Source organism: Lepisosteus platostomus, chromosome 15, assembly GCF_059453375.1.
Source record: "Lepisosteus platostomus isolate fLepPlt1 chromosome 15, fLepPlt1.hap1, whole genome shotgun sequence".
Lineage (NCBI taxonomy): Eukaryota > Metazoa > Chordata > Actinopteri > Semionotiformes > Lepisosteidae > Lepisosteus > Lepisosteus platostomus.
Genome location: NC_142625.1, coordinates 18,756,672 through 19,045,029, shown reverse-complemented (window position 1 = coordinate 19,045,029; position 288,358 = coordinate 18,756,672). Strand labels below are relative to the sequence as shown.

At 39.3% G+C, this 288,358-nt stretch overlaps 12 protein-coding genes and 3 long non-coding RNA genes across 32 annotated transcripts; 7 read left to right on the top strand and 8 right to left on the bottom strand.

The window, feature by feature from the left end:
• Positions 1-10,790: 10,790 nt before the first annotated feature.
• Positions 10,791-30,706, top strand: edn3b (endothelin 3b). The gene is made up of 4 exons (XM_088607949.1): positions 10,791-11,207; positions 12,931-13,219; positions 27,012-27,170; positions 28,451-30,706. Exons 1-4 carry the CDS (start codon positions 11,138-11,140, stop codon positions 28,464-28,466), a joined length of 534 nt encoding a protein of 177 aa, XP_088464075.1. The 5' UTR covers positions 10,791-11,137; the 3' UTR covers positions 28,467-30,706.
• A 49,713-nt stretch (positions 30,707-80,419) lies between these two features.
• LOC148648157 (uncharacterized) lies at positions 80,420-99,800 on the bottom strand. The gene is made up of 2 exons (XR_015926787.1): positions 99,705-99,800; positions 80,420-81,375 (listed from the first exon to the last, which is right to left on the bottom strand). It is a non-coding gene; the product is annotated as an uncharacterized LOC148648157 (long non-coding RNA).
• A 6,449-nt stretch (positions 99,801-106,249) lies between these two features.
• On the top strand, positions 106,250-115,721 carry ttll9 (tubulin tyrosine ligase-like family, member 9). Of its 5 annotated transcripts, none has more exons than XM_088607970.1 (14): positions 106,250-106,400; positions 106,678-106,724; positions 107,572-107,664; positions 108,125-108,236; positions 110,541-110,726; positions 111,188-111,256; positions 111,644-111,734; positions 112,064-112,104; positions 112,543-112,630; positions 112,870-112,928; positions 113,466-113,662; positions 114,130-114,243; positions 114,843-114,967; positions 115,275-115,721. In XM_088607970.1, exons 1-14 carry the CDS (start codon positions 106,386-106,388, stop codon positions 115,343-115,345), a joined length of 1,308 nt encoding a protein of 435 aa, XP_088464096.1. In that variant the 5' UTR covers positions 106,250-106,385; the 3' UTR covers positions 115,346-115,721. The 5 variants fall into 5 exon arrangements, with proteins under 5 accessions (XP_088464096.1, XP_088464095.1, XP_088464094.1 ...); XM_088607969.1 differs by having other exon boundaries at positions 115,272-115,721; XM_088607968.1 differs by having other exon boundaries at positions 108,092-108,236.
• On the bottom strand, positions 115,675-117,719 carry pdrg1 (p53 and DNA-damage regulated 1). Its single transcript, XM_088607972.1, has 5 exons — positions 117,588-117,719; positions 117,176-117,251; positions 117,017-117,091; positions 116,780-116,860; positions 115,675-116,096 (listed from the first exon to the last, which is right to left on the bottom strand). The coding sequence occupies exons 1-5, from the start codon at positions 117,666-117,668 to the stop codon at positions 116,014-116,016; spliced, it is 396 nt and encodes a 131-aa protein (XP_088464098.1). The 5' UTR covers positions 117,669-117,719; the 3' UTR covers positions 115,675-116,013.
• A 1,047-nt stretch (positions 117,720-118,766) lies between these two features.
• fam217ba (family with sequence similarity 217 member Ba) lies at positions 118,767-125,354 on the bottom strand. Of its 6 annotated transcripts, none has more exons than XM_088608288.1 (5): positions 125,216-125,354; positions 123,247-123,468; positions 122,953-123,064; positions 122,366-122,454; positions 118,767-121,660 (listed from the first exon to the last, which is right to left on the bottom strand). In XM_088608288.1, exons 2-5 carry the CDS (start codon positions 123,351-123,353, stop codon positions 120,331-120,333), a joined length of 1,638 nt encoding a protein of 545 aa, XP_088464414.1. In that variant the 5' UTR covers positions 123,354-123,468; positions 125,216-125,354; the 3' UTR covers positions 118,767-120,330. The 6 variants fall into 6 exon arrangements, with proteins under 6 accessions (XP_088464414.1, XP_088464413.1, XP_088464417.1 ...); XM_088608287.1 differs by lacking the exon at positions 125,216-125,354 and adding an exon at positions 124,207-124,355; XM_088608291.1 differs by lacking the exon at positions 125,216-125,354 and adding an exon at positions 124,207-124,337 and having other exon boundaries at positions 123,247-123,463.
• On the top strand, positions 125,307-127,066 carry ppp1r3da (protein phosphatase 1, regulatory subunit 3Da). Its single transcript, XM_088608292.1, has one exon. The coding sequence runs from the start codon at positions 125,307-125,309 to the stop codon at positions 126,243-126,245; it is 939 nt and encodes a 312-aa protein (XP_088464418.1). The 3' UTR covers positions 126,246-127,066.
• Positions 127,067-128,570: 1,504 nt separating this feature from the next.
• sycp2 (synaptonemal complex protein 2) lies at positions 128,571-161,821 on the top strand. The gene is made up of 45 exons (XM_088608278.1): positions 128,571-129,497; positions 130,962-131,041; positions 131,905-132,045; positions 132,621-132,751; positions 133,276-133,378; positions 134,023-134,047; positions 134,198-134,283; positions 134,380-134,468; positions 135,259-135,293; positions 136,097-136,239; positions 136,327-136,379; positions 136,855-136,900; positions 137,129-137,230; positions 137,505-137,565; positions 138,395-138,543; positions 139,458-139,526; positions 140,139-140,288; positions 140,424-140,529; positions 141,023-141,186; positions 141,269-141,340; positions 141,424-141,502; positions 141,589-141,646; positions 141,808-141,956; positions 142,271-142,695; positions 143,272-143,384; positions 143,502-143,538; positions 144,747-144,829; positions 145,041-145,086; positions 145,185-145,228; positions 145,666-145,723; positions 145,964-146,138; positions 146,786-146,844; positions 147,054-147,212; positions 147,680-147,830; positions 148,632-148,885; positions 149,641-149,826; positions 151,802-151,859; positions 152,129-152,296; positions 156,161-156,288; positions 156,870-156,964; positions 157,450-157,549; positions 157,798-157,856; positions 159,626-159,704; positions 161,092-161,148; positions 161,426-161,821. The coding sequence occupies exons 2-45, from the start codon at positions 131,018-131,020 to the stop codon at positions 161,495-161,497; spliced, it is 4,641 nt and encodes a 1,546-aa protein (XP_088464404.1). The 5' UTR covers positions 128,571-129,497; positions 130,962-131,017; the 3' UTR covers positions 161,498-161,821.
• A 1,076-nt stretch (positions 161,822-162,897) lies between these two features.
• LOC148648150 (phosphatase and actin regulator 3-like) lies at positions 162,898-216,780 on the bottom strand. 7 transcript variants are annotated; one of them, XM_088608282.1, is made up of 14 exons: positions 216,645-216,780; positions 216,141-216,224; positions 188,191-188,352; positions 187,712-187,789; positions 187,047-187,202; positions 184,943-185,167; positions 183,651-183,882; positions 183,188-183,399; positions 181,423-181,576; positions 170,611-170,666; positions 167,640-167,701; positions 166,143-166,283; positions 164,764-164,840; positions 162,898-163,432 (listed from the first exon to the last, which is right to left on the bottom strand). In XM_088608282.1, the coding sequence occupies exons 3-14, from the start codon at positions 188,345-188,347 to the stop codon at positions 163,417-163,419; spliced, it is 1,566 nt and encodes a 521-aa protein (XP_088464408.1). In that variant the 5' UTR covers positions 188,348-188,352; positions 216,141-216,224; positions 216,645-216,780; the 3' UTR covers positions 162,898-163,416. The 7 variants fall into 7 exon arrangements, with proteins under 7 accessions (XP_088464408.1, XP_088464409.1, XP_088464406.1 ...); XM_088608283.1 differs by having other exon boundaries at positions 216,141-216,220; positions 216,645-216,776; XM_088608280.1 differs by lacking the exon at positions 216,645-216,780 and having other exon boundaries at positions 216,141-216,633.
• Positions 201,950-213,494, bottom strand: LOC148648151 (uncharacterized). The gene is made up of 2 exons (XR_015926805.1): positions 213,379-213,494; positions 201,950-202,405 (listed from the first exon to the last, which is right to left on the bottom strand). It is a non-coding gene; the product is annotated as an uncharacterized LOC148648151 (long non-coding RNA).
• A 3,295-nt stretch (positions 216,781-220,075) lies between the features above and the next one.
• On the top strand, positions 220,076-230,334 carry pigt (phosphatidylinositol glycan anchor biosynthesis, class T). The gene is made up of 12 exons (XM_088608323.1): positions 220,076-220,533; positions 221,345-221,522; positions 222,144-222,271; positions 222,603-222,703; positions 223,282-223,368; positions 224,303-224,390; positions 224,621-224,718; positions 224,809-224,968; positions 225,755-225,955; positions 227,495-227,660; positions 227,959-228,042; positions 228,799-230,334. The coding sequence occupies exons 1-12, from the start codon at positions 220,095-220,097 to the stop codon at positions 229,046-229,048; spliced, it is 1,980 nt and encodes a 659-aa protein (XP_088464449.1). The 5' UTR covers positions 220,076-220,094; the 3' UTR covers positions 229,049-230,334.
• Positions 230,335-231,768: 1,434 nt separating this feature from the next.
• On the bottom strand, positions 231,769-234,808 carry wfdc2 (WAP four-disulfide core domain 2). The gene is made up of 4 exons (XM_088608328.1): positions 234,600-234,808; positions 233,136-233,273; positions 232,760-232,897; positions 231,769-232,081 (listed from the first exon to the last, which is right to left on the bottom strand). The coding sequence occupies exons 1-4, from the start codon at positions 234,691-234,693 to the stop codon at positions 231,948-231,950; spliced, it is 504 nt and encodes a 167-aa protein (XP_088464454.1). The 5' UTR covers positions 234,694-234,808; the 3' UTR covers positions 231,769-231,947.
• A 1,335-nt stretch (positions 234,809-236,143) lies between these two features.
• acot8 (acyl-CoA thioesterase 8) lies at positions 236,144-241,794 on the top strand. Its single transcript, XM_088608327.1, has 6 exons — positions 236,144-236,388; positions 236,619-236,755; positions 237,464-237,689; positions 238,532-238,689; positions 239,053-239,244; positions 239,682-241,794. The coding sequence occupies exons 1-6, from the start codon at positions 236,159-236,161 to the stop codon at positions 239,798-239,800; spliced, it is 1,062 nt and encodes a 353-aa protein (XP_088464453.1). The 5' UTR covers positions 236,144-236,158; the 3' UTR covers positions 239,801-241,794.
• A 515-nt stretch (positions 241,795-242,309) lies between these two features.
• On the bottom strand, positions 242,310-257,030 carry snx21 (sorting nexin family member 21). 2 transcript variants are annotated; one of them, XM_088608326.1, is made up of 6 exons: positions 257,016-257,030; positions 254,222-254,342; positions 253,431-253,494; positions 250,926-251,179; positions 248,824-248,969; positions 242,310-247,632 (listed from the first exon to the last, which is right to left on the bottom strand). In XM_088608326.1, exons 4-6 carry the CDS (start codon positions 251,176-251,178, stop codon positions 246,868-246,870), a joined length of 1,164 nt encoding a protein of 387 aa, XP_088464452.1. In that variant the 5' UTR covers position 251,179; positions 253,431-253,494; positions 254,222-254,342; positions 257,016-257,030; the 3' UTR covers positions 242,310-246,867. The 2 variants fall into 2 exon arrangements, with proteins under 2 accessions (XP_088464452.1, XP_088464450.1); XM_088608324.1 differs by lacking the exons at positions 253,431-253,494; positions 254,222-254,342; positions 257,016-257,030 and adding an exon at positions 253,131-253,293.
• Positions 257,031-259,793: 2,763 nt separating this feature from the next.
• LOC148648145 (uncharacterized) lies at positions 259,794-276,853 on the bottom strand. Of its 2 annotated transcripts, XR_015926707.1 has the most exons (4): positions 276,786-276,853; positions 268,494-268,572; positions 261,517-261,562; positions 259,794-260,516 (listed from the first exon to the last, which is right to left on the bottom strand). It is a non-coding gene; the product is annotated as an uncharacterized LOC148648145 (long non-coding RNA). The 2 variants fall into 2 exon arrangements; XR_015926705.1 differs by lacking the exons at positions 259,794-260,516; positions 261,517-261,562 and having other exon boundaries at positions 267,930-268,572.
• Positions 263,824-283,989, top strand: ptgis (prostaglandin I2 (prostacyclin) synthase). Its single transcript, XM_088607741.1, has 10 exons — positions 263,824-264,002; positions 270,600-270,723; positions 272,805-272,980; positions 274,661-274,804; positions 276,266-276,399; positions 278,669-278,850; positions 281,110-281,275; positions 281,560-281,741; positions 282,950-283,101; positions 283,367-283,989. The coding sequence occupies exons 1-10, from the start codon at positions 263,932-263,934 to the stop codon at positions 283,515-283,517; spliced, it is 1,482 nt and encodes a 493-aa protein (XP_088463867.1). The 5' UTR covers positions 263,824-263,931; the 3' UTR covers positions 283,518-283,989.
• Positions 283,990-288,358: the final 4,369 nt, after the last annotated feature.

Here is a 288,358-nt window from a genome sequence, read left to right as displayed (position 1 = left end):
TCAAATATTCAACACCTGTGTTCCTGTGTAACAAATGGCTGAGCTGAAACTAAAAATGAAGCATCAATATTAAGCTGCTGTAGCTCAAAAATCATTTACCTAATTAACCCCAAATTCAATTTCCAGATTAAAAACTCAAAGCGATAGTTCAGCATGACATTAATTACATACCCTCCATTCCATACCCTACTACCTTTGCCACCTTCTTTTACTAAATTAGTTCATAATAGAATAATTTGTTTGTGGTGCATGGTTTTCATAATAATAAAATATACAGGTATACATTATTAAGTAAATATACGTCTTACTGATTATTTCTTCACACCTATTCTACTTTACACAGGCACTCAAAACTGCCTGCTGTTTTAATTTTTTTAATTAAAAATAACCGGAAGGAAAAGCACAAGGTGAATTTACACTGCAAAACAAATACTCAAGATTCTATTACAAGTGCACATTCCCACAGATAAAAACTGCCAAACAAAAAAAAAGCATGTTTTTGGCAGGTGGTTGACTAATACACTTGCACAAAAAGTCTGAAGACAAAACCAAGAGCTGTCTTAGCAGTTTCATTTCCTCAGATTGGCTTTTCCTAGACTCTTCTTCTGCATTCATGTCTTTGTTCAGAAAATAGAAGAGATTAATGTTTTATGAAGTGCTGCTGCTAAATTATTAAGGGAGAAGTACAATGGTCTTTTGATACTGTTGTCATACTTCAGTGTTATTCAAAATAAACATGGCCTGTGCCATCATCTTTTTAACACATCTTAAAAACTGACCCATAATCCTCTGATAACAAGATCAGAAAAGCCAGTTTTTCTTCACACAGATGTGGCACCATGGACCTGATTTTATCAGTCAATTGAAATAATGTCTCGTTGAAAATTGCACCCAGGGCAGGCAGAGAAACAAAGGAAGCATTTCACAAAGTATAATCTCTGTAAAGTAATAGACTTATGTTTTGACGTTTAAATGTAGTATTGTGTCAAAACAAAGTCTCTTCTCCCATGTTGTAGAGTACCACCAAACTTATTTGGAAAAGAAAAGATTCTTTAGGGTCTAAACAGTGAGAGATACTTAGTTCAAAGAAATTAGGTTTTGAATTTTTTTCATACCAGATATAGTACATGAAAAGCTGTTGTAAAACCAAAATCCAAAATAAAAATGCGAGGCATCACAAATGAGTACGTGATCTGCCCACAGGAAAATTACTGGTCTATATAAACCTCTCAAAGGGTAATATACTGTATAATATATGATGTTTCACAAGAGCATAAAAAGGTTATGACTGAGATGTGGCCATACATATATCTGTTTTTCAGAATGATTTTATGCATATGACTAGTGCTCAGTGAGACCATGACCCCACAAACATTGTTTAGTTTGGATTAATTTCTTTTCTGGATCAACATTGAATGGGATTTTAAATCCAAGCCTCCTGTTCCCATGCTATACAAGGTGACTCCTGAAGCTGTTCCCTCAATGTGAAACCAGGGTGGTGCGTGCAAAGGCCACTGTTTGTTTTCCTGAACTGTTTTCTTTTAAAATAAAGGAAGTGCCAGCAATACCAGTGTTAGGTAAAACAGGATCACTGCTACAATACATAATCAATGGGATCTTTGAAGATCAGCTATTTTTCCCAAACCGTCCTCGAGTTTAATTCACACTCCCGATGGAAACAGACAAAAACATCACTTAAAGAGGGGTTATGGATTAGATCTTGTGCCTTGCTTAAAAAATGTTGAACAGCAATCATGATTTCATTTGAACAGAGCAAAATCATATTTGTCAATAACAATTAATTCCCCAACACGACCCTTGTTCTTAATAAATATAAGGAAATATGGACAGCTTTATCAGTAATGAGTTAGAAAGTTAAAACAACATGGTACAGTAAGACTCTAAAATGTAAAAAGTTACATTTCCAGAAAGCGTTAAACTACATCGTTCAATTCAAGGACACTGGTTTATTCCTTCTTCAATTACTTGGGAGGAAAACAATATCTGACATCTGCGGACGAAAATGACTAATTTTATTTCAAAGGAGACATGTCCAGAAAAGCACATCTTGATTTTAACAAACAAATATGTGCTTTTCTCCATGGCCAGTAAACTGATAGCATCTCTATGCATGAGGTTGTAATTCTGTGTATGGAGGACTAGGGCTGAACGAATAAATTACATCAGGCAAGAGTTTTTTTTTCCTTTCTGTTTCCTCTGTGTGAGTTTGATGAAGCCCAGGCGACTCTTGCAGTTCCGTTGGCTTTCTATTTCTTCAGCTTGGTCACATACAGTAACACATCAATGCAATTTGTGTTGTGTTTAACTTTCACTGTGCGGGATTACTCAAGAAAGCCAACAGCCAAATCATCTGTACCGGAACCTCCCAAAGCTATACAGTTTCAAATTTTCATATGAACTCGGCATCTGTGACCTTTCTACCTCTTACTCCCTTCAGGTCTCTTCTCCACTTAACTGTTTTCGTAATTCCCTGCTGTTTCAGGAAAACAAAATACATGCAACACAAGAACCCCGAATATTTTTATTAGAGGCCCTTGCAATAAACTAAACTGAAAACAGAGAACCTGTTGCACTTTAACATTGACAGAAGCAGCAGAACTTATTACTGGATCAGAGTCACGCCTCAACAAGGAAATCAGTGAAAACCATTCTAATTATTCTAATTGCTGAAAGCTAATAAATATCTGTGGTCAAAAACTTCAAACGTTAGCATTGGTCTTATTCAAGTGTCTAGCATGAACACCAAGAATGCAAATTCTCGGCATTTAGATGATCTGAGACATACTTTATACAGTATTGCATGCTTTCATTCTGTTTTAATAAAGAAGAAAAACTCTCTGTCTGCGTTCAATCTCTCTAAAATACTTCTTCAAAAACAATAGTTTGGCAATACTTCTAGCACACTCTAACAGTACTGCTGACAAGACATGTTCTGTTGTCTTTTTCTGTGTGTAGGGTTTTTAATTAGACAGACAAGTGGTTCCTATCCCTTTGAAAACAAATACACTCACTAATACATTGATACACAGAAGATTAATCACAAGCTTATTAGTATTAGAGTAAGTGGAGAGTATTAGAGTAAGGCTTCTTTAACAGTGTTTAAAGCAGTTATTTGTTACTTTATTTTTTTATTATAGTGTCTTCAAAGTGGCTTCTCCAAGTGCTTTACAGTAAGATAAAAAAGAACATAATGAGAGAAAACAGCAGAATTATACAATTAAAATAAGGGTATGGAATACACTAGGAAAGCAATTGGGCAAACAAAAAAAACAGCTAAATTAAAGCTCTTCTGGGGAACAAGTGTTTGAGTCTCGATTTGAAAGTGGTCAGGGAAGGTGACTATCTGATATCCCTTTGTAACAGAATTCCAAGGCTTTGGGGCACAGCAGGAGAAGGCCCTGTCTACTATAGAATGTAGACGGTGTTGTGTGACAGGCAGGAGACTAGAATTAGATGAGTGAAGGTTGCAGAAAGGGGAGAAGGTAAGTCAGAAAGTCAGAAAGCTACTGATGTGCCAAGCCATGTAGAGCCTTATAGATGAGCATTAGGATTTTGAAGTTGACACAAAAATCTGCCAGGAAGCCAGTGCAAGGTCATCAGGATAGGAGTAATGTAATCACGTTAATGTGAACAGCTATTGTTAAAGACAACATTCAGGTATTGCTTGACAAGAAAAATACCAAAGACATTACAGTAAGTTATGTAGGTAGGTTGGAAAATGCTAAAGCTAAATTTACTGAGTCTAAAAGCCCTTTCCTTTCATGACAATTCAGGGTCCCTCTTCATAACTGAAGTCAATTCACAAGCACCAGAGACCACTTTCATTTCCAATTAAACCTATGAACATTACTACTTAAGAGATGGGCAAGGCAGGTGGCAAAATTAGCAGGGTAGGTTTCTTTTTTGCCTGTTTTTATTCAAGAGCTAAATGTTTTGGGAAGTCAAATATGACTTTTCCTCTGAAATTTTAGATATATTGTCAAGTTCCCCCATTCTTGCTGTTTTGTGACAAAACCTGAATTGCCCGGAGCAAGGAAAGACTGTACAGTCCCCCTCAGATCATTTGATTTGTTCTTGTACTAATCCATCAGCACTCAGGAGAAGGACCTATACTGTCCAAAAGGCAGTAAGAGCAAGTACTGGGAATATAGAGAAGGCAAGGACGAAATCGTACGTGTGAAGTCTTGTCAGCCCAAGCGAACTATGGCCCTGCTCTTAGGTCCTGCAATGAAGGGAAGTAAAGTTCAGAGTGTTATATCACTATTATGGTTAACCACGCTCCAAATACCGGCAATGTTTATGCCCCAGTCCAGCAAAGACACAACTGAGAATCAATCACCTTTGATCTAAAATCCTGGGTCAAGAGGGGTGAGCCAGCAGTTCCAAAATGATTCTCTATCAAGATCTTTTGCTGAGACACTGAGGATCTGAGGAAAATGCGTACGCAACAGAGCTGCCACAGACCAGGACAACAGCAATTTTAGTCTTTAATGAAACAATTGGGGGAAATTGCTCCTTTGGTACATCATTCAGTGGGGTTAATGCAGCATACTCCTGGCACATTATTCTCTTCAAATATCTCTGGTATTCAACAGATGGGGAAATGACACTCACAAGGAGAAGAGATGGGAATATTTGAATGTTTACTGTTAGAACAGACAAAAACAATGATCTTATGCTGCACTGTGGAAGCAAAATATTTTGGTATAACTTTAGGAAAAACAGAACAACTATGGCTGAAAAGTCCTATATAAAAAAGGAGCATAATTTAATGTAAAGAAAAAAATCCACTACTGTGGCAACAACTTAAATGTGTTTTTTTTTCAGAACTAACTATTTTCTAGAGAACTGGTTTTAAAATATCGCTCCCCAGTAATTCATTAGTAATGTCCTAACTATGTTTTATAATGGTATAAGACTAAATAAAAGAAGGGACCATTGGCTATACCATCAATGGGAACCAGGGGCAGCAACGGATCCTGACAAGAGAAATGCTTTTTGAACGTTTGTTTTTGTTGTTGTTCTGCCTTATGAGGTGAGAGGTAAGACAGGAAAGAAGACCTCGGCCTTCACATCTGACCACACCACAGAAGGGAGTTCTCCCTTGCTCTTTCACAGGATGCTGAGGAATTTCGGTTAAGAGAGCAGCAGCCAGGGCAATCACTCTCGCGTGTCACACCAAGTAGCTGAAGGCAGCAGCAGTCACAACCAGCCTCGGAGTCATATTCTCTGTTTGAGTTAATTAACTTCTTCACCTTTGGGATTCCATGGTCTTCATTCCAGGCCTGGCAGCCCAACAAACGGTGGGGCTGAGATTCCTGTCTTGCTGTTATTGCGGGACTCGCTACCCTCCAGCTCTTTTCTGTGAGGAGGCACACAGGGAGACTCGCACCCCGTCTCAGGCTGAACACAATTCACTGAACACCGGCACCCCCTGAACTCCCTTGGACTATTCCTATCACTTTTACACACCAGACAGCAGTACTTATCCCAACTGCGGTTCTTATGAAATTCCATCCAAAATATCACCTTTTTTTTTTATTTGTTGGAACCGATGGTTTGTATCTTTTTATATTTCATGCAGTCATGCAAAGGGATCAAAAGGGCAAAAAGGCAAACTCTAAGATCTGTTTTGCATGAAGCTAACCCACTTTGGGACCATTTTGTCTTTTTTATTACCCATTCAGTGAAATTTCTTTTATACACTGGTACCATGCAGCTTGGTTCACTGTTTATGACACAGTTCCAGCTGAATTTTAAGGTAGATACAAGGTAGAATACAGAAAATACATTTCATAAGTACATGATCATCGTTGTTTACCTATGCAATTACATGTAATTATACACTGCATGTACTGTATATGCCATTTAGTTTATATATAAATGAAAATTCCCCCAATGCTTGGATACATTTCGATCTGAAATGTACTATAAATTACACAAAAATGGCAAGTTCTTACTTGCATTCTATAACATGCATCTGTCATTTTTCTACTATTGATGCAAATGGGCAAAAGGTAACTGCAGGTCCCCTTGTATTCTGCAGTCAGAAGATTTCTAGTAAATGATTTAACCTATAAATCCTGCTGCATATTCACCCTGGAAGACTGAATGTGTGCATTTATGAACTAGTTTATAAAACCTGAAAAGGTTTGGGAGATTCAATCACAAATGAATATGGAGTTAACAAGATGTAGACTTTACTACAGCTGAAACACTGAAACTTTGGCCCTAATGAGCTGCAAAATGCTGTTTTTAATTATCTGGTGACACCTCAGTGATGATACATTATTGAGATTTTGTTTACCACAAAAGCTTTCCGGGCATCCCAAAACTAACAGAATTTACTGAACATTTTTTATTTTCATTGATTTTTAAAATGCCTTCGTACATAATGTTTTCTCATAACTAATCTTTGATCTAAAATCTTCAACAGAATTATAAATAATGTTAAATTACTGTATAATGTGTATGTTTTCTGAGTTATTTACACTACCAGGGATCCTATGCTGTGTACTCTATATGTTGTCTGACAGATACAGTACCGTGCTCTCTGGGACTGGATATTAGAAGTCTGCATGATTAGACAAACATGGGACACTTTCTAGTGATCTAAGACTCTCTGGGTTTATTCCTTCACTGATCAGTAAGAAACCAAAGTAAATGAACACAGTGGTCCACACAGCTTCTGTTTCTTAAAACTGTAACAAGCTGTAAAAAGCATTTTCTGATTGGTAAAATGGGTTATTCTTCTTTATGCAAATTTAAATGCCCTTCATATCTCTGCCATGTTAGGGGACTCCTGGTCTTTTGATCCATTTTATACTTGTTCATGCATTTTCCTACAAGTGCCCTCCTCTCACCTGGCAGTTTCAATGCCACTGGAACATACCAAGTTTAAGGTAGGCAAGGCAGGAAAGCCTTCCACAGGAAATTTAAAATTTTTCAGGAAATGTTCACTTAGACAGCAGACTTTCACACTGGAATTCTGACTTTGGAACAGAAAAAAAACATCTGGAAGAACACAAAATCCTCCACGGAGAGTCAGACAGACTGATTAGCAGAATATCCTAGATTAAACTTTCTCTCAAATAAAAAGGCCTTTTGAAAACAAATTAACAAGCATTTCTCTGTTCACCCACTAGAGGCAGAATAAGCAGCATAATTCTTCCCCCATCTATTCCTTACAAAACCATCAAAACATCTTTTTTTCTTCTGATTTGAGATTATGATAATTTCCTAGAAACAAATAGAGAGGATTTATTAAATTGACTGAATGGAAAAAGAAACTACTTTTTTTCTTTTGCATCTGGTGGAGCTTGCCACAGATTCCAGTCACATAACTACACACTCAAGACTGTACTGTTCTGCATGAAGTTATTTTGAGTGATTTGATTTAATGTTTCTGATGTGGGGATAAGAAAATATTTTACTTCTGAACAAAAAATGAAAGGGGCTTTGCTTTCTGTGGCAAACCATTCTCAAGTTTAATTTAGTTCAGTTCAGTTGTCTTTTTTTACATGTGATTAATAACAAAGTCCAGTATATTTCTATTTCTCAACAGAAATGCAGAACGTTCAAAATTTCCCAGTCTAAATGATGCATTAAGCAGCTGGAGGGACTCAAATGAAAACGTACCAACACTTGCATTTTAAATTGATTTTCCTGTCAGAGACCGTAAAATGGTATGGAAGGGGAGCACTTGGTGTACAGGAGGGATTAGGGACCTGAGAAGTAATTTTGCTGGATATTTGTTTATGTATTCATTAAAATGCAACAACGGTATCGAGTTTCAGAGAGTGACAGACATGTTTTGTTTGGCTTTAGGGCAAACAAACAAGTTGGAGAAACAAAATCAAATGTAGCACTTAATTTAAACAAGAAACAAAAACAGAGGTGATCTACCCAAACTCCAGAGGTTTGACAAAATCCTGGGAACACATTTCTTTCACGGCTGTCTCTGTCAACACAGAGCTAATCCCCAGAGATGGAGACTTCAAATTTTGGCTTGCGCTAATAGATTATCCAGTTTAATGTTTTCTGGCCAATTAGGAGCTCCCAATTCCATTTAATCTTTGTCACTGCAAAGTAAACAAGACCTGATGTTGAAGACAGTATCAAATTAACTTAACACCGTGTCTACCACTTCATCTGAGGCTTGTTAAAGCAGGAAGCCAACCCATGTACTGTGATGTACATTAGCACCTACCGGTGTATTCTAAGTTTAGGAAAATTAACAATGAGGCTGCTGTATTACACCTGAGGCATACCTGCTGTGTGTTGGCTTTAACCTGATGTTATGTTAGTCCCAGTGGAAGTGGATTGTGCACTTATGTAATGAATTTGGACAGTATATATAATTTATCATTCTAAGTGAAATATGAACAGAATATATAACATGAATGCAAAAATCAAACATTAAAATCAGTAAAATAAGCATATAAATGAGAAAACTTTACATATATAATATGCACAAATACACATAAAATATGCATATAATTTTATGCATATTTTATTTTGCATATATAACATTCCTTCTTAATATTACAAATATAGTTCCTTTCCTTTTAAAAACGCTTTTTAATCAACTGCTAGTGATTCCAATACTATTTTGTGTCTTTTATGTTTCGTTGCATTTGTACAGAAATGGAAACATGGGCACATGTAAAGAAATTTGAAATACATGCACTGTATATCTTAATTTGTATACAGACAAGTCTGAGATTCAAGGATTTTGCAAACATTTTATTGTATCTGTTTACTTTTAGGAGGTGTTATTTAGTTAGGACAAAGCAACATCTGTCTAAAATACTGTTTTTAAAGGTGTATAAGAATGAGGTCTCAATACTCATTTGTATATATGTAAGATATGTCCTTTCAAGCGAGACACAGACAGGTCTGTTGAAAAAATGCAATTATAATAATTGACTCATATCAGATTGTAATTCCTGACTGGGGTATTGTGGGTTCTGATCCCCAGCTTGGATATTTGTTGTGTCCTCCTAGCAAATAATTTTGCTCCACTCCAACTAGTAACACAAATGAGCACATCACAGTCTTGTCTAAAGGGAAAGGCAAACTTTAAATCTGCTTACCTCTGTGGAGTCCAGAGTAATCTCCTGCCTGATAAACTGGGCTTTATTGTGGATTTTATGCTAACATTTTAGTTTATGGGGTACATATTTCATTTTGACTTAATAAAGTTATTGGCTCACAAGTAACCAGAAATAAGCGCATTCAAATCTGAGAAAGAACTGACTTTTGTTAATAACCATGCAATTAATCACTTGTAGAGATTATTTCCTTGCAGGATATTAAGTCTGTATTAATGCTCTGTTAATCTGTTACAGGTTATAAAGTACATGTGAATTTGCAGCACTTAAACTAAACCGTTATCAGCTTTACATTTCACTAGCTACATCCCAATAGCTCTAGCTTAGACCTCAAGATTTCACAAAAAACATGAATAAAAAATACTACTGTATATAATGAGAATCTCAGCACTAGCTTCAGAGCAAAAATGAATATCTCTGACTCTCTTGAAATTGCTACCTGACATGTACTGTACAGCATCTTTGATTTCAGGTGGATCTTCTTTCCAACAATGAAAGGGCTGCAAATGAATCTTAATTTCATTTGAAGTATGTTTCTTACACGTATTTCACAAGGTGTTATGTCATGTTGGAAGACAAAAGCTTCATCAATTTTTCCAATGAAATGGCCATATGAGTCTTGAAGGTTATCAACACAGCAAGTTCTGTTTCCCACCAGGAGGTGTAGTACCTGACAGTAAAGGCCAGACTTTTCTACATATGCCATTCTTGAAGTATCCTAACAAACCTTGCTGCAAAATACATGCATATGTCCACTCATAATGCAGGCATCCTATCTATTACTCATGCTCATGGTCTTCCTGTTAGGTAGAAAGACAGCAATATTTCTCCCAAACAAAGCCTGCAATATACTTAGGTCCCTAGCAAGGTTTAAGTACTACATAGTTACAAATATCTTTTTTAAATGATGTTGTTTTCTAGGCTACAAAAATAAAAGTCTTTAGTCAATGAAGAATACTTACAGACAAGTTTTGTTAATCTTTATAAGGTGTATCGATAGTTGTAATGATGGAAAAATTATTTAAATATAAAACGAAGGTGAATCTCACATTTTTCTTTTTCGCAACGGCTTGTCGTACTTATTATCGACACTTCTTCAACAACAAAAAACCCGCATGCTTCCATATTGAACATCAAAGGCATTCCATTTTCAACACCTCGATATTTTACTTGCACCAAATCGTCTTCTCGCTCCTGAACTGCCTTCCGTGAGGATTGAAACTTAACATACATTATTATTATTAATTATTAATAACGAATTATTCAATGTATCAGACAGAAAAGATCCTGCTCTAAAAACCGTCAAACTATCGGTAACCTTTCTGAACGACTGTGTTATAACGTTTCTGAAACCTCACTCTACTTTGAGTGCAGACTCCCCTTCCTTGCTACGGCTCACAGCGATGCGCTTGAACAGAATACTTTTTTTTTGTTGTTTTCTCGTTGCTCAGAACTCCTCGAATAAAAATCATTGATCCACTCTCTCGCCCTTAACTGAGTCTTAATTACAAGCATGAAAACACCATAACAAAATTAAATAGAACTGTCATCTTATGACCTTATCGTAGCGAAAAGGACACGTGCGTATGCATGCGGTACTGCAGCTGTCCAGCGGGTGGTGCTTAGCTTATTTATCAACTTAGCCGTATATAAAGCGTCACGTTCTTATCTTTCTTAACACAGAGAGCGGAATGTTGGCTCCCAGTTACTTCCAATGCATTGCAAGGCGACTAGGGGAAAAGAAATTCAATTCGCAGTTATGCTGGATACTTGACCTCCCGGACTGGATCTAAACAAATGAACAAAAATGTGCGTCTTTCTCGGAACTTAACATTCGACTGATACCAACTAATATCGAGACCTCTCCTGCGTTTGGATTTTTTCCCCCTTTTTTTAAAACAAAACAAGCACGAATTGTTGTGTACTTCTTGCATTGGATATAACCATCTGGTATTATAATAGTTTCATTTCATAACCATTTTCTCATTTGGAATTATTGGGTTATGGCTAATGCGTCATTCATGGATCTGGGGGTATGGTTGCTAATTTGTGTAACAGCTGCTCTTGCACAAGGTGAGTTGGTTGCATGTTCTTACTAGAATTCAAGGAAGGACAGAAGGGTGTTATGTTACGTGCTTCTATGACACATACTGTATAAAACAATGTTCAGAATTGACACTTAAAATATGTAACTAAAACACAAAGACGTGAACTCCCCATCCCTAACCTTGTTAAGTCTAAGTAATTTATTCCAAAACTTGTTCAATTATTAACTTGAAATAACTCTTACGAGTGTACCTACACACTTGCGTACACCTTATTAAATGGGTCTTTTGAACTGCGGTTAAGCTACAACGGTAGTGGTGTTCAGGGGTTTTCTGCTATTTGTTCAAAACGAATTATAGTTGCAGTGCTTCATTGTAATTGCTATGATCATTAATAATCACATGGGACGCTCTATATTTTATATTGGCTACACACGAAGCTGTGCAACCGCTGTGTGTGGTTTATTTCAAGCTTAATAAAGTTTGCGCTCTTTCGCTTCACCCATATGCCGCACCGTCAAAGGGAAAATGTTAGTAGCTAAAGTGACATATGACTTATTAATTATGTATTGTAGGTAGGTAGTTTATTTCGTCCACACTTCGAGCCTCGTAGTTTAGTGTGTCATCGGTTGACGGCAGATAACAGGTTGCGCGTACACCTTTGCACGAACTGGGCTATGGAGGGTAGTTATCTCTAATATTTTTAACAGGGGTTTTCTTAACTTATTAAATGTTGATATTATTTAAGAAGACAGCTGTAAATCGAAGACCGGACTTCACCGGTTTGACCTATTTGCACTTAGACCAGGTACTGGATATTCATACTGCAAACATTTAATTTAGATCTTAGTTTGGCCGCGTCAGTGTAATATGGCTTTATTCCTAGTTATGCCTATTGCGTCTGATACATAACAACTAAGAGGGCTACTGTCACCAACACAAATTATTTAACATTTTAAAACAGAAAGGGAGATGGCAGATTGAAAACGATTTATCACGTAAAGGTGTCGGACAAGATCATTACGATTAACGACGTATTGCATTAAGCCATGTAAATCATGTCAATAAGTTTTTATAAGAATTTGTTTCCCCACGTGGTCATTTTTAAATTGCTCATTTGAATGATTAATTTGCCAGTCAATTTTAATCACAGGCTTGGTGTCGTTCCATTGAGCTCTCGGTGTGGGTTTTTACGTTTAGTTGCTGCTACACGTGAAGATAGACAAAAACGTTTTATTTGAAACTTTGCAGAACGACCAGTCAATAAACAGATATAAGGATATTTACCAGAAAGGGCCCCTTGCATTCAAGCTGAAGAGGCGATAAAAATGCGCCGCCAAGGCTATAGTAGAATAAAACACAGAATGTGAATTAAGCCAAAAAGTCCACCCTTAACGCTTAAAAGCGTTTTATTGTTGTCAATTACAGCATGTTTTACATATGGATAACCAGTTAATCAGACATCTAAGAATGCCCCCTGTAAACTAAATATTGGGAAAAGAAACGTGGGTTTTCCGTTTAGCCGAATGAGAATCCAGTATCATCATTTCATAAAGCTGAAAAAATACAATCCTAGATTATGATTTCGTTCTTAATTATGAGCGCTGCGCTGAGTGCATATATTTTGTTGAATATATTAGCCACACTTTAAATGGAAAACGGTATAAAATGAGATACCTACAGTACATATTTGACAGACTAATTTGTTTAAAATGTATTTGACTAATCTTTTTTTACTGGTGCAATTGAAGGTTCTGCGCCTCTCAAAACCGAACCCAGCGAAGTGAATTTGTCACTACGGACTGACCCTGAGGCGGCACGCCTGGATGTAGGGGCTACAGGTTCCACCGTGGGACCTAGCTGGAGCTCAACGGTCTCGGTCAGGAGCGCACCTGGCCAAGGTAGCGGGGAAGCCGAGGGCGCGATCTGTGAGAAGTCAAAACCACGGAGAAGGTCCAAGCGCTGCACATGTTACACTTACAAAGACAAGGAATGCGTCTATTACTGTCACCTGGACATCATCTGGATCAACACCCCAGAGTGAGTTGAAAGCATGTTCAGTTGCTTCCCGAGTTTAACCGTGTTAGTAGTGCACCAAAGTTAACTGAAAGCGGAAACATGTTGGAGATAAAAAAAACCCCATAAAAACTAAACCTTCATTTTAACGTTATCCACTCCTTGGTTACTTGGAAAAACATGTATTGCCTTTTTCTTAAATAAATTCTATTCTCTGCTGTTTTATTGTTTTAGAGTGTATTCTCTCCTTATGGTTTGTAGTTACATCTCGTCTGATTGTGACTATTACGGTGGCGAAATACTCTCGTACGTGGTGCGGGACAGTAAACCAAACAACAAAATAATAGTGACACGGATTAGATACAAAGCAGGATTAGTTTATTTTAAATAAATGTGAATAATTTATCTGATTTTCGTGCTGTTGAAATGCAGCAATTTCATGTGCTGTCGTCTAACTATCCCTTAGCTAGTCTGAACAAGCAGCAGTTAACAGTCAATGAAGAGTATAAATGATGATGTCGATACCTCCCAAAGAAGTCCTAGGTGAAAACTAATGAAGCAAAATCATATTTTGTTTCAAGCGCCTCTGGGGAGGTCTTTAAAAAGATTAAAACATTGTTCCGTTTCAAAGCTGTGCATTCAATAAAAGCTACATACTAGTTCTTTGTGGTATGTATGGTATGGTAGTTTATCCAATTATGTAGTTTCTTCCTCAATTGCTGCCGGTTTGGCCGGTTTATCGTGATTTTCTTTGTCCTACCGATTTTTTTGTTCATTAGGTGTGTGCCTTCATTCGATTTTCATGCCAGTTCTCGGATGTGTCTGAGCCTGCATGTGTGCAAGACTAATTAATCAGTGGTTCTTTAAATGATAATTAAATTTCTTTAGGAGTAACTTTTCATATTTTTTCATTCGTTCTGTAAATGGACTTGGCTAAAACAAAGGTCTGTCTGCTTGAGATGCAAGACAGTGCCCTCTGGGCAGATTGTGTTGTTCCACTTCCTTGTAAGTGGAGAACAGCAGAGCATGGAGTCCGCATGTTAAATTTGTAACACATTTAGGTGGTGGCATTGTGTAAGTGTAACTGCGGGGTCAAAAACACTGAACAGACATACACATTTATCACCTAATAAAAAGAGGTGACAATTTATCGCATATCCTAGCGGTCCCTTTCAGCAGTGCAATTTTCTGGGTTTCACAATCCCAGTTCAAAGAGTCGTAGAAGGCGTTTCTTTTGATTAGCTTCACAGACATAAAAAAATAGTCCATGTGGAGTAAGCAGAATTTTTTTTCTACCATTTAACACGCCTCGCAGATGGACACACAGGTGTGAATATTTTGTTTTTCTTAGGCAGTGCTAACTTTTAATAACATTTTGGCTCCAAGCTTCGATTGCAAAACAGGATTCAGAGAATTCCTGCGGGGGTGACCTTTCAGGTCATGAGGGAAGCCTTTGATTTACTGCAAAGGACAGTTGTACAGATATTTGAAGCATGTCCTTAGTGATGTATTTATCCTTTTGTTTTTCTTTACAAAGTATTGTCCATTAGCAGGCTTTTTGCGATGAAGTTTCTTGTCCTTTATCCAGTGGGATTAGTGAAATATGTAATCTTGTGCTTTTAAATGGATAAGCTAGTGAGACGAAACACGAAATGACAGCACAAGAAAACCCACAGCAATGTCTGTCTCAGGCATAGCCCCACTCTGAATTATAGTCCTCTGAAGGATCCTAGCTGAGAAGGTGATGCACCTGGGCTGAAACTGAAATCTCTGAATTCCACAGTGTGGAACTGTGGTGAATAGTGAGCTGAATAAATCACACAGTGTGTTGGTACAAAACAAAACCCTTGGCTTTAAATAGTTCTAATCACTATGGCTGACAAGAAAGACTAAACAAAAAGCACTGAACAAGAAGAAATGTTTCTTAGAATATATTAAGAATGAAATTGCAATATGGAATATGTTAACATTTAAGTGAAAGCAGACCAAGTGCATTCCTGTGTACCATGTTACACTTTGGGGTCTTGCAAAGTACATTTATAAATACACTTAATTATAGAGCAACAAAAATTATGATAACTTCTTCTGACACCGATTGGGTGTTAGTAACTAATTTCTAAAGTTAGCATAAACCATACTCCTAATCTTATCCCTATCTCTAAGTCTAGGGTTAGGAGTTAGCAAACCTTTTTAGAACTGTTTTTAACATCTTTACTAGTGTCTACTGCTTATAGATAGTACATACATTAAGTATTACTACACAGGGTACAGTATGTATGCTCTATACTTCATCTTTATATTTGTAATATACGTTATGGAGTATAATGAAGTAATATAGCATGTTTTTTTGCACTTGGCACAAGTAACTCCAACTTTCCAAATAGGTTTTGGCAAAAAGAGCATCAGCTTGACCCACTGTTAAACCCAAGCCGATTCTTTCACTTTTGATCACAGAAGATCAAAATCCTTTGAGAGGTGGATTATGTTTAGCTGTACGTGCTGCTCTCCAAAAGATGGACATGTATCAGGAGCTCTCTTTTTTTTATTCTCAGATTCTAGTACATACCCCTGCTGCGGAATTTTCTCTTATGTACCCAGAGGCCTACTTCACATTTCTGTCTTTAATTTACGTTGCCTGAGATCACAGGTATTTTACTTAGAAAGGTCTAAGATTTGAAGCCCCACATCTGCTGAAAAACACAAGATGAGACTGTGAACTGCAAGCGAGTGAATCAATTGCTGTGGATGGCCATAATTTACCAACTATTGCATTAGAAGGGCCAAGTATCAGATATTAATATCTGAGGCTGCTGCTCTGTGCCTGGCTCCTCCAGTCATCTGTTTTTACTTCTCCAAGAATCACAGAGCATATAACAAGCATCTTAAGGATGGATTAGCATGAGGGATATACAGTAATTGAGTTATCATGCCTTGTCATCCAGAGTGTGCAGAGCCTACCATCAATCTGGTAGTCAAGTTATATTGCACTTTTTAACTAGAATTGGGATTGAAATAAATTGGAATTGGCAGTGAATTTTTATTACCTCCTCAATTGATATCGCCAGTGCTGTAAGGCTTTGCTCAAGGTGACAACTCCTGCACTTCATGTTCAGAATCCGGTCTTGCAGACGTGCTGTTCTGATAGGATTTCCTTGGAATCATTCATCCTTGGCCTGCCGCGGGCTCTCCGGTGCTTTACAGGCGAGTCAGTGATGACTGCACCCCTTCCCATTAATGACACTGTAAGGCTGCAAGTCACATGGGTTTAATGCATTTGAATGCACATATCGGGATTCCTTAGACACCATTTTTCCTCTCTGTCTGATGGACAAAGGAAAAATGTGATCTCTCAGTCCTACAAATGACCCAGCTCCATTGGGATTAGATTAGGATACATTTGGCCCAGTGTGCCAACCCACAACTTGATCTGAGTGCAGTGGTTTGCTGTCATAAGACACAGTATGAACCAACATTGTATAGAGTATGGTGGCTTATAATCATATGATGTTGCCAGACTGCTGTGGTAACTTATAATACGAACTGGTATATTCAGAGTTCTGTGGTTTTGATGAGGGGGATGCTTCCCCAGTCATTTACAACTTTGACGTGCCTGTTTTGTGATGTATTAATTGCAGAGGTGATTATTCAGAATTACTAAAATTATGTATGATGTGGTCTTCCTTTATTCACGTATTTTCTCAATGCACGGGTGAAGAGAAAAATGTCCCAAAATCATTTTTTTAATGATTGGACTACAACATTTTTTTCAGTATTCCTCTAAAATAGAAGACTTAAGACAACAATGTGCTAATGAGATCCAGGAAGCCTAATTCAATAGTTAATCCAACATTACAGGCATCATGTCTGAATGTAGTAGGGTTGGATTTAAGTTTTTCATTTTCCGTCTGTGAAACACGCCATTTACGGTGTTCAAGTTTCCGCAGGTCTTTCCTCCTGGCGGCTGTATAACGCTGCCCTAGGCTAGTACTGTTAGCCCTTCATTTGCTCGTCTATGGACAGCATGTTGCTCCATTGTACTTTTTGGACACTCAATCTGTATATACCTATGCACATTTTGCACATTTTATTGTTTTTACAATACAATGACTATGATCCTATTTTGCCCACACCTACAGTATGTATTTATTTTTATTTATTTTATTTTGTATTACTGTACATATTCTAATTTTTCGTCTGTTTTTTTTTTTTTGCTTGTCTTGGGATGGACTGCTGTAACATCAATTTCCCTTCAGGATCAATAAAGTCTTATCCCTCTATCCTTTGCTATCCATAACAGTAAAAAAGATATGACACATGAAAGTTAAAACGATCTACTGTGAAAGAAAATATTACATTTTGGTTGGAAAAATAACAGTTGAAGTGCAATTTGAAAACCATTTAAACAATTTTGTTATAGTTTTTATCATAACCTAAACAAATCAAATCTAATTTTTTAAATAATTATATTTCATGAATTATAATATTAAAATAAACACTTATTTTAGGAAATGCCAAGCAGGCCTAAAATGAAAAACACATGATAGCATTAACTGCTGGTAACCTGGGATTATTCTGTAGTGCTGAATTAAATGCATAACACGTGAGCATCTGCTCCATGAAAGGTTTTATTTCTTTTCAAGAAACGTTTGAAGTTGCTGGTACCAAGATCACATGTGATTTTAGTTTCCATGTTCAAATGTGTAAGACATTGTGCAGGCAAGACTGAAGTGATTTATTATGGTGAAAATCTAAACTATCTGTAAATTGGAGGTGAATTTTCAGACTTGCTTGCAGTAAATCGAAATCTTAAAAATGTATTTCAGATGTTACAGGATTGTTCCACTTATTACTTTGCTACTGTTCATGACTGTGTCAACACAGGTGTAGAAATGTCGTGTCTTTATAAACATTATAATGTATCTGACCACTACCTGCCAAGTATAAAAATGCCATGAAACAATGCCAAGAGAAATGTTGAATAAGTAAGTGTTTTGGCTAAAAAGTAGGGGCAGCATATAACATTTATCTTTAATTTACACTTTTCAAATATTGGATGAATGAGGGGAATTTTCTTGAGACTAAAGTGGTTAAAAAACCCTAGGTTATACCAGAATTTTGAAAAATGAAATATTGTGGGAGAGTTAATCATCTGTAATTGCTTTGACTAGAAATTTGTTTGGTGCCTTGCAGTTACTTCTGTGGTTCTGTCCATGGTGCTGATGCATTTCATTTTGAGCTGTGTCTGAGCTTTGTAAAACACTGCACAACATGGCCAGACAGACACAAATTAACAAGAAATATACATTATTTAGTATTTGTTTCTGAGTGTGAATATTTTCAGTGTTAGCCATGTGCTGCTTCTCAAGCTCATCAATTTTAGCAGTTTTGTTTGAAAGTAATACAGAATAACATGACACAGAAAACTGTTATCGTCTCACTTGACACCTTACTCTATAACTGGCTGGTTCATCAACAAATTAATTATTGAGGATTAGTCTGGTCAAAACCTCTGTCTGTGCAAAGAGCATTTGCACAATAGTAGCAATTTAATTGGATACATCACAATAAGGACAAGTTCAGGGTTTAATTAACTCCTTTACAAGGAGAGTAAAACTCAAAAGTTTTACTTTTATTGCCTTACAAATCTAGTCTGTCTGATAGGAAAAAAAATGGCAAAAACTAAATTTTTCTCAGAGAGGCAGCTTTACAGAAATCAGGCCACATTTTTATATGTAAATGTTTCTGTGAGGAGCAGCTATATTTCTGATGCTCCATTAACAAAAAGGAAAAATAAATATTGCCATGTCAGGTCAAGAGGTTGCATTGCATGGTCTGCCGGTTTTGTCAATGAAGATCACAAGATCTTTCTTGCACATTCCATACTGTCTAGTTTTCAAAGAATGGGGACTATTCTATTCCCTCACATAATTCTCACCATGTGCAAAACACAGTTCAACAGTCTTACATTACAAATTGAGATGGCAGTTAGAATGAATCCAAATATTTTGTATAAAAAAGAAGAGATTAAAAAAAGTAATTTTTGTTTTGATATAGATAAATTGCTGTACTCAAAATTGTGATATACTGTACAGATCACACATGGGCTTCCAAACTTGAAATCATCATTATAATGGTACGTGTATTATGACATCTTTGGTAGACAGATGCAGTCATATACAATCAGTGTGAATTTACTCCAGCTTCTTCCTTTGCAGCGGCACTCTCTTCATACCTTAAATTCATGTAATCATCATTTTCCAGAAAACAATTTTCAGCTCCTTTTATGTTAGATGCATTCTGTTCTTAACAGCAAAATAAATTCTTGCCATGACATGACTGGTTTCTCTCCTATTGTCTCGGCAATTGTATGCATTAGATTATCAGATGATGACAGATGTTTGTCACACAGAACTATGTTGAGTGACGGTTTCTAATTTTCTGTGTTGAAGGGTAAATGTCTTTTACCACTGCACCTTCACACTCCCTCGTCATGTTCTGTGTGCCCCTTACAGGTTCAGAACATCCTGTTTGTGCACATCTTGGCTTGCTATTAACCTTTAATGTCAGGACTGTATCTACCACCTGTGTTCACTGTTGGCAGCCCCAGGTTTTTCTTGAGTCAAAAGAAAAAAGAAACAGAAAAGAAAACACAAAATACTACAGTATTCATTACATTCCCAATGCCTTGGGTATTCACTCCTAAATTCTGGATGTACAAATCTGAAACTTTCAGTGCTTGGATTGACTTCATGTTGAGTCTGCATTACATGGACAACCTCACTGAGACAGGGTTACTTCACTGTTAAAGGGCATCAAAACTGTTTGCTTTTCTTTCACAAAGATGATTAAGGGAAAAATCTGCTTCTCCATTATCTCATTAGTGTGATTATTATTTCATCCTAACCCCCTCTGAGACTTGTAAGAGAGGAAGAAAGTTTAGGTTTGCTTGCCTTTTTTTCCACCTTTTATTTTCATAATAAAAGTGAGTTTTTTCCAGCGCTTTCCAGACTACAACTTTTATGAATGTTATGTTTTTGCTCCAAGTCTCTCTAGCACAGGGCTTTCCTCAGGGTGTTGCTAAAAAACAACGTAATTAAATACTTCTGCTCTGAAGTAAAATGTACATTAATCTTGTAAAGCACATTTGGTTTCAAAAGCTTTGTAAAGACCCAGCAGTTTTTTTCAGGGTTAAGGTACCAACTTGACATACAGTACTTGTACTGCATGCTGAAAAACTGTTTCCTAAAATAAACCTTGTATATGAATTCTGAAGAAATCTAAGCAGTCACACCTAATTTATATTATTAATTTGACAGACACTTGTATTCTATTCATATTATTCATTATTATTTCAAATCAAAAAAATAAACATGAAACCCCCAAAATGTGAAAGTCCTCAAAACTGTTCAGTATTTAAGACCTCTTGAACAACCATGGATTCATAACAATAATGTCTCCGTCCTGTGTGCAGTGATGCTGTGTTTGTCCAGCAATGAGCCAACTGCTAGATGTGCTTCAAGTTAAAATGAAACATGTTTCTTTATAACTTTCAAAAAATCTGCATGTAACACACTTGTCACCTTTAGATCTCCTTTAGACTACAGTAGCTGCAGAGGCTAGACCACTGCTTAGAAACAGAAGGAACCATTACTTAGGAGAAATCTGCTATTTTCACAGCTTCAAAGTATAATTCTGATATAATTTCAATCATTTGAAATGTACAGTCAAATAATAATTGTATTATCCTTTTACATACCGTGCAAAGCTTTAAGTAATTATTTCAAATAAATGTTATTTATTGTCTGTGTAATATTATGTAACAAAACTGCCCACTTGATTTTTCTTGGCTGCGAATACAGACTTTAAATCACATTCTTCAAAATCTGTGTGAGTGTTAAAACAAGAAAAGCGATTCAAGAACCTTCACAAAATATTAAAAAGAGTACAGCAGTTGTATTATGCCTGGTTAATTTCCCATTTCCTGAAACACAGAGGTCTTCAAAAGCTTGAAACATTTTTGACACTCTGCCAAGCTACACTGCTGGTCACTGATGTAGTGTATAATGTTAAGGTGATGATGAATATATAGCGCATGGATATGACTTCCTCTCATTGGTACCTTTTCTTACAATGAGGAATTTCTTAAAATTTCCTTACAGGTCCCTCAGTAAGACATTAGTGACAGCTGTGTTTCACAATATGCAGTACTGTACTGTTGGTTGTCTCCTGAAATGGTTACTTCAGACCCATGCTGCTGTATGTAATAGTCAGACATTTTTGTGTGATTATAGTAGATTTAAGTAGTGTAAGAACTTGTCAGACTTTAGTGAATAGCCATTGAATATGATATTTTAGAGCTTTATGCTGTGTTTTGCATAGCTCAATGCAGATTGGGTGACGGTGGTATTTAGCCCCCAGGTAAATCCAGTTTTTTTCACAGGGTAATGGAACAGTAAATAGGACAGTAAAGAGTAATGAGTGGTACTTGCCTTCTACAAGCAGCAAGTCCAGACCTGCCATTTAGTAAATCAGCCCTTCTTTTCCATTAAACTTTGGAAAGACTGAAATGCGCTAATAATGTTTGAGTCTTAAAGGTGAAAATAGCATTACTAATTATAAAATTATTTCAGAAGGTTCCAGATCCAGATTAATGACTGTTAATTAATTGGCATTGTCTTTATGTACTGTATAAGATATTTACGGCATTCTGAGAAAATGAACGCACAAGTATACCCAAAGTGAAAACTTTTTAACTTAAACATGCTTAATGGCATATCAGTTCTCTTTAGAGAAAATAAGGATTAAAGTGTTGGACTGAAATCCAGCCACTAATATGCCAATACCACTATAATGTAGCTTTATAAAATATCTAGTTACCCTATTTATTTATTATTCCGGATACTCTGATGATGACACCAAGCCATTCGACCTTCATTGTTTGTCATCTTTCTGATTGTGTGTTACAACAGTCAGCCTAGGCTTCAAAGTTGTCAGTGCCTTTGCCTCCAATACAAGTCCAAGAAATGTATTGCATCCATTAATAGCCCTGTTAAAAACGCGATTTCCTCTGCTATAATTTGTTTTCCCTCCATTACGTGGGAATAATCTGAAGAAAGCTGAACAGCTATGTTATTTTAATAAATGTACTTAATACAGTATTGTGTATCCTTGTACTGAAAGCCTTTTCTTATGTATTTCACTGAGGTTTTCATTTTAAATTTTTTAAAACCAAACTGTGTTGTTCAGAAATATAAACCATGCAGCGGCTTGTTAAGAGGTTAATTTTAATTGCATTCAAAGATATAAAAGCCTTCCAGATACTACTTTTAAAACTGAAATTGAATTGTTTTTCTTGGCATCTTATCTGGCCTTTTGCAAGGAAAACTTTTGGTTCACATTTAAATTATTTTAAATAGAAAATATTGCTTATGAGGAAACAAGGTAGGACTCAAGAATACACTCAACTGTTTTACAAGTCTGTAGGCAGTATGTGAAAGGACTGGGTGTTGGAAAAAAGTTTTCTGGCTCTCCTATTCTGTAATGGATAACAGAACACACTATTGGAAGCTTCTGAGCTCTCCTGTGCTCTGTTAAGAATTGTATTTAACCTGAAGCTTGTGAAACAGGGCAAAGCTCAAGTCCACATTCAGTACCTCTGACCCTGTAAGTGTTATTACTGTGCACTGAGGGTAATCTCAGAACCTCTGGGTTTTGAAGCACTCTTTGAGTCTTGTTGTGCTGTTGAGACATGTGATATATGTATATAATGAAACTTAAAAACATGAGCCCGGATTCATGATAAATTTAAGTTAATTTTGTTCAGTTATATTTGCCTGTGGTATCACTTCAGCATTTGTTTCTCCTTAGATTCTCCCAAGTAACCTGATCCCATTCAGTCTGTAAAACAACTTCCAGACCAACGATACTCAGGGAAGTTTTTTTTCTCAGGTACTCAATTGAGTTTAGTCCAGTGACCCAGCCGGGTGTGCTCGGAATTGATATCAGACTGAGGCTTTTGCTCTTTGAACTAGTCTCAAAATGTGGCCAAAATGACGTAGTGCTGCAAGATTGCCATTGACAACAAACCAACTCCTAATCTTGGCATGGCTGGCCTCCAAACTGGTATGCTACTACAAGCACCAAAATGAAGTCATTCCCTTACCTAGATGTTTGCAGTTGCCCCTGTATAAAGTTTCTGAGCATGAGTTCAGGGATCTTCCATAGTGCCCTATTACATCAGCAGAGTGTGCACAAGCTGGGATTGTCTGGGTCCTGGTTGATCTTTGGTGGTTCCTGTTAATCGGTGGCACTGCTAGAAATGAGTGAAGGTGGGTGGACCACCCTGAATACCTGAGCAGCTTTCCTATTATCATGCACATTCCCTCCGGGCCTCCGAACCACTGATCCGTGAAAATGCAGGGTCACTGAAACCAGCAAACCTGCGTGCCTTGTATGCATGCAAAACTCCAAATCTTTGCTCACGCTCAGGCACTTTTTTAATGCACACATGCGGTCACTATTTCTGTCATTTTGTATATCTGCTACTAGAAGACATGGTGATGTGCAGCTTTCATGCCCTTGTCTTGTCATACCATCATCTTCATGTGCTTTGCATAATTTATAGCACAAATAGTTGCTGCTTTTCTAAAGTCCTTCAATGTACAAGAAAAACTGACTCAGAATAATGTAGTTGAGACTGATTACAAAACAATATGTAAGGTAACCCACAATCGCAGAGCGGGTTTCAGTAATGGAAATTCCTCGTTTCAAGCCTTGGAGATCTGTGTATCTTGCTCCACACTGTTTTATAATGGGAAAACATTGACACGGACAATTTAAAATAATTAAACCTAACCATTGAGGTCAGAGTGAGTACAAGGGAGGAGCAGATGGTATGTTTAAAGAGAGCTCCCTATTTTTAGGTTGCAGAAGGTGATTTAAATTGCACAATAGAAATGTAAACATTCATATTTTAAAACAGCTGAACACCTTCCTGTTAAGTGATGAAAGCTGTGTGAGCATCTGTGCTGAACAGACATCAAAGTGAGCCATACTTCAATGTATTTTGTTTTACTATCAAACTGTGAAGCTTACCAGGCTCCATTTTTATTCTTGGTACTGATTGTGTGTTCTGAGGAATGAGTTTAGTTTTGTGTGGTTGATTTATAGCTGGTGTTTCAACTGCTCAGCAATGAACTGCAACATGTCATTGCAGGTGAATAAATACTGCAGCCAGGTACTGGCAGTAGCTGAGAGGGATCTGGCGGCTTATTTAATATTGCTGTCAACAATCAAAAGTCAGGCTGTGCAATGCAGTGAGTGAAGCTCTTTGAAAACAGAGTTCCACAGTTTCACCCTCATGCTGTGAAAGACTGTACTCTCTGTGAACAGATTATAAAATAATTTTGGGTAAATTCATACTGGATATGAAACAAACTAAATATGATTTGGCCCCATGCCAGATCTGATATTTGATGTGTAAATATGTGATGGAAAGCAGACCGCTTCTTTGTAACCCAGCCTGATCTCCACCCACTTCCCTAAGATTTATAAACAACTGGGCAATCATGACAGAACGGTGTATAATGAGCAACATAATATTTTCAAATCTCAGATCTTCTCTGCACTCATTCAGGGTCTAAAATGTGCTGATGTCAGAATCGTTTGGATAACTGCATTATACACTGAGCATCAGGAAATACTGTACTTATCACTGGGCATGTATGTTTTTATAAAAAGTATAAAGAGTTTGATTATTGATTGACTTTTTATGTGAGAGGCTTTGGTTGTGGCAAATTGTAAGCATTAAATCGTCTCTTACTTAATTAGGCATAACAAGAGGGTGCTTGAAAACCAAGAAAGAAAAACCGAAATGACTCTACATGCCTCACTTATTAAGAGAACAATGCCTTCATACCATCCGTGTCTTGAAGACTGGATTAAGTCAGCTAGGTGAACTCGTCGGCAGAAGAGCCAAGTATTCTTTGGCAAGGCTTTGTATAGGAATGTCAGCCAGTGTGGTGCAGATATGCAGTGCATTATACTAATTGTTGTGTATAACAGACAGATTGATGGGGAAGTTCAAGTGTAATTAAAGTCAGAGTGGGAGGCACTACAGAACTCCATTTGTAGTGATTGCTGGTGGCCTGACTGCTCAACACTACTCTGACAGTCCTGAAGACTCACTCATTGCCCTGCTTGCTGTTTCATCCTGCAGTGACAGAATTCCAGGAGGTTAATTCTTGTCCTCCTTGCATAGGAATAAGCCAATTAGCCCTATTAAACATTTGAGTGATAAACTGGGACTATATGTGGGATTTAGGGGCCAGAGACCCATGAACAGGACACCATCTGTAACCTGATTCAGAGAACGCATTAAAAATGTACAGCTTGGATTTTCCTGCACACAATTCGCTTTAGTGACAGCTGTGATTTTCACTGTAGAGCCCCTGTTGATCAAACCTGCTGTCGACAAGCGTATCGGAAAAACGAATTTACTTATTTCATGTCTGTTCAAGAAAATGACAGGTCTCTTAAAACTGTTTTAGTCATTTTCCTGATTAAATTACAAAAGAAAATCTGAAACTTTCCTTTGAATCTTGGAATACTAAGTCAAAATCCAAGATCCATACTAAAAGGAGATAATATCTGTATTATGATGGCAAAGCAGAGCAGAATTTTATTCTACACCATTTGCATTTGTTAAGCTTGAATTTCATTTTGATTACTGTATGTTTTACTGATATATCCAATTTCTTGCCAAATTTACCTATGCTAGTTAAGATCACATGACAACTTAAATTTTATTAAAAGATTATTTCAGGCCTAAACTGTGAAACAATAAGAGTTACTTAGTCAGGGGCTGAAAAACCATGGTAGAAGACAACTGCCCTTTTCAGCTAGCACTGAAGCAGCTCTTACAAGATCTTGGAAAGTCTGGTCTGGAAGGTGTGTATCTACTCTATATGTTTGTTGTGTTCCTTTACAGCTTATTTGACTATGTTGATTTTTAATTTCTCTAACTGAATAACTAAAAACCCATTTTCATTAACATTGTTTTTTTTAAATATTGTTTTGTTATGTTTTTACCAGTTGAAAAAAAAACCTTGAAGATTGTTATAAATTATAAAAAATGAGAACCTGTCACATTTTATTTATGCTGTATGTCTCAGTGTTGCTTCAGCAGGGCTCAGATCTGTTCCTAATTCTTCAGCTCCCCTGCTGGATTTAAATCCTTCAAACACTCTCCTCAGCGGTTGGTCTTCCTGTGGTTTTAAAACCTGTTTTAGTGTCATTATATTAGAAGTGTGCAAATCACACATTTCCACGAAGAGCCATGACATTGAAAGGAAAGTGAAAATGAGTATATATTTTTCTCCTTGGCATTTTTGTTTTATGAAATAAAACTACAGACATCTGTCCTTGTAAGGAAAAATATATTTTGGTTGATTAACAGGGTCACTTTAAAACTTGGTGAATAGAATATTCTTAACGGGTAGAAATACTTTTGGAAAACTTTAAAGGGGAAGCATAATTTTCAAGGATTTTCTTTTGCCTTAAGAGAAAAGCCTTTGATGAATGCCGGCTGCCTGGACTCACACATGGAGGTACAAATGCACAACTATAAAAACTCCAGTCAAAAGAGAAACGATATATGTTGATAACAAGAACAGGCCATGAACAAGAAATAGACGTTCGAGTAGAAGTACTTCTGTGATGTGAGGAATGATGATGTTAGTGTCCACATTATGTCTCTTCACTGTTGTTTTCCAAATGCTATTCCCCCCCTTTGACTCACTCTCATTGCTCTCCCCAGGCGTACAGTTCCCTACGGACTCTCCAGCTACCGAGGTTCACGGCGAGCGAGGCGCGAGGCCGAGCTTGCACACGACACTGCCCAGGGCCCGGCGGGCTCTCTCCGCTGCTACTGCATGGACCAGAGCGACCCGGAATGTGCCGTCTTCTGCAGCAGGGGGTGAGGCGTGCCTCTTGTCTCTGGCGAGGATGTGAACCAAGAGTGAAAGCAAACACTTAAGGAGGTGTTGGTTTCGGGGCATCATAATAGTAAAGGTTCTGTAGGTGCTTAGAGGTGTGTTTGAGGATTTTAAATTTTCAGTTGAATTACGACTGAGAAACGGTGGTAATTTCAGTCAATGACATACAGCAAGTAACTTACTCAAACTGGTAATCATGACCTGAGGGCCAATGACCAATCAAATCCTACAGGAGGCCTGAATGAATGGGAGTTGGGCACAGAGATTGATGCTAGATCGGTTGATTTATTGAAACTTGAAATTGCCAATTATCTTTTACATTATTCTCATCCAATATGGAACAGATAATGAGTGGTAATCCACAAAAAGAACTGAATTTAAAGTCACTTGGAAGGCCTGGTAGACGTTTGTTTTTCCAAGTTTTCTTTGGTGTTTTACTTGGTCCATGTTTCCTAGAACATAAAATGTCTAAGCTAAAAAAGAAAAATACGTTTGAATTAAGAACCTGTCTTTTTAATGTTAATGGAGATCATATTGTTGTGAAGGAATAAGGGTTTTATACTAACCAGGGAGCTGAAGAGAGGAAAACTATGAATTTATCTGAAGTTTTCATCTTCCCATGCTCCTCTGCTGTAGTCACAACTCATCTGTTCACCAGAGCATTAATGCTTCAATGATAAATTAGTCATCTTATTACTAAGGAATAAATCAGGTCACCCAGTCTCATAATCTGTAGTGAGCTGGCCATGAAAATACAGTAGTTTTTGTATTGGCAATTTTCCCTAGCATGACTTTGATAGATTCTTCATAGCGTTGTAGAGCTATGACTGATAAGAACAGTTCCTTACAGGTTAAATTTTCCAAAATAAACATGATAGATATACATCATTTACAATAAGGAAGAAATGTGGATGTCATGTGTTTTTATGCATTTTTGTTCTTCCTGTCAGTGTTAAAGAAAAAGAGCTGTGGAGATTAAAACGTTGCAGCTGAACTAGCAGTCTGTATGTTTTAATAATAAATACCTACATTCATAAAGTTATTACAAACTTTTTCAGTCTCTTTCAGGATTATGGGAACTTTCAACAAGTCATCTTTGAATTGATTTATAGCGCATTCTAAGAGGTTTTGATCACGCTACAGGAGAATTTGTTGAAAGAGTATTTCATAAATGCGAAGGAAACAGAAGATGTTTTCTTGTTTTTAAAAACACCCCCAGCCTTTGAAAAAACTAATGTGAGCCTTTTTTTTTTCCTACCAGACAGAGGTCTCCCTGACAAGACAATGTGAAGGCCACTGCATACATGGACTCCACTAGACCTGGGTGACACCTCACACATTTTCCTTCATAATGTATTCTTTACAAAATTAAAACAGTCTCTAGACGGCACAGACTGGTTGAAAAGAAGACAAAAGGGATCATTGTAGAACTCCCTGACATTGGATTTGTAATGCTGCAAATCTCCTGGATTACCAAAGACATAATGAAATAAGAAAGAGGTAAGGAACTCTGGAAAGTTTATTTAAAAAAAGAAATTCAAATATTGCAAGCATAGCAAAGACTGGTTGAGAAAGACACAATATTGTTTTAACATCAGTTCTGTTGATGCAGAGACCTGTGGATTAATCGGCAGACAAAAGAGAAAACAGGATTTTTCCGTTGTCTCCTACACAGATAGCAGAAGTGGCACATGTGTGGTCACACCAGCATGAGAGTTTTGGATGTATCAAGAGAAGATCTTATGAAGGGGCACAAAATGCCATTATGACACATTCAGCAACAATGAAACTATAAACCTCAATGGATTATTCATAAATCTTTGAAAGAACTTGCAAGGAAATGAGCAATATACTGTCCCAGTTTTTAACAGTACTATTCATATTGTCTTTGTGGATTTTTCTACTGCGGAAAGTCTCAACACTTTAGATTGCAATCAACCCAAAGTTGACTAACTTCTCATTGAAGCAAAAGATATCCAAGCTCATACTGTGTTGAGGTTGTTTCCAATTTTTTCATTACTACGTGAAAATAATGCCATAAACCTTTGTTTCAACACCAACATGCGGTTGTCATCAGACTGTCTATACTGTCTGGAAGTATAGTCCACACAAATAGCCTTATTCATTCACAATAATTGATGAGTTGGATTTTTGATCATATTTAAAGTGCATTGGATTTAACTATGGGAGAGAGTTCCAAACACAATTGCAAAACACACCCGAGTCAAGGTCTGTTGTTAAGACAAAGACCAAGAGGAACTCAGAATGTATGATAGAAATATTTGCCTGAAAGCCTAATTTCTTCATGTCACATATAAGTACATATTTACTGTATATAAATGAAAGTATTAAAACTAGTTGAATATTTGATTCTAGAAACAGCCTAGTAATAATTTAGAGAATGAAAAATTGTATTGTTTTGTACAAAATAAAGGTCCCTTAAAATTACATATAAATAATACCCAATAATAAATGTGCATTTACTTTGAATTTTATTGCAATAATTTTACATTTGGCACATATATATATATATATATGAAATGTATTATTCCTAATATAAGAAAGTATGCTTAGCATGTACCATAACTGTTATAGCATATAACTGTTAATTCTTACATAGTTTTTATCATCTCAAGGGCTTGTTCAAAATCATATTCTTCATAAGTTTTAATGCAGTATGAGTGGGAAATAGTTACAGTAAAATGAACAAGTAATCGGTTTATGCCATGCTGAAAAGAGAAGAAAGAAAACACAACGTTTCGGCAGTGGAGCCTTCTTCAGGTGTCATGATCATTATTAAAAATAAAATATACTCACCTAAGCTGGATTCTGATGATTCATAGCTGATTTCTGAAATTGCTTAAAAGGGTTGAACACAGACCAACCACAGGATCAGAATCCCAGTCTTCCTTAATTCACACATCACTGAGGAGAGGTCTATCAAACGGTGTTCCACAGGGAATCTGGTAACTCTCTGAGGTGCCATGTGAATGAAGTGAGCAGTTTTTTTTATAAATGTGGCTCTCTGGATGCCAAATATGGTATACAGACTAACTATTTAAGACATTGAACTGTCTGTGTGAAATATTTTGCTTTTATGTTCTAAACACATTTTACAGAATTTATGTCTATCAGAAAAGAAAGGTAAGAAACGGATTAAATTATTTTTCTGGTCTGCTTTGCATTGACTCATTGTGTGGAGACCCATGATACTAGCCAGTAAGATGTTTAAGCCTGATAATTACAGGTATGCTTTGAACAGAAAATAGATAGCAAAAAGGAACCACATTTAGCCCAGCCCGTGTATTACACTTTCAGCGGATAATGGAAGATTTATTCCTTTGCTGTAAAAGGTGTTTGAGACAGGATATGCCTACGTACATCAAAGGAATTTGAAACAGATCGTAATGTAAAGTTGTGAAGAAGCATTAAGACAATTTCCTGGGCTGTGAACTCAACATGAATCGTTACAATTTGCACTCTACACAAGACAGAAAACATCTGCTGGTTTGTAAAACTTTTTTTTCCTCCGAAAACAAAAGCCAATTACCTCCAAAGGCTATGTATCGGAGTCCTGTGAGCTTGTTACTTTATCATTTCCAAAACATTGAAATATTAGACGCAGAAGAAAGACAAAGCTAGGTTAAAGTTGAAAATGTGCAAATGACATCTAGAGACTAGAAAATTAAACTACAGAAACTACTTCTCAAAAATCTGTTAATGCAGTGAAGTACAGCAGGAAACCCAAATGACACTGGATATGAAAAGAAGCAATGGACCACTTGTAAACTGCAGCAGTTTCTTCTGAAAGGTGTTTTACAAAGCTTTCCACCTTCTGTTAATTCAAATAATACCTAACACTCAGAAGAGTATTGGCTCATCTCTGAAAGTTCATGCTGCTATAAAAAAACATCCTCCACTTTTCCTGCTCATATACTGTATCTCACAGTAGAAATGAACAGTACACAGGTGCATACTGCATGACACAAGAGCACTATTGTCTCTGTGCTTGTGTAAGTATATTAACATTCCTTTATTAGCTGTACAGAAACATTTTATAAAAACCTAAAGGTCACCAGTCCTCAAGGGTAGCAGGGTCTTACGGTTTTCACTCCACTTAACCCTTTAATTATCTAGTTGAACCCATTTAAACTTTTACCCAGATTTGTAGCTGGTGGTGATCTAAAGACATCTACTCTATGAAACGTGCTGGACTGGGTCCCTGAGACATGGACAGGCAAAAATGCAGTGCTGTAGTTCCACAATGTTAATGTAACAGCAAAATAGAGTGGATATTTACTGCAACTTACATACACAACCGTAAATTATGTGTAAGAGACTGATATTTTACCACTAATAGTTTTGTCATATATTCAATTTGAGATTGCCAGTTATGGGTTTCTATCACAGTTTAAAATAAGAAATTATATTTTGTGAACCTGTGTTACTGCAATGACTCTTTAATTAGCAGGGAACTATGTAAGAATTTTATAATGACCTCCTAATGTGCACTATTGAGCCACATCCCCTCATAAGCAGAAACATCTGGGAGGTTTAAAAATTAAAGTGGCTCTTTTTAAACATATTGGGATAGACTTCATGTAGAGACATACACACAAGGAAAGAACTTATAAGCTTTGTTTTCACTGATCGAATTAGATGTTTATAGCCGAGAACAAATAATGTGTATATTAATATAATAATAATAAACTTTATTTTATATAGCGCCTTTAACGGTGGCTTCTCAAAGCGCTTTACAGGATGACAATAACAATAAATAAGAAGACTACAACAATAAATAAGAAGAATACACAAGATAAGACACAATTACAATTACAGCAATACAACAATAACAATAGAGGAGACTGTGGAAGGTGGTACTAAGAAGAGCAGAGGGGTGAAGAATGGAACCAGTTAAGTAAAGGCTTTTCTGAAGAAGAAGGTTTTGAGTCTGGATTTGAAGAAGTTTAGAGAAGGTGACTCTCTGATATCCTTGGGCAAAGAGTTCCAGAGCTTGGGGGCATAACAGGAGAAGGCCCTGTCGCCCATGCAATGTAGACGGGCTTGGGGGACAGTAAGGAGGGCAGAATTTGAAGAGCGGAGGTTGCAAGGTGGGGAGTAGGGCGATAATAGTTCAGACAGGTATTGAGGTGCCAAGCCATGTAGAGCCTTATAGGTGTAAGGTGTAGGAATAAGTCTCTCAGCATCCCTTGTAAAAGTTATGACTCTTAAATATACTGTATATACTTCAGGTAGGTAAAGTTAAGCATAAAAAAACTATGCCACACTAAACACACATATGTGCCGCACTGAAGAGGGTTTATTTTAAACATCATAAATTGCATCCCTTCTTCCAAGATGCTGCAGGAAAAAACGAAATTGACAGATGCTGCAAAATAAGACTTCAGAAGTCTACAGAAGGATAGCTGGGGACTGGCTTTAATGCAGTGCATTGCAGTGTATGTTCACATTCTTTAAAGCATCTGATTTTGTCAACAACTAACAAAAGCACAAAGAATCTTTGTTGTTACTCCTTCTTTCAAAGGGAATTAAACAACATACTACAGGGTATGAAGATTATAGATTGACACGGGTGGTGCATTTCAGTAAAGCACAAATATTATTGAAAAGTCACTGCATTAAAAATGACAAAGTACTTTAAAGCATTAGAGACAAGGCAGAAAAGTACAGAAAGGTGTGCAAGGCATTGCACAATTAAAGAAACAATGCTGAAGCAAACTCATTTGCAATGATAGTAAATACCATGAAAAACTATCATGCAAATATACTGTGCTAAACATTAGTCACAGAAATATTCAGAGGTGTGTGTGACTAAGCATCACACAAGGTCTGATAAGAACAGAAACCTACTGTACACCTGAGACAGGTGCATTAGGGTTAGATGAAAAACAACAGGACTCCATTTTAGAAAAGTCTTTTAGATACAGACTGGGGAAAATGATTCAGAGTGGAAGGTATGGCTCCTGTTGGGATGTTTTGTTTATTTGTTTGTTTTTTAAAACTGCACAACAAAGCAAGATTAATGGGATTTCTTCTTACCTTTAATTACAATCTCCCCTTTAGGGAAACAGATGACAAGCCTCAGTCAAGGAACTCCGTATTAAACTACCTCATGTTTCTACAGTGGTTAAGTGCACAGTGTTAACTGTCTTCATACAGAATAAAGATTAAGCAGTATATAAAATCCTGTACTTTTTATAAAAAATGTTTTGTATTTAAAAAAAAACTCTAAATAAAACATTTATGCTTTTGCAAACACTGATGTCCTGCTTCCTTTCAAAAGTGTTTATCATAGCAGAGGTATGAAATTATGAAATAAATATTTTGCATGGGCACTTTTCTTATGTCATGTTTTTTTTACATGTCTTTTTACAGGGAAGGACTGGGTTGCCTAAGAGAACCTATAACAAAATCAAATCATGATGAACTGCACTCCCTATCCTAGAACCATGGAATTTATTATATATTGTACCAGAACCTCGAAATGATGGTCTGCCAACAGTTTAAAGTCCTCTTTACATAATATAATATGACTAATTTTAGCATACAGTAAGGTTTACTCCTGGGTAAAATACCAAAGATGTATTATTACATAAAAACTCAAGAACTCTAAATAACAGCATTCTAAAATTTAAAAAAGTTTTAAAAACTCAATGTAAACAGTTGTACGTATTTTCTTCACCTTATACCTGTATGTTGTAAATATGTTATAAATAATTCAAAACAATTTACAACATGTCATTGTATGATATTATAGAACACCCAGTTCTCACAGAATCACCTCTGATCATCCCAGACATCAATTTTGGGGTCTCTTGGAAAATAACTTTGGGGTGCATCACAGCAAATAACTTTGAGATTACATTTAGGAAAAACAAATCACGGAGGAGTTTTTATTTCTGCTTATATCACTGTGTTACAGGTTTATAATCCTGCAGGACAACATAAATTGTTTTGTATTTATCAAATAAAAATGATAATTTTAGAGTTTGTCACTGGAAAATGCTAATACATTAATTCAGGTCTTGTATCCAACTTGTAACCATCTTAGTTTGTGTCTCTCCACTCCACTATGTGTGCTGATGCCTATAATTCTCTATCAGCATAATAAAGCAAAATTGTTGGATGAACAAAGCTGAGCTGTAAAATGTTTAAAGCAAAAGTTTTAGAAAAGCTCACAAAAATTATAAACCTACCAATAATTCTTTAATCCTTTTGACAGCATGCATACTTTTGTCAAATGTATTCTTTGAAAAATGTCTTACACCTGTTAATGTTTGATTTCTCCCTGTGGCATTGTGATAATTAGATGTTTATAAAGCCAATTAAAATCGGTAAAAGGTTTTACAAGTTATTCTCACAGCAGGAAGCAAAATGCTAAAGCGTACACCATCCAGACATTTTCCAGTGTCGCAGTTTGCCCCAACAAAATGTTTTTCACAGTTTCCTTTCCATGCAGGCATTTATAGTAAGTACACCTTACTATAAGATCCCAGATTTAAAAAGCATCACAGTAATGTGAGAGAAATTCTCTGCTTCTTCAGTATGTTCAATGAACAGATATAAATGAATTTCCTGCTTTAGTTATTAACTGGTGGTGTAAATTTGGCCTCTAAAAATACAAGTCAGTTGTTAGCTAAAGAATCTTACCTAGAGAAGGTTATGTACAGTATTGAGATATAAACAAAATGTGACAAATCTACAGTAATTAGTCTGGGTTTATATCATATAAGCCTCTTCTCTGCCTAGCATTTCTGCATTGAGAGATTTTAGATCTGCTTGTCCTCTCGTACATGTGTGAGCACAACAAGGTTAAACAAACAACTCTTTCTATATTTTCCATGATGGTTCACAGTATTCACAGTTTCTAATTAAATGATGTAATCTAATGTAATCTTAGTTGAATCCGGTTTCTAGGGAATACACACATGTAAATGTTGTCAGGAGAACTGGGAAATCAGTACTCTTATGCTTTGTTTTTATTTGCCCAGGAACTATATTAAAATGGTTCCCTATTTCTTTCTACAAGCTGCAGGACCACATATGACAAGTCATACTGATCTGAGAACTTCAGGATAAAATTACTTTCTGGATATGCAGATTTTAAAAGGTGAAAAGGAGTAAGAGCTGAGGTCCTTGATATCTCTACTACTGTAGCAGTGCCCTTGGAGAGGGCAGTGTTAGCTGTACTGGACAGCAGGTCTGACAAAAGAGGAGCTCACTGTGAGGATTCATAGGTTCCCATAGAGAAACGCAGATAACAGGAGGAAGATGGGGATCCTGTTCTGTTTTCCTGAACTCCTGTGGCTGCACCATGTTTGACTGGCTGAATCACAGTCACTGTAGACACAAGCAATGGGCAGAGATCTGCAGCCATGCTGCCCAGAACAGGAAGGCCTTAGTTTGACAAACAATCACATAGCGACACACATTATACAGACACCACATAGTGCTGAAGAAACTCCTTTCACCCAATCACTTTACAACAGCATTAACTTTGACAACAACTGAAAAAGAAGTGGAGGAGAACACTTTCAGCTCTCAAAGCCTTCGCAGGCCTCCTGGTGAAGCAACTATGAGTGTTTTAATCTTACAAGGAGCAAATACCCAACCAAAACAGCATACTTTCACCTCCCTTAAGCCGTCTGGTTTTATTCAAGTACATTAAGAACAGGGTTGGCAAATGACAGCTGGTTTTGAGGCACTATAAGTAATTACAATGTGGGTAACCCACTCATTTCAGTCCACAGCTTTCTGAACAGCTGCCCAGCTTTCTGACCTCACTATTTACACTAACTTGATACTTAAAAGGGAAAAAAGACGATTCTCTGTGGTCCTGTTCTGGCACTGAACCCAACTGATTTCTTGAACATATTAGCGATGTTCTGTTCTGTCCTGCCATGAGAAGGACTGGAAATACGAGGCAGACATTCTCACATATAGAGCTGCATATGCAAACAGAAGAAGCAAAGTAGGTGTTTTGCTGGGCTCTGAGAAGCTGTATTCTGATAACCATGCAAATAGTTTTCTGTATGCTGTCACGCACCTGGGAACCTTTAGAAGACAGCTTTACCTTCTGGCCATGATTTAAGTGTATTTAATTTCCAGAGGCTTTCCTGCTCTATACGCTTTAATTAAGATTGGTATGTCAAAGCAGCATGCAGCAAAATTTCATGAAACTTTCCTTTTAAGCACCAAGATCAGGTATTGCTTTGTCCTGGAATTCATCGTACTTGGACCAATCCAGGAAGAATATAATCACTGTGTTTTGCTTTTGTTATATTAAAACAAATAAAAAATGGAATCAAAAATCCATGATTGATTATGGCTGTATGAAATCCACGCTATGGCTGTCTTAGGCTTGTAGCTTAGGACTGGAATGATCCATCATAAGTAGTTTTAGAGGGCCTCTAGGAGTGGTTGTTGGAAGTTTGGTGAATTAATAAATATGAATTACTATTAACAGAATTAACATTTATTTCTGGGAAGGCTACATGTCTAAAACCCATACCTTTACTAGTAAATCCTTAATAATAGAAACACACATCCATTCATTCATTTTCTGCTTTATCCAATACAGGGTCACAGGGGAGCCAAAGCCGGCCTCAGCAAGCAATGTGCGTGCGGCAGGCTACACCCTGGATGGGACGTCAGTCCATCACAGGGCACACACAGAACCAGACAAACACAGACACTCACACCTGGGTCAGTCTTCCCAGAACCCAGTTAACCCTACCTGTGTGTCATTGGACTATGGGAGGAAACCACAACACTCAGCGTAAACCCATGCAAACTCCTTTCAGATCCTGGGGCTGGAATTGAATCCAGGACCCCAATGTTGCAATGCTGCAATGCAACTGCATCACTATATCGCATTTGGATAAAATTAATATTTTAAAATAAAATGTCCAAGAACAATAGGTTGCATTTGAAGGACAGATCAGCTTCCACCAACAATGCAATATTCTACAGTCTGCCAGACATTCACAGAAGGTGATGTGCACTGATGCCATGATCACCTTCCACTTTACCCTCATCCTTACCGACATGACATGTCACCTCAATCTTGGGAGAACATTTGGGGTAGTAGTAGGCAGTTCTAGGACATGTGAATTTCTCTCCACCAGAAAGGTTTTTTATTATTAAATATGCATTTTGCCCCTTAACATGACAGTTACTGGCTCCTTCACAAACTCAAGGAACATACATGGGAAAAATTAAGGGCAAATATTGCTAAGTCATCGATACAACTGGCCACAGCTCATCGGGAACAAAGTGTTGAGCTCCAACACCAACACCTGTTTAAAAAACCAAAACTATCAGTCACCTGTAACAACTGCAGGGAAAAGATAAAAAAAAAAGAAAAACATTTTAAATATCTGCAGGCACATGATTGAAGGCTTCCTGATGCTCAGGATGCTTTGTGGTCCAGTCACTGACCCCTTAAGAACAGGAAGATGGATGGGTCTGAGGTCTGTGTGTGTTCTGCATGACACCAAAGTATCAATTAGACTCTGCGAACTGTAGCTACTACCCCCTTATGCATACTAACTGCCAGCTGGGATCAGGTTCTTAAAGACTTTTTTTTACTGATGTCTTAGATCCTGCTGCACTTCACAAATACTTAAGTGCCATCAAGCGCGATTTCATTTTTTTTTCACCTGTCTTGAATCCTTACAATGCTGAGTGTGAGCTTATTCTCAAGTGGTTTCCTCTTAGAGGTCTCAGCCTAACATTAAATGTTCCAGTTCCAGCAAAAGTTTTTCGATATAAAAACTTTTTTTTACCTATTTTTGTTACTTAAAACGCACTCCTTCAGAATACAGTCATCTGAAGAAATAAGTTTTGAAATTGGCAATATTTTGACTTGGGGGGGTTTACGGGCTAAAACAAAGATTTTTTTTTTCAGTTATTAACAGTAAATGACGAAGTAAATTGTTTAAGCAGTAAAAAGGATGAACCCCTAGGTTATGACTGGTGTATTAAATAAATATTTAACTTAAGTGTTCACCAAGGAAGAAATTAACAACATGCCTCAGGCATAGAGGCAGAAGTGTTACAGGTATGAAGGGCCCTTAACATAAACAAGGGTGATAGTGTTCGACCAATTACATTTAAGGGAATATGGCATGTTATTCTTAGGTTGCTAGCAAAATTCTTCCAACAATCATTCAAGACAGGAGCAATGTCCATTTTCTGGGAAATAGCTAAAGTTGCACCCATCCATAAAAAGAGCAGACAAACCAAGTAATTATAGACCAATAAGTCTTACTACTACTACATATAAATACTGTATATGAAACACTAATTAGAAATAAACTATATGGAAATAGGATGCAAGAGACTAATCAACATGGATTTAGAAAAAAGATGGTTTTGTTGAATAAACTTGCTATAGATTTTCAAACCAGTGTTTATGTAGACCTATATTCATCTTCTAGTCAATGCTGGGAAGCAATGCAAAATATAAATAGAACACTAGAATATGTAGTTAAAATAATTAAATTTAAATACAGCAATGTTATGATAAGATTTCACAATGCACTGGTAGAGCCTCATTTAGAGTACTTTCCAATGTGGTCAACATGATACAAAAAAGATACTACAGCCCAGGAATCCACAGAAGAGTAATCAGATACATTCCCAGACTCACAAGAATGTCCAAATCTAACAGGCTAAAAGCAATAAAGATGTTTTAGTCTTGTGCAGAGAAGAGTGGAAGGGAAGCTAATTCAAGTATTCACAATTCTCAAGGGATTTGACAAAGTCAGGCTTCAGAATCAAGAATGAGACACAAACGAAGGGTCACAATCAGAAAGGAAGTGGATTTAAAACAGAAAACTGGCTTCTAAAACATGTTTTTACAAAAACACAAGAACTTTCATGATGTTATTAGAAACAGAGGTTTAAAATCACTCAATGTTTTTTTTTACAGTGACATTGTTGAACCTACATGGCATCACCAGGCTTGAGGCAACTGTTTGTTAAAACTGCTGCTGCAGCTGCTGGTGCAAAAGTGTCTGCAGCACAATCTTCACACGATTTTGTTTTCGTTTTTCTTTAATTATTGAACAATTGGCACTGTGTGGGTGTAACACCTCAAACCTCCATACCAACGGGGCTGTTAAACGTAAGAGACTGAAATCATCATCATTTTGATTCTGGCTTTTGAAAGAATGTCCTGGATTCCTGAAGACTACTAATACACCTAAGGGTGCTTTCACAAAGCTCATCAGGACTAATGAAAGCATTTCCACATGTAATAACATAAAATTAAAAAAATTATAGTGTAATTTGCTGCAATGCTATCCTTGTTCCAAGAAGCATTGTGACCACTTGTTATCATTGAGTCCCCAGATAGAACTGGGAGTTGATTGACCAGATATAGACCCCAGCTACGACACCACAACCTCCCATTCCCTGATGTGAGACAAGATCCTTCTTGGAGTCTAATTATCTGCCAATAATACTCAAGAGAATACATCCAGCAAACACCTTGAGGTCACTTTTAAATATACTGTTCTCCATATGTCCACACAGGCCAATACCATATTCTACCTAAGCAAGAATGGAACCTTTGCACAAATAATGTGAGTGTGTTCCTGATCACGTTCTCTTGTGCAAGTAGAACAACTTTGCATTTAAGAGCTGGGATCATGCAGGAAGGTATGTCCTTTTAGGACGAGTACCACATTATGGTGACCATATTTACTGTAATGTGATCAATGCACCAGAACGCTACATGCCACATTGCATTCTCACAATGATGCTTAGTAGGTTTTCTAAGATGTGTGTAAACCCTGACCTGGTGTATGCACTTTCTGGTAACTTTTTAAAAATGAGATCCCATTTATCCAACACCATTTTACAGAACATAATAAATTCAGATACATTAGAAGATCACAACGCTGAACTGCTGGCCCCAAGGCAAGCATTTAGTGGATATGAGCTTGCCTGTTCAAAGAGCCGTCCTACACACTTAGAGATACTGTTAGTATTCTGATGTTAAAATGCAAGCTTATTACAGCATCTGCTGCCACATCTCGCATATTTCAAATTGTATTTTTGATGTCTTTATCATCTGTGCCACGGGCTATATAAAAGTTTGAATCTGTCACTGTGATCAATGTTTAATGTGAAAATACTGTAAAGGTGGTCCCAATATTATCCTCCTTATCTCCAGTGCACATTAATCACAAAGGCTAAACTGGACTGCACATTCCAATCCTTATTCCTTATCACCTTTTCAGTGTGAATTCCTTTAAGACAAAGTTTGTTATTTTTTTAAACACTCAGGTGTCAAGATATGATCAGCAGAAAGAAATATTTATACAGCATGTTCCTGCTTGATACATGTATGTCGCTTTAGGATAAATACAATTACTTGCATAACTCATTTTGTACATTTGTTCTTTAAGTGCCTTATGAGCTTTGACAACACCTATTATTTATTTTAAAAAATCTTAAAGGATGAAATGCATGTAATGATCAAAATAACTGTTTTATATGGAAAATAAATAAACTAAAACAACTCTTTAATGACTCAATAAACCTGGGAATGTTAAACTGTGTTAGTTAAATACTTTTTCCCCACTCATCTTACATTTTAGTGTGATTTTTCCACTACTATTTTAGAACAATGAGAAGGACATTAGGAGCAGTGGTGCTGTATGTCTTAATTATGAGTAAAATTAATTTAGAATCCTAAATGCATTTGAAATTATAATAAGCAAAAATATCAACTATTGCTATTTTAAGCATTAATTTTTCAAATTCATTGGTTGGGAAATTCTGGTGCAGAGAGAACAGTGCTGTCTACCAATCCACAAGCACCATTCGTTCCAGCATCCTGACTCTCTCAATTTTTTCCCATGCCAGTACTGTCCAGAACCAGCCTTGCTTAGCTTTAGAGATCTAGCTATAAGGCTGTCATGCTGGAGCAAGAATGTACCTCAGATATTAGTATCTTGTGAAGAAAAGACCAACAAAAATAGTTCACACTAAATAAAAACAAATATAATATATACTGTATAGTGGTTGATTAACTTAGTTCTAATTAGCAGAAAATGGGGTGTGGTTATTTAGGAGGTGTCAAAAGTGGACATGCAGAACAGCTCTATGTAAGGCTAAGGTTATTAAATGATAAGCTGATAATTGTATCCATTCAAAAAGAGACCAGTCAGTTGATTAATTAATGAGTAATATCCTGCAAGTCTGAGAAAGGTAAGGGTGTTTCATCCAAACTACAAGTACTGGCCCAGGATTAAGACAAGGATGGGTATCTCCAACATTGTCAGGCTGTGCTAGACAATAAAAGTAGGGTAGTGTACTACCATTCAGACCGATTTTTATGTTACACCCTGGGAGGTGGACTCCAGTTGAATAAGCCAGTTGTCATCAAGGCCACAAAAAAACGGGTGAGGGTGTTTCTCTGAGTGAATCGACTATCACTTTTTATCACCTACTGTACATTACTAAATGTGTGATCCCGCTTAACAACATGAAATCTCAAGTCAGATCCTGAAACTGGGCCCACAGAGCCTTTGCAGAATAGCAAGACCACAAGAAATTGACTTCACTTGGCTTGCTGCTTCCCCTTGCAAATTCTTCAACTAAGTACTGGCTGTGCTGTTTCTCTACAGTGGCTTAAATACTTGAGCGTTTTCCTGCCTGCAATTCACAACTTTTCAGCTCCTCCTCCTCATTTGAAAACAGTCGTCAGTCAAACAAAAGTTAATCTACTTTTGTTCCAAGGATAAACAAAGGCGCAATTCCTAATTGCAATAACTGCTATCTGGAACACAATTTGTGACCAAAGTAGAACCTTCACCTTGTTTGGTTCTTTTCCCGCCACATTTTCCCCTTTAAGTACAGTTATTTAAAGGAGATTGTATTATTTGTGTGTCACTGTTTCCAGCGAGAATGCTGGTGACATGTTGGTCACAACAAGGCAGAGCTTCAAAACCAAACCGACAAGTTCATTACACCAGTGGTGTAATGTTAAAAATGTTACATTTTTGAAGAAATTGCCAATAACTTTCCTGTAAAAGCTTTTAGAAACACTGTTATAGTATGTGTTGTATAGTTTTCCTTTCTTGAACACACTGATTTAAAAAGAAGGATTACAAGCACATGCAGTTCAATCTAGCCAGTGGCTATACAGTATGTACATGAGTGTACAGACACTGTTTTCAAAGATTCAAAGATACAAATCCTGCTTTTACTATCCAGTTTTAATCTGAAAAGAGATATCGCTATTTTATCTGACTAGTGAGACACCATCAGACTCATTTTTCTGCTGTGTATTTCTTAAACACGTTCAAAGAGAGTAAAATAAAAGAAACAGGCAAAAAAGTACAAATTCTCCTGATCATTCCTTCAGAACATATACCAAATATCAAACCTTTCCCTCTAAGAGCTATCTGCAAACATGTACAAGTGCAGCTGTCAGTATTTCCCGAGCTGGGGCTGTGTTAGAGGCATGCATTGCCTTAGGGATGCCAAAGCATTGCTGGGCATAACTGATCTCAGATGGGTCCTCGATAAACATCTGGAAAACACATTGAACATAACAGCTTGTGAGCAGGCAGTATCAAGATACAACAGCCCTCAAGTTCAAGACCTGTGCATTTTTGTTTTCACCACACTGCCATAGTAATCATCACATTTCCCAGCCATGGTAATCTCATCATTAAAATCTGTTTAGACTAGAAAAAGTGGTCTAACATGAGACAACTTTGCAACAATGTAGAAAATTGTTACATACCTATTTAATTCTGGGACTGTGCGTGTAACTATACATATTGTAAAATGTATAAAATACATACTAATACATGGCAATAGATTTCACCCTCCTCTCATCCTTAATGATTTGGGATTCAGTTTACCTGTCTTGGGATTTAGGGAGTTAATCCCAAAAACAAATTGAGTTTTACTGAAAACAACAAGAACATTATTGTATCCATATTTTACCTCTTTGAAGAGCATCCACATTTTTGATCCAATAATTGCATGCAGTGAATACGTTGGCAACAGTTTATTCCCAGCTCTCAGTCGGCACCAGTTGACTGCCTGCTTTTAGCTATCTGGCTGCATTTTCATTAAGCACATATTCTCAAGCATTTGGATTCTTTTGACTTGGAGATAGAGGTATTACATTACATTAAGATGGTGGAAGTTATCAAATTGATCAAGATAAAAAGAAATGTAACAAATCATATTAGCAAATAAAATAAATACTTCTTTAGACCAGCTTAATACTTCTTTTGTCTATTAACAAAAATGCTTGACAATTTTTCCCAATGCATGTTTGTCATGCTTAATATAAAAATAAAATTGACTATTGCTGGGCTTATAAAAACTGGACAACTGATCACTGTAGCAGCAATGAGAGGTTGGTCCTGCACTCCTGTCCATTGTCCGTGTGGATATGAGACTCACAGGCCTTGTATTGTCTTTATGCATTTTCATCATTAGAAGCACTCGAAGGACTCCATATTTTAACCTTTGCCTGCAAATTGGAGCATGATGTTTGCCTTCTTTAAGGCAGGAATTTCCCTTCTTACAAACTGTGCTGTTCACTTCATGCAGTACTTTCATTATGGACAACTGTGTAGAGACTTATTCAGTCTTTACTTTGATCTGGATAGTGTTATAAAAAGCAAAGGGGGCTATGCATGATGGCATTAAAAGTACCTTAAATTAAGACAGCCTGATATCTAAAAATGTATTAAATCGTTTTATTAAAAACTAATAGAATAAGGCAAAAAAATTATTTCAGCCCCCTTTGTTTAACATTTTTCAAGCATTTAACAGAAGCATGTTGCAGACTTTCTTTTTTAAATACTAGTTGAAGGTCTGATGTACATCAAACAATTTGGGTTTTCACTGCACCTTTTTCAGCAAAGACCTAGATTTCTTTATAAAAGAAAACAAAGTGGTAGATTTAAACTTTATAGTGTTACAGAGAGTTGACTACTTTTCATCTACTGAAAATCTTCCCCATTTTTAAATTAATCTTACTGTGTAAACGTTTTTCCGATTGATGATGAGTCTGAAGTGTCACAAATTGTTTAGTTAAAGCCAAGGTGTTTTTGGTAGTAATCATCTTGGATAAAATTTCAATACTCCTTTAAAAGTCCTCATCAGCATTCGTAAAATTGAATGTAACTTAGGGCAGCACAATGGTGGTCAGCACTGCTGCCTCACAGCTCTGGTGCCCTGGGTTAAATTCCAGACCTGGAGTGTCTGGAACTATCTGTGTGGAGTTTGCACGTTTTCCACATGTTCACATGGGGTTTCCTTAGGGTGCTCTTGTTTCCTCCCACTGTTCAAAAACATACTGGTGGGTTAACTGGCTATTCAGAACATTGTCTGTGGTGGGTGTCCTGCTATGGACTGGCGTCCTGTCCAGGATGTAGCCAGCCTACACTGGTTGCTTGCTGGGATAGGCTCCAGCTCCCCCACGACCCTGAATTGGATGAAAAGGTTTGAAAATGGATAGATGGAATGTAATTAAATCTAGCCTTGCTAATTCTTCAATTTCTCTACATTTGTAATTCTTTTATTATAAATCATATTCGTGTTATCCAAGTGGTGAGGTTTTTTAAATACTTTGTATTAAACAGTCATGACCTGTTGGTGATGGCCTGTACGTTTTGTAACTATCAGTCGCTATAACATCATTAGATGTTTCTGACATTCTAATTCTTGTATGTATTATCGAAGATTTTGATTGGATTTTAGTTCTTAGAGACTTTATTATAAATATTGATACTGAAACCAGCACTACTGATGTTATTCAGCATGTTAAAAGGACACTCCCTAGCACAAATATTGTTTCAAGAGGTAATTCTGAGTCTCCATCTAGAAACAGAACAGCATGAAGTAGACTACACCACTAATGGTAATACAGTGCCTTGCGAAAGTATTCGGCCCCCTTGAACTTTTCAACCTTTTGCCACATTTCAGGCTTCAAACATAAAGATATACATTTTTTATTTTATGTGAAGAATCACCAACAAGTGGGACACAATTGTGAAGTCGAACGAAATCTATTGGATTTTTGAGACTTTTTTAACTAATAAAAAAAATGAAAAGTGGGGCGTGCAAAATTATTCGGCCCCCTTGCGTTAATACTTTGTAGAGCCACCTTTTGCTGCGATTACAGCTGCAAGTCGCTTGGGGTATGTCTCTATCAGTTTTGCACATCGAGAGACTGAAATTCTTGCCCATTCTTCCTTGCAAAACAGCTCGAGCTCAGTGAGGTTGGATGGAGAGCGTTTGTGAACAGCAGTTTTCAGCTCTTTCCACAGATTCTCGATTGGATTCAGGTCTGGACTTTGACTTGGCCATTCAAACACCTGGATACATTTATTTGTGAACCATTCCTTTGTAGATTTTGCTGTATGTTTGGGATCATTGTCTTGTTGGAAGATAAATCTCCGTCCCAGTTTCAGGTCTTTTGCAGACTCCAACAGGTTTTCATCCAGAATGGTCCTGTATTTGGCTGCATCTATCTTCCCCTCAATTTTAACCATCTTCCCTGTCCCTGCTGAAGAAAAGCAGGCCCAAACCATGATGCTGCCACCACCATGTTTCACAGTGGGGATGGTGTGTTGAGGGTGATGAGCTGTGTTGCTTTTACGCCAAACATATCGTTTTGCATTGTGGCCAAAAAGTTCGATTTTGGTTTCATCTGACCAGAGCACCTTCTTCCACATGTTTGGGGTGTCTCCCAGGTGGCTTGTGGCAAACTTTAGACGAGACTTTTTATGGATATCTTTGAGAAATGGCTTTCTTCTTGCCACTCTTCCATAAAGGCCAGATTTGTGCAGTGTAAGACTGATTGTTGTCCTATGGACAGACTCTCCCACCTCAGCTGTAGTTCTCTGCAGTTCATCCAGAGTGATCATGGGCCTCTTGGCTGCATCTCTGATCAGTCTTCTCCTTGTCTGAGCTGAAAGTTTAGAGGGACGGCCAGGTCTTGGTAGATTTGCAGTGGTCTGATACTCCTTCCATTTCAAGATGATCGCTTGCACAGTGCTCCTTGGGATGTTTGAAGCTTGGGAAATCTTTTTGTATCCAAATCCGGCTTTAAACTTCTCCACAACAGTATTACGGACCTGCCTGGTGTGTTCCTTGGTCTTCATGATGCTCTCTGCGCTTTCAACAGAACCTTGAGACTATCACAGAGCAGGTGCATTTATACAGAGACTTGATTACACACAGGTGGATTCTATTTATCACCATCAGTCATTTAGGACAACATTGGATCATTCAGAGATCCTCGCTGAACTTCTGGAGTGAGTTTGCTGCACTGAAAGTAAAGGGGCCGAATAATTTTGCACGCCCCACTTTTCATTTTTTTATTAGTTAAAAAAGTTTCAAAAATCCAATAGATTTCGTTCCACTTCACAATTGTGTCCCACTTGTTGGTGATTCTTCACATAAAATAAAAAATGTATATCTTTATGTTTGAAGCCTGAAATGTGGCAAAAGGTTGAAAAGTTCAAGGGGGCCGAATACTTTCGCAAGGCACTGTAAAAACGAAGACAAAATCTAGTTTGTTGTTTTGCACAATACAGCAATTGAAGTTAGAACAACCCAGCAGTAATGAAAACATGTTAGAAAGGAAAACACAAAAACATTGCTTTTTAAAACAGTAACTGTATTCCAGTGTTCTGAATACTTGTATGAATCACAAACAACTTTAGAATACACATTGTTTGTGGGCTGCAAGAAACAATTGTATGAAATTCTTGAATTAATAAGCTTCTAACTACCAAAGAGACTGGAATGGCCTCCTCTCTTTAAGAACTGATGTTATTTTCTTATGACATACAGTAATGAAGAGACCAAAGTGTATTTTTAAGTTTCCTACAGTAATTACAGCATTAATAATTATCACAATAATGCAATAACTTCCCAGAATAAAAAAAGAAGTTGCTTGCTTTTTGCCATACATTAACACATTCTTTCCATTGAATTTGTATTAGAGTTACTGTAAATCATAATGATGCAAATATATCACAGGGACAAACTAGAGTTTCTTTTAAATAGAAATATTCAGTGAGAAACTATGTTCACAGGGCTTCAGGTTAATTAAGTAGTCCAGAATGGAATTTCTAACAGAATGTTTTTTCCTTTGTACCAAGAACACATGCTCCAGTCCCAAGATTTTTACCTTGTGTAAGAAAGGGCTGTTTTTTAATCTGTAACCATGTACTGTATATAGGGATCAGAAGGTGACTAGATTCCTTCAGGTTTTGATAAGAACATCTTGTGTTTAAAATAACTCATTAAATACATTGGAACCTAGGTATTTATGGAGATTTTAAATCCTTATAAGCCTGTATGAACATTATATGAACATTGCAGTCATCTGATGCTGGTCTTTATTGAATTCCCAGAGTTAACCTTAAAAGGAAAGAAGAAACTGCATTCTGCTCCCGTGCTTCACGATAATGTCTACTTGTTTATATTAGAAACTCCCCTTCACTCTAGGTTTTATTATCTGGTGTGAAGACTTAATTGTGATATACAGTATGGGTTTGTTGCCATCTTTATTGTCTAATACATTTATTTTTTAATATATTGTAAACTTAGTTTTCAGTATTCTTTAATCGGAAATTATTTTTTTTCTGCGCATTAATGTTTGATATTAAATATACTGCATCTTATTTTCCATATTATGAAAGACGCTACATATGAAGTGTTAGCAATTTGATGTCAGATAGCTTTTATTATTATGTTTTGTTATTATAAATGATCCTTAATTTGATTCCCAGCTGCTATAAAATTAATACGTTTCAGCATTTACAAATTAACATGATAAGTGTTTTACATTTTAGTTCATTCATTGCACCATTCAAAGACTATACAGCTTGAAATGATTGTTTTGACTTAAACTAGTGGACTGTGCAGAAACCACAGAGAAACCCACATGCAACTTAATATTTTTAAGTACTAACAGTACTGGCACCACCTCTGCTGATCAGGGTATGTTTTAGATTAGCTCTTAGTGCACAGCAGTGTGGTCTGTTAATTTGTATACAAATGCAGTGCTCTGCTGAACCATCATGGTGCTGCTATGTTCATTATACGTATTACTACTGTGGCTCCTTCAGATTGATCTGTGTGTTTTGTCCTTTTCTTTAGTTTTGGTCTTCAACTAGTGCTCTTTCAATCTGTAGTGAAAAGCATGTACAGTTGTTTCTATCTTGTTGTTTTATGAATGTATACTGATGGAAATACGAAACGCAACACCTCCTCCTTCCTCCTGTCTGCGTGGAACAGGCTGAAGAGTGACTCATCCGTGAAGAGGACCTGATGCCACTGCTGACGAGTCCATCGCAGCCTCTGTCTGGCCCAAGCCCATCTGGTGTGACGTCTAGGAGGTGTGAGCAGTGGGCCTCTGACAGGTCACCTGGCTGTAAGGCCTGTCCTGTCACTGATGCAGGCATTGTGTCTGCCGGCAGTTTCAGCAGCAGTACGAGTGGCAGATCTGAAACGATCTCTCAGATGGATTATTCTGATGTGTCGGTCCTGCTCTGGTGTGGTTACTCGAGGGTGACTGGATCTTGGACAGTCATCTGTCCTGCTGGTCTGCTGAAACCTTCTCTGCAGTCGGGACACAGTGGAGCGGCTTATTGCTTCTGGAGACATTCGAGGCATTATGCATCGCACAGAAAACTGACAAAGTGTGGCCTTTTTCTTGCAGGGACCTAAGCTTTGAATTAAGGCCTTTTTAAAGTTGACCCGATCAGGCGTTGGTCCACCTGGACCTCGTTGGGTAAAAGTGCACCTAACGAGCTTTCATGTGATTGGAATGTTGCTATGCCTCACTGCACAAGTTGTATTGTTGGTGAGAGGGCTAAAAATAAATTGACAACTTTGTGAAAGTATATAAGCTATAATTATAGTATTCTCATTCCAGAAAAATGTTGCGTTTCCTTTTTCCATTAGTATAGTTGGGGCTCTTGCAGCAATAATAGTGGCGTCGGACGTTATTTGTCAATTAATAGCTTTATCTGGAGTGGCATGGTGGTGCAGTGGTGAGCATCACTGCCTTGCAGCACTGGAGTCCTAGGTTCAATCCATGGGATACTGTATGCTTGAAGTTTGTAAGTTCTTCTGGTGTTTATCTGGGTGACATAGTGGTAGGTCATTTGGCTTCTGTGAAAAGTGACCCTGGTGTGTCTGTGTGTGCCCTGCAATGGGCTAGTGTCCCATCCAGGTTGTAATCCTGCCTTTCTGCTACATACAGTATGCTCTAGTTTTATTATCCATTAGTGGCAAATAAAACAGTCTTACCAAAAGCAAGCTGGCTGAACAAAACAGCACCACATACGAAAGCTGTCATCTATTTAATAGATGCTTTGGGAATGCTAGTGTCTAGTACTGCGATCCATTAAAAATAATAGTAAACAGTATTTACAAAAACAAGAAGTGATCCATGAATTGTCCACGTGTGTAGTTTAAATACTGCGGGCAATAATTGCCTTGCTGTAGCAGGCTGGAAATGCTGGCATACTGCAGGGGTGTGATGCAAGAATGTTTCTGTATAGTTTGCTGGTTAAGTAGCTAGCACCTGTTTTGGAGCAAAATATGTACACCTGATTCAGCCCTTTATTTGTGAAGGGACTAGGAAGGACAGGTGTGACGGCCATTGATACCTGCTCATCACTTGAGTGACTTGTGACACAAAATGGGACTGGCTTGTTTCCAATGGCTACCGGCAAAGTTTAGTTGGCTTTGGCAAAGCCAACACAGTAAACAGCTCCTGTTCTTTATCAGTACAGACTTCATTGAAAGGTTTTGTCGTTGGATGCTGAATCTGGGTTCAACTTTTGGGTTTAACCCACAAGGCCAACTCAACTGATTGAGTTTGTCAGGATTTCCCCTGCTGAATAGGTGTTCACATTCTTTGAATTAAACAGCTCTGTCTTAAAATATACAGTCAGCCTGTAGTGATCGTCTAAAAACATGATACTAAGAAATTACATTAACCTGTAATCAAATTAACAAACCTTTAAAAATACATCAGCATGATTTTTTACTAATTTTGTGCACGTTTAGCAATAGTATTCAGCAGGAAATCAAAGAGTCAAAGTAAAAAAAATACAAATCTACATTGATCTCCAGGCAAAACGGGTTCTGCAATTTTCTTTGTCAATCTTTAGTCTTCAATGCTCTTGTTCTTTTTTGCCAATAGGTTTTTCTCTTGCATATATTTGATATTTTGCTTAAAACCGGTGGGACATTAACGGTAATTTTTTTATTTTCTTTGATTACTTTCATTTCCATCCATCAATCACTATAAGATTGTTGCAACATCATTTACTCATTCAACTTAGTCATACAATACAGGAAAAGAGTCTTTGACCTTAGTGTCAGTAAACCACTACTCACATCCATCTGCTCTGACCATACTCTCCGTGGGCTTCACAACAGCATTCCCAACACATTCTCTGTTTAAAGACAGAACAAATTGGCTGCAACACCCTTCTAATAGAGGAACATAATGGGAAAGATGAGCTTTGTAGACAGACTCACCTTTATTCTCGCACAGAAGGAAAGAAAGACAGCCCTTTCTAGAGGGTCTTAAAGATTCTGGTTTGATTACAAAAGAAGAGAAGCCTAAACAGAACCATCTGTCTGTGGTTTTCCAGCCTATTTTCAGAGAGCCACTGCTGAGCCATTTAGGAGAGCTATTTATCCTACAGCAAAGAGTGCCAAACCAGGCATTCCGAACAGCCGGAAATTCCCAATCTGAAAGAAGAGCACAGATTGTACTCCAGGGTACACAAGTACACAAGGGTACCTCCAGGCCTGTCAACAACTGTGGCCATTTACTCACTCTCACTTTCACAGTCACCCCTGGTTACATGACTCAAAGCGATCAGCAACATGCTACTGAAGGTAATGCTGCCTTTAGGTTTGTCCCTGGGCTCTGAGTAAACAGCCCTATATCTTGGAGAACTGGTGAAGCAACAATAGCAGGTGTTTCACTAGGTGACAGAGGCATTATCACTGTTCTTCTTGAAAAGCCTGAAAAGGAACTTTCAGCAATGTAGAAACAGCTAAAAGACATATTGCAGAAAAAAGACAACAAAGCTCAGAGTTGTAAGTGTTATTATACAATATCCAAATGTGGGAGAAATGTAAAATTAGGATGTTAATAGGATTTAATCAAATTAAATGTCTTAGGATGTTTACTGTACAAATTATCTCAATACATAAGCTGTGTAAGGAAGATGTTTGTATCACGAGTTAAAAACCGATCCACTTTTGCTCTTATTAACTCATCAATTAACAGTGAGTGCATTTTTGTCCTATCTTTATTTATAGCATTTTAATCCCTCTGTAGGTTTAAATCCTTCCCACTGTGTTTCTGACAGAACTGGTAGCTGCCTCTGCAATAGCTTGGGGAAACGCTGGAAAGTATTTTAAGCCAAGCAGTCAGAGCTCTCTCAGATCTGAGATACTGCCAGCGGGGCATGAGGCCACCCTCAGACTCAGCCCTGGCGTGGTAGTGCTGTCAGCCTGCAGCCACGCCTGCGGCTGGGGCTGAGGTGGCTGTGAGACAGGAGAAGAGGCAGGACACAGCCGGGAGGTGCCACAGCCCATCTCAGACAGGACTGGAACGTGCAAGACCCAGCCATTGTGGTCCTGAGCACAACCAGAACAGCAGTCCTTCTTGTCCAAAGCTATAGCTGTTACAATAACCAAGACAGGGAGATTTATTATTACAGCAGGGGTGACTTTTATTGAACGCAGGGATCTGGAGAACTGCACACACACACACACTCAGAAACCACTGCTGCATACCACACCACTCCACCACAGCCAATGAGAGGGGCTGTTGCCAACCTCAGCTTGTTGTACAGATTTCTATAAGTCTTTATTAACTGGCTTTCAGACAGGTAGAGCCAATGGCAGACGGCATCAGAGCAGCACATAAAAACAAAATAAAAGATATTGTAAAATACAAATTTAAAGCATTTTATTCTCTTAATGTACAGTATGTTAAGATATAAAACACGAAATGTCATAAATGCTCCTTTATTGACACTTTGACATTCAAACAATGGTGTATAAAATTCAGTCCCCCTGCTGTAAGTTCTAAATGCACCTTAGTGTTGTTTCCATTTGTGTTGACTGGTTTGTGTTTCACAGTGGATTTTGAAGAAGTCCACTGGATTGTTTTAGGTTGTGATTCAAGTGTTCATAATCCTAATTTAAAATATTAAACATCTATGAATATAACACACAGTTTTAATACTGAGTAATTGTAGCTCAACTGAAAGTTGTAAAGGATGTACTACAGAGATGACGATGAGTTGAAAGTAATAAATCATTGGAGACTGACAGCATTTAAGAGTGGTACTGAAAGAATTGAAATATTGAATGCAATTTATAGGCTTTTAACCTGGGTATTTCAACAGTAACTTATGAGAGTTGCCCCCAGAGATGAATTACAAATGTGAAAAAACAGAAACAGGAATGTGTACAAATCATCTTATACAGTATTACTTCTGTCACTGGTAAGGTAAGGAAATAAAAGTTAGAGCTAAACTCCAAGAAGTCTATTTTTTAAAATGTAATTCTTTTAGATAGTCAAACCACCACCAGTTTTTTTTCCAAAGCCTATATATTCCAACTGTGAATACTGTACATTAAGCAATTTAGAGATTTGAAGCAATTTTCATTTTATAACTAATCTACACACAAAACACAATACATAATAAATGTTAACATAAATGAAAAAAGTTCTTCAGCCTCAGATCTGACCAAGAATGCAATTAAGAGGTGTGAATATTATCTTTAACGAAATAAGTTTATAAGGTGAGTGTTTAATTATGGTATTTTGTGTGCAGCAAAAATATAAATGTTGAAAAAATGCCAAGCCTAGACATGATATATTTTGAAAATCTTTTGATAAAGTCTCGCATAAAATGAAATTCCCAAGCTTTAAACCACAGGAATCCAAAGTAATGCATTCACATGGACTGAAACCTGGTTAATAAACAGGAATGAGTGGACAAGTGGGCCAATGTAAGCAACAGTGTACTGCAGGGATTCATTTAAAGCACATTCCTATCAACAATTTAGATTGTGGTAAAAGTTAGTAAAATATTTAGGTTTGAAGACACAAAAAGAGGAGAATTGGAAAAGTAGCTGCAAGGGATGTCCAATAACATTGACAGAATCATGGACTGGGCAGGTCAAAGAAAAGCAACAATCATGTTTCCTCGTCTCAGGAGATTGTCATACAGTATCTGTCCAGGTTAGAAAAACAAAACCTCTTTAGTTTATAAACAAAGATTGAGATTTTGCACAATAGCACATAAAACCTGATGGCGTCAAGTTCAGTCCTGGAGATTACTTCAGACTCAAATTGGAAATCATTTAGCATCTAGAATAGCAAATACCTTTTCTACACAGACTAGTGGGTGTCTGGAACAGACTTCTCAGTTGATCAGTTCAGGCCCAAACTTGGGGTTCCTTCATTGAAGCGACTGAAGGGACACCCAGGGTCACCAAACAACCAAAGAACACAATGTTCTTATGTTCTCCTTACTCTTACAGGTCTCTATTCAAATCTAAAAAGATTCAGTTGTTTGAGCCTGTCTGTATAGGACATTCCTTTATGCTTGAAAACGTATGTGGTTGCTCTTCCCTTTACCTATTCAGCGAGCAGCCATTTCTTTTTTTGTAACGTGGGCTAACTTAGAATATTGTGTACAATTTAGTTCAACACAACAGTGCAGTTAAAACATCCCTCAATTTAAATTCTTTACTTCCAGCTATCCTTACTTTTGCATCCCCACATCATCTAGAGCTGATGAGTGAAGTGTCAACAAACACCTTCTGTAAGTCTGTAAATAAATATTTTCATATGTAGCTTCTTCAAGCTAACGGTTTCGCATATGACATTTACAGCTAATTTTTTGGTTCTGTATGCAACACACTGTACTAAAGTCTACCCAGAACCAGAATTGGGTCTTTCTGTTTTCTCTAAATAAATCACTGTTCTCCAATTAGGCCAACGTGAGAAGGTACTGTAGCTAGCAACACCAAGCATATACAGTATACAGTACAGTGATTGTGAGCATCCAGTAAGAACTTTAACTTAGGAACTATCTGTAGAGATAGAAAACTGCACAAACATTTTGCTGCTTTAGTTTCTGATAACGTATTCATACAAATATTTCAACCAGCCATTCTCTGAAGGATATCAAGGAAACAGTTTGAAAAACCTGACTGTGGAGTTGGTTCTTCACAACCATTATTGTATCATTAAAGAAAAGTCCACTATTTTTGCTAGTTTACATTTGTGTCCTCAAGATGTTTTGTTGTTGATCCCGAAGTTGTCCATTAGTTTGTCTTTGTCAATAGATCTGAAGGTTTTAGATATCTATGTTAAACAGCTTCATCATTTTCTCTGTTGAAGACCAAAGAGATTGTGTTCTTTTATCTTCCCTATGTGCAGCAGTCCTTCGAGACCAAGAACCATCCCATGACAGAAATGATTTTGAGGTCCATTTTAGTCACGGCATCATAAACAACACTCTAGTGGCGGTCGTACTAATACACTTGAAGTGTGATGATTAAATGTGGATAAAATGCTCTTTATGGCGAATTGAATTATCGGCTGTTTGGCAATAATCAGTGGCACGTCCGTCAAAGGAAGTGTAAGAGGCAGAGTGTATAAAGAAAACTACAAAAAAACCAACTACAGCACAGCATGGGACTGGGTCAAGACAAGTGTGGGATGTCCCACAGACCAGGGTGTCAAGGACTTGCATAAAATCAGAAGGAATTTTAAAACTATGAAACACTAAATTATAGACAAAATTAACGAGTGCGTTATAACCATAACACAGAGCATCCTAACTCTACAACAGAGTTCCTGCACTATTAAATTACACATATAAAAAATACAATGCAATGTTTTTAAAGAGGATGTTTTGTTCTTGACACTGATCAAAGAGATAAAGCTGGAAATCATGAACCCACTGTCAGCAGGGGGGCAATACACTGTCCCGTCTTAATAACACGGTTAAAAAAGATGAACAACAAAACACGAACAGTAGGAGAACAGATGACAAGTCACGCCTACAAATATATATATATGGGAAATGCAAGGAAAAAGTGAAGAAATCACACCTCTTTTGTAAAGCATAAATTTCTGTGCTTTATTAAATTGAAAAAAAAATACCAAATACAGATTCTCAGTAGGGGGTGGAAACAACATCTGGAATTATTTAAAGTGCATTCTCAAAGAGGCACATCCACACCCTGTACAGATAAACTCTACCAGCCTATCTTAAACTGTGTATTTAGAACATACAGTAAAGCTTCAGGCTTTAGGTGGTTCTGGCATTGACTGAAGGATATTTCAATGACTGTTGTAGCTCTCACTTTCTCCTCTGACCTCTCATTCTTGCTCAGGTGCTATGTTGCTTTGCCACATCCCATCTGATTAATCATAAACCCAGCTTTCCCGTGACTGCACATAAGCCCATGAGTAGAACAGAATTACCGGCATTTAGTGAAAGCTGAAAAATTACTTTGATGTTCTAGTGATTAACACTTTATGATCATATACTGTATATTGGTTGTATATTAGCAGACTTCAGAGCTAGTGGAAACACGTCTTTGGTCTCTAGATGACTGAAAAAGCAACTATTTAAAGTGGATTTCTAATATTACCGTCATTAAGCACATTAGTCATGAAAGAGGAATATAAAAGAGACAGTGAGGGAGTTTCGTTAAAAAATCCTACTCTCTGTAATTAATATTACTTACTAATATTGCCTGAATCCCTGGGTAACTTGAGTATTGAATTAAGTCCCCTCCCCTGTGTAACACACTGTTATTCTTATTAATTAATTAAAAAATAGAGCAATCTACAGTATTTACCTGGGCATCATTAACATGCACAAACACAAAGCAAACATATTTCAGAGACACAGGCAAGTAATCTTTTCATGCTGCAGCCCTTAGTCAGGTTACGATTTGCCACAGTATTAAAAATCACATACCCTTTACATTTATATTTTCTTTATAAATTAAAAACCCTTATCATCCCTAATTTTATGCAGTATGACAAAAAGATTTTTCATCAAAGAAGTGGTCTACAATAAAAAAAACTATAATATGGTTACAGTAGGTAATATTCCTTTCCAGGTTCGCATTGAAACTTGACTTTATTTTTTTGTTGTTGTTGCTTTTTGTTCTTTAGACACCTGTTTCCATATACTGCAATACAACCTTTTCTAAAAACCCAGATAGGTCAAAACTAATAAGTTAATTTTTTCTGAAATTCTGAGTGGTGAACATGTGGTGTTTTACTGAAAGCAAGTTAAAACCTATTCTCTTTCATTCTACAGAATTGAAACACACTTTATAGTCTAGATAAAGATACTCACTTCCTAAGCCAAATACTTGTGGCAAGAGTCAACCTCCTGTCAGATATAAACATCCTTGAACTTCTAACTCTGCCAGCCTTACATGATACAACCTGAAAAACTCTCAGTGATTCAAAAGAACTGCCTGCAGTCATATCCATGGTTTTTAGGGCTGGAGATGGTTTTCACAGTTTAACACATTATGAATAAACTATTGCACCATTTTAGCTTTCTTATTCCAGCTCCCACTCTCCAGCACAAGACAACATTTTGTTTATTGCTACAGTTGAGATAATAGCAGTGTTCCACAACCCACAGGCCTGGATGAGTTCGCTGGGCTATTATCCTGTTAGGGTAATAAATGTAAATCATAACTCAAGGGCAGAAGTTCGGTCCTCATCAGAAACAATTACTCTTTCCCTGACAGTCTGATCCAAAACACAGATCACATGTAGTTCTTTTAAAAATCCAAATTTTTATACACAAAATGTTTGCCAGTAAATACAGCACTTAACATTTAGAACTCGTGGTTTTAGTGCAACTCAATTTTTGTTGTTTTGGAATATGTACTGTACAGCAAAGTTACAGTTTTGTAATAATATCTTCCCTCTGCTGCATTGACCTACAGAACACCCCAGCTTACTGTTCACTCTTTGAACTGCTTGGCTATGGGTTTTCCCAGGAAACTTGAATGTCCATATGATACCAGTTTACAGAACTGACTGTGGGATGTGCTTTAGGTAAGGCAGTTAGTTCTTTTCATGTCTCATGTAACGGCCTGGCTTTTCATTCCACCTCATCTCTCTTAGTTACAAACTAGACACACAACCCACTACTCATTAAAGAGGTGATAGAGACTAGAGAAAACTGCCCTCCGGAATGCACATTTTCGGAAAACAGACAAATCAGGTTATCTCATTTGGAGATACAGGAAAAAAATAATTTTATGCAGAAAGCCATTAACAATGCAACACATGCTATAGGTCCCAATTGCCTGCTGCATAATTTAATGTTTCTCTGTACATATTTGTCGGTTTATATAGGTGTTTAACTTGACATGATACCTACAGTTCTCTAAATGTGCTGTTGCCAGACCACAAAAATCCTCAATCCTGAACCCAGCACTAGAACTGTCACACAATTTGGCAAAATCAATTCATAGCTCCCCTGCTGCTGAAAAAAGATAGTATATATAACAAATACAGTAGCATGGATGTAACTTGACATGTTGAAACTGCCAGTAACCTGAGTCTTCACCATATTTCTGATTCATTATTCATTCATTCATTATATATAATATGCGGAACACAATGTTCAGCAGAAGCAGACACAATCATTGAGGTGGTGGAGAAACAATCTACCAAAAATGTGCACTTTTTTATTTACATTTGAGGTCCAAATTTAAAGCCTTTTAACAATAGCCTTGTTGCTGCCATTCAGACCCAATTCAGACATCCATAACGATGTGTTCCTGCATAAACTAATCAATTGATGTAATTATTCATGGAATTAATTGTAGGTAATATCTCGGTCCTTGATATCATAAATATGTTTAAACTTTACTTAAGAGAAAAATACTCATACAATTTCCTTCAATATGAATCAAATCTGCGGGTTGCAAAGAGGAGACTATGACATTGAAAGGACTTCAATTTTACTCACATACTGTAGGCTGAGAAAAGCTGAAAAGTGGCCAAACACTGAAAAAGCTGTAAATGATTGCTTTTTAACTCAGTCTGTCATTGTGCCAGCGTTAAAACGTGACTGCATTGATACAATCTTCTCTGACACAAAAAGTAGAATAATAGATAAGAGCACAGATGAATTATAACCAAAGATTACTTTTGAGGTACATTTCAAAATGCAGCAAGGGATTCACACTTTTATATGAGCAGTCTTGGGGGGAAAGAAAGAGAGAGATTGGGGATACAGTGAATATGGAATAGGCAGGGAATAGATGGTTACATCTCTAAACTACATTACTACATTGACACGAGAAACACATGGCAAAAAATATCTAAAAGGTTTAGAGGTTTATAAAATATTACAACATTCAATGAATAACTAAAAAGATACGAACACAAAACACTTCATAGCAGATATAGTAAATCACACAGAGAGTAAAATAGGCTGAGAGCACAAGTCAAGACATATTAGAAAGAGACAAGAGGGAAAGAAACAGACTGTGGAGTCAAATTACCCAAATATACATCTATTAATTTAGCAGACTTCTCCCTTTAATCATCTACAGTGTGTGGTGAAAGAACAAAAAATGCCAAAATAATATGTGGATATATAATTGACAGTGTAAAAGTTAAATGGCAGAAATAAAGTTAAAACTGCACTCATCTGAAATATGGCATTCAGATTTTATTATCACTCTACAAGAGAGATTCTATCGTTCTAAAGGCAGTACCAAAGAGAACAGGCAGACTAATTCCTGGACTGATAAATACTGTATGTAACAGGCGGTTTCATGGAATTAATTTTTTTAGCCTGGAGCAGAGACAATGATATGAGAATATTCAGAATCGAGGTAGTCAGAATCCTGAACGGTACTTACAAATCTCATCCAGGGAACATCTTCAAAATCAGCAACAACAAATATCCAGTGTGAAAATTAGGTTTAGGTAAAAAAACTGGAGACAGGTTCTTCAGATAGGAAATCGTGGAGCTTTGGAAGAAACTCCCTAGTCACTAGTTTAGTTTATTAAAATATATTGTGTGATTCTTGAACAAATGGCTTGATGAAATTTTTAGACCACTAAACTACTAAAAATCAAAGGAGAAATTTGGGCCCATTGTACCATTTTGAATTAATTATGAATTAATCATAATGAGAAAAGAGTCTGCTGAATAAAACTATATCTGTTGATGTCTGTATCTATCTGATTTCTTAAATATCAACAAGGAGTCGTAGTACATAGCTGTGATTCACATACACACTACAAAATATAAGGGTAATCAACAGAACCTGGCAAAACAAGATTTTAATGAATGCTGCAAGAAATATGAACTCGAATAAGGTTTGACAATTATTAATTGTAGGTCATATCTCAGTCCTTGATATCAAAAGTACATTAAAATTTTACTTCACAGAAAAGTACTCATACAATTTCCTTCAATATGAATTGTACGATTTTTAAAACACACATCACTAAATATTTAAGAAATATGAATTTTATTACACTGAGAGATTGCTGGAATGAATGCATGAAAGCACCCAACATAATACTACTAAAATGTCTGTGTCTAGTGAATGCAGAAGATGGGGAGAAGTCAATGACAAAGAAACTTGGTGAAGGAAATGTTACTGAAAAGGATAAGGAGACAGATTTGTTCAGGACAAAATAAAGTCTAATCTCTCCACAGACCACTAAAAGTTACCACAAAGGACGTCGTTTGAATTTTTTAAGGAGTCAAAAGAAGCTGTCAAACAATATCTAAGAACCTGAAGAACAATCTGGAATATTCTGGGAATCACTGAATGTGACAAATGCAAACAATTATTTGAAAGACCTTGCCAAAAGCCATATACTGTTGGGAACAGTACATCATTCAGACACTGCAAAACAATATTTTGATAAACCTCAAACTTTTTAACAACATTCTTTGGTCCATTAAAGCCAAGATGGAAGTTTTTTTTTCCAACAAAGGACCACGTGTTTTGGAAGAAAGAATACACAGCTTTTAAAGGAAAATGTTATATCTACTGTGAAATATGCACACGAGTCCATAATACTGTTTGCCTTGAGCAGTGAAGGACTTGACAGTTGCTGGTTTTATTTAAGATCACGTAAATGCAGCCAAATATCAGAAGATAAACAATTCACCACAAATGTATAACTATACAGTAAATCTGTATCTAAATTGTAAAGCCATCAGGAGTTTTTGTTTTTAATATATATTAATTTTATATTGAGGGTTATTTGTTTTTGGAGATTTTGTGGTGTTGCCATAAAGTCAAAGATCCAACCCTTTTCAATGGCCGATAAATAAAACCAATCAATCAACAACCAACAAATCAATCAATCAAGACTAAATGCCCTAAAAAAACCTTGGAACCAGACACATCTAGGTGTTCTTTGCAGCTTTTTATTTCCTTAAATGCATACTGTGCCACTGTGCCTTTCGTACCAAGAGATATTTACAGTACATATACAGTAGAAGGAGACTCAAATCCATAGACCACTAAAGCGCAATAAATTCTGGTAGAGTATGTGCCAGTAGCCACCCTCAGAAGACCATATAGAAATAAGTATCTGTTTCACCATCTGAATGAAGGGATAGTCCAGATTATACAAGCCCAAAGTTGAAGTTACCCAGCAATATGCTTTTCACTTGGTGGTCTCCCATCCCAGTACCGATCAGGCCCAGCCTAGATTCTGAGATCTGGTAAGATTGGTCTACAGAGTGATGACACTGCTGAAGGACAAGAGGGCAGGTGGTTTAGAGAGCTAGTGAGTGAAAAGAAAATCAGATTGATCCAGCCACAGCTTTCAGGTTGCGGGGGAAATTGAAAAGGACTTTGGACCATCTGAGGAACACAAAACCAGTAAAGACCACAGCGTTCAATCTTTACTAACTAACTTTACTACCTTTGTTTTCTTTGTGTCGGTAAGAATCGTAGCTGCCTAACCATACTTTAGGTAGAGAAAACAAATTGTTTAAAAACTAGTTTTTTTACACTAAACTTGCCACTCTTGCGTAAAAGCCTTTATAACATGACCTTGCCCTCAGCACTGGAATACGTAGATTTCTGTTCACTCACACACACAAGCATAAAGTGTTTTGCCCAATTTGTCGTCTGACTTGTTTCATTTACATAGTACCTAACAGGATCACACAAAATTTTGAAACAAGACTCACTGCCAACAGAAAGAAAACAGTTATGGTTAATAGGGAAAATAGTGCACATTATACCCTAGGGCTAGAAAAAAACAACAGAATAATTTTCATCTATAAAGTTTACAGTTATTTTTCCAATGAATGCTTATAAAGACTCAAGGAAAGTAACAATTTTTTTTTTTTTTACGTTTTCTAGATGTACATTAACAGTTGTTGTAGGGAACTTTGGTCCCCTGCTGAGTGGATTTGTGTATGGTACAAACATGCTTAATTATTGCATAGCAGTACTTAAACTACATCCTAGCCAGGAATGGTAAATATAGACCTTTTCTGCAGAGACCTAGTGACTGGCTCCCTCATAGAGTTGACCACAACTGAGAGAGGTATTGCTTTTTCCTTTTCTGGAGATAACCTTAATACCAAAAGAAAACATCTATAAATAAATCTTTTTGAGCACAAAATGTTCTTGAAATATGGCGGTTTTCAGTGCTTTATAAAACCATATTTTAAGTTACATAAAAAGCTTGATTCTTTCTCCTAAGAGCTTTAAATGATCTATTGATTAAATCTAATGGAACTGCATTTATTTTAATGACATACAGTACACGTATAGTGCAATATGAAAAATGGACAAACCACTGAAAAATCATTGTTTCAAGCTTTGAATTTTCTTAAGTGAGACAATGTTATGAAGTGTGTGCAACTGGTTGCATACATGTAAATGAGAGATCCACCCATGGCATGAAAAGCTGCTATTGGTTCTAATACTGTTAATGTGTTGTGAGAATAAACTGAACTCTGCCCTTTCAATAATAAATATTGTTACCACCTCCCACAATGAAATTTAAATTCATCTTGCAACCAGAAAAGCAACTATAAAGACATTTGGTTAAATCGTGCCTACAGCATCAGTACAGTTACTTTTATATGATGTGGGTCTACATCAATACTTTTAATTGAATTTAATTATTAATAATTTCACTATGAACAGTAACCCAGTGCTCTGCTTACTGTCCTTGTTGTATTCATTACAATAGTGACTAGTGTACTGCCTCACCCATTCGCTCACCATTAGTGTGGATTAACCCCCACAAGGACTCCTTGCCGAGTGAAATGTATTAAAAACCAGGCCAGCAAAGAGGTGGGCCCTGCAAGACAAAGACGTAAATCGAGTTAGAAATGAGATGATGCCATTGTGGTAGGTCCTCCTCAACCAGTAGTATGGTGTAGGAGGACCACGTTAAATTAACTAACAGGGAATGAACAGTGGAGAATCTTGGAGCTGACACTAAGGCCAGATTAGTGCCATACTGTAATGAAATAACCATCTGCATTAGATTCTTCTCTCCCAGCCATGTGCAAGTGTCTGCCCTTATTCTCCCTCCGAAGCAAGGGTCTCCAACCCTGGTCCTGGAAAACCTGAGTCCAATTATTCTTACAGGTCACCCTAAGGGACCAGATATTCAGAGATTAGGCACACTCGTTTAATCATTTGAACAATTAAGTGTGTATGTTTCAATAAAGGGATGCTGCTGGTTCTCTAGGGCCAAAGAACATTCTGATGTTTGTTCCCAATGATCTCCAAATTACTTAACGGAACACCCCACCTGTTTAGTTGATCATAGTTTAATTTTTCAAGGCCTTTAGAAGCTGTTGATTTAAAGGCTATATGAACCTGCTGGACTGGGACTCTCCAGGACCAGGGTGGACCTCTGCTCTAGAATGTCCCTAAGCTACTCTCTAGTGCCAATGGCACAGACTGCTCTTCCCTTACAATCATTAGGTCAGCTCGCTCATTAGTTTGCCAGTATCTTAATTTTTCACAACTCATCAAGGCTCAGACCAAATTTCCAGTGTTCGCCGGAGCCTTGTAACATTACTGATTTATCATTAATGAAAAGCCTGTATCTGTATTGACTTAATCGGTGCCTCTGTACATTTTTTCCAGTTCGATACTACCCACGTCATAACTAAAAGATACATTCTTGCTACCTGCATGTAATACCTAGCATTTAGCTGCAATGCAAATCATTTGCCAGGTGCCTTCCCAGATCTGAATAGTGCATAATCTCTCATTTTGCACACAGTTTTTGTATTTGCTTTGTAACGTCACCACTCCATACATTTTTTTACTTGTATCTAAAAAATAAAGTACAGTAACTACAGAAATAGTAAAGTCTCTATTACTTTTGACTGCTCACTGAAAATACACAAACACTCAAGTTATTTTTTATACCACCTTATGTCATGAAAGGAATCAGGCTGAATATGCACTCAAGAATATTCATTTTGCATTATTGTTGTAATGGGAGTCTAGTCATTTATAAGTCTGAAAATCTGTGGCTTCTGGAAATCCATAGTTATTATTGAATTGCATTTCTGAAGAATGCAATATCTAACTGTAGGAAAAAAGCCACATAATTGAAAATGAAACCTTTTCTTAATAAAGCTAAAAGAGCCCGTAAATTACTTTTTCATTTCTTATCATTATATCAACCTAATTGCACTTCAGTTTTTTTAACAGCCAAGTAGAACAGAAGAGATAAAAAATAGAACAGACCTCAAGAGCAGAGAGTAAGGCAATCCTTTGAACCTCTAAATGACGTTTCTGGCATGTGCATTAAAAATTAAGAGGGAACTCAATTTTTACTTTAATGGCATTATGGATTCAGTCTCTCTTATTGTTTTGTTTGAGTTCAATCTGGTGTTTCTCCTTTACAGGTGAAACCTGAAAAATGTTTTTTTTGCTCAGCATGACAAAAATGAGTGCTCCTTAATTTTTGTGTTGGATCAGCATGTTAGTTTGTTATATGCCAAAAATTGATGTTTCTGAAATCTGAAAGCTCCATGGTGAATTAGAAACCTACTGTATGCTGGATTTTATGTATGTATTTGATATGTCAACTATGACATTTCGGTTTGCCTTTACACAAGGACCCCCCATTTACTGCCAGTGGCAATAAAAGTGAGCATTCGTTGTAGTGTAGTAGGTAAGTCATTGGATACAGGTTGTGCGTTCCAATTCTTGCTGCAGACCTGCAGATGTGCGTTTACTGAGTCACAGAGAAACTTTGCCCCAGTTTCCCCAGTCCTTCCAGTTGTGTAAGTGGGCATTAGCAATGCTGAGCGGTAATTCCTGTGAACAGCATCCCATCCAGGGGGAACTGATATGTTCTCTAGTACACTCAACCTTTCCAGCAAGTACTGAAGTGGAAAGATTGCAACATGCTAGCTTTTAAAATTGCTTACCGTGCACACAACTAAGCCTTTCTTAGGTTCTTTACTAAATTAATCTCTCAAACATATTGAGACAAATAAGCAGAGTTACCTTCTATAAAATGAAAATGCAAAGTACAGACTATGACAATAAATGGAGACTCAAAGATATGGGGGATATGATGATTAGTAACACTTCCTAATAGGTGCTAGGCTCCACTCTGGACAGGGGCACCTATTACTTGACATTTCCAATAAAGGATTAATAATATCTATTATACAGTACAATAAAAATTATTGTATTTATTTAATTTACTTTTTTAATGTTATTTTATTTTTGCAGCATTAGCTTGGAATGCTCTATGCACAACACAGGGTACTGAAAATCAGGATGTGTCAAGGAAGCCAAACCGACTCCGTGGAGTGTGTAGTTATGCAGACCCTATGCAGGACGGTATAATCCGGACATGACATGACGCGGCGAGGAATGGACAGGCTGGCGGACGAGTCCGAACAAGGGAAGTCAAGTAAGGGAAACAGGACGCAGTCCAGGCTCCAGGAACCAGAAGATCCATCCAAGACAGAAACAGGTGAAAACAGGAACTAGGGAACGGGAACAAAGAAGAACCCAGATGGTCAGGACGCCGTGATGAAGCCTATGCCGTCGGGTCTCTCCTGGACCTGCAGGTACTGGAGGTGGGCTTCCGGGTGTCTGTCTTCCAATGCTGAGCCCTGAACACCTGAGACGCCGGACTTAAATTAAAAGAGTGGAACAGGGGACAGGTGCGCGGAATGACAAATAATACAAGGTGGGAGCGCCCTCTAAAGGAAGGATGACTATCGTGACAGGATGCTGGAATATATGCAGGACACAGGACCCTGTTATTTTTCTTTGCAACAGCTGCATCAAAGCAGAGGTATATAGTTTGACTGCAGTTTCCCTACTATAGAGATACTTTCTTTCTTTTAGGGAGGAAGTGCCAATTATCAAAGTTAATAGATGTCATAAACCGCATCTGTCACTTTTTCCAGATTAAAAGGAAATAGTCAAGACACAGATGCATATGTTCAGTTTTCTTTTTGCAGATGTGCAAAAACTATGAGGTGCACGTGACAATGTGCCATTCATACAGATGAAGTGTCACAAAAGAAACATTGTTACACAGAATTAGAGCAACTTTGGACCAGAAAACGACAATCTGTGAGGAGTTTTCACCAGCAATAAGTGAACTGGACTGGTAGAATCTTTTGTGGGTGATGGGAGTCGGGATATGGGTGCTTAATTTGTGTTGTTTATTACATTTGTGAGAAATTAAAACATGAAAATATGGAGCCATTATCTATGGAGAAGGATTGATCAACTTTGGAATGTCAGCCTTTCATGTTCTTGTGGCTTGACACCATTTCCTGTTTTCACCATTCCTGCTCAAATTACTTGGGATTGTTTAGTATGTTTGTTCTGCTTCAATTTTAAACCATTTTTTTACAATATTCTCAAATTCATACATTTTGTTCCTTGTAGTAATTGTTTAACAATGCAGCATTTATTACACTTAGGACACAGCTTTTGTTATAGTACAGTAATTCAATCTTCATCATCAGCAGTATTTAAGTTAAGTCAGAAATATCTAGAGATCAGGCAGTGATCACTAAAGATTAATTGCCAGATGTTTTCATTGCTTTATTTTACATAACTGTTTAACTCAGATTTGTCTTAAAGGTAACATTTTTATAGGTATACAGCAACCTCTTAAGGTAACTTTGCTCATAGTCAAACTGTCTGCTTGACTATTAATAGTTCCACTCCTAATTACGTTCTGCAGTTCTAAAGTATCATTATAAGTATAATTGCAACACTCTAGTCAACATTAATTTGAAATCAGTGGAACTAAAATCCGCTATAAGTCTGAAAATCTTTGCTTTTCACTTTTGGGCAAAAAAGCTTATTATAATCAATGCCTTACTTTTTAAAAAGAAAGCTATGCAAGGATTTATAAATAACATACAAAGATGATATGGCTCATAATCTTGGTAGGCAGAGATGAGAAGTTTTCATATATCAGGCATTATCTCCTTGATTTGTTTTTCTTTTACTGCAACTAGGAGTAAAACAACAATGAAATCCAGTTATCAGTATTTTTCAAAACGTATAACCAGAATTAATTACCACAACCATATACAGTAGATAACATAGCCCCAAAGTCCACAAATATTTCCATGGAATGGAAAAGTCAAAACATGTAGTTTTCTGTTTTGGACTAAATAGGAAAAAAAATGTTTTTTTTTTTCCAGAAAAAAAATCTACTGCCTGCTCGTAACTGTCCTTTCAATTCAAGGGCTAACAATGAACAGATGGAAGGTTCCTCTTATAGTCAGTTCTCTGCTGAGATTTTAAGACACATTTACTCACCAGACATGATGTCTCAGCTCCTGCTTCCATTGGATTGAATAGATATCAGTAGTGCATTACATCTTTTATTACAACCAGCCACCTCGTGCCCCAGTGACCTCTTTCAGCACTTGTCTTTTCTTTTACAAAATCAGTTCGTTAGGCTAAGCAGACAACTGCTCCTGGTCAAAATCTTCAACAGTTCATTACAAAGCAAAAGTACTGTACCAGCACAAGACACTGCAGGTCTAATAGTCATTCTGAGCAATGTTAGTCAAAGTCTGAATAGCCTTAACCAACACAATACTATATGATCTATTCAATAGCACCCTTGGACAGACATCTCTTGATATCTTTATTCTCATCAGAAACTCTAAAATGCTTAGGTGGTTCCCAGAAACCCAATATGGTAAACAGAAGCATGTGGTTAAGGAAGGCTTGTATCAGGGCCGCAAGGGAACATCTTATGGAAATGCTGACTTAACATTTTTAATAAACTCTCTGAGGTAGATCCTGTCCATTTAGCTAGACAACTTGGCTGAACTGTGCGAATCAGAAGAAGCTCTTAATGTGCAGTAACATCTTGGAGTAATTTGATCAAGAGCCCCTGAGGCCACTGTAAATTGCTGAAAGGTACAATCTAATCAGTTTATGAAATGCCAGCCGCCTACACTTTTACAATCCAAGCGTCACTGAACATAGTACATTCAGTCACAGTGCAATGATGTACAAACAAGATGTTAAGTACTGAATGCTGAGAAATAAGCTAAACACAAAGCCTGAATACCTTCAAAATGAATTGATACCCATGACAAATTAGGAATGTTCTCTTTAGGCTGTCAACCTTAGTAGTTAATTGAGCCTTATACAACACAGGCATAGCTGTACATTCCAATGAAAAACAGTAAGAAAATCAGTGATCTTATTGTAAGAAGAACTTATACATGGCCAAGCTATTTTGATCCCACAATGTGCAAAACCTTTAAGGAGCACTGCCCAAAAATGTGTTAATGTTAATGTAGCACCTGTGTGACTGATCTAAGGTGACTAAATAGTAAATTGGTGCTAAATTAGGCAAGGTGAGACGTGGCACAGTGGTTACCATGGCAGCCTGCTAGTGTTGGCTATATTCCAGACCTGGGAACCTCAAGGAGTTTCATGTTTCTCTGCATTTGCAAGGGCTTCCTCTGGGTGCTCCAGCTTCCTCTGACAGTCCAAAAACACACAGCATTGTTAGGTTAATTCACTCCTGGGAAAACTGGCTCTGGTGTGAGAGTGTGTGCCCTGCAATGGACTGGCATCCCATCTAGGGTCTATCCCGCCTTATGAGATCAGGTCCGGCTTCAGTGCAACCCGGAATTGGATGTAGCAGTTACAAAATGAATGAATGGCTGGAGACTCAAAAACATGAGGGAAAAGGGCAATTTATTTAACCAAACATAAACTAGATATCTACTGTTATATGTCAGATAGATTTAAAAAGGTGCAGATTTTTTAGGAGAAAGTATAAAGGGTTTTTGAATAATATTGTGTAATAATAGCTTTCCAACTAGGTGAGACATCTGATAGTTATGTGACAGATGCACTACTCTCCAGAATTGAGCCCCATTGAACATTTGTGGGAGCTGAAATGACACGGGACACCATTGCACAGAGACTGTTTTTCATGTAGTTTCCTCCCTGGTTCAATTTTCATTGTTAATTCCAAAGAAAACCACAGGGTTGATTTAACCAGCACATTTACTGTACTTGTTCACAGTGAATGGCACAGAATCACACAAGACCATTAGTGACCTGGTGCAAAGCATGCTCCACAGCTTGTATTGATGCCAATAACTATTAAAGAGTTTCATTAACATAGCGGCTGCATACAGCCACGCTGATGGTGATTTGTCAGAACCCAAGCACAAGAGAAACAAAGAGTGGAAAGTGAAAGTTGATAATGAAATAACTAATTTCTGGCGGGCTGGGATTAATCGGCCCAGGCAGTTCAGTAATGGGGTGGAATGACAATCCTAGGAGAAGTCAGGCTGACCGTGGTGAAAATAGGCTGCTAAACACAGCCCTTCGGTCAGAAAAAGGGAGTCTCGGGTACAGAAAGAAAGCAAATAGTTTCAGGAGTGCCAGTGGTGCAGGTTGAAAAGCTCAAGGGACCAGTGAAAGGAATAAGTCTGAAATTGCAACACTGGAGCTGAGGCTGCTGCGCAGAGCGTAGTGCTGTCTAGAAGCCAAAATTGTTGCCAAACACATTCCACCGGTCCACATTCCACTGAATGTCGAGCCTTGTAAGAAGGAAGCCCAGACAGATTTGAAACACTGGTTTGAGGCTGCAGAGACTGGTGCGCAGAGCGAAGGCTGGCTGGTAGCTGTTGGGACTGGTGTACAGAGCGAAGGCTGGCTGGAAGCCGTTGGCACTGGTCCGCAGAGCGAAGGCTGGCTGGAAGCCGTTGGCACTGGTGCCAGAGCGAAGGCTGGCTGGAAGCCGTTGGCACTGGCGTGCAGAGCGAAGGCTGGCTGGAAGCCGTTGGCACTGGTGCGCAGAGCGAAGGCTGGCTGGAGGCGGTTGGGACTGGTGTACAGAGTGAAGGCTGGCTGGAAGCCGTTGGCACTGGTGAGAGCACAGCTGTTTTGAAGTTGAAATTGCTGCCAAACACAGTCTGCTAGTCTGAGGGAGCCACTGGTATGGGTGAAACCAAATGGCGAAACTCCTAAAAAAGGAAAAGGAGCCCAACAGATCTGAAATACTGGCTTGAAGCTGCAGAAAACTGCTCCAGAGCCCATGGGTCGGGAAAAAAGGGAGCAGAGAGTGTGTTTTTAATATTTTCAAGAAAAGTATTCCACTGCCAAAAAAGCTCAGTCCTTGGAATGTTATGGAGCTTAGAACCACTTTCTTTAAATCTGTCGATACAACAGGTGTGCCTTTTATAACCCAGGAAGCAACATATTGCCATGGTGAGGTTACAACAGGGATGGGGAACACCCATCCTCCATGGCCCTGCACTAAATAATGTAATTGGATTAGTTATTTAACTGAGAAGTCACATCACCTACTGTTTCAGATCTTAACAAGCTACTAATTGAAAGATACGTTACATGCAAAAAAACCTGCAGGAAACCAGCCCCCAAGGACTGAAGACTACCAATCCTGTCAGATTCACTTCCTGGAGGGACAAGAGTCTGCTGGTTTTTCTTTAAATCCAAGTTGTCAATTAAACAATTAATCTAATTATGTTCTTATTCAGACATGTGCAGAATATCACTTATGGTCTTTCACATCTGATTACTCAAAACCCTCACTTCATTAAAGTTATAGTTACTTACAGTATACAACATCATTTAAGCACTTAAACAATTAGACCCAGTGTGTAACCTAGGTTGGAACAAAAAGACCTTCACACCAAAAATGTACCCACAAATACAAATCTTGCCCAATGTAGCATCACAGCCCACCTTACAGTACATGACTATGAGTTCCTTCTGGGCAAAAAGGAGAAGCTAGAATCAAGTGTACTAAAACCACTATAAGTCAAAAGTTTATCTTTTGCCTTTGGCTAGTGATCAGACATTTTGCATTAATGTGGCATTGTCAGTAACCACTTTATCACTAGATGGTAACAGCATAAGAAGATTAACAGTAATAGTCTGGCTTTCTTCACTTAACAACTTATTTCTACATCACAGCACTTTGTAGTCTTGAGTTTTTCTGACAATCACTTCTGTATTTGTTTGTGAAAAGTTCATTTCAAAAGCATGCACAATTATTCAACCAGCCGACTTTAACAACTCTTTAAATAATTCACCTGTATTTCACTAGAAAAATGCAATATTAATTATTGGAAAACCTTAAAATAATGTTTCAGTTGGTCCAAGGAATTCAGTTGCTCTATCGTGTACAGCACACTGAGGAAATATGAAAATCTAGCACGTGCAGGGTGGATACCGAGCCTATCCAGTAGGTAAGGGGATTATTATATGTGTTGACTGACTTAAAGTGTCATTAAGAACTTGTTGAAGATTAAAAATCAGTTGGTTTAACTTTACTTCTAAAAAGAGGCTGAAAGGTCTCGGTTTTCATAACCTTTTCCAAGAAAGGTGGCATTCCAATCTGTCAGGGCCAAATTTAGGCCTAAAGCTTTACTGAAATCAGCAGACTTTTTGTCTTCAAAGAGCACGAAGCTCCTGTGGTGCACAGATGCACAGTGAGGGTGGCTGTCTGAGTGCGAGTATGGCTGTTTGCATGTTTGAGTTTAGGAAAATATTTTCAGACAGATCCCGTGAGTCACTAGAACCAGATCAGTTTCTGCGAAACCTCTAGTGTCTTTCAAAACAATAAGCAAAGTATCCAACTGCATGTCACATGGCACTCATATGGCATAGCCTGTCACGACTATAGTCCCCCCTCCTTAAGGGTGCTCCAGCCCTTTCACTAAAGACTTCATTCCCTGCACCTGTTTCCCATTCCCTGCCCACCTTAAAAGCCAGGCGCTGACGCTCTTCCGGGCTCTGCATCTGATTTCCATATCGTGCGAGTCCGGGACCAGGAAGCGCCTGGTCCCGTTAAGGTTTTAACCCCTGTTCCTTGTCCCCGTCCGCCGGTTCCGACCCGGCCTTCGTGGTTTTTATTTCGAGTTCTGATGGATCTCCTGGTTTTGGACTTACCTTCGTGTTTTGGATTCTCTATGGATTATTCTTGGATTGTTCGCCTCGGCCACACCTCCCCCGTGCACCAGCGCACCTTGGACACGCCCCCCTGTCTTCAGCCCCGTTTTCCTGCATGACTTTTCCCCAGTGTTCCCCCACTTCGTCGGATTGTGTCGTCCGCATAGGGTCCGGAAAGAACTGTTCGTTACATAGCCTATGATCAAGAGCGTCCAGGACAGCCAAATAGTAAAGTAGAACCAGTACTTTATGCTACTGATTGTTCCATAAACAAAAGAATAGATATAGTATGATTATATTTCAACAGGATATAGATTGAGGAGTGCTTTCTTGCATTGGTATGCATTTCAAATGAACTTTTCACTGCATAGTTTAGATACTATAGATATTTTATAGTGTTTCATTAGACAGAAGGAAGGTAAAGCTACAAATATTATTTGACAAGCCATAAACTCAAACAACTTGTTTTTAATAAAGTATTTTTCTCCTGTCAATGAAATAAAGGAGGAGCAGTTGATGCGTATTAAAATGGATTTGGTGAACCCGGTATTGTGTAACTCATCTTTAAGACACTTTATAATTTCATGATGTAAAATTTCAGACAGCAAGGATTACTTTCTAAAACTGTTTATAATAAAACATTCCTTTGAATTAAACTGAACGAAGTCAACATGACAAGCAATGGAGCTCTTGCTCAATGTGAAGTTCCAGCTCTGGCAGGAGACATTTAAAGAGGTTTCAGGTACACGTGGCTCATGCAGAAGTCTGCCTGTGGCCTTTATGAAGCAAGAAGCATATTGTTGGCCCCACTACATTCCCAGAGACAAATTTAATGCATTACAGGACTCGGTGATGCTGTTGTTGTTAAAGAACACATTACAGAAAAGGAATCTGTGTGTCTAATCTAGAAGTCCTTTAGGAATTTTGCAGGGCTGCAGACAACACACATAGCTCTGTGATGAAAGCCCTGTCTTATCCATATACTTTAAGATTAAAATGTTCTAGAGCCCTTCAGACATATTCATATCCCTTGGAACTTGGAACAAAATATTCTAGAAAAATATATACAGATTGAAAAAAGGGTTCAATTATAACAATAAAAATGTTGTATTGTGCTTTAAATTTTAGTGCATAGAGTAAAGATAATCTAAGTCTAAAAAACACTGTTCAGATATTAGCAAACTCTCTGTGGGTGCTGATGTAATGCTTGTACTCCAAATTTGTGAAGAATACATAATGTATTGGTGACTAATTTTTGTACAATTATGTAGAATTTTGTGTTCGTGCATTCATTAAACATTACAAATGGCTTTTCATAAATTAATCTCTCTTGCTTCACAAACAAGAATGTGTGAGAATTGAGCTCATCAGTGCCTTCTAGATGAGGCAATGACTGCAAGGGCATGATGGAACTACTTTCTTATCACATTAGGGCACAATAAAGCTACCTTTTGTTCAAATCTATTAATAGTGTCAGAGGTGAAAACAGCACACGTTCTGTCATTATGAGTGACAGTTGCATTTTAACATGATTATTTAGTGTATCACAAAGGCTCCGTAATACCAGACCTGGTATACTGTAACTTTAGTAAAGCTTCCAAGAATTTAATGTAAAAAAAAAATCTTGAACTGTTTTCTCATTTCTTAGATTACTTCTTATTTTCTCTACTGAATGTCATCGCATCATCACATGTTTGAGAAATAAAAATCTGCCATAAAAGAGCTGATAAGGAAAAGAAACCTGAAATTGGCACATTGTGTTCCTGGATTTCAGCCCAGTGTTAAAGCCAGTGGAGTCTTTGCTGCTTGTTAGAAACTTTCAGCTTAGGTCACACATATAGTACCAGCTGTTTTCGGAGATAAAGCTCCTGATAGCTTTGTAAGATCTGTATGGTGGCACATTTATATCTTGTCATTCCTCTTCTCCACTGCTAGCTGAATGTTCACGTTTTTAAACCCTTGAAATACCGTAGATTTCTCAGAAAAGTAAAAATGTCCCACGGTAAATATGTCTGTTTTTCTAAAATGTATAAATTGACTTTGCACTCTGCAAATTACTTTCCACTTACTACTTATTTTCAGTTTTCATAATATCTTTTCAAAAAAAGAAGTCTGAGAGGAAAGTTTCAACGCAATGCCTTCTTATTTCTTAAAGTGCAAGATATTTAAATATCCTGCTGATATTGATGGCTTACTGAAGGAAACTATTGCCAGAAACAAAGAACAGCTGACTTTGAACATGATGTAGATGATGATGCTGTAAATGTAATGCTAGCACATATGCACAAGGAAAAACATTCACCTTAGAATCAGCACTTTACTTATACAGTATGTGTGATCATTAGGGGGTTCTTTTAGAACAGACTCACAGGAATATGTTTAAATTATCTTTTACACACGTTTTTCCAGTCTCCAGAGCTTCTACAAATAAAAATAAATTGGTTACCCTTAATATCGATCATTATAATACTGTCTGAAGTGAACCACACCAGGTGTGAATTTGGACTTCATTTGTATTTACAACATTCAACATTCCAAGGGTTTTATCAGGTGATTCTGATAAAAGGTATTCCGAGTTACATACCGCCAACTGACAGAAAAGACAGTAATGTCCTGGGGGTGTAATTTTCTTCTGTTTTATGATTGTGGGAACTGACTTGTCTGGGATGATATATTGCATTGATTTTCATACCATCTGTAACTGATATACTGTATCTATTTTTGTTAATTTATAGCATACAGGTATTCCAAACCTATTTACTATCGGCCTGAAAAGAGACCCCATTTAAACAAAAAACATAAAATCTTTGATTCATAAAATGTATCACTAGATTACTACAGTTTAAAACCTTTGCACCGCATCTGTATTACACAAGATAAATTATCAAAGTTGCAAAATCTGTGAAAACTGTCTTTAATGCAGAGAGTGTCATGATTAAGACCCTGTGATGACTAAGAGGTGTGCAGTGGTATGGATTTTAATTCTATTAATTGATTTTAATTTTAATTCTGGTATTAATAATTAATTCTAAGAACATGAGAAAGTTAATAAGGACAATGGAAGCATACAGCCCATAACTGCTTGCTGTTTTCCTGTACACAAAGAGAATATTTCAGTGTACTTAGCTTAGTTATGAGTGACCGCAGTATCTTTGATTCTGCAACACACCCCACTAAAACATTTGAATCTTTAATAACTATTTCTGTAAATAATACAGTAAGTGATCTAGATTCAGCAGAAAATCAGCATGTTGAAAGCTACAGTATGTTGTTGTGACAGAAAAGAGTGTTTTACAATACGTCCATTACAAGCACCACTGTGTCCTAATCAAACCTCAGATTTCAGTTAAATGTACAGAAACATATCTGATAACATTTTTTCCTTTGTCATGGGTATCACATTCCGTATTTATATTTACAAAACACTGGGAACAAATCCACAAATAAATTATCTTAAAATGCATCCATTATCAGAAAACTACTTATTCTCAGAAAGGCTACCCCAAAGTAGACTATACTCTGGATAGGATACCAGTCCATCGCAGGGCACACATATAGTACAGTACACAGAAACAATTTGACAACACCAGTGAGCCTTTCTTTGGGAGGTTGAAGAAAACAAACACCTGGAATAATCGAACATGATTACAAAAAAAGATTACATGTCCCCAGTCTTACAACGTAGCAAGTAGTAAACCAACCTAATCATGGATGCATATATCACACAGTGTACTGTAACAACTTTTACTTGACTTTGCGTACATTGAACAGAAACGTTAAAGGCTTTGCTAGCATTGACGTCGGTATGCAAAGTCTACACAGGCCACAGCACACTCCTCAAGCACGTAGCACCTTCATAGAATTGCGCCACGGAATAGCGCGGTGGAAGGGCTTTTGGCAATGACACCCCTTGGCTCACAGTGCTGCCTGCACCTCACCTGCAGGGTTTTCATAGACAAGAAGAGGCAGCAGTTCGGATTCTTTGTCATTCAGAGACGCTTACGTGCTCGCAGGGAGAACTCGGGAAGGGGATTGTGCAAGAGTTCAGCCAAGATCACTCATCCACCGAGCCTGTCAAAGCTCAATCTTAATAAGACACCTTCGAGGGCTTTTGAGATGCGGGGGGGGAGGGGGGGGACATTTCCAACTAGCCCCTATAACACGTGTTATGTTCTAGTATACTGTTGTTGCTGCAACATTGCTACTTCGAGTAAATAAAGATAACGCTGTTCAATTTTTAAAATTGCATTATTTAAAAAGTGAGACTCGGATATATGTACACAACACGAAATTTAGATTTGCATTTGCCTTTAAGGCGGACGGAATTTGCATTGCTGCCACTGTCGGCGCAGACTCTGACCAGCAACAGGTGTACTACAGTAGCTGTGTAGCTGTCTGTCGGGTCACTAGGCTCAAAGCGTTTTGTTTCTGCGCTCCTCACAAATTCTTAAGTCGTGAAACACCCCATAGACAAAAATCAGGTAATTACGAAATATATAATTCAACTAATTCCAATTGTATTAGGATGGGTGGGTCTAGGATTAGCAAGATTTTGCTTATTCTGATTGAATGCAGTTTGCACGGGATCAAGAATTGTGCCTTGAAGAGTGTTGTCTTACCCACTTTGAACACCTGCTAATTTTATTATTCATTCTGTATGTATACTTTACATTTCATACAGTGTATTATATCCAGGGCGAATAGATATAAGTTTAAATTGGATTAACTATTCAAATAAACGGCTTGAAAAGGGAAATAGATATGCGAAAGGTTTAACCGATTACAAATATTTTGTTGCAAGAGATTTCAGACAAAATTACTTCTTTGGATAATAACAGGATAAATAACAGGAAAGAAACCTAATATAAAGAGAGGCAATTCTGGTTAAGTCAGCCGTACAGATAGTAATTTGTTTGTTTGACTAGTACTACTTCCACATAAAATGGAAAGATACGGCTTATCCGATGGCGCCCAATTACATGAACTTCTTTAAAAATGTGAAGACGCTATATTGATTTTCCGACATACATCGCTGAGAACTGCGATGATTTACAATTATTCATTGAACATGCACATGATATAAAATTCAAATTACAACTGCACAATTATGCAGAGATTCATTTCCTTCACAGTCTGATTAGTGTATTTGTTTTACCAATGCCCTACAGTACAACAGGAGGGCATTTAGAAAGGTTTTTACGATTCAGTTGCGCTGATTGAAACGTACAATACCAGGACTGTTTTATTTTTTTACAGCGATACAGTAATTGAAAGAAACTATTTCAGAAATCAGGTTTTAAAACAAATTCAAAACATCCGCACAATTTCGATTTTTTTCTACAGGTACGAGAGAAGATCTGTCGAAATGTGCACGAGTCTTTCACGCACCTGTTAACACGCAAAACTCACAGGACAGGTTTACAGAATGATTGAAAGAGGATGTTTTCAGAGATCCCTTTACCAAAACATTACATTAACAAATAAACTGCTTTCTTATACCCACTATGCAAACATGTTGATAATTGGTCACTAATTGGTATTCTTAAAGTTAGTTATAATCGTAATAGAGCTTTTTCTGCTTAATCTGATTACAGTATGCAGTGTACTGTATGTGTCCCGCAGTTCGAGATGTTTATTATTTTAAAAACTCATAAAATAATGAATTATCTTTAAAGATGTCATAATTTCAATTGAATCTACATTTTCAGAAAACAGGTCATCAGCTACTTAGCAATACGTTTGTCTAGAGGTTAAATATATTGTAAACGATATTCCACGTGAAAGCTTACGCTTTCTGTAAAACAGATTGTTTTACAGAAAAAAAAATCTGTAAAAAACTTTCATTGCGCAATTGTTCTCTTTGACAAAAACGTTAATAAAAAAAAAGCTTAGGCTCTTCTAAATCACAAAAAGAATGCCAGTGTCAGCACATTGTCTACACATATTAATCAAATTTCGCTGAATAAAAAATGAAATATGTTTTCCTTTAATTCTTAATTGAATATTTTTTACACTTCTTAAACATGCGATTTTTTTAACGTGTTCTTTGATTTGGCCACGGTGATTTTTATCGTTGTTACGTTGTGTGTATAATATAAATACCTACAAGACAAAATTATTTCTGTATCCAACGTAAAACCTGAAAATCAATTAATTATTACCTGTTTGTCTAGTATGGAAATGCCCATGTGCTCAGTGTAATGTAGGAGAAACTGTTAAAACCTAGAATTGCAGAACGAGTCTCCTAAGTAGGACACTATTTTTAATCTGTTCCATTTTTGGGGTGAAGATCTATATGACGTCTCTACTTTTATTTGTTGAATGAAGGTTATTTATTAGGTCAGAATTGTTTTTTAGAATATTTACGGAAAAAAAACGCGTGGCTTACTGGGTATTTGAGCAATCGGCAAGTTCGTGGACTGATTTGAATTTTCCGCATACGTTTTCTCGTGTCCCTTTTTGCTATTTTATTTTTATTTTCTTACTATCACATGGCTATACTGTACTTTCGTACGTGATTGTTTAGGGAACACGGAGATTCATTTTTAATTTCTAATTAATTGGGTACTGGGTGATGGGTCCTGCTTCACCTTCAGACTCTAAAGACGACTGATCACTGAGTAATTTATACCCTTATTGTGCTGCCTAAAGTGTTAAGCTCTAATGTCGGTACACGTTAACCCTTGGTCCAAACCCTTGGTTTTTCTGTCATGGAATTAAAAACTACTTTACCCTGAGAGTTAGGGTTAGAATGCTCACCATCCATGGTCATTTCTGTATTATTTTCATGCTGTGTCAGCATCTTACTGAAGCATAATAAATGCAGTTAAATCTATATTTGTAGACAGTAATATGAAATTAACACTACAATTAAATGTAACATGATACTTAGAATGAGAATATATATGATTGTTTACATTCAATCAATAGGCAATCCATTTAAGATATACTTAAGATACAGTATAAGATGCAGTACGTTTGTAAAAAGGATTCTTTTGTTAATTCCAGAGGTGCATGGAATCGAGAGCATTTATAGCATTTGCACACATTTCTTTTACAGATATAATACCTGTAATAGGAATCAACGACTTTTGCCTTCCGCAAACAACAATGACGAGCCAATCTCACACAGCTGTACCTAGCCACCATCATTGCGGCACTACAGTAGCTACACACACTCGGCTCTAACACCTCCCTTCGCATTTGTCTCAAGTATCCTTCCTCTGCCCCATCTCCACCTTGCAGCTGACCCCTTTATCGCTCCTTCTGACTGGGGTTCAAGCCTCCTTGTCCTATGGCCTTAACCATTAACCGAGTGGGTTAAGCCCTAGCAAAATGACAATTGGTATTTTTTGTTTTCGATGCTTTTTTAATATTTGTTCAAAGATTTTTTAATGCATAAATACAAAAATTTGTAATCCGACCACCCTCAACAGGTGTCCAATACTTATACAGGCTATGAATATACAAATACTGGATGTGTATTAGCTGCCCTTAAGCTAGGAATGGAGTATATTTGCTTTTCTCTGAATTATTCTGCTTTGACTTGTATACCCTATTCATAATGTGGACCCCTGAGCTATAGACAGCATTGCAGACACGTGGCCTACCTGTAAGTAGGGTGTTGTACATTTTTGCATCACCTTTCACAAGTATTATGTGCTTTGGGCCTCTTTTAATTACTTGTGTGTGCTGCCAAGAGGCTGACAGTAATCTATGGCAAAGGATTGTAAATATTTTTCCCACTGAGGAAAATGGCATCGGATCCAACACCAAGCTGTGTCACCACACTCATCGGGCTCTTTGGAGCTCAGAGGTAGACAACGTACACCTCAATGTTCTGCAGAAGATCCTTTGAGTGCACCAAGAAGACAGCCAACCCAACAAGCACTGAGGCAATGGTCTCTGATCCAGCCTTGGTTCAGTTCTTTTAGCCTGTTAGTGTGGGGCATTCCTTTAAGCCCAGAGCTGTATTCATATACAGTATGTGTTATAAATAGCCAGAAAAATCATAACAGAAAAGGGGAGAGTTTTGGAATGAATGCAGTTCTCAAGCTAGAAAACCATCTCATAGCAGCATTTACATAGTAGGTCTTACAGAGGCTCTGAGAAGATCCAGAGGAGAGTCATTTTTAATTTCTAATTAATTGGGGAAGTACTGCGTGATGGATCCTTCTTCTCCTACAGATGGCTCTGGCATCTCAGACAGTACTACAAATGTAAAAAATGACAGACAAAGATGAGGAATAATAAAAATCGGGAGGGAAAAAACTAGAACTCGTCCCCCAAATTAGCATCCCTATATATAGATCATGTGGCCTCCACAAAATATTTGCTGATTCTCCCCAATGCCCTTGAGGTATTTTTATATCACAGTGCAGCCAGTCTGGTGTCTTAAATCCTACATAGAATGTCTGAAAAACATCTTCTGGCTGCTTGTGTTTTTTATTTTGTTCTTTTGGAGCCAGATAACCTCTGCTCGTGATTTGCGAAAGACAGGACAGTTATCTGTTACGATAATGTTTTTGATGGTGTTTTGATATTACATGAGACTCACTGGCTTGGAAATAGAAAAAAAAACTCTACCAATCACAAATTAATGTGCTGGACCCTACGTTTGTCTCGGATATATACATATATACATATTCTTTTTCCTCCTTGGTGAAAACAGCAGAACCTGTTTTCCTTAGAGTTTGACCATTTATTGGTGTTGAGATGAAAGATTATTGACTATGCAGCATTACAACAGTTTTCACTTTACAAGAGATCAGCATTTCATTTTTTAATCATGTACAATGTAAAACTATACAGCATGACAAATTTGGTGGAACAGTGATTTTTCTTTTCTATTAGCCGTTGTCTTCTACCCAAAAAAACAAAGAAAAATATGTATCTGTTTTCAGTACACAGTACAAACGTTGACTAAAGACTTTACATACAGTAGGACAGCCTGTGTGTTCTCGTTAAAACAAGTTCCACATTTTGGGAGTGGAAGCAAAGGTTTACAAGTTCATATCTTTCCACAGATCAGCCATCTTTATGATGGAATAGCAGGAGCACATAGCTAAGGTATTTCAGTCTGTTTTCAATTAAAAGAGCAGCATAGTAATTATTCACCCCCTATTTCCCAGATGGCGAATAAAGATATATACTGTGGCATTGGTAGTAACTTTGGATCTAAACAGATGTGAATGTATCTTGTTTTTTTCATCAAGAACTGTTCAAGAATATTGATGAATTGCAAATTTCCATCAAGAGAACTAAATAAACCCCAAAAGACAGAACGTGCTATAATGTCTGCTACAGTCCATGAGAAGGAGTAAGAATACTTCACAGTATTTTGTTAAGCATAGTTCTGTAGCTCTGATAGTTGGCCCTGCTGCCTTGCAGCACTGCAACTCTGAGTTCAGTTCAAGACCTGGGGTGCTGTCTGGGTGGAGTTTGCATGTTCTCCCAGCGTTTGTGTGGTTTCCTCTAGGTGCTCTTGTTTCCTCCCACAGTCCATACTGGTAGTTTAGTTGGCTTCTGGGAACATTGGTCCGGATGTGAGTGTGTTTGTGCCTGTGTTGCCTTGCAATGGACTGGTGTCCTGTGCTGTCCAGGCTGGATCCTGCCTGCTCCCGCTCTCCCGTGAGCCTGATTTGGACGAAGTGGTTAGAAAATGGATGGATGAGTAGCTGACAGATGAATAAATGAATAGATAGAAGACTATCTAGTGCTGCAATTTTTTAACATTGCAAATAAAAGGAATGCTCTATCATACATTCAAGGATGAATTATTATAGCAGATGCTTCACATTATTTAAAAATATTGTGGCTGCTTTGATTAATATTGTGAACAGCTGTTTAACTGTCCTAACATCACCACTGAGAGGGTGTGATACACTATATCTATAAAGGCTCTTTACCAATGATTGTAAAATCTAGCACCAATGAAATATAAATTTTCTGTGAAATGAACGTGGTATCTTTATTTGTCACATATTAGCTACTACTGCCCAGTTTTCTTTTTTCATGTGTTTTTACAAGGGAGCCTCAAAGATCTATCAACTTAATCTGAAATGACTTGCAGTTATCTTTTAAGACTCAAGCCTGATTCATTAAATAGTTGCCTCTTTAAGATAAACAGCTATAAATTCCACCACAGCAGCTGATAGGTCGTTAAATCCTTACATCAACAAAGTGTGGTTTTTAAGCAGAACATCTAAGCTTTACCTGTCACAAGAAAAGAAATCCACTTTGATCATTCTATTACATATACATTGCAGTTCTTTCACTGCTACAGCTAATGGACTAACTAAATGTGGACTTGTAAGATGGCTCTGCATGCTTTCTGCCACTGTATTTGTTTGAACCTTGTTTTATCTGTTATCAGGAGAATGGTGTGCTCTTTGAAATATCCCTTACAATTTAACACCAGACAAACAATTGATATGAGCATTTGTTATTGATTGCTAAGAATATACAGCACGTACAAGCAAAAGTAAAATGCAGGAAAGCTGACACTAACTCAAATTAAGCAAATGCTCAACAAGGGAGGTGCCAAACCACGCTAGAGAAACACACATGTCTTTTTACGTTACGCAAACTCCCCACCCCCAAGATATATCATGTCATTTAATGCAAAAGGACAAGGAAGGAAGGGGTAGAAGCGTCAGTACAGCTGTCAGGATGTAAATTAATCTACCAGCAGAGGAAGGCAGGAGGTCAGTGGTGATGACCTGCAAGAGAGTTTCTCCAGATTTGTTCCAGTTGCTCTCCATAGGCAAGACTTTGAACCCAAGGGTAAATTAAATTAGAACAAACATTCCATGCTTACAAAAACACAGACATCTAGGCAGGTTAAAAGAAATAAATACAAAAGATTTAAGTTTGACTGACACCTTGATGAGTGCAATGTGGACAACACTGAAATAAAATAGTGAGGTGGTATAAAATTAGTGTTAAGGTCCTGAATGTAACAACACAGATGCTGTTCAGATGAATCTGTTCTGCTGGGTAACCAGTGGTGTATCAGGCTATACTGACAAGTGGATGAGACCTCAGGTGAGACATTTTCCCTGAATGATCATCGGTTTTGTCTTTTAAGGTGGAAGATCCCCTGTTAAATCAAAGCTATTTAATAAATATTTGTCAGTTTTCTAAGATGCCCCATTCTAAAAAAAAGGTATTTGGTTATTATAAGAACATGAACTCCTTTTTAAGAAATGCATTCTCAAGATAAAACATTCTTGCTGTCATCTTCTTCTCTATGGTTTAGTATCACCCAAGTACATATTATTAAAGCATAAAAATGTGGCACTCTCAGCCAGGATCTCTACCGTTTTACTCATTATAGAGTACAACGGAATTAAATGAATTAAAAAAAAATATTTAATTTAAAAAATATGGAAGACACTTACTGATGAACAACAGAACTTTATTTTTAAGCATATTTACCAACAAACCTGTAGACCTTCTGTTGTTTCTTGGCCTCAGGCATAGAAATAAATCAATGATCTGGAAACCTTAGGTCTCACTGGGAAAAACTGTAATTTTATTTCCCATTTTTTCCATCCTAATATAACCGGAATGTCTGGGAAGGCAACTTTATTGTTGCCATTTACTACAGTAAGTAAGTTGTGCAGTCAGTCATGTTAAATAGAGAAAAAAAGGTACAGGAACAGGTCAGAGGTTTTGGCACTGCTGCTACGACAGGAAATTTAAGGCTCAGCGCTGACACGCCAGTTTTACTTCTTTAGATTTCCCTGGGTTTTTAAATATTCACAGGAATAGAGATGTGGGAGTTAAGGGATAAAACCTCCAACAGGGATCACTCAACAAAGAGCATATCAACTGTTATTTTACAAGTGCCAATCAAACAGTGAAACATGATTTCTGGTAGAGTAACTCTGTAAATATTAAGCTCTCTAGGTACTTATATATACCCAACGGGGCATTCAATCAGCCTTAAACATTTCCCGGAAGAGAAGTTGCAGGCTGTTCACATTCCATACTTCTTGATCTATCAGCATAGAAGGAAATATCATATTAACTGCAATTCTGAACTCTCCAATTCAGAGCAGGAGGATTTGAGCACGAGTGCAGCTGCTGGAGCACTCATGTTCGGTATCCATGGATGCAAACGACACTTGATTCGGAGCATAGGGCAGTGAGGATCCCAAAGAGGAACAATTGAAGGAAACCAGTCAAACCTATTCTACACGTGAACTTGCTATTCTGAAAACTGTTCTTTGGGAGGTGTTAGGAAATCAAGGCAAACACAGGACTAGACAAGATCTATAAAGCTAGAGTTCTCAAGTCCAGGACCATGGATATATAAGGCAGCTGAACTATCATGCATCCATGTTCACTATAATCATGCCTCATAATAAAATGCGTCCTGAAAACAAGAGTTAGGCTTGTCTTTTCTTATTCTTGTAGCCTTACTCTGTTAGGTGTAATAATTATGCACACGCTGTACGCATGCATATAAGTACATACATGTACAATTAAACATTCTTGTATTTTATCCCCTTAATGGATTAAGGAGGGTGATATGTATCCCTTGTTTCCTTCATTGTAAAAAGTGTATGTAGTGAAATCAGCATTGCTTTTCAAGTTTCAAGTAATTGTAGTGCTCGTTTGAGAATGTAGCCACCTACTGTAAGTTTCCTTGCTTTCAGTTTGGATCCAGCATAGTGTAGTCTGAAAAACCTTGCACCTTCCTTAAATTACAGCCCCCACCATTTAAACTCATTCAAGGGAAATGATGACCTCATAACAAATTCTTAGAATATAAGTCTTGAACAACCATTTCATTTTCCTCTTCCCCAGGTTGGTGTGGCTGCTTTGCAGACACAGGCCCGCATTATTTGGTTTAAATTACTTCTTCAATGAAGCATAAAAGCTTATGAAAACAATGTCCTCATTGCTGGAAAAACAGATTTTGTTTTCTTTTACCACAGATCTGGCAACTCAACACATATTCTTTTACTTTCCTGTCCCTGCATAAAGGCAAGGCAGCAACTTTATTCTTCCCAGTTAAAGAATCTATGTACAAAATAAGTATTAAAACCATAATTAGACACAGGCTCAGCTATAACAGTCCAGTTGAAGGTCAAGTTACTCCTGGTGCTCAGTGATGCATGGACAGTATGTGCATGTTTATTTGAAGAATACTCTATAAAATCAAAGACAGCACCTGAAGGTGATGCATACTGAACAGCATTATCAAATGGTAAATGATAAAGATTAATACTGTATACAGTATGTCAAGAACCTTATTCATGCTGAACTCATGATTTTTTTAGAGTTCAAGAAGCAGAGGGGAGTAACGTTTTGAGACAAGGTTTCAGTGAAAGATTTTAATGAGATTCTAAAATTGCCTTGCATATGTTCCACCCAGAGTCTTACATCTTACACTCTAAGCTTCTTGGGGTATAGTACAGGTAGTGACAACTCTTACCAAGAATAGGCACATTTCTAATGAAGGTCTCTATGCTTTCCTGAAGTTCTTTTAGACAACTGGATATTTCTAAACATGTCTATACTGGGAAACATTTAAAATACAGGAGCCTTATTTTGTACATCATTCACAAATTGTGTCAAACTCCATCAACAAATAGTAGGGTCTTGATATTATCAAGAACTAGTTATTAGAAATGACAGAATTTGGATAGCTAGAAGATGATATAGAACAATATACATTAATTCACACACTGACCTTGACCACTCTGGAATAAATAGGCTTTACTCTGGAATGCATTGCTATAAATTCCCGTTTTATGGTTTCTAATATTAGAAAATAAATCTCTTGATAATTGCAACATGATATTTTTGTAAGACCCTGCAGGAGCTCGGTTCTCTTATCTTATCTAAGTCGTATTTCATAAGAGCATCATTGGGAAGTGCTCTATAAAAATAACTTGCATACTGTTTTGTCAGTATGTCTTCTTTTCACAAGGAACATACATTTTTGGCAGGCCTGTTAAATGTACTGTAAATGTCAAAAATGAAAAAGGGGAATTGAGTATTTTTTTTCCAGAGCTGTTGTTTTCCTTTCTTTTTATGCCATTATTACAAAAATGTGTTTGATCTAGACAGCATAACACTTTGATGTGGGAAGTTGTATAGTTCAAACATAACCTGCAAAGCAGTGCAATCAATTAGCATGAAGGGGACATGCATTCCTCCTTATCCTTCAGCTAGATAGGGTATTGGGGATGTTAGACAAAATGTTCATTTGTCATTTCAAGATATGAGGAACTCTAACATTGATTACATCTGCCAATAAAAGGTTGAATGTAAGAAAACAAAATATAATACATGTATGCAAGTCACAAAGGAGTGTTTGACAGTTGCTGTATTGGATATTAGTATATGTGTAAGGAAATAATTCCTAGCATTACCTTTTGTCACAATGGAAACAGGATGGATGTGATTGAATATTCTCCCACTACTACTCAATGTTAGTCTTAGAGATTCCCTGAGCTACAGTAATTTACCCAGGAAGATACTATTTCACCACATCAATAGTAATAATCCATCAATCCAGTTTTGTACTGCTTTATCCAGTCATGGGGGAGCCAGAGCATATTTTAACATGCAATGGGCACAAAACAGGATACCTCCTGGATGGGACACCAGTCAATCACAGGATACACACACTCACACCAGGGCCAGTTTTCCCAGAAGCTCAATTAACCCACCAGTATCTCTTTGGACTGTGGGAGGAAAGACACACAAACACAAGAAGAACATACAAACTCCATGCTGATAGCAACCCCAGCTCCAGAACTGAACCCTGAGCCTCAGCACTGTACCATGCACCATGCTGTGCACCAATAATAATAAACAAGAAAATTAATAAAGCAACTTGCTTCATTAAAAACATGGTTTAATTACAACATTGCATTCCACCATAATTAAAAGATAATTGACAGTAATATTTGTTCCTTACATCTCTTGGGGTTATGAAATACAAAACTATCAGCAGGGATATTAGTGGAAAACCAGGGATGTTTAACTGTCTGAATATTTTTAATTAGTTTTTTAAAGAGATGTGGATTTGAAAGAGAGGTAACTTCATCCAAATTTACTTGGGAAATCTCATTTCCAGTTGGAGAGGTTTTATAGGCTATTCCTGTTAGATAAAGGTAAGTAATATGAACATATTTGTTTCCCCAGAGGTCTTATTGGAACAAGAGGACCCACAGAACCCAGAACATAATTGTTTTTTTTCTAATAGCAGCTAAAAGTGTGTAATTGGATGGCAATTTATTGAATGTCTTTATCCATTAAATCAAAAGAAAGAATTTGGATTCTAATATTAAATGAAAAGGAACAGTTTGAAATTACAAGAAAAATAGCTGTCTGAGGTCTGAGTTTTAGACCACAATACTAAAATTTTATTGAACTAGATCTTTAATCGTAATACTCTGTAATCCCTATAATTAAGCGAGAAAGCTTCTCAGTGTTTTCTTCATGAATGTTTGATTTTTATTAACATTTTTCTCTGAAAAAGCTCAATCCACTATATTTGTACAGGGCATTTTTGAAGGCAAAAGGCAAGCAAGGTGCTTCACTCTCGTTTTCTATTCCCGTTGATTTCATAACTGTCACTAGAAATAACTTAATATACTACCCCCAAAAATAGAATGCAGAAATCTGTTTTTTCCAGCTAATATTTCAAGAATGCATCTCAGCATAACCTTATCGCCCCCAGATATGATGTACAGTACCACAGGTATGGAATGGGTGACGCATAAATCCTGGGAAGTTTAGAAACAAATCCATCCTGCTATCACAGCATACATTTCCCAGCCGATGTGTAGGCATGGTCAGATGATATACTGTATTAGCTACACTAACAATGTCTCCTGTGGTGCAGTGAGCAATGAAACAAGTGTTTTTAGGAGAACAGAGAAGGCAGACTCAGTAGGACAAGCTGCCAAGTTTCCTCAGAGAGGTCTGTGTGTACTATGCAGCCAAGACTGAGTCACAGAACACAGCTGCTGGTGTTCCAGAAGAGCCGAGGGGCCACTAATCTCAAGGCCCCTGAGGGGCCATCCCAGCTGGGTGACAGGAGAGGTGCCACAGAGCTTGACACCCCTTCACCTGGGAACTCTGGCTAAAGATTTCATTGGAATATGAAGGATGGACCAGTACCAGATTCCAGGAATTAGTGATTTTTCTTTTCTTAAAAGCAGTAGGCAACCAGAATCCCAGCTTCCTTTTACTGTATGTGAAGTATGAAATGAATGGCTTATCCCTTGGGTTGTGTAGCATTTTGGCTTTGCTCGTTCATTCTGAACAAGACTCTCATTGGGAGTTTCTTGGCTCTACAGGGTTCAGCTTCAGCAAAACATTCCACACACCTCTTTTCCCAAGAACTACGTAAATAAAAGATGGAAAGGATAACTCACTAGAGGCTTGCAGCCACGATGTGCAGCTTTAACCTCTCACTTTCTATGAGTATGTGTGCATGTTGAAAAACAAAAGGGTTTCAATATGAGGCTAATTCTCACCTCAGTACGTTCAAGCCTGGAGGAGCCCACTAGCTCACATTTTATAGTGTCATTCAAGTTTCAGAGGTTCAGGTCAAACCAACTTAGATACAGATGACTTAAACAGAACAAACATTTGACACAGATCTCTCCATTCATGCATTTGTTTTACAAGATTTCACTTTTTACCACATCATAAGGGACTTATGAAAAGCATTGAATTTCTCTGTTGAAACATTAAAAGCGCAATAAATGCATAGAACCAAGAGCAGTTACCCTGGCACTGAACTTATAGAAGGATATTTGACATGGACCTTTTAATTATTACATGGAAAAGGAATAAGGTGGAGCTTTTCCAGTCTCCTCCGCTGTGGATACAATGTGCTACAGTAGTTAATCACTCCTAAAACACTGTTGTTTCCACTTCCAGCTGTGCAGTCTTCTCTCTCTCCTGTAGAGACTGGCAACCTGCTCTCACTACACTGGTAGGTTTGCACACTACAGCAAACAATTACTGTACATCTCGATTGCCGTTTCTCCACAGGATAACACCAAAGTCCTTTACTAAAGATTTTCCTCCTGTTGTTTTTTTTTTTAAATCATCTTAAATCAAAATAATAACATGCTCAGGACTGAGGGGGCTGGATTAGGGTGTCTAAAGCAAAGAATTTGGCCTCTTGACTCTCGGGCTAGGGAAATTAAATGAATTACATATATGTTTTACATTAACTGTAAATTGTAAATGCTGTATGTATAGTTGCACATGTGTGTGTGAACTGCAGTGGACTGGTGTTCTGTCTAGAGTATAGTCCAGGATTATCAGGATTTACCTACCTTTACAGGATTATCTTGCTTTATGATAATGGAATGCGCTGTAAAACTATTTATGTGGGATTTAATTTCACTACCCCAGAATAAAATAAATTTTGACTGTACCTATGTTTTCATGCTTTTGGCATCTAAAGAGAATCCTCACCATCAATTATTCTCTTACTTTATCTACCAGTTTACCATTATCTGCTACAGAACTCACTACCTGTCTATTAATTGAATGCATCTAAGTTTTGATTTTAGAATATCAACTTCCCTCTCCTGCTCCTGCGCTTACAAAAAAGAAAAATCAATCCAGGTTATCTCCTTACCTCATGGACCTTTTTAGGAATCTGTTTCATGTAAGACTCATACTGTAGTCAGAGGCATTAACATTGCTCAGAAAATAGAAGGCAGATCACACGAGCCTGTTCTTTTTAAGTAACCTGCAACAAAAAAAAAATGGGGTCCTGCCAAACAAGATGGCAGCCAGACCCCCAGTTTTGAAACCCCTTTGGAACTCACCTTAGGAACCATTGCATCAATCAAATTGAAACTTGGCAGATTTCATGACGACCAAAGCTGCTTCATATTTGCACCTAAAAAGTTAATAAATCTTGTGCCAACAAAGTATCATTGCAGTACACGGTACCATGCAGACGGGCCTTTGATGTGGTGCATGTTTATATACCACAGTGCTCTGCACCAGTGCAATTCTGAAGCACTAATACAACAAATACAAGAAACACGTCCATCTTACAGATCATTACATTACACATAGATTCCTCCTTATGTTTGTCTTAGTCTTTTTGGACTTGTCAGTATCTCGTATACAGCAGGTGGTTGAAAACAAGCCTGTTATGGGAGAAGTAAGATGATTGCCTTTGAACTTCTGTGTCTCATACACCATGCAAAGAACGACCAATCTAGCCCTTATAGATCAAAACACTTGCTAAAGATTTGCGGCAATGTTTGGAATATACCGTAATATTCATTTCATACTATCGGAACGTCCTGTTACCCACTGTACTGACCATGGAAAAGCTTCATTTTTAACCTAAATGTGTTAAAATGAAACCAAGTCTCAATTGTAATGTCTCTCACAACCCCCCTTAAAGTTCAAAATCTCCCACTGAGCAAAAATGGTTTCTGTGTTTGAACTATGCATTTGGGGAATAGGTGTTTTACATTTTAAAACTATCATGCTTGCATGTTTTTAATTTTAGGAAATGTAGACAAACCACCCACCCTGAACTGCAAATCCATTTAACTGGTCTTTTTGGGAGATCTTAATCACTACCAGACAAACCCATGCAAATTGATCTTATTTACCCTCAGCATTTCCTTTCGTTTCAGTGGTGTCGGGTTTTGTTATATCCTCTCATAACATGCAGACCCCACTCTCAGATTACACAAATGCCATCATTCCTTCTGTCTGCACTAAAAGACAGAGTGTAATCTACACAAATCGCAAAGAACATGTCACTGCCTAAATAAACATCTTAGTAATGAGCTCAGACAGGGATTCCAAGGCTAAACATTTAACACTATCCTGTAACTTATTTCTCCATAATTTAAATTTGAAATTAAAAGCGATCAATTCCCATAACGTCTCCAGCTGCATTCAATTGGAATTCTTTTTTATTTTGCTAACAAGCATAGCCTTGAAACTACTGGCAAACAAAGTAAACATATTTGTTCAGAAATTTGCTGTTCCACACAATAATAACTATGGATGTAAACAGACCTTTTACAATTTACAACAGTGAGGTGTGTATAAGTATATGTATGGGCAAGTATTGTAGGTAAGCATATGTATGGGTATTGATATATATATTTATTATTTAAACGGAGTATGCAATGATGGCGCATTGAAGGAGGAGTGACCTTATTAAAGCCTTCGATTTGAAGAAGTAGTTGAGGCAGTAAAGACTTTGAAAGTTCTTTTTCAAAGTGTCTTAATAGATCACTTAATGGAACCCAGCAAGGGCTCAGCTCTATCCATAACTGTGATGCATATGGAAATTAAATCATAGCAGGAATGAAGAGTCCCGTGGCAGTCATGAAATACTCTAAAAGAAAAAAGAGACATTTCTGCAGGGCCTTGGCATGTCAGCACCCTCCAAGGAGCACTTTATAGGACAAGGAAATAAACAACTATAAAAAAGTGACCACACGAAGAAACAATAAAACTGTCTGCAATTGGGCTTTCATAAACAGACACAGGGATCGCTAGGGCTTAAGTCACAGCAAAGACATCTATATATCCCTAAGCAAGCATTTCCTTCAGAGCTAAAGGTTAAGAAAACATGTTAAACAAGGTGCAAAGGGATTCAAAATTCAGACATGTCTTTGGTATATTTCAAATTCACAATTAATACTCATAATGTCACCAAAATAGACTAAATAAGGAATAAATCATCCTTAGCCTTATCAAAAGAAAACAGTATACAAACATGCTTGCACCTCTAGGAAATAATTCAGAAAATTAGGTTCTAACTATTCCTTGCATAAGTTACTGAACTACTGAATCATTTTTTATCCCTGATTACTAATTGCACAACACTTACTGATTCACTATTCAGAGCTTGTAATATGCCTGTAGAATATGTTACAGCTCATATTTTACTCATCATTTCCTGATGATCATTAAATGACACACTGTACTGTATGACACATACACAAAACACGTTTATGAGATACCACATGCCACGTTTAAAATCATCGTTTTTGGTTTAATCACAGTATAAAAATGCAAGACAATCAACACTTATTAAGAACTGCCTGTCAGACAGATTGACTACCATGAATTGGTCCACTGAAGTCAGTGAAGTCACTGAAGTCTCAGTCAGGATGAACTAAATAAAAACTGGCAATGAAATCAACTAATTCCTAATACTAAATTGAACTAGCACATGCCTTATGAATGAAATAAAAGAATTTCCTTGTGCACTATATTATCCTTGCTACTCTATGATGTTTGCATTTCTTTGGTTCCTGCTAAACATTCCACTTATCACACAGGGCTACCAGTTGCCCCTGTGACCAATATAACCATATTTACAAATAATAAGGTGTCACATCTAACACTTAAAGAATAACCTGACTTTATAATATATAACTACACAGCCATCATGAGGGACATACCCAAATCAGTTGAATGTTTTAGTGGTCTGCCTGTAGAACTCTTACTTTACAATTTGGTGTTCTTTCAAAAAAGCCCTGTTCTATGCACCTGTCAGAGCCACTGCTGTTTCACTCCATTGCCCAGTTCTGCACATTCCATCCCAGTCACAGATCGATTTCTGATGTTAATTAAATACTGAAGCCCTGAGAGCCAGCCCCTTTTCCCTTTTGGAGCAAAAACATTAAAATAGCTACAATCACCACTGTTCCAAAGTTTCATACAGCATCAACTTTTAATTTAAAATTGAAAAGGTCCTTATTCTTTGCAAGTTGTGCTCTAATGTGTAGCCATGTAGCTGTGAGGCTGTAAATCCTTTGGCAGCTACAGTAGGTTGTGTGAGTTTTACGACATGACTGCATTTCTTCTCAATGATTAAGTTAGTACTTTTATAACAAAGCAGTGCACAGCCTTTGGATTTAAGTTGTCATGAAATGACTTCATTAAGCTACCTATGCAGAACTAGGCCTAGACTAGTGTATTTACTGTCAACAGCACTGTCAAGCTTCAATGAACTGCAGACAAACTGTTGAAATGCACGTACTGTAGTTTAAATGATTAGCTTGAGCCACAGCCAGAGCCAATATGAATAAAAGTGTATGTAGTCTTCACAACGTAATAACTGACAGATCTGAACTGCTGAGTGCCTAGTCCCAACGTAAATTAAACAATTAAGGTTAATTGCTTGATGCAGATTCTTCAGTATCAGAAAGGTCGCAACTTGACATGATTACCGTACCAAGTAACTGCAACAACCCTTTACTTTTATAAAGTTATACATTTAAAAGCCTAATGATGCAAGGTCCATCTGACCTGCATAACGCATAACAAAATGCCTTGAGTTTTGTTCAATAGAGCCTCAAGTAAAGAATCAAGGATTATTTTCCAATAATGCAGTGTTCATAGGCAAGTTCAAACTGTGGTGTCAGATGTGAAAAATTATTTGTAACATGTAATACACCACTATCTAAAGACGAGACCGTAATTGTTCAGTGCAAAGAATTAGTCAGGTGATATTATTTAATGTAGAGCTTTAAAGGTGAACATGCAGTTTAAGAATCATCCTTTCACACAGGATAATACAATTGCTTTTAAATCCATTCCCTTGTGATGCAGTTATTTCCCTGCAGGTCTTATTTTGTGCATATTATTAAAAACAAAACATAAGGCCATTCAGGTCAAAGTCAGGTGGGGCACTCATTGTTACGACAGAATGTTTTACATGGGTTTAAGATCTTAATAACCATTCTATAATGATGTGGACGTGCCAGTCCAAAGGCTTCAATCCATCATCAAACAGTTCCAACAAGAAACTCTCAGGAGTCTTTTATCTTTTATACTGTAAAACCACTCTTGAGTCCGTGAAGCGTCATCGGCATAAATGTGTCATTCATTTTTTCTAACGCTTGTTACACATCATTCAGCTACCGTAAGTTCAATCACACCACCTGATTCGTTTTAATGTACAGTATAGAATCAAGGAGGTTCCAATATTAATGTGCTATTTTAGCAGATCTCACACACTCTCTGGCTGAAATATTAGAAACCCCCAGAGAATAAAGTGATAGGCCTTTGCAAGCAGCAAGACTAGCTTAAACAGGACATGACATGTACTGTATACCACAAGGTTCTGAAACGCTATCCCTTCCCTTTCATCCAGCAGGATCCTCTTCAGGGGAAGTTGTGAGGAGGGAAATAGTGTGTGGGGCCATAATGCACTTTCCACTGATTCCACCAGTGTTCCCAAATGGTGATCTGTGGACGTCTCTGGACCACAAGGTTTTTAAAACCGTGCCCTGCCACTGAGGGAGTCTATTTGAATGCTAAGATCCTGACCAGTTGGTGTATTAGACAAGTATTTACTGTCTCTAAAAGTAGATTTGAAATCTGACAATGCAGATGTGCACTATTGAGTTTTCTAATATTTAGCAGTAAAGCAGCTGTGATCTCACCATTGTGAGCCTGGCACAGAGGAAGTATTTGAGGAGTCCATATGTGCAGCTCTCAGAGCCACAGCTCCACTTAAACTTAATGAAATTAAATTAAACAGAATATGGTACTCTATTTCCTCGTTTGAATAAGAGGGGGAAGTGTACCAAAGTCACAGTTTGCACTGTTTTAAACTGTCTGGCCTACAGTATGTCACTCTGTTTAGTGAATTAACATGTACTATAGTTCCATCATTCTGTATTTTTAGTATGATGGTCAATCAATTGAAATATACAGTTGTAGAACTCAGTTAGTATCAGTAAACTGCTATAATAACTTTGTTCACTTTGTATAACTTTGTATCATTTGTGTTGTATGAGAAATTCTGAAAGTCTTATAATCATAAAAATTAAGTGAAGGGGAATAAAATTAAAATATTGACCTACTGTATAAGTCTTACACAAACCTCAAATGCTGAGACCAGAGTATTTAGGGAAAAAAACACAATTTTCCCTCTCACAATCCACAGAGAGCTGAGTGTCATTGATGTAACAGTTTTGTTCCTGAATATAAAGCTGTCCAGTCACACTACTGTAATAATGTCCAGCTTTGGAAAAGAACAGAATGCTCAATTTTTCTGTCAACAGCATGCAAAAGGTATGTCCTGGACAATAAATGCCAAAGCCAGGAATTAAACATGAGTTATCTGTTACAGTAATTGTAAAGCAACAGAAATTCAAACACAGTAATGTGGCCCAGACTGTGTTGAGCTTGCTAAAATTGATGGGTTTTGTAAACCTCATCCAAAACAGGGGAGTCATAAGATGTGCAGAGTACTGCTTTCATTTGAACCTGCAGACACGGAGAAAACTATAAAAACTATAGAAAGAGGAAATAAATCTCAGAGAACTTCAATCACAGAGGCACTGGTGTGAATACCAACACATTACAAGCAATGGCTGTAAGGCTGAAGTGTTGCTGTGTTTGGATTTTTTCAAAGACTTGTTTTCCTTGACACTTTTATTTTGCACAGATGTACATTCCAAACCAGAAACTAGTTTAGAGCCCAGCTTGCCTGTGCAGGCAGTATAATTGCTTGTTGCTCTGTTTTGTAGCAATAATCTCTTTACAAAACACTATTCTTCACATGAAACCAATTAAAAGATATCTGCAAGCCAGTTGTCTGACTTGCCAGCAGTAACGTCTTGTTTATTAAGTGGCAAGCAGCCAAAAATATGAAAATGCAACCTATTTTGCAAGGTTATAGAGATTTGTCCACTATTTTCTGTAATTGCCTCCAGCAACAGCATGACTCTTTGATGTTATAGCAGATCGCCCAGGAACTTGTCGGGCCTGTCACTGTTCTTAATGAAGAAATTTTCATCACACATAAAAGTCATGTAATCATAATCAAGTATGTTCATTGAAAGACTTTTTAGCTATCTGTTTAATGCCTGTGAAGTTTGCAACAATGAAGCAAATCTATAGGGGGAACAGTTTTAACCCCCAACCTCAAGGTTCACAGTCATAAAACACCCTACCTGTAGCTCTTCACTTTACATTAGTACAGATTCAAATTAAAGATGCATTAAAATATAGAGAAATAATCTATATTATGTCACAACTGGGAGCATGTTGGTGCATTGGTTAATTGCTGCCTTGGAACCCTGGGGCCCTGGCTTCTATCCTGGATCTGGGGTGGTGTTTGTATGTTCTCCATGTATTGGCATGGGTTTTCTCCAGGGGCCGTTTTCCTCCCATAATCCAAAAACATACCAGTGAGTTAATTGGCTCTGGGGAAAATGGCCCTGGCATGAGTGTGTGCATCTTTCTGCCTGTGTATCTGCCCTCAGGCTCTGGCTCACCCACAATCCTGAATTGCATGAAATGGTTAGAAAATTGGTGGATGAATAGAAATTGTCAAAATTATCTACTTTGATAAATAGATGTTATTATTGCACATATACTGTACATAGGACTATTCGTGCACTTAAAAAATGCAATAGTCTAGGTTTACCATCAAGAGAAGATTTAGAGAAACTATACGGTTCAGCAACGCATGGACATTGAAGTCCTTGAGCCAACTGTTTTTGTTTTCTGAAATCCAGAAGCAGGATAATGCCACATCTGTGGTACTAACTCAGGAATACAGGAAACAACTGCCACCAGCCCACCTTCACCAGCTGACTGCAGCTGCACAGGAAGAGCAGAAGAAATTCCCACAGTGGTCTGTCTGTCCAGGGGCTGATCAGGTCTATGCATCATCCTGCCAGGAGTTTAGCTACCTTCAGCTAAGTCATACATGATCAAAACTGTGCCTCTTCCTGCAGCAGAGAACCTGAAGTTTGTGTTGTCTTTCAGAATAACAGAAAACACAAGTTTTATCTGCATGACGTTTAACCATTTCCTTGTCAGATTTTGTGAACAAAAAAAAAACTATATATCTTCAGGCACATCTTCAGTTTTCCACACCAAATGCCCACACCTTTTTTTGTTTCAGAGCTAGTATAAGACTGTTTAGTGTGCAGGCTTTGAACAAACATGATATATTGTCCAAATATCCTTTATTTCATAAAAGCAGAAAAAAAACATATTGAAACAATGTGCAGAAAGGTGAACAAACAGAATGCCTGCTGGTTGCTTACCAGATCACAGATTAAAAGAAGACTGGAAGTGTGACTGAGAGCAATAAATCAAATCAGAATGCGATAAAGGTGAAGAGAAAGCAATCCGACCCTTCTAGCTTGTTTGGATTTGAGTAGGCGATTGACCTAAACGTTTCTTTTAAAGAGTCATAAGCTCAGCCCAGGAAGAGGCTTTATAAGCTTTGGTCAGGAGGATTCACAGGAGGAAGAATTTATGGGACACAGATTGTACCACCGGACACAGAAGAGAATTCCGACTCCAGAGAGGAACGTAGGCGTTGTCTTTCTCTGGAGCATAATATTGTTCAGAATGGCCATGCCTGGGGAAAATGCAATGATAGAAGCCAAGGACTAGACAGAATTTTGTTTCTTTGTTGTGGCAGAAAAAGGCACCCCAGGTTACCGACCAGAGCTGTTATCACAGAATAATGCTGCTTGATTTTTATTTATGTAGGATTTCTGTATTGAGCTAGTCTGTGGGTGCACTGATGGTTCTGGAAGACAAAAGAACTTCTTACTGGGGAAAAGGGCCCTAGCATTCTTACCATTGCTAGGTGGTGTCGTCAACTACAGTACATAATTCCTGCTTATTGTGTCACTATCTACATATCCATGACATCTGCAATGACTTCGTATTTCATGCACAACAGAAGAGCAACTGTGTAAAATAAGCACATCGAATCTGGTACACTCATATCAAGAACTAATCCCCCTTGACTCAAATAAAGAGCAAAGCATGATACAGCTCTTGATCCACAAGTCTTGCGTGAAATTACTGAAAAAGTACTTTTAGCTGAACTCTGCTCTACAATGATTGATGAAACACAGGGATTCTGCCAACATGGAAGACGTTGTATAATAATAATAATCGCAAGGGTTGATTGTGATATTTGCTTCCACACTTCAGTTTTTCCAGCTGTCTTCAATTTTTGAAGAGGGTGTGAACTTTCTGGATTTAATTTTTTTGCCTTTTTTTTACTTTTTAAAAAATATTTAGCAACACTGTTCATTGGACCTCATGAATGAAATGCATGGTATGCAAAGGTGTTGCCACAGGAATGCTAACACTATTTTCTTTGAAGGTGTTTGTAGGCGGAGGTGGAGATGAGGAGGGGTTGGTGTGCCAAGGAACACTTTTATTAAAGTATTAAGTATGCCTTAGGCCCTTCCCAACTGTAAGCTGGAAAACACCACAGTATCTAAACGACCGACATACTGCTTAAATGCAGTAAATCCTGTCATAAATGAAAATAAAACTGTTCAAAACAGTGACATGTTAAATATAAACTGACTTTGATTCAGCCATCCATCCATTTTCTCATTGCTTCTTCGAATTCAGGGTCATGGGAGAGCTGGAGTCTCTCCTAGCAAGCACAGGGTGCAAGGCAGAGCACACCCTTGGCAGAAAGCCAGTGCACCGCAGGGCAGACACACAGACACAATCACACATATGAGGGCCAATTTTCCCGGGAGCCAATTAACTTAGCAGCATGTTTTTGGACTTTGGGAGGAAACCCTCACGATCATGGAGAGAACATACAAACTCCACACAGATCCAGAGCCCTAGTGTTGCATGGCAGAAATGCTAACCACTGCGCCATAGCATCTCTGCCATTTTAAATCATTTAAAACAAATGCTGTGCTTGAAATAATCAAATTATCTTTTACAGAGATAGTGAAATAATACACACCATGTGTGGAAGGCTCTGTAATATTCTTTTCTCATTTTGAAATGATACAAAATGAAAACCTTATTTTTAATAATGAATTAAGAAAGTGTAGAAATGGATTGATGTTTATTATCCACATAGAAATAAAACCATTGTAGATAATTTTTAAGTCCAAGATATGTCCACTGCATCTTTTTGTTTCTGCTATGATTAATATGGCACCAAACAAAAATGCACAAATTAAAAGTTGCTTCAAGATCTGACTGCTTTCCCCACATTGAGATCATGCTGCTATGTGCTGTCAAATTCAAAGAGATTTTTATAAGAGATTCTATATGATTGTTTAATCCCGGTGGACGTGCTAAACAGGCTGAAAAATGACTAATTCTGTATTGCTTTTTTCATTCAGCATTCATTTTTTTTCCCAAAAGGATTTATCTGACTCCCAGATGTACATTTATAATTTATTATTTTATTGTGTAAGGTAATAGGGGAGGAACTGATGCTGTAGAACAAGATTAACCCATGATCTCAAGAATGGAAACAAGACTCCATTTGCTTTGGTACATACTGTATATACAAATAGTATTGCTGCAAAACAGAATGACTGATAGACAATACAATAAATATATCCTGATATGACACCAAATAACACCACTCCTGGCAGTGTGGAACCCTGTATCTGCTCATTTTCACTGCAGCCGAGATCTTTATATAGATCCCTGAATTGATCCACCAAGTTGCTTGTTCAGAAGCTTTGCAAGTTTTTTTTTTTTCGGTTGAAAAGCTGGAGATTTTAAGTGACTCAAGAAACACATCTCAAAGACTACCTCCTTTTAAGGAAGGTCATCCAGGAAGGGAAAAAACAACTAAAGAACTCAAATTAAACCTTTAACTAGTTTTTAAGTTTTCTGGTGGATCAAAACCTACCCGTTATCTGAATCCTCGGGCCCAGAACATTTGTCATAAACAAATTGGGAGCAATTCAAGTCATACATCTGTGATGCATGCTTTGAACCAGATTGCAGATGTCTTTTGGGGTTTTGTCCTGTGTTAAAGGGCTGTTACACACCTTTGCTGCATGATCTCTGAAAAGGTGTCTCATATTTATCACTTACCTGTTTCTTATTTGTCATCATTGCAGGAATTAAATAAAGATATTTAATATTTGTATCTCCACTCTTAGTGTTAATATTGACATCAATATTTGAGTGTTGGTTGCAGTTTGTATTGATCTTACCTGTTGTTGATCCACAGTGTTGTCCTCAATTCCTGTCTGTTCCACCATTTTGTGTCAGGTTACAGAGCCCTGCCTCACCCCTGGATTAAATGGAAGCTTACCTGTCCATCAAGAGGAGACAGGGGGTGGAGCTTCTGAATATTTAACCTGGCCCTCAGTCACTGTGGTGAGTAGATCTCTGTCTGTGTGCTGTCAAACACCTTGGTTTATAGCAGGCTGGTACCTATACAAGTAAGGGGAAATTCCCTGGAGAAACTGCCAGTTTATTATTATTTCTTGAATATTTGTCTTTCTCTTATATAAATATTTTTCTTGTAACACAGTACTTTGAGTAAACATGCACTGGTTGTGCACTTTATTTTTCTGTCTGGCCTATTTTCAGCTGTGACTGCCCCCGGACAGACTCCCCAGAGGTCTGGTCCCACGGCCCTTTGCTCTTGCCCAGCCTTGATGATCATGTGCTGGCCCACTGGTCTCCGAGCCATAGACGCCGCTCCTCATCCTAGATCTGTGCATAGGCATTCAGTGTTTCAAACGTTCAGCCTGGCAAGTGGGGCATCCGTGTCCATGACATGACTCCTGTTCACATCTCAATAGAAAGTCGCTGTATTAAAGTTGATCACAAAACAAAATGAAAGTCACTGTTAAACAAAGAGCACAAGCAAGTGCATTGTCCTAAGAGAGGGCCAGCAAGTAAGGCTGATGGACCTGATCTATGAAGTTCTGTGCATTTAGATTGACATCAGTCGCTACACATGTGGTGTCCTATAGTTACTAGACAATTCTTCGGAGACCTTCACACTTGGATGATGATTTGTCGAGCTTGGAGATGTGTCATAACTAGTGATCTCCCAGTAGGCGGTCTGTCGTTCACAGACTGTGGTTTGGCAATAACATCTTGCCAGGTTGAACATTGCTGGATGTGAACATCCCAGACAGGGCGACATCCAAGATAGTGATGATGCCATTGACAAATTGGTTTTTTGAGCTGCAGGGCGTATTGCTTCTTTTTTGTATTTTTTTTTCACTTTCACCACTCTACACATTCAACAGGTTAAATGTGCCCAATCACCTTTCACACTAATGAGGTGATTTAGCACTGATGCGACAAAGACACTTAAGAGTATCACAGTCACTCATGAATGATCAGTCAAAATGTCACTAAAATTATTTAATCAATATTCAAAATCCATATACTTTAATATTCTAAGAACACACATGGATGAATCAGTAATAAATTCCTTCTGATGCTCATTATATACTCATTGAAATATACTATCCATGCTTATAACACGTATGCTTATAACACATGTGAGTATTTCGATTGTGTGTGAATATATATATTTTCCTATCAAATACTGTAGGAAATATTCATTTATTTGAACTACAGTGAAGAGTTGGAAGGCAGAATACAATTGCTTTATCGTGCTTTCTAGTACAACATACTGTAAATCCAAGGAACTGACAAAATCACATACCAACAATTTGAACTGATAATTTGAAACTACAGAAGTAGTAGTTCTCAAAATCGCTGTCATAATAATTCTCTACTAACAATTCCAGCAATTTGTTCCAGCGATAGCTTGGCAGTTGTTCTGTATTAAAGAGGATTTACTATTAATTGGAGAACAGGCCATATGAAATATAATCTTCCGAGGATGACAACTCTGCAGTTTACCTGATTAATGTACAAAGCCTCTTTGGGCTTCTGTCATGTACTTCTATTAATTTATCCTGCTATACAAAGTTCAAACCCCCAAATTTGTCTCTTGTCTTCATAATAAATGCACTGTAAAGAGCACCAGAACCAGGAACATCAAAACCAGGTCCTGTGGTTCCCCCACAATTGAAAGTGGGGACTTCGGGCCCCCTCACATCCTGTGGCAGAAAAAAAAGGTGGTGGCAGTTTGCAGCTCCGTCAGACATAAATAGAAGCTTTTCTTTCCTTGGCTGCAGAAATAAAGTGAGGCCTGTCCAGTCTTGCCCGCCTTGTCAACTCGCTGTCCCTCTATTTCTGAAGAAAAGCCCCAAACACTTCCCATCAAAAGTGCGCCAGTTTATCAGCAGGGAATGAAAGTGTAGGCAGATTGCACTGCGCGGACTGCTCAGCATTGGAGAGGGGTCAGGGAGCAGTACTCACAAAACTTTCAACACCTCTTCAAAGTCTGCTGCCCTACAGAGTTTTCTGAACAATTTACTTGGTGTTTAGAACAATTCACAAACTCCACCATTTAGGTGAGAATGGCAGGACCCTGCTTAGCTATTGTATCGTTGCTGAGACCCATTGTCTGATCTGTAATTTTTCTATTGCTACAGTTTGATCTGTAAAGGGATACTGATCTAGTACGGGATACTCTGCAAAACCTGACTGACAGTCCAAGCCATGGAAAAGTAAAAAAAATCCCTGGCTCTGGTGCACAACACAATCAAAAACACAAAACTGCAGTTGTGCAGTTACAAAACAAATGCTTGACCGCACTAAAACGTGAGTAGTTGCATGCAGCCAACCTAGTTGTGCATTCCACACAAGCCAGAAATGGTTGTTTCCAGCAAAACCTCAGAACAGTGAGTAGCCTACTACTCCTGTTTAATGGGGATATTATCATACAAAAGTACCGAATAAGATTTTCAGAAAACATGATGTCAAAAACGAATGCTACATAAAAAGTCACAAAACATTCTTACTCCAAGAATTAGGAAAAAAAAATAGTTCCAAGACGTGCTGACTAGTGAACTAGTCACAAAACATTCTTACTCCAAGAATTAGGAAAAAAAAATAGTTCCAAGACGTGCTGACTACTGAACTAGAGACTACATTTAACACTGTTTTAACTCTAATAACAACTACAAATGCCACAGTGTGCCAGAGAGTAATGAACCGGAAACGTGTCTCCACTGTGTCATGACAGCCCTCATGGGACAATGCTTGAGCGCACAAAAGGTGAACAGCTTTGAGAAAGGCCGCTATGAGTCAGACACAAATACACAACCGTCTGAAATCAGGTTACTTCATTGATGATGGTGGCTACACATGTTTAGCATTTAAGTCAAACTGTATTGTTGACTTTTTTTTGAATCTCTTATTGTGTACAGAAGTGTTCCGGCAACTTGGCTTTAAAAGCAGCTCAAACTCATACTAACATTCCGCTTATTGTATTTAGTCAAATCCCTCCCGTAGGCTACTGTAATAATAAGAGGAATGTGCTCCATCTAAGCACGTCCAGACACCTTAGGATCTGTGCACCAAAAGATATCGACTGCTTTGTGAAACTTGTCTTTCACCGACTTCTAGCAGTAACACAGCAATACAGTATATAAAAAAAACAAAGGAAAGAAAAAACATGCATTCACATTACATTTATTAATATCAGGCTTGGATACATGGAAGGCTCCAGGAAAGGATTTTATACTTTCAAGGATGACACCTCAGGCCCTAGGATAATTGTGACACACTAAGTCAGCAACCCCTTCGCACTGCTGGAAAACAAGGTGATAGTTTGCCAACGAGATGAACAAGCGCCAAAATGTGAGAATTGTTCTTTCTGTTCGTTGTCCATAGGTGTATCATAACACAAATTTGGTAAATAGCGCATTTACAGTCGAAGCATGCATTTAATATATGGACGCTGGCATTCCAGAGGCCAAATGTTGGCCTTATCACCATTTTGATCTCAAGATTTAAACTGCCTCCTTCTTGGAAACTGCTGTAAAGATTGCTAAGAATTTTAGCAGATTTCATCAACACACAAATTGGCTTCAAACTGACGCATCACAAATTGTGACATCACAAGTTACTGCAATCATTTTTATGCACACAATGCATCATCATCTGCTGGTGAAGTGTGCCTATAACACCAACTGTTCTAGATTAAAAAGTGTGATTATCGATTATGTTAATATTTCCAAAGAAGGCCAATACCACACATGGAGAAATGGGCTTCATCACAACTACACTGCCTGTGAGATCACCAGTTTATTCACAAAATTAAAACTGCTTGTGACCTAGGAACTGCTTCACTGACTAAATTAATACATCAGCACTAATAGCAGGTTCAATTTTAGCGCTCACTGGATAGAGAGATAGTTTTTATTCACACACCAAGTCGTTACCTGCTTGGTAAAACATGTCCTATAAAGCAAACTGGTCCTATATAAAAGCTTCAATTATTTAAATTTAAATTTAGTAATTTTCCATCTAGGGACAAGGTATTTGCAGGCAGGCAGGGTTTCTAAGCAAAGCCCATTTCTTCTGTTGCAGAAGCACAGCATAAACCACAGACTTCTACTGCTAGAAGTCTATTTAGCCCTTAAAGTCCAAACATGATAGGGATCCACCTGAGGAAAATGTTATTTAAATACAGTTAAACACTGCTCCCATGAACTCCAAGATGCACACCTGACCTGCACTGCTCAGTTGCACCACTGTGATCAATATATCAACAGTCTGAATACTGCTCTCATTGTAAATCATCAATTTGGGGAGGGCTCCCATGACAATTCTCAGCCATTTAGTATACTAAATCATTTTAGTTAGGAATGGGAAACTGCAGCCCTGCTGAATGATGGTACTCCAGAACCCCTGCTGGCCACCCCTGATCTGTAAGATGGAAGAGACTTCAGAGCTCAGAGATTCAAATGCAGGCAAAACTGTATGAAAGATCAGGGGCTTCACAAAAGTCCAAAACTGAGTCCAACAGAAAGACAAAGCAAATGTCTGACTCCATGTAACCAGTAGATGTTTGACATTAGTGTTTCTTGAAATGTGTCCCCTAAGGAGAGGAAACTACGAACAAGGATTTCACGACAGGCGGGACAAGCACAAAATCCCTCGCGTATAAGCAATGTGATGTTTGAGATGTGGAGGTTCCAAGGCCATGAAAAACGGGACATAAAGCAGAGGGCAGAAATGAGGAGTCCTGCGACCAGCTGCTCGCTTTTGATGGGAGAGTCTGGGTAGAGTAGCAGGCTGAAGAATGCTTTGATCAGCTCTTCCCTGTCTTTACCGCTCATTGTGGAGCTGGTGTCAGTCGACATCTCACAGCGTGGACCTCACAGCCTTTGATTTCTGTCATTGGCACTGCAAATGCAAGAGTGAACTGACATTGGGTGAGTTTTCTGGAGAGGGCCCATTAATTTAACACACCACAAGGCAGGATGTCAAAAATCTGCAAGTGACCTCAATCCCATAGAAAGAATAAACTGGACTGCCAGATTTGAAGGATACTGCTCAGAGCACTGTGTACTGGAACTGGAAACTGTGCTGCAGGATGACTGACAGTATCCCTCTGGCCATCTGTGAAAAGATACGAGACTTGACAAATACTCTTCAAAGTTCAAAGTTCATGTTTTTTTTGGAGTGAGGCAAGTGCCAAATACATCCGTTTAAAGTATTTTATTACTATGCATTTTACAGACATATTTCGAAACCTATGATAAAAGGAGATGGATATTGATGTTGTTCTAAACAACTTAAAAACCAGTGCCATAAAACTAACCTTTTTTCCCTCGTTCTTGATATGAAGCTCTTCACGTTAACTTTAGTGGAATACTAATGCCACCTAGCGGCAGAATCACAAAATCAACAGCGAAAAATCTTCACCCTCCTGCCCTGTGGCAGCCCCGAACTACCTCAACGTGACAAAGGGTCGTACTGCCGTACTGGAAATAGGAGTTACGACGAACTTTAAAAAAAATACACATTAACAAAAATTATTATATTTATATTTATTTATATTATTATATTATTATTGTCTATACGTACGATCAACATTTAGATTAATATACCTATAATGATTTAATTGACATCAATCTATGGCATTTTACGGTAGATACTGATTATTGCGTTTCATCTGCATGGCTTTAAGGACGATACAAAATTAAACAGTGATACACAACTGAATACTACAGTCACGGAATCCGTGGCGGGTTTAGAACAGTTTGCAAGTGATAAAAACAACTCGGAAGCGACAAATGTACCTCGATTTACTCATAGTTCACATGAGGAAAATCCTATACAATGCATGACAAAGTACAAATGCAAAACCTGACAACTGGGTGGTACAATATCCCACCTTCGAAGCAAGTACAGTACGTGGGACATTTCAGTTTCAGATTTTAGGTATTTAATTCATTACAAGACCTTAACTTTGACTTAAAACGTTGCACTATCAACACAACCTCTGCTTCGTCCTCTGCTCCATTCCCTGAGGCTGGCCATATCAACATGTTTGCAAGACGGGATTTTTAAATAATGATTGAGACAGAGGAATACTTTACATTTCTGATTGAGGACCTTAGAAATGATCCAGTATATCAGCAATCCGTTTACTTTACTGTTTTCATAATAATACCACAAATACGTATCATGCAATGGAGTACTTTCTTTATTGCACTTCTAAACGTACTCAATTAAACTTTTTTATTGTAAAAAAAACATATCCTTCCTGAGACAAGTACTTCGACTTTTCCTCAAACTATGTAAGAAAATGAATGTACGGATAGCTCTGTTGGACATAAAACCTGCGATACAACCAATGGAAATACTCTATCTGGAGCTGTAGTTATGTATTTTCGTCTTCGCCTTTTCGTCGCTATGGTTACGGATTTATACAGCATGGTGGCGTGAATAGAGGACTGAAGCACAAAAAGACGGCAAAAAAAGAAATAAGAAATAAGTGTGCAATGTTCAAAAGTAAGGTATGCGAACATTTATTTTCAGTATTTTCCCTTTGTGTGTTTTATCTCCCGTATATTATACACGGAGTTAAGGGCAGTTTAAATATCACTATTGTTTCTCTAATGGGCTAACGACATGTACTGTATGAAGTGTTAGCTTAGCATCTACAGTACTTCAGTTGTGCACTAAATTGAGAATTGTATCTTTTAAAGTATTGATCTTGGTAAGATTTGCTCCGTATATATATTGTAAAGAGAATACCAAGAAGCAAATAATCTTTATCATTATTTACCCTAGACCTCTGGAAATAAAGGTCCTTACAGCTATCAGAAGAGAAGAGAGGGGTAAGTTACTTTAAAACTCTGTACAGGTCAGCCTACAACACAAACTCATCTGAGAGTGGGAAAGGATTGACCTCTGATATGTTTGCAGCAGTAGGAGAGTGTACAAATTAAGACATCTTCCAGATAAAAACACACCCAATTTTGGGTGTCTATTCATGGTTACATTAGTGAATTGTAGTGAAATCACAATCACAACAGAGGATGTATTTTAAACATTTATAACATAACCTTATATTTATTAGTATTTATCATTTTCTTAAATGAGTGTTTCTCATATTAACCATGGCATTTTAGAATCAACAAAATACTTTGTTTAAAAATAATGATTTGATTCAAAATAGTAATTATGTATTACTCTCAACACTACAGGGAATTAGTAACTGCTGCTACTGGTACTGTATTTACACCAAATTTAAATGTGTACAATTTTGAGCACTTCAAGAAATCTGAACAGTTTTAAGAGTCAATGTTAATGAATAAGCACTTCCAGTAAGCACCGTTTTTGAAATCTGAATGTTTTTCCTTATCTAAGGAAGTAACCCAAATTGAAGCAGAGGTATTACAATAAGCTATTACAATAAATATCAACACGTTAAATACAGTAAGTCACTTTAAATAAAACAAAACAAATAGCAATATGAGCTCAATCAATGTTAGAATTAAAGGATCGTATCAATAATTTTATCAAAACATTTTTAAAAAAGGGTTGGCAAAAAAATGCACTGATTACACTAATTGTACTATAATTGTATAATAATATCCCTCAAAAAATTAAAATTAAATTAAAAATGCTTTTCTCGGAATGCAAGTATGTAAAAATGCCTTAAGGGGAATTCTCTGTCCTCAGGGAAACTCGAAACTGTGTGCGGTACAAGTGCGCCCTGACCAACACCATTCTCGATGTTCTTCGGCAGAGGCCAGGCTGGGTGGACGTGAAGGAGTGAGTGTGATGCTATTCGGATGCACTGTCAGCAGGCCCTGCGAGAGGGCGGGCCAGCAGGACCATTTGGCCCAGGCCTCACATCACAGGGGGGTCTCACCTCAACCAAGGGTCCGCCACTTGATTCGAATTTGGAACTTTTACCATATACCGTGATTCCTGGGTAAAGTCCACGGCAGTGAAAAACAGTTTCGCCCTTTCAGTGCTGAATCTACCCTTCTTTAGGAGTTTCAAAATGTCTGCCTTAATCTTCCCATCATGCCATTCTTTACATTACAATATTTTTTACCCCCCTTGCCCAAACAATGAGGGGGGCCTCACCAATGTGAAATGACCCGGGCCTCGTCTGAGCTCTCGGAGGGCCTGACTGGCAAAACATGGCAAAACTATTTTTTTCTCTTCTCTGTCTTGGTGAATACTCGGCAAGCCTGATGATGAACATGTGTGTTGTCGATGGCAGTGATGGAGAGTGGGATTTTTACTGGTGTGATGTCGGGTGGCTCAGGGAGAACTTTGACCACATCTACATGGAAGAACATGTACGGATATGTCACTTTCGTAACCACTATGAGGTAAGTGACGGCAAGCTAATGCTAACACAGTAGTGATAGCTACAGTATCCCGTGTGTACTGCAGATGTCACCAGAGGTCAATGAAAATTATTATCAATATTCAATATTTGTATATTATCTATATATATTTCTTTCCATTTGAATCCAGGAAGACTATAATTAAAAAATTACATTTTTCAGCAGTCCTTCCTGAAGTAGAGATTATGCACAGTAGTCATACTAAAGGTACAGAAAATTTAAAACTTTAAAACCTTCCATTCAAAACTACTATTTTCTGTATGAATGAGACAATTCTTTTGTATTAAGAAATTATCAATGCTAATCGCATTGTTTTTAATGACTAATTACGACACTAGCAACGTGAAGGTAACACTTCAGTGAATAAAACTTTGGAGTATAAAGTGTTATCCCGTAGAGAAAATGAAATTTAATTTAAAATATATTTTTTTAAAATACATTTTTATTAATACCGTATATATTTGCTTCTATGTATGAGGGTAGCCTAGTGGAGCCTTCTTCAGGTGTCTGAAGAAGATATATATATATAGTCTATACTGTATTTATTTGGTATATTTTATACATTTATATGAACAGATACTGTATACAGCTCCAAAGGCTCAAAATCAAAATTCCTGAGAAACACAAGTCGTACATGAATTGAAAATGGGCTGGTTGAAGCTAATATTTTGGTCTTCTGTCATTTTGCTTTTTTCTTGTGGTGCAAAAACACTCCAGTGTTTTTGCACCTGCTTATACTGTACATTTTGTTACAGGAATAAATTTACTTAAATACTACCCTCTAGTGGTAAAAACCTTTCATAGTTAAAATGTGTCTCTTGGGCAACATTTTTAAATAGATACAGTATGTATTCCTGCTTACACATTTAATGCAAAACTAGAAACATTTTGGTTCTGGTTTATCAGTCTGTATGGCCTTAAAAATACATTTCTTACAAAAAATCATTCTAATATTCTAATAATATTCATCCTATATTTCATTACTTATGACTTACACAATTTAATTGGACGTTGGTGATTGCTACTAAAGACACAAATAATTATTATACATTCTTTCTAAGAAACATCCACTTTATAACAGCTTTATTATCACACTTCTTTAGTGTACTTTTCCATAATTGTGCTTTCTTGTGGCTCCCTTTAACTTAACCAGTGTGGAAAGGTGTTTCATTGGAATTATAATGGTGCCGTGTGTAGCGCATTAAGTAGAAATTATATCTGTTGGCTCTTTTTCTACAACTTGTTCTTAGCCTTTCATTCGCACTTCAAAGTGTCTCACTAATGTGCTCAGAGTTGTTTGATTGTACTGAAAAACTGAAGCTTTGCTGCAGTTTAACCTGTGGGTTTTTCTGAGCTGAGCTTGATTTTTGGGATTTTGTTCAACACTGCTATGGTTTCTTCAGTTCATCACATAGGTGGACGTGATGAACTGAAGACCTTTCGAAGGCCAATTTTCTGCAGATTTATAGAACTGTTATAACTATAATAATTCTCAGAATTGTACTGCTTCTAAGAATAGGACATACTGTATGTATAGCACTGTCAAACCATAAACTACAGTAACAGAAGATGACATATAATTCAGGTCAATGAGCTGGTTTTAAGTTCTGAAAATTACATATGCGTATGCCATACATGATTCACGAAAAGTAACTCACTGAATACTAATATCCTGTATTGTTAGGAGTATATTCACTTGGAGTTCTCTTTTTATATATTCCTCAGAAACTGTCTGAAAGTAATAAAATGTTCTAAAACAATAATCCATTACTGGTTCCTTCGGTTACAAATACTGAAGTCCTTATTCCAGAGTTCCATCATTACAGACAAATCAAGCATACATTAAAAACTGCAATGACTAATTCCTGATGTGAATTTCATTGGGAGTTCTAAACCTGAGTGGCAGCGTCTGCAAGAAAGTTGAGATGAAGTGGTCTTATGAAGGGTACCTCAACATAATACAACAAAATTAAAGCTCAAGAGAAGTTATTTTCTTATTTGTAGATAACCTTTTGTTACATTAATATTCCAAACCAGCTACTGTATTTGATGTAGAAAATGGCAAGGTTTTACAAAACTGTGCATGGTATTGCATGTGGTATAGCATTTTATTTCAAATATGTTGGGGGGACAAAATCAGCGCAACTGTTGAAAAATAAAAACCGCCTACTTTGGGTAGTCTTTTAAGTTTTAAGCTCTGGAATGTGAAAAGACCCCTGGCGTGTCTCTGGAGAGATCTGTATCTGCTGTGGGATTTTACCAGCTGTCTTCTTACCGGTGTGACAGCTAACCCGGAAGAACCTGATGGTGAAGAACCTGAAGAGGTACCGCAAGACGCTGGAGCGAGAGGCTGGCAGGCTGGAGGCGGCCAAGTGTGACTTCTTCCCTCGCACCTTCGAGCTGCCCAGCGAGTACCACCTCTTCGTCGAGGAGTTCAAGCGAAGCCCGGGCAGCACATGGATCATGAAGCCAGTGAGACTGGGGCCGAGACTCATGACAGCCATTCACAGTATCTTCCCAGATCAAGCCATATACAGTATACTGTATATGTGGCTTGTTAAACCAGTCACATTCGGTTACCAAGTGATATAAATTCACAGTGAACTAATAATCAGGATTAAATAGGCTTGCTGGTTTATTTCATCAGGGAATACTGTAGTCAATATTGGAGTACTGCAGTGGGTAGATGCTAGTTCATAAATACTGGCTTTACCGTTGCTGCATGTACCTTTATTGTGAAGTCAAAAATCCTTGCATATCCCTATGCTGCTCAAAGAGGGAACAAAGAGTATGGAGGAGTGAGGAAAAGCTATTATACATGTTAACTAGCAGTAAAGCAAAGAGCTATAGATGCTGGGATGAGCCCATGACTGGATAATAGCGTATAAGGATGCACTTGAATTTGTATTATCTTTGTGCTCTACACATTGCAGGTTGCCAGGTCACAGGGAAAAGGGATCTTTCTGTTCCGCAAACTCAAGGATATTATGGACTGGAAGAAGGTATTCCTAATCTACTGTATACAGAATTAATTAATCAAATGTTTTCTCTGTTTTTTTAATCACAATAATAATTAAATGATAAACTAATAATGAGGTCAATTAGATGTTAGCATAAGTCCTTTACAACACAGGGCATGTTTAGGCACTATGTGATATTTTAAACTACACAGTCCCCAAAATAGCACGATAAGATGAACCTCATCCAGCTAATGTTATTGATGTACAAATTGTATGCACTGTACCTAAACACTTTTCATATGAAAGCTGTGACAAAGAGAAGCATTTACATTACAACATCCATTATCACCCACCTGCCTATTGCATTTACACTCCACTCCAGGGAACACAGCTGAAACTAAATTCTGCAGCCTGCTACTCTTTTTGCAGGATGGTAACCGGTCAGAGGAACAGAAGGATGAAGCACAGGTGGAGAACTATGTGGCCCAGCGGTACATCGAAAATCCCTACCTCATCAGTGGTGAGGCCTGCATTGTCATGGTTACATTTGTGTAGATTTAATAAATGATTGTTTATTATTCATGTGCCGAATTAAAATTTAGATATATCTTCTTTAACGAATCAGACTTAGCATTCATTTTGTATTTTAGCTTTATTTATAGGGATGTTGTTGAAGCGATACTTAAGTGAATGTCACCTCAAATCAGTTGCATTGTGTGGTAGCTTACTATTTTGCAATCACACCTAGGTTTAAACATTATTTTACTTAATCTGTTTCAATATAAAGAGACAAGATCTGAAATATTATAACTTGAATCTTCAAGTTTGCTTTATTTTTGTCATTTACAGGTAGGAAGTTTGACTTGAGAGTTTATGTGCTGGTAACATCAGTAAGTATGTCCTATGATGGTACATTAAAAACTTTTCTATCCTGGCCAAATTAAGTGTTTCACCTTACAATCGCTACACATAATCTTGTGTTAACAGATGGACCAGGACCATTAATCACACCATCTACCAATTGCTGAACTGAGACTTGCCTACTGCCTGTTCTTTTGGCGATATATATTAATTTAACAGTAGTTTGTCCCCGTTCTGCAATAATACATTCCCTTAGTGATAGATCTTATCTGTATTTCTAGGAGCACTGTGCATACTCAACAATCATCGTTCTTTGTCTCTCCTGAAAGTTTAATTATCTTTCTAAGCTGGCGTATGATACAAGATCATCCATGGTGTCTCTATATTGCTAAAAGGCCTTTTAAACACCAGAACACTGGGGTTAATCATTTCAAAGGTCTGAAAGAGTATTTCTGTTTCTCTTTCAGTACGTCCCTCTAAAGGCCTGGCTCTACCGAGATGGCTTTGCTCGCTTCTCCAACACTCGCTTCTCTCTCAACAGTATCGATGATCAGTGTATCCTTTCTGTTAGTCACGAGATAGGACAATGCAATTAATTCTATCTGTGCCAAAAAATTGAATCCACTACTGTTGCTAGACTGCAAGGTTGGGATTACAAAGCTTTTACATTTACATTCACACCAGCATAGATTTTGCATTTCAGTTGCTTAAATTCTAACGGGACGTCCAGTTTTCTTTTATATCCTGCTCTCTACTCCTCAATGATATCCTTTCCTCACCTTAACCCTGTGCAGATGTCCATCTCACAAACGTTGCAGTACAGAAAACAGCTCCGGATTATGACCCTGAAAAGGTAAATACAGATTACCCACTATGGGCAAACCCAGTTTCAGCCTTCAGCCTTTCATCTGCAATTCTATATGCAAAAACCCAAACGGAAAATATTGAGTTACGTATGACATAATATTTACATGTTGCCAACACCTCATTCCAGTGATTCAGTTAGGTGTGTCCAGTCTGTTTTAATAATTTGGTTGCCTCGGTGTTTGAGCAGCGCTACCCTGAAGCTGGTTGAAGTTAATATGAGTCAGTGCACAGAGATTCAGAGCAAGCTATGACTGCATATGCTGAAAGCACTGCAGTCAAAGAAAAAAAAAAAAGCTTTTGTTGAAATGGTTGGGGGAAACTCAGAGAGGAAAAAAAGAAGTTCAAGTAGGTAGCTGCGTCAGCATGCCAAGGCTGCAAAGGAACAAGTAAAGGATTATTCCACGCTGACAAGAGAAGAAAAGAAACACATTTCAGCTGTGGAGCCTTCTTTGGGCGTATTAATGGCTTTGCCAATTGCAGCTGCGTGCCATGCTGACACTTTACCTCCCCTCCCCCTCCGCAGGGCTGCAAGTGGCAGATGCAGCAGCTGCGGCGCTACCTGACGGCCCGCCACGGCTCGGAGACAGTCGAGGCGCTGTTCAGGGACATCGACACCATCTTCGTGCGCAGTCTGCAGAGCGTGCAGAAGGTCATCATCAACGACAAGCACTGCTTCGAGCTGTATGGCTACGACATTTTGCTGGACCACAATCTTAAGCCGTAAGACCAGTTTCTTCAGCAGCTATAGACGTGCTGTGGCTGTTATTTATTATAAAGACAGGGAGCAGGACACTCATTTAAAGCTGCTGGATTTAAGTCTCTGCAGTTTTTGTTTAGGGCCCAATACCACTCCGGTTTGTGTGATGGTTTTCTTATTCCAATGGTCCAGTTAGCAGTGTCCAGTCTGTTTTATGATTTGGTTGGCTCCGTGTTTGAACAGCGCTATCTTAAGCTTGTTGGAGCTGATTCGAGTTAGTGCACAGATCCAATCCAGAGTACTCGGTAGTTTCCCTTAGTACTAAGTAGTTCCCCTTTATAAAACTGAGTATTTTATGGGAACAAACTGCAAAAAGTACCTTGCTTTAGAATGCAAGCCCTACAGTACTTGCAATCATCCAGTTGCAAGTCCATGCAACACACTAACACCATTTAAATTGGGATAATGTCTTCACTGGTTTCCTACCCAGGTGGCTGATAGAAGTGAACGCCTCTCCATCCCTCACAGCCAGCAGTCAGGAGGACTACGACATGAAATGTCATCTCCTGAAAGACACGCTGCATGTTGTAGACATGGAGGGCAGGTGGGTCTGTGCTGTCTCTTTCGAAACCTGGTAACTCCACTTTTAGCCTGAGGCTAAAACAAGATACCAAAAGCATGTTGTACAAGTTGGAAAAAAAAAAACAACTGCCCATAAACAAGTGGACATTTTAGCAATATCAAAAATGAAGTAAATCACTGTATCATGGAAAACTTACGTCTTACTTACATAAGATATACATCTTGTGGTTAAATGTGTGGACCTTGAATACATTTACAATATGTTTTCTGGAAATAGTTCCTGTATACTGTATATACCCCTCTCAACAATAAAGGATATAATCATTTAGACAATGAAAACCCTCTACAGAAGAATATAGAATTTATATGTATTTATATTGCAGTTTTGATGTTAGAAGTGTTCTTTTCATTGAAAAACACATATCCAGAGATGCAAGCTTCCATCAAGGACTGACGAATCCTTTCTCATTCGTTAACGGCAGATTGTCTGCTTACGTAACCCTGACATTATTTAGGTAATTAAATTGTTATTTATCTATAGAGGCTTCCTATTCTGTGATGGACAGTTTAAAAAAAACATGAAATGAAAAGTTCTCCCTTCCTGTGCCCCTCTGCTCTCAGCCTCAGTGGGAAGGAGAAGCGGGTCGGAGGCTTTGACCTCATGTGGAATGATGGTCCTGTATACAGAGAGGATGTCAACCTGGAGGCCCTGGGCAGCTCCTGCTTCTCTGCCAACACTCACTTAGGTACGACCGGTATAACTGAACTGCACTTCTTAGCTTTGGTATCTCATTTTAAAATCATTAGCATCATGTAACATTTTTGTTATGGTTATGGTAAAATACATATTTGTATTAAGCACTACAACTGGGCTTTCTCACTTTGAATAAAATTAGAACAGCGGTTCAGAAGCTGTTTTGGATATGATGCTTCCCTTTATGCACTGCGAGGTCATGGAACAAGATTTTTTAACCATATTTTGGGTTCCTGTTCCTCGCATCTCATGTTTATCCTGGCTGGTGCATCTCTATCTCCATCTTTCTGGGGCAGCAGGCTGTGTCAATGACAGGAAACAGCAGCTCCGGAAGCTCCTAAAACCTCTTCCAGGACAGAAGTCAATATGAGAGATCACAGGCCAGCTACACAGACCTGACCTGCACAGATTCCAGGAACTTCCTCACACCTGACAGAACATCTGGGCTGAAAAAATCAAATCCATCTATATCCCCGTGATCTACATGTATTTTAGTAGGGGAATGTAAAGTGTGAAGCAAGTATACAGTATTTCCTTCTTAAGACATTATTGATCTCCAGTGAAATACTATTTGTTCCTGCCCTTTTATTTGATCTGTGGTTAGCTATTTATAAACATTTTTAGTATTTGTTACTTCAACCCACAGTGTAAATGGTGTAAACGGTGTAAACAGTTGTTAAGTAATTTCGTAAATAAACATTTTAAATTTTTCTTTTACATGAAAATAAACTTTATTTGTAAACTCACTTCTTGAAATACCCATAGTCACATGTTGCAGCATGTCAAAGTTAAAGTGACACTCCTTTTATTTTCGCTATGGATGGACCTAAGACTAACATTCACAGGCACCTAGGATTTAGATCACGTCATCTTACAAAAAGTGAAAGATATTTCACCCACCACTCAGAGTGAATCCAGCTGTGAAAGCCCAGCGCTGTCAACTTTAAAACAAAACTGTTACTTTTCAGTCCAAGCCAGGCAACAGCCTTCTTCTGTAAATATATAGTTTAATATGACAGCAAACCCTGGACAGAAAGCTCACTTTTCCAGGACCCTGCCTATAGCTCTCAGCTCCTCCTTGGATAAGGGAGAGAGGTTGTATCCAGTTAACTCTGGCTTTCCTAACAAAAAAGCAAGGACAAAATAAGAGAAAGTCAGAAATGCACACATCAAACACAAAATAATGTCACCATGGGCTACATCATTGCGTGTTATTCTAAAACATAATAGGATCTTCTCTCAACTCATATCTAATGCCCAGCTAAAAAAATTCACTACTCAAGGGAAACAAAGCAATTAAAAGAATAAGCAGCACAAATGGGATTTCATACTTTTTTACAGCATTAGAAAAAAAATATTTTTCATTAGTCTTTGCTTAAAATGGGTTTTAAACTCAATTTATGTGGGAATTAATGCCCTCCGATATAAAAGCTCTGACATTGCTTGTGTAAATACTGTAGATGCATAATCATACTACCGCCAACCAGGCTCTGAGGTGTTACATAGTTAAATGTACTTCTAATGTAGTGCATGGTTTGAATTATCAACTATAAACGACTAAGAAAAGTTCCAAATGTATAACTACGACAGTTAAATAACTACCAAAGTTGGAACAAAACCCAAATGTCACTAGTTGCTCCAGGACGTGAAGACCTTGGATTCTTCAGCACCACATGAGTTTATAAACCAGTCAAACTCTACTTCACGTTATATTAAAATGCATCTATATTTTTTCTTAATACTGGATCAAATATTAATAAAACCATTACATTAAAAAGACGCATAGCAGTAATGAACATCTTACCTTGTAATTCATTGAGGCGATTTACTCTTGAGTTCAAACGTTTTCTGAGTTCAGTTATTTCTTTGTCAAGCTGCTCCTGGTCTAAAAAGAAGAAACATAAATACAAAGAAATCTGAAAAAGAAACAGGAGTTTGTAAAGAAGCAATGTATTTTGAAATAAGGCGGTCTAATAAGCTTTACAGCATTGAGTTGGCATTTCAGATTCTGGGATTTAAAATAAAAACACTTGTTTCTTACCTTTTTGAATCATCTCCTGGGTCCTTGCTCTAGGTAACTTTATGAACATGTTCCCGAAACAAACTTTCACTTTATCTGTAACAACAGGAGTTATTTTAGAATAACTTTAATGAAACAATTTGGAATTCGGCTTCAGAAATCAAATGTACAGTACAGTACCTGCTTGCTCTCGGTCTCTGTGTAGGGCAGCGAGTGCCTCTCTATTCCTATTTCGTTTGATGTCAAGATCCACAATCTGCCAAATAAAAGAACAATATTACATCCGCACAGGGTGTCTATATAGTAACAAATACTGCAGAGCTACTCTATTTTCCCCGATACCTTTTCCATTCAATAACATATATTTTGACGTTCCCACTGAACTGGAGAATTTACGAGTAATGAATTGGTCATTCGGATGTCATGTAATTATCCTTTTTTACTTTTTTTTTAATTTCTAACTATATACGAAAATATTTCTTAAAATAAGGAACGCATGCTTGTTAAAACAAAGCGTTCATATCGACACAATTAAAACTGCATGTGATCACTAAATATAAACTAACTACATGCACACTGCTTATTGTTTCACCTGTTGTTTATCAGCTAAAACATCCTCTGCCGCCTCTTCTACTTCAGTCAAATACTGTAAAATCCTCTGAGTTTCATCCATGTTGCCATAATATTCCGGAAGTGATTGCTGTCACCCGGAAGTTTGATCGTTTCTAGCCTCCCAAAGCTCTTTTTTCAGTAGCGCTTTTAACTCGTTTTGTAATGCTACTCGTATCAAATTGTTCCGATTTAAACACAAGGAAGTTTGACTTGTATATGCTGATCGATGTTCCACTAACTACAAGACTTCACTTAAGAAAGCGGAAGAAGGGGAAAATGTTAAAATTACATAACTCACAAATGAAAATAAGTGCTGATGAGAAATACGTTAATTGGTTCTGCAAATGACACTAAACAAGCGTGGGTAAAGAAATACAATGATACTGACAGTATGTAAACTCTAAATAGGACCGCAGTTCAAGCAATCAAATCTGCCTAGATTTTTTATGTACAGTTAACTAAATATTCCATATATTAAAATATTTTATAATCCACAGATGAGGGTGTAAAGACACTTGATTTGTCACAACTTCGATTTGTTCATCTTTATGTTGTTTCATTGTCAGTGAATTCCTTAAGAAAGCATTCTTTAATCAGTGTCAATTCCTTATTTATAAGAAAGCACAATAATTTTAGATTAAATGAATTTCCAAAATTCACACCTGGGCACCAGAGTGATCAATATTACAGTAGGATGACAGAGTCTAATACCTACTTACAGAGGTGTCTGCTCAGGTAAACAACTTAACAGACAGCATTCAAACAGCATTCTTACAACATACAGTTATTCACACAGCTTCTTGAGAACACTGTGCCCTCTAAACCAAATAAGCCAAGGAAGATAGCTGTCCTGTCACAGTGGGAGCAGGGGATTATGTGTTTAGACACTGAACAGAACTGAACAGTAATTATGAAATTTGTTGTAAGTTGTAAAATTGTGAAAACAATCTCTGAAAGTCACCTTGTATTGCCACTTGTTTTTGCACAGTTGAAACAAACCAGGAAGCAGTACAAATTATGCATTTCCTACACATCATCTACCTGTTCAGTCTCGCCCAGATATTTGGCACACAATCCACAGCACTTAATATAATCAAACTCACATTTATTTTCAATCTGATACTATTCCCCCCAAATAAATAAAAAAACAACGAAACACTTCCAATGTTCTGCATTTTAATAATTGTCTTTAAAAATAGCACGACTTATCTTTTCCAAAGCAGTGCAACACAAGTTAAGAAACAGAAATATTTATTTTTCATGCTTTACAAACTGCTGCATCTCATATGACCAAAGGGAAATGCATCATTTGGAAATATTATGCAATACAATCAACGTACGTTTGAGGTAAAACACAGATTTGATATTTCTGTTCATCCCTGATTCATCTGTTCATACAGTACCTGAACAAATGCAAGTCTACAAATATAAGTTCTTGTACTAACTGTATTAACTGCTATCGTAATGTATTGCATACCTTACAATTGTATAAATTAGTACACTATTCCATGCTTTTTATTGTGGACTTTTCAAATGAACGAAAAAACATTTTCAGTGCAAAATAAAATTTCAGTGTTCCAATAAAAACAGACATGTTGACCATAAATGCAAATAAATGTACAGCCTTTTTTACCTACATGAATCAAAGTACATACATTTTTCACAATATTTTCGAGTATTGCATTGAAATGTTGTATTAATGATCTTCCTGATTTCTTCGTATCAATAAAACATTTGATAATAGCTTAAGTGCATTTTTTATAACTGATATGAGTAACTGCCCTGTGTATTTTATAAACAGAACATCAACGCTACTAATACATGAATAGGGTATCCTTCTATTCTATCATTATTTTTAAATTAATACATTAAATAAAAAAGAGTATATACCTTTTTGCTTAATATGACTGTCTAGAAATACTGTACTTCCGAAACATCTTCCACGGAACAAAAAATATATTTCATATAATTCTACGAAAACTGTAAATCTGGTGAACACTCAACAGAAAGGGAAGAGTCAGCATACAAATAAAAATATATGGATTGGATTAATGAACACACAAAAATATATTTTTTTAAGCATATCAATCCACAAACATCAATACCTATTTCCTTTCAACAAAAAGATCATACTCACTTCAAAAGTACTTGATTTGACCACATGAAAAGACAGCAAATACAATGATCAAGAGAAGTAGTGGACTGAATTGAATACAACACTGCATAACGTCACTAGGCTAAAAAAAAAGAATTAACATAAATATCAAATTGTAAATGGATACATTACTACAATAAGAATTAATTGTGAAAATAATACAAACACCAAGACCGAGCTAGACTTGCTCCAATATAGTCTGCTATTGATAAATACTGCAAAAACCTAATCTTGCCTTTCCTAGTGATCAGCAGACATTTTTCTTACAACCTTTTAGATTTTAGAACAAAGCAATTCAGCTTCCATTTTTAGCTTATTCTTTGACAATTTCCCTTCTTTAGAATCTTATCACTTCATGCAAGATGTGTATAGTAATTCTTCCTACAAATGTCTCATTAACATATGTAAAATACAACACTTTAGCTTAAATTCTGCGCTGGTTTACTAATGTTATCAATGGCAAGATATTGCAAACAGGTGCAGTACTGCATTGCACGTCATAAGACCTAAATCAATAATACTGTCTTCAAATTAGGGACAGGAAGGTGTGCTGTACAGGTGGGTGCAGTCACTTGGTCATGAACTGAACATGTTTTACTCTTCCATTAGACCTGGCAGCAGATGGGCCTTTGGAGACAGGAGAAGGGTCTTTTTCTGTCAAGACGGAATTTTGCTTTGTCTCTTGACTCAAAACCCCTGTCAGGGCACGCTGCCTCTCATTCCCACCCCTCCTCAGCGGGCTGACCTCACGCAGGCTCCTACTGGAGGCGCCCCTCTCCGCCAGCGAACTCTTCCCCCCCACGGGACTTTTCTGACTGCTGCTCCGGGCTGCAGACGGGGCGCAGCCTCCCCTGGGTGCAGCCGGGGGCTTGATGCCCGAAGCCGGAACTGGCAGCGGATTGCGGATGTTACCGGCCGCCTGCATGCGCTTCAGGTGGCCGGCTCCGGGCGAGGGGCTCTCAGGCTTTTGGCCCTGAGCCCATGGTCTGGGGTCCGACGAGGCCACCCGGCTCTCGCTGCTGCTCCTCCTCTGAGCGCCGCAGGCTCCGGCTCGCCGCTCCAGCAAGGGGCTGAGCCGGGAGTGGCGCTGGTAGGCGTAGGCGCGGCAGGCGCCATTACAGAAAGGGTAGTGGACCCGGCAGTGAGGACAGGCCGGCCGGGAGAGCTGCGGGGCCGAGGGATTCCCCAGGCAGGACAGGAAGGCCAAGGGAAAGGCACGCTGGCACTGGCGGAGGCTCTTGGGGGAGCTGAGGTGCGCCGGAGGGGCTGTGTGAGGCCGGGGGCGGGCGGCCGACACGAGAGAGGGGGACTTGCTACCTTCCGCCTGCACGGTTTGGATCTGCAGCCACTCCAGCTGCAGCAGCCTCTCCAGGTACCTCTCCAGCTGCCCCACGGGCTTCGGGCGCGGGGCCCCCTTCCCCTCCGTGTTGAGAAACAGCGCCAGCTGGCGCAGGCTCCAGGAACTGAAGGGAGGAGGCAGGAAGTCTGGGTAGCTGTAACCAGGGGAGCCCCCTCCTCGGGCACCGGGGAAATAGGGGTGCAGGTCACTGGGATCGACGACCTCGGCCCGAAGGTTGAGCTGCGGGGGGGTGCAGGGGGAAGGAAGCACTGGGAGCCTCTCCGAGTCGGAGAGATCGCTGGCGTTGTCGCCGTCATCTTCCTCTCCCGCGTACAGCTTTAGCGTCTCCAGGCTGGGGGGCTGGCCTGTGCCCAGCTCGGGACACCGCTTCTCCTGAGGGGGCACGAGGGGCAGAGACAGCAGGGGCCTGCTCTTCCCCGAACCCAAGGAGCCTACATCGGTCTCACTCCCACTGCGGGACCCCGGCAGGACCTTCTCCCTCCAGCTCCCTTCTGCCAGCGGGGAGAGTGATGGTTTCCCGTCTTCTTTCCCCGATATCCTGAAAAAACAGTCCTCAGACCTATCATCTAACAGGTAACACCCCCATTCGCGCATGACAGGCAACATGGTAACAAATACCAAAGGCTCTGAAAGTATTACTAAGCTCTACAAGGTTTCAAAATATTTTCGGTTCATTTTAAATTAACATGGAATGTTTACCTACAGCGCCTTGGTGTGCTGTTCAGACTCTTACAGGAAAACTGCAGCAGTCCCAGTGTCTCAGACCTCGGTAACATCGTAAATTAATTGGCAGTACAGAGTTTTTTTTATAGATTTTGAATTGAGAATACTTTGTGAAAGTATTGTAGAGTCGCCATTGTTGTTACAAAATGCTATTCTTGCCATGGGCGAGAGGGAGAGTCTGTGTGAATTGTGACGTGATGCGGCCCTTCCTGCTCACTAGTCACTGTAATGGCTAATGTAATGCGATCTAGGAGCAAATAAGTACAGGTTGTGCAGCACACATTTAACATCAGAAATGTTCCAACATGCTTAAGGGTATTGTTGGCAAAACCGTCACGAGGCAGAGAGCAATATTTCTATTGGATTAAAAGAGGTCTATTCACACAAGTCTGCTTCTTTAACATGTAATATGGCTGCTTAACGTACTCGGACCGGACATTTTGTTGCCTCGTTCTAAATCACTGACAATGTCATGGCTATGTTACGAGGTTGAATTTTAGGATTTGGAGCGGACGCTCACCGGGCTGTATCTGGAGAAGGAGACAGAGTTGTACTCTCAGTTACGGAGAGACTTCCAGATTTGGTCCTGCACCCTTTTCGCTGAGATCCCTAGAAAAAAAAACAAGTCATTTCTTCCATTCTGACAATAATCACAAATAAAAGCTTTTTTTTGTCTGCGCTGCCTGATTGTGCAACCCATGATCTAAGATAAAAAACATACATTTTCAGACATCTAGATCCAAACGAATGTACATGTGTGCACAAAGGGGTTTCAAATACGAGGCACATATTAGCATACATAAGAAAGGTTACAAATGAGAAGAAGCCATCAGGTCCATCTTTGCCTCTGATACTTTTTTGGATACTTTGCTTTATATCTTGACAGCCTTATAAAAGACCGAACTGCCCCAAAACAACCAACTACCCAGAATTACAAGTTCAAGCATCTGACAGATACTGTACACCAATGCCTTATTACAGAAGTGAGATGCTTTGGCTGAAGAATATAGAGTGTTGATGCTTTAAAGTGCCCTCTAACATTAAAACCCCACGTCACCTTGGGGTCAGTTTCCTGTCCAGGAGGGATACGATCTGCCCCTGACTTACTCGCTCTGCAGCCTGGGGAAGTTCCTTGCCCTGGCGAGGGGATCCGTGCTTGGGCTGTGGGCCGGACTTCTTCTGGGCTCTGAGGCTCAGAATGGCCTTCCCTTTCTTGGAGCTGTCAAACAAACAAGACCAGATTTGGGTTTGGGGGCTACAAAGGCACAAGTGCTACGTCAACAAAACTCTGGTAAAACAGTGAGCTTGCCATTGAAAGCGAGGAAATTAGTCATCGGTGATGAAAAAAAAAGGGGGAACTGAGCTCCTTCGGCTGCAAATAACAGTGCATTCGGAACTGACCTGGTCACTTGTCCAATATTTCCGGACGCTTTAGTCCTTATTCTGTCTTTGGAAGATCCCTTCTTGAGGGCGGTTGTGCCTGGTCGTTCTTGCAAGACGGGGCTCATCGCTGACCCAGGACTGCGTCAGTACCATACAGTCACAATTCACCAGAGGACTAGTGATGGGCTTCGCCATAGAAGCTCGCTTATAGTCCCAGGCGAACATAATCCAGGCCCTATGCTACGAAAGAAATTAAGCATGGTTTTTGATGATGGGGTACGCGCTGTAAGAAAACGCGATATATTATAAATTGCGGCAGTGTTTACCCTATAAAGCGTGCAACTGGGTCAGTTTGTTTTTCTCCACGCTATCATTTAGTGTCAGCCTAAATCCAATTTCAAATCGGATCTCTTCGTTCCGAAATTAGCTTTCCGACGGCTCCTCCGCGTCCACATTCAACTGTTTCAAAGCACACATCCAAAACAATTACCCCGCGAAAACTGTTTATTCAACAAGCCTAACCTAGAACAAAAAATGCGTTTAACGATATTGAAAAAAAAAATCCCGTATTTTCGGAAGAATGGTTTACTTTTTTTTCGTCAATTAACAGGCGAGATAAAGATGAAGAAGTGCTTCGTCAGTTTTAGTCCATAACACTTGTGATCCATTGATGTGGGTTTTGTTTACCTCGGCTGTCTCTACACACAGCTGTTTAATACAGTGTGCTTCCTGGGAAATGATGTCCTTACGAAATACTCGAGATGATGACCGGCCATCCATAAGACTTTCTTAGCATATGGATCGCCCATTGCCAATGATCAAAATAACGACGACAGCCAACAATGAGTACCTGGGCATCAACAAAACCCCTAAATAATCTTTCTTTACCTGCCACGGTCAGAACTACACTTCCCATCGTGCACCTCGCAATCTTGAATGTCAGGGGTGACAGTTACGATTAGCAGAAATCACACCCACCTTCTGCCTGTGGTTAACAGCTGGGGCTCTAGGAAATTGCGACGACGAGTTTAAAAATGCGATTTTAAAGAAATGCTCGCAGGGGATGCTGTTGTTTTTCTTTCTAGTATACGGCTTTCGTTTTGATAGTAATAATTCCTCCCCAGTAAATCGCCCTCCACTTTTAGTTTTTCATATCCGTGGGTTGTCTCCCTTACGGCTGCACCGAGGAAGACCAATCTCAGAAATGATCCTGATCGCCCCCGTGTGAATTTGAGGAGTATTTCTGAATTTGTGTTGTGCGTACGTGACCTACAGCTGGTGTACAGGAGAGGGAGCCGAAGTCTGCCTTCGGGAGTCAGTGTATGTAAAGGAATATCAAATGAGGTGTTTATTTCACATTAACAACGTTGAGCCTGTGTCTGAACAGCCATAATGCAAACATTGTTTAGTGTAAGTGAGAGTGGTCGTTTGTGTGGAGGAAGATATAATCAGAACTACCATGTCGTCAGATCTGAAGAACTGTGAGCGAAGGCATACGCTAAATGCACCGTAGCGGTGTTGTTTTTTTAGGGACAATGCATATTTAAAGAGCAAGAATTCTGTAGTAATATTAACGTCTACAGTAATACCATTTTATCTGCTTTGTTAAAAATCGTATTTTGTTGTCAGGGGGACAGTTTGTTTTTAGAGGCGTCGGGGCTTTCACGCATTAGGGGGTTAAAAATGATCTTGTGCGTTTTAATCCTGTTGCTCCACTCCGGGTGTCGGCGACCAACAGCAGCGGATAAACTGTGACATATTCTGTTGATGTAGGAAGTGTAATTAATGAATAAAACTCGCGCCCAACAATAAAAAGAAATGTAAACATCTCCAAAAACGTGATTTTTCTTTACTGCATTTATTACCTACGGTATTAAAGTATATTCAGCACAAACATTCCAGAAACTATCATGCACAATATGTTACGGTAAATCCAGTAAGAGTGAGGTTGTAAATAAAATAATCTCGTGCAACAGCAAATCCTTACCACAAACAGTTTCTCTGGAAAAGTCTTATTTTGCGGTGAGCTCTGTGTATTTTGTTCACTTGTAGCGGCGCCCGGGCCCTCTCTCCGGGGGATGGAGATGGCCAGGCCGGTGTACTGCTGGCAGCAGCCCCTGCGAGGGGGTTCCCCGACGGAGCTGGCCCTCCCCAGGAACCTCAGCAACGTCTCCAGGCGGTACTTCTCCGTTCAGCTGGCTGACGGATTCGGGGAGGAAGCGGCTGGCAAGAGGAAGCCTGTGAGCATCCGCCCGCCAGCCCCCCGAGAGCCCCCGTGCAGTAAGACCCCGAACGACTCGCCCCCCCACTGCGAGCCCAAGCCGAAACCCATCATCCGGAGGAGAGCTCGGTCGCTCCCCAGCTCTCCTCACAGGCGCCGGGGCTCTCTAAAGGACCGTGGCAGTCAGCGGGTGCGCTTTGTGGACTCTCTGGGGTTGGACCTGGCAGAAGTCAAGGTCTTCCGAGCTGGGGACGACCCCTCGGTGCCCCTGCACGTTCTCTCCCGGCTTCTGCTCAGCTCCGAGCTGGCCTCCGGGAGGCAGTTGGAGATCCCCTTGCACTACCTGCAAGCGGACTACCCCGCCCAGCCCGGGGACCGCGTGGATTTCCATCAGCGCCTCCGTCACCAGAGGGTGTGCCTGGAGAGGGCTCTGTGCTCCGAGCTGGGGATCACGGGCTCCGTGTGGGTCCTCAACCTGGCCTTTGAGAAGGAAGTCGGCCTACGCTATTCCTTCACGGGGTGGAAGAGCAGCGCCGACACCAAGGCATGCTGGGAGTCCAGTGTGCGTGAGGACAGGGCGGCTGGTGGCCCGGGTTCGGACCGGTTCAGGTTCCACCTGCCTGTGCCGCCCTTCATCCTGCACCCCGGGGCCACCTTGGAGTTTGCGATCTGCTACCGTGTTGCGGGAGCTGAATTCTGGGACAACAACGATGGGCGCAACTACAGCTTTACGTGCCACAGCTACAAACTGACGGTGCCCAAGGAGTGCGAAGACAGCTTGGTGCACTTCATCTAAAGGTGAAACGACGATATGGATGTGACGCGCAGCGACGCATCAGGCTCGTTAGGTTTGACATCGTTTTCTTCACACATACTGTAGTTCTTACTGTTTTTTTATTAAACAATTCAGAGATGAGTGCTGCTGTTCCTGGAAATCCACAATCTAGAAGCTTGACGTGTATCTTTAAATCACCAATTGTTAAATACTAAGACCCAAATTAGGCAAACCAGGTCTCTCACAGAGAATTAAAAGGGCAGGCACATTGAAATATGCACTTTCGGTATCTGTCAAGCAGCCTGCACTGAGTATTATGTCTCTCACCTAATGATATAGAGTTCCTATTCAAATCACAATAACCTTTTGTAAAAAAAAAACAGGAAATACATTTTTAATTAAGTACACTTAAAACATCTTGCCTGTCCTGACAATAAAGTTCTAATATTATCAAGCCTAATTATACATGACATGATTTTAGTTTGCTCTGGTCCTCTAGCCTGTTTGTTTTCTACCAGTAATGCAATAACAAAGGTCTTAGTAAATCCGCTATTTTTGAATGCTTCTCTGTACTGCATTAAATCAGATCTCCCCTGCTGTCCAGCAGAGTCTTCCCATCACCTGGCCTATCTCTGTTCCTTTGGCTCTGCTGTTCACTCCTTCTCCTCTTTTAGTAAGGAATTTGGGTGCTACTTTGGAGCTACTCTCTTATAAAACCTCTCTCCCCTTCTCCTTAGTATTTACTTGCTTCTTATTCCTCCAAAGACTCAGTCAAAACCTTAATGTTTAAAGTGAGATTCATCCAGAGGCCTTGTGGAACAAAAAAAACACAAGACAAGAAATCATACTGTGCGCTATTAAAACTTATGTTTATTAAATTCTATTCACAATACCATACAGAACATTACTGGTGAACAGGCAAAATAATCTTTTACAAGTTCTAAAAATAGTGATAGACTCAGAAAAAGTATATGGACTGAGCGATGGAGTTCCATGACTTTGGCACACGAAGTGAGAAGACCCATAGTTAACATCCAGGTCTTAGAAATAGGCAGGAATCCAGCATCTACTGAATGCAAAGCATGGATCATGTGAGTGTAGAATGGCAGCCCATCTCAACAGGCTAAAGGAAAAGATATCTAGAGGATCCATCTTTAACTCCTTATATACAGTATACTGTATACTGTATATAAGAATGTCTCTTGTCTGAAACATTTTATACCTTCAATAGGGAGGATTATGAAAGAACTTGATTAAATAATCTGTTCTTCTGCATAGTATTGACCAAGTCTTCTGCGCAAGAAAAGTCACAGGAGACTGGAACAAAATTTCTTACCATGTTGTTCAGTCTAACACTAGAGAATCCTTCACGGATTCTTGGGATTTGTAAAGAAGTTATTAGCAAAGACATGAACAAGATGGTCTGAATAATACCTGCTGTAATCTTTACGTTCTTAATACAGTAGGGTGGTCCTTGTAAAATCCAAGCTAGATGACTGTAAAGTAGTCCTTGCAAGATCTCCTGCCTCAGCTCCTCAAACTGCAGGTCATCCAGACCTCTGCTGCTTGTTTTGTTCTTTCCCAACTTACTGTAATTGCATCTGTGCTGTTCCCTTATTTCCCACTGGGCACCTGTGTCTCCCTGTAAAGCGGACTGTAAAACAGGAACTGCAGTCCCCATTTTTCAGATGGGTTGTAAAATCTTGGTATCAAACTAAATTCATTGAGGGTACAGAAAACTTTTACAAATTTCAGAGTGTATGAGATTAGAGTCCCGCCTTCCTCCCAAACATCTTTGGGAAAACGTCATGAAGCCCATGGAGTGTTTGTACTCCTCAGACTTCAGCATTCTTCCAGTTGCCAAGACAAAGTCCCAAACCCTGGGGGACTTCAGCTGTTTTGTTGCTCCAAGGCTGCTGACTGATTTCCCAGCTCACATTAGATGGACTCTAGTCTCATGTCAGCAGCCCTTTCAGATTTTATCTATAACGTCACAACAGCTTTTATATACAACATCCTTTCATTCTTTTTACTGTAATTCATTTTGTGTACACATCACATTGACTTGCCTTTGCCGTAAGTTTAAGGTGCTTTGAGATCATGTACAGTATCATTAAATTTTGTATTTGAAATAAAATTATTGTGATGAGAGTGGTTATTTTGCATGGTGTGTGACAGGTGTAATGTAAATACAATTTCCCCCCCTTTTCTTATTCATAGATTAAAGTAATCCCTTACAGAAGCAACTTGAAACTGTAATGTACTTTTTTTCTGAGTAGGTTTCTTCAACACAGTTGCATGCCTGTTGAAGAAAATGGGGGAAAGAGGCATCTGGTCAGAATTCCTGTTTATCTTTTATAGCTACATTATTATCACCTAGTAAACAGAAACAACCTAATAAACTTGCAGTGTTATCTAAACATTAGACTCAAAAAGACCAATTAACACCATACCTTTCTTGGTACAGTATATCACATGAACAGCTGAGGTTCACCTACTGGGTTTATTAACCTGCATTTTATTGTGTGCTACTGTACTTGTTCACTCCTGGAAAAACGGACACTTTGTGAAGAGGTTCGAGTGTTTGTTTTAAGTTCAATCTTTCAGCTTCTAGAGTGGCTGTAATAATCACGATGATGATGATAGGGTTTGAACATTACTTGGTTTTCAGAACTAAATAATCACAAGGATAACGTCGGTCGACCCTGCCTTACGCTTTGGTAAGGTGTTTTTTTTTTTTAAATAGGTAAGAAAACGTTAGAAAAATATATAGCAACTCCTGGGAAAGACCATTCTTTGGAAGTTATCGTGACCTTTGAAAGTTATGTAAAACGGTAGAAGGAATAAGTACATGGATATAGAAATCTAACCAGCCGTACTGTTTGACCGGTTAAGGGGAGGTGCCGGTGCTCGAGCCTCACCGCTGTCTCAGCTCTTAGCGTTTCCCGCGCCCGGCTGGCCTGTCGCGTGCCGCTCCGGTGACTGGAAACCGCAGAAGAGCGGTTGGCTTTCACGGTCTAACTTATTGATTCTCGCACCTGTCACTAATGGATGTTTCATTTTTACCGTCGAAATCCGTCAAATATAGTCATGTCTTTTTAATTATATTCATGTTGTAATTTCTTGAAGAACATTCCATCGAGATTAAAACGTCTTAAAGGTTTGTTTGACTGTTTTGTATTGAATTATGGATTTGGCCTGTATGTGTTATTAATGTGATGCCGATGATCATCTAATCAAAACAGATCCGATCGCCTGAAGCTTCAATGAACTGTAAGTTTTCCATTTCTTTTGTCTTTTAAAAGTCCGTTCCGGTCTGTCGTTATTGTACTGTATACCACAGCCTCGCATTTTTCTCAGTGGACTCTGCAATTTTGGGTTAATTAATGACGTTATTTATTTCTGTGGTACGTGTCATTAATGATGGGATCTTAGACCAGCTCTAATGTTTAAAAGCTGCTTCACAGAATGGCCCATGGCAAAATGAGAACGAGTTACTGTTCATAGAAAAGGAATGAAATAGCCCACAGATTTTAGAGTGCATAGTACAAATTACGGTAGACGTGAGAAAAACGTTCGTAGCCCTCATCAACAGACATTTAACAGGAAACACAATAAATTGAGGAGCATCTTCGTTTGTACCAGGTTATTTCGATTAGCACCGTTTTAGGCGTTTTGCATCACAGAAACAATGTAGCTACCTTCATTGATTGCCACTTGCAAAAATGAATTCATTTTATATGACTATTTTGTTTTAGTTCCCAGTTTCTACTGTTGTAGGGAACATGTTAGTAAAAACAATCACTGGTGGAAACGCTCCATGTCATATACCAGATAACCAGATTTCAGCCTCAGTGTAATAAATCTAATTAGTGTCCATTCATATACTTTTATTATGAATGTACTTATATTAATATAAAAAACTTGAGATCTATTGGGGTGGACTGGCTTTAAGTCCAGAGTGTGGACCTACAAGGTGTTACCGCCAAAGACTACTGTTGGATGATTGGATCACATCTCACAGATCATGGATCCTCTGCTTCATTAGAATAATAATTGATTTACAATAGACTGACAGAAAATGCTAGGACTTTATTGGGTATTAAAAAAGCAGTATACAGTAGATAAAGGCTATTCCTAGGTATTTAGATATAATGTCAGAGCTGCACTTAGTTTTACTGTATGTACCTTTGATCATTATTTTTTTCTGTAAAGCTGGCCCGGAGTCTAATCAACAGTTTACAACAGTTTAGCCACCCCCTTTAGAAACTGCAGGGCTTTTTGAATGGGCTAGCTGGCATGTTACGTCTGCAAGGAGGGTGACCCAATTTAATGTGATCTTTAATGTGATCGTGCGTCTAAAACTGCTTTTCAGTGCTCTTGTTCATCAGGACAAGGTCTGAATCCTGTGCAGAGAATACGATCCAGTAAGACATTATCTAATAGAAAAAAAGAGGTATTGTATTGCATGCAGTATTAGTCACTTTTTGATTACAGATATTCAGTCTAACCGATCTACACCAGACTGACAGAAAATGATAGGACTGTATTAGGTATTAAAACGCAGTATACTCATAGGCACATTATTCTGTTCATTGTACTTACTGCAGTGTTTGCCATTCCTGTAATTATAACTAGCAAGCATGCCATATTAACGCATTTGTTTCTGAAGGCATTTTGGTGTAAAGTAATGGTGTATAATTGAAAATCTTTTTTTTTTAATTTTGAATTTTGTAGGGATTTTTTGCTGTTGACCTATTCTCAAAAAAGACAAGTTTCTTTCCCTAGTCAAAATGCCACCTCATCAGGACCAGCAGGTAAAACATCAGAACTTATAAAAACATAGGAATAAGCAGGCTCACTAAGTTTCCTTTGATAAAATCCTCCTGCTGGAGTGAAAACTGTACTACTGTGGGGTTACAGCAGAAATTCACATGACCTAGAACTGTCTACTAGCACACCGAAGATTCTGCCAAGATTGAGGTGACATGTCATGTCAGTAAGGATGAGGGTAAAGTGGAAGGTGATTGTGGCATCAGTGCACATCACTGGCTTCTGTGAATGTCTGGCAGACTGTAGAATATTGCATTGTTGGTGGAAGCTGATCTGTCCTTCAAATGCAACCTTTTGCTCTTGGATCCAACATACTTAAGTGTTTTATTTAAATGTAGCTATTTCACCCTCTCACAACTGGCAGGCCACTAAAGCTTAGCAGGTGTGAGCCTGGCTAGTACTGAATGGGAGACCTCCTGGTTGCCTGGTTAAGATTTCTGCTGAAAGAGGTGTTAAAGGGACCAGTAGGGGGTACTCACCCTGCGGTCTGTGTGGGCCCTAATGCCCCAGCATAGTGACGGGGACACTATACTGTAAAAATGGCATCATCCTTTGGATGAGAAGTAAAATTGAGGTCCTGGCTGTCAGTGGTCATTAGAAATACCAGGGAGCTCTTTTCTCTCAAGACAAACAAGCCAAGTTTAGATATTTTCTACAAATGCTCTTGCCATTTAACTCAATTGCATTTTGTCTCTTTGTCTGTTTAGAGCTTGCCTATACTGTATCTGTGAAGTTGTGTTATTGTCTGATCTGCATTGTGCTTCATTTTTGTATTCACCTTTTTGGCAGCACTGTTTAATTTACCAGTGCATTGTATTTATCCTTTTACATACACTTTGTCCCGTAGTTTGAGAAATGCATAGATGAAGCACTGAAGAAGAATGAGTTCCATGGTTTGGAAAAGTTTCTGCAGGACAAAAGCAATGAAGGCACTAGTCAGAAATGTTCGAAGCAGCTCATAAATAAACTGGACCAACTCATGAACAGGGTAGGAGTGGAAATATGTTCATCATCTGGTGGCATAGTATCCATAGTGTGAAATTCTAAAGTAAAAATTGTAAAAGTACAGATATTATTGTCAAATAATGCCAGATCACAGCTTCACAGCTAGCTGGGCCTTTTTAAATTTAGCATAAGCATGGAGAAACACAAGTGATGTGGTACTTTATTTGCAAACATTCATTCAATACTAACTAAAATTTCACAAACTTAAAGACATAAGTCACAAAACTACAAAAAGCAAAAATATGTAGCACACGTTTTGGAATCCTCACTTCATAATTTTAATTCTCAGACTTATCTGAAAGGTTGGGTTGCAAAACCACTTGCCAATCATTAAATAGCTACAAATCAGAACTTCTTAGATCCTTTTAATCTTTACCATTCCTCAGATTTTTCACCAGTCATTTCCCTCAAGAGTCAACCTTCCAAGCAAAACACCAAAACAAAGTCAGGTCTTAAGTAAAAAGGAACTAGCAAAAAAAGCTGTGTTTCTCAACAGCTGTGTCTCATGCTCCAGGGTTTCAGCCACTGAGTATTTGCTTTCCTTTTGTCTATTTGTAGGAAATTGATAAAAGAAGGCTAAAAAATGCCTCTCAGCTGCTATGTTGCTTGCAGAAGCTTGGAAAGTCTCTAAGGATTCAGGGAAGTGAAGGAATAGCTGTGATGTTAAAACAAGGCCTTGTGAACAAGATAAGTATTTTAATAGGAGTTTTTTTATCATTTATACATGCATAAACTAAAAACATACTTAGATTTGAATCAAAGAAAAAATGCCTAATGTCTATACATATATCACAGGACAATAACAAAAACATATAACTCATCCGTTCCACACAATTTACGTATAGGTAAATTATTATAGGTAATTCTGTATTGTATATTACTTAGTATCTCTACAGTTCCTACACTATACTGGCAGCCTACCCAAATGGTAGTACTGCAGTGTGCCCTGTGCTTCTTGGATAGCCAGGTTACAGTGAGTCTTACAAAGAAGAAGCTACTTTATGATCATGGATGTATTTTGCAGTTTCCATGTGTGACTATCCAGGAATTACAACATCCAACAAGCAGTCTACATGTTATCAATCCAGTTAAAGTACATGTCCTCATATAATCACCACAAAATGGATACTCATTTTACACAGAAGAGGGTCCCATTTGAAATCGTTTGTTTTAATCGGAGTGAATGCTAACAGTCTGCATCATTGTTTCAGATGGTGCAGTGGTTCGATAAAGCCAGAGAGATATGGGCAGAAGGAGGACATATAAAAAATGAAAACTTGCTGAATTTTGCAGAAGATCTTTTTGATTTTGTGATGGTGAGAATTGCCTTTCTGTATGAAAAATCTTTTTTATTGCACAAACCCTAGTAAAATATTTTAATTTGGCCTATATCTATAATGTCTATGTAAAATTTTAATTAATACGTTGGAATTGTTGTGACAATTTTGTCTGACAAATGCTTCTTCTGCCTTTTAATTTCTTTTCTTTTAAAAAAAAATCTTTTTTTTTTGTTAGAGCCTTCTTGTGAATGCACCCAACTCCTTGTCCCAGGCCTTTTGTAATTTCCAGTGACTACATTAAGAGCATGACTAACCAATAGCTTTGTTTCAATTCCCCCATTGTGATCTGTGAGTTTTGTATTGCACTCAATGTAATTTATTTCTGTTTTTTTTCTTCACCTCTTGTGTCATTTTTGTTTTATTATAATTCTGCTGGTAAGAATTATTGTACAAATGTTGTGCAATGACTTATGGTGGTTGCCATGAAAATCCCTTCAGAAATTGAAGGCTTGAGTGGGTGAGTAAAGGATTAAAATCAAAATTCTCTTCCTGTGTTAAATGGCAGTTTTTGGTCACGCAGAGCGATATAAATGCAGATACTACTAGGTGAACTACTTGTCTGAGTAGTATTAGTAAACGTAAGATTTAATATAATATACATTGTATTTACATTTTCACAGGCTGTGCATGAAAACAGCAATGAAGGTATGTAAAATAGCTTCCATATATCTATGGCAACATTATTGAAATTGTCACAGTATTTTCTGTAGTTCATTTATTTGTGTTTCAGTGTTACAGCACAGTTATGCCAGTCAGTGTCATTGTGTAAATCTTTCTTAATTGATCATTTCTTAGGAAAAAGCCAAGTCACCAAAACCTTCCTGCATCGTGCAGGGCAGTTGACCGCAGATGCTGGTGTGCATATCTCTATACAACAGGAGGTACTGTAACCCTGACTCTTATGATCAGTCAGTAATGTTCAAAGCTATTTTATATGTTCAAAAATCAACAAAAAAACACCCTTCTTTTCTTTCAAGGCTGTAAGAAAACTGAACCAAATTCTTGATGAAAGCCCACATGAATTAAAAAGACAAGTTTTATCATCTGCAGAGATCTTAAGTGTCATGTAAGTAAAAGTAGAAAACTTAAAATACTGATTTCTTACATATTCATAGCGTTTTTTCATCCTTAAGAAACCCAAAGCACTTTGCAGATAGGAGAGAATCCTGTTCATTCACAACTGAAGTACAACAACCACTTGGTCAAAATACTGTACAATAACCGTTCTATACCAAAAGTAACCGCAGTAGATCAGGTGCAGACTGAGAAATTATTTTTCTGGTTGTGCATTCTGAGATAAAATGGCAAGTTGACACTGTAGTTAACAGAATTAACTCGGAATAACACCACCCAAGAATGAAGTGTATTGAAAGAATTCTGGAGTTTCGTGAAAATTTGGATAAACCCGCTTGGCTGAGGGTAAACCTCCTGGTCACAGGACGAGGAGAATGGGACCCCCATCCAGAGTGAGGAGTGACAAGGGGCAGCTCCAGAGGTGGAGATGGGGTGGAGGTGGGATGCATAAAGGCATATGTGAGGAAGAGAAGGGGTTCACGTACAGTACACAGTCTTTATAGTGTTCAGGAGAGGAAGTGACATCAGGAGTGTTTGCGAATTACAGACGGCCAGGTCTGATTGAACATGGCTGTTGTCATTCCTTCCGAACTTTCATTACAAACGCCATTAAAACAGAAAAAAGTTGAGTTTCATGGATTTCTTCTATTATTCCTTCCATTTTGTACTTAATATAAGCAGAGGACATGGGCTTGATAGTTTGTCACACAGAAATGTGCACTTCACCAGTAAAGCACAGCAAAATTAACTTGTATTATTTGGTTCCTTATTTGTTTTGCCAGGAAACTTTTGGGTAAACGAATAATGGAAGGTGGAGGTAGGTGTTTTTTTAGTTTTGTTTTACACTATCTGCAAAAAAAATGATTCACTTAAATTTCCTTCAAAGAGTGTGTGCAATCTCTTGCAAAGTCCATAGTCCCTAGTGTCTTCTCTGTACAAGCACTATGTGCACTTGTTTACATGTGGCTCTGTGGCTAAGAATCTTCACCTGTGGCTGGAAGGTTGCTAGTTCAAATCCTGCAGCTGGCAGAGGAATCCTACTCCGTTGGGCCCCTGAGCAAGACCCTAAACCCAAACTGCTCCAGGGGTGCTGTACAATGGCTGACCCTGTGCTCTGACCCCAAGCTTCTCTCCCAGTCTGTGTGTCTCATGGAGAGCAAGCTGGGGTAGCAAAAAGACAAATTCCTAATGCAAGAAATTGTATGTGGCTAATAAAGTGATCTTATCTTAATGAGGGGTTTGACTGTGTAACTGAGGGCTGGAACAAAACCCAGCAGGTGTGTGGGAAACCACTGACATAGACCTTTCTACTTCTTGGATTAATTGTGCCAGGGATGAGAGGACTATAGTAAAAGTAGAATGTCACATCTTAATTACACTGTAATTCTACTATTTGTGTGATTTTATTTCTGGAAACTTTTGGCAGGAAATGTGGAGAGGGATACCACCTATCAGATTTAGGGTTCTGTGGGGTAGTGGAAATGATTTTGTTTGGGGGAACTGTTATATTGCTATGTCTGTCATCTTCTGGTTTGAAAGATTACAGCTAATCAAAATTTGTGCAAAAAATGTTAGAATGTAAGCACTTGAAAGAGCTCTACTGTCCTCTGCCTGTTTCAGACTATGACTTGCAGGTAGCTCTTACAGAGGCCCTGTGTAGGATGACTACAGAGAAGCAGAGGCATGAGCTAGCAGATGGGTGGTTTAGTGTGGAGTTCGTAGCCAAAGCCTTCAAAAGGATCAAGGATTCTGAATTTGAAACGGTAAATATTCCTTTCTCTGAATATGTGACTTCATAATTCTACACCAAAAATAATTGACGTTTCTTATTTCTTTTTGTTTTACACTAGGATTGCAGAAAGTTTCTTAACCTGATAAATGGCATGCAGGGAGACAGAAGGAGGTACTTAAGATTATTCATGTATTAATGTACAGTATATCTACAGTATCTGTATTTCTAGTAAGATGTACTTGTATGACTGCTGAAAGGCTCAGGCTATAAAGATAGAACATCTTACCTTGATCTTGCAGAAGCTTAGCACACTAACGAGCCGGAGAAAGATGTACTAACGAGGAGCACATGAGATGCACAGGAAAGGAAAAACAGGGGTGTGTAATTGAGAGGAAAGAATGCGCTTCACTGCGTTCCTTAGATATGACAATGAATAATAAATACATGTCGGAATGAACAACCTTTTGCAAAATGAACTTTATAATGCAGATCAGTTGTACACAAGCAGCTGCGTCTGCTTTTGATTTTTGAGAATTGATGGTGTGATGGTGCACTCTGATTCTGTTGATCTCCCTTTCAATGTGTCTGTTTCCTGGTTTGGAGTCCAACAACAGACAATTTAGATATCATTTCTTTTTATTCACAGAGTTTACTCTTATCCTTGCCTGGAAGTATTTTTGGATAAACATGAGGTTAGTTATTCTACTGTTTATGTGTCACACTACAAAATGTATTATAGTAATATGAAAGTAGAGAATATGTGCAACCTTTAATCTCTATATCAATGAATCTATTTAGTATATAATCCGAGGTTATTCTTGATGTTCCTTTCTAGATGTGCTTTTTCATTGGTGTGTGTAAGATTATTTCTTGACTAGTACAATGTTAAATCTGTGCTGTACCTGTACTGTTTTTTCTAGTTGTTCATGCCAGCAGATGACAAACTTGAAGAGTTCTGGATAGATTTCAACTTGGGTAGCCAGAGCATAACATTTTATATTTCCACTGCTGATGGGGAGGAGGTGAATTTTAATTTTACATTTTTTAGATTGTTCATTAATTGAACAACATATTTTTTTTAAATTATAAATGATTTTTTTAAAACTAAGTTTTGAGTCCATGTCATTTAATTATTTGTAAAATCATATACAGTAACGTTTTAATAAAGCACATATGTTTTTAGAAATTTAATTCACTAGCTTTTATTTTGTGTATATGTGTGTACTGAAAACAAAAAAAGCCTTGTTGTTGCATATGGAGTATGACTTACTCAGATAAAATGATTTCTCTTCTCAGGAGAACCAATGGGACACTGTGTGTATACCCAAGGATGAAGTTGAATATTATACAGTGAAAGGTAAGAATGTGAAAGTCTTTCATAAACATATTTTGGATGTTATTTTACAACAGTGAATATTGTGCTCCCATAGGGTACACCTCTTTAAATGCAAAAAACATTGATGGTGTTCAAACTCCGAAAGAAATATTAACAGCAATAACTTCAAGGTATATTTCAAATTTGAATATTTTTCAGGCTTATTAAAATGTGTTGATTTCAATGAGAACAATTTTGCCCTGGTTATATTCAAAGCCATTTCTATTTTGTTGAAGAATCTGGGTTGATTACTGTGTGATCAGTGTGTGGGGCTGGAGCCCCACACACTTTCCTACAACAAAATGGTTGTCCAGTATATCTGTGTTAAAAAATGTTAAATACAAATTCACTGTACTGTATATGACTGGATCATTTCAATAGGAATGATGTAACACATTAAAACACAATGATGTTTTAAATACTTACATTTTTTCCATGTTACTTTTCAGCAGAGTAAATGTACTTGCTGTTTATTTTAAATGTTGCGTTCTGTGAAAGAGTTAGTGTCTCTGTGTTATTACGGTACTTAACAATCCTATTTTTTTAAAGGGGGGATGTGGTTTCCATGGGGAATTCTGATTATTAATATAATACAAGTAACATTTTTAATACTACTCTTACAGAACTAGTTTATATATTAAATCAATGGCCAACTTTTCATGTTTGATTGAACAGTTAGTATGAGCCTGCCAGTGTGCAAGGGCCTGGATCCCACTGGACATCATTACTGCTCAAAGGAAAAGAAAAAAAACAGTGTGTAGAATGTAGAATGCACTGTGCTGTTTTTACCTGTTTTGTTTTATTCATTTAGAGGAGAAAGGACAAAAAGTATTAACAGTGATGCTGAAGCAATTATTAAATAGTGGTGGAAGGGAGGGGAACAAGATCCAGATGTATTTCAGTGCAGCTCTGGACATCGGGGAAGCAGTCAGGCATGTGTACGGAGAGCCAGAAAACAAAGTAAGTCTTACTCCAAAGAGCCTTTCAATACAATTGTATACTGGATTCCAATCCGCCATAAAATGTGAAATCTAAGAAAATCCTCTGAATGTAGTACTTTTATATTTGTTTTTTTGTCAAGGGTTTGGTGTTCTTTAGTATATTTTTTAGTTTTTTAGTTATTTCAGAAAGAAATGTAACATGATATTTCGAGTAGAAAATAAACATCTACTGGTTTTACAAAGAGCTGAAGGACAGGTGCCTTTAAATAAGTCCCTGCCTGCACAACTAAAATACAGAAGCTTAACCATGTATGTGTATACTACAGTATACATAACGGAAAACAGCTTGACACAACTGTGGTCACTTTAGATTTTGCCCACAGAAAACGTAATGTCTTCTGTTGTGTCCATGCTACAAATATAACAAATCACACATCCTCAGTTATTTCTCTTTTTTCTACTCAATCAAATGTTGCATTTGTAGAGAGTATGGTAAAAGTTTATTTACCTCCTTGTAGTTTTAATGTCCAATAACTATGACACAGGCAATAGTATGATTGTGAGTTAGCTGATCTTTTTCACTTTTGATCCTTTATTTCTTAAACTGAGTAAGCCAATACTGCTTTAACTCCTCACATATAAATGAATAATAGTCATTAGCCCTGAATAACATCATAATATTTTGGCAATTCACCAAACCTGCTTTGCATATCCCTGTATATGGGAGAGTGTTGATAAATGCAAAGTATTTTGTTTCCACCACAAGAATAAGTGTTATCTGAATGATAGGGTTAGTATCCTTTTTTCAATTATATCATTAAATGTTAAGAGCCATTATATATTTTTCTAATTAATCTACTGTTAAAACTTATAGTTGTGCTTCTGTGGACCAAATCAAATGCACTTTTCCTTTAACTTTAAATTATCTTGCAGAGAACTGTTGGAAAATGTTCTGTAGTGAAAACGATTGTGCACTACATTGAGACTGAAGATGGTTCTCAGGTCTGTAAAGCTTTTACCCGTTCAGAAATAAAATGTCCTCGGAAAAAATGTTCTACATGCGTGATTAAAAATAACTATTGTTTGAATGTTAGCTGGATTAAAATGTGGGTGATTCATAAGCATTTATTTGTGCTTTATCAGCTTTCTAGTAGTTTTCTAGACAACACTGTAAACAATTGAATTATAAAAGTTGTCACATACAAGACAATTATGTAGAAAGGGGTTGTTAGTCCTGTATGTTACTCAAAAGTATAGTAAATGTTCTTAGTCAAATATTTATGTCAGCCCTGACTCAATTGCTTCAGCACTAGCAATTTCTAAAACCACAACTGGTCAGGGATTTAGAAGTGTACATGTTCTCTTTGTTGTTTAGTGAACAATGAGGTAATCAAATAATAGTATTTAAATTATTGAAAGTGATGAGTTCTTTGAACCCAACACCTTACATTTATTCTTCCCCAGAATAAGTCTACCAGATGTGGGACAGTAAAATAACTAGCCTACACATTCATATAAGAATAAGTACCCAGTATTGTGCTTTATACAGTATGTATCATTTTCATCACATATATCTTAAAAGAGGATTCCTTTCAGTTTATATTTAAATTTCAGGTTTTAGTTCCTGAAAGTCAAGTCTCACAAACTCTTAGTACAGTGCAAAGGCCAATGGAGAATGAGAATAAAATCACACAGCTGCCTCCACATTCAGTAGCATCGGAAGAGAGATCTCGAAGTACGAAATCGCCACAACACACAGTCCAGGTGAGTGTTAATCAACACTAAAGACATTTCTCACCTGTTTTGAATTGAACGTACATGTCACTAAGGACAATGTAGTCTCAGTAAAAATGCAGCTTCGCCTTGAAGTCTAAGAGAAAAGACGGAATTTTCTTTCAGTCCAGCACTCCTATGAGGTGGAAGGTGTCTGAGGCCAGCTCTATTATATCATATGCTGGTGACCAGCGAGCAACCAGAAGTCCAGCATCAACAGTTATGGCAACCCGTAGGTTTTTCACAAGCTTTTGCTGTTCTTTAAAAGCTATTTAAAAAAAAAATAGCATTACATTACCAACATTTATAATGACAGTTGCTTCTTGTTTAAAGAGTCTTTATTTTTAATTGCACCATACATTATAGCAATTAGTTCTACATGTATTTATTATTCTTACTCTTTATTTGGATTCATATAATTTTTATTAATGTACAAGGCCTGGCATATAAATTATTAAACTTATTTAAGGTACTATTCTGAGGTACTGTACTGTGTGCATCAGACAATTCATTTGCGCTCATAATGGCATATTTGAATTCCACTGTTCCTGGTAAATGAACATTGTGGATACTCTGAAAATTATACTTTGTTGATTTTCAAAATTAATCCTAAATTATATATTCTAAAAATGTATGATAGAAGCTTCATCAAACTTTGCTTAATGTAGTTTTCTGTAGTTTATCTGTCTGTAGCAAGTGTGATTTTATTATTTATTTCCCCGCAGCTACAGCGTCGAAGGACAAGGTTAAACCAACACTGCAGCTGATTGGTTCCTCAAAAATAAACAAAGGATACAACATCAATGAGCTGATCACCACAACCCCTTCCAGACAGCCTTCAGTGAGCAAACCTTCTAGTACAGGAAAAGATGTACAAGATCTTGACAAGGTCAGTTATGTTCCTTCTGCAAACAGATTAGTCTTAACACCTTGAAGGTCATTATTAGAGCTGAGCTTCTTTTTCTCTTCAGAGCACCACCACAGCTTTGGAGAACAGCAAACGTGGCTCAGAGAGAGCAAGCTCGACTCAGAAATTCCTCAAGGCATGGGTATACGTTATGTGAACTGCATATGTTTTAGATCTTCTTCTAATGTTCATATTAATGTTGGTCTTTTTTCCTTTCAGCATATACCTGTAACCAAAGTTGTTGAAATGGTGCAAGAAGACAAAGATGATGTCAAGGTTACAGAGGAAGAATATATTGGTACAAAAGTGTTTTTCTTGCTTAAACATTCTTGTTGTACACCTTTTGTATTTATCCGAGTAAGATTTTCTCTTTTTATCTTTCAGATGATATGATGAATGTTGTGCCTGACACTCAACCTTTTATTAAAAAAGACAAGCCTCTGTAAGTTATAGTCAAAAGTTCAAAAACATTTAAAGATTGAACGACTTAAAACTGAATTTATAAAAGCTACACCAGTAATCTGTGTTGTTTTTAATATGCAATGTTATATCTTGAGTATTTTATTTTTCACAATGATAGTGAGGATAGTCTGTTTTTTTAAGGTTGTCTGACCCTGTATTCAGTGTTTCAAGGGAGAGAAATACTATATCCAGAAAGATGTCCGAGGGTGTATCACCAGCTTTTAACAGAGTATCATCATCATTTAGGATAAAGGATCAAAATGATTCCTCATTGTGTGTCCTTAAACAAGGTACCGTTTTATTGTTCTTAAAGGCAGGCTTGTGTATTTTGTTTCACAGTTATTGATACAATTAATTAGATTTCATGTATATACTGTATACTGTAGGGTATACTTAGAAGTGTGAATAAGCCATTTTTATTCATAAAAAGCTTTAAAAATGTAAAATGAATGTTTATTTTCTAGCAAAGCCAAAGCATATATTTTAATTTGAAACCCACATCCAAAGTTTAGATACAACCTGAAAAGGAAGCCTTCCATCTCAGATCTTGTTTTCCACAGCACCAGGTCATAAAAAGGAAACTTCTTTTCTTGAACACCTTTAGATCAGGCTCAACAGCTGGAATTCTCAATGAAAAAAACACCTTCTTCAACAAAGCACAGCTCGACAGAGACAAACTACAAAGACCTACAGAAACAGGTGACCGAGAAGCTAGAGAGGTTACTCAAAGAGAAGAACCAGAGAGCTGGAGACAGATGTCTGGAAGTGAATGGCAGTCAGGTGCACAGAGAGCAGCCAGCAGAGAGGGGAGCCAGAGTGAAGGCAGCTCCAGCACAGGAGAAGGATCACAGCAGTGCAGAACCATGTACCAAACCTTCCTTCCCAGCTCCAGTGAAGCAGGCTGAGAAAGCAGCACCTGTGCTGGACAGAAAGCCAGGCACATTTAGCAAGGACTCCTCATTCCGAAAACAGGAGAGATCACAGTCGACGAAGGAAACTGAAGTTTCTGAGAGGAGGACAGATCAGAGAGTGAGAGTTTTCACGATCTCAGTTTACAATCTCTAAAATTATATCAAGGGTGGCATGGACGTGCAGTGGTTAGCATGGCTAGCTGGACCCTGGGTTTATTTCTGGACCTGGGGTGCTATTTGTGTGGAGGCTGTATGTGTGCTCATTGGGGTTTCTAGTTGCCTTCCATAGTCCAAAAAATACATGTAGGTTAACAGACTTCTGGGAAAATTGATCCTAATGTGAGTGTGTGTGAGTTTGTGTCTGTCTGTGTCTTGCGATGGACTGGTGTCCCATTCAGGGTGTGCCCTGCCTTGCTCCAGTTGCTTGGCAGGATAGGCTCTGGTTACCCCACAGCCCTGAATTGGATGAAGCTGTTAGAAAATGGATGGAGGACCAGTTATATTGGCCCGTTTATTTTAAAGGGTCTTCATTAAACTTAATCCTTAGGGATGCATTTGTTAAATTTTTAACGAATCAGCAAACCTTATGACTCAACCTAAGATTTCAGTTTTCTTTCAGATACTAGCCATCGAAGAAGCCTAGAAAACTTCTGTTCCATGGTAATTTTTCAGACTTACTATTTTGTGCATATAGAAGACCATCTCAGTGATGAAAAGATGCATTGATGTCACAGAAACAACAACGTCCATTTCAGGAAAGTGCAGAACTGTGACAGGACAAGGGCTAGATACCTCTCTTCAGAAAAGGTAATGCACATAAGATGAGCATTATTAAATCTGTACATAGTATATTAAGAAAACAATCTTTTTCCGTCTTCTGAAAGAAGTCTTAGTTTAAATATGACATATTATTGTATTTTTTAGATCTCACCTGGAAAAATCTTGGTCATTTTCATTCACAGTAAGTATTGTGAAGTGTGGTATTATTTGTGTATATAAGGGTTCACACATATATACTGTAGGAGTTCTTACCATATCAGCTCTTAAAAACCTTTAAAGCCTTTGCTTTATGTATCATGTTAAATCAACCAACTGACATCCTAAAACTGAGTTGAGAATATACTGAGATATAATTCACAACATTCCTTGGTATACACTGTATGCTGGTAAACTGAATACAACATCATATCATGTGAAAACATGATCCTCATTTTCATCCAGTACAGGTTATTGATTTAACTCATGTCATGTCAGCAGACCAAGTTCAGTGATATAAGTTCCTGCAGCAAAATTTTGACCTCTCCAAAAAAATATTTAATTTTTTTCTTCCTCTCCCTAACAGCTTCCTCAATGCTCCTTTGATCATTTAAAGACCCAGAGTGCCATTTCCTTAAATATCTGAGTAGGGTGTTTTTCCAGTTTTTCACATTCCGTTGATTGCTTTCCGATCTCTGGAGAGCCAGGGTTCCCTGGGACTTGGAGTTATTTAACCTTCAAGCAGGCTCTCCATAGATCCATTTCCTTTCAGCTGAGTCTTTCAGTTTTCTAGTACCAGTTAGCATTATTAACAGTTTTCTTTTACCCTGCTTCTCAGTGTGTTACATGTTTATGTGTTTGTCGGGTAGTTAATTAATGATAAACGAGACTGAAAATTAACTCATTAATGTTTTACACTTGTGGAATTGGAAAAAGACTGCAAAATAATTCAATATTCTCATCCCTTTGTGAGTAGGATTTTTACTTGATATCCAGTGTTTCAATAGGATTTACATATTGTATTTACTCACAGCAGCATTTATTTTAATCCAGATAACGTTAGTTAAGAGTATTTTTTTAGCTTTTAACTATTTTTATTGTTTATCTATGCTCTATTCTTATTAATGTACTGTATCTAAGTTCATGTATTATTCACTATTCATCAGTTTATTTATTGAGCATATGCCATGACTCTTAATATATTTAATATGCCTTAGAATTTATGACAAAGGTCATGTCTGATTTACTGCTGGTAGTGTACCTATCCTGCCATTTATACTGAATACAGTTCTCCTGAACAGCACAATTTCTAAAACATCTGTGAAACGATTCATATCTCTTAAGTAGTTTTTGCAGTGTTCTCTTTGAACTGACCCCTATTTATTGTATTTTTATGAATTGTTTTTCTTATAGGAAAAGGGAATTTTGGAAAGCCCAGGATTAATGAAATCATCTTCTCATTCCAAGCAAACGAAGAAAACTGCAGTGCCCCCTGAGTAATATCTCATTGAAATATCTACCAATCATGTTTGTTTTGATTGCTTCTCTTAAATCATTGCTGACTGTCCCTGTGTTTAATTTTGAAAGATCTTACAACACATAAATGAAACTTAAATTGAGCTTTAATTTTCATGTGTTTTATTGTGACCATGTTTGGAAGTGTTTTTCCTTAAACAATTATGATGTTTTTTTCCAATGTTTTCATAGGGATGACATTTACAGCTTCAGGGATGACTCAATAGTAAAATGTGGGGTAGGAGGTGTCTATTGCTGTTGTTTCTTACTTACATCTAGTTATTGTATCACTAAATGTCATGAGTGGTGTTCATTAAACCTTATTTTAATATTTAGGAAGGAGAGAGAATGCTGCCAAAAAGATCAGAGACAAAGAAAAGGTAAGAGCACATTCCATTACGGAGGTCCTGTTTGACTACTGAGTATCAAGCAGCCCTTCTCTCCTTCATAAACTTCTTTGCATTGAGATCTTTTGATACATCTCAAGATACACCCAGTACACTGTAAAGGAGCAAGGTTTTGAAAAGTTTAATTTGCTAAAATAATGATAGATTTCGAATGAGACATACAACAAAAGCTTTGTATTTAAGACCTTAGAAGATAGTTAAAACACCCTGTAGTGTGAATGTATATTGTTTACATTTGATTTTGAAGATGAATGTCAGTTTTATTTCTTAATTTGAAATGTTTCTATTTGTAACATAATTGCACATATTCACAGGTACGTTGTTTGTTATTGTATTTCAATTTACATTGATACACTGCTATTTATTAACTTCTGAACCTGCTTGTTTTAATAAGAGATTTTTTCTGAAAGGGAAACTGAAGACTCTAGGAACAAATTCTGCCCTCTGGAGAAAAGTAAAGAAAAAAAGGTATAAAAACAATCAAAAACTGATAGTCATAACCAAATGTTCTCAATTCCTGTTCTTAAAATACTAAGGTCTATTTATTTGAATCATGTATGTAGAGGACTCAGGTAATTAAGTCTTAAATAGACCACAGACTTTCCATTACATGCTTTGACCTCTACATTTAGGAATCTGAAATGAAGTAAATGTACACTTTGAAGTGTTGCTTGAAGTGAACTCTCTCTTCATTTAATTTCCTGGTAGCCCAGAGGCTGTCATGTGAAGAAGCACCTGTTCAGTGACACAGACACAGACCGCAGGACAGAAGACAGCCGGACAGACATCAGCTGGCTCAGGGAGTCCAGCAGACGGCCCAAGCCCAAAGTGAAGAACTACAGCAGGCATCCCTGTGTCAAGCCACCCTTAAACCCTCAGACCTGTACGACTCTGCTTATACTGATCATATACAGACTTTAGGACTGTCTCAGATCTAATACCTCGCCTTCCCCGTTTTTGGACAATTCATTAAAACCGCTTTCCTTTTTTAAATGCAGTTAATATTCAATATCAAATTTTGTTAAATTCACTCAGACTGAGCTATTTTTGTCTTTGATTACCCTTTATATTCATTTCTAAATCTTGGGAGACCCTGCTGAAATGGCAGTAGGGTAGTACTTTAAGGACGTGGTGCGATCTGGTCTGTACATCATAGAAATGAAAAACCCAGAAGAGGAAATAAGATATAAACATAGATGGAATGAACATAATCTGTTCAGTGCTTATAAGGTTAAAAGGATATGAGATTGGTGTTTTAAACGCAGTAGGGTATACCTTAGTATTTTTTTCAGAATAAGTTTACAAGATAAACACAGGGACATATCTGGAAATATGTCGGTTTTGCAGTTTAATCATAAAAACATAATGTAGATATTATGTAATTATGTAATAATGTAGTAAAACAATGTAGAAATAAAATTATCCTAAATTTGATTAAAATAAAAATGTATTGTTGATACCTGTATTTTCTAAACAAAAAGACTACAAGTAAAATTAGATAATTTATAACAGACGATTGTTTTTTTGTAGATGAATCTCCTGATTTAACTCCATGTATTAAAAAGCCCTTGAAGGATAAACCCAGGAAGGTAAGAGAATACATTTTGAAATGTCTTAGAATAAACAGGCATCTTCACATTTCTAAGACAAGTTGAACATACAAATGGAAAAGAGTGTGAATCTCAAGTAAGGAATAGATTGATACAAATATATAGACCTACGTTCTTAGTATGCTAGTAGGTCATTTTATGTGAGTGTGAGTAACCTGATGTTTACTGGAGTGTGTTTGTATCTACAGAAGAAAAGTCTAAAGGACACTGTGCAGAATGCACAGATGGTGCCAAACAGGCAGTCTGGAAGACCACAGAGAGCAGCTGCCCAGAATCAAAATTACAAGGATCCTTCTGAATCAGACACCATGAGTGAGTCTCAAGGAGAGGAAGAGGCTGTCAGAAAGGTATCCTGTTCAGTACATAGAATCCAGATGTGAATGCTTTAACAGGACAATTTTTCTGGTAATTGAGGACAAAGCTTGTTGCAGTATTTACCAAAAATGGAAACAGAATAGAGACTCATGGTCTCAATTTAAATGCATGTATCTTTAAATGTTTGGCTGTTGCTTTTATCCAACTTTTGCATACATTTATATAGCTAAGTGATTTTCTAGAACAATTCAGGTAATTGCCTTGTTCAAAGATACAACAGCAGCATCTCACATACTGTAGGATTTGAACCCAAAACCTTTGCTGCAGGAGGCAAGAATCTTACCCACTACTCCACACTATCCTTTATTAGTCCTTGCTCTAGATCTTAAGAATTCAAACAGTATTACTCACCAAATTTAACCCCACTCCAACAGCTCTACAAACTTACTGTAAATTCAAGTACGTGGGATCTTAATCTATTTTCCCAATGTGGTTTCAGCCCATCCAGCAGCAAGTGAACAGAAATATGACAAAGAAAGTAAAGACTGACCCACTGGAGAAGAACATGGGACAGAAAGAGTCCCAGGACACATTGACCCCTTCATTCTCTTCCCTGTCTTCCCCACCTCTGTCCATTGAGAAGATGCGATGTGAGTGTAACACCCTTCAGTGCAACAGGACTGTTTCTATACAGCTTTTACTCTCATTTCACAGTGCTGGAGCATGGGTCAGTCAGTTAATATCTACAGGCATGCCGCATTACTATGATCAACAAGTAACTGACTCTGCACAATGTTCTGATGATTATCACTGTAGCCATCTGTTACATAAGAACAGGATTAAAAAATGAAAGCCTACTGTACATAGATGATGCCTTAGGATAATATCTGAGAGGTCTGTGTTAACTAACTGGGTTTTAAAGTGTAGATGTTTGTGGTAAAGGCCATGTATTGACAAAAGAACAGAATGTCTATCAAATGGCCATCTTGGTTAGTACATAATCTATACTGTTGTTGTATTGTCTCACAAGTATTGTATTGTGTATTGTGATCAACAAGTAACTGACTCTGCTCCTGATGGTTACAGACATGGCAATACATTGTAGTATAAATATAATTAATTGTCTCTCATTTCGTATTGGTTTTGATGGCAGGCTCATGTGTTGAAAATATTGGATTTATGAAAACCTTGTTTACCCTCACATAATTTAATGATTGTTTTAGAATGGTCAAGGTTTGGATCTAGTGAAGAAGTTAGAAGGTATGGTTACTGGGCTCTGCAAAGTCACTCCTGTTGTAAAGAGTGTAGTAGTGTTTGTGTGTGTTCTGCATACTGAACATGGGAGTTTTCTCCAGAAACAGGAAAGCTGGAACACACGTTTATGATTTGTCATGCTGGAGATTTCTTGTAGCTTAATTGTAATTATTTACAATTATGTATTTGTTTTACAGGTGTCGATAAGTCAGTGGACAAGTCAGTGGTATTTACAGGGTCCCCTATTCCCCCTCTTTCTACATGCACATTTACTACTTTATACTCATCGCCTGAGAAGATACCAGAGCCTCACAAAGGAATACACCCCAAACCATTTTATAGGGCAGATAAAAACAGGGAGAAGGCACCACCCCAGCCATTGGTCAAGTCTTTAAACTACACTTATCAGGAACCTGATAATGGCTGGCTGGAATTCAGCACAATCTCAGGGGTATGATTTTGCTTTATTTGGCAGTAAATCGGTAAATGATGTTTTTTTTTAATAGAAGTTCAAGAAAAGTTCAAATTCTAATATATCTGCTACCATGTGTTGATATATTTCCTGGCTGCACACAACTCTGTGCACACCCCAACTTCACCATAGCGACTGCCTCCCTGGTTCATTCCTCGTTAATGAGGGGGGTTGTGACAATGTTGATCTCCAGCTATTGCTATCATTTCCTCAGCCAGGGGAGCTAAAGCCAAAGTATTAAATACACTTTCCCTTTATATCTGTCGGCTTGTTTCATCATTTTTAGAATTTGACTGAACCACTGAATTAATAAGAGACAAAATACCACTATGAAACCTGGAGATTCAGGTGTCGTTATAATCCATTATTCATTTAGTTCATGCAGTCACCTACAGTACATTCAGTTCATTTAAATGCATTCACATATAGTGTTTAAATAGGAACAAGTAAAGGTTTATTCCATGCTGAAAGAAAAGAAACACAGCATTTCAGCTGTGGAGCCTTCTTTGAGTGTGTGCTTGAGCTACTGTTTAATTATTATTACAAAATAGTTGTTTCTCCAAGTAAGTATTGGATGACAGCTCCATATATATGGACTCTTTAAAAATACTGCAAGAGTACAAAGGACATACTTGTGATTTAAAATAAACTTTCATTAAGGTTTAATATTACTTAACTAATGAATGATCTCTGAATATTCACATCTTTCTGTGTACATTTCTTAAACACTATAGCCAGTTTTAGCTGCAGAAGATGATGGACAAAGTGAAGAGGAAGTCACTCAGCCTGCAAGGGAGTGCAGGGACAGTCAAGACCTGCCTATATCTTTTGAAAAGGAGTCCGTCCTCTCAATCAGAACAAATAGCAGATCCTCTGGGAAATCTCTCACTGACAAAGACGCACTGAGTACTGGAATAGATGTATGTATTCAAACAGATACAAAAACCTACAGATATTGCTGGGGAAGAAAAATTAAGTTGAATAATGTTTAGAATTTAGATTTCACATGTATTATCCATTGTTTATAACATTACATACGTTTATTAAAGAACATTGTTTTCAGCTTGCTAAACAGCTAAAACAGGAGTCATTTTTAGCCAAAGAAAACATAGCAAAATGTCATAGTTTGCAAAAATAATTTATGCTCACTCGTAATGGAAAATGGTGTTGCCTTCTAAGGTGTAATTTTCACCTTTTGCTTCTAGGTCTCCAGTCATTTTTAAGTAACACTGGAGGAAGAATGATTTCATCTTTGTGTTTAATTTTAGCTTTAATGGACTTTATAATTTCATAAGAACTCGGATATTTTCCACCCAGATAAACATCAATCTCCTTTCATCTCTTATTAAAAACAGAATGAATTGCTAGCAGTAATGATGCCTTCCAGGCATGTTTCTTTTGTAATGTCATATTCAAACAATGTGGCAATAAGATTCTTAGAAGTTTACACAATGTTCTGATGATTATCACTGTAGCCATCTGTTACATAAGAACAGGATTACAAAATGAAAGCCTACTGTACATAGATGATGCCTTAGGATAATATCTGAGAGGTCTGTGTTAACTAACTGGGTTTTAAAGTGTAGATGTTTGTGGTAAAGGCCATGTATTGACAAAAGAACAGAATGTCTATCAAATGGCCATCTTGGTTAGTACATAATCTATACTGTTGTTGTATTGTCTCACCCATTTCACCCTACTGTTATTATACATTTGTTTCCCATTTCACCATACTGCCATGTAGCATCAGTTGGCATTACAGGTTGTGCTTTGTGTAACAGATGATGGTCTAATGTAGGCATACAGAGCATCCTTTTGTAACTTGTTTGTTTTAAGTCTGAAGCAGCTTTAGGTGTTGATACATTTTACCAAGTTTAATTCAGTCAGTACAACAAATCCCAACACATAGCTTTTATTTTTAGAATAAATGGTGATCTGGCAGATTTGTGTTTTACATGCAAACCCTGTATCGCCATATTTGGATTTTATTTTCACTAGAATGATACCTACACTATTTGCATCATGGAGCATGGACAGTATCACCAAGAAAACAAATATGTAATCAGATAGCCACCCTGGTTTATGTAAGGACCGTTTTTCACTATATTATTGTACTTATGCTAGAAAGAGACCTTCAAAAAGTAGTTTTTGAAGAAGTGCAGTTAGCTGGAAGAACTGCATTTGTTACAAATATAATGCATGAGCTTAGTGGGAAACATTTTGCTTTTGCCCAAGACAGAATAATTCAGTGTTAAAATAGTTCATACAGTAGTGTTTCTAGGGTGTTCAACTATTTTTGACTTGTTAGAAGAAAAATAAGTGGTATGCCCATCCACTGATAAACAAATAAATAAAGATACAGCCCCTCCTCCCCCAGGATGCACTTTTTGTTTTTTTACAAAAGTAAAAGCTCCAAACTCCAAAAAGGTGTAGTACTGTCCGATACATATCTGATGTTTGATACTTAGTGCTCAGTGAAAAAAACTAAAACTACGTTAAACAGATATGTCTTATGTTTACTGATGCTCTGGTTTCCTCCAACAGTCCCTTCCAAAGTAAATATTAATAGATCCTGCCTTGGGCCCCTTGCCTGCCAGGATACGCACCTGTGACTCTGCATTTGATTTGTAAGAGATTCGAAGACAGATGGATGTTTATCTATCACTGTAGCCAGATTTCTTGAACATCCATTCTTTCAGGTGTTATTGTTCATAGTGCCTTCTGCATTGTTTAATTGTTTAATTTTACAGGACAGTAAGAAGCCAGTTTCTCAATGTTTCTTAGATTTATAGGCAAAAATACATATTGCATCTAAAATGTATGGTTTAATAAATTCATAACAAATATACAGGTGTTAAAATGATTAATTTACTCAAATTTTTTGTTTTGTTACAGAATAAATCTTGTTCACCAAGACTTCAAAACAGTGCGCAAGTGAAAGTTCTTATGTCAGGTAAAACCATCCAGTTCATTGCATGATTGAATCAACATATGTATAGCAAGAATTGAGCTTAACTGAATTTCAAGTCTGCTCTAGTGTTCACTTCTATGTGGTTAGTGTTTCTTCAGTGACTGCTTACCTAATGTGAAATGTATTTCTTCCTAAAGGGACATTAGTCCTTAATTTGTGCTCAGACCTGCCAGGTTGTGTTAATATCTTTGGCTACACACAAAACTGCTGGTGCCAAGTCCGACAGTTTTGTTTTCTTGTCCCATTCGCAGGCCCTTCAGTGACCCCCTGTGCTACCCTGAAGCGACTTCGTGCAAACCAGAGCACAAGCGGCTCTGAGGAGGAGGATGAAGAAGAAACCAGACGGAAGGAGCCGGAAATCAAGATAAGGCCCACAAAGCTCTTCAAATCAGCGGATGCAGACCACTGGGCTCAGAATGGTATGTTGCAGAAAAATGTTTTTAAATGGAAAAAGAAAACAGAACCCTCCCTCCTGTATCACTGAAGAAACATATTGCTGGGAAAGGGTTATACATTTAACAGAATATTTCCAAGAGGCCTGAAGAACAGTGACCATTTTTAACAAGAGTATTTTCCTGGAAAGAGGGAAAAAAATAGAAATGCAGATATGTCTTTTTTTCCCAGAAACCAGTTATACAGTTAAGTATATATGACAGCCAAACCTCTAGAGCCTGAATTACTGTGGGCTTTCTGGTCAGAAACCTTTCTGCTCAGTTGATACACACCTGTTTAAAGTACTTTCTCACAAAAATCATAAGCACTGACTTCATTCTCTGTCAATAAGATGAATTACAAGAGACCTGGTATAAAATAAAAGCATGATATAATTTTTTATCTGAGTTAGAAACACTTTTTATATAGATTGCTGCAAATGTTAAAACAGTGTACTGTTTTACTGTACAAAAGATGTATACAGTATACTTTTATTTGAAGACTACTAGCAGGACCCCCTGCTATATTTCTTTCTTGTTTGAGTCATTCTTCAAAGAAAACCCCATTACTCTCTCCTTTAAAACAGTGGTCTCTCTATATGACCTAAATTCACCAGTAGAGGGTGTCTGTGAATAAGGATTAGTTGTGATAGCACACTTGTCTTAAGACATAGGCAGATAGGCAGACACATAGTTCTGTATGCATAGCACAATGGCCCATGGGTCTAGAGCTTACCCTGATTTCCATGGTGTTAAGCAAACAGAGAGCACATGACCCTACTCTCCCTCTGGACAGGATACCAGGCCAATGCAGAGCTACCCCAGCAAGCACTAGTCCACATCCATACAGCTGGGTGGATTGGTGCAATCAAAGTACCGTGCTCAAGATACAACAGCAGAATTTACAACAGACACTTGAACCTTCATCCCACCAGTGAAGAGTGCAGACATTTACCCATGATGCTACACTGTCCCCCCTTAATGCAAGGCCAAAAATAATTACCATCTGAAGGGAAATGGTTGTAATCGGTAAAAATATAAAATACATTAGATTTTGGCTTCATTTAGTGTGGCCAGATAAAACAAGCAATGAAACAGCTGTAAATGATATGACATCACATATAACTAAAATACATCAGTTTTTAAGAAGTGGAGAGATTTCTAAGGCCTCATTTGTTTGTGTTTTGGAAACTTAATGCAAAACTATTATGAATTAAACATTTTTTATTATTTGTCCACTTATTTGTGAATTCAGTTCATTAGAATACAAAGTGAATTGTAATAATTACTGTTCTGCGGTTGCACACAGGTCAGATGTAGGGCTCAGCCAGCTAAAAGTAAAAGAACTGGAAGCTTAAAAATGTGTGTCGAAGCAACACTTCATTTATGTTTATCACTGTAATAGTTTGTAAAGAAGAAAAAGTTGTACGTGGTCAAAATCCTGTAAGAAGATCATAACATTCAATATACTGTACTTTCCCTGTATCTCTCCTGTATAACTATTCAAATAATATGCAGACATTAAATAATATATATGAAAATATTTGTTTTTCAATCAGCAGTGTGAAGATGTGAAGGCCAAAATCCTAGTATTAGTATGTCTTATGTGAAATGCTTGTTATTTTTGCACCAGTATGAAAAGAGCTTTCTATACTGGCATATGAGTGGGTGTGTATTCAAAAAGGCTTATAAAACAGGACAGTTTCGCCCTGGAGGTATTTTTTAATCATAAGCAAGTATGACTCCAAGAACACCAAAAAATTAGCATCCTTCATGGACTGTATAAGTGGTAAATTTGTCACTAAAAAAATCTTTACAAAGGGACAAATACAAACTGTATTTAGGATTATGAATTTCAAGGAGCTTTGTAAAAGTGTACTTTAATATGTCATGGAAGTACATGAAACTGCTTTTGTGCCACAGATTATTCAACACATCTAAGGAATAATTTGTTACTTGGAACTTTAAAAGATGATATTTTCTAGAGACCTTTTCAAAACTCTACCCAAACCTTCAGTAATATTATTAGTGATGTGTCAATTTTGCTAGTCCTGGGTTGTGTTTCAACTTGGAACACCTTTTATGCAGAGTTTACATATTCTCTGTGTCCAAGTTGTTTTCTCCTGGTGCATGGGCATCCTCCCTGGCTAGATTAACAGATGTTTCCAAGTTGTGTTTGTGTGTGATCTGTGATAGACTAGTGTCCCGTGCACACTGTAGTCCCATCTTCACCTCTACGCCTCCAGGCTAGACTCTTGGTTGCCATGACTTTACCGGGATACTTTTATTAATATAAGAACAGTTACTTACAAAGAGGAGGCCATCCATCCAATCTTGACCATTTGTCAGTTTGTAGCCAACTGATGCAAGGATCTCATCCAGACATTTCTAGAAAGAAGCCAGGTTATACGCTTCAAAAACACAATAAGGTAGTTTAATCCAAATCTCTACACCCCTTTAAGTAAAGAAGAGCCCCCTGTTCTTGATTTTAATCTTGATGTGCTTGATCATCCACTTCCACTTCCATTTCCACTTGTTTCCACTTTACCCTTAATTTCAGATAATGGATGGACAGGTGGGGTGGAAACCTGTTCATATTCAGCTCCATATTTAATCTGACATTTTTAAAGTACAACTAATTTTTCCATTAAGTTTATTGATCTATTGTAAATATTGCTAAAATACCAGTCTATTAAGTCCTTATTTTCAAGTTGCTGACTTCATGTTGTACAACTAATTGTAATGGCATTAATACCAATTAAATTGTAATCTTCTATAAATTTTCCCATTGATATACACTTTAAGATGTACATTCACAGACAAAAACCTTGTTACCAAATATACATTTTTTCTAAAGTTACTATAGAGGGACTTTGACAGCACTAGCCCTTCTTCTCTTATAGTGCTCACCGACAGCATGCCCTTCTTTCTCCATTTTAAGTGCCCTTCCATATTCTCTCAAGGTCCCTCTCTATTTCTCATCCTGTGCTACTCTTCACCCAACTGATCCTGTTTGACCAGGGAAGCCTCTCTTTAACAGAAACTGGCATCCCTGACACACAGCAGCTGTAGTTCACCTTTTCCTTCACTTTCTCCATCCCTTCTTTCATCCTTTCCCTCCTCATCTGCTACAGCTCTTAAGACAAGGTGTTCCTGAACCTCAGCCTGTGCTTTTAGACTCTTATAGAATGCATACTGTGCTTGTGGAACCCTAACACAGACTGAATTCTTTCTAACCCAACTGGTCTTATAAGCCTTCTAATTACATAGAGGTGTGAATAATTGCACAGAGAGCCTATCCTGACAGCGATTTCCCCCCTGTGGAATTCCATTCCTACTGAATGCTCTAGACTCACTCTATGCAGCTGTGTCTAATTGTTCTAATTTTCCAATTACTGGGTTATCACCTTGGCTCAAGGTCCTACCATTGGGTGTAGGTTTGAGCTGGTGGGTTCCTCAGAGAGAAACATCTCTCTACATCACAAGGCCCATGCCTTTTATATTATTAAAACTGCTTTTTTATAATAAATAATAAAATATAAATCTTATAATGCTTGACATTATGACATGAAAATCAAATAAATATATTTTGATCTCATAATAACCTGAACATATGCACAGTGCTCTACCTTCACTGAGAGACCCTGCTGTGGTATCTTGAGCAAGGTCATTTAGCTGGATTGCTGTAAAATACCCAAGCTGTGTCAGTGGGAGCAAATACAGGTCTCTTTGAATAAAAGTGTCATGCAAATAAAAAAAGTAATAATATTAGTAATAATTAATTAAGGAGAGGATGTAATGACTCTAAGAAGAGATCTCTATTTCATACTGGCAACCTCTTCTGCATTGCAGACATAGAGTTGCAGTCCACCACCTTCTCCCACACAGTCTCAACTCCGGACTTCTCCACCTGGAGCATGAGTCTGGACCAGGACATGATGTGTCAGAAGTTCACTACAAAGCAGAAGACAAAACTTCAGGTAGAACTGAAAGAGGGGGCAAAATGTATCAATACTTTCTCTCCTTTTTTAAATATACAGAAGATATTAAAGATATAAGACATATGGCAATAATCTTGAATAACATGCTCAACATTACTGGCCTGCCTGCAGTACTGGAAATGTTAGAGGTATTTTTGTATACTCACTTCAAAAACCAGTTTCCTCAAACCCAAGTAAAGTTCCTCAGATGTGCTTTAGCAAGCCAAGCAGTTGAGTGTGATGTGGGAAGTATGTGAGGATCTTTTAACTAGCGCATGCATTAAAAAACAATATACAATTAAATGCATTTATTAAATATTAGATAGACAATAGTGGCTGCTTAACGTTTTTCACTAAGGCAGAAGCCATTAAATTATTTTCAGAATATAAAGAAATATTGAAATCCCATCCATTAATCCACGATAAAGTGTGAAAATCCAAAATGGATACTTCAAAGAGAAAGCCAGCTTTTAGCATCAGATCTGTAATCAGTCACAGACAGGAATAACCCCTGGCCTAATTTCTATGCTGATACACTAGAATAAGATTGTTTTTCACAGTAAGGCTGTGTCTTTTTTCAGGATCGTTCCAAGAAGATGGATTATTTTGCTAGGCAGTCTCTGAAAACTGTCCAGCAGCATGTTTCCTCAGTCCATGTCCAGGTTAAGCAGCACAGGTCAGTGAGATTCTCTCCGATCACTGCTTTTCATTTAGAACATCAAGGCAGGAGACACCTTGTCTCTCTGTGTTTCTATTCTCATGTTAAATTACAGGTTTCCAGGTACTGAATTATTAATAGATTTGGTTCAATAAAGAAACAGTCTTAGATCTGAACCAGAAACAGGTTCAAAGGTTCAAAGATGATCAGTCATCTTAACATGTTTCTGTAATTAAACCAAATATAGATATTAAATCCATAGACATCTCCCCAGTTGTGTAAATTATAGTTTTCTGAAAGTCTTAGTTGTACATAAATCCAGGTGTAAGAATTCAATAATCTATTAAAGTTCTTTACAAGTTGTGCACAGTTCAAGACCTTTTCTTTGAAAACACGGTCTGGAACATTAAAGTGTGGTTTGGAAATAATCTGTGACCTAACAGCACGTTATTCCATTCCCATACTGTCTCATTCTCATTTCTCAATCTCTTGATTTTACACAGGTTCCGCAATCTGGATAGATTCAGAGACACAATCTTAGAAGAACTCAATGACTTTGAAAAGGATGTCTCAACTTTAAAAAATATGGAGAAAGACCTAACAGTAAGCAATCCAATATAATTAGTATGGTTTCCATTTGTCCTTACAACAGTCCTTTTGAGGAAAACATTTCAGGAATCGGTAAAGCTAAAATTCATTCATCAGGCACTAATTGTAATAATAATTAATAATTGCTCACACTTATAAGGGGTTTTGGATGTCAGATTATTTTATAATGAAATGTTGTTTGTGTTTTTAGATTTAAAGACTGTATAAAGTCTGATAAAGAGGTGCTTTTTTCTTTTCTTCAGAATTTCTGGAAGAAACAGTCTCAGGTATTATGTACCTATCAGGAACAAGAACAAAAAAGGTACGTTGTATTTTAATCAAGCACAAACAATAAAATAGACCTTCCTTCTGAATTTGAACTGAGCAAGTAGGTGGTGTTTTTTAGAGATGGACTGAGCACTACAGCTCATTGTATTAGTACATACAGACAGGATGATCTAAAGTAAAATTCCTGTCAAATACTAAAAGGGAAAAAAACTTGTAACAGATGTTGCAAAATCTTGTACTATTACTATCGAACACAAACATGTTGTAGACAAATAAATAATCTTTGTGTAATAAACATGGTAATCTAGACTCACCCTGTAAATATCCATAGTAGAAGCAGAGATGTACTGTATACAGTATATAAAGTGAGCACATTTCTGTTTTTAGCTATCCAAACCACTTTCTGTTTCCTGTGTACACAACAGTATATGCAGTGTCGTGCAAAAGATCACAGGTTTTTAGTCCTAGGATGTATTTATTAGGTCTTTGATGACAAGATATGTATACAGTATTATGGTATATGCATTATATTTGTGATCACTGTCATGATAGAATGTTTTTCTCCATGAGATCATTTCCAAATGGAAAGGCATGGCATCTTGGCATCTACTTGTATTTTCCTACTGTTCTTACATCTTTTTCTGACTCCAAAAGCAGAAATAAATCTCTATATGATCACAATTTCACCATGAACTTCACTTTTGGCATTATTTTCTTTTTGTTTTATAATATTCAGTTAACTCTTTTGCAAAGGAATTGGCATAATCTAAAGGTGTTTTAATTCCAGTACTTGATCGTTATCTTAGAATTACCTCATACTCCCATGAGAGATTGAAAATCATATTTAGAGTCCTTTCAAATGCAAATAATCCGACCTTTGCACAAATCAGTGAAGTGTGAGGTGCTGGAGGGAGGCACGTTTGGCACAGAGGCAGCTTGACTTGGCCTTCCTGCCAGCCCCAGTGCTTTGTGAAGGCTAGCTCAAGGTCAGGATTCCCTCTGTTCTGCCACCCTGCATCTGTGGGGGAGGACAATGTGAAAATAAGGCCAGAAGGGCACCTGTTCCTGTGGTCTAATTCACCTACTGATCAGCACACAAATTCCCTGTTTATATATAATACCAATCCTTAGTCACCTCTCTGTAGCAAAATGGGGAAATATTGCTGCAGTCAGTGTGATCATCATTACATCATTGTACATCATTGACATTTACTGTACATGTCTGCAGCATTTCACTTGCTCTGTGCTGTAGTAATGTACCTAAAATTGTGGTGTTGAAAGGATTTTTCTTCAGACACACGCTTGTTTCCTTTGTGACCATTTCAGTTGCATTGACAAAAACAACAAGCTGCTAGATTTTAATTTTTTGATTGTGTGAATTCTTGTTTCCATCTAAAATGTGATTGAAATAATTGTATATTTTATGATTTATGATTATAGTTTACGATTATACAATTGAGGGTGTAGAGGTGTTATCACTCTGTTTAGTGGTGTTATCACTAAGTATAGGCTTTGCACCATGGCAAAGATTTAGCTATATACAGAATGTATTTAAATGAATGTGTAGAAAAACAAGCAAAATTATTTTATATATTTTCAAAGTAAATTTAAAATCATCTGCTGTTCTGATGTTGGGTAGCTTAAATGGCCTAGAAAAAAACCTTTCATAGAAGAAGGTAAAACTGACACTTAAGCCTCAGAAAAAAGACCATTGTCTTTCTTGTTACTTTTAACCAAGACAATAAAAATTATAAGTAACATGAAATTACTGAAAATCAAATGTATTTTCTGTTGCTTTTGCAGAATTCATCTTCTGAAGAGTTCATTTAAAACAAATGTAGCTAACAGCCAGGAGTATGAGGAAAGAATTTTAACGACAGAGGTTTGTTGAAAGATTATTTCAGTGCAAAAAACAGAAACAAAATGCCCCAGTCTGCGTCTACATTTGACAAAAAACTGTTAAAAATAATTTCACTGCTCAAGAATGAAAGAAACTTATCATGTATTTAACATTTCTATGAGCATTACTAATAGGCTCCAGTTCCTTCATGACCCTGTATCTCATCAGATGCTTGTTACAGTTCTGTTTTCCTGCTCCATGCTGACTACATGAGTGTGATTGTTAGCTTTTCTGTCAGGTATTAGGAATAGGTTTGTAGCAGACAGCCCTCTATTAGTCACACTCATACTTAGCTCTCTAGCCACTTTCCAAAGTCAGGTCTTTAAATGCATATAAGAAAAGGAACTCCAAATTGTGCTGACAAGTGGGATCTTTGAAACCGTAAACACAAGAAATGAATTTATTATTAAGGACTGCACCAACTGCAAAATTTTAATTAGTTTGCTCTAGGCAGTGAAAGTCTTAAATCCCATAGCTGGTTTCAGAGCCCAGATTAAAAGATTAAAGGGGATTATTTTGATCAAAGATCATTTAGTTGGCATGAAAATGCATATCACATATACAGCTAATTACAGCTGCAGTCCATCACAGACATCAAGAGGGGAAAAGAGTAGAAGAATATCCTATCTATTGTTTTTAATGACAGTGTTTATATAGACATGTTCTGGCAACAATGCCTACTTTAATTAAAACCTTGGTATACAGTGTAATGAGATGAAGGTGGTGGCTCTATTAGAAACATAACCTAACACAGATGTAACTGTTTTTCTCCATTTAACAGAGAAGATCTGTGGATGCCTCTTATAGACAGGGCTTTTCAAGAGTGCAGTTGATATTACTGATAAATGTCCAGAAATAATCACTTGTTCTTGTTTTGAGACCTATAAAAGGCTGTGAAAAGATAACTTTAATGTCACAAATTATTTGATTTTACAGATATCTGTGTTTTCTTAGCCTTTTGAAGACATCATATTCCATCTGCTAAATAAATGTTATACTGCATCGTTACAGATAGTAAACCTTGTTAAAAATATAACAAAGTGGAGATCTGCATCAGTGTGCAAGACGCAAAAAACTAGCTGAGGTTAATTCCACACGGGAAAGTAGAAACGAAAAAAAAATGCAATACTTTTTTCTTTTCAGTGTGGAACCTCTACTTTATTCTTAAGAAAAGACGTTCTTTTTCAATTTAGAGAGATTTTTCCATTCAGTCTGCAGTTTTTCAATTTTAGTGCCAACTTCACACCTCAGCTTCCTGATGTTATTAACAAATATTGTTGAGTTCAGTATGATAAATCTCACTAGCTTCCACAATATCTAACCTTCTGTTGGAAAAGTAAAAATGTGAGAAAATATTGTTTGTTTGCAGATGCATTTGTTGAGGAAGGACATTAAATTAATCCAGGACCGACTTCTCAAGGAAATGGTAAATTGAACAGTATAAAGTTCTGCAATTCTCTAGTCCTGCATTTGCTGTTACACTATTTGGTGCATTATTGGATTTTTCCCATGATGAAATGGCATGTACAGGGGGTCCTCACAGATGCTTAATACTTTATAATTGTGTATTTTACTGTGGAATTGCTTAGTTCTTATACACTGTGACTGTTTTCTGCTATTATCTATTTTGGTGGCTTTTGTAGCTTTTGCTGCCTCAAGCTGTGATTGTAGTAGTTAATGTATTTTGCTTTCTTTACTCACAGCACCAAGAGGAGCTCCTCAGTGTTCACAGGGGACTGCAAGCACTGTTTTTCCCAGAAACAAGTCAATTCTAAGACCAGAGTCAGATCATTCTGAGCCCTCTTTTTGTTTTCATGTTATTTTTTAACTTCAGTAGACATATATGTTCTATTGGCTAACAGCAATTTTTGATTATTTAAGTGGTGCATTTTATGTGGATTCCAGTGTTCAGCTTCACATAATTTTTAATATATCCTTGGTGATTAATTCGGGTTCAACTATTTGAACCAGAAATCAAACAATTCGATTTTTGTAGCATTTATGAAAAATGTTTGTTCAAATGTTCTTATACTTTTAGCTAATTTTGACTACAGTTTTTTCTGTTTTTTCTCCTTTAATAAATGTTTCCATAATAACAATATATTATTTTTTTCTAGAAAAGACAGAAACTTGAAATTGCTAGTTAATTTCTTTTTTTCTAAATTCCTTAACATCAAACAGATGTGCATCTGATCCTATAGACAGCACTGCAAGGATGTACAGTTACCCTAGAAATGTTACACTCCCACACTGTCATGGGACTGAAAGATGCAACTAATGTTTGACAGTAAAATGCCCTTTTTATTTAGGCCTTCAAGGTCCACAGAAACGTTCTCTTCCAATTTACCACCTACGCTGTGTTTGAGGTGAAAGGAACTTGGTTTTGCATTCTCTAATGTTATTGTCCTGAGGGGACAATGACACTGCCACAGTGACAGCTTATGTAACGCTGCTGGCATTACAAATGAGGCGAGTCAGGATCACCCTCCCACATGGCCATGTATGAAACAGTATACTGCATAGCACAGAAAGGATTTACTTGGCCACATTTCTACACAGTTTCAGTTCAAGTACAAGAGTTCCTAAGTCCTTCACCCCAGCTTCTGCTTCTTGTATCGTCTTCTGGCATCCATCTTAAATGTGTTTTTCTTAACACGCAAAGAAAAACAAAATTCCATCTCCAGGCAGTCCCCAGTCTGTGTAATTCACACACATCCATCCACCCATTTTCTAACAGCTTGGTCCAGTACAGTGTCTTTGGAGAGCCAGAGCCTATCCGAGCAAGCAAAGAGTGCAAGGCAGCATACACCCTGGACAAGTGCTGGTCCATCGCAGGGCACACACAGACACACATACAAAGAAGACAAAGCCTCCTTGGTTATGTCATGTCTTTAGACTGCAGAAAAATTCAGAGCACCCATAGGAAACCCACACGAACATGGAGAGAACATACTAACTCCAAAAAGAGAGCACCCCAGGAATTAAACCCACAGCCCTAGCAGTGCGAGGCAGCAATGTTAACCCCTGCAGCACCTTGCTGCTCTGTTCATACTCTTGCTTTTCCCTAATACAACAGCTACAATGCATTACATGAATTCGCCACACTCTGCTTGGAGTTGGACTGAGTAACACTTGCGTTCGAAAACACAAAGTAAAGAAAATGACGAAAGAGCAATTTCTTTTTAAAAAAAATTCGAAACTTGTATTGTGCAGACAATAAATAGTGCTTACAAAGGGGTTTTTGTGATAAGACATGGATTCCTGCTCAGAAGGACATTTATACAGTTGAGATATGAAACTTGTAGATTTGTGAGCTCCCACAATCCATGAGTTGTGACTGGCATTATGCTGTAGGAAAAATGAAGCTGGTCACATGCACAACTCCCCACTGGTATTGATAGTCTGCCTTTCAAAAGCATTTAAAAAATGTCTTAGAAACGAACAAGAAAAAGGGCCCTCCATTCTCTCCTCTCCTCTTCAACAACATCAGAGATGTGTGGCCAGAGTTCAGAGTACCCAGCGTGGGCATCACCACTCCATGCCCACTGGTAGTGCCCACTGTAGAGACATGGCCTCCAGGGTTCAGAGCCCAAATATCAGGACACCTAGGTGCTGGGCAAAGGCATTTGAAGAATCCTCTCAAGGTCTTCATTGACAGAACCGGTTTCAGCAATTCTTCATAGAAGAAACCCTGCTATGGTCTGTGGAACCTGGAATATAAGGAAGGTAAGACAATAACCTATTATATCCTGCATTGAGAATTTCATGGGATATTATTTTAATAGTCAATTTCATCTTGACCTGCTATTTCTCTAGGAAAACTACTCTCCTGCTAAAGAACATGCCTCTAGATTTGATGTTAAGGTATTTTTTATAGTGCAAATTATTTAAAAAGCGATTCTGCACGACTACCACCTTACACAACTTTAAAAACAGTTTAGCATCCTTAGATATGTTTGTATCGTTATCATACTTGCAACTCATTTGATTTGTCATTTCTTTCATTTCTACAGTAAAAAACCTTTTTTATAAAAAAATATACATGCAGCTCCGTTAGTCATAAATCAATTCAAAACTGCCTGAAATATATTGATTTGGAAAGCCCTATTTAGCTGTATGTTCTTAATTTAGCAGGTATTATATACAGTATGAGCATAAGAACAAACGCAGCACTGAATCATAATTGCGTATCTAGGATGATTTAAAACCAAAAAGAGTTGTGTACACCTCACACTAGTACATAATGCAGTTTTTGGCAACTGAGTCATTGTGGTCATTAAAGTTTGACAACTTTCAACTGATAAAGTGTAAAATGGGTAGACTGTGAAATCACAAGCTTCTTACAAACAAAAATATGAAAAGTAGATAAGACCATCAGTTATCTCAAGATAAATCTGAATACCACTTGGTTTCAGGAAGACATAGCGGATAAGAAACTAAATAATGAAATGTAATGGAAACTTCTCTGTTTCCAATTAAATAAAGAAAGTTGATGTTATGTTATGACCCTCAGAGTGACTACATAAAGCCACTACTGTCATTCATTTTACTTGGAGACACAGTGAACATGTGTGAACCATGTTTTTTTGTGATCCTGCATGGTTACCACACCCATGTACAGTATGACATGTCACACTGCACCTTGTATTTAGCATATTATTCGAACTCTTAGATGTACACTACAGTCTCTCATGCCAAAACTGGTTTAAAGCGTTTTGGCCTGCTAGAGTTGTTGGTGTCTTTTGCCACTAGGACATTTGTAAAACTGCATATCACACAAATGTATCAATGCAGTTGCTGCATCTTGCTTGCAGTTGGTCATGTGAGCAGATACAACCCAGAAGCAGCGTAAGCAGAAAAGAGGCTAAATCGGGGACAGCATTTGTTATTTTTGTCAAGCTTTGCAACTGTGTGCAGTTTTAATCCCCCAGGAGGGCAGGATCCAAGCTAAGTTTGGCTCTGCACTCTATCTTTATCTCATAGGGTGCCCGGACCTCTAAAAATAGCAACTACCAGCTGAGCCACAAAAATGCACACTGACCTTGTCAAATGTTTGCTCGAGGCATGGACTTCCATCTCATTGCTTTTGTACTCGTTCAGCTCTTTCCGGATCGCCGCCTGCAAAACGAAAATAACATCGATAATCAAAAGGCCACAATGCAGGTGCCCATAAGCACTGGGTGTGTGTGAATAAAATGCTTATAAGGGAAAAGTGGAGGTGAAGAAAGGAGTAGTGTAAGAGGAGAGAATAACTTTTGGCCTCACTCATTAGTAGACAGTGCTGTTCAAGAATGAGGTGGTTTCTCGTTTATTCACTAAGAAACTTATACATAGTTAACACACAGCCAATGAGCAAATGCCAATACCCGTGCACATGAAACAACACATTTTATAGAAGGGAGCTGGAAAGTAACATATTTAAATAACCAGAAGCTGGTATCAGCTCCCAGTGAGAAGGGGTGATTTTGAAATCTGTGTTTTTTCTGGTGTTTACAGGATTGCAGAACGCTCTGTGAAAAGGCCCAGAACACATGGGCAGTGCTATTGATTTTTAGCTTCAACAAACAACCAGGACAACATAGTCAAAATGTTGACAAATATGTAGGAAAAGGGATATTAGAGAGAAGGAAAAGTTTTAAACATTGTAGGCCCTAGTGGGGAGACACAAAAAAAACACTAGACTGGAATCTTAAAAAGTTGAAAACATTTCTTGCATGTTGTGGTCGTGAGGCACAATAGGAGTGGGTACGGATAAAGATGGAAAGTGACCAAACAATAGTCTGATTATAGTATTCCAGACGTGAGAGAATACAAACGTACCTATTTCTGGTTATCTGTATAAACAAAAATCCAGAGAACAAAGTAAACTAAATGATCTGAAAAATCTATGCTGAGAGATAGGAGTCTTAACTGTTATCTTAGAAAATTACTCCCCATAACACACTGTGTTGAATTTGCTGGCCTTCTAAATGTACAGTATGGAGGTGTATTGTGTTATATTTGTTGACCAAAGAGCTATTAAGCTATTTTTATTTAAAATGTTTTGGTCTGCACTGAAATCAATAAAAAAACACAGTGGACCCAAGTTATAATAAATCTGCCTCAAAACAATTTGAGGGTCTCTGCCTGAATATGTTCTTAAGTGTTTGTGCAAATGAATACAAAGCTCCCTAGGCTGTGTCTGCTATAAACAGGGGAGCAAGCTCAATACACTGATTACCACTCTGTGTGAGCCGAGCCTTCTGCCTGTGCTCGGTCCTATCTCAGAGCAGACCAACGCCACTCATTTTCCTAACAGGCCGCTCCGAACCAGAGCAACCCAGAGCACGAAGGATGGCCATCGGAGACGACGTGGAGACCGAGAGAGCATGAGAGAGCTGGACAGGATAACAGGACGGGCCTCTCATCCGGCTGTGATACCTTATCGGCCGCCGAGAGCCTAGTCCATGGCTTGTCTGCCCGTCGGTCATAATCCTGAGCTTTGGCCACCTCAACGTAGTCGCTAAAGCGGATGAGGATCTTCCGGTCCCGCAGCTCGTCGACGGTGGGTCGCTGGTTGAGCTGACAAAAAGAAGAGACGGACCTCAGTTAACATAACAATAAGCTTCTTCCGAAGGAGTGTCATGCCAGTGCCATGACACATTAGTTCTGGTTCTTAGATGGCAGTTTGTTACACCTAGGTTTCATTTTCCATTTCTGCACTGAACCTCTCAACTGGAAGTGATGCTATTGGGTTCGTGCAGTCAGGTGCCTGCAGATGCCCTTGTAATCAATGCTAGTCTGATGGAAACAGTCTAATATCTACCCGAGACAGCACTCGATCATGCTTGTGCACAGAAAGAGCAGCTGTTTGAGGAGGACTGCTCCGGTTTATTAAATGTACTGTGGTTGATTAAGGTATCTGGACCTTAAAGCAATTGGTGTTTTCCCTGCAGCATGCAGACCTACTGTAGCCTGAGTTGAACTTGAGCGCCTTATAATAAAAACACATCATCCGAAACCTTTTTCATAGTAACTGTATTAAAAAATACATATATTTAAAAATCAGAAAACAGAACAAAGACATCTTACTACTCATACCTGTCATTGACATTATAGCACATTTTTAATAGGATGTAGTAAAACAGGGCTCAGAAATAAGCCTGGCCACTTCCTCCAGAGATAGTGTGGACACTGAACAAAGTGGCATACAGTAAGTGCCCTCCGATTCCTTTGCCACACTGTTCATGTATGGATCCAGAAGTCAGAATGTGAAATGTTTCAATAACAACAGGATCAGAATCCCTGCACTCACAGGAAGGCACAAAGTTTAAGAAACTCGGAGCCAAGAAATTCTTATTTTCAATCTGAACAGTTCTCTTGGAAAACCTCGACAAGCAGCGTGTCTCTTAATTACCAGGGTTGTTGTCTTCTATGTTATGCACGTATGTTTACGTATTTTAACTTCTGATTTGACAATTGCAACGCATTTAATTTGTGCAGGATACATGAAACACTAGAATGTTAAATACACTCCCTGAAATCAGACCTCAAATACAGCAGTCTCTGTCATAAATAGCATCAATAAGCTTATTGATGATCCCACTAGATACCACAGCTTCTTTTGGTAAGTCATGAAAAAAGCACCATTAAATTTGTTGCTGATGAGGGAAACAGACACTCTCTTTGGGGTAATAGGTCTTCAGAGCCTATACTGAAAGTACTTAAATCCCCATCAATTACCATACTGACAACCTGTTCATTTAGATCACAGGTTCTTTTCTCACACAAACCTACAACCCGCCAGCTGACCTTTAATTCTACAGAACAGCAGAGTATTAAACCAGGGCAGTGTTGCAGGCAGAGCTGTCTGTGTGTTTGGAGAACCTTTTGTTTGAGGACGATTAAGGATTTAAAGAATTTATAGCTTCACAATACCTTTCTGTTCAGCCGTTGTTTGATTTCCCTTCTCTCTTCCTGCTCCGTCTGATCGTTTCTCTCTGCAGCAGACAAAACCATAAAGTAAGACGTTAGCAGGAACACTTGCAATAAACAGTGAAAAAAGGCAGGAAGACCTGCAGTTAACAGCTGAACGGTGTAAATACAGTGTCTGCATGAGCAGGGTTCATGCAAAATGACTTTACAAAGGAGAAACGTGTGCAGGAGAAGTAGATTTAAATAGGAAACAAAGAACAAATATTTTACATCACCGCCACCAGCCTTGATATCACTATATTATCATGTACAGCTGGAGTGAGCATTGAAACTCATTTAAAAAATATCAGTGGTTGGTGATTTTTGTGTTTAGAATTCTGGTCATAAAAATAAACACAGTGGTAAGGGTTCATTTGTCACATTATTGAATCCTGCATATCAGATTGGATAGCGTAAAAGTGTCTTAAATCACCTTGCCCAATTGTACTTTTAGTCCCTTTTAATGCCAAATAACCTACAGTTTAACCACAGAAATATCCAGGGGAAGTTGATATCATCTAAATAAGACTCAATTATTACAGCTCAGCCCATTCCATTTACGAATCATTCTAAAGACACTCATAAAAAAATATTTTTCCGGAGTTTCCTGAACAGCAAGGATTGAACCCTGCTCTTTTCACCAGGAATGCCGTGATGTGTCTCTGCTATGACAAGCTGTGACCCAACAAGAAGTGCAAAGCGAACATTGAGTACTGTTTACACCCTGTCTTTGTATGAATTTCCATCCATTACTGCCTGGAAATTGTGGTTTTGAATGAGAGTAAAACAGTGGCACTGAGTTCTCAGCTTATAACTGCTTACACATCCAAATTATATTCTTGCAGCAGTTACTGACTGAACCAGTTAACGCATCAGAGTCTAATGAGCCGACTTGCAGAGTGTCTAGAACAGTGCAAGAATCGGCTCCTGTCCCAAAATTCAGGGTGAATCACGGTCTTCTGCATCTAACTGCACTCAGGAACACCATCAAACAATGTTGATTTAAGGTAACGGTATTTCTATTAATTAGGTTTATCAAATCATTTAACATTGCTCACCAGCAAGCATTTACCAGTCTCTTTTGATGCTTTCTCCTTTATCTTGAACATCTGCAGTATCTTAAAGGTGAATGTATCTTAAGTAGTTATGTATGCATAAAGATATTTATGCAATAACCATGCCCAGTTTTTTCTTTAAGGAAATGCTACTGATAAAATTATCTCATGGCATGTCAAATTTAAAAGACCCCGTTTTTCCTACTGGAATTTTGATTTTGTTTGGCAATATCTAGCATTTCTAAGAAAACATACTGTAAAGCACCACTGAAGATAATATCGTACCAATGTTTATTTTTTTAGTTCGATTTTTTTTTGTTTCCAAAATGTGTTTGCATAGCACATAAATTCCATATTCAGCTCTTGCAAGGATGCCCTTTCTCCCAAGTGAATCTGCGGGTACTGTGAAAGTTGGCGTGCCAAGCACTTTGATTGTGAAAGAGTTCTCCTGCCCTCTGGTTCAAAAAACGGCTCCTCCCACGACTTCTCTTCATTCCAGATTGTCTTAAATCAGGTGCAGGGAACTCCAGTCCTGCTACTGATCTACGTTTAGAAACACGGGTGATAGGACTACTTACTAAAATAATTAGTTCAATTTAGCTCTTCATTTAAATTGTAGATTGAACACGGGCAGGACTGCAGACTCCGAAGACTGAAGTGCTTACACTTCGCTGCAGACCTCTGTACTTTCCGCCTTGAATACTGAATGCCGCTGAGGAACTAACGCCCGTACTGACTGATCCATCCAAATAGGGGATGACCCATCTCTTGTATACAAGTCTAACTGGGTTTCATTTTCAGTAACACCGTATGCAGTAGATTACAAATCTTTGCAATTTAGCGTTTCTGTAGCAAAACCTAGGAAAGTTGAAGGTAGTGAACGTGTACGTTAATTGTATTTAAGATTACTAACCCACCGAGACAGGTCAGAGAGCTGTCACAGGAGTAGCAATATAACGAAAGCGTTCAACTTCCGCGTTTTCCCTCAGATTATCCTTGAAACTTGTTTTTGTCCCAAGGAGTTGAAACCAAATCAACAAAGTCTTCCGAGAAAATTGCAGAGTAAGAAATTCAGTAGCCATTACATTAACTGTCGTGTGTTCAGTTCACCTGTACATTTTCAGCATTCAGTGATGAGATACAGTATGTACTAAGGTCTGTGGTTGATTTGACGTCTTTGAAGAGAACAATAAGAATTGACAGAGCATAAACATATCGGAAAAGCAACATACTTAGTGTTTACTCTGTCCCTAATAATATTCACCGCCCTCGGTGTTCTGTGACTTGAACATCAGTCAAACCTCGCTTTTAGCATATCTAAATCCATACCTAGAGGTGATTTTTACATAGAAATATTACTACTAGATAAATGTATTTACTTGGCAGGGTGTTAGGTAACTGAGGGTGTCTTAATTCAAGTCCAGGAAGGCTGCTACTGTAAATCTACAGATTTCCTAAGCACCTGAAGTACTGTGCAGAGGCTTGGCCACTTGGTCCAATTAAGCCAGTGTAGCTCTGATATAGGTAATTAAATCAATAGAAATATATATGTGTGTTTAACCTTAATTATTGATATGCATAACAATATTATACAATATGCCATCCCCAAATTACATAGGGATTAAACTATAATTATCCGTTTTCATTTGGCAATATTCCCAGATTAACCTATGCCAATTAACAGCATCTGTAACTACTTATCTGCGATATGCAATTTATAAATGCAAAGAGTTTTGTCAGAGAAGGAAAGGGATCTTTTTTTCCCCCCCAAGACGGAATATCACGATCTACTCGTAGTCAATAACGCATTCGTGTAAATATTTTCAGGTAAGAAAAATGTAGAAAAGGACAATAAAGAGGAGACACGGGGGATGACTTACGTTTTAGGATATTCCGGCTTTCCAGTTCTTCCACTGCCGGTCTTTGACTTAGTCTCCTGCGGAAAAACACCAAGATCACGTTTTGTACCATTTTAACGGCTTGCTAGATGCGTCCTTCGGAGTCCTCGCTCAACACCTCGCTCAAGTCCCTGGAAAAGACCGGAGAATCCCCCAAACTGCAGCTTCTAGTGACCGGTCCCCGCTCTTCCCATCTCGACTCTGAATACTGACTACGACGTCTAGATCGGGACGAAAACCACATCGGGGGAAATAAGAAAGAACGCGCTCTGTGTCTCGGCTCTTCTGTAAAGGGTTGTAATAATCCAACACGCCTCGTTTTTGCGCGGCACTCAGGTATTCATGGAAGAAACGAATTAAATGGATCATCCGCTAACGGAGCAATCCCCTATAAAACGCTTCCCTGACGCTGTGAATTACTTAGCAGTGGCAGTTGCTGGGGTTTCTGCAATCTGCCTCTGAACCTGCTCTGGCTGTTCTGGGTGATACTCCCAGCCTCCCTCCCACTTTTTTTTCCCATGCATAATTTTATTATAGAGGCGTTGCGTGAGAAATTCCGACGCACACTCAGAAGGCGGATGAAAATAGTGCTGCAGTAAGGACCACAAAGGTTTCCCCCATTTTTTTTGTTGGACTGCGTTGTCTGCCCACACAACAATCGCATCTACTCAAAAGGCTTTTTTTTTTTACTGTTGCCGTTGGATTTTCTACTCGGTTCGCTCCATCATTCTAGCCCACGAACAGCCACCGTCGAGTGGCAGGTGAATATACTGTACAGTAGAAGCGGCACATGTAAAGGTTTAGTTTTTTTTTTTAAAAAAAAACACCTCAATCCACAGTGGATGCTTTCACTAGTTCATACTGTATACTGCTTTGCTGCATGATCTCCAGCGTCAGATCGGCTGATCTGGACGATTTCCATTCCCTCTCCCTGCCCAATAAAACAGCCGCCGCTCGGGTGCGGTTTGGAGGGGTTAGGAGTGCATATCTACCGCACGCCCAGCTTCACATCTTGGCTTCATTTTATTTCACAATTCATTAATAAACGGCAAAACATCCATTTTCAGGGTTCTAGAGACGCTTCCAAACCCCCAAACTGGCGTTTACATTTCTTTCACGGACACTAAATTAATTCGTGCCACCTAACATGTCCGTTCATTTCAAGAAAATAAATGAAATTCCAATTCCCGAGGTAGCTGGTGTTTCCCAGTGTGAAGGCCAAGAGATTCTATCTAAATGGTGCAATTTTAAACACAATTTGAAGCCAAACACACAGAAAAGGATCAATATGATTTTAACAAAAAGACAAATAAGGGATACATTGAAAAGAGTATGTGCTTTATAACACAAAAAGGCCCGCTTTATAGTTCTCAGTTGGAGGCAGAAATAGACTTTGAATGTTTCCAGTTACAAAGCTAATGGCTCTGATGTCACACTGTAAGATTCCTTAACTACGCAGAATTCCTTGAACATTCCAGGGTGCGAGTGGAATTCCTGGAGCGTGGACTGTAGGATTCCGTGCAGGACTGTACAAGTCGGGCTGACGGCTCCCTCAGCCATACTCCTCACTGGCCGCTCTGCTCAAAGAGCTGGGCAGCACGTGTGGCGTGTCAGGGCTGTGGCGCGTGTGTTCCTGCCCTGCCCCTTTATGGATGCTGGTGGGGCTTCAGTAGGGCAACAGGGGGCATCAGGACCCCTCTCGCTGTGCTGCAGGCAGCTCTCGGATCCGCCCCAGGAGAGGGGCAGATGGCGGAGACACAGCTGTGACTGTCATGCACTCACAGAGAGGGCAGATCGAGGGCCTGTCAAACAGCAGATTGGGCAGAAACCAAGAACAGCTGTTCTTCATTCCACCAATAAACTACTGTAACAGGGAATAACATTGTTGTTTTGTCTCTATTACAGTTTGGAGTTGCGCAGACAACCCACTTCAGCTGCTTGTAGTGTTGCCGTTTCATAGAGCTCCATTTCTCTAATCAAGGTCCCTCTGTCAGTGTTCCTTATCTAACAGAACATTCAAGCTAGATGCGCCGATTTCTATAAAGCATGTCTTCATGAGGCTATTTTTGTCAACGAGAAAGTCCATTTAAAGCTCGGAACCTGTCATTTTAGAGGCCACTGCCACTGAACTTACAAACACTCAGCTACCGTATAATTAAATGAAAAATCGCCTCTCAAGAGGTTTTGAGACAGACATGGTTGACGAATAAACAAAAGCAGAGCCACAGGGAGCACGTGATTCTGTGTACAGCGAGGACAGAAGTTGTTTTTTGATTACTGGAAGCCATGATCAATTCTACTGCCAGGCGTGATAAATACTAATTGAAAGGCCACACGACCACAAGAACACCATGTACTGAACTGAAGCAGACTTTAATGGAAGGACACTGAATGAGTGAAGAGAATGCCATGGTAATGCTTAATCATAGCAGCAGGCATGCACGTTTTTCAAGTGCACGACTTCATAAGGAGAGCTCGATGTGTTCGAGCCTCTTTTATTAAAGCGGAGGTAAAAATAAAAGCAAAGCGTTTTTGTCTGCGATTGTCTGGCCATCTTCTTTGGGAATGCAGATATAAATCTGTAACCCAGAACCAAAAGGAAGATAGTTCTCAAATTACCTCATCTGTTTGCGGTCAGTAACTCTAAAACTTAGGTTTTAATCGTAAGACAGGATTCATTGTTGTGCTCTGCATACAAATTACTCAAAATGAACATTATACTTTTATCCTCCCACAGTCCACAGACATGCTGGTAGGTTAGGTGGCTTCAGGAAAAATGAGTCCTGGTGTGAGTGTGTTTGTGTCCGTGTGTGCCCTGTGATGGACCGGCGTCCCGTCCAGGGCCTTGTGCCTGTTGCCTGCCGAGACAGGTTCCAGCTCTCCCCCCGACCTGTATTGGTTAGAAAATGAAAGGATGGATTATACTGTACTTCTAGTCACCCAAGACTAAAAAGTTGATTCATTCCGAGCGTGTATTCAGTTTAGATACATAACAACCGGGGACCCATTTTTCGAGGCAAGTCTACAGCACGTCAGAGAAATTAGCTGCCTGATTCTGCAGTGCTGACAGGACTGTGAAGTGGAGAGGACAGGACTGAGTCAGGTGGCCCCAGGGCTGTAGAGTGTGTGAGTGCCCAGCGAGGTGTGCTGTAATGCCTGGTCAGACCTGAAATGGGGCCAGAAGTTACAGATGCACACAGTGTGGCAAAGCAATATGCAACCTGAATTCACCTCAGTGATGGCTAAGTGCTGCTGTCTTAGAATCGAAGGCTACGCTGCTCACCCTCAGTAACCACTTGTCACAGTTTATTGAAAAAGCCAACATCTCATCTAGAATGATAGAAGTACAATTTATGTAACAGCTTATAAAGATGACATTCAAAACAACTGTGTCTTCTGCAGTGACTTGTTGTATAAGGACTTTGGCAAAAGCCTTGTCTTTTCCTACAACTGTACTTTATGTCCTTCTTCTACCACAGATCTCTCTCCCATTTTCTGCTATCAGTGGGGTTGTGGGGTTGATTCTGGCATAAGGAGGCTGATTCTCTCATAATCAGTAAACAAATCCAATTTGTTAATAAACTGGTCAAACTTGCATTAATTCATCCAAGAACCCTTCATAACAGTTTAGACTTCTAACACCCACTGCCTGTTGTCTAAGCCGGTACCCTGAGTTCTTTCAAGAAACTGCAGGATGAGACTTTTGGATCAATCGCTTACTTTGAACCAAAGGTGCTAGATTAGCTGAAAGATTTCCTCTCATTTGTAACTTTACATTCCCATGTCACATAGCATAAGAAAGTACAGCAATTTACAAAGTGACATGTTTAAAAAACAAAATAACGTGAAGTGTTCTTGAGACTTCACCATGTAAAAACTATTTAAGCATTTTGACCCTTTACTTAATTGTAAATGATGTACTCTTTCTTAATCTTGCTTTGATATATTTACACACGTATAATTGGGTTAATAAGGTACTGAACAAGCTAATCTAATTAGTAACCATCCTGATATACTGTATAGACATTCAGCATCAAATAAACTCATCAATTACAAGTCCAACAAATTCACAAAGTTATCGAGAAAATGATAAGATCTTTTGTATAATAGGTGTACTGGCATTTGTTTTCCACTGGCATGACAAAGTTAAATTCGTTATGTTGAGTAACATTTGTCATCAGCAGGCTTGATCAAAGAGGACTCTACTAGGAAAATCACAGACTAGAAGTGTAGTCAATGTTGGAATCAATTGCATCTGTGATGCATGTTTTGCATCAGGGCTACTACTGTGTCATTAGATGATAGATGAATTCTATCCTATTCTTCCTTCTCAGCCTGGACAAACAGGCTTGTTGAGTGTCTCTGATCACATGCTACCCCATATTATCCCACAGATGTGCAGTGGATCCCAAGTCTGCCGTGTAGGGAATCCAATGGCAGAAGTGTTCTGGTCTAACAAGAAAGATGCTGTTAAATGTGGCAGCATGAGAATGCGTGTTGTTCTGCTCAGATAGTGTCACATCAGGATGACACTGCAGGAGAGGCAGCAAGTGAGATGCCAGGGTTTGTTCAATGTGGCGCTGTGCAGTGAGGTAACCATCAATCACAGTGGAGCTCCACAGCAACTAGAAACTCCTGCAAAAGTCTTTATCCATGGACCTCCACATTGATTGGTCTGTTGTACACACCCATCCATTTTAAAACCGCTTCATCCAGTACAGGGTCAGGGGGGAGCCAGGGCCTAAGCCTGCGAGGCAGGATATACCCCGGAAGGAACACCAGTCCATCGCCAGGCACACACAGAAACACACATACAACTGTGTCTTTGGACTGTGGGAGGAAACCGGAACACCCAGGGGAAACCATGCAAACATGGGGAGAACACACAACCTACACAAAGATAACACCAGCTCCTATAATTAGGATATCTTTCTCCAAGTATGAGCCACACTCACTGACTTCAATCAGTGTGTTCTACACAAATCTATGAGTCATTGCTGAAGAGGACATAACTCCACTGTTGCAGGCTATACCTGAGGTGTTACTCCAATTTAATGATGAATTAAGGTGTTGTTTTCTTGTGGCACATACTTGTTCATTTCTGTTTCTTTTTTTTTTCTTGATTTAGGTAATGGCAGGCTAAGTCATTACCTGTGCCCAACAGCTCTCTCAATAATGAGGTGAAGAAGTGCTTTTGCTACAGTCAAACTTATTAGAGTATATTATGGATGGTCATGAATGATCAATTAATCAAAATGATAATAATAATAATTATCAAAATAAGAATCAAAAATATTTTATCTGTAGTCAAACTCCACATAAATATAAACATTCATCTATAAATAGATAAGGGGTTTTTGATGCTCAATATGCACACACATATTTATGTTTCTCTCAACATCAAAGGATCAAAAGGTCTCTGTTTTGGTCCTCTGAGTGTTCTGGGATACATCACTAAAGTCTGCTCTTTCCAAGTTAAGGGCAAAAATAAAACCTCTCTTTCAAGTGTTTGACATCAATGATTCATCAAAGCCTGCTTGACCTCATCCCTCACAGTCTCAGGTATTTAATGTTGGCCTGCCCTGTGCAGGATCAATTGATTATGGCTTGTGGAGATCACGTCTAGACTTGTGGGTCCAGCACCCTGGGGACACCCTGTGCCTCCAACCCTCTCACCCACCCAGAGATAAGAACTTCAAAACAGACCGTGTGTTGGACTCACATGCCTCTTTAAGCTGCATACATTGTTGGTAACGACACAGATTCTAACAAGTCCAGTGTTTTATAATTGGATGTAATTTGTGGGTTATATATTTCTGATTTTTTTTCTCTTGTTTCCTGCATTTGCTTGGATAAAACATAATTGACTCCAGTAATTAACAGTAATTAGTGTTGGTCATTGTAAGCTGAAAACAACTTTGACCACATATTTTTAATATCACACTCAGTTCAGAACATAGTATGTTTAACAGCTGAACTGAAATAATTTGAAATATAATGTATATTACAGCAAATAATGAAGGTAATAGATTGCTGACTTCCAGTAACTTCAGAAAAGGAAACAAAACATACTGTTATGGAATTTTTGATGTATTTCATAGGTTTCCTAGAAGTTTTTTATAGGTTCAAATACATGGCTGGACAGTTTGCTGCAGGTCTGTTTAATACATTTAAATAAACTATTTTAAATACTTTATCGCCACCTCATGTCTTCTCTTTTTAAGACTGAAGACTGTGCCAAAAAGTAGACAAAAAGTAGCCTTGTCACACTTCATTGGAATGAATTTAGAGCAGGGATGTCTCCTATGCAACATGGTGACCAGTACTGTGCACTGCATTCTTAAAGTGATCTAGTCAATGCATTGTGTAATTTCTAACATAGCTTTCCTTCACTTTACATTTCCTTAATTCTACAATTTCACAAAGTAGAAACTTAACATTAGGTTAGCTGTATTTATTGCTTCACCTTATTTTCAGGATTAAAAAAGATATTTTTGAGGAGTCAATAAAAACACCTAATCTTTTTCAGTCCTATTCATTATGTATTTACTGTACATTTCCTCTACCTGCACATAGCACTCTCCTCTTGTGCACATTAAAAATCATTTAGCAGGTGTCTGCCCAGTCTTGGATAATGTCCATTTTTTGTAATGTCTTTACTGCTTCTAAAGCTTATGCTCCAAATATTGCTGTCTTCTAATTTATTACACACCAGATGGGTCTATCCCTGCCCGGATTGTTTTTTGTCATGCATTGGTATAACGTTTGTAAATGTTATTCATATTCATAATATTATAGAAAAAAATCTATTAACTCTATTAACCTACTGTAGCTCCTGTGACACATCTGCCCAGGCGACATTAAGATTATTTAAAGCCACAATACAAGACCTTGTAGTTTCTAAGCATGGTCAAAACCTCAAAGCAATAGGAGTCTTCATTTTTCAGCTGTTCTTGGGGAAAATGGCAAACAAATCCACCTATAGATCCAACCGGTCTCGTGCCGCAGGGGAGCCAAACAAATCCAATTTGCGATAAACTATACAAACTATAGCCCATACCACATCATCTGATCATTAAATCTGACTGTTCAGTTAGCATTAACGTACTCTCCTGCACAACATAATATGTTAATAAAACAGTATAGTGTGGAGGGGAGTGTTATTTCCGGGAACAGACTGGTAGAAGCAGCACTGTTTTGCTGTTTTTCCAAGCCTCACACAGCGTGGGGGTTTGGGGGACTGTGTGAATAAAAACTGCTCACTGAACCAATGAGGGTGTTTTGCATATTTTCGTACTCTATGTGTGATATTTATGGTGCTTCCCACCACACTCGGAGACAGAAGGGAAATCCCAGCAGTGCTGCCATGATTAATATTTTAAGAGACGAAATCGAGAAGCTCTCCTATAGAGGCATGGAAAATCACCAAGGATATTATTGACCTTATCTGTGTTGCTTAGCAACCGTTGTTGCTGTTGAAAATCTTAGGGAGAATGAAATTCTGCGGATTGCATTCTATCCAAAGAGCCTCTTTTGCTCTGTTGAAATCCCGCCTCTGAAATTGCTCTGCATGATGCAATGTACTGTATCTTTTTGGTGGAAAATGTAACACCTATCCATTCCACTCCATAAACCCATGATCTGATGTGCTGGAGTTAAATGTGAGTTAAAATCATTGGGACTTTTGTACTTTCAGGTTAAAAATTCAATCCTATGAAGAGATTTTTGCAAATGCAAAGGCAGCCTTTTCTTTCTAACGTCGTCGTTAATGGTTGTCTTTACATACTGTGGAGAAGCATGTGGCCAAGACACATTTCCAGCAAAGCTCTTGAAATAACAGTTTGCAGTTTCATACTGATGGAGATGCAGAGGGTTAGGTTCAGCTTATTTTTACACTAAACCTAAAGGAAAATGCATTATCTTCTCTTAATTATACATATGAGTTGAATAAAATATTGACTTCCTGCTGAAAATCTGCTGACTATCGATTTCTGTTGATGCATGTCCCCCTTTCTTACAGTTGATGTAGGATATAAAGATAATGACAAGAAGGAATAGAATACAATGGCCCATATATGCAGATGTCATATAACAAGAAATAAAATCACCGAGACAGGTAAAAGCCTATTATTATACACCAGCCTCCTCTGCACTGTGCAGACCTTGGAATCTCTGATTAAGGGTTTTAAAAATACACTCACAATGTTATGCTCATTCCTAAAAAAGTTCGACCCTCAGCCTCAAGCGAATAAAAACGAAATATCCGTGAGTGGGCGTTGTTGCATTATCTCAGCTCTTCTCATACAGGCACTAAAGAACAATCTGTATTGCAGCTATTGCTTTAGAAAGCAATTACTGCACACCCACGACTCCGTCAGCCTTCGTGATTCCTCACGCTGCGCGGTTGGCTGTATAGCTTAGTTACTCCGTGCTCACGAGAGACCTGGGGAGTTCGGGGGGAGGGGGTCATCTGTGCTATCTATGCATTATTCACCAGTCTTGATTCTAAATATAGCAGCTCGCATTCTCCTGCTGTGTGGGCGTCAGGAATAGATTTTTCTGAGCAGCTATAGATAGCAAGGTCAGACTGCAGAGACCGGGAAAGGGCCAAACTGTCACTCAAAGAGAGGAAGTAGATGGCTGCCACACCAATGAAGCAATCCTTTCGGCGGATTTAGTCCGGATTGCAAAAAATACATTTTCCAGAGCTGTCGGGCTGCGGCAGGTCGGGGCTGGGGGTGGCTCGTGCCATGAGGCAGGTTTACTCACTGTGGACTGAGCTAAAATTAGATGAGTGGGGTTCCCCATTTCTCTGACAACATCGTGTCTGATACACGTACCGCCAAACCCAAACACACACAGACAAAGAAGAGGAGGGCATTCACCTAGACTACACATTTGCTAGATTTTTTCAAACCAAACCCTAGGGCTAGGGCATCACAGCCTAATAAAAATTAAGAATGACACATGAACTGTCTTTAACAAGACTTTCTGGCATTTTGCTACCATGATTCTCTTTCTTTTGACATCAGAATCCATCCATCCATTTCCCAACCACTTTATCCAGTAGAGGATTGTGGGGAACTGGAATCTATCCCAGCAAGCAATGGGCTCAAAGCAGGATACACCCCTGTACAGGACACTAGTCCGTTACAGGGTGACATTGGAATCGCAAAACTCAAGTGAATCAAATCTGTAAGTCTTGGCCTAATAGATTGTCAATTACTGTTTGTATGTGTAGAGAAAAATGAGTTATTTACGGTAAAATAAATAAATTGCTTGTGAGCTAGTCATGTAAAAATTCCAAATTAGGCTGCACATCAAATACAGAGATGAGAAAATTGGCTTTGCTTGATGAAAATGTTGTCCATAGTAGGGAGACATATGAATGCTTCTGACCAAGTCTGAGTACTTCCTGATTTGCGGTCACATACAACTGGAATACTGATAAGAAAGACTTGTCTAGAAAAGGGAAAGGAGCCCAGAAACATTTTTTTCCTTCAGAATACTTCATATGTGATTTGACTAAATATGAAACTATGCGTCTTCTACTTTACTACTGTAGAAACTACTTCAGGCTAAAATGACTTGTTTTCCTTTGTGTTACTAGTCTGCAAATTATTTTGAACAAAGACATCAACTAAATTAACAAATTATGATTATTTTGTAGATTATGTAGTTAGGAAACACAAACATTTTTTTCCCAATAATAAATCTTTCATTATCTCAAGAAACAAGTTTGTTTTACTATTGTGCATTATGTACAGTAGCACTGGTTTTGACCCCTCTATTTGCTTAGGTCTGCTATTTCATACTCTTTTGAACACTGCTGTGTTTGAATATTGTCATTGTGAAAATCAAAAACTCACTGATTATAACCAGTCAATTGCAAATGTTCAGATTAGTTGAAATTGCTGTATGTTTTATGTTGAATGTTAGACTGGCGAGTCACACAATTAGGATCAGCAGACTCCTTTTTCTAGCCTGAAGGAGTTGTTAGTTCAGTAGCCTCAAAACCCTACTACTAATCTGCTATAAACATCACAGCTCCTCTGGGTTTGCCACAGAGCCTCCACTCTATGAAATTTGAAGCGGTTAAACTTTTTCACGTTTAAACTTACAAACTTTCCAACATCTACCCTTCATTTAACCAAAACAAAGCATTTATTCAGGGTCTTGCACATAAGTAAGTCATGGATTGTTCAGCACTTGCACTAACCTGTATATTTTTCCCTTTTTACTTTTTTATTTTATCTGCAAATTCTGCATCTTTAATACACCACCACTGTCATGTTCATCGGTCAACATTTCTTTTTCCTATGCAATATACAGTAGGTCTACAGTCATTACTCAATCTATTGTCTTTATTTCAATTCGCGTACCATTGATACAACCATGCATGTGTGGAAGGATACTGGTTATGCAATTGCAATCTGGAACATTCAGCAATGTGTTTCAATTGGTGGACATATTTCCAATAGCTCTACTCTTTTTTGGACCTTGAAACCTTTTCCCCAGGGTGCTCCAGTTTTCTTCCACAGTCCAAAGACAGGCTGGCGGGTTCATTGGGTTCTGGGAAAAACTGGCCCTGGTGTGAATGTGTGTGAGTCTGCTCTGCGATGGACTAGCTTGTACCCCGCCTTGTGCCCGTTGCTTGCTGAGACAGGCTCCAGCGTCCCTCACAACCCTGAATTGGATAAAGCGGTCAGATACCGGATGGCTGGACAGTCCTGGTTTATGGAGGGGCAAGGATTGTCCCCGTGTACACTCGCAGAAAGCAGAGGAGGGACTCACTTGGACAGCTTCATCTCGATCTGCTGGCGGATCTCCTGCCGCTCCTCCTCGCTGCGCACAGGGAAGATGTTGCGCTCCTCCAGCTCTTGTTTACTGGGCCGGTTCCGCAACTTCACGGCCAGCAGCTCCTTCCTCATCCTGCGCGGCAGCGTGCCTGCAACACAGCGCACACAGGCCTGCTTGCACGTCTCTTGGAGCCTCCCTGCTTGCCCCCTGGCAGGTGGGGAGCCAATGTTTTCAGAGGGGCACCATCATTCAAACGTCATTTTGAAATTGAAAGAAAAGAGCAAAGACGGAGCTGCAAAACCTTGCCTCCCTCAGTTTGTTTTCCCCTGTCTGAGACGCAGTTAGCATGTTCGCCGCCTCTCACAGACTACCTGCCTTGGTCTTCCCTGCTTTCTTTGACTACTCAGTATTTATATCATAACTGTGTGGTTTCTTCCCCTTTCCTTTGCTCACCCGATTTATCCAACATCCAGCTCGATTTCTGTTGCACCCTTGGGAGCCACGTGTGTCATGAAATCCTGACTAAAGAGACCAGATTCCCTTTTCTGTACAAGCAGGGGTCAGCAAATACTAGGAAGATGGAAAATTTCTTAGGATAACGAGTATGTCCAGTCGGTCACCATATATACTGTACATAGAGTTTACAGCATAGCCAAGTGGAACCAACCAGTCCTGGGGTTGCTATGGTTTATGACAACTGCTCTCTGCACAGTTTTCACTGTTCTTGGAGAATCGCTATGCGAAGAAGCAGTTTAAGAAATGCAAGAGATACAGTATTTCATTTCTAATGACAGAAGGGCTCAGCACAATATGTGATAAGAATGAGCAAGCAGCGAAACCGGCACGTGAACACAAATGCAAATGCCTTGGTTCTGTGAAATCACATTTTCAAGCATCTCCTGGTGTTTATGCAAAAGTCAAACCAGTTTTCATCACGAAGCATGGCTGCAGGGGGGATCATGACACAGACATGTCCATCTGTGTTAAATTTCCCAGGACTTGCTTTATTTATGGAGCATGTATATACAGTTAGGATCTGGAAGGTTACTTACTGAATACATATTGTTACAACCACAATGGTGCTGGTCCAGATTAGTGCAGATGTTGGGAGTTCAGCTGTACATACAGTTCTCAGACAAGTGGTTTGTAACTGTGGTCCTGGTGTGCCTTTGTGTCTTCCGATTTTCATTCTGGCTGAGTTTTCAGTTTCTGAGGTTAACTGACCTCTAGCTGAATATTGAGACTCTCTTTAAGCTGTACGGATATCATGAACTGGTCACCTATCATGAGCTGCTGAAAGGCAGAAATCTGGCATTGGAGGAGAGAATGAACATATTTCTGCTAATGAAAACCCTTTTCAAAAACACCCCTGGGACAGAGTATTTTTAAAATCAAGGATGGGATGCAAGAACAGGTTGAAAACTGGAGCGCCTCCTGGTTTCTGAGGCGCTAAGCCTCTTCGATGGGATGCGAGCTCATCACAGGGATGACCCACCCCAGCAGTGCTCGATCAAGGTATCGCAGCATGTCTGCAGTGAGGACCTGAACCCACAACCCACCAGTTATGGGACCAGGGACTTACCCACTACGATTGGAGTTCCCAAACCGGAATTAAACAAATGAAGGACTGGCTGGATGTCAGGATCAATGGAGTGTGTCCATACTTGTGGTCTAGTCTCTTACAGTCTTCTTTTCATATAAAGTGTGTGAAGCTCTTCTGGAACGTGAAAACGCACCCCGGCTCAGCCCGGGGACCCACCTGAGATCACAGACTCGTTCCAGCTGTCCTGGTCGTGCGGCAGCCCGGAGGCGTCCGTCCTGCAGTCCTCCAGGCGGACGTTTTCTTTGTTCTCATCGGAGTCCTTTTTGCTCTCTGTCTCGCCGGCTGGCTCCTTTTCCTGGCTGGAGGTGCGAGACAGCCGGCCCTCGGACCTTCTCTTGGGGGAGGAGCGGATCTCCTTGCTGTGGAAGCTGGGGGAGGAGTGAGGGAGAAGAGGCTGAGCTGCAGCCATGTCAAGCCCCCTGTGAATCTGTAGACAGTCGGCACAGAGTCCTGCAGCGACACGCTGCTCCCTGCCAGCAACAGTCACCTTCCCCAAGGAAACAGAAACATGCTTCGCTAAAAAGCACCAGCCATCGAAAGCCATGATGCCAGCATCTTTTCAGGAGCGCAGAAGGCCAGGTCCACCTGTCTTTGGGCTGCAGTCTGAGAAGGGACTCACCTGTCCTGCCGGTGCTTGGTGGCCAACGCGCGGTGCAGCTCCTCGATGACCCGGCTGGGGGGCATGGGGGGGTGAAGGACCCCCAGGTGAGGCGACCCAGTTGGGGTGGACATCTGACCCCGCAGGGGGGCGGCAGTCTGCGTCTCCAGAGCCTTCACAACATCCTTGGGCAGGATGGAGTTCCTCTGGAGAGGGGAGGAGGGGACCTTTCCACTGGGGTCTGGCAGAGATCCTGGAGACATTACAGCAGGAAAGGCACGGTGAAGTGCGTCGGGCCAGGACAGAGCTCTCTGCACAGGCATTTCAAAAAAGGGATCACAAACTTTAACATCCGGAACAACTCCCTGAATCCCCGATGGCAGTGTCCTGGAATACGCCAACCTCTGTCCATACATGTATGTATGAAAAGAAGAATTGTACGGTAAGTTGTGATAGGAACCCATAGCAATTTGTATTTTGTACTATCTGTATCCCATTAAAGGTAGAAAGAAATGTGTTTTTAACTGCTGCTGTCAAAGGGGTCTGTAAGGAGTATAATTGTACTTAGAATCACAGTCATGGCTCACTCAGTCTCTCAGTGAGGACTGCCTCCACTCATGCCAATTTCATTAGAGGAGGGACACAGACACAGGGGAGGGAGATCTTCTTTGTATAAGACTATGCCGATCAGAGAGTGATCTCTGTGGGTATTTTCCTCTGTGACAAGCTGCTTTAACTAAATTGATGTTGGTTGAGTAGTGCTGGGAGACCAAGAAAAAAAAACTCTTCTTGCTCCCTAGGTTGGCTGTGTGGGGTGTACCTAGATTGCTCTGTTACAGTTGTTTTGTTCACACTCTCCACTCCGCAAAGCAATTTTATGCCCTAGGAGTAAGTCTGTCTTCTTTTAAGATTTGGGTTACTCTGTCTGCATCTCTACTTTGTCCGTGTGTGGTTCTTCTTGGCACTACTTCTATTTAAATCTAGTAAACTATGCTCCTCTAAGTCCCCTGGTACTACAGCGCATATTTTAATGAGTAGATAATGTTTTCACTGCATGTGAGGCCTCTACAAGCAGTCCCCAGTGTTTAAAACAGATTTTGATTGTTTTAAGGCTGTGTTCCTTCCTGTCATGAACACCATGCTGCTTGAAGTGTCCTGTGCTTTGGAGAACCATATGTCTTCTACAGTACTACATGGTGTAGTTTAACTAATTTTTTCCCCCTTTTGATTTAAAGTTATAGTTTAAGTGCTACAAGGGCTACATGATTAGAAGGTAGACCCTGATAGACCCATCCTGGTCCCTGCACACTCACCTTCCAGGCTGCCCAGCTTGGACAGGAGTTTCGCAGGCAGGCCTGGAGCCCGGGGAGAAACGGTGTCTCCATCAGAGGAACTGTCTCCTCTCTCCTCCTTCCCTTCCTGTCTGTCTGCCTCTCCCCCAGGAGTCTCGGCAGCAGGTGCTGTCTGGAGGTATTCCTCCTCCTCTGAATTTGGGCTGATGTCCCCCTCTGTTTCGCTCTCCCCCACGGAGTCTCGCACTGACACCGGGACGAGACAAGGTCAGCTGAACAACAAAGCCCACTACGCAAGTGCAGCCAGCTCTGCCTGCCCCTATATTCTAGTCCACCATTAAACATTCGAGAAGTGGTGTCCATGTAGTCATCACACCACAGGCCTGCCCAACCTGTCACAGTCAACCCCTCAACTATTTGTCAGGATCAATATAATAATTTGCACTTGTTGGCACTTGTTGGCACTTGTTGCACTAATGGACAATACTGAAGCATTGGAAGGGTCTCAAATTGAGCCCGGCATAGATCATATTCCCATCTATACTGAGCATCAGAAGAAAGAAATTGCTTATTGCTTCAACAAATTTACAAAGACAGCTGAAAAATGGCCAAATCATTTTTTGTAGCAGGTGTGCTGGCTTCTTCTTTTACATACAGCATGTGGCATGCTGTACTGTGGATGCTGTAGATTCAGCTTTTAAACATTTGTCGTCAGCAGCACTGATCAAAGGGGGTGTACTGTTAAACTCACAAGTTAGTAACGTATGCCGACTGCTTGCAACCATACGGGTTGCACCAGTTATCGGGTGCTGTCATGTGGCATTCTGACCCATTCCTTTCATAGAGCCTGGACACACCTGAGCCTGTTCACTGATCTCTGAGCCCTAGATGTCACACATTGTCCGAGCTCAACCCAACAGCGTTTGAGTTTGGCGAGCAGGGCATCCAAGACATAAGTGTCACATTCTTGTCTTCACAGAAAGCCGCTGTTATATGAGCACCATGGACATGAGATGACCCGCTGGATGGGCATCACAGCAGGAATGGCAGCAAGTGAGGTTGTGGATCAATGTAGCATCATGCAATCAGCCTGCCATCAATCAATACAAGTGGAGTTCTGTAGCGACTAGACACTCCTGCCCAGACCTTCGCACATGGTTAGCATATTGTCCTGTGTGTCTGCACCACACTCCCAGTCTATCAGCGTGGCCTTCACACAACCTTGATTCATTGCTGAAGAGGACTACTGTGACTTAGTCCAGCCTCCAGCATGCTGATGACACACAGGATTCTTCTCTTGATAAGGGGGGCATATTAGTTCATTTCTACTTATTTATTTCAGACTCGACATTCAGCATTTTCAATCACCTCACGATGGGTGTCCAATTAACCAGTGCTTATGCAACTGCCAAGTTCCCTCAAGCTCAAGTTTATTGTAGTCACAAATGCAACATTCCTGACTGTACATAACACATCATCAATATCCAAGATATATATACACTATTGTTATACAGTATATACACAAACAAGCGGGATGTTTTTTTTACTGCTGTGTATGTGTATATGGATCCTCTGTTAAAATACCCTTATATTTATTGATTGACATCAAATTTATAAACATGGAATGCAGAAATAAAAAATGAATAAAAGCCTATTTAGTACGTTATTGGTTTATCACTAGTATTTTTGTAGCTTTTATCCTTTTCTCTGATGTTACCAGCGTAGTTCGAGCCGACAAGAACACGTTAATCTTACTTTGTCTCCATCTAGTGGCGACCAAACGCACATAATTCTAACACTTCTTCATGGTGCCCGAGAGAAGTCAACTTTGATGGCCACAGGCAGCATCCACATTATTATCTATCAGCTTAACTATTGTCCAGAATATGGTCAGACTTTCTTTAGTATTTCTTACAAGTTGGGATGCAGAGCTGATTTGTTGCTTCAATGCAGTGAGACAACCGGCCAGTTACATGGCAAGTGGACAGTGTTACAATTTCCATTGCGTAGACCTGCGAAACATTTCGGCTGATCATGATGAGGCACAGAATGGCTGAACTGGAATTCCACGGGATAACAGCAGTGCCCCTCCGGATTGCTACCCCGATAACAGCCTGTGTATTACCTGTGGAGGGGGTGTCCTCATCACAGCCCAGGCCCTCCAAGGTGCTGAGGTTGAGCAGCTGGGTCAGAGACTCCTCCTCCCTCTCCTCCCCATCTGAGGAGCCCTGTGTCGGGGTGCCAGGCTCATCAGAGCTCCCCCCGCAGGCCAGCGCAGCCTCTGCGAAGGATGAAATTCCCTGTGAGCCCAGACACGCTGTGAAATCTATCAGCATCACTTCCCTCCTCCTACATCTTGACAGGCATGTGCTTTCACTATAGTCATTGGTGCACATTGCTATTGATCCTTCTTCCTGTAAAAATATTCCCAACACAATCTACAAATCCTCAGATTTCTGTGTAAGGTCTCTTGGCAAATGTCAGCAGTGCAGGTTATTTTATACAATGGCTATCTTAAGATATCGGGGTTTAGCAATGGAATAAGACATGCAAAGACTTTTTTAGGGTTCTTTATCTAACCATCACCAAATTGCATAATTGATCTATGTGACCCTAGAAGTATTTTCTTGTTTTTATAATGTTTTATTATGCTAATTCAGTTCAGAAGCTAAAAAAAAAGGACAAAATCTTAAATAATTGGATTATCCCTTAAAAAGATGGATTTACAGATAGAGCTTGCTGGACTTCTTGAACAACATTCTCAGTGCTGTGCTGTCCTCTCTCGCTCACCTGTCTCCATCATGTCTGCCAGCCCTTTCCTCACCAGCTCATCTCGGCTCTGTCGTGCAGCTGCCTTCCTCTCCAGCGCTGCGCAGAGGACAAAAACAGCCTCCGTTAAATCAAACCCCCCCCCCAATTAATTCACACCCACATTTGCAGGCTTCCTCTATACACAGGTCACTGAAAACCATCTGGAAACACGTGCTGCACTCTGACTTGCCTCACGAACAGCCAGCTCTTCGAAAGGCCAGCGGGGACTGACTTGGATAAGAAATTAAATCTATATGGTATTTTAAATACTTCAAAAAACATGCATAGACAGCCCCATAGCCAAACTCTCCCATCCAATGGACAAACGCTCTGCCCTGGATTCTTGCAACAGAACAATGTCATATTATTCTGCCGCAGTACAACTGTCATTTGTTTCCTAGCTCTTGTGTCCTGAATCCATGTTGTCTTTTTTTAGGATCCCCACCAGCCTTCCTTACCTGTAGAGCTCTGCTTCAGTTTTTCATTTTTCTTTTTCCTCCATTTCCAGGGTTTGAAGATGCGGCCCAGAGTGGCCAGCTTGCTGTTTCTGCGGATTGGGGGAGTCCGCACCCCCGACACCAGGCAGCCGGAATGTAGCGCCCTCTGCTGGTCCATTACATCTTCAGCAGAGGGGGTGGGGGAGGAAAATACAGCACACTTAATAACGGAGAGTGAGGTTCACTGGGTCAAGGAGAGCATGAAAACTGAGTGAAGACGTTGGAGTAGAGAACTTTGTCAGCATGAGAACCAGGAGACAGCTGCACAGGAACAAGTCAGGTTGTCTTCCACGCTGTAAATGTAAATGTTCATTCTATGCTGAAAGGTAAAGAAAAGAAACACTATGTTTTGGCAACCTACACCCAAAGAATAATAATAATTATTATTATAATAATCGCTTACACTTCTATGGCGCTTTTCTGGACACTCCACTCAAAGCGCTTTACAGGTAATGGGGACTCCCCTCCACCCCCACCAATGTGCAGCCCCACCTGATTGATGCGACAGCAGCCATAGTGCACCAGAACACTCACCACACATCAGCTATCAGTGGGGAGGAGAGCAGAGTAATGAAGCCAATTCATAGATGGGGATTATTAGGAGGCCATGATTGGTAAGGGCCAATGGGAAATTTGGCCAGGGAAGGCATGGGATTAACTTTTAGCTGTTCCAAGAAAAATTGAGTCTAACTCTTTACACAGAAAATGAGCCAGCTTCTTTTGATTGTAATATTTCTTGACAATTATCCATGCAAATAATTTGTTATCTTCAGAGTGAAAACAGCAATGTAAAGCGGAGCTGTTTGTGACATTTGTAGAACGAATGAAGCACTGGTGATCCCTTTTTGCTGGCTTTGACTGAAGACTTTGGTTCCCTCTGGCGGGAAATAAAATATTGCATCCGCCCATGTAAGGGTATAAAACAAACGCACATGACAAACGTTCTCTTTTCCTCAGGCTGAACTTCATCGGAGTGAACAAGTACACAAGCTGCACTGTCATCACAACAGCCAACAGCAGTCATATATCATCTGACAGCAGTTTTGACAGGCTCAGCACAACAACCAGAAGATGTTAAATTAATCCCTTGCTGACAAGTATATACGTTCACCCCTGTTGGTCTGTCTGGAATGACAGCCACACTCCATCAGATAGATGAAGCCATCAGTGGTGAACTGTTACAGTGCTTCGTAACATCCACCCACCAAGCCCTTAAAATAGACACTGTTTTCTTAGATACTTCCAGGAGTATTGAATGGTGACAGAACCCTGCATTGCATTGTGCCACATGACACTAACAGCTCTGCAGCGATGAAAAAGAATTACTTTTATTTGCAGATAGCACCGATTGTCAAACTAAACCAAGGTGCCTTCTTTTTATTTCTTCTGAGTACCAGAAAGCCTGTTTTTAAAAGATGTCACAGATCCCTCTGTGATACAATGGCACAAACCCATTCTGAAGACATACTCTTCAGTATGATGCCTCACTCCCCTTAGGAGACGTTTTGGAAAAGCTATTATCGTGCCAATCCTCCTCCCACTGTTTCTAAGCCACAAATGGCACAGAATGTTGAACAAACAGTGCTCTTTGAAGTCGCTGCAGAACCTCTACATGTGAGTCATCCAAAACTGTGACCCTGGCTCAATGTTCCCGCTAATTTTGAATGGCCTGCGCGTGCAAACATTTAGAGTTCTGCACATTTTTTTTCCCCAGTGACAAAAACTTGAGCGCACTAAATTGAGTGTAGGTCAAATTGGAAACCTGAGATTATTTTTTGTTAATATAGTCCTTCCCATAGAAGCATAGAGATCCCAAAAAAGCAATTCAACGAGCCCAGTCATGGAGACTGAGTGTCGAGTGAGCATGAGCAATGAGATACGAGACTACGAGAGTAGAGATATCGATTATCGAGTAGCAATAATAATGCACACAGCCAAGCTGGGCCTCTTGCAGCCAGCCTCATGGTCAATTTAGCATTTCTCAGTTGACGACCATGTTAGTTTTATTATCATATTTTGGGGGGGAATTACATTTTTTGTGAGCAGTTCAATTTCCTGTGTGCGCTGATTTCATAACCTGTGCGCACGCGCAAGATGCGAAGGAGCCAAAGCCTATCCCAGCACAAGGGACGCATGGCAGGACACAGCCTGGATGGGACACTGGTCCATCACAGGCTAGACACACACTCACACCAGGACCAGGTATTTACAGAAGCCACTCAACCTATCGGTATGTTTTTGGACTGTGGAAGGACACCAGAGCCCCTGGAAGAAACACAGGGAGAACATGCAGACTCCACACAGACAACACCCCAGTTATGGAATTGAACCCAGGAACCCAGTGCTGCGAGATAGCAAAGCTAACCACTGCACAGCTTAGAGGGAACATTGCCCTGGGTGTGATTTTTTATAAATTTCAGAAACGGAGAAGCTGAGCATTGTTTAAGAATAAGGAAAGAAGGATGTTAAATACTACACTGAAAGAGAACAGTGTTTGGACCAATGATATTGAGAAAAATGGGAACCTCTACATCTGCAGTGCACTTTCTACCTGTATGGCTTTTCTGTCCTATGTTATAATTCTCATTGGCATCTCAAATGCTTCTGGCACAACAGATCACCTTTCCTCTCCCTATAGTTGGAATTTCAGGCACAGATCAGGACTTGTTCTCTTTCTGCCTCTCTGACAGCTCTCTCATCTCCTTGCCCTCTCTCAGTAGTATGAGCCCTTTTTCCCCTCTCTCTATACCTGCTCGCTGGGTTTTCTTTTCCTCACATGGCTTCCCTTACTGCTTCTAGGCAGATGACATTCTGATCATGCAGAACTAACTGCTACAAGCTGTCTCTTCCTGGATACACTCCTCACCTCGGGCAGTCTTATTCCCTCCTCCCTCTGCCCCATCCCAGGCTCTCTGTTTCTCTCGGCTCTATGGCTCTCTTTGTGTCTGCAAACAGTTTGTAACTTTGATCTCTTCCTTTCCTCCCGTCAGCTGCTCTTTTTCCTCCAGCGCAAACCCGTCGCCCTTTCCTCAACAAGATCTGTCTGTATAACAGCCAGCAGGCCTCTGGCCCAGGCTCTTGTTCTCTCTGGGCTGGACAACAGGTGCACGTCCCTGGACGTCTTCCCTGTATCAGCAGCCTCCACTCTCCAGTTCATCTAAAGCTGAGCAGCTATCTCAGTGTTTTGCTCTTCTTCGGGTCTCCATTGCTACTTTAATTCAAAGGCCATTTCCCGCTACCCACACGTTCAGCTTTTTGTCCTTAGAGCTTTTTTTTTTCCACTTTGGCCCCAAATATACATCACCCCTCGTCTCTCTTCAGATCCCCTCTTTCGCTCTCTGCTCATGTTCCAATCGCTCAGTTGTCCCTCCTCTTCGCTCGCCAGTTCCTTCACACCACCTATGCTCAAAGCTCGAACCTTCAGATCCTGTAATCCTTTCCTGTGCAGCTGTATCTTGTTTCACATTACATTTCATGTCACAAGTTATTGTGTGTATAATATAAAATGTTTATCCTGAATTCTGCGCACGATGCCTACTTAAACAGTTAGGAAGTGTTCTGAAAATCCGTCTCAATGGAGAAAGGTGTTACCAAAATAATAATAATAATAATAATAGTACTATTTTTGTAAGAATTCTGAAGACATTCTCACTCTTCATGGAAACGGTAAGCCAGGAAAGAGGTGCAGACTCCCTTGTGAGGAAGAACCAAAATAAGATTTGTGTTCCGCAACAAGGAACAGCGCGCCCACACTGTCTGGCTCTGACAGGCTGCTGCTGAGCTCTCTGGGAAGAGTACAGCTGAGCCGTGGGTTGATAATGTGCTGGAGATGGATTTTTTTAAACGTTATTCACAAACGAAAGATACACAAGCACTGAAAACAGAGGAAGATGAGAAAAGCCCACCTCATTCAGCTCAAAGGTGAAGCGAAGAAAATCAGACATGTCTGAAGAAAAACAAAGATGTGGATAAAAGAGTGACCTCTTCAGGCATAAGCAGGCCTAGAAGCCTAAAGTCGTGGTCAAGCTGCTATTATCTTGACCTTTACCTTTAGTCCACACTGCAAGGGATCACACTGCTGCAAAGTCCTACATGTGCCAGGAAAAGTCAGACAGAGAAGTCGTGCCACAATATTCCCTCACTGTGCACTGACAGCATTGCAGAGTCATTTCATTGAACTCTCTCCAAACACATGGGCAGGACGACTGCAGTGAGCAGATCCCAGAATTCACATATTGTCTCAAGTCTAGGGGATGACCATACCACCATCTACAAACAGGGCCAACCATGAGATCCCCTCTACTAATTCAACCTGTTCTGTGAGAAAACAGTGGAGAAAGTATACATTCCGTTAACACATATAAAAATAATAATAATAATAATTGTTTACACTTATATAGCGCTTTTCTGGACACTCCACTCAAAGAGCTTTACAGGTAATGGGGACTCCCCTCCACCCCCACCAATGTGCAGCATCCACCTGAATGATGCGACGGCAGCCATAGTGCACCAGTACACTCACCACACATCAGCTATCAGTGGGGAGGAGAGCAGAGTAATGAAGCCAATTCATAGATGGGGATTATTAGGAGGCCATGATTGATAAAGGCCAATGGGAAATTTAGCCAGGATGCCAGGGTTACACTCCTGCTCTTTTTGAGAAATGCCCTGGGATTTTTAATGACCACAGAGGGTCAGGACCTCGGTTTTATGTCTCATCCAAAGGATGGCGCCTGTTTCCAGTATAGTGTCCTCATCACTATACTGGGGCATTAGGACCCACATGGACCACAGGGTGAGCACCCCCTGCTGGCCTCACTAACACCTCTTCCAGCAGCAACCTTAGTTTTTCCCAGGAGGTCTCTCATCCAGGTACTGACCAGGCTCATACCTGCTTAGCTTCAGTGGGTTGCCAGATGTACAGATGATATCTGGAAATGTACTTAAACTACTAGACCCACATACCCAAGATATTAAGACAAGTAGATAGGCTGATATAGGAAAGAACCACTTTACAGCTTTGGGTGGGACTCAAGAGCAGAGGTTGCAATAAACTCTGAGAATGAATATTCATTAGCTTTTGTCCAATCTAAATTCTACTCAGATGGATAGGATAGCAGTCCTGTAACTTCTCATCCTACCGTCCTGTGTTTATAGAGTCAAAGCTAGCAGCTCCGGACAGCAATTTCACAGTTAATTAGGGCTCATCAGCATGACGTGGCAATCTCTGACAAGTGACTAATGTAAATCGTCTATAGCACTGTGATTTCATGAAGACCTAATTAATATTCATAGGCATAATACTGTAGCTAGAGTCCTAGTCTCACTTTCAATGAGCAGTCAGACTAGCTTTTTAAATATTTAACTAAAGAGGGATTATTGCCAATTTAGTCTGTAGGCTGGATGTAATTGACTGCGCCCGTGGTTCGTAACTATGAAAAGACGCATGGGGAGCAAAGCTCACAGAACCCCTAGTGATGGTCCCCAGTGACTCACTCTCTCTCAGGGTGAGATTGGATTTCATGATGAACAGATGGAAGCAGGGCATCTGCCTCAGCTTTGTCCGCCCTGTTAAATGTCAGAAGACATCCAGGCCAGGCTTAGCAAAGCTCACACAAGTGTGAATAGTGGTGGCTCTCATTGCCTATTTGAACGTTATTGAAAGACTAAGGTCGGAATGCTAAGGGTCACACAGGCTCCTGCTACAGGGCTTGGTGGAAAACTGAGGGGAGTGGAAGGTGTTTGTATGAGGGTGGAACCACACAGAGAGGTTTGAGCAGGAAAAGCAGACCTCTTGTTACATCAGTGTACAATGTAGCATGTACAAAAGCTTGAAAAATTAAGAACAGTAATATATGAAACAGGCTTAATAGAACTTTATGAAAGAGGTCCAAAAAACAATAGTCATTTCTTTTCTTGCTGGGTGATTTTGCAGTTCTTAAAGGAAATGCTGCTAATGCCCAGGAATTCTGGATGATTTGCTGTCTGCTACCTTTGCTCACGTACCTAACAAGAAGGTGGTGTTCATTATTTCAGCTCTCACTTTTGTCCTCTGAAACCCTACAACGGCTTTAAATTGATGACTTACTATCTGATTTGATAAAAATATAGTTAATATATAAAGCCAACAAAACTAAGAAAAAGACTAAGGAGAAATGTCCCCTTCCAATTATAACCTAGATTTCCTTTATCTTCGAAATTTAACTTTGCTGCAGCACCGTTTAAGTAGAAATTCAGTCAGTACTGCATTCATGCTGATAATATGCAATCTAAGACGGATATCCTTCGTTTACAAAGTGACAAAGCTTTTTCAGCTCTCTCTCTCTACCGTATTTGCCAGATATATAACTTGTGCCCGAAGAGCAGCAGTACATCCAAGGCAAACACCTCACAATTACAAGTCTATACAACAATATTTCATAACGTAAATCGTTTGCTAAAGTCTTAGCATAACCCACCAGTGCACACCGCGATCTGCTCTGCAGCGTGATTCCAGTAGCTTCTTATTCGGGGCGCACTAAACAGTCTTGACTCTAGACTAGTACACTGAATAGGGCAGCGCACTGTAATGCATATACTGTATATTTTCAATACACTACAATTGGTACAGATACTAGCCCGGTTATTGTCTCTGCAGGTAAACCACACACACACACAAAACAAGAAAATACTGCTTGAGCAGCACCTGCAACGAAAAGGCAGGTTAGAAAGCATTCACTGAGAGACATGAGATAACAGGCTCCTTCACATCTTCCAGCAGGTGAAACAAATACAGTACGTCACTCTCCTCCCCGACCACAGATCACAAACAGCTTTCTCGTCACAAGCAATGAAAAAGACACGTCTTCCGTTTTCACAATTTCCCAAATTTCAACTGCAGAACTAGCAATAAATCACTCACTTTTTATTTGTTTGTTTTTTTGTTGCCCTTTTTGCGGCGCCTCCTCAAGTATATATTTTTTTCTTCCAGAAACCTGTAGTTAATGACTCCCTTGCCCCGCAGTCAGTCGGACTCCCCGACAGAAGTAAAATAAGATGACGCCCTGCAGGGTGCAACGCCGATAAAAGATGAAAAGCTCCTGTTTCCAATATGAGACGTGGAGATGGAGAAATCTTACGGACGACAACAGTGGAGAAGCCTGAATGAAAATGAAATTGCTTTCTGCATCCCAGACACTGACCCCCCCATCACCGCCGCTTAAAGCACAGTCAGCAGATCGAGGACCACAATAGCTCACTCAAGCACATCCGTACATTCTTACCTCAACAAACAGTACTGCCGTAACTCCTCCGCTCCCTTGCAGCTTCAGTCCAATCTCACGTGTGTTTCTCGGAACTAAAAAGCCGTGTAAAATGCGTGCGCCAGCAGAGATGCAATGAGGTTTTCACAGTGGCATCCAGGACGCAAGTGCTGGTCCCATTGTAAAGACAGGGAGAACGCGACATACAGTAAAAGTCTAATCACCCCGGGTTACCAAAGTCTGACGTTCCTTTTAATACTATACAGTACGTCTGTACTAATCTCAATATCACCGTGTCACAGGAAGCAAGAATAATAGAAAGCTTAACTGTGATGCAATGATTAGATTCCCCTTCTTTTAGAAGCTTCGCCTCTTCAAAAACATTTGAAATGAATCAATGAATATTAGAAGGATGACACTGGTGCGGTATCTGCAGTGTGATCTGTAATGGTATTCATATTCACTGTGAGTGTACACACTGTGGCTAAATTTATTGTCTGGCAGTGCAGGGTTACTGATATTGCCTCAGTGGAATCTCACTAGGTAACGTAAAAGGAGCTCTTGGTTGCAATGCTGTTGCTCTGCTTGCAAAGCCGACATGTCCATGTTGCAGTTGTTCATCTTTGATATACTGTATTCTGTGCGGCACCACAGTAACTTCTGAATAAACATGTCTCTATCCCTGATCAGCTCCTCAATGCAGTAAAGCACACTCAGACTCATATAACACCAGATGTTTAACTATTAAAATCTACAGTTTGAAGCCCAGAGAATATTCAGTACACATCTGGGTCAAAAAACCCTCAGTAGAATTGTAATTATTTGGCCATTAAAATGGTACATAACCTATACAGTACTGCTATTAGTTATCTGTCATTAGTCACTTTTATACACAATAAATTACCTCTGCCTCTTGGGGCTATTCAAAAGGAGGCATACACCTCAGTCTTTTTGTTATCATGTTATTGAACTTCAACACAGTCTGAATCTGATTAAATATTTTATATGTTGGAAAGCTACTGTACATTACACTCTCTGGCATACCATCTTCGTTCTCTACCCTCAGTATACAACCCCCCATTAACCATGATAATAATGGCTTTGCACCAATAATTCACTCAGGGAGATTCTATTCAAATATAGCACAAATAATATCTTCAACATGGCGCCTCACCCCCCCCCCCCAACTCACCCCATGACAATCGACCCTTTCAATGACTCAGAGTAAAACTGCTGGTCTGTTTTTATCCAGAACAAGGACCACTGTCACTCCTCGTGTGTGTGGAGCTTGCTTGCTGCTGCTGTTAGTCACTAATAGTCATTAATGTGCCAGAAAAATAGCTTCTGGGGCCGATGGCTCCTGAGGAATAATCTGTGAAGGATTATGGTGAGAATGATAACTAGTGAAAGTCTGTGGCATTGGAAAGCTTAAGGATTCCCTTGTAACAGCATTAAGAGATACAGCTTCCAGCCTGCTTTCTCTCACACTGTTCTGAGCTATCAGTGTTAGCCCCTAACGTGACCATGGAGAAAGAAATCGCCCGGATTAGTAACTGCTACCCAAGGCAAGAGACAAGGGGCATGATTGCTTTGCAGTTTTTAGCTTCTAATAAATGCCTTTGAGAAAAAAACTATTATCAGGGCTCGGCAGGGAGGGTATTTTGATCTATAAAACTGTATAAAATAGCAATGAGAGAGAGCAAGGGAAAACCTTTCTTTTTTTAGTCTTTCAAAACTCATGTCTCACACAGCCTTACCAGATGAAGTTGCTGTAGACTCTTTTTTAAGATCTGTTTTTAGAGTCAAACGTAAAAAAAAGTTTATTCAGCGCTTCGAAGCTGACCGTCCACATGGCACCACTGAAAGAGGGTGACCTCTAGGGCTTCCTGTTCATTCTGTCATAGCAGGTTGAACGAGCCCTCTGACACACGTTAAGAATAAATCTTGTCCTCCCCAAACTGACCCTGCACAAGAACACAAGGCTGGATGCAAACCACTGACAGTGCACCAGGCCGCGAAGACTAGGCATCACCGCCTCAAAGAATACTGTATCATGTAGGCTCCACCATGCTGGTGCTAAGCCCATAGCTGAAGAGCCCATGTCTGCCCCCTGCTGGCTTAAAAGGTTACTCCATAAGGACAAATGTCCGGGGGGCCCTGCGGGAGGGATATTAAGATTGGGAAGTAGCTCTGTCTCGGCCAGTGTGGTGCAATGAGCAGCTCTGATCCTCGATGATCCCTCTCCATCTGACAAGATGGGTAGACCTGCCGGCAACTGGAGCTTTCACTCCCTGCTGCAGGGTGGCAGGACAGCAAGGCGGAGGTGATCCCTTAAGACTCCCACCACAGCCTGTCGCCTTCCATGAGCAGAAGGCGGACATCTGTCCTCAGGGCTCCCCGGCACTGTTGATGCTCAGAGAGGAAAAAAAAAGACATTTGCGGGCTTGGGTTGTCAGGTGCTCCTGGCAGAAGTTCCTACTAGCGTCAGGAGGTGAGGCAAGGGGACCACTGGGCAGCGCCAACAGTGGGCCAAGGAGACAGGAGTGGAGAGCTGGGGAAATGATCAGTGCTGCCTGGATGGGACATGGCAATATTTTGTATTAAAGGGTCATTGTGCTTGAGAGGCTTTCCTTCATTGCAGCAAGGCCACAGACAGCAGCTTGATTATTTATTATGATCTCTATATCAAAAGCTAGTGAGTCATCAAGCCTTGGTTAGTCACCGAGGCACCGATGATCACAGCCTTATCAGCATTCAGAACCCAGCTTCCATGATCACTTCATAAATTAATAGGCTCATAATCCCTTGAAAAACAGTTGTTCCCTAATATTACCCTCACAGTAGAAGTGGAGGTGGGGTCAGCATAAACTAGAGGTAGAATAGTACTCAAGCAAATGTTGTAATTACTTTTTTTCCTGTGTCAGCACGCTGAAAAAAAAATACTCTTGAGTTTCAAGTGGATGAATTTATTTAATCCAGTTTCACAAAAACAGAGGTTGAATACCCTGTCTAGATATGTACTATTACCAACACAGCAGTACTTTAAAAAAATGGGAAAATAATGTTTTAAGTACTTTAATATAATAATAGGAATATTTTTTATGATTCTAGTGTGGAGTATATTTTTTTATCATACTTCTATTAGCATGCGGTTATAGGACCTAGTGGGATCAGGTGGGTGCGTTCTCATGTGAAATTTCTGTTATTCCACTCTAAATTTATTTAGGTCAATGCATGAAAGATTTATAAAACATACATTATCATGGCTCACTCCCACCAGGGCCTGGAGGATAAGATGAGTCCACTGCAGAGTTACTGGGCAAGAGTCTTCCTCTGCCTCCAGTAAAGACTCATGCAAAGACATGAACACAGACACAGACCCACAAACACACACGGAATGACAGAGCTACAGAAACACTTAAAGTACACAGAGCCACAGACACTAACACAGACACAGACCCACAAATCAGTGCTAACAAAGGCCCACAGACACACACACTGGCACTGCCTCATAAACACACACACATGCACTGGCGCAGCCTCACAAACACACACACACTGGCACTGCACCTCAAACACACACACACTGGCACAACCCCATAGCACTGTCTTACAAACACACTGGCACAGCCCCATAAATATGCTCACTGACACAGCCACACACACATGCTGACATACTCAGACTCTGATACATATATCCATATTAATTCAACACATAGGCCAACACATTCTAACACATATAAATTAACCAATACAGACAAAACAAATGTACTGACACACATACATAAAAAACACATACAGCATTTAGGTAGAAAAGCTTTGTGTCTCTGCCAGGCAGTTTAGCCAGATGGCAGACAGATTTCTCTTTATTTCACTCTCTCGCACATAAAAACTCTCACTATGTACAGTACCATGCACTTACACACACTGTTGGCTATTACAAATTGAGCTCACAAAATAAGAAGAACAGAGGGTTTCTCTCAAGCAGAAACAAACACAGGCTGACACAGCTAATAAACCGCCCGATGATACACACAAACAGTTAAGAAAATAAAAGCAGCTGGACTGGGTGACAGGGAACTCAACTGAATGTAGTAAGAAATGGCCATTAGAGTGAATAAGAGATGAAGTTCGCCTTAGGGAGTCCTGACTCTTATCAAGACACTGCCCATTCTTCTGAAGAAGATAATGCTCTTTAATTAATGCAAACTGGAATGTTATTTTTCTCCACAATAATGTATATGTTACGCTCTGTTATGCATGGCAGGACTAGTTTAAAGTAATCCATGTCCCAGGTCAGAGCTAATACAGTTCTCTGAGGAGCTGTCCTTGGTGCTGAATGAGACTGGATTATTCACATCACATCAGGATCACTTTAGCAAATACAATAGCAATAATAAATATTGCCACTGTAAATGTCACCCATTAGTGATGCATTGTTGTTCAATACCATAATGTCATAAATCTGTATAGTTCTGTGCCCGATTCCTAACTTACTAACTTGTAATGTATTCTCTGTTTCTTAGTATAATTCTCAAATCACTGTTCTTTCAAGCCGATCCTGACAAGATGGAAGTCCTCCTGTTCTTTACCCTGAAGCAGTCTGTTGCTTCTCTGTCCCTGGCTTAGAATCCCACTGACAAATGCTACAGCGTTTCCTTCTTCCCAGAAGCTGAACAAGGGAATCAGATTGCAGGAAAAGTGACATCATGAGCTGCCTACAATTCAGACATCACCTCACGTACCATACTTGGGAGGACACTATTCGATTTAGCCCTGCCAAAATACTCCAGACCAGATTTTCACCACAACCAACTCAATATGCATATTAAGTCTGCCCTGCTGAGTTGGGATTCTGCATGGTTTTTCATAGCCTCATTTCACTGTGTACTTTCAATCCTGCAGTGTATTTACAAGACCATGTCAACGCACTTGACTTCCTGGTGCCATATATGTGTCACATTTCCTAACAGAAACACTAAGTAGACAAGAAGCTTTGGAAGAGAATTAATTTATAGTACGCAGAAAATTTAGTGGTGCTGTATTTTGTGTTTGTAGAAATGAGCAGTATTTTGCTGTGCAAAATTCAAACTCTCATTTTCAGCTGTGTACCACTGATCAAACAAATTTTCCACATTTCTGAAACCCCTGCCGTTATTTCTGGGGATATTTCTGCAGTAGTGACAAGTTTCTTTCTTGCAAGGCAAATCTGTTGTTCATCTGTCCAGTCATTTAGAAGCCCCGTGAAAGAAGACAAGCAAGTTATTTTTGTCCTGTGGAACACTGAACACATTTTCATCTTAACATGTTCGGTCTGAAGCGACAGTAACTAAACTGTTTTTGCATACTTCTCACCACATGTGGCTTTTGGTTACTATAAAAACTGGTCGGCAATGTTCACATTCAAAACCAAAAATATTATTCCAAAAATATTGCAGTCTGATTTGTTGACAAGCTGAAGATTTTCTCACTTTCCTTCCTCTCAGACAGTAAACGTGAGCCGTGCCTTCTGTCCTCCAGAACTCTTCTCTCCTTCTCTGCTCTCCTTTGTTCTCCCCCAGTCTCCTCCCCCTCCCTCCTCTCCACATCCTAGACCACCACCCTTTTCTGTCTCTCTCATCCTGCTGGGATTGACCAGCACTTACACAAAGCTTTTGTGTACCATTCAGCATGCTGTCTTCCTACTGTTTATCCTGGGCCCCACTTCTCTGTTCATGAGTGTATCAGACGCAGGTCTAGAGCCATTGCGAAACAAAAGCAAAATCAAAGCATCCCAAAGCACCAAGATCTTTAATTTTGTAACTAATGAGTGCGCAGGTGACCTTGATCATTTGCTGCAAGGTATTCTGTCCCCAGCTAGGCATCTTGGTAAATATTGTGCAGCACAGAAACAAGCCAGTCATCCATTGATACAGGCAGCTCTTATTTCACCTTGTACTTCTTTTCCAGTTCCCATCTTTCCTTCTCTCCATCTGGTACAGTACCCTGTCTCCTCTCTCAGCCTGCATGTCTCACTCTCTCCACATGGCTCACACACTTTGCAGATCAAGGAAGCTGTTCCGTACTGTAATAGGACTGTATATGGCAGAGAGCCTGAGGTCATATCATGAGGGGAGGACTCTTTTAAATCTATCAGCAGGCCAGCTTCAAAGTAGTCTTTCATATTCATTAAATAACCTTTTAAAATATTATTCCAGTCATCTATACCAAACTGGGCACATGGGTTCTTGATCAGACATCTTATTCTTGAAATATCATGACCCGGCTTTATTAATGATAGTTAATAATGTCTTGCATTTGTATATAGTGCTTTCATCCCACTGATTATTATGTCTTTTTTCTTCATTTTTAGTATTTACCGTCCTTATTCCCTACTGTATTAAAAAATAGGCTTCAACACAGATCCAAATAATAATAATAATAATAATAATAATAATAATAATAATAATAATAATAATAATAATAAGAGCTCTCCAGAGTAGTTTACAGCCCTTAGGCCCTTTTTATTTAATTATTAATGAATGGCCAGTCTTAAAAGGGATCGATCCATCTTCCTTGTTACATCTCTCCCACAAGCCAGCCTCAGAGGCACTTCATCTAATCACAGCCAATACATCACTGACACGGCGCTCCTGAACGGACTGCAGGCTGGCACTTCTCATTGTTCCTGGGAGCAGGTAGGCAGGGAAGGGGAGTGAGAGGCTGGGAAGGGTTTCGGAAGACAGGCCAACATTTCCGGGCTCTTCCCCCTTCTCTCCCCTGCTGCTCGTCCTTCGTTGTGCCTCGCCTGAGCTGCCGGAGCTGCTCCGCACACTGGCGGTGCTGTCTCCTGCAGGGTGAGGCAGCACGGTGATGTCATTCGGACGAAATGGCTGGGGGGCGTTCAGATGTAAAGGAGAACTGCTCTGCAGTGGCACTATCTCCAGCAGCTCAGACTGAAAACACAGAAGCAGATCTGTGTCTCTAATTTTATAGTGCATTCCGGTGTTTACACTTAGAGGGAAATGGCATAAATTCAAGAACAATTGGTCTGACATCTTCCTCATGACTTTACAAACTAAATAATATTCTTTACACTTTCCTGACAAGGTTTCTGGGCAATCAGGGCTCCTTACACCCTTATTTATGCTGGTCAAATATACAGTATAACCTCCAAAATCCACATCTCCATTTTAGACACCAACAGAAAGAATAGAAATTCAGATAAAAGGTTACGATATGAAACAACACAGCGCTAACACACGTTTCAGAAGATCGGCTTCACACCGCATGGTTAAAGACCTGTTCAAGCCTGCCACTCAAACCCCAAGGACTTAAGACAGGGTTTTTTTTTTCTTTTGATATTGAGGAACATAACAGAAAATGTGTTAACATGTTGAAATGCATTATGTTTTAAATTCTGATCTTCTACCACAAAATCTTTTTAAGTATCACGGTGATCAAAAACCAATGTATTTTTTCTAGATCTCTATATATCTGAAATAAAAAACTGAATGTGTACAACAATCAGGGACATACCTGTATACAAAACTCTTTTTTGTTTCAAAATGTTCAAGAAAGATACAATCTATTAAGTCTGAAGTGAGAGTTAGTTAATATTTTTACGCCCACCTGAATTTTTGACAGTGCCACTCTGTATGTATTGGTGCTCTTCTATTTTTCTAAATAATTCAATACTGCTTATTATTGAAACTGGTGTGAAAAACATTCCTGCTTAGCTATGTTCCTAGGTCTTCTCATATCACAACCAGAGCAATAATTTCAAATCTCCGATTTCTTCATTGTGCTGTGGGTGACAGTTGTATTGAAAAGGGAAGGTCAGTCTTTCCAGATGTTATATAAATCCACATGTATTTTTCCATGATAAGAACACCTTCCATTTGTACTGTAGTAATTTGTGATCTCAATTGGATGATATGCAACACCAAACATATATAGACCCTTCCCAATGTTTCACTATTGGATGGAAACATACTGTGTGGTATTGTATGCCACTCTTTTGCTAGATCTGTAGTCTTTTGTCACTGATGGACATCTTGAACGTATCTGCCTATAGGACTTCATCCTCATCAAATAAGCAACCATGTTCTGAAGGTTTTACTTTATCTGTAGACTTTGGAAATGTTTTTTTTTTTTCTGAGGCTGACCGTGTAATACCACTCATTTATATATTCTACCTAAAAAGTGCTGTGGTTCCATGTATTTTATTCAATTTGTGTCTTAAAACTTTTCTTTCTATTTCTGAAATGTTTAATATATAAATATGGATCATACTTTCTGTACACTGCTGTGCTAAAGGTTCACACAATATTTGTGTTTTCTTCAACTGTTACCACTTTAAGGGGCAGCACAGCCTATATTGGGGGAGAAGAAACCAAGCTCATCATTTAGCAATGTTTCAATGAAATCGAAGCAATCAGAAGGAAGGTTAAACTATAAACGCACTGCCAATATGTGGCAAGTCTAATCCATCACATTTAATTATCCAATCAAATTGATTGATCACTGTCAGGTGTTCCCTATCAACATCATCTGTTCTACTCAACATATCCATTAAAACGGTTCTTTTGTATTATAAAATACAGACCTATCATGATTAACAGTGACTACGTAATCAGTTAAAATTGGATTTTCAATGATTTTCCTACAACTCAACGATGATTTTTGGAGTTGTGTTTCTGCATAAAGAAGTAAAAACAATGAATAAAAGGATTTTTACTTTGGTCTTTTTGTATGTACAGTATGTAATGCAAGAACATGCATACAGTATATAACTTATGTATTACTGTGAGAAAGTGAATGTTTATCAGGAAACATTAGTTGTAGCTGATGAAGGCCCTGCAATCTTGAGTGAGTTAATACAGTAAACACCCAGTTATGTGCCAGTTTTCATCTGTAGCTATAAAAGACCATGGGTGTTGAGCTGCCAGGCTCTGAAAGAAGCTCGCTTTTGCCATGTTGTCTCTGATAGCACAGAATTAATCACAGCCATGAATACTCACCACACAAGAAGACAAACCAGCTATATTTAGCAAATGATTAATACAGCATAAGATTTGTCACTTTAAATATAGCATGCTAATTTTAAATATCAGGCTGCCTGGCACTAACTGAAAAAGATTTAACCATTTTCATATATGTAGCTGATGGAAGTAAATCAAGATGCTACAGCAAAGAAATGTCACCTGAGAGAACAGGCTTGTACCTCTTTACAGGCAGCAGCTATTAACACCAGCAAACCCAACCTTTTCCTAGTTGAAAATCCATCTAATTTTATGTCTTTAAGATCCAGAAACAGACATTTCTGTCCTGCTATGACTGTGTCCGGTTCAGCATGGTGAGCGGGCATGCAAAATATAAACTACCGTTCCCCTGTTTTTGTTGCTGAGCTTCTAAAGAGGAGAATTGTTCGGCCCTCAGAAAATATCAACTAACAAAGAGGAGCTGTAAAACATGTGGCTGGTACACAAGAGTGCCCATGACTTAACATGCTCTTTCTGAAAATAGAAATAGCTTGCAGTGATGATTCACATCCTGTTACACTGAGTCCGGTTATATAAGTTGAACTTCCAATGGTGGGGCAGGTGCAGGGGATCTCCCAAATGCAGAAGGAGGGGTACGGTGCACCTGCAAGTTCGCTCACTGACTTTATGAATAATCGCATGCACAGTGTGAGAAAATCATTAACCTTTTCTAACTTTTAATGTACTACTGTGAACATGCAGCTATTCAGCACTCATCTGATTAGCACAAATTATTGTTAAGCAGGGCCAGGCATTCCCTGTGTGCTCCTGCACAGTCTGTCATGGGTGAAACAATATTTACTTTACCCAGCCGGTTTTGTTGGTATGATAACCACCTTAATAAGGTGGCGTGGATTCCTGTTTTAAATGCATGCTGCTGGGGAGGGAAGACTGCTGAGTGAAGGGGACCCAGCTCAGGGCCACGGCCAGGAGCAGACACAGCTGGAGCCTCAGGAATGAAGTCAAAGCCATGTGGACAAAAGCAAGGATGTCATGAAAAATCATCCAAATAGCTGCATGTCTACACCAGATTCTCTACAGTACGCCAGGCAATAGCTTTTACTATACAGCACAGTACCAGCCTGTCCACACAGATTTTGTTCCACAGTTTTGGGTTCGGAACACTGGCTAGTCTAGGTCTAGGTGGCTCAGAGATATTGCACTACCTGCACAAATTACAACCCCCCTCATAACCCCTCTGGGCCACTTCCTTTAGTGTTTCTAAGTCATGAGCCTGTATGCCACCTGACTGTTGCTCTTTTGGTGTAAAAGCTCTGAGCTGAGAATTAACCCAGGTGGGATCCTATATGTAATGGGTTTATTTCTTTAACAAAATACAAATGCAATGGCAGAGTTTCCAGGGGAACCCTAAGGAGGGCTCAAGTACAGCAACTTGTAGTGCAGATGAACTACCGAGCCGTGCTAATATAAAGGCAACACTCATCTCCCGTGCCACACGTCGTCTGCTCATCTGGTTGACATAAAGCCAGGCAGACACAAAAAAACAAAACACAGTCAGCAGGGGTGTGACTTCTGACACGACCTATGAAGTCTTGACACGACTGTTGCCTCCTCTTCAACATTTACTTGTTATGTCTAATGATTCCTCAGCTGCACAGAGCAGAAAAAGAGATAATTGCAGAAAAGGAATATTCGGACGCAAGAAAAATATCTGCTAGTAAAAGTCGCAAGTATCCTTACTTCTACTAACTAATCAGGATGGGGCAACAAAACTCTCTGACTTCTGCAAGGTATGATTGCAGAGCATTGGACACCTCTGATCCTGTTCCTTAATTCACAAGCGACAGGACAGTTGACACAAAACTCTCAAGGCCTGCAGTTTTACGGCCAGTCTTCTTCAAGTCATAGCTGACTTGGATGTGTAAAGGAAATACCAAGCTCGCCAGCACTGGATGTTGTCATAACACTAGGGAGCATTTTATCTTACTTAATTTTGTTTTTCTTGTGGTAATTCTATCTGTAACCACACACTAATGTATTTAAAAGGTTGGGCATCATTATTTTCCTCACTGAGTTACTTCTGATTTATTACTGCTTCTCCAGATAAGGTCTTGTGCTGGACACAGAGATTAATAAGATTACCTGCTCTGAGATCATTTCTCTCTCAGTTAATGCAGCTCAGTGTTAGCACTGAATAAATGTGTGCTAACATTGTTACTCATCAACAGATATTTGGTGGGATCTAACAGCTAAATCACAGTGTCTGTACAGAACACACAACATCACTGAATGCTGTAAAAGAAAACATCAGTTCAGAATTAGATATTTGCATTTGCTCATAAAAACAAAGTATCACTTACAATATGGTCTACACTAACAGGCTGAAGAAACTGAACCCTACACTGACAGACTGAAGGAACTAAACCCTACACTGACAGGAACTGTATTCCAACTGGATGAATTAAATACTAACTACCAAACAGGAAAGATGGACTTTCTCGCATTTGTAACTTTTCTTATGTTCTAATGACTTTTTTTAGTTTTTAATATTTGACTTTCCTACCATGCTCAGTGTATTATCTACTAATGAGATTTAAACTTACTTTACCAATTTAAACTCAATTTACCATTCACTGTTGAATTGTGCACAAAAATCAAATGCTGATGATCATTCTGGGGCTTGCAGCTGGGAAGTGTTGTGGTTCATAGCACCAGACCAGGAGCACATGTCTCAGTGATGGAGGACTGATTGATTGGAGATGAGCTGCAGTTAACTGCCATGACAGCACTGTCTGTTTACACATGTTCTACAGCACACATTGCACCTACCAAACATTTTAACAAATAGTTTTTGGGATAATCATTTCTTAAACCAAAGTGTACATAAAAACTAACATTGATACTGTACATGCAGAACGATAGTCAATGACAATGGGCAAGGTGGCCTGCCAACTAAAGTAGTCTTTTTCTGACAATTTATCCTGTTCATCCCATGCCTTTTCATTTCTTTTCCAAGAGACAGCAAGGACGCATTCTGTTTCAGATCACGTCTCTTAAATTTTATAGGACGCTTACTCACGGTAAGCACAATCTTCAAGCAATTTATAACGAGACTTGTTGCAGTAGGACAGAAGTGCCTTGAAAGAGCTGCAAGTCATACAGATTACACAAATTTGGTGTCAACACATTTCAAACAATAATTTACATGGTTATCACACCATGGGACTGAACAGGGACAGAGCGTTAAAAAGATTAGGCCAAATGGAAGAAAGGTAATTACACTAAATGTAGCTGTATAGCTGAACCAGTTCAATTTTTAATAAAAAAAATAAGGAAATGTATTGGTAATGGGCATGGGATTTATTGGTACATTTCTTTTTTTTTCTAAAATGGCACCAAAGAAACACCTCATAGGTTAAACACAGTCAGTCGTCCGAAGAGATTTTGCATTGATTTGTCAGAAGAAAGCCAGCTAAGGTCATCAGAGCCCATGTGAAACAGCAACCGAAAACGTTACTGTGAGTCAAAGGGGTCAAAGGAACTAAAGAAAAAGGAACTTCCAACTACATTTGACATCTAACTGGATAATTTAATGTGAATGAGCTGGGATCTCTCTTCTGAATTTCACTCCATTTCCCCTGAAGAAGAACTGCAGACAAAGAGCAGCAGATCAGGAACCTGATCAGGAAATTACTGTAGGTAGAGCTAAGGGAATTATTCATCTGAGCATTTCCAACGGGTCTTGGAGCACTGCAAATTGTGCAAATTAAAGCAATATTACTCCCAAGAGTTTATTTAGAAGTAAGAAATAACATTGCAGTTAAAAAGATTTCCAATCATAAGTGTTCTATTATATTACCTGTTTTGAAAAGCAGACGGAGGATATGGTAGTAGGGTATCTTATTTTGAAAAAACAGAATTATTGAAATATTATAGAACCCGTGAATTCTATTCAATCAAATTTGCAATTAACTAATCAGAGGAAAAGTAATCCATACTACAGCCCTTCATTGTTAAGTAACATCAAATTTGTGTATTTAAAGCCTCCTTTGTAGAAGTACAGAAGTGTTTAAACCAGGTTGCACCAGCAATAGCAATGGGTTGAAGGGACTGATCAAATTGTGCCTTTCCAGATTCTATTTAAAAAAAAAATGTTGAGGTCTGATACAATCACATATTTATTAAACCATTAAAATCCAATCTGGAAAAGCAATATTAGAATTTCAAACAATAAATGTTATCACAGAAATTCAAAATATGCTTGGGAGATGGAGCAAAATGATTTCTATAGTACAAGTGGTCTAATCTAAGAGTGAAAGCAGAAGGTATCCACGCTCTTCAAAAATATTAAAGACAAATGTTAGAATGACTAGATACATTCAGATCATATAGTTAATTATATATAAATGAAAAGGAAGACAAAGGCCTTTATGCAAATTGAAATTCCTGAGCTCCCACTTCAGCAGTTGCATGTTTCTGAGAAAAAAAAAGAGTTTTGCAAAAAGATTTAGAAACGTTTGTCTGTGACTTTCATTAAATCAAGTTTTGCTTACAGCTTTGGAAGAGGAGACACAGGAACACAAACCAACAGTGACTATGGAGAAGTATTTTATGACTGGATCACAATACTCCGTCTCTTCAATATTACCTTTTAGGAAATTTTTGCTAATTATGTGGCTGTTTCACAAAAACAGTCAAGTCTAAACTGTTGCAAGGGAACAGAGCTATAGGTTAGGTATTCCCTCATAATCCTAAGGGGAACTAATTGATGGAGAAGAAGCTTTTACAGTCTGTTAATTAAGCTACAGTAAACACATAATGGCAACAAGGCTTTCATTAGGCTTTAGTAAGCTGTAAATGGAATCTGTATACTTAATAATGACTTGGTTATAGATTCCTCAGAATTAGTTATATGCCGTGAAGGTTAGGAAAGACAATTTCATTATCCTCCAGAGTACAAAAACAGTCAGAAAAGTATTTCATTTCATGAAGATTACCCCCACATGTTGTAATATCAGTTCTGTAATTCCACAGGTGTACCAAACATTTGCAGGAGTAAGGAGGGCTTATTCACCTTTGTAGGGTTTCAGGGACAATTAGGCTTGTATCCTCCTTCCAGTCACTGGGATATGATTTACATGCTCACAGTGATGCACTGGGATTTATCCAGTACTGTCAGACAAATGCCCAGGCGATTGAATAGATCATTTTGTCTCTTCTGTCATGTGGTTCAAATCAGGGGAAGACTGCACCAGCTCTTCAATTATACACTGTCTTTTGTTTTGTGTTCTGTTTTCCCAGCTGCTTAAATGAATTCTTTCCCATCAGGTCAATTCCGAAAACAATGTATTTCCAGTCTTATGCAATTTGTATCAGAAAAACCCGTAAAACCTGGGGAACAGAGGACAGAAAGGAATCACTTTCCAAATGACTGACCCTGGGAGAGTGGACAATGCTTCATTGTAGTATATTGTGTGTACCTTCCATCTAGGTAAAAAGCCTTCTGTCTTCCTTTACATCTGTAGTATCTTTATCTTTAGTATTACAGTTGTGCTTTGCCAGGAGTTGCATTTTGTCTGAGCCTGTGGGGGGAGGTGTAGCCAAAAACTCGACCTTCCAATTATTCCATTGCAAGAAACAGATCAATAAAGGGATAATTAATTTATACTCCTCTGAAAGGTCAAAGATCTTTTACTTTGTTTTTTGCTCCATTCCTTGGTTTTCGCTCAGACAATTCAATGGTGTTATGCCACAGAAATTTTAGCCATTTTGTTTTTAGAGACCAGTTAGTCCCAATAGTTCTGTATATTATAATAGAAGTAGTAGCCTTTTAGTTATTCAGATGTACTGTATAAGGAAGAACAAAAGATGCAATTACCGCTGATTTGATTTCAGTTCTCACGTAACTGAAAGAAATGCTCAACAAATACTACACCTTTAAATACTGGTGGTATTTTGGTGAAATATTGGTAATACCTTTACCACAATATTTTGACAACATCTTTTTGAAACTAACTTTTGACAACCATTTGAAAATGCAAAATGAAATGCGATACTTTCTCCTAGAAGAAATTATAAAGGAAAAATACACCAACAAACACAGAATTTGTGTTATTCACACATCATATATGGTACAGCTTATATTGAAAACCAGTTATGACCATTTGAATTAATTGAGCATGATGTCATTAATTCAATGACATTGTGTGGAAAGTGTAGACCCAGTGCATTAATTGCAATGTGTGGTAACAATGCTATACACTAAACAGACATGTCAAGCAACCTTAAATTCATAACAAGATCATCTAGTTTTGTTTGAAGTCAACCAATTATTGTCCAATGATGAACACAATCAAGTATTAGATCTGATTCAAACCACAATGTTCAAACGTACTATTGAATGCTGCAGGTGGATGTCACAGAAACACGTCAGAGACATTACGATGCCAATTGTGGCATTGATGATAGAACATGTTCATGAGGTTATGCTTGAAGATGGCTTGCTGTTGGTTCTCTAAAGCATAATATCCACTAAAAGAGCACAACTGGTAACTGAAAGCAATCTACCATTGGCACATACAGGAACAACGTACTCCACCCAGCTGAGTATACCCAACCCACTCATGCACATTCATGGTCTACAGGTCTTGTACTGCATCAAAACAATGCCCAAACCCCACACTGTGCAAACTGTTCAGACATTTTTGGAACAGCAATAGATTAAATGCGTTAAAAGATTTGTCATAAGCTGATGTGTTAGCTATGGCAATCTTGTCTACCATGTAAACCCACCACAGTTCCTTTGGATCTGTGCAGGGAGCTGGTTAACACTTGGAATATGGACTTTGCAGTTTTATTGTAGATTTTATACTTGTGCAACACATCACTTTTCTATCCCATGCAGATTCTTTTTTTGGGATAGTATATCTGTCCCATCCATTATTTCTACCTCTTTATCCAGTACAGGGGGAGCCGGAGCCAAACCTGGCAAACAACAGGCTCAAGGCTGGATACACCCAGGATGGAATTCCAGTTCATCGCTGGCCACACACAGACACAAACACAAACACACACAAACTCAAGCCAGGGCCAGTTTTAACACAAGCCAATTATCCTACCAGATGTCTTTGGACTCTGAGAAGAAAGACATTTGGACTGGAGCTCCAGGGGGAAACCCACACAAACAGCTGTAGAATATGCAAACTTCACACAGACAGAGCCCCAGGTCTGCAATTGAACCCAGCACTTGCGAGACAGCAAGCCTAACCTCTGCACCACTGTGCCACCAGGTGCAGTGTGCTTTATTGCTGCTTTGTTTATTCATACTCGAGTAAACAGTAACAAAATGAGCAGATCCCACAGCACCCTGGCTGACAGGAGCTAGAGTGTTGTGGTGTGCACGTCTTGCACACCACAACAACTCTTGTCACATGCTTGTGCGTTTGTGAGCCTGTAGTGCAAGCAGTGATAGGGTAGAGGTGGCCATGCGCTGGGGTGACGTCTGTTCAGTAACATGTTCCCTGCACTGAGCCCTGTTATATCAGCAGCATTCCTCATTGATGCTCAAATTTGCTGCAGGTGCCATAGAAGACTATGTCAATGCAGAATTTGAAGAAGGTGTGTCATAGCATTAAAGCTAAATTAAGCAACAACTGTTAGGTCAAAATTGTATGTTGTGTTTGAAGGAAGGAGAGAAAAAAAATAAGGAAATAATTGCCCATTCCAAATAGTAAAAATGTAATTATACTTTACGTCCTCTCCTACCAGAAGGGAAGGATAAAGTAGCTTCTCCTGCACTATGGGGGTGCAGAGATATTCCCATAGCACTGTGGGTCACCATGGAAACCACTAAATATATGAAGAACACTATCATCAGCTTCTCCCTTGATAACTAATTTCTCACCATAATGAAAGGGTTCAGTCACTCATTTGTCCATCTCGACTTAACGGTTATAAAAAAGAAAATGATTATATATTATATTATTATGCTGTCATGTGTGTCCTCTCTGAAGCATTATGCTAGCTGCATAAGACCACACTAAATAAACCTTTTAACAGTAAAGCAAAGCTTGAGACTATAGGCCTGGGTGGTACTCAGTTGACTTGGGCTCTTTTATGCGTTATCATCTTGTTGCCTTGTTGTGACAATACACACTGTTAACTGGAAAAGACTGGGGAACATAGCACTGCAGAAGCAAGAGAGGCTATTTTAAACTGAACAACATGGCATCACTTATCTGACAGTCAGAAGCCACATTTAGACCTTATTTGATTATTACAGAAACCTTGTTCATTTAATGGCTTGTAACCACAGCACTTTAAAAGCCACCTAGCGACTAAATTGAAATAAAACTATACTCTATCCAACCTCTCGATTATTTCTTTCTGTTTGACAACACCTGGAATAAAGACAAGCTGTCAATGTGCCAAATAAACAGTATCCGCGCTGCCCCTGAGACACCACTGATGATGGATCTCCAAATCTACTGACGCTGCAGGTTGCTAGGTAAAAACAGTTATACGCATAAAACAGTTTTTTTTTTCCGAAAATGGATTTAAAGCTCCAAGAGGAACATTTTCCGCAATTTTTACATTCGGTGTTGCGTAGAAAAGCAAATTAAAATACAATTAGTTATCGCTTTGAACGTAAAACTCGATATCGATTATAATTGTCTTTATATACGTTACAATAAGAGCGTGAAACTACGGATTTTACAAAATTTCTAAAAAACTTAAACAGGGATTTCACGAATTTAACCTTTAGGGAGCTCATGATATCTTTGCTTTGTTTTCATCTCCTGACAGTAAAACACACACGCATGAAAATTATTGGTGATGTAATCTCTCATTTCATTTCGCACGTCTCAGTTGTCTTATCAATTAAAGTTCGTGCATTTGACAATAAAATAAAGTTAGAATCTCACCATTGCAGTTGCTAGTCTTGGGTAGATCAGCACTGCATATACTGTACACGCAACACAGAATTTTGTGCACAATGCGAGAAAGCGCTTAACGTTCATTGTTATTTCCTGTATGAAATGATTACACGTGAGCTCATAATATTACGTAATTGGTATAAACTAGAACATTAAACTTTAAATACGTGAAGTTTCAGATATGTTTGATGCAGTTTGTTCTGTTTTGTAGCAACCAGGTCGTGTAATCTAATAATTTAGCAGCAGTCCTACCCCCATTTGTACTATACGTCTTTACTGCTCTCGCACAGAAACTAAAAACACACCTGCATACACATTCTAAACAGAACATGTTCCCTTGAACTGGTAATACAAAAGACTGACAGACGCACGGATATATCCACTGTGAGAACAGTTGATCATAGAGGTAATATCAAACAAAGGGGGATTTGTTGTAGTAAACCTGGAAGTAGAATCGTCTTTATTTAAGCTATAGATTCCTGAATATTACCCACTTCGATATTTTAACTCGTTTAAGAGGTCACTTCAAAGAGTGAAAAACCTGTTAAATACTTTGATGAGATTCTTTTTCTTCTTTACTTGCAATGCACATTGGTTCAAGATCCAGTCATTATTAATGTGAAGAGGGCGTTCATATGCTTGAAGCTATTATGGCAATCAAATGAATTACACAAAATAAAGTGTGACTTTGTGCACGTTATGGTACCATCATTTGAATTCAATCTTTAAGCCGTACACTGCATAGGTTATGCCATCAAAGCATGTGTTTATATATACTACAGTCCACGTGAACAATCTGCACAGAAATTAACCTCATCAAATGTGTTTTACTCCAGATTTGAAAAACGTTTCCCCCATTATCACTGGCTGTTACCAAAACAATGTGCTGACTGAAAGAAAAAAGCTTTGACAGGTTCCTCATGATACATAAATAATCCAATCTCTTTGGTATGATGCATATGCTTTGCTTAACTACTGATACATCTGCAGGCTTTACAAAAACAAGTCGTTTGTACAATCTACAGATCTGACACAACTTCAATCACCGAGATGCAGGAACTTTCTAATTAGCCTAAGATCTTTTGACTTGAATATTTTGGAAATTCGTATCCAGTGTTTCCATTCATCCATTTTCTAACCACTTGTCCAGTCCTGGCTTGTGGGGGGGGGGGCTGGAGCCTATCTCGGGAAGCAACTGGAATAAGGCAGGACACACCCTGGATGGGACACCACTGCCGGACAGACACACAGACGAAAAAACACAAACGTGCACCCACTCACACCTACGTCCAATTATCCCAGAAGATAGTCAATCTACTGGTACGTCTTTGGTCTTGGGAGGAACATACAGGCTCCACACAGACAGCACCCCAGGCCCAGAAAACAAAGCCAGAGCCCTGGAGCAGCAGTGCTCCCCACAGCGCCACCCTGCCACCTACCTGCCTTTCAAAAACATTCAAAAGATTCGTCCACGTTCACACTTTTGTTAATCATATTCTAATTAATTGAGCTTCGCTCTATAATTCAGATGATTGAGAGCAAAATTATTGAGATAAGAATGTGTTCTCAACAAGCCCCATCCTTCACAGGGTGATAAATAAATTGGTCATATGTGACTCAAAACTGGTGATCTCATTGTGGCACGTCAAAGCTGCTAAAAAGGCATCGACTCCAAATGTCTAGAGAAAGTTTGGAATTGCTACCTTGCCTGCCCCAGACTAAGACCTATCCGTGATTTGTTATGAAGGAAATTCAAGTGCCCTTTCCCCACACACAGAGGAATGGAAAACAAAGGCATACGAAAGAAAGTTCTCGTTTATTTTATATTGTAGGGCCGCCTCTTCACATACAGTCCTGTCACCTACCCGTTATACTGTGCAGGGATACCGTGGTCTCTCACACTCTCGCACAAACACATACAGGCTAAGAAAAGCTTCTTAAAGATTTGCATGAGAAATGAAAGGGACCTGAAAAATCCCTTTCCTATCACCGGAAAAGTCACAAGGCAGTCATGGTTAGGCCCGCTGGCGATCGCTATTTTCATTTTTTCCTGTCTGATTTTTCAGTGCAGGTACAGTATACCGCACGAATTGCTTTGATAGGGTAACGTTGCAAAACCGTGGGGAGAGGGGAGAAACGGCAGGCCGGTTTTGAGTCATTTTGCTGAGCTTTGCAATGAGCTAATTCTAGGCAATCCCGTGTTGTGATTGAACGGACCCTCGTGAAAATGTATTCCACTCTCCTGAAAGCTCCGTCGGTTATGCATGTTAGAAAAGCCTTTCAATCAGCACGCTACAGGGAGCATATTAATGCAGATAAGAACCGCTTCGTAGAGTATCTTTACAGCTAGGGCGCCTTACTACAGGGTAGTCAATTAAGCAACACCTTCAACGCCAGAAGTCATTAAGATATTGCAAAGAAAGAAATTATTCCGTTTTTTTTATTAACATATAAAATTAATTTAATTTAAAGAAGAAACACGGCTTGTGCATGGTCAAGAGGATTCAAGCCCTCACTCTATTCACTCTGCAGCTGATCAACGGGAAGAATAAACCATAAAGGGCATTAATTTGCCAGTGCGGTCGCCCGCGTTAGTCCCCAGCCCAGCATAATCGGTGGGGATAGAGCACGACTGGTACGGAGGAACGTTATTTCCCCCGAAAATAAGCCAACACAAAGTCAAAGAGGAAACCGCGTTAGATTTCAGCCGAGAAACGACATCTACCACCCCCTCAACGAGCTCCGCTTACCTGTGCCGTGCGCGTGATCGATGCTGGATTCGGCGAGGATGTTTGGGTCACTTTGAGATCTTCCCCGCTGCAGCAGACAACTGTCTATTCCATCGGACGTAGCCATGGAGATAGCAGAAGAATAGAGAATAAAATATTGAAAACCCTCACAGAGGAAGCCAAGGTCACCACCAAGCAGCGCTAGCACGGATTTAATTTGGTGTGACAATAGCAGCTTCGAGCATCTATGAAGCCACGGGTGAAGAGAGATCCTTGGAGTGTGTGGGTGTGTGTGATGAAAAAAGGGGGGGTAATGGCTGTATGAATGACTGCGAGAATGTACACTGGTTCCTTTGTATATTTTTTTTCCTTGTGCAAAAAAAAACGTATAATACTATCTATATGTGCGTGCCCCCCATATGAACTGTTAGATCACGCCTAAATCCGTTTCTGGAACTCCAGGTGTGTTCCATTATGACGTTGCAAAGGAGGGGACAAAAAAAAGGGGGAAAAAAAAGAACCCACCACCACCGAGATCCGAAAATAGAGTCTCTGATATGTGAGGATCCTTAATTCCAGTATAGCGTCTAATTCTAAAATTGGTTCAGTGTGCTGCCGATCATACAGCATCTGCCCGAAGATTCTACCATCATCCTCTGCGCTGAGCCAACAGAGAGAGGCGGGGGGCGGGGTCGAGCGGCGGAAAGAGGAGGCTTGGAAAATGAAGACATTTGGCAGGGGGAAGGGGATGGGGGTACCAAGCAGAGAGACAGATCGATCGACTGAAGGATTCAAAGGGCATAAAAAAGAAGCACATAAAATAAGTACATTTAACGGGGGCGGGGGAGGTGCAGAGTTACTGTCGAGCGGAGAAATATTGGGTAAGGGCGCGGGGGGGTGGTTCATGAGGAAGTCTCCTTCCCCGTCCGTGTACAACGCAAACTGACGAGATCGGCAGAAAAACTGAATGCCCCCTCAGCATTTCTTCTAATGGCCACGTGTCCAATTCATAATAATTAAAAAATGAAGACGTCGGTACAATAAAATCTATATGAGCTGTGCTGAATCTCCGTAGGAGAAATAAAAGTCAGATACCTAACACGACGAAATTCAGAGATATCAGCTGTGTGATAAGGTGTTAGTGAAGCACGATAACCCGAGAATACCACAGAGAGTGGGAAAGATGTCTGTTAACTAGCTAAATAAATGGACATCCCTCCCAATGACTAGTAGTCTGTGAGCCTCTATGATGTGATGTGATAAGTAGTCTACATGCTGTAACAGAAACATGCAGTTCTAAAAGGTTCTGAGAACACTGACTGTGTTCAATCACAGGACCCGGCGGTCCACTGAGTGCAGCCAGAACCTCATCAGTCTATGGGATCACTCAGGGTGCTGGAGCAGAGTCCCAGGCTGGAGGTCGTCTGTCCAAGTGGTTCGGACTCCGCAGCAGTAGTGATTTGCTGTTTTCACTGATGAAGTAAAAAAAGGCTCTGTTCCATTGATCATGTTGGATGTATTTCCCATGCCCTAGTTTTAACGTACTTGCTTTTAGCTCTAGAAATTCCTGGATCCTCTCATTTAAAGTCACCATCAAAAATGGTCTCAGCCCTCCTCAGTTTAAATTCTGGGGAGACTGGGGCTCTTTCTAATGATTCTCATAGTTTAGGGTTACCCCATCCACTATGCTATAGCTGTTCATTATCTGTGTGTTTAGTGTACAAACTACACTCTTATTTTTTTACTGGGTAAATAAGATTAGATTTTTGTTATGTTTCAATATCAATATCAATGCATCTTTAAGGTGTTTTTGACCTCTTTGAAGTCTGTTTCTCATAGTCCAGTGTTCCAGCCAGAACTGTGGAATGTGATTAAAAGACAGATCTTGTACATGCATCTCCTATGACATTTAAACCATTCTCCAGTGGCAAAACACACTTCATTGAAAAGCTTCCTATTAAATATTGTACTAGCAGGTCAGTGAAATTGATTTTCTGGCTAAACTCCTAAGAGCTTCATCTCGTAATGTGATCTTTTATTGCATTTGTTAGACTGTACTTTCTACGGACAGCAGGGAATATTTTAACACAGCCACAAAATAAAGCCGCCCTTTTTTTCTGAAAGGAGTTCCAGGGATATTGAAGTACACACTCAAACAGGACATAGATAATCCATGCTGAATCAGTGACCCTACGGCACCCTTCAGACTGTGTGGGCAGCCACACACAGAGCTCTGTAGTGAAACAATAAAAAAGGAATGTGGATGAAAACTATTCACACACACACACTGGGTCACACTGATTTGAAAGCAGCAGTTTAGAAAAACTTTAAAAATGTAAGACTGGTAACAAATGTTTGTTGAATATAGATCATTAGACAAACAGCACTGAAATTGGCATGGAAATTAAAGATAGAAAAAAATGCTGTCCATCCATGTTTGTTGCCTCAATTGCTCTTTAGGACTTTTGATAACATAATTCTTCATGTAGCACAATGAGTTAATCTGTTAATTAGTGCCTCTTGTAAATGGTAGAAATAAGGATGTTTAGGGCCAGATTAACTATTGCACATCACTGAGAGTCTGCCTTAATATTAGTTATCCAAATTTCTGTGAAAATGAAACAAAAAGTCCATGACAGGATTCTGCACATCCATTCATTTTCTAACCACTTTTTCAACTACAGGGTGGCAGGGGAGTTGGAGTCTATCCCAGCAAGCAACAGGCACAAGGCAGGGTACACCCTGGACTGGACAGACAGAACTCAGACGTGCACACACTCACACCAGGGCCTGTTTTCCCAAAAGCCAATTAACCTACCAGTATGTCTGGTAGTATGTCTGGAACTGTGGGAGAAAGCCCGTGCAAATATGGGGAGAAAATACAAACATCCACACGGATAGCACCCCAGGAATTGAACTAACATGCCACCCTGAAATCTAGCTGTGATACTATTACAGTAGTTCAAGTAGGGAGCCGCGTCAACATGTGTAGGCTGCAAAGGAACAAGTAAAGGTTTATTCCACGCGAAAACAGAGCAAACACAATGTTTTGGCTGTGGAGCCTTCTTTGGGTGTGGGCTCCACAGCTGAAATGTTGTGTTTCTTTTCCTCTCTTTTTAGCATGGAATAAACCTTTACTTGTTCCTTATGATATTATTACAGTATATTACTGTATATTAGAGGATATGCCACACTGTGGACTATAGCAGCATTTTTTATTTTCTAATTGAAAAATATATGTTTATTCTTACCATGTTTTTAGGATGTAAACATTGATTTTACGGTTCTTACAATCTTGAAAATATTTTACTGAGGCCAAAGATGGCCCTATATCAACAAAACAGGTAGAAAACAAATATATATTTTTATTCTCAAATCAAAAATGTGATACAGGGTAATTAATGAAAATATACAAATTTCTGTTCCTAATGTGCCCTAAATGAAACTGAAATAAAATAAGTGTTTTAACACGCCCTTGGTTTTGAATACATATTGACCGAGAGATTTCTGATTATGAAGTGTCCCTGTGTGTCGCTAATCAGGTAAATTCATTCAAATTATCTAAACTATAAAGCAGAGTGTGCTTATTAAACAGTATTGATTACACATTCATTGTTTATTTATTACTACAGTCCACTGATAGTGCTTGTACTGCTTCATTGATTGAAAGTGGACTACAGTGAGGGGTGATTTCAGTATGTGGTTTCTACAGTTTATGTATATCATGTATTCAGATTTTGAAATATGTCTTCTATACCTCTCTATAGCCAGCTCTGCTTATGCATGAGATACCTAAGCAAAGAATCTTGATTCTATATAGGCACTCTGTGACTGCAGAAAGATGGCGTCCGCTTTAGAACCTTCAAGAGAGAATCTCTCGCCATTTTATATCTATGGTACCAGAACAACTCACTTGAAATCTGATTGGCTAATTCTGGCCTCGTCAGAAGCACGGAAGTTGTCTGGAAGGGGAAAATGGCAGCTTGCAGGTGCAGTGTGGTATTGTTGGCAGTGGTGATCGTAGGTGGTTATGTGGTCTCTACAGCAGAACCGGACCGGGCACAAACAGGAAGAAGCTCCGAGTTGCTTAAGGATTCCGCTGATACCATTGCATCGCAACTGGACAAGAATGATCATGTTGAAGAAAGGCAGCCGGAGACGTCCCCCCGCACTGAATCGGAGAGTCAGTGGGAGCCCTCTGAAGTTAGATTAGACCGAACCGAACCCCCAGAGAACGAAGATGGGCCCCCTGACACGGCGGACAGTTCGGTGCCGCCGAAGACCGAACCTGAACGGACACGAGATGAGTTTCAGGAGGAGCTGGTGATCAGACCTTTACCAACCGGAGATGTTTACTCCAGCTTCCAGTTTCGCACCCGGTGGGATACAGACTTCTTCCATCAGGGGAAAAAGGGTAAGAGGAACAAATAAATTTAGTGCGCCACTGATATTTATTAACTCCCTATAATTAACTAAAAACAAAACATAGGTTATTCATATCACACTTCGTAATTGCAGATCACTCCATGAATTCCTTAGTAATGTTTGCAGCACATAAAACGGTTGCTGCCGAGAAAAAGCTTGCCCTCACATTAATTTAAGATTCCCAGTACTTCCGGGGACATACTGTACCATTCACAACATGGCTTAGCGGTGCTGTTCCAAAAATCAGCATCTCTTATTTTAAACATGACTCCCGTTCTGCATTCTAAAGGGAGTCAGACTTATTTTACGATTGAGCCTTCGGGTCCCAGACTTCAGTTTAGAAAATTGCGATTAGATAGAAATCTAATGCAGTGTAAGGTGGCACAATGATTAGCATTGCTGCCTCGCACTGCTGGGGCCCTGGGTTCAATTCCTGGGTTTCTGTCTGTGTGGAGTTTGGATGTTCACCCCATGTTCACCTGGGTTTTCTCTGGGGGCTCCAGTTTACTTCCATAGTCCAAAGACATGCTGGTGGGTTAATTGACTTCTGGGAAAACTGTCCTGGTGTGAGTGTGTGCGTCTCTGTGTTTGTGTCAGCTCAGTGATGGACTGGCATCCCATCCAGGGTGTATCCCACTTTGTGCCTGTTGCTTGCTGGCATCCTTGTACTGAATAAAGCAGTAAGAAAGTGGATGAATGGATAATGCAGTCTAGGCTCGTAAAAGCACTACACTAGAGTCAATGTTTTTCAGTCGATAGTTTAAGTTGAGCCTGACATTTGCTCTTCCTTCTGACTTCAGTGTCTCACTACAGGCTGTTCCCTAAGTCCCTGGGCCAGGTCATCTCCAAGTTCTCCGTGCGCGAGCTGCACATCTCCTTCACCCAGGGCTACTGGAGGACCCTGCAGTGGGGACAGCCGTTCCTGCCAGCGCCCCCTGGTGCCGAGCTTTGGGTCTGGTTCCAGGACAGCGTTTCGGAGTGAGCGCCTCCTCTCTCGGTGTTCTTGGTTTGATCAGGCCTCACGCCCCACTGTCCTGAGAATGGGATGAACAACGATCACAAACTCCTTCATTCCATTTTGTTATTCATTTGCCTATAGATCTGCCTCATCCAGGGCAACACACAATATAGACATTTTCGTTAAGTGTTAGTGCTTGGAACAATGTGCCAAAATCCGGAAGCCTAAATAATAATGACTAGGCAGTCTACGTCAGTGCCACATAAAAAACAATCTGAAATATTAAAGCGGTGTACAGGCAGGGTGGACGCAGGAAAGTAATGCGAAATGCCCACCAGCTATGCGTACCCTGTTCTGGGGAAAGTTTGACCAAATCTGCACAGGGCTCCAGGATACATTTCAAACTATTTTGATCATTTTCAACCGCATGTTAAGTTGGGGGGGGGGGGGGGAAGGTCCCGTTTTTTGATTCGGTGTCGGTGTGGCACAATAGGAGAAATTGAACACTGCCTGCCGTCAAGAGTCGACAGCCTTAAAAGAATGAAAGGGTCAGTCCAGTCGGTCACAACAAAGGCATTCGTGCACATGTGCTGCCTGGACAGGGCTGTTCAGTAACTGAGCTTGGGATTGCTGTGTTACAGTGTGGACAGGGCCTGGAAGGAGCTGACTAATGTACTGTCAGGGATCTTCTGCGCCTCCCTCAATTTTATTGACTCCACCAACACAGTCCAGCCAAGCGCCTCCTTCAAACCTCTGGGAATTGGGAACGGTGAGTCATATATAGGGTAGTTTTCACAATTGTTTTGCACCTGGGTTTGATAGATGCCCTTGTTGTAGAAGAGGACCATTATATGTATATTTTTGCCTCGTAAAATGGTAAGACACATCATCCTAACTGAGTGAGCTTCTTGTGCCTTCCATATCTGACCATTAAGCACATACCTTGACTGCAACAGAGGCTTGTGAAATTATCTGCCTCAGATTTTCAGCAGGAGTAAAAGTTTTAGAGTGTCTGCTGTGTGTGTGCAGTGCCTGATCAGCAGATACAGAAATTGTAGAGCATCTGCTGTTTGTGCTGATGGTCTGCTCTGTGTGTTCAGTGACTGAGCACCGGTTCCTGCGCTACGCTGTGTTGCCGCGGGAGATTGTGTGCACGGAGAACCTCACCCCATGGAAAAAGCTGCTGCCTTGTGGTTCTAAGGTAAGGAGACACTGAAAAAAATCCTTTAAATATGAAATATGAATACACCAGAGCACGACTTGGTATTTGTTTTCTGAAGTGAATGAAATAAGTTGAAAATCTCTTCATCTTTGTCATCAATGCAAAAAAAAGCATGCTTATTCTATCGATTTTCTGTAAATGTTAGCATAAACCAGTTTAAATATTGGTGTGAATGTGGAGTCACGCAGTAAGTTACTCTCATCAGTTAATAAAGTCTTAATCAGCTATGCCCACAATGGTAATTCACACCAGCTTCCAAAATGAGCTTCTTTTTGTAAGTCATGAACATTTGGAAACCGTGCTAGTTCAGGCTTGTTTGTGCAGGGACTTGATTTGATTTGCATCGACTCCCCCTGTCCTAGACTTATTTAAGGACTAAGAATAATGCCTTTAAGAGCAGTGCACAACGTCCCTGGGATGACATTTAATTGGCATTGTCTCAAATATGTTTCCTCGATTACTGTTTTATAAGGATGCTATAAACAGGGGTGATGCCCTGCCCTGTAGAAAGCTCAGATCTTGCACACAAGCGTCATTTCCCCTGCCTCTGCCCCCAGACTGGCATTGCCATGCTGCTGAAGTCCGAGAAGCTTTTCCACACCAGCTTCCACTCGCAGGCCGTCCACATCCGCCCTGTGTGCCAGGTAAAGTCGGATCTAAGACATGTTGTTTTGGGGCGCGTATTGTGCGAGCGTCTGACACCCGTCGCTGCTGCAGTCCGCAGAAGAGAAGGTCAAAGGTCAGGCGGCTCTGCATCCTCGGCAGTCCTTCATACAATACCATCGCCAAAAAGATCTGCTCTGCAAGGCAATTTCATCGACCTTCGCTGCACAGCGTGCGGATTCTGCTTAATAGATGGTGTGACAACAATATAATGGAACTAAGATGTGATTTATCACAAAAGAGCAAAATAGACCAATATATATTCATAATTATTTCAGATTCAAAACATGGATTTAAAAAAAATGAGAAAAATAGAATTAGAAAAAGTCTTTGAGGGGGTTATTATTGCCTACTGATATTTTTATATATAATCTGCTGCGTATTTTTTGAATTAGTTGTGTTTCCTTTGGTGTCCATGCTATATAATGTACAAGAATAAAGAGATGGTGGAGAAGTTGAGGAGCTCGAGCTACCTGTGCCAGAGAGAGGGGAACAGATTACACTTCACAGACACAACTGCTGTAGATTACCAGCTGTGTATAAAGCTTTATGCAGATGTGGCAGGCAGTGTGTATCCGGCTGATGTTACAGAGAGAACAAGTGGTGGAATATTCACCCTTAGTGTCAAAGATTACATTTAGGCAGTTATGGTGAGAGTTAGAGTTCAGTGCCAGATAATCTGAAACAGTTAGTATCGTTACCTTAGCCATAAAAGATCAAATAAAAAAAATCACAGTGATGCATTTTACGTTTGAGTAGAGTGTTGTGGTGGAAGCCCCTTGAAGTTCTGGATCTCTTTGCTGCCGGTGGCTTGTCGATTAGCGTTGTTTCTCGGGGACCGCCCTGGTGCCAGCGGGCTGTAACCGTGCTCCGTCTCGGAGTGCCGAGTGAGTGCCTCAGCTCTGCCTGTTTCAGGACGGAGCGTGCCGGAGCACGGCGTGGGAACTGCGGCAGACCCTGAGCGTGGTGTTCGACTTGCACGCCTCTGGGCAGGGCAAGAGAGGTGAGGAACGGGGCGCAGCTGGCCGGGGGGGGGCTTCGAGAAGAGTCGCATAGAAATGTGTGTCACGCTTTGCTATTTAAAAAAGTAACTGTTTATATATGTGTGTACTCATATTAATTTCTTGTACACACCAGTGTGACCAGAGCTATTCTTGTTCATGCTGGAAGGTGTTAGGGGAGATCGCTTTGGGGGTTGCCACTGCTGGTTGACGTTCTCCTTCTTCCCTGCAGAGTGGTCCCTGTTTAAGATGTTCTCTCGCACCCTGACCGAGCCCTGTCCGCTGGCCTCCTCCAGCAAAGTGTATGTTGACGTCACGGACAACACCCAGGTGAGAGGCCCCTCGGCACCTCGGCCAGTCAGTCACTGGGATCTGTGCGCAACGGTTCAGTTCAAGAGCTCTTTTCATCCTGTCCTGCAGGGGGAGCTCTTTGAGCTCAACCCGGCCTCCCCCTCGCTGACGCAGGCTGCGGTGTTGGGGGACCGCAGGAACTACACCGTCTACGACCTCCTGAACCCCGAATCCTTTGGCACCCACCGCTCTCTCAACATCCTCCTCAAGTGGAAGTCCCAGGACAGTGGTGAGATCCCTCTGTCAGACAGCAGGGTGGCCAAACACCTGATGCTGACAAGCTATTCTTGGCATTGCTGTGTACGCAGTGGGTGTGAGGAAAAATGTTTTGGTAATGTGAATGAACAGACCGTTCTGTGTTCGTAACTGGATTTTCTGGGCAGACCAGACTTCCTTGTCTAAGGTTAAGACTGATGAGTTAGTTTCGAAACGGGAGTCCTTCAGGCTGTGGTGGCACACGGAGTGGAGCTTCTGCCCTTTTTAAAGAGCTTTCTGAACGTCCCCTTCGTATTTTCCAGGGTGGCAACATGAGTGAAATGCCACAGGGATGAGTATTACAACACCATTCATCTTCATTTAAATCAGTGAACTGGATTTTGGCGTAGTCAGTCAATTAAGTTACACATTCACAAATGATACCCAAGCAGGAGGATTAGTAAAAAAACTAAAGTGGATGTTCAAAAGGAATTGGCCAGTTGACAAGATTGAGAAAACATGACGGATTTAATCCAGACTAGCAGAATGTTACTTGTAGGTAGCAGAAACATACTCTATCATTAAAAGATGCGGAATCTGGCTCTGGAAAGGACTTTGATGTTGATACAGTTTTAATCTGTTAGTACTTAGAGAAGCATCAAAAAGTGCAGACAGTATTGGTATGTACAGGCAAAGCTGTAGAGCTGAAATCAGAGGATGCCATGTTAAAAGTTCTTCATTGCGCTGGTAAGATCTCAACACACAGAAAAGATACTGATGAAGAGATGCAGCCTTTCTCACCGGGCGGTATTTCTTCCAGGGCACTTCCTGCGGCCCCTGCTCCACGCGGAGCGCTACGTGGGCGGCTACGGGCTGCAGACGGGCGAGATTCACACCCTCGTCTACAACAGCCACCCGTTCCGCGCCTTCCCCGCGCTGCTGCTGGAGACGGTGCCCTGGTACCTGCGCCTGTACGTCCACACCCTGTCCGTCACCAGCAAGGGCCGGGAGAACACGCCCAGTGAGTCTCGCCCGTCCCCCGCCGCCGTCCCGACCCCCCCCCCCCCCACACGCAGGAGAAACCGGATCGAGCTCCCGAAATGGGGCTTTAACTTTTCCTTATTGCAACAGGGTCTTTCAATCTCTGTGTTGCTTTGAGTTGACCCGCGACGGAACGCTGTCGTTCCTTCTTGAAATGACGGGTCACCCTTTTATAAATGGAAAAGGTGTGGCCAAGATAATCATTCCCATTTGCGTGTGTTAGTTTAGTAGCAGGGCACTCGTTAGCTGGAAGAGCAATGAGACAGTGAGGAAGCAACACATGCGGAGCTTTGTGTCACAGAGACTCGCAGCTCACAGGCTGTCTCACTGCAGGGAAGAGCCTCGGGCCTCGGGCTCCGCTGGGAGTATTTCTAAATATCCAGCCATCCGTTTTCTCACTGCTTCATCCAGTACAGGGTCGCGGGTGACCCTACCCCATCAAGCAATATGCTCAGGGTGGGGGTATACCCTGAACTGAACGCCAGGCCATACACACAGACGCACGCTCGCACCAGCACCAATTTTCCCAAGCCCGTTAACCTCCCAGCAGTATTTTCAGTGTCTTTTTGGGAGGACGTCCACACAAACACATGTGGAACTCCTCACGGACACCACCAGGGTCTGAAATTAAACCCAGGGCTCCAGCACTGTGAAAAGACAAGGCTGTCTGCTGCACCCATTTATTGTTATTAGTAATTATATTTATATGTTATATAAGTCTTATCAATATCATATGACGTGTTTCACATCTTTTATACAAAACATAAAAAAGCAAACAGGCTACTTAAAAGCTGTTTTTTTACGTTTCATTTCTGGTGGACAGACTGGCCAACATGATGCTGTTATAGTTGGATTATTCTCATCAACTATTGAAATATATTATTAAAATATATTATTGACTCTTATATTTATAGAAGACGAGTTACCAGCAGCATTGAAACGACGCATAGGCTTTTTTTGTAACAAATATTGACTAAGCTTTAAATATGGGCTGCAGCCTTCAGCTACAGTAAATACCACCCTTAACTAAGCATCACTCTCCAATAATAATGTGCACTTATTCAAAGTAATTAAACAAGATCCAATTGTTTTGTTTTCCATTGGCATGCACTCATTTACCACTAGGTGGAGTTGATTTCACTTTTCGCATGTCCTTTCATTGTTTTTGTTTTATCAAACTTTATAATTTTTTAGATGGGTAGCTGCGTCAGCAAGCATAGGCTGCAAAGGAACAAGTAATAGGTTTATTCCATGCTGAAAAGAGAAACAATGTTTCGGCTGTGAAGTTTTCTTCAGGTGTGTGAAGAAGCTACTTGAAACGTTGTGTTTTCTCTCTTCTCTTTTCAGCATGGAATAAACCTATTACTTGTTCCTTTATAATTTTTTATGCTTTCCATAACCATGCGTTTGTCTTAAAAGTGCCAAATTCTAAACATCACAGGCGTGTGTGGTGTGCAAGGTGATAAAGATCAGATATGTAAATGGAAAACAGTTTGTCACAGAGTATCTTTTTGATCAGGCTATATCCACTACCAGCCATCGAAGGACCGTCAGCGCCCCCATCTGCTGGAAATGTTAGTGCAGCTTCCTCCCAACTCCGTCACCAAGGTTACCGTGCAGTTTGAGAGGGCCCTGCTGAAGTGGACGGAGTACACCCCTGACCCCAACCACGGCTTCTATGTTGGGTGAGGTTTGCAGCGGCGTTTTGGTGCAGTGAGGCGAGCTGGACCGGACAGGTGAAGAGGCAGAGGCAGTGAGACCGGGCCTCTTCCTTTCGCCCACGAATTTGTGCTTCGTTTTCGGTGGGGTAGCGAGAGGACGCGGAAAGCTGTTGCGGCACAAGGAGGTTGTTCAGGTTGTTACACCGCAGCTGGATTAACCCTGATCCATTGGGCGGTCATAAAACAAGTCTGCGCAGAGTCGACTCCATCTTCTTTCTCGGGACAGTAATTGTACTGACGGATCCTTTCTCTTGTGTTCTAGTTCATCTGTTCTTAGTGCCCTTGTGCCAAGTGTCGTTGCCATGGACACCAACAGGACGAAGGACCGCCCCCTTTTCACCAGCTTGTGAGTATAGAGGCTGATGCCTAAGGGCGCTTGTGCGCTCCGGGAAGAGGTTACAGCGACGTCGTCATAGCGATTAACACGGCTTTTAGATATGTTCACAGTGGCATTGTAGCAACACTGTGAGATTATAACAGGCGTACTTTCTAACTGTCACTCAGAACAGCGAGTGACATTCCCTCATAACAAAGTGGTATCTGCGATGAGCAGTAATGTGATGACCTTTCTAAAGATCTATCCAGTTATGAGATTCAATCCGACACACTTGTGACTGAAAATGTATGCATCTTGTACTTAGAGGTTTAAATCCTGAGGGGATTCAAAAGTATTTTAACCTCTTGCGTTACAAAGTTTACAAGGTATGGTAAAAATCATGGATAACTGATTCTTTATGCTGATGGCTGCTGACATTTTCAACATCTATGCTTCGCAAGGAAGGTTGTATTCTCTCTTTTCTGCAAAACCCAAATGACCAGACCTGATCAAGAAACTACTCGAGTCGTTTCTCACTGTCATTTTTTCATTTTTGGTTCTGCTTCTTTAGTGTAAAAAAGGAAGTGAATGATGATGGAGGAGCTTAAGGTTTGTTATAATTTGCTATAGACACCCTCCTCACTGGCTGAGCCCACAGAAACGGGTTTAAAACGGGAGAGGTTTTGTTAGCAGTATGGTGGATTATATTGAGGGCAGCCAGGCAACAGCTTCCTCGGCACTGGGCCGTGCCAAGCTGGCTGACACTTGTCTTTGCCCCTTCTCCAGCTTCCCGTGCATGGAGGAATCGAGCTACTTCGTACGGGTGTACACCGAGCCCCTGCTGGTGAACCTGCCCACCCCAGACTTCAGCATGCCCTACAATGTCATCTGCCTGACCTGCACCGTGGTCGCCGTGGGCTACGGCTCCCTGTACAATCTGCTGACCCGCAGCTTCCAAGTGGAAGAGCCCAGCGGGGGGCTGGCCAAGCGACTGGCCAACGCCATCCGCAGACTGAGAGGGGTACCCCTGTTGTAAGAGGGGGTGGCCTAGGGGCGCCAGTTCCATTCAGTCCGGACGGCGTGCCACTCTGGAGATCTGAGTGAGGGTTTGAAGAACTAATCACGGTCCCAGGGGGGAATAATTCCTCTGAAACAAAAACTGCCCTGTCAGGAATGTTGGAAGAAGAGGAATGTTACATTCTTGGTTTGGGGATGTTATGCACTGAATCTAAAATTCTTGTGTTATGAAAAACGATGTAAATTGGATGAGTGAGACTTTTTCACAAATTTACCTCTTTTATGACAGCATATTTCAGCAGCTGTCTGAAAGACGCTGTTTTTACTAGCATAAAGAACATGCCAGAAATCCTTCCCTCCAATTTATCTTTTTTATTACATCTTTAGAGAAAGAAAAGGTCAAAATTCCTGTATAATATCTTCAAAAGTACTGGTGTTAGTCACTAGGAATTGGCTCAGCTTTATGGTCTTTCTGTTTTGGCCCTGAGGAAGTGGAGTTTTTTTCCTCTCCTCTTCCAGAAAGCTGGGCTCGTTACTCTGGATTTTAACTACAGGAGACAGAGAGGGGGGGAAAGCAGCCTTTTTGTTGCTGCACTGTGAAAACAAAAATAGTCACTGAAGGAAATTCCTGTACGTCTGCGAGCACTGCTGTGTAATTAGTGCCGAACCCTCCGAGCCGACTGCTGCTGTCATTCTTTCGCTGTGAAAGAAAAGCGAACAGAAAAGAAGGCACTAATTTAAACCAGGCTGAAAACGGAGCCTGTAATTTTAGAAACTTTGGGAATAAAAACGTCGATTTACTAAGCCGTTGTGCATTTTCATTTGAAAGAGGAATGCGAGACGGAGAGTGTATTTGACAGACAAGGCAATATTGTGCAGTCGTCAGTAATTCTTGTCATTCTGTAAATGGGTTTCAAGGTCATTTTGAAGTGCTGACCAACGCCGAAGAGAACCCAGGAATTCTTCAGATATAATGGATATGATGATGTGGATCGTGACTTGGACTGTGAGATGGGAGAAGGACAGTCACTGATTGACTGTCCCTGAGCTGTCACGAACTGCACCTGTAATAGCACTAAGGCTAGTAAACAAGGAAGGCTAGGAAGGGCAGCTGTTGTGATTTCGTCCAGTTCGTTCTAAAAGAGCATTTGCCTCCCTGTCTGTTAAAACTGTGGACAAAAGGACTTTTTCACCCAACTGTGAATCCTTGCTTGTGATTGTTTTGTGACTTTGTTGGCTTATAGTTTGTTTACTGTCATGTTAGGTATCTGGAATTAACAATAAAGGGGAAGGGTGGCTGACTTATTTATTCTTGAGGGAAAATGATCTGTTTTTAATAAGCAAAGATATGGGGCATCTTACATTTTTCCTAGTAGTATCACTGATGTGGTTTTTATGTTGACATTTTTTTAGCATGAGTGCCTCCGCTGAGGTATTTTTTTGTTTAAATGATCCCGTTAATTGAGAACTGGTTGTTGCTGACATATTTCTGCATATCGGTCCCTCATTAGAAGCAGGACTTTGTCATGACAGATGCGCATGATTTTTTTTTTTGTTTAACAGATGGGGAAAAGAAAGATGGCTGTTCTCATTAGCAGGTGTCACTTTAAAGTTGGTGCGCTGCGTGAAGAGAGAAGTGTGTGCCTCGTGTGCAGCAGCTGAAACGAGCAATTTAGCCTGCTTTCGAACCCCTGAGAGATGAAGAATGCGGTGCGTGTAACGTAGGAAAGAAAGTATTTGGCTGAGCCGTCTGGTGTGACGGCACTGTCTGACAATGCCGTGACCCTAACTGAGTACAGCCACACTGGGAGGGAACCCTTCCCCCTCCTCCCTCCCTACCACAACCTGCTCAGTTCCTGGCTGTAGTGTGCCGCTCGACTCCTGCTAGAATAAACGGCTGATCCTGCTGGTGAACCGTGATTTTTATTTTCATGTATTAAATTCATTGCACATTCATTCTGATTCTGTCAAATAATCTATAGGCACTTTATCAGTCAATACTAGACACACTGGGGGCCTGTTTCCATGTCCCAGACCATGTGCTTCATGGCCTAAACACAATTTATTTTAATACTGTTTGCAGTAGTTCTTGTTTGCCTTTCCTCTCTCCATGCCAACCCTCTATGTAGAAAGGAGCTCTTTTTGACCAAAACCAGCTGAGCTTTCCTACTGCCAGGTACTAAGGGATTCTTGCAGACAGAGGCTTTATTCATCGTGAGTTGTGAGTTTTGAGTTTACAGCGTGTCTTTGGAGTCCCAGTGTGGGGGAAAAAAAAACATTTTGCATTCCAAGACTCCAACTTGCAAAGTTCTGCCAACTTCGCCACTCACGGCTGGGAATGCTTGCAAATATGGCGCTGAGCTGGGGTCTAGACACTTAAGAAAACACTTGGGCTTTGTGTGGGTGGAGAAAGCTGGGGAGCTACTTCCTTTGATACCCCTAAAGCCCCACCAGTCAGAGTGTGCAAGGGTGACGTTTTGAGTACGAAAGTGATCAGACAGCATGTGAGCATTGCTCCCTCACAGAACTGGGGTCCTGGGTTCAATTCTGGACCTGGGCTGTGGACCTGCTGTGTGGAGTTTGCATGTTCTTCCTGCATTTGTGTGGGTTTCCTCTGGCTGCTCCCCTTTTAATTGGATTCTAGGTGCGAGTGTGCCTGAATTGGATGAAGAGGTTAAAAAAGGGGATCGACGGGCAGCGTGTGTGTTCACGCACGCAAAATCAGAAGCAGAACGGTACTTAAGGCTAACAAGGCCGTTTTATTGGAGTGGATACAAAAACAAAAACATACTCTGGCACCAAAAAGAACAAAAAGAGATTGCACACATGGAAGGAATATTGTGTCGTACTGGGAAAAAAAAAACCCCGAGGGTTCAAGTATAACAAGCAGCCTGTGTCCAGGCTGTCTCCGTCCCTCGTCAGCAGGGCTCACTGCAGGCATGGCCGCAGGTGGTCCGGCAACACTTCTGTTCCGCGGGACACTGGCCGTCATGGTAACAGAACTCGGCGCACATGGGGGTCCCCTTGGGGCGTGTGCACCGGCCCGGCTTCACTGCAGAGACAACGGAAGGAGGGGAGGAGGGTTACAGCGCCAGCAAGGCACCAGGCGACGACATCGCGAAACCAGCGCTTTCCAACATCTGTTCGCACAGATTGAAGTCATTCGGTAGAGAAATATTCGCTTTAGTTGAACGTCAGGCAGGCGTCTGGACCGAGATGGGAAGTACACGTTTTAAAGCCGAATACTAAAACATTAGTTCAGGTGGGTAGCTGCATCAGCATGCGTAGGCTGCAAAGGAACAAGTAAAAGGTTTATTCCATGCTGAAAAAAAAAGAAGAAAGAAAACGCAACGTTTCGGCCGTGGAGCCTTCACACCTGAAGAAGGCTCCACGGCCGAAACGTTGTTTTATTTCTTCTTTTTTTTTCCAGCATGGAATAAACCTATTACTTGTTCCTTTGCAATACTAAAACATGCCTTTAAAATGTGATCCCTTACGGGCAGCCTGCGGTGAACTTCAATTCATTTTATTACAGGGGTCGGTGTGAGGATTTGTTGTTGCTGTTGCTGTTGTTGTTGTTGTTGTTGTTGTTGTTTTTGCAAAATGACTGTCGCCGTTTTTGTAAAGCAATGGGCAAAGAAGATTTCGTTGTAACCCACAACAGCCCAGTGGTTGGATTCGAAATCAAACCAACAAACCATAAATCATCCCCATCGCCCGAAGTCGCTACCTGTGTATGGGGCTGTGCATTCATGCCCACACCCGTTACTGCAGCATTTCTCGTCGCCGGTGCAGTCGCTGTCGTTAACGCAGAATTCCGCACACATCCCAGAGCCTCGCCTCCTCCGAGGGCAGATTCCCGGCTTGGCTTCAAAAAGAACAAAGGAAGATTCAGGCCAGGGCTTGTGGATGGCACTGTATTTTTGGAGGCAGGACACGGAGATGGGAAAGCGACACGAAAACAAAAAAACACCAAAAAAATAGGCAAAAGCAAGCATATTTTTTGTTGTTGTTCTTCACAAATGGTTCAAAGAAACACTCGCGAAGAATTAAACTCGTCCCCCCCCGGTGTCCCCGGCGTGTGTGCGCGAAGGAAAAGCCCTTACTGAAAGCGGGCGGGACACACACCGCCCCGCAGTCGAAGACGCAGCACTTGTGGTCCCCGGGGCAGTCCTCGTCACACTCGCACGCCCGCTTCGAGGGCAAGACCTGCAGCCGGCGAGGGCAGTGCCCCGGCTTGACCACTGTAGGGCGGAAGGCAAAGCTGTCAGCAGTCCCTCCTGCACAGCACAATCAAGCAGCCGGTTCGCCGGCTTCACTCTGCTACACAATAGATCAGTATCGCAACTGAGGAGAGCTAAAATCAAATAAACTGCCACAGCGTACGGAACAGATTTTGCGATTTTGCAACGAAGGCTACACAACAGCCAATTACACGTTAAACATCTGTTATCTGTAAACCCATCTATATCAGTGCAGTAAGATGCTGCTTTGTAACCGGTCATTTTACCAACTCTGAGGATATTCCTGTGAAGCACACAAGTGGCCGTGATGTTTACGAGGGAATGTTGACTAGCGTCCCGTACAGAAAAGTATGCTTTATTAATAACAGGAGTCCATGTGATGCTTATTACAGTATTAATGCTTTCTCATTTCAGATTTCGTTTTATAAAGAAACAGACTTAGCTTATGTTGACATTATTTATAACGTGGCCGAGCAATAACAGCGATAACAGTTCCGATATGGGTATAGTTAAAGGCGTAGAATTTCAATCAATTGATTTTATGTTAAAATATTACAATGCAGTAAGACTTCATGTAGAATACGGTGTAAAGGTTTGTTCACTGCTATATAAAAATATATTGTTGCTCAGCGATCTGTCTACAGCAACCAAAAAACATACCCAGGCTTAAAGAAATGTACTATTCTGACAGACTAAAATCATCCGTCAGCATGCGTAGGCTGCAAAGGAACAAGTAATCGGTTTATTCCCGGCTGAAAAGAGAAGAAAGGAAACACAACGTTTCGGCTGTGGAGCCTTCTTCGGGCGAGGAAGTAATCGGGTGAAGAAGAAGGCTCCACAGCCGAAACGTTGTGTTTCCTTTCTTCTCTTTCCAGCACGGAATAAACCAATTACTTGTTCCTAATCACTACATGTTCGAGTTGTGGGCACTCGGTGAAGAGCGAGCTCTGTTTATTTCTCAGACATGGCGATTCAATTAAACTTTCAAATTTCTGAGGTTTGGTCAGCGGGCCAGATTTCGTGCTTTCGTGCTTGTTGCCAAACCTAAGCACTAAGACCAACAACCGAAACGGCGAAAAAATCAGAGGACATACACTTGCATTGAATATTGTCGCTACTTAAACATAGTTTCAATGTTAATATTTACTTCAGTGTTTTTTCTTTCCCTTTCTTTCTGTCACACAAAAGTTCTAATATGTTAAGAATACCGATTAACTAAAAGCAATATCATAAAGCAATGAAGAACACCATGTTATAAAGTGTTTGCCCAGTTCACTGGGATGTTATATCTCCCAAACGAAACGAATACACCAAAAAAACGCTCACCTGTAGAATTCCTTCCTGCAGCGGGAGTCGCCGTCGTCCATTCGCAAAAAGCGAGCAGAACTACGACGAAGACGTACATCTCCGAAGCCTTCATTTCTTCCTCCACTTCGCTTCAATCCCTGGGATTTCTCCAGTTGAGAGAGGACTTAAGCGGGAGAGGGAGAGCGAGAAGGAGGGATAGAGAGAGTCTGCCTTCAGGGTCCCGGCGCCTATCCGCTTCTTTGTGCGCAGCTTGCTTTACAACACAGATTGGAGAGTTTCGATGGGATTTGAAGGGTTCGTGCAAATTTGTAAAGTGAAGGGACAGAGAGCATGCAATGTATTCACGACCTATGGAATTTTGAATTGAAACATCTCCAATATTATTCATTTTGTGTTGCATTTAGATACGCTCAGTGTCACCTGAATGTAACAGCATGTTTTGAAGTTATACATAGCGTTGCTATTTAATTAAATATTTACGATATAAAACTTTGTTAACGTATTGTATGATTTAATTACGGATGTGAACTTTTGTCTATGAGAATAATTTGTTGCTGCAACAACCATAATTAATCGACGATTCATGTTAAATCAAGGAATATAGTCAATTTCATCGCACTAAATCTTACGCAAGGGTCTACAGCAAATGTAATGCTTCATTAAAGTAGCATAATATATACTAAGAGCGGGTTTGTACTTAGTTGAACTTCAGTGGACTGATACCAGAGTAGTACAACAATATCCTTCTGTAATGTGCTTAACGAAATTGGACACAGTATTCTTAATGAGGTCCTAGAAGTGTATTGCATTATTTGAACTTGACATCATTTGATTTAAATGTGATAACTTTGAACTATTCTCCACTCACAAATAGGAAGGCTTGTGGAAAGAGCACAGGGATGGGGTTGAGACACGTGAGATAATTTCAGTCCTCTTCATCAGGAGTTTCTATCTTGAAGCAGTTATCAATCTAAATACATGCATTATCTCAGATGCTTGTAGCCTTTAAGATGTATTTTTTACGTGTCACCTTATCTTTTGTTAAAATAAAAAAAAGACATTCGTATGTGCAGTTCTTATGGTTTATAGCCGTTGTCAGAATACTGACAAGTTTAATAAAACGTCCTTTTCCTCTTTCTATCTTATTAGAATTCTGATACCATACAGATGATCCTCTCTAGATCTCTCAGATCTATCTCGGAATAGAATGTTCAGATAAATCCACGAATATACAGGAAGTCTTGGATTAACTGCTTAAACCACTATGGGCTGAATTTTCGCGGTGCAATGTAACAGTGAATAAAATATAACTCAAGATAAACTAATACTATTTTTCGCCAGTCTGATTTTTATTTCCTTTGAGGCAGTCAACGCGGAGAGTTGGATTTATACCCCCCTGTAACTGGCATCTTATTTTTAATGTGCTATGTTGCTAGAATACAATTAACACTGGAAAAACCTTTCAATGTTATGGAGGCAGCAGCAACTAACGCGGTTTGCAATGAAATGAATCTGAGCGCAACGTCTCGGGGCACGTGACCATCGGAAGCAGTGACGTTCGCGTCTGCACGTGACCCATGCGATACCGGCTGTGTGTCAATATGGCTCCGGCTGAGCGGAGTGAGGGCAGTGAGGAAGGGAGACGAAACAGCTCCGTCGTGTCCTCGCCTGCGCAGGGCGCATCTGTTACAGGGAGCGATCTCGAAGACAACAGGAAGGGTGACCACCGCGATGAGAAGCGGGACCTCCGCAGCGTCTTAGTCACAAGTGTTTTGAACCTGGAGAAACTCGATTCAGACCTGTACAGGTGCAGTAGCCGAGCATCGACACTGGTTACCGTTCTCGCTCCAGAAAGTTAGACCGGTCCTAAAAATGTTTGTTTACGTGGGAAGTTTACCGAATAAGCAAACTCGATGTTACGGTCAAAGATTGAACTCTAGTTTACTCTGCTTTCCTATGCATTCAATGATTACATTTTACCGCACGTATAATTGCTGTTGTCGTTGGCGTCTTATGTCAACGTCCTGTTTTCCTCAGGGGGGAACACCATTGGGTGCCCCGGACCCAGCGGCTTTTTGGGGGTCAGATTATTGGACAGGCGCTGGTAGCAGCGGCCAAGTCGGTTAACGAGAACGTCTTTGCCCATTCCCTCCACTGCTACTTCGTACGAGCAGGTAAGAGTTCTGTTGGGATGCATCTGGTGCTTTGCTTTCAATAACTAGTTCTGCTGACCTTGAAGCTAGCTGGATAGTCAGAACATTTTCCAAGTGTGTATTGTGTAACTGCGTTTATTGCAGGGAACTGCAATAAACCTCAACTACTATGATCATTATAAAGTTGCTTATCATAGTAAAAACGTGTTGCATTCCAGATAATGGGAAAAAAATCTTATTTAAAAAACCAAAATAGTAACAGCTCCATAGGGGAGCACAGTACTTTGCCAAAAGACCTTGGCAGCCTGGCAGAACCACTGTTAGCCTTCTGCTGTTGGCTATAGCGCACAGTCACAGCTGAATGCCACAACCCACATCTGTGCACCTGGGCACTTTGCAGGTACTCCTGTTCGCCGTAAAAATGTGGGTTTCAGGCACCCCGAGACAGGTGAAGTACCACAGCTTTAGAGCTAAAATGGGAATATTCTTGCACCTGAAGTTTTCCTGTTTCTGTGTTGCTTACAGCAGTAATACGGTACACAAAAAGCAGACCTTTTCTCTATATTTTACCTCCTCCCCCTCCTCCTTGGAGGAATGCTAAGCCATTGTATTGCAAGTGAAATACATTCCAGAATGAAATGAATGTGTTTGCCTGCAGGTGGGGTTTGTGGCACACCATGGAGCACAACCCACTTACCCGAACGTTCCCTGTTGCCCTTGTGTTCACAGGAGACCCGAAGCTGCCAGTGCTGTATCAGGTGGACAGGACGCGGGACGGGCGGAGCTTCTCTGTGCGGTCTGTGAAGGCCATCCAGCATGGAAAGCCCATTCTCATCTTTCAGGCCTCGTTCCAGATGTTCCAGCCAAGTCCTGTGCAGCATCAGTTCACTATGCCTGCTGTACCTCCGCCAGAAGAACTGCTGACTGCCGAGGAGCTCGCTCAGAAATACCTGAGGTACTCGCGGACTCTGCCCCCCCCTCGGTCGTGGTGGAGGCATGCCTCTGTAAAGAATGAGCACAAGCAGGCGTGGCAAGAAGCGCACGGATTCTCCAAACTCGAGCAATTTGGAGTGCATCGCGTGTCTGTCACGATCAGACACAAGCATGATCAAGCACATGAACTGTGATGGATTCAGATAGCTCACATCTGCTTCTTGGTACGCCTGAGTACCGACACTCCAAAGTAGTAATAAAAAACAATTCCTTACGCTCATATACAGTAGTGCTTTTCTGGAGACTCCACTCAAAGTGCTTCACAGGTAATGGGGACTCCCCTAAACCACCACCACTGTGCAGTCGCACCTGGATGATGTGACGGCAGCCATACTGCACCAGTATGCTATCACCACACACCAGCTCTCAGTGAAGAGATGGGGATTATTAGATTATTAGGAGGACATAATTTGGCCAGGACACCAGGGTGACACCCCTACAGGCTTGATTTGTCCCTACTGTGAGCTACTACTTTGCATTAAGCAACAGGTGGTGCTACAGAGAACTGCACCCTCTCAGATTTTGTTGAACAATTATTTCTCTTAAGCACCAATACTCTGCATGTTTCCAGAGTCATAGACCATTAATGGTGCCCTCCATGATCAAAAAAGTTGAGCTTTTATTAACATAACAGTGTTTGTACAGCTATACATTCGTGATGGTAATATTTCACCTCACAAGACACTCATTCATCCTGGCAAGTTGTGGTTAGGATCTCATATGAATTAACTCTTTTAGGAAATGGGATATGAATACTTGTTTCTTCAACTCTATAGATATATTTTAATGATTTTTAACTTTCAGTGATCCAAATCTGGCAGAAAGGTCCAAGCAGGGCCTTAATAACTTTCTGGCTGAGGAAGTGCCGATTGAGATCAAGCCAGTGAACCCTCCTGATGTCTTTCACCGAGTTGCAATGGAGCCAAAAAACCTCTTCTGGGTTCGAGCACGAGGATATATTGGTAAGGACTGCAAAATGCCTGAAACACATTTTCAGCAATTACGCATAACAGGTGATGATCTATCACATGCATTTTAATGAACTGGAGCTTTTCAGAAGAACAGGAATCCTTGAATAAAACAAACCTTTAAAAATGAAATGCTTGGATAAGCTGAGTTGATAGTCCAACAAATCTGTTGCACATAAGATTCTGATGTTCATTTTTACTACAAGTGGATTTCAGCATTGTGCTAATGGAGGGAAATTCTCGACACCTTTATTTTTGTCAGCCAGCTGTCCGTGTGGTGTGTAGGTTCCCCTGTCCTTTGCGGTTTCGATCTAGAGTAATAAGAGTAATGCCTGTCGAACTCTGCTGCTGTTTCAGGCGAGGATGACATGAAGCTGCACTTCAGATTACATTCAGATGTGTCAGATTACTCCTTCCTGGGCACAGCGCTGCTGCCCTACCCAAACCAGAGGGTCCGCTTCTCCGCCTCCCTGGACCACGCCATGTGGTTTCACAACCCCTTCCGCGCCGACGAGTGGATGCTGTACGAGTGCGAGAGCCCCTGGGCAGGTGAGGCCTTTAACCTCTGCGAATTACTGTTGCCTTTGAGTAAACAGGCTTTTGCCCGGTTTGAATGACGCTTGTTTTTTAGGTCTTTGAAAGAAGTGCAGAAGTACAAACAAAAGCACTTTACCCACCCAAGAGTTGCTGAAGTTTCTCAAGGTTGCTAGATCTCCTTCTTAGAAGTGCCACAGGTTTTCCTTCCTCCTCTTGAGTGTTGTAGCTCCTAAGATCATCTATTTGAGCTGGGCCTTTTCGTTTCCTGGCTCTGCAAGCTGGATGCGCGGACCGTCTGAGTATGTTGTGTCTGGTATCACGTGTTTGTTGTGAAATGGGTTTTCCTGGCTGAGGGTTTATTTGCACAGCAGAAGGCCTGGAAGCCACAGGTCTCCGTGAGTGACGGTTTGTCTCCTGGTGCTGATGGCTGTGGCGCCGCTGTCGTGCAGGTGGGAGCAGGGGGCTGGTGCACGGCCGGCTGTGGAGGCGAGATGGGGTCCTGGCAGCTTCCTGTGCGCAGGAGGGCGTATTCCGAGTCAAAGCGGTGGGCACTCACAGTAAGCTGTAGGAGGCGCACTGTGGAAGGAAGCATTCCTGAGCTTTTGAAGGCAGCAGGCTTAACCGGAAGCACTGCGGAGATGGAAGGCAGAATGAACTCTGAGATCGCTGCGTGAGTCTGACCACCGCCGGAGGCAATTTGCGGCGATCAACTTTTAAGCAGAGAGGAAATGGCTTGGCTGTACACATGCCATTTTGGATACCTAAAAGATAGTTATTCAAGAGGCATGGAAACGATGGAAAATTGGGTAATTGTACCTACCTAATTGTACAGAATCACTGCAGCAACTCATCAGCAAAAAACTTCTCAGATTATACTGCCACCTCTTGGACGCTTGAATAAGTACATTCCTTACGCAACGTTTTAAAACAAACGTTCTAAATTTGAAATCTAACTTTCGAGTTGAAAATGACATTTGCATCGCTAATCCTGAAATATCATCCTTGCTTGTCATCTTTTTTTTTTTAAAGCTATAATAGCCCTCCTCTTAGGCAAAAGCAAAACTCTGGGGAGGAAAAGTAAATTAAACTATAATTTATAAAGTAATGGGCTTAAGTCACTTAGTAAGGTACTTAGCCATTATGGGCGGCCTGTACTGTATGCACTGTGGCATAGAACTTACCAATGTCTGGTAATCTGCAGGAGTGATGTGGTATCATTCTCCCACAGACGTGTTATATATATATATTTATAAACATTAATTTAGAGAAAGTTCTCAAGGGACATGCAGTACATGAAAATTAAAAATAAGAAATCATAGTTTACAAAATTGAAGAGCATAGTGGAGAATGCTTAATAGTCTGAAGTTAGATGTGTTAAACCTGTTTATTCTGCTCATGGGCAATGAAGTCTAGCTAATACTCCTACTGTGCGAGTTCTTTCCTAAAACACAAACTACCAATGTTGTGAGAACCATGGCATACAGGTCTTAAAAGATGCTGATGGGGCTTTCTTCCTTTTTTAGTGCAAGGACAGTTTCTTTACACATCTTACAAAAAAGTGTTGTTTGATCAAACTGTTCAAATGTAATGGATGTATATTTTTTACTATCCAACACAGGCCTGCAATATGAATCATAGGGTTATAGATGCTACATTTATGAATCTTAGAATGTTGAAAATGTAGTTCTTCACTGGAATATTTTTACTTAAATTCCATGCAATATTATAATGCTAGGATCATTATTCTATAATACTCATAAACCTCCAGAGGTTTGGGATGGGCACTCATTAATCTAACCATTAAACGCTTCTTAGGCATTCCTCTAATAGAATTAGAACAATTAGTCATTAAAATATTTTAAAAGCTCAAGCTATGGGGAGAAAAAAAAGGATGTACCAGCTGCAACACAATGTAATTTTTGCATTCCTGCTCTTTTCAAGAAACATCACACTCTAGTTAATAATGCATTTTTCTGTCCGATTGCTGGCATGATAAGAGGGGTAAATACAGTATCATAGTTTAAAAGCCAGAGTCCACAGTGCTTACACTACATACCAGAATTGCACAGCATAGATTGTTGCCGTTTACAGTAAATATGAAACGGCTGTATACACACAAAAAAGTGGAATGTCTTTGATAAAATTTTAGAAAAGATCAATTGTGAAAGTTAAGAACTTAAAAGCAGTTGCCATTTACACATTCTGTGGATGCTGCATTAAATGTTTCTACACATGAGCAGATTTCACCTGTTCCACATCAATCCGTTAAAAAGACTAGACTAACCACTTCAGGATGTTTTAACAGTCAGTCATAACATACAGTACAAAAAGTTTTAACACAAGTGACACAGTATCCTTACAAACCTTATTTTTACACTGCATTCGTATGTCCATAAATTTATATAGTATATAATAAACGCTCTGTATCTGTATATGGATATATATTATTATTTGTCAAATGTTGTTTGTATTTTTATTTACCTTAAGCACTTTTGTTCAGGGATTGATGAAATGATCAAGATGTGAATGTCATTCTAATAATAAAACTCCTCTTTGAACTGACATGTTTTCAGTGTTGGTGAAGCTACTTTTAAAAGTGTATTGATCTGAAGCTGCAAACTACCCAAGAAAAAATGTCCAGCTACAGTAAAAGCTTTTGGGAAATAGGCTGCTGCTTTTAAAAAGTTAATAGTACAGCAGTTGCTAAGTATTTTAATAATTGTAAGATTCCCAAAGGTTAACTGCACACAGCGACAGAAGATCTACCATCTTGTTACAAATGCTTGTTGATGTAACTTGAAAGTAACATATCGATACCAGATTCTAACAAGATGTCATGTGGAAAGATAAATGGCCTTGCTATAAAAGTGAGCCTCAGCAGAACTTACTCATCATCTGTGTTGGCAAGCAATAGTTATGTTTTATAGTGGAATCTGTAAACCCATTTACTTCATAATACTATTCTGAGTATTAATTTTTGAACAACATCCAGAAAAGCTCGCATTGTCATTCCCATCTCCAAAAGGTCTGCAGTTCAGCTTTTATTTATTTTCAAGAAAACGGTTCTAAATCACTAATTATGTAGTGCAATACATTTTTATTGGTTAAAAATCAGTTTTGACAACACATTTCAAAACCATGAAAAAACAAAGAAAACTAAAATGTGCCTTCAGCATTGAATATATATATACTTTTCCCTATTTTGATTTAAGCCCTCAAACTTTATTAGTTCTAAAGATAATACATTTTCCCTTTTTTTAATAGACCATTCACATTACTTTGCTAAATTGACAGCTTGTTGATTTTTGGGTCTATGAATTGTAGAATACAAGACTATAGACTGATCTCAGCACCAGGTTCTTAATGTGGAAAACAATCCACATTCAAATTCTAGTAATTGGTGTCGGATGCATTATTTTAAAGTTGGGCTGCCGTTGGAAGCAAACAATGGACGTGCAAAGATTTGCACTTTTAGAAGATATATTTCTAGAGATTTTAACAAAATCAAGTTTAAGGGCTCAATGTTAAATGAAAGTACACTCCCAATAGTGGGAATGTAAAGATACAGCTCACATTTAGAGGTTAGTGAGTTTCCCTATCAACCTGGCTGCATGAGCATGAACCCAATGTCACATGCTAGTTTTCACATCTCCAAATCAAAGGTATTTTTAAGAGGACCTGGCGGGATTGAACAAAGAGCAATGCATCTGAAAGATAGCTTGTTATGGAAATGTTTAATACAACGTCATTCCTGCTTGTTTCTGCACATTATTAATTGAAAACCAATTAGAAATTATTCCAAAACCAGGAATAACCATTTTAAACCAAGCAGAACAATACATTGGGTACATTTTTTTGGAAATACAACACTTAAAAGTCATTAATAAAATTAAGATCCAAGTACAAATAACAGCTAAAATCAGTTGAAATGGTAGAGCCCATTACTGTATGCCAAATATTTATATTCTAATGAAATAACTTCTAAAGAACCATAAGTCAAGAACCAGGACTGTGAAACACTGCCTTAAAAAAAGGTACGTTATTGGGACATTTTTTCCGGATGAAAGGGATATTGGATCAGTACAGACACTGTAGCTTGCAAAGCACAGATAACTTGCAAACTTGGCCTAAAAACAGGTACTCACTCCTGTGAAATTAAAATAATTCACCAATGAAATGCTTTTAGCCTTAGGAAACAATGTCTCAACACTACAATTACAAATCTATACCTCCTAATATTCAGTGATCATGGAAATGTATTTTTGGTTTGCGTAACAATGAAATTACATTGAAATGATTTGTGTAATATACCGTAATATGTAAAAGCAATGCACAGAAACACAGTACACATTATCCACGTAACTAGCCTGTACACAGCAGATATTCACAAGGATATAAAGGCCACATTCCTGGAGTTGTTTATGTTCTCTGTGTACAGTACATTAGGGTAATTGGATGACTAACTGAAATTATTAAAGTAACAAAATGGAACACCTTTAATGACTCTGATTGATGTCTTGATGAGAGGCTGGCAAAAGGTTGGGGGACCAAATTATGTTTAACAAAAATACTCAGCGCCAACCCATAAGAGAGTAACATTTCCATTCCCATAACCTTCAAACCACGAAGAGTATCCTAATGTGGTTTACATGTGCATCAAGACTGCATAAGCCGGGTGTGACATTAAATGTATTCAAAAAGCATACCCACAAAGTACATTAACTTCCATTTTCTGCATAGTGGTTGCATGTGCCAAATCCAAGGAGATAAAAGGAACACGTGGATTTAAAAAAGCAATAAGTTATCTCCTCTAAACTTGGATAAGTGTTTAAGAAAATCCCTTCGCTTCTGTGTGTAATGTGTCACTTATGTGTGTATAATGTTTTAACAGGTTTAGATTAAATCTTAAATAAAAAAAAAACACTTCTCATCTGGAGATTTTAGTTCCCTTTAACAAATTAAATACATAGAGAGGCAGTAAATGTAAGGACAGCTGCAAGGCAAAAAAAAATACATCCCTTAATTTCTTAGTTCATAGGTTTGGGAAATAATTAGAACATAATATTCATTATAGCCATAAAACCTGCATTTATATGACTATATTGAAAGTCTATGTTAATAAAAATTGATGAACAGAACTGGGCCCATAAACCAAAATAAACCATTCAAGACTCGTTCACCTAAAATAACATTAAGTAGTCTAAAATCAGCATTAATCATGGTCTCTGAAACCACTGGTACAAATGGGTAAATTATTCAAAGTGAACACAGTGCCCACATCTGTAAATACTAATCTCTCCATATAAACAGCACAACTCAATACAAATTAGGACGTTCTAAGTGGTCAATACAATCACACTTTTTCTTACAGAAAGTATTCCCTTGAAAAGTTATTGGTCACTAGTGCATAAAAATGAATCTGTCTTAATCCAATACTGTGCACAAGAACAAGAGTGTCAACATACTTTAGAATCCATATTCAGTATGAAATATGTCAGTTGTAAGTCTGCACAAAAACCTGAGCTAAGTCTAGTGCACCTTGATGCTGCTCTGTAGGTCATCTGGATTGGTAATAGCTTAACCATCAGCTGCCAAGACGGAATCTTAATCTGTGCACTAAACAAAAATTACTGCATTTCCCCTTCTTTGATACAATAAAATTCCACTGAGACTTTTCTCAAATTTCTCATTTGAAATGGATAAACAATCGGGCAGGTAAATGTACACACTTGAAGCAAGTGTTCATGGCAGGCACACACCATCTTCTCCTCCTGACCTGAGTACTACAGAACATCGGTGGGATCAACGCTGTCAGCAGGAAGAAACTGTAACTGGCAAACCTATGTCAACAGCAGCCCATCCAGAGGCTGGTAAGATCTATGCATGGAAACTGCCAGAACTACGTATTAACCCTCTAAACAGCAGAACACCAAAGAAAGACTGTTGCAAAAAGAAATGTAGCCAAGATTATTAGATTATTGAAGATTATTGAAGATTATTTGCAGGCATTGTAGAACTCAGAGCACACCAAATTATGTTAATAATTATGCAGCTAATGCCTTTATCCAGGGCAACTTACAATACATAAGACATTTACATTAGATGAGTAACAGTCATGTACGTACAAGTGAACAAACAATAAGGCCGAAAATAAGCTGGAAATGCAGTGAGCAAGAAGCAGATCAAACCACCAGCTGGAGAGTCCAGGACACACTGACAAATGTAGATGAGAGCTCAGAGATCACAGGAAGACACTGAATGGCGATTATGAACTGAGCAGGACCTGTTTCTGGAGGTAGTTCACTCCATCGCAGAGAAGGGTGGAGACTGAAGGGCTCTGGGCCCTGGTGAGAGAGCAGAGAGAACGTCTGAAGATGGGTACGAGCACAGTGCTGCGGACCGCTACGTAAGGACAAGGGTTTGAAACGGATACACATACTGGAACAATATGGAGCCAAACGGAGGGATTGGAGTAAGAAAGTAACATGGGAAATGCAAAGAAGAAGAAAAACACAGCAAGCTGCAGAAGTCTGGATTCTGCTGTTGGAGCTGACAGTTTCAGCAAGGAGGTAATTCAAGAGGGATTTAAAACCATATAAATAAGACTATACCGAGGCCCCGACTAGGAGTTATATAGAACAGAGGCGACAGAAGGTATGATTTCAATACGTGCTGCTCCAGAAGCAACGATCTAGGTTTACATGTGAACTTCTGAAGCTCCACTGATCCGACCTCTCCTTCCAGAGCAAAGCAACGCCTGTGGATGTGGCAGAAAGGATGCGCGGACAGTCGCACAAGTGCAGAGAGAGCCAGGACACCTTGCCGCGTGGAGTGGCAGACAGACAGGCTGTGCTGCATGCACTCAGAGCGGCTACAGTGCGCTCAGTGATGCACAAGCTCTGGGCAGCTCTGCCTGCCCTGTGTGCCATGTACACAACTACAGAACAGGATCCTGCCTTCCAGAATCTCATGGTACAACGGACTTACAGCGATCAGCCAAACACTGACCTCCCTCCGTTCAGCTCCACCCACCTTGTAATGTAAAGGATTGAAAATTGCAGACAACTGTGCCACAGGGCTAAAATGTACAATTAATGTGAACTTTCTGAATTGTTTGATAAATGTTTCAAGCATTTGATTAAATCCTTAGGCCTGAATGTTTCTTCTGTGTTTCAGTATTATGCTTACATGAGCTTCTAACGATGATCTTTCCCAAAGGACTTTATCTCGGCATCAAACACCTGTCATTAGTAAACTAAGCGGCGGAAGTTGAAATCTGACAGGATTTGGAATATATTAGCAACATCTTTTAAAATAGTGCATTACTGTGTCCGTGTTCTCTTTCCCCAGTCGTTTTCCCTTATTTTTCCTCCCTTATGTTTCATTAAAGGCCAAAAATCCCTTTTTCTGATGGGCAGAGAGCAAGTCGGCAACGTTAGAGACAGATCCCAGCTTACCTTTAATCTTAAATGAATCTGAAGGCCTGTCTAACCATAAAACAATGACCTAAGGGCAGTTTCCTTTGTGCAAACTATCTGTTCAGGTAAATATATATAATAAATATATGCAATATGTATACACAAAAATAATCCCAGGAACATTACTCCCTTTATATGTCCAGATGATAAAAATGACCTAGGCCACATCACCTTTGACCTTGGGCCTGGCTTCTCTCTCGCAGTCCTCCAGGCTCTCCTTTACCAGGTACTCTTTGAGGCTTGGCTGGTTACTCACGTCCACCCCCGAGTTCCTCAGCTCCTGCAGCAGAGCCTCCCACTGGCGCTTGTCCTTGGAGATCTTCCACGAGAGCCTGACGTTGGCCTGCAGGAGGGGGATGAGGAGGTGGTGGAACTGCTGCTGCTGGAGAGCGTCCCGAGAGGGCGCCAGGTCCTTCAGCGCCCGCTCGCAGTACTCCTGCGCCTCTTCCAGCTGGTCCAGCTCCTGGAAGCAGGCAACCAGGGCGGACAGGGTGAAAAGCCAGTGGCCGTGCTGTCGGGGTTTGTGTGGCGGCAGCTGCGGCTGGAACCCCAGCTTCTCCTGCAGCCTCAGGGCGTTCACCAAGGACCCCAGGGCCTCCTGGTACAGGCCGGTGCGCAGCAGGCTCTGGCCGGCCAGCAGGTCGCCCAGGTAGAAGAACTCGAGGAAGACGGGGGCCTGCCGTAGCTCCCCGCGGGAGTGCACGTGCGTCAGGTACTGCTCGAAGGCCCGGCTGCGCTTGGCAATCGTCTCCGCCGCGAAGTTCCTGCGCAGCTTCTTCCGCGGGAACGACACGCCCTCCATTTCGCCCCAGTAGCGCCGCCGCAGCCGCCGGTGCAGCTGCTCGAAGTCCCTGTAGCGGCGGGTGATGACCGCCGGGGTCTTGTCGAACGTGCCCGACCTGATCACATGGATGGTGTAGAGCTGAGGACGGACAAGGAGACCAGCTTAACAGGCCGGATAGTAATAATTCCTTACACTTCTATAGCGCTTTTCTGGACACTCCACTCAAACCGCTTCACAGGTAATGGGGATCCCCTCCACCACCACCAGTGTGCAGCCCCACCTGGAAGATGCAACGGCAGATCCAGTACGCTCCCCACACACCAGCTCTCAGTGAGGTGGAGAGCAGAGTGATGAAGCCAGTTCATAGATGGGGATTATTAGAAGGCCATGACTGGTAAAGACCAGGGGGAAATTTGGCCCTACTCTTTTTGAGAAAAACCCCAGGAACCACAGCGTGTCAGGATGTCAGTTTTACATCTCATCTAAAGGACAGCACCTTTTCTTTAACAGTATAGTGTCCCTGTCCCTATACTGGGGCATTAGGACCCATGCCGACCACAGGGTGAGCACCTCCTACTGGTCCCACTGACACCTCTGCCCGCAGCAGCCTCAGCTTTCCCAGGAGGTCTCCCATCCAGGTACTGGCCAGGCTCACACCTGCTGAGTTTCAGTGGGCTGCCAGATGTAATCTGCAGGGTGAACTAGCTAAGGCCTGGCTTCACAGCATCTCTGGCCGACCCTCAGAATGCACATTTTGTATGGATGCATGTCCGATGTCTCCTCAGCAAAAACTCCCCAGCAATAACCAATGCACTTCAAAAGCAATTTCTCAGCACACTAACAGCACAGGCTTGTGGAGAGGCCTGTGACAACACCGCAATCAGCACCGGCCATCACCAGATTCTTTCTAGTTGTTCCTATATCCCTTTTAGCTATACTTCACACAAGGAATATGTTTTTATGAGAGATGTTTGTGATACATTGCATAAATGTTTAAACACTAGTGGAAAAACTATTCCTGTTCACAACCTGCTCTAATTGTAGACTCAGCTTCTATTACAAAGCGCTGCTGAAAAGAAGAATGAAGTATTCATGACTAGACAGACATAGACTAGACAGGTTTTAAAATATACTGATGTAACAGTATGCTAGAGGTTATAATACATTCTAATGCAAAACAACCCACATTTATCAGATCACGTCTATACAAAAAATTACATATTAATTTATACTCTCCCCTCCCCCTCCTTCACACACTACACAATCAGCGCTGCTCGGTCACATGTGACAACACTGCACTGTCACAGGTACAGCTACATTCGCACTCACCACATACTTTGAGGTCCCCTCCTGCACCACACTGGCATCAGTCACTTCAAACACCAGCTTCTCCGGGATATACCGGCTCTGTGACCTGCGCCAGCTCTCCTGCAGCTGCTGTGTCAGTAGTGACTGAGGCCCCACTGGGCTGCTATCTGTGAAATAAAAACCAGTCAGTCGTTTGTGCCAGTCTTATGAAATATGCAATACAGAGACACTGGGTCACAACCTGTAGACCTACTCTTTCACCTGTTTCAGGAAGTCCAGTGTGGAAATGGGAGTTGACCATCACAACTTCATGTCGTGGAATTATCCAGTTCAGGGGGTGATGTTTTTAACTAGAACTGCAGTACAGCAATACCACTCTTAGCGCCGCTTCTTTCAGTGCTAAATTGCCACAGCGCCATTTGTCCTGGCCATTATTTTAAGAGAGAGGCCATTATTTCCAGAGACACATGTACAGCAATGGACTGACGTCCCATCCAGGGTGTATCCTGCCTTGAGCCCACTGCTAGCCTGGACAGGCTCCGCCCCTCCTGTGACCCTGAACTGGCAACAGCTGTTAGAAAATGGGCGGACAGACATTTTTAACATGCACACAGGCCAGGCAGAAGCCACTAGACCACGTTTAGCATAGCTTGTAGATGTGCATTCTCATACTACTGGTACTAAAGACAGGGAATAGTGGGATACAGCATGCAAGCTCTCAGCCAAAAAAGACTCCAGCATGATACATATGTTTACTGGACAGTACAGTCAGCGCCATTTGCAACTGTTCTGCTACTCCACTGCATGAGCAGAGCTCTGCTGTGATCTTGCCTGTTTAGCTTATTGATATTCCAGTATAACCGGGTAACAGCCTGGCACACGTACAGTAGGCTCTTCCCATCAGTGTCCCTCTGCTGCCAAGTTGGAAGAGTGGAGACGGTGGTTCATCTATGCAGGCACAGACTGAATGTACTGATACTGTACATAGCAGCAGTTTTCTTCAGTAACTATACAGTCATTTAAAAATAAAACTGCTTTCTGTGCAAGATGGAGTTTCGTAATATTAGGTGCTAGAAATGCGAGAATTGCTATTACCGGTTTCTCGACGAAGCCCTCACGTATTGCTGCTACAGAAGAAAAGAAGTTCCTCTGATCACATCCCCATTGAACCCAAGCACTGATTCCCATAATGCATCTTTCTCTGAGCCACTCCTTCAGTTTTAAGAGAAGTATTGCTGTATTACAATTCAAGAGAAACAAACAACTCATCTCTGAAATTCTCTTAGTTTGGAAACTGGCAACACCACACTTTCACAACATTTCAGAAACAGAAGTGAAACCCAATTGTTCTCTATACTGTTCTAGAAAATACTGCTTAGGGTTAAACCCAAGATATAAAGTAATTATGAGATTAGTTCAAAGCCTATTCACTTGTGCTGTTCAATCTTACCTTTTGAGCGTACCTAGGTTATCTAGTCATGTATACACTATGCCTCTCAGCTAACATTCAAAGGGAGTAAAGATTTTGAATGACTTGTGTCTGTCACTACTAACATTGAAAGCAAGTCTCTTACAACATACTGCATTCTAAAAGCAGTCCTTTATCTCCCCAAATCCACACTTCAGTTGAGTGAAGGATCTAGCATTATTTCTTATATACTAAACAGAGCGATGTCGTTACACCTTTTTCTTACAGTTAAAATGTTTCTGTCGTGTATATTTACATATAGTAGACACTGCTGCACATCTCTTCAAATCTCTCCTCCAGTGGTCACGTAACATCACCAAGCTTCACGTCGATTAACAGGTGAAAATAACTGCAGCTCTTGAATATCTACTGTGTATGAAATGTATTATTCTTGTAATAAAACAGGAATTTTCAATTACTTCAGCAGCAATATTTACTTCTGGGTCAGGAGGTTTGTGAGATCTTGGAAAACTTTTTTTTTTAAACCATTCAATTGTTTCCTTGTCTTATTCGGTCTGAATTATCCCTGGGAATTTCTAAGCTTAAGGCCTGCGGAACTACAGCTTCCAAACCCAACCAATACAACACGCCTATGAGAGGTAAAGCTTCGAAGCTCAATTTTTTATTTTTTTTTAAGGGCAGGGGCAGGCAGTACCCGATCCATTCTCCGTGCACTCCCCCAGGAAGTCGGAATCGCTGTCGGGTTCGGAATTCTCTCCCGGGTCCTCCGACTCAAGCCCCCTCTCCCCCTCGAAGCTGAGTGTCCCGCTCAGGCGCGAGGAGACGCAGTCCGTGTCATCGTCCAGCTCCGAGCTCTCGGGGCATTCCTCTGGAGGGCCCAGCTCTGCCGGGGCTACCCCCTCCTTGAACAGCGTGCGGCGCAGTCGGTCCAGGAACTTAGTGGCCATCCTGGGTCACAAACACACTTCAGCATCACCCGAAACATGCCCATCATGCACTGTATCGTACACTCACCAACGAACTCAGAGAGCATGAAACCATAGCTCAAAACAAGCCCGCAGAAGATTTCTGAGAATTCATGCAGCTCATACAGAATGACAAACGCTGGAGTACACATGTGGGAAAGGAGAAACGAAGGTGTTTCTGCTGCTAATTATGAATTAGAAATGAGGTTTTGTGAATGTTACTTTCTTGCATGTTGATTGGTGGCTTGCTTTACAAACCATGTTCTGCAGAACAAGGCCCTGGACTAATCCATGTTCTTACTGAGCCATACACGACACACAGTAAGTGCATACTGGTGGGGTCCCAAATCCAAACAGTACGCACCCCTCACATCATCAAAGCCAGTGTAATCAAACCCTCACCCATTACTACTGCAACTCAACTCAAAGTCCAACTGCCCATGATGATCTCAACCAGTTTTGATCATCTCAAACCGTCAGCCTCAAACGTTAAGAACACGAACCCTAACCTAAATGTGCATTGCCGGGCTCCTTAAATTACCCAATTAGTTTAAACGTGTCCAAGTGAAACTCGCGACACAATTACCCTAGTGTTCTGTGATCGCTACAGATTACATACATTTGTTTAAAATACACCGGACACGAGAATAAAAACAAAACAAGCAGAAGAACGAATAAAGAAAGTGTCTTTAACACAGCTTAGGGGTCCAAAAAGTTTGCAAACTAGAAAAAAAAGATAACTTGAGCAAACACGGCTATCGAAACTTCCGATATTATTCGTGTTCAGCCAATGCAAATCTCTCCAGGACTATGTAAAAAAAACTGAAGCCGAATATAGCCGCACACAAGCCAAAGAGTGCATGAGATCATACTGGTATTTTGAAATCGCACTATTCTAGTAACTTGACAAACTTGTTACCAAAGCAGTATTACAAATAAACTCTAGGAGGTGTCTGTAGTTGCAGGAAACGTTTTAGCTCGCTAAGCAATGCTAGACGGAAAATAAATACTTGTTTCAGCAGTGCTGTAATTTGGTCCCATTCCTATTGCGTTATACTGTAGATACATTTTACTCGCATCCAAAACAACGTAATGTTGAAATGCTACAGTTATCTCATATCCGGGCTTCTCTGAATGAGTGTTGATACCGCGTTTAACAGAATTCCAATGTGCACTAGTAATAATTCGTGTTCTAACATTTTCACATTCATATTTTGTCTACTACGCAGTATTTGTCATGTTAAAGTCGTGTTCACATCTATGCATCTGAAACTCGTCGTGCTGATTTTAGACCTGCGTGATATTAATTCGACTTTCAGTTATAATACTTTCCCACCTAACGACGACTCAATGACTCAAAATAAATGTTGCACAGAAATTGTATCTGACGCTGCCACCGAGGATTGCAATGTTTTGGACGTGTTTGTATGCTCTTTTGCAAAACTCCCAACATTTAGAGGCCTAAACAACCCAGACAACTTGATCACTAAAAAACGAAGCGTAAACACGCAAAAGTAGATTCAGGACAGCGACGGGAAGAAACACACGTTATGCGCACGAATGGGCATTTTTTTGCTTAGAATAACTTCCTTGAAGCCACGATGCTGGAACATAAACTACGTTTGGAAGCATGCCAAATAATAACGTAGGATCGCCTTGTTTTGAAAACAAAAATAAAAATGACCGCTCTCGTTGTCACATTTCGCCAACTAGGTATATATATATTCATTGCACAACCCATATTTTAAGTTATATATCCATTTTGATCCATTAGAAACAATAACGGGGCTATAGAAACATTTAAAAAAGTAACTGGCAAGTTGTCACATTAGCGTGAACACTAAATCGCTGAAAGTCGATATCCAGTTTCTCAGGAGCGCGCTAAAGACAAAACGGGTTTATATTTGTGCAAAACAACATATAACAGAACTTACTTCTCAGATGCTGCTCTTACAAGGAATAATTGTTAACAGATGATAGACTCTGTGCATTCCCTGTACGCTATTTTGATTCACATTGTCCACTTTGGACCCCGTTGAAGTTGGAACTCGGCACCAGGGAATTGGAATTTAGGAGGGAGTGTTTTCCACACTACCGTAATTATTATAATTGCAGTTCCTTTTAAAAAACCCTCCCTTAATGCGATCTCACTCTTTAATGTGCACTTGAAAGCTACTCGAAGCTTTGAAACTAAGGGGGGAAAAATCACCAAAATACGAAATACTGTAACTCACCCGCGACGACACTGAGGATGTTAATTGTGATCCCTGCAGTGGTATTTAATCCGCTTCATTCCCTCTGTAACAAAGCCACAATGATGGCGTGTATTTAAAAAAAACATCCCGGAGAAATTTGGGATGTACATTTTATTGCAAAAGAGAAATGAAGAATAATGACAGGTGAAAAATAGCCGGGCAGGTATTTACTGTCTAGACCCCGGACACTTCATGTTAAACTCATGGGTGTCTGCTGCCGCCTGGAGGTTTGCGGATATCAGGGAACTGAATTAAACCAACAGAGTTTAGTTTGGACTACGTTGAAGAGGCTGATGTACTAAGAATGAATAGAAGCTTCCTTCACCCATCCATCCATTTTCAATCCGCTTATCCTGGTAATTCTCGTGGCGTACGGAAATTAAAGAAAAATGTTTTTTTAAAAATAAATCAATCAGTGTATGTTATGTACAATATCGATTAATATATTCCAAAGGCTTTTACCTGACGTTTCAATTTGATAAATAGGGATTAAAAATAATTGCGCAAAACTGTGCCGGTGTCTGTCGAAATAGTGTCTGTTCGCAGTCAGTCCATCTGAGCTCTAAATTCCCAAAGCTAATTGTTGACTTGTTCCAGCTGCTTCTCTAGATCTGTCTTCACCCTGTTTCTTGGTTTCCAGAAATATCCCACTTCTAGGGTACTGTTTCCAGCAAAGTCACCCACAGAACTCGTACTGGGCAGCCTGTCCTCTACTTGCTTGCCACAGCTAAACAGCTCTTTCTAGTGGGCCAGTGGTGCTGAACACTCACGGGTGGGAATGATGCGGGACCAGACACTCCAACCGCTTGGAGCGTTGAACAGCCTGACGTCCATTATTCTCACCGGGTCGTCTTGGTGAGCCAGGAGAGGCCGTCTACCTGCATCAGAAAACTGGAGGAAATACAAAAGTACTAGACATCTGTTCTCTACTGGCAGGAGAAAGTCAATGCAATGTTGTTACAACTGACTTTTTCCCCCCACGTGAAGCACTACCTGTTTTTTTTTCAGTAGAAATGCGACAAGAGCACTGACTCGCACTGCATTCGAGAGTGCTAACAGCTGTTCGGGGATCGCATTTCCACAGGTTCTTTATCTTAAACACTGCGCTGTTTTATCAAGTGTAGCTGAAATACTGTAGGTCTGTGATCTTAAAGATGAAGGTGAAGAACAGCTTTCGAATAAGACAAGTAATTCAGTAAATCAAATTCTCCCTTATCATCGCTAGTGTCCAAAGTTCTCCTGCTGGCTTTACGATCAGATATTCTTGATATGTACTCAATTTTAGTGTTTATTTTTTTTATCGTAAAAAATGTGAGATACTTAAACCTTGCAAATATGACTGTTGCCGCAAGAGCGCGCCACCGACTCTAAAGACTGCCTCCCAAGATAAAACAAAAATATTGCCGCGATTCCATTAAGAATTCGGGGTAAAAAAAAGACTGGGAATTCACGGTGTTAAAATAGTGGCTAGGGTCTTTATTAGTTGCCCTGGACTCTGCAGAGTGAGGTGACTGAAAAGCGTAGAATCGACTGCAGATTCTAAGAACTAGGAAGAGAAGGAGATCCTTAGGTTACACAGATAATAACAATTCCTTTCACTTATATAGTTATTTTCTGGACTCTCCACTCAAAGTGCTTCACAGGTAATGGGGACTCCCCTCCACCACCACCAATGTGCAGCCCCCACCTGGATGATGCGACAGCAGCCATAGTGTCCCAGTACGCTCCCCACACACCAGCTCTCAGTGGGGAGGAGAACAGAGTGATGAAGCCAGTTCAGAGATGGAGATTGTTAGTGGTCATGATTTTTAAAGGCCAGGGGGTACTTTGGTCAGGATACTGGGGTAATACCCAGATGTTCGCTTTTCTGCCCCTCTAACCTTTCAGCCGGAGAAAAGTGTATCTGCTTTCCCTGGTATAAAGCTGGGAAGACTATCTGGCATAAAGCTGGGAAGAATATCTGATTTTGTCAGGACTACAGCTTCAGACGAAGGCAATACTGTACAGTATGTCGCTGGCAGACTGATAGGGTAGGACTGTTGGATTAGACGAAAGCTATCCGATAGGATTTTTTCCAACAATTGTACGTGATAAGAAAGGAGCTGCTACGCTATGATTTATATACAGACAGTTGTGACTAAAAACTTCAAAGCTTGTAAGAATGTTTTTTATGGTCGAAACCGATTGAATGAACCTCTTTGAAGTTAGAGAGAGTTAGAAAGACCGCAAGATACCAATCAATGCTTATCTTTGCTCAACAGGAGATTGTGACGATTTCGGCTGTGTTCACGTTTCTTTGCTGTGAACTTTGCTTAGTTCCAAACAATAAAACCATGTAGCATGTCAGAAAAATGCAGCAAAAATGACCGAAACAACTGAACCAATTTGCTCCCCCTCACCCTGTGTGTGGCAGGGGTTATTGCTGTGAACAGTACCGTAAACACACAAGTGATATTTTTGTTTTAGATTAGGTGGGTGAGATATATTTGGTGATTTTAGTTTTTTGAAGTATCCCCCGTCGGCTTTTTTCCATGTTACTTGTAATGTGCTTCAATATTGGCGTTGTAGGATAATTCTTTTTTTTAAAGTTTATAAATACCATAGTTACTTTGGCAAACTTCGAAAGCTCACCCGCTATAAGATGCGACTCTGCGTTCGTGTTGTCTAAATAACGGGTTTATTTTGTAAACGATATGAGGATAAGGAACACTTCACTGAGCTTGTTAGTTCACATATCTGCTTTATCCAGTCCCTACGTATCAGCTCCTAGTTTTTACCATTACCTTATGATTATATTGCCTATTGTAATGTCAAGCCCCAGGATAAATGTTACAATTATATTAAGCCCACGGTACTGCGTACAGCACACTGTGTAATATCACGGTCTGTCAGAATAGCGAGAAATTAAAGCACGCCGGGCCGTCTGTAGTAACAGCAAGATGGCCGCTAGAAGCCACTGTTGCCTTACGGAAAAAGGAGAAGATGCCATACAGCGTTCAAGATCTTGTTTTCTTAAAACGGTTTCAGGGTTACATGAACTGAACTTGGGTACTCCGGGACAATGGCTGGAGACCTCCGTTATCAATGTAGGAATTAGTCAGATGACTATTTTCACTATCTCAATTTTCCATTTTTATCCGTCGTGTTCTTTTCTCATTTGGTATCTAGAGGCGCCCTATTGTAAATTAATTACATCTTGTCTGTAAAAATGTTATGTTACGTACATTTACAGCAGTGGTGCTCTTCTTTTTATTCTAATTGCATCCTAAATTAGTGTCTCTCTGTTCAAGGGGAACCGCAACGCTATTGTTTTATATTTCGGGGTTAGAAAAATTCAGCATTGATGAGTGCATTACACAGTAATTGTAAAACCTCCAGTTTACATCACGAAATAGATTTCCAGGTATGCACAGCACCATATTGCCGTCATTTTCTGCGATTCAGAACGAGACAACAAAACTTCAGGTAAAGTGAAGCGGCTTGCGAATACATCTCTTTTAATCCAATAGAAATATTTGAAAGATTTGGGATTTTGAGATGGTTTGGCTGATAAATGGAACTTACTTGTTAACTCTGTATGCACGTTGGAAACGTTCTGCGGTGAAATGTCTGCTGCACCACCTGTACTTATTCGGTCGTACATCACATTACATTAGTCACTACAGTGACTAGTGAGCAGTTAGGGCCACATCACGTCACAATTAATGGCAAAACCAGGGGTTTGCGACAACATACAAAAAAGTCAACAAAGTGTATTTTTTTTCTTTACATCAATGAATTTATTTTATTAATGAGATTAAATAATCGGTCTGAGAAACTGTCACTGCAGTTCCCCTTAAGAGCTTGGTGTAGACACCCAGGAGGTTTTGGAACAGAACTAAATATTCTTTCTAAATCTTTTCATAAATATAATTTTCATAACTGGATTGGAGTCTCAGTTGTTCCAAGTCATTTCTCAGTATTTTGACTGAGGCAGAGCACAGATCACCATTACAATGGTGCCCTGAATTGATTTAAATATATGGATTAGATATGACTACTACTGAAGCAGCATACTTTGCAAATGGATTTTGAACACAGCTGTCTTTCTTTACCACAGCTTCAAATTATGACCCAAGTCCTTAATAGCTGTTTGTGTGTGATGCAGTTCAGAAGAGTTTTCCTTTGAAGGGTCATCTACCTGATGAGACTGGACACTACTTGCAATGAAAGAAGCAAAAACACATGTGATCCGTGGTGATGTGGAACTTAACACGCTGTCATGTTGCTTCTAGCCAGCAGCCATATCACCCTGCAACTCACAACTGGCAACCCACTGTAGGTCAGCAGGTGTGAGCCTGGTCAGTACCTGGATGGGAGACCTCCTGAGCAAAAATAAGGTTGCTGCTGGAAGAGGTGTTAGTGGGGCCAGCAGGGGGCCACCCTGCAGTCCATGTGGGTCCTAATGCCCCAGTATAGTGACGGGGACACTATACTGTAAAATAGGCGATGTCCTTCGGATGAGATATAAAACAGAGGTCCTGACTCTCTGTGGTCATTAAAAATCTCAGGGCGTTTCTCGAAAAGAGTAGGTGTAACCCTGGCGTCCTGGCCAAATTTCCCATCAATCAATTATCAATGTCAATTGCAAATGTCAGATTCAGGTTTGGCATTAAAAAAAGTCAAAGATCAAATGGCAGCAGCAACTACAAGGAGTCACCCAAGCTTCAGTATTATGTGTCTGGGTCCTTGTTTTACTGAGTTAATTAAGAAAACCATGTGTGTATTTTAACACGTACACTGATCATGGCGAAACACAAGAAGTGACTTCACAGGTTCGTTAAAGAAGAGTACCCTGAGGAGGATGGCAATTTATGAGTCACAGGCGTGAAACTGTGCCTGCCGATTAGGTAGAGCATGAGGAAACTGTTGAATTACTGGCCCAAATTCAAAAGGAATGATCTCGTTTGGGCAGGTAGCTTTTAATAAACAGATGTCAGAGGATTACCTGGGCCATTGTCATACACTGAGACACCACATGCTTTCACCCAAAACAAATGCCTTTTTGTTTTTGTTTTGGCCTTTACCTCCAAGCTACAGACTTCACTCTGTGCTGCCCTCATCACTACCAACAAATATAATCATTCTTTTCATTACACATCAGGCAACAAAGCTTTGTCTTATCAACCAGAGTATGACTCAACAGGCTGAAAATCCTAAGCTTTATAAAGGATAGTTTCATAAATTGAAAGATGAACCTACAAGAAGCAGTGTAGAAATGAGCTATTTTCTTAAAATGAAGTATTTTCACAGATAGATTTTAAATTCTAACTTCCAGTAGTGTATATTTGCTTGTTTGAAGGTAAGTATCAGCCTGCCCCAACGCTGGCCTTATGCTTGTTTACAGTCCCCTCCGGGACTGTCGGTGGAATGGTCCTCCCCTTGTGGGGGTCCCCTCGTCCCTCCGGGAGCTGTTCAGTGTGTCTTGAAGAGCCCCCCATAGCTGCGGCTTGTCATTAATTAGCCAAAACAGCTGTGGTAAGGAAGGCAACGTGCCGATCTTAATCCAGGGCTCCACGTCCACCCTGAACACATCCCTGCGTAATGCCACAATTGAAATATTCCTTGTTATCAAGGCAAAATTGTTTTTAGATTTTTCAATAAGTGATAAGTTCGTGAATAGGACTTTATTTTCTATTTGGAAGAGAAGAGACCAGAAGAAATTGTTTACATAGAAGAACCTTAAGGGGTTTTACTGAAAAAAAGAGTGTAAAGCAAGTATCAAACTAAATTAACTTGGGACTTTAGTTAACATTTTTTCATGTTTTCTTCATATCAAACTATATTAAGAATCCAAAGAAAAACGTATCACTTGTAACTGCAACAGATTCACAGAGTTATCAGGATATGACACTTCTATGTGGCAGGTGTATTGTCATTTTATCATCCAGACATGACAGGTTAGTTAATTCAGTATGCTGATTAAAATTAGTCAACAACAGAAGGTGCCTGTTCACTGCTCTTAAACCTAGATGCCTCATGTCTCCTCATCTCATCCCAGATCAGCTGTATAATAGTCATGTTCTCATCTTACAAGAAAACTATTCTTACTTGAGTAGCATGAAGATGCGTGTTGTTTTTGCACAGGAACCTGTCCTTTTATCTTGGCAAGGTATTGTGCTTCATGGTCTCCCATGTTGTGGTCATTGATGGTCATTGATGGATTGTTTGGCTGTAATGTCCTGAGAACTTGTAGCAGCATGTCCAGTTACTGCAGAGTTACTGCTTGGTTATTCCAGCTGGAAAATGCATAATGAAATTGAAGAGCTAAACAGAGGGTCTAAGGAACTAAATTAGCCTTTATTGACTCTAAGGGAATTTGTCTTACACATCAAGAGCTCATAAACATCTAATATATATGACAATAATACAATACAACAACAGTACAATACCGTGATACAAAACAACATTGAACAACACTGCTCAGTCAGAACTCTTCCAGTACCATAGGATTAAATAACAGACAATTAGCATGTAAAGAGTAAAAAAACAACATCAATAATAAGATCTCTATGTGCAAACAATCTTTTCATTGTTCAGCGATTGAATGCTTTTTAGGTATAAAGGAAGTAAATGCTCTCTTAGTCTTTATACAGAAGATCTGGTACCTCTTTCCTGAGGGTAAGAGATTAGATTCTAAAAAGAGTGGATGAGAGGGGTCATTTATGATTTTATGTGCCAGATTAATAATATTTGTTAAGTTAGACATATTATTGAGTCCAGGGATGCGCTGGTATTCTTGTCAGAAGTCCTGATCACTTTGTTCAACTTGTTTTTGTTCTGCAAGGACAGGGCACCTCCCCAGCTCTGAATGCAAAAGGTCAAATACTCTGAATATAGCTCTCGTAAAAAAACTGGCAACATTGTGAAAGACGAACATGTACTGCATGCAGCTTTGTGCCTTGAACCAATCAGAAGCTCAGAGCTGTGCTACAGAGAACATACTGTAGAACTCTTTATGGCAGTGACAACCGATTAGCTGAGCCTGCTTTGTGAAGGAACCCCATGAGCACAGGATGGCAGCATCTGAAAACATTAAAAAACAAATTACATTACTCTGGACTGGAATTTGTATGCTTTGTATCATTGGTATGCCCAAAATCAATTTATATTTTAGTTTTTTTAACTTTTATTATGAGTACAAAGCTTAGGTATTCTGGTTAATAAAATAATAAGTCTTCTATATACCTTTGGATTCATCTTCATATATTTTATTTATAAAAATAAATGATAAGTTTATCTATGCAGCCTTGTCGTAAGCTCTAGAAGACTGTGTAGAATCGTCATGTTAAAATCTAACACTATTTGTTTGACTTACTGCATATGCATTATGCAACATGTATGTGTTTATTTGTTGCTAGGTTTTTTATAGTATAGTTTTCAGGATGTTTTAGTTCCTGTTCAGAGTGTTTGTAATAAATATTTTCATTCCTCATGTACAAACAGAAACCAAAGCCGTTCGACATATGAACATTTCTTAGAAAAATACAAGAATATGGCAACAACTGCCATACAAAACTATAAGTAATTATTATAATTATTAAAAAAAAAATATATATACAATAAAAAGGAGGTAGAATGCAACCCTTTTCCCTGTGTACACATTACTTTAATTTGCCAGTTAGAAATAACCAAACACATCGGTAGAAAATATTAACAGTCTAATGTCATTTCAAGAATACTTCATTGTGCCTGAGTCCCACTGACTCATCTTAGTCTTGCCATATTTTATGTCTTCTCCAATGTGAGCAGCAGTCACATTACACTGCATATGCTAAGTCACTGTATGCTGACTGTGTCAGACTGTGACGTCAAACAACAAGAATTCAATAATGCTGGTGAGCAGAGCTGAAATTTATTACATCACAACATATATCTGTGACGCCTTGTTAGATGTTAGAAAACAAATATTTTCCTAAATATTTAGACAATGAGGAAAAATCCAAATAATTTTCTGAAATTCTGTAAAATACTCTACAGTGCGTCATTTTCTATTACATAGTTTTAAGTATTCAAATGTACTCACCGTGTTTGTTAAATAATTGGGAAACTTATTTTGATGAAAGAGACATCTGCAGGACAAAGCATAAATAAACAGAATTAAGCATGTCCAATTATTTGATGTTTTCCTTTGGTTAAGCAAAACAGGAAAGCAGAAAAAACATCTGTTTTTAATGAGCACTAAACAAAAAAGACAAATGATAGCTCTTCCGCTCTCTGAATGGGGCTGTACAAAGCTGATCTTATAAACTAGAAGAAAATCTTAGAAGTCCTGGTGGGTTCATATATTTTCCCTAATCTAAACATGAGTCAAAGTTTGCTGTTCAGTTTCTTTTACTCATGATCTTAATTGAGCCTTAGTTTAGTAATTAAAATATACAGAAAAACTTCATCAACGTGTGGTCTGAGAGTTTTGAGAAGCTGATTGTGTGTAAGGAACCCACGTACACTATCCCCCAAAACATTCTTACTTCACAAATATGATTATGATCAACCCTTAATGGAATCAATGAATCAAAGCTTGAATCCAGTATTTTACACAATATTCATGGTATTCCTACACCAGGAGTTCTCAGGCTTCAGTGACCTGTTTCAACACGATCTGACCCCAGAGACTTCTGCTGAAGCTAATTTATCACAGAGTGAAAAATCTATTTTATCCAGTACTTCTGTCATTTCTCAGGTGTGCTGAGAAAGCCTCCTGGTTTGATTGAATCTGACAGTGTGTGTTTTGATGGTATTTAATCTTTCAGCATTTGCACTGGCCATTGTACAGTAGGTGGTCCTGTGGGCTGTCCCAACAAATGTCTTGTGGGCCAGAGATCATGGAAAAAACTCTTACTATGTAGTTTAAACCCACAGAAAAAGCTGTCCATATTTAAATTCTAAATAGCTTGGGCCCACATGACTTCTCACAGTGCAGCTATGGATACAGATTTTAGGGTAATATCTTCATGGACTCTCAGTTTGCTCTTTTTTACCTCTTAAACCAGCAACAGCTCTACAGCTCAGACCCTGCTCATGATGGCCCTGTTGTTGAGGGTATCACGGACAGCACGTGCTCTGTTTTGTTAGGATTATTCTGATTTTGATGAAGACCAGTCCTGGAATTCTATATGAAACATAAGGTATGCATACAGTACATCTACTGATATTATAGGAACTAAGGTTGTTCAGTATAAATAATGTTTTGTATATTCACAATCTGTTCGCAAAGATCTGATACATTGTAACTGAATGTAAAAACCACATAAACACAGGCTACCAAATGTTTGCAATAAGAGGGTTACTCCAAGCACTAATTAGCCTCATTAACTCTTATTAAGAAGAGTGCTTTACAATTTAGCTGTGAATGCCACCTTAACAGGGGATATAGTTTTTCTATACACTCTCAAATGGGTAGTTGGTCATTTATAGTATGGAGACCCAGAACACTATGTTAATAAGTTTGTTTCTTATTAATGTAATAGCTTACATTGCATTTAATATTTTATATGAATGCAGTAATTTTAACCTTGAATTTCCTCATAAAACAAAAATGAAAAGCACAGCTCAGTTCAAAACCACTGTAATCTCATTACTGGGGGATAATTTTAGAGAATATTAGAGTTTAATCTGTAGAGCACTAAAACAAACAGTACAAGTAAATGATCTGGCAAAATTATATAGCTCTGAGTCCAACAAATACCCATGAATAGTTTTACCTTTCTTTCCATCTAGTTGATATATGTTAACATCAGTGCTCATTATATAATTATCTATACAATATAATGTAAGCATGTTTAATTTAATGTGTGGTACTTTGCATACAACTGTATTATGTACTTAAAAGTTTCATTGTAGCTAATCCATTACATTTAGAAAACAAATTAAGCTGATTCATTCTCAAGTTCTCTTTATCATTTTTTTTCTCTTGACAGATCCATAAAGCTAAAATGCTGCCTTTTGTACTATATAATACAGATCTATCAGGATCAAGTAGAACAACGGAAAATGTCAACCATCAAACAGCAGTGTATTCCATAGTTATTCTGTATGCAAATATGTTGTTGTTTCTGTGTGGATCTTAAGATATTTTGTACTGGGCATGTTAAGAATCATCTTTATAATTCAGATTCCCAGAACAAAGTGATCTAATTAATCGATGTCATGACGGCATCAGAGAGTGAGAATTCAGCTGGAGGTTTGTCCTGAGCTAATACCTTCGGTATAACAGCAGTGCACAGGCCTTTGCAATGTGAAAGGCAGGACTGAAAGACAAGTTTTGCAACACCCCTGTCGATGTCACTGCTATTACGCAATCCCTTATGACACATACCTCCTCTCCTCACATACTGTAGCTGTGCTGCAGTACAAAAGGTCCACTTGTTGCTACCTCTCCTCTTGCTAACAGCTCAATACAAAATCAGAACCAGCATCACATCAGTAGAAGACTATTGCAATGATCTGGACAGCGCTTATCATTATACAAGTTCTCCTCGCTCTCTTCTTAATTGTTACAAATCGATCTAGGTGAGTAATGACCTCATACTTAGAAATCAAATCTGCAAAAAACTGTTACAACTTCTTCTTTGTTCTATACAAAAATCTGTTTTGCAAATGGTTACTACCTTAGATTTCAAGTTTCTCATTCTGAACCTAATTAGCAACTGATGACTTTTTTTGAAGTTCAGATAACCCTAAATGTTATGTCTCTTTTGCAATATATGACAATGTGCGTGTGTTTCTAGTGGTGGTCAAAATTTGGAGCTTTATGCTAGTGATCATTTTATAAATGTAGACTGCTAATACTGTAATGTTACTTCAGATACAACATGCACATCTGAAGTTCCAAGAATAAATCTGCAGCAAACACCTTTTACACATGTGTTTGAGACACTGAGAGAGGGCAGTACAAGCAATAGGGGTAAAATTAGAAGGTGCAAGTGTAAGGCAGAAATGTCAATTCATTTCTCACAATGATGGAACACCCACATGGAAAGAAACCCATGCGTGAAAGACTTGTTTTTCAAGCTAAAAAGCTCAAAATTCAGGTTCACGCAACTAGACAGAACCTGAATTCCTTAGATCAGAGGGAAGAATGACAGGTTGTGAAATTGATGCCCTGGACTCTCCAGTCCTCAGGGTAGTAGCCCTCCAGGTTACAGGCTGACCTGTGTCCCCGTCACTATACTGGGGCATTAGGACCCACATGGACCGCAGGGTGAGCGCCCCCTGCTGGCCCCTCTGGGATGCAGAGTTGGAGGGAATTGTGCAATTCGATTACAGCTGGGACCCTTCCGTACCATGTGTAATCCATAAGACATCTGGTCTTGAAATGATTCATTTATGTACTTTCTAGAGAACAGTTCCTCCCGCACATACAGTTTCTTATTATTATTCTTACACAGCTTTAATAAGAAAAGGCAGCACTGGTTAGAGCTCCAGGACTTAGAACTGGAAGGTTGTGGGTTCAAATCCCACATGAGATGATGCCACTGTAGCCTTGAGCAAGGTGCTTCACCTAAAGGGCGGAGCGGTGGCTCTGCGCCTGTGACTGGAAGGTTGCTGGTTCAAATCCCGCGGCTGGCAGAGGAATCCTACTCTGTTGGGCCCCTGAGCAAGGCCCTTAACCCTAACTGCTCCAGGGGTGCTGTACAATGGCAGACCCTGTGCTCTGACCCCACGCTTCTCTCCCTGTCTGTGTGTCTGTGTCTCCATGGAGAAAAGCTGGGGTATGCGAAAAGACAAATTCCTAATGCAAGAAATTGTACAGGGCTAATAAAGAAACATTATATTATTATACATTATAAAGTAATGCAATGCAGATTCCTAGCTATCAACAGGCAGAAGCTGTTTCTGTGTGGTAAAGTAATAAGAGCATAATCACAATTTTGGCTATGAAAATTCCTTCAAGTGCCTATGAGAGGGGGAGAAACCAGAAATCTGAAGCAAGTGGCTGGGATAGGAAAAACCCGAAGAGACAATGAAGGAGGAGGAAAAAGTGGGCTAAACAGATGGATATCTTGGCAATGTATTCCAGGGGAAGAGTGGAAGGCAGCAATCTGTAAATGAACCGAAATTAGAACTGAATTAGTCTATTGTTGAGTGGTTGCCATTAAAATAATGGAGAAATTAAAAAGAAATTAGTCAGTAATTTCGTGGTGGGGTTTGTGGTTTAGACGGAGCCTTGAAGAGAAAAAAGAAAGAAAGCGTGTGGAACAAACCTGTGCTTTCTTTGATTGCAACTTTGATTACACTACAATAAATGTAATCAACAATCAAATAATTGGAAGAGACAAATGTTTCCTTTTCGTATCTGACCTAAAGCCAACACAAGTATTTAAATGTAAGTTTTGTATCCCCCCCAAATTTTTTTAAAATACTTTGCTGCATGAAGTCTTTGCTGTAAAGATTTTTATCTCGTCCAATTGTGTTCTGTAAATTCATTGTTCAGCCTTGTTATCTCGTGCTTACTTTTGTATCCACCCACTGAAATATTTTAGAAGCACACATGACTTGAATTGCACAATTACAAATGTTTTGTGACAATACGGATAAGGTATTTTTTTCTGACTCTGAATTATAGATTTATACCTGAACATAATTTACACCCAAGCACTGTTTTGGTTACTAATAAATAATAGCAAAACAAAAATGTCTGTTTCTCAAGAATCAAGTTCTGTTTATTTCTCTTTAAATGTGTTTTAACATTGCTTTTTGTTAACATACCCTTTTGAAACCTTAATCATTAGTCTATGGTTGTAGCCTATGATTCCTATGATATGCTGAATATCAATGACAGAGCAGATTATTTTTAAGATCAGCTTGTACTGTATATCTCTATAGTGAGCAATATTTTGGCAATTTAACATGGTAAATAATTAAATTATCTAAAATACGTGACATTGTCAATTCCTGACATTTGAATTTTCCCCTGCTTCTGCTACTTACAAACATTCAGTTTTTTTGCAAAATTCATTATTCAGTTTGTAATAATTGTTTCCCCTAAATAAATGAACTAATCGGAGGTAAATAAACCATTTTGTATGTAATAAAGTGAGATGGGCACAAACATATTTAACATACATAATTGTGAAGTATCACTGTATTTGAAGCCAATTAGATATACAAGACTAAGATACACATTTTAAAAGAAATACATTGGAGCATTATGAACAACTGGAAATGGCCCTAAATCTAATTAAGAAAAATCTAATTTATTTCACTCCGGTATTATTGTAAAGATTAATTCTTATTTTTAATTATTTATTATTAAGAATAAACATTTCCAATTTAATGGGTTGTAAAAAAGGTAAGGTTTTAATGCAATATTTCATGTCATAAACCTAAAATGTTGCTATTTATAGAAAAAATTGCCTCTACATTTCTTACCCAAATTTTAAAGCAACAAAAACATTTTATGATGTAAATCAGAAGCTACAAGTTCCAATGGCTGAAATGCCCCAGGGTATTTAATTTTTGCAAATGAAAATCTTTTAACGTAGAGAACAGAGAGCTTACATTTTCTTTGGTGCTTAAGAATTCTATCCTTAAACGACGAGTCTTTAACGTGGCTCCTATTTATCAAATTTACCTGGTGGTTCTTTTAGATATTTTTATTTATTTTTATAAACAATCAAGAAACAGTAATCAAAAACAGTCCCTCCTAAACTTACATAGCTTACAGCTGCAATAATGATGGGGATAGAAAATATCTAAAAAAGTATAAAAAACACAATTAATCTAAGATAAATGCTGACTACTGTGATCTAATTGTCAGTATCTTGTCACTGTGAAAATGGACTGTGGAAAGTTCCGGAAATAAAATATTGAGAGTCTAGAAAAGACCACTGACGCCAAGAAAGAGCACCAGAGGTCAGTCAATGCCCTGCTATTGTTTTTGGCAGCTGTAGGACCTGTTAACCACATCCTTTTTTCCAAAACACATCATTTCATAGATGAATCATCATGCAATAAAAGTAACTGTGGTCAGGGTGATATCTCTCTAATATCTCAGATAAAGAGGAAAAGATTTTCTTCCAGAATATGATCTTCTGGACATTCCCAGAAACAAGAAAGTTCCCACACTGCCCTGATTACCAATGTACAATACAGAGAACCACAGACACATTAAAAATCTTTTATGTGGAGTTAAATGCATTTTATTAGTTTGACATATTTCAGATTGTTCCAGATGTGTTCCCATGTGATATTAATCTCATCAATGGATAGATCTACTGTATAAACAGGCTGACATAAATGGAAAGGGACTTCTAAGAATGCTGTAAGAGAAACTATGCCAGTAAAAATGTTTTTCACTAAACTTGATGTAAACACATTACATCTAAGGGTGTACTGTCTTTGTTTCCTCAGCAAATAGCACTAAGGGGATTAATTGCAGATGTATATATAAGGTTTAAGGACAAATCCTTAAATGGACATTCCTCAGACAATATATTTGAGGATGGCAAGTGCAGACCTTTATTTCAGAAGTGGAAAAGGATGCAGTACAACTGTGTTTATTTAATATATCTAAGTGGTTTTGTTGTTACCATTTTTCAATACTTCCATGACTGATATACAGTACATTCTAATTTTAAAACAAGAGTGTGTAACACAGTTAAAAAATTACAGACGAAAAAATAATTCTCATTATTACTGAAGATTTGTTTTCCAGCCTCCACAAATAACACCAATGATAAAATTTAATCTGACATCTTTATCTTAACACGCTTAAACTATGTATGTGGTCTGAACTCTGACTTTGACCTAGTAATCACTTTCCCCTGGTACTTTTTTGTGGTATTTTTTTTCTTCAGTATAAAGTCTGTGGGGAGGCATGATGACATAGTGGTTAACATGCTGCCTCTCAGTGCTGGGGTCCTGGTTCCATTTGCGGTTCCCTGTGTTTGGCGGGGTATTCTCATTCTCATTTCCTCCCACAGTCCAAATGCATGCTAGCAGGTGAATTGTCTTCTGGGAAAATTGTCCCCTGTGTAAGTATCTGTGTCTGTGACTGACCTGAGATGGCATCCTGTCCAGAGTGTATCCTGGCTTGTTCCTGTTACTTACTGGGATAGGCTCAGGCTCCCCCGCGACCCTGCATTGAGAGAAATGGTTAGGAAATGAATGTATGGAAAAAACCTGTATAATCATCTGTAACAGGTTTATGGAATTTACAGTAGAAATGAACCATTGAATAATGAACCATTGACTATGTACGAAGAAGGAAAATGAGTCATTAATGCGCAACCTCAAAGAAAAATAACATAAAACAAAACATGAATATTTTATGCTGACTAATGTTATATTAAAATTGAACAGTGTTTTAGACAGGTCCCATCTAGCATATTATGCATTAATTTGCATGCGGTGTTACAAAATAGTTGTTACTGCTCGGGTGCTTGTAAGAAGCAACTTACTAGCTCAAGAGAAGTTCAGAGAAGAAAACGTCATAGTTTTCTGTGAACGATCTCTGCAAGCAAGCTAAGTTTCTCGGCTTCTGCAAGCAAACATGAGTTTCCTGACTTCTGGGAGTCAAGATAGTTGATATCACCCTCCTCTGCAGGTGTAGACCCAGGCCAAGATAAACACCATTGGCAGAAAAAGCAAACACTCCCTGCTGAACGAATTCAAAGCCCTTGCATGCAAGCTAAAGACAGGACACAGGTCAGTGGTGTTCTCAGGGATGCCTGTACCCTGCACAGAACCAGATGGCTATACTGACAAGCTGGTTCCAACAGGACCAGGAAACTTACTGGTTCTCTTGTCCTACCAGTTTGCAATGCATGCCAGCTAATATAATGTTTTTGAGAATACACTGCATCTCAGTAGAATGGATTTTGAACAGGCTCCTTAAGACAGGGGGTAAACACAACACATTTTCACACTCAGCCTTCAAACCTAAAGGCCCCATCTTCAGCATATGATTTCTGGGGTGCTTACAAATCTTTCAGTATTTGCAGTATCAGGTGGGTGTTGTACTTTTCTGTGAAGTATCACTGCAAGCAAGCTATGAATCCAGTGCCCTAATTAAACATGAGTTTACGGACTTTTGGGAGTCCAGATAGTTGACATCACCCTCCTGTGCAGGTGTAGACCCAGGCCAAGATAAACACCATTGGCAGAAAAAGAAAAGGAGTGGCATGATGATAGTGGGCATTCTGGGTTCAACTAGAGTTGCACTGGCTGTCCAACTAGACACAGGCAAAAGATCATATTACTGGCATGATTCATAAGTACATGTTATTGTGGCATTATTAACTTTAGTTATGCTCTCCATCTGTGTTCTATACTCCCTTCTTTGTTTGACATTCTGTACATACTGTATGTACAGCCTGATACCCCTGTCTTGTATGTAAACATGTGAATGGTTTTCTAGTGTTTTTGAGCTTTGTAGCCTGTGACTGTAGCTTAGATTTATGCATAATCTAGACGTGTTTCTTCTTCACTTCTAGAGAACATAAATAACACAAAGTACTGTAATACTAGACTTAATAGAAAGAAACATCTGAAAATCCCTTTGGGTTATACAGTGAAAATGGCTGCATCGAATGAAGGAAATAATTGTGAAAACTAGGCTAGCAGTTCAGACTTCGAGGCAATAATGAGGATTAGTTTTCGGCCTGAAAAGTAGGATACAAATTAGTCTAACATGATAGATTTATGTTTATGTAACAATTTTTAATACGGGTTTGATATAAAGTTTAAGTATCTTAAACTTGCCAAACTGCTTTACTTAAAAATACAAGTATGCAATTTGGGAACAGAACACTGAATACACTGCACTGAATATATAGTTTGACCAACATGAAATCTGAGTAAAATGTTTCTTGGTTATTTGTAAAACTGTTCCTGGAGTTATTATTTCTAACAGGGCCTCAAAATGAATAATATTTTTTACTGCCTGAGTTGGTTGTAAATCACTTTCACAAGGTAGACAGCACCTATGTAAGTCAAATACACGTTTTGCAGGTTTGATCCTTAAAAGTACTTTTAATAATACAAGCTGTCATTAGGTTGTGCATCAATTCTCATACTTTACCGTTTGACCATTACCAACTTGAACAGCACCTTTGGAAACAGACTGCTAATGCGAACAAATGTGAACCTCGCTTTTTTATCCAGATCCAAGGAAGAGCCACCTTTGGATAAAGGATTCGTTCCCTGGCTGGGCCATGCCATCGACTTTGGAAAAGATGCCGCCACGTTTTTGACTCGGATGAAGAGCAAACATGGGAACATCTTCACGGTAAAGCCAGCTTTTTGCATAGTAGAAAAAGAGACAATATTTCACCTCCACCCCTGAGGCTGGCTAGTACATTTGCCATAAATTAATGTTCCAGGGCATGCTAAATGGAATAATAGCTTTTATAGAGTAAAGATATAATATAGGATTTTATATCTATATTATAATATACGAATATAATGAAATGAAGCCAGGGTTCTAGTCACCTCTAGGTGTTTTATTCAATTTACAACATACAGTTAAAGGTAATCTAAAAATTATTTCTCACACTAAAGTCTGTCGTTTCTTTTTTAGACGTGACATTTCATGACTTTTCATTTTAAGGACTTTTTTGTTCATTGTTTTGTATACCTGTGGTTTATTTTTTTCAGTTAATTATTTATGTACATGTTTAAAGGAAAGAAATTTAAACTAAATAAATCTCTTTAGCCTTCAGCAGAGAACATTACAAATAGACTTGATTCAAGTATTCATTAACAAAGTCAACCCAATGGCCTTTTTCAAACAGAGTAAAGAAAATTTCTTTACATAATGTGTGGAAGTAAGTAGGTTGGATGTTCTGGAAGAGATTCCTGATAAATTAGCTTCTAGCTGCCAACCGAGTGAAATGGTCCTAAAACACTTGGCACATTTCAATCGGGTATTTAACATGTTTCTTTGTAAAGTAATGTTGTTCTGGTGCCCTCTGGACTGTCTCATATTCTTACTAGTGCTTTAGTTGTGTACTGTAAATCAAATCTATGGAATTTAATATGATCTTTTACATTTAAGTGTAAATAGTGTGGAAAAACTTGATACATGTTATTAGATATTTAATGAAAAATCAATCAGTCACCACCATCAAGTTCTAATAATCTTCCTTCACATTCTGATGGCCTGATGGATGAGTAGACTTTGTGACACAGACTAGGTTATGGACCTGAAAATAAAGCACATAGAGCTGATTGTTTCTCACTTAAACAAGTATCAAGGCTTTCAAATGGATCAAGGGAATGAACATTAATAACATGCCTTCTAGTTAAGGTCCACTTCAACAATTAGTTCCTGATCCTCAATAAAAAAAAAATCTTATAAGTTCTGTCTTACACGCTACTATGTTCCACGAATAGGGAATTTAGAAAGCAGACCCATGTCAAAGAAACTTTTTTCTGCAGGATCATACAATTATTATCTCTTCCACCCACACTTTGGACAGCTGTGGAGTCAAGTCCAGGAGAGTTTTGAAAATGTCCTGTATATTGTAATATATGTATAAAATTCCCTTTTCACATTAAAAAACATTTAAAATACCTGCCTCAAAAAGTCATATCTCTCTTATCTCTTGTGTGGGAAAAAAAGAAGAGAAGACCAATCAGGCTAAACAATAAGACCTTTAACAAGACCGCAGAAACGTAAATGGAATTTCTGAGTCAGAGTTTCTTTTCCACTATATTCAATAGAATACAATTTATTTCCTTTTGTGCGTGGGAGGTTCTGGATTAAAACTGGTTTTCATTAAAACTATTGTGAAAAACTAGGAAACCTATCCCAAGTATTCTGAAATTACACACATCCTTAAGACATTGTCTCTAGTTTATTGGTGTTACCTCAGTATTATGTTCTACCACATCAAAATCGCAGCAGGAATAACACAGGGATATCACCTAAATATTTTATATACAGTCCATGAACGTTTGATACAGGCTGCATAAAAAGTAAGGCAAAACTCTGAGACTAACCCTTATAACTACTTCTACTACACAATATAACCTTGTAAGAGTCTGAATTCAGATGAAGAGTGTATCATATTCCTATGGCATTTGGCTGGACTTCGTTATAAATTTATAGCCACACTTTCAAAGTATGATTGTGTTATCTAGATATTTCTATTGTTCATAGTTACTTCTTTGATGATTACAGAACAGGTCTAGATGAAGGCACATTAAAGTGAATTCGACTGGGGTCTGTACTGCGTGTTCTTCTCCTGGTGTTCCTAGATAATAATGATTAATTCATGATTATTTACGGTGTCCATGAAGATTATTAATAAAGTAATGAGCGGGTTCCAAATCTCAGTCCAACATGCACTTGTGCTGATTTCGCAGGTACGTGTCGCCGGGCTGTATGTGACGGTCTTGTTGGATCCAAACTCTTACGATTCCATCATTAAGGATTCCACTTCCTTCGACTTCACACGTTATGCGCATGTGCTCATGAAAAGAATATTCAACCTTCATTTTCCACAGCATGACCCCGAAACAGAGAAGGCAATGATGAGGCAGTAAGTAACAACGTCTCTGCATATAATTAATAATCATTCCTTACACTTATATACAGTAGCTCTTGTCTAGACACTCCGCTCAAAGGGCTTTGCAGGTCATGGGGAATCCCACTTCCAGCACCAATGTGTAGCCCCAAGTTGGATGATGCGACGGCAGCCTTAATGCACCAGTATGCTCACCACACACCAGCTATCAGTGGGGAGGAGAGCAGAGTGACAACACCAATTCCAAGACGGGGATTATTAGGAGGCCATGACTGATAGAGGAAGGGAAGAAATTTGGCCAGGACACCAGGGTAACACCCCTGAGCATTTTGTGAAATGCCCTATGATTTTTAATAATCACAGAGAGTCAGGATTTAGGTTCTATGTCTCATCAGAAGGACGGTGCCTTTTTTGATACAATATTTAGTATAACTGTTATTACAGCTTTATTTATTAATTTTTTGTTGGTTTCTTTTGTTGTTATTTTTTTAGTTGATTTATATCAAAACCAATCCCCTGTGACTCAGTGAGGAAATGCGATCATTGCTGTAAGCAAATCTGGCTTGAATACGATGTGTAAACTGTTCTAGTAATGTGCCTGCACCAACGTGCCACGAACCCTTTAAGTTTTTGTGAAATGGAATCAATGGGAACACTGACTCTTAAAACCTTAGATCATGTTTATACAGCACATTTGGGATGATATTTACTAAAAATGTTTTCAACAATGATAAAACTCTGTAATCATGTGGGCTTACACAATAGGAGCAATGAAAAGCATTTTGGAGCAAACTAATTATTTGGGAATTTTATGGAAACTATAGCAGGTACCCACTTTCACTATGTATTGAATTATTGTAACTGAGACATTTGGTAATTAGCCAATCCTTATATAATAATGTTATGTAAGTTAAAGTGTTAATTTACATTAAGATTAATCATGAAGACAACCATTGTTGATAAAAGTAATACTGTATTATTCACTTCTGAAAAACATGCAGCTAGTTAAAGACATTTTATTATGTATACAATTTTTCTGAACTAACATTCTCCTCTCTGAATATTATTACTGAAGCAAGTTGCTTTTTCTGTAAATAAATTAAATGGTGCTAATACAGTATTCAAAACTTATGTAGGCATTATAGTCCACATAGGAAGAAGTGGGAAATTAAGACCCACAGTGTTTGAAAAATAGGTCCCATTCATTTCAGACATTGAGACAGACATTAAGAACAAGCAAACAACGTCCTAATCCCTGAAATGACAGTTGTGTGGGAAACAGCTAGGGGTCGTATTTGCTTCTTCGTAGAAACAGTTGCCATAACAGCTTTGCGCTTTTGTCTCTGGAGTTTTATTTTGGATAACTGAGTTTTTTTTGTGCTTTTTTATTTCTTTTGTCTTTGAACACTCCTACCTCTGTGCCTGTCCGTAGGCAGCACCAACGTGGAATATGAAAAACGAAAAACTAATCAGACAATCCAAAATCATTGAACTATCATATTTACCTTCAGAGTTGAAGAACTGGATTTTGTTCCACTTTGAAGTGATGATGCAATTGTGGGAGTCACTAAGATTAGATATGGCTACACATTGCACGAATAAACAATTCATTAGATTCCAGAAGTGTTGTATTAGTCATGGTGAAATGTTTATCGGGAGGGAAATCCCTAACCTTTCAGTATTTTGTTCCTACAGACATTTCCAGGATAAAAGCCTCATCACCCTAAACAGGGTCATGCAAAAAAACCTTCAGGCTCTGCTGATGTCAGAGGTTTGTGAAAACAGGAGGAACTGGAAAAATGACAGTCTCTTTAGCCTGTGCTACAGCCTGCTGTTCAGGTATGGAGTCATTCGTGTGTCAGAAAGGAAACTCAGACTTTAATCTAAACTGCTTGATAAACAATTTAGAAATGTACTTAGTAGAAGGAGATGGTTTATAAATAACTGAAGAGAAACAAGATAAATACTGTAAACAACTGAAACAAAGCTTAAAGGAAAATATCCCAGTTTTACGTTTGCAATGTTCTAGATCAGTGCTAAAAAGTGTTTTAGTTTTATAATGGCAAATTACTTTTGCACTGTTATTTAATTTTTCCACTTGTTACCTATCAGAGTATGTGTTCTATGTCATCACTTCTTGTTCTTCTAAAGGGATTTCCTAACTCTGACTGCTAACGGTGGTTGACAAGATTAGGAAAAAGTGTCATGGGGATGTGGAACACAGGACACTAGTACAGAAATGAGGCATTGAGTACCGAAGCTAGCATTACACAGATACTCTCCCTTCTTAGTTCTTTTAAATCCTTACATGAGGAAAATCTGCTTAAGTAATTAGTTAGATCAAGAAATAATCATAAAGTAAAATAATATTCAAATTAAATCCTGAATAATCTATTCAAACTGATATTTTGAACATAACTGAATATCAGTATTCAAAGGCCGGCAACAGGATATAGAATAATCTATTGCTATAACTCATAATAGAATTATCTATTACTATTACTGGAATAGTAATAATTCTAAAATCATATAAAACATGCTTAGATACTGTTTTGTTATTTGTGCAGGCTGTATCGCCATTGATGCCAGAAAATAACTTCAGGATTTTTTCAATTATATCGCCGACTGTACTCATAATTTTAAATGCAATCATTTTGATATAGTTTTTATTATGAAATAAAAGCTATATATTGCGAGGTACAGTACAGTACCAAAACACAAGAAATGAGTATTGGAAACCAATGACATTCTAGTAGGTAGTAGTAAGTATATACATATCCACAAAAGTAAAATACCTTTGTGTGGAAAAGCTGAAATAAAGACCTGACAAGTGATTAATTAATTAACAGATAGATCAATGGGCCAGTTAGTTGATTAATGGCTATTCTTAACAAGTGTGTTTCTTGTGCTCTTATAAAGTGTAATTGTGAGCTCTTGGTGTAGTTTGTTGGTAAGATCAGATTTGGTTTTATTCGACAATAAGTGAAACAATGCATTGTCAAGATACTGTCCCTGTATGATGAGGCATTTGAAATTTGCATTTCAAATGTTTTCTGATCACTTTGAGTAAATGTCATTAAATGTCATTGCACATTCCTTATGTTATTACATAGAGTCCTTTCCTTTGTTGAGCCATAGTCTTTTTGTTAACATTTAAATTGAATTACAGTTACAAGCAAACTTATTAACTGAAAGGTAAATATTTTCCAGGTCACAAATTAATAATACAGTGTAACCTTTAATATGACATTGCTGTCGTTCCTTCCACCCACTAACTTTTTTCCTGTTTTCTCTTACCAGAGCTGGATACCTCACATTATTTGGAGATGAGCCAGAAGAAAATGGCAACATCAGTATATCAAAGGAAATTTTTCAAGAATTTAGGAAATTTGATGCGCTTCTGACAAAAATGGCCAGAACTACATTGAAAACAAGTAATTCTATATACTAAAACTGAAAAATGTTAACATTCAGCTTCTTTAAAAAAAAAATATGTATAGACCTAGTTCCAATTTTTTTACTTCATACTTCTTTTTCAAAATGCATCAAATGTTCTTAAGAATTAAAGAACTGCTGCCACACAGCTCATGTGTATACTAGCTGTTTAACACTGAACAAGCTGAAATATCATAATCTCGGAAGCTGTCCTCCTCAAAAAGCCATTTGTTTTTTTCATGTTTCTATTTGTTTTGTCATTAATACACTTACAGCATTTAAAAACCGACAAGGACATCTCAACATTAAGTGACAGTCATCTTAAAGAAATAAAGAAAACATAGAAATCAAAATTCTTTCAAGAACATGGGACATATTTCTTTACCTGCAATCTATGAGGTTATCAATCAGTTGAACTCACACTGTAGGCACAGGGCACAGTGCAAACAGAATTTTTCTTAACAAAAGTATAGGAATAAGGTGTGTCCAGTTCAATGTAGCTGATCCAACCTGCCCTGCATGTTTTTGGGTGGTGGAAGGAGAAAACCTGGAATAAAGCCCAGGTGTCAGGATTTTTAGTTCAGTTGAATAAATTCTTATTTGAACACTGTTATCAATAGACAATCAAGAAAAAAATCATTTTCTTATCCCATCAGTCACCATTAGGTTGAAACACTGGTACATATGGTATATACTGTACAGTACTTTTACTGCACCTTGAAACTATTGTACACTTCAAGAGACCCTTTCTCTTTTAAACCAGCAGTTTACAGCTGTGCAAATACTGTACTTTAGATGCTTTGTTTTCGTCACTCAATAATTTTCCTACTTTATGCAAAAATACAATTCTAAGGCGATATCGCACTGAATTTGTGTTTTAAAGTTACAATTAATCCTTATAGATCTGCATTTTGCAGTACAAAAAGCACCTATCACCTTTAGGGAGGAACAAATGATGTCAATGGAGTGGAATCAGTACTCCTAAAATGAGTAAATTAGATTTGGCTACTTAACGTAGTAGAGACGCTGCTACACTTCATATTGGATGCCTGTACTGTACAAGAATTGTTGTGATCACATTTTGTAAAGCTTCAGGCAATATGAATTAAAGCTTAGTATCTTTAGATACTTTAGATCTCTATCTTTAGATACTAGATAGAGTAGGGGTGTAACTTGGCCAATTTTTTTCCCATTTGCCCTTACCAATCATGGCTTCCTAATAATCCCCATCTCTGAATTGGCTTCATTACTCTGCTCTCCTCCCCACTGAGAGCTGACGTGTGGTGAGCGTTCTGGCGCACTATGGCTGCCGTCGCATCATCCAGGTGGATGCTGCACATTGGTGGTGGTGGAGGGGAGACCCCATTACCTGTAAAGCGCTTTGAGTGGAGTGTCCAGAAAAACACTATATAAAAGCACTATATAAGTAAAAGCAATTATTGTTATTATTATTTTCTCAACTATATTGTTTTAATAACAGATAGAGTTTTATAACAGTAGAAACACTAGGGAGCCATTGAGTATATTGGCGAATCTCATGTATATATAAATGGTCAGTTCTGGTTGTTTCTAAGACTCTCGCACAGCAGTGTATGTCTCACAGTAACTTTTATAATGCTAGTGAAGAAAAAGGCAAATCTGGCATGATGCTAAAAAATACCTCCATCCCTTAAAGGACTGGGCTTAAATAACAATGAACTTCTAAATGCCATGTATATATTGTTGAGATGCAACATTTCTTATATCCTTCTGATTTTGGTACATTGCCAGTACCTGTTTGAAAAAGTGGAGTGAATTTCATTTGTGACGACACTTCTGACATGAATGAGATTGAAGATCCTTTTAATTCCTGCAGTGTGGTGTTACAGTAGGGGTCTTTAAAAGGCAAACGTGCTATATTTCAAAGGTAGAAGAGAACAGTAAACAAAGAGGCTGCTGAAAATTTGTTTCCTCCTGGCCAGACTCAAGGAATTCCTTGAGTCTGGCCAGGAGGAAACAAATTTTCAGAATCAGAAATCAGAATTCCCTGTCAGGCATCTTTCTGTTTGTTAAAATATCGAGATTTGCTGATTGTCCTGCCAAAGTTATTTTCACATAGCACACTTTGCAGAGTAGCTGACATATTCCAACAGAAGCATGAAACAGAGAAAAAGAGAAGAAACAGATAATTCCTCATAGCCGATAGGCAATGACACCTCCACTGTTCAAAGTCACTGCAGATATGCTGGGATGGCTGTGTTTCTCATCTTCATCTCTCTTTCGTGACAGATGAGAAGAAAGTAGCCAGCACTGTCAAAGAGCGTCTTTGGGATCTTCTGTCCCAGAATAAGTTGAACTCCAAGATGAACCCAAGCTCCTGGCTGGAAAGCTACAGACGTTACCTAACCGCTCAGGGTGTTGATCAGAAAATGCAACAAAGGGCAATGTTACTGCAGCTTTGGGCCACACAGGTACTGTTCGCCATTTTATTTCCTTCCTTTAATGCTGCCCATTTTCTTTCCTTTTTTTTTTTTGCTCTTAATTCAGGTTTGATTTCTTTAAATACAAAAATATAGAAATTATTATGTCCAGTTTTGTTTTCAGCAAAAACCTTTGGATTAAACATCTATATACCCTGTTGGGAATGGAACTGTTAAAGAATTTAATTTAATTTCTTCCTAAGGTGCTGCGTTTTCTTCCTAGGTTTATCAGTTTTCATATTCTCTATACGAATGCATACCTAAGAGCATTCACTCGCAGAATCTGCACATAGTAAATGATCAATCAAAAAGATTTTTATAGAATAAACAAGATAGTAATGAAGAATGGCATATGGAAGTCTTGAAGTTTATATGTTTTTATTTGAAATGGCTTTTTATTTATTGAAATTAAAACAATGTGCCTGTACTCACAAGGATACAGCACACTCTTTAATAGTTAAACATATCGACTGGTTGCCTTTCTCTACAGTATCTTGCATGGTTACAAGAAAATACCATTTTATGGAGTTCACATACCAAAAGTCCTTGCCTTGGTTTGAAAGTTTAGCATCTAATGGAAATTACGAGATCCCATAACAGAACATTTAAAAATTCCATGAGGATCTGGCATGATGACGGTTGGTGTGAAGTAGAGAAAATAGGCAAAATCGCAAGGTCACAGCCTCACTGCCTCAGATGCGCCTCAGAAGTAATGTCACCTCTTGTCCTCTAGATGGAGCCCTGTGACTCCAAAAGACCAGATGTCCTTTGTCCTTGACCAAGGTGCTACTTCTCCCAGGGGGGTGCAGCTTTACAAGTTGGCTTCAATTGGAGATGACAGCCTGTCTCCTACCATTTCCATTGCTCCGCTTATCACCTTTTACTCTGTGTGCCTTAGCAAAGAAACGCAGGCTCTTGTCGGAAAGACTTTTACTGCCAACAGACAGGCACCAGGCCTGGAATAAGTGTGCAAGCAAGACTCAAAGAACACCATTATTTGCAGCTGCCAGAATAAATTCAGGCTGGCAGATCAGGCTGCGTTTATAATTTCACTCTGGGCAAAACTGACAGATATCTCAAGTAAAAAGACAGTTGAGCTAATTCAAAAAATATATCAAATATATACTAGCATCTACAATGCACCTGGATCCAGCCATGTCTTGACATCATATGATGGCTCGAAGACTGTCTGTGCCAAATACAATATATTCTGCCTCTGTGGAAGTGAAATTCCACTTCTTGTAATACACTGCCCAAGTAAAAAACTCTGGCAAGTCACTTACTGGCTTAAGGGCTCCTGGGGCTATTCTGAAGGATCGTGGTCTAGGTCAGCAGTCCTCAGTTCTCACCCTGGAGTGTCCGTGTCTGTGGTTTTTATCTAACTGAGATCATAGTCACCAGTACTAATTGCTGCCTGTAGTTTTTCCATTCCAGATGCTGCTTCAATCTTTTCTTCTGCTCTTTAACCAAGTTTAACCAAGTACAATGGTTCTCAGTCCTGATCCTGGGAAGCCTCTCTGTTGTCTGTTTTCGAGATGTCATTTAAAAATTTGACTTCAGCTTTTAAAAAAGCTGAATGGGATTCGTAATTGGTATAAACCCTATGTGAATCAGGACAGCCTTCACTGAGGTGTCCAAAGGGAAATACAACCAGTTTGACTTAAGCATTAGTATTGTGTCTGTTCATCATCAATTGATCGCTTATTAAGCACCATTTAGTCAGAAATTTAGTCAGAAATAATTGTGCCAATTCTAAATGATCAACCTGAGGAGAGACTGTAAGTTCTATGTATTTAACATGTTCCACTTTAACTAAGGTATATTTGAAACCAAGGACTAAGTGCTGAAGAATTCGAAACCAGCAAGCAGATCAGTTACAGGCACCAGGTAGCTCAGGGGGATAAGGGCCCAGTTGGAACACAATCCAGCAGACACAGGGATTAATCTATCACCGGGACTGAAAACCACTGTTCCCAGTGATGTTATGTGATCCACATAAAAGCTCTAGAATTACCAGTGTAGATATTGTATTGGAACCTCTAAACTTTAACAAGAAAATATTGTTCACTGCAAACATTTTAATGTGCAAACTGTCTGTCTACTAAAGAGAACCTGTTGAACTCTTTGGCAGAGATCTTCAAATGACAAGCATATTAAGCTGAACATAGCCTCTCATAATTTATTATTGTACTGTCTTTACTGTATTTTACTGTGTATGTCCAACAATCCTGACACAGACTGTTATTATAGGGCAATGTAGGCCCCGCTGCCTTCTGGATGTTGGCATTCCTATTGACAAATCCAGAAGCTATGACAGCTGTGAAGAACGAGTTTCACAAATTAACAGCTGAAGTCAACAGGACATGCAAAGTACAGACTGTCAGGCCAGAAATGCTTGAGAAGACACCAGTGTTTGGTAAGTTTGAGTTAAAATAATTTTTATAATCATTATTGTAATGTATAAAATATTGCTTCAGACCTACTGTAGTAATGTACTTTCATGGATGAAAGAACTTGGATAAGCTCTGTAAGACAGGATCTGCCCTGGGTAGGCTGTGCAGTCACTCAAACTTCTGGGCTTCACTGCTGTGAAAATGAAAAATCTGAAGACACAAAAACGGCCCATCTTGATTTTCACTTGGGCAATATCGTATATTCTTTGACTTAAAGTGATTCTTGATCCTTTCTTTTCTTTTGAAGACAGTGCTCTGAATGAAACCCTCCGACTGACAGCAGCCCCTTTCATCACCAGGGAAGTCCTTCAGACTAAGACCATCAGGTTAGCAGATGGAAGAGAGTACAAACTGAGGAAAGGAGACAGGATTTGCCTTTTCCCATATCTCAGCCCCCAGATGGACCCAGAGATCCACCAGGAGCCCAAGGTAGTTAAATATTCCTCTTCCTCTGCTGGAACAGACTATTGCAGCACCGCTGTGTTGAGTTTCTAAAGTAGATTTGACCATTTCACACAGGATTTGATTGATGAACCTATGCTGGAAATGCTTTCCACATATGGTCAGGCATTTTTTTACCACAGCATTAGTTAACTGTGGATTGTAAAGTGCGGTCATTTTAGAACTGTATTGCTTAGTCCATTTTTCAAATGTTAGTGATCAAATGTTTGTGAGCTCATCCAACCTAAAAAATAAGACAAAATCTTATTTTTCTCCAGTTTCCAGGTTTCGTTTGAGTATCCCAACTGCAAATGTAAAAGTACATTAAAGCATCTTTCACAAAGCTGTCTGCTAGACATCATGAAATATCTGTATTAATATTTAGCAATTTCCAGTTCTAAAGTTGCTCCTGAGGATTTTTCTTCATACAAGTGGTGATATTGTTGGTGTAATACTGAAGGTTTAAATTGGATTTCTTTAGCATTGAGCACTGAAATTTGGTGGCACAGTGCTGTAGTGGTTAGCACAGCTGCCTCACAGCTCTTGAGACCTGACTTCAATTGTTGGCTGTCAATACAATCAAATTTAGTACACTGGTGCCCTTTACTCAATTCATGGACACTGTGAGAGGTTCACATAGAATTCATTGATGTGTTGGACCTGTACACAGCAGTAAGAAAAGCTCAAATAGGGCCACTGTTCTACCTCCCCACCTCCACCTCATAGAAGTTCAAGCTGGTATTGTTTGATTATTTTATTATTTATTTAGGTGATAACAGTATCCAAGTTAACACAGGAAAGGACTGCAGAAGTGCATTTCTGCAGCTATGGAAGATGTCCGGCTCACAGTAGCCTCAGCCTTTTTTACTGAATCTAGGCTGACATCTTCAAAATGATCAGACGGGACCACGGTACAAATCAGAACACAACAATAAAATGAAATGAACAATGAAATGCTTTTTTCAGAACATTGATATATGTTTTCCAGTGGCAAGTGTTTTCAAAAAGCACCATTTCACAAATTCATGGGCTGATTTCTTGAGGACAGTGTCACTCGAACCCCTTTTCTGCTTTGTCCTGGCACTGTTACGTTGCTGAAACAAAGGCTTGCAAGCAGAAGGAGTGTCATTTCCAAATGGCTATAATAAAAAATGATAAGTTACATTATCTCTTTGCCACTTGCTTTTTTTTTTTAGAAGTTCAAACATGACAGATTTCTGAATGCAGACGGGACAGAGAAGAAAGACTTTTTTAAAGATGGGAAGAAACTTAAATACTACACAATGCCATGGGGAGCTGGGAAGAACGTATGTGTTGGCAGATCCTTTGCTATTAGTAGCATCAAACAGTAAGTATCAAAGACTGACTGCTGTATGGTAGTTTTCCAGAAGTGTAAAATGGGGAATGTAATGGTGTTTTCTTTACTGCAACATAGATATAAACATAGATATAAAGAACATGACCCCGAGTTGCTTAATTTAGACATTACATCCTTCTCTTGTACTGTATATAAAGATGCAGTGTACATTTTCCTTTTTTTAAAAACACCAAAAGACTAATAGTGTAAGGCTGATGTTACAGAGGAATGAAATAATCCCCTTCTGTAATTTCAGATTCATCTTTATGGTTCTGACCTGCCTGGATATAAGGCTCTGTGATCCAGGGTCTCCGATGCCGGATATTGATGCAGGTCGCTATGGGTTCGGAATGCTGCAGCCACAAGGTGACCTTGAGATTCAGTACAAACTGAAAAGCCATCTCTAACGGCTGGCAAAACAGCATGTCACCCCCGAAGCACGGGGCACAAGGTGGAGTACACCCTGGATGGGACATCAGTCCATAACAGGGCACACAGAGAAACACACACTCCCACCTGTGCCAATTTTAAAGAAACCAATTAACCTACAAGTATGTCTTTGCACTGTGGGAGGAAACCCATGTGAATGTGTGGAGAACATGCAAACTCCACACTTATAGCACCCCAGGAATTGAACCCAGGGCCCCAGCACTGTGAGAGAGCAATACTAATCATTGTGCCACCGTACTGCTTGCAATATAGGATGTGCTTTGTTGAAACACTGAACAATGAGTAATTTAATGTTGTAAATCATACTGATATTTATATCACAAAGTTGTATTTTATTCATCACATTGTAAATACAGTACATATAGATATGTTTGTATTATTTTAATTATGTCTATCTCTAATAAACATGTTTTTCATGCTACACATTAAGGAGTTATCTGTGAGTTGTTTTTAAAGTCTAGAGCCTGGCTTACCTGAAACAAGACGATATTATTACACTCTATAGATAATGTGATTTGCATAGATTCATAGAAAATGTATAACTCTTAGCTTTCTGTCTTCCTTGTAAACCTGCAGAAAGTGAAGAGAAGGAAATGTAGTATCTGCATTGTCTAGAACTACTAAAGGACACAACCATAGAAAACACACCTCTAGTTCCATACATAGCTTGCGTAAGTGACAGAATTCAAGGACCACTACTTAAAAAATAAAAGAAAGCCAGCTGTTGCAACCAAAAGCCAAATAATTTTAGCAATGAGCTGCTGAAAAACTAGCCTGATGGAAAGATCGGTCCTATATTAGTCCACAGTCCACTGGCGTCTCACTCAAACATCACTGAAAAATCAGAAATCAACCTACAAGATCTGAAAGTAAGAACTGTCAGTATGACACTTTGCAGATACCGTATAATCTGATCAGCAGCAAAAGGGCATGTCATTTCAGGGAAAAAAAAGCAAAAATTATCCACTATTCTATGTTCCTACAACAAGGATCATCGGAAAAGCATCTTGGTTTGTAGCATGTGAAAGGAAGCATTCAGTAAGATCATGTCGGATGCCATCTGTCAGGCTGGCTGTTATCTGTCGGTGAGAAATACAAAGCCTGCGTTCACACCCTGATCCAAATGGTGTTATTGATGGACAGTGTGCTTGAGCTGAAGGTGTTAATGAAAAGCTTCACATGTGAAAGTGGGCAAGCTGGAAGCTTTCACAGAAAAGATAAACGTGTTTCTAAGGATGAGTTTGCAAGGAGGGCTACAGTTCAGTGGACAGAAAAGCTTGGTTTTGAGCTTCTAGCCCACGCACTTCAGTACAGTGACCTTCAAAGATGAGAACAAAGACCCAGAGGAGGTGCAGGAAGGGCTCAGGGACCCATCAGCATTTTATTACAACCCTGTGAACCAGTGGAGCACATTGGGTGGAGATATCCGTTCTCTTAAAGGTTTCATTCACAAGCACAAAGCAGAAACTACAGTATTGCAACATTTAATTTGAAAGGCACGCTAAATGTGAATAGATCCAGTTAGGATTCCAAAAATATACATTTTCTAGCTGCTTCATCCAATTCAGCGGGGGAGTCGGAGCCTGTCCTAGCAAGCATACCTGGATTGACTGCCAGTCTACTGCAGGGTTCATGCACACAGACACAGACGTGCACAAACTTGCACCAGGGCCAGTTTTCCCACTGGGAAGCTCATTAACCTACCAGTATGTCTTTGGCCTGTGGGAGGAAACCAGAGCTCCTGGAGGAGCCACACAAACATGAGGAGAACATACAGTACAAAGTCCACGCAGACAGCACCTCAGGGCTATTATGTGAACTCAGCTGAATCCAGGGCTGCAATGCAAACCACTGTGCTACCCCTGACTGTTTCTTCTCACTGATATTTAAAAACCTGGGTACAGGAGATCCAAATGCAAATGTTATTGCAATAGCATAAGTTTAATGAGCTAGTATTATTGTTGTAACTGAAGCCCATGAATAAACAGGTATCACAAAATACCCCCCCCCCCAAAAAAAAAAAAGCAATACCAGGTGAGAACACTGAAAGTAAGAATGCTTTTTCATTAGATATATTTTGAGATTATTCTGGGTGGCAGATTGACCCCTGAACCATTGATTTTGGAAACACTGTAAAAGAAGAAGAGAAGGCCTTTTTCCAGAATAGATTTGTGAGAAAACCACCTGATAGTCAGTTGCAAAAAAAGGGTGCATTTACTGAAGTGCTCTTATGCTTAAAATAGATACAAAAAAGAATACATTCAACAAAATAGTAAATGGCAATTTGCCATTGCAATCACATAGACAGGGTTACCCCCTACAAAGACAAGGTTACCCTTCCACATTTTGAGGACCAGGTTAAATACCCTAAGCTCCTCCCCCAGCCTCCATTTAAACCAGGGGTGAGACAAGCTCTGCAGCCCTGATACAACATGGAGGGACAAACAGATTGACACATGATGAAAGTGTGGATCCACAACAGGTAAAACAGATACGAGACAACTGATGCACAGACAAACTGATTTACATACCAGAGTACAAGGAAAAAGACGTCTTGTTCCAGAACAAGGACAACAGGTGAACAAGAAAGGCCTGTGATAGATCTCAACACACATGCACCAGCTCTTTACCACATTCCTTCCCCACCCCCTCCAGGAATGAGAAAGGACCCTCAGTTCAATGTCAGTGATCAGAGCAGAGTGTTTTCAGAGTGGGGTTGTTTGGTTTATAAACTGTCAAAGAATTACTTTGTTGAACAGGCCAGTGTGTGAGTGTGGTTAGAGTCTGGTTTGTGTGCTCCTGCTCATCCTAATATTTTTTGTAATGCAGCTTGTGTCTTGTTAGCAGCTATATCATACCGTCAACTCACAACTGGAAAGCCCCTGAAGTTCTGCAGGTGTGAGCCTGGCCACTACCTGGATGGGAGAATTCCTGGGAAAGCTAAGGTTGCTGCTGGAAGAAGTGTTAGTGGGGCCAGCAGGGGGCGCTCACCCTATGGTCTGTGTGTGTACTAATGCACCAGTATAGACATATAAAAATGATATCGTCCTTTGGATGAGATGTAAAACCAAGGACCTAACTCTCTGTGGTCATTAAACCACTTTACCAGTCATGGCCTCCGAATAATCCCCATCATTACTTTGTCCTCACTATGGCTGCCATTGAGGGCTGCACACTGGTGGTGGTGGAGGGGAGTCCCCATTACCTGCAAAGAGCTTTGAGTGGAGTGTCCAGAAAACGAAAGGAAACCCAGGAAATGCTACAGTATATAAATGTAATTCTTATTGCTGTTGTTGTGGCAGTGTGGAGTAGTTTTCAGTGAAGGTCCCCAAATGTCCATCCTGAAGTGGGAGGATCTTCCATACCTATTTGTATAAAAATTGAAAAATACATATTGTGTGTTTTTGTCATGAAACATTACAACCTTGGCTCAATGTGTGTAATGAGTGTAACAGGGATATTTCTTGCTGGGCTTTGGGAGAGAACAAGCCTCTTGGTTCCCTGGAATCCAAATACCTTTGAACTTTGAACTACGGCACGATAACATTCCCCTGTTTGACATGATGCCACAATGGTCCAATGCTCTGCTAGTGTTCCCCATATGTCATAGCTTGCTGGTCTAGTTGTATCCTTGAATGTATCCTTTAAATAAATCATTTTTTTCACACTAATTTGGACTGTTGGCATTGTCCATTAAGTGTTTTAGAGATTGAGGCTCTTTGCATGTAAAACTGAGCTATTGTATACTGTATGATTGGATTAAAAAATCAAAGAAAAACCAAACCACTTATTTTTGTGAAGACATATAGAGCCATCGTTTGATCACTGCAGCAAGGTAATGTACTGTAAAATGTGCCATGCATGGACACAGTACGTGGCTCTACTGTCCAATTAATTTTTCCAGGATTGATACCAAAAAACTGTTGTATATGTGTTTAAACAAGGACCTGTTTAAATAATGGGGTGACAGCAGTAGTTTAAACATTTGCAGACTGCTCATCAATTATGCTGTTCCTCTGTTTTGCACCGAGTGTTAAACAATCACTACATCTCTCTACATCTGGGAGCACGACTGGAAACTTCAGGCTTGCTCTGCTTTGCAAGTGCACAGGCTAGCCGGGACAATGTGAAATCCAAGGACCACTATGTTGACCTCCTTGGAATGTATACAGTGAATTTCTTCTGATTGGATCTTTTCCATTCATTCTTTGATATCATTTTAAAACAGAGTGTAACAGGGGAAACATGGGGACATCACATGCCCCCTTCAGCTGGATCTCCTGTGAGAAGGAATGTGCGACGGAGATGGTTTTCTGGTAAGCGTGATTGTTTTTCTTATTGATCATTTGATTAGATCTGCAGTGGATCCTCTCTAGTTTGGAAACACATTAGCTACTTATTTCCACATTTCAGTTTGGAAGCATATGAGTACAATATATACATATATTTCTGTGTATTTATATGTATATTATATGTATATAATGTACATTTGACATGTTGTTTCCAATAGATTGTTATTGACCTACTAGCAGTTAGTGCCTGAAAGAACTTTCAATATTCAGCATCCCTTTTCTGTATTTTTTTCAAAGCCATGTTGCCTTTTAATTATATATAGATACATATATAGTGTCTTAGCTGGGGTTTTGTGTTAAGTGTCTTAGCCAGGGGCAGGAATACACTAACACTCTATGAATATTTATAAATATTTATTTAAAATACTGCTTAAAGTGCCAAGAATATTGACCAAAGGTAATGATTCTTTTAAGTATTGCAATATAAAATGGTGCCTGAATTGTAT

Bases quoted from the DNA above. Each gene is read 5' to 3' on its own strand.
- edn3b (XM_088607949.1), top strand. From the start codon at position 11,138: ATGGCTAATGCGTCATTCATGGATCTGGGGGTATGGTTGCTAATTTGT. The intron at 11,208-12,930 runs GTGAGTTGGTTG...GTGCAATTGAAG, and splicing joins AACAGCTGCTCTTGCACAAG to GTTCTGCGCCTCTCAAAACC. The intron at 13,220-27,011 runs GTGAGTTGAAAG...TGCTCTCCCCAG, and splicing joins ATCTGGATCAACACCCCAGA to GCGTACAGTTCCCTACGGAC.
- ttll9 (XM_088607967.1), top strand. The intron at 106,725-107,571 runs GTAAGTTACTTT...CTCTGTCCTCAG, and splicing joins TATCAGAAGAGAAGAGAGGG to GGAAACTCGAAACTGTGTGC. The intron at 112,929-113,465 runs GTAAATACAGAT...CCCCCTCCGCAG, and splicing joins CGGATTATGACCCTGAAAAG to GGCTGCAAGTGGCAGATGCA.
- pdrg1 (XM_088607972.1), bottom strand. From the start codon at position 117,668: ATGGATGAAACTCAGAGGATTTTACAGTATTTGACTGAAGTAGAAGAG. The intron at 117,092-117,175 runs GTACTGTACTGT...CTGTTGTTACAG, and splicing joins CAGAGACCGAGAGCAAGCAG to ATAAAGTGAAAGTTTGTTTC. The intron at 116,097-116,779 runs GTAAGATGTTCA...CTTTTTTGTTAG, and splicing joins TCGCCTCAATGAATTACAAG to GAAAGCCAGAGTTAACTGGA.
- fam217ba (XM_088608288.1), bottom strand. From the start codon at position 123,353: ATGAGCCCCGTCTTGCAAGAACGACCAGGCACAACCGCCCTCAAGAAG. The intron at 123,065-123,246 runs GTCAGTTCCGAA...TTTGTTTGACAG, and splicing joins AATATTGGACAAGTGACCAG to CTCCAAGAAAGGGAAGGCCA. The intron at 121,661-122,365 runs GTGAGCGTCCGC...CTGTTTTTTCAG, and splicing joins CCTTCTCCAGATACAGCCCG to GATATCGGGGAAAGAAGACG.
- ppp1r3da (XM_088608292.1), top strand. From the start codon at position 125,307: ATGGAGATGGCCAGGCCGGTGTACTGCTGGCAGCAGCCCCTGCGAGGG.
- sycp2 (XM_088608278.1), top strand. From the start codon at position 131,018: ATGCCACCTCATCAGGACCAGCAG. The intron at 136,380-136,854 runs GTACTTAAGATT...TTTTATTCACAG, and splicing joins ATGCAGGGAGACAGAAGGAG to AGTTTACTCTTATCCTTGCC. The intron at 146,139-146,785 runs GTACGACTCTGC...GTTTTTTTGTAG, and splicing joins ACCCTTAAACCCTCAGACCT to ATGAATCTCCTGATTTAACT.
- LOC148648150 (XM_088608280.1), bottom strand. From the start codon at position 216,246: ATGGCTACGTCCGATGGAATAGACAGTTGTCTGCTGCAGCGGGGAAGA. The intron at 187,790-188,190 runs GTAAGGAAGGCT...TCCTCTGCGCAG, and splicing joins ACTGAAGCAGAGCTCTACAG to CGCTGGAGAGGAAGGCAGCT. The intron at 166,284-167,639 runs GTATTGTGAAGC...TCTTTTTGTCAG, and splicing joins AACAACGGCTGAACAGAAAG to CTCAACCAGCGACCCACCGT.
- pigt (XM_088608323.1), top strand. From the start codon at position 220,095: ATGGCAGCTTGCAGGTGCAGTGTGGTATTGTTGGCAGTGGTGATCGTA. The intron at 220,534-221,344 runs GTAAGAGGAACA...TTCTGACTTCAG, and splicing joins CTTCCATCAGGGGAAAAAGG to TGTCTCACTACAGGCTGTTC. The intron at 228,043-228,798 runs GTGAGTATAGAG...CCCCTTCTCCAG, and splicing joins CGCCCCCTTTTCACCAGCTT to CTTCCCGTGCATGGAGGAAT.
- wfdc2 (XM_088608328.1), bottom strand. From the start codon at position 234,693: ATGAAGGCTTCGGAGATGTACGTCTTCGTCGTAGTTCTGCTCGCTTTT. The intron at 233,274-234,599 runs GTGAGCGTTTTT...TCCGCCCTACAG, and splicing joins TGCAGGAAGGAATTCTACAG to TGGTCAAGCCGGGGCACTGC. The intron at 232,082-232,759 runs GTAGCGACTTCG...TTGTCTCTGCAG, and splicing joins ATGCACAGCCCCATACACAG to TGAAGCCGGGCCGGTGCACA.
- acot8 (XM_088608327.1), top strand. From the start codon at position 236,159: ATGCGATACCGGCTGTGTGTCAATATGGCTCCGGCTGAGCGGAGTGAG. The intron at 236,756-237,463 runs GTAAGAGTTCTG...TTGTGTTCACAG, and splicing joins CTGCTACTTCGTACGAGCAG to GAGACCCGAAGCTGCCAGTG. The intron at 237,690-238,531 runs GTACTCGCGGAC...TTTAACTTTCAG, and splicing joins CTCGCTCAGAAATACCTGAG to TGATCCAAATCTGGCAGAAA.
- snx21 (XM_088608326.1), bottom strand. From the start codon at position 251,178: ATGGCCACTAAGTTCCTGGACCGACTGCGCCGCACGCTGTTCAAGGAG. The intron at 248,970-250,925 runs GTACTGCCTGCC...TTTATTTCACAG, and splicing joins GTGCACGGAGAATGGATCGG to ATAGCAGCCCAGTGGGGCCT. The intron at 247,633-248,823 runs GTGAGTGCGAAT...GTCCGTCCTCAG, and splicing joins AGGGGACCTCAAAGTATGTG to CTCTACACCATCCATGTGAT.
- ptgis (XM_088607741.1), top strand. From the start codon at position 263,932: ATGATCTGGACAGCGCTTATCATTATACAAGTTCTCCTCGCTCTCTTC. The intron at 276,400-278,668 runs GTAATTCTATAT...CTTTCGTGACAG, and splicing joins CAGAACTACATTGAAAACAA to ATGAGAAGAAAGTAGCCAGC. The intron at 281,742-282,949 runs GTAGTTAAATAT...TTTTTTTTTTAG, and splicing joins AGATCCACCAGGAGCCCAAG to AAGTTCAAACATGACAGATT.